General features: G+C 43.8%; 5 protein-coding genes and 2 long non-coding RNA genes across 13 annotated transcripts; 2 read left to right on the top strand and 5 right to left on the bottom strand.

Moving 5' to 3' along the window:
- Positions 1–8,840: 8,840 nt before the first annotated feature.
- On the bottom strand, positions 8,841–74,945 carry LOC123800143 (uncharacterized). Of its 4 annotated transcripts, none has more exons than XR_015721808.1 (5): positions 74,908–74,945; positions 55,161–55,323; positions 54,188–54,367; positions 16,114–16,233; positions 8,841–14,193 (listed from the first exon to the last, which is right to left on the bottom strand). It is a non-coding gene; the product is annotated as an uncharacterized LOC123800143 (long non-coding RNA). The 4 variants fall into 4 exon arrangements; XR_006781827.2 differs by lacking the exon at positions 74,908–74,945 and adding an exon at positions 57,905–58,156; XR_015721807.1 differs by lacking the exons at positions 54,188–54,367; positions 55,161–55,323; positions 74,908–74,945 and adding exons at positions 19,308–19,513; positions 24,601–24,912 and having other exon boundaries at positions 8,842–14,193.
- On the top strand, positions 25,042–44,156 carry LRRC52 (leucine rich repeat containing 52). The gene is made up of 2 exons (XM_045809676.2): positions 25,042–25,663; positions 43,703–44,156. The coding sequence occupies exons 1-2, from the start codon at positions 25,042–25,044 to the stop codon at positions 44,026–44,028; spliced, it is 948 nt and encodes a 315-aa protein (XP_045665632.1). The 3' UTR covers positions 44,029–44,156.
- A 2,746-nt stretch (positions 74,946–77,691) lies between the features above and the next one.
- LOC148110626 (uncharacterized) lies at positions 77,692–102,032 on the bottom strand. Of its 2 annotated transcripts, none has more exons than XR_015721811.1 (4): positions 101,706–102,032; positions 97,689–97,866; positions 96,637–96,793; positions 77,692–78,479 (listed from the first exon to the last, which is right to left on the bottom strand). It is a non-coding gene; the product is annotated as an uncharacterized LOC148110626 (long non-coding RNA). The 2 variants fall into 2 exon arrangements; XR_015721809.1 differs by lacking the exon at positions 77,692–78,479 and adding an exon at positions 89,378–94,216.
- Positions 102,033–102,340: 308 nt separating this feature from the next.
- MGST3 (microsomal glutathione S-transferase 3) lies at positions 102,341–122,529 on the top strand. 2 transcript variants are annotated; one of them, XM_045809674.2, is made up of 6 exons: positions 102,341–102,498; positions 116,551–116,674; positions 118,724–118,797; positions 119,371–119,428; positions 121,517–121,589; positions 122,274–122,529. In XM_045809674.2, the coding sequence occupies exons 2-6, from the start codon at positions 116,558–116,560 to the stop codon at positions 122,408–122,410; spliced, it is 459 nt and encodes a 152-aa protein (XP_045665630.2). In that variant the 5' UTR covers positions 102,341–102,498; positions 116,551–116,557; the 3' UTR covers positions 122,411–122,529. The 2 variants fall into 2 exon arrangements, with proteins under 2 accessions (XP_045665630.2, XP_045665631.2); XM_045809675.2 differs by lacking the exon at positions 102,341–102,498 and adding an exon at positions 103,029–103,122.
- ALDH9A1 (aldehyde dehydrogenase 9 family member A1) lies at positions 118,272–148,823 on the bottom strand. Of its 2 annotated transcripts, XM_087856093.1 has the most exons (12): positions 148,570–148,823; positions 146,674–146,819; positions 141,769–141,898; positions 140,845–140,979; positions 139,386–139,582; positions 138,389–138,529; positions 135,589–135,777; positions 135,048–135,135; positions 132,401–132,542; positions 129,590–129,702; positions 128,166–128,279; positions 118,272–126,930 (listed from the first exon to the last, which is right to left on the bottom strand). In XM_087856093.1, exons 1-11 carry the CDS (start codon positions 148,748–148,750, stop codon positions 128,185–128,187), a joined length of 1,557 nt encoding a protein of 518 aa, XP_087712219.1. In that variant the 5' UTR covers positions 148,751–148,823; the 3' UTR covers positions 118,272–126,930; positions 128,166–128,184. The 2 variants fall into 2 exon arrangements, with proteins under 2 accessions (XP_087712219.1, XP_045665629.1); XM_045809673.2 differs by lacking the exon at positions 118,272–126,930 and having other exon boundaries at positions 127,560–128,279.
- A 14,335-nt stretch (positions 148,824–163,158) lies between these two features.
- TMCO1 (transmembrane and coiled-coil domains 1) lies at positions 163,159–211,224 on the bottom strand. Its single transcript, XM_045809665.2, has 7 exons — positions 211,007–211,224; positions 210,599–210,676; positions 205,385–205,444; positions 193,440–193,486; positions 191,876–191,943; positions 179,813–179,957; positions 163,159–163,735 (listed from the first exon to the last, which is right to left on the bottom strand). The coding sequence occupies exons 1-7, from the start codon at positions 211,074–211,076 to the stop codon at positions 163,637–163,639; spliced, it is 567 nt and encodes a 188-aa protein (XP_045665621.1). The 5' UTR covers positions 211,077–211,224; the 3' UTR covers positions 163,159–163,636.
- LOC148110627 (developmental pluripotency-associated protein 3-like) lies at positions 198,542–199,190 on the bottom strand. The gene has a single exon (XM_087856123.1). It carries the CDS (start codon positions 199,113–199,115, stop codon positions 198,624–198,626), a length of 492 nt encoding a protein of 163 aa, XP_087712249.1. The 5' UTR covers positions 199,116–199,190; the 3' UTR covers positions 198,542–198,623.
- Positions 211,225–228,638: the final 17,414 nt, after the last annotated feature.

Below are 228,638 nucleotides of genomic sequence, written 5' to 3' on the forward strand. Positions count from 1 at the left end.
TAGCTGTTATAGCTAAATGCATTGTGTCTTTTTTCTTAGCTGCCTCCAAGAATATCTCTTGGCTTTTAACAGTTTGAATAATATGTGTAGATGCGTGTGTGTGTTTTGGTATTTATCCTGCTTGGTGTTCTCTGAGCTTCTTGGATCTGTGGTTTGGTATCTTAATTTTGGACCTATCTCTGGTTGTTCGGAGGGTGTAATTTTTAAGCTAAGAACTGACAAATGAGTAGGTCTCAGCCAAAAAAAGAAAGATGGAGAAGCGAGTTTCAGAAAAGAAGATTCTGAACAGATGGAAGAAATATCATGATTCATGGCCTACAGATGAGTGATCCTCACATTTAAGGCAAATAAAAAAGACCATTATAGTCAAGGGGGAAAGGGTGAATGGGAAGGTACAGTAGATAAGGCTGGACAGACAGAGGATACATTTCGGAAGACTGTGTAACACACATTAACCATTTATTCTTAGAGTAGACATTGAAGGCTTTTAAGCAGGAGAGTGACATAATCAGATTAAAAATCTTAAATTTCTAATTCATAAGGGTCATCCTGCCTACTGAGTGAAGAGTATATTTGTACGTAATGCCCTAGATCCAAGAGTCCACATGTTTCTTTGGATAAAGTCTCAAGCTATGGGCTCCTCTTTTCCATCTTCCTTTGTTATACCTTCCATCACCTACTACATACCTCTTAGTCTCCCTGTAAAACTTACTACACTATGGTCCATTCCTTTGAGTCTTGCTAAGTGTTTATCAATATCTTCTTTTCTCCACACAGTTAAATTATATTTGCCAGCCTCTGTATCATTAGATGTGGCCACATGCCTGAGTTCTGGCCATTATGAGCAAAAAATAAACTTTTTACTACATCACTAAGACTTAGGGGTACTTCCAGCATTTAGCCTACTCTGACAAATACACAAAGCAACCAACTAATTACAAACAAACAATTTTTAGACGACTAGTAAATACCTTGGATTGATACATTATTTTGTTAAAATATTATATTTTATATAGAATGATAAGAATAGACGAGTAAAAGTTTGTGTATCTCCAACTCACACAACATTGAGGGCACATACTGTACCAGTCTACCTCTAGGAAGTCTCTGACAAAACTCCTGGGATTCATGTTCTTAATTAAGCATGCTGTGGAACAATAGAAAGTGCCTTGATTTTATAGCAGGAGAACCAATATCCCAGTTCCTCTGGTCCACATGACCTCAGAAAAATTGTTGACCTCTTTGGTGTCCATGTTTTAATCTGTAAAAGCAGGAATCATACCAGTCTTCAAGGGTAAAGGGTTACACTGTAAGGATTAAGTGAGGCAATATCTCTGTAGTAGATTGCTATAATTTCACCTATATCTACAGCCTTTATCAAGTAGCTTTGCAACTTGTTTTTTTCTTTTTTTAAAGATTTTATTTATTTATTTGACAGAGACAGCAAGCGAGAGAGGGAACACAAGCAGGGGAGTGGAAGAGGGAGAAACAGGCTCGATCCCAGAACGCTGGGATCACACCCTTAGCTGAAGGCAAATGCTTAACGACTGCGCCACCCAGGCGCCCCATGCAACTTCTCTAACTAAAGAAATGGAGCACATTTCCCCACACCTTGACACTGAGTTCATCCCTATGACTTCCTCTGGAGGGTCTATAAGTGTATGAGGACTGGTATATTTCTGCTCACTCTCTTGTGCCTCTTCTGCCCCCTCTTCTGCTACCTGAGGACATGTCTGCGTTAGCTTGTTGTTGAAAGATAGGAGACATGGGTCAGGTCTGAGTCACCCAAGTCACCCCAGCTTGAGGCCATCCTAGAACAACTGACAGCCAGCCCATGTCCAGCTATGCGAGCAAGCCTAGCCAAGATCCACAGAGCCACATAACAAACCTCCAGACACGTGAGCAATAAACACTTAGTGTTGTATGGCAATGAGATTGCATGGGTCTTTGTTACACGGCATCATTGTGGCAACAGATAACCAAAAGAGTCTGTGAGATTAAGTCTCCACAAACTGTAAAGTACTACACAAATGTAGAGTATTAAAGCTCAGAAAAATTATATAATTGTTTATATAATTATATATTTATATAGCTTACATATTTGTATATTTTATATAAATATGCATATTTATATAACATTATATATAAATATAATTATATATAATTTTCCTGAGCTTTAATAGTTATATTATATAGATTTTTATATGAATTAAATATAATAATATATTTATATATTAGTTATAAATAAGCTGTATATAATTTATGTGTATGTGTATATATATATATCCAAGGGCTCTGTTGGTCTATGACATATTAGGGTCTATGAAAAAAATCTCATTAAGTCCTCTTTCAGAGAGTCATGGAATCAAAGTTTGAGTTGGGCAGAACCTTAGAGATGGTCTACCCTTCTACTCATGTATGGAGCCTCTTCATTTCTCAGCCACATTGATTCTCTTTTTTGTGTACCAACAGACTTGTTTCCTCTAGCCCCTCTATACTGAAACATCCTTACATCCTTCCCTCTTTCTAGAAATACCTGTGTGGGGGCGCCTGGGTGGCGCAGTTGTTAAGCGTCTGCCTTCGGCTCAGGGCGTGATCCCGGCGTTATGGGATCGAGCCCCACATCAGGCTCCTCCGCTATGAGCCTGCTTCTTCTTCTCCCACTCTCCCTGCTTGTGTTCCCTCTCTCGCTGGCTGTCTCTATCTCTGTCAAATAAATAAATAAAATCTTTAAAAAAAAAAAAAAGAAAGAAATACCTGTGTGGACAACCCAGGAGGGTCTAGTTCCAGCCTTCTCAGTTGGCCACTCCTCTGCCTTGACATCTGTTACTTATGCTCTGGTTGTGCTGTGATTTACGATTTTTCCAGATGCCTTCAACATGCAGCCGCTTTACAAACTAAAAGTTGCTAATGCTGTATCATTTATCACACTTTTCTGCATATTGCATTAATCTTAAAGACACAGCTTAATGCACCCAAGGACACCCTCTCTGCATATGGAAGGGCCGGTCTACGAAAGCTCATAAAATAAGCATCCTCCTGGATTTCCAAAGGAATGGAAAACCACAAGAATAAATTGGAAGAGAAATCAGGCAAGCTGTTTTTTATTTTCTAAAGGAAGGAAGAAATATTTAGCCTGATTTGGGGCTCTTTCAGGCACCTCACACATTATTATCGCTGAACAAATGCTTATTATTCTTCTTAGCAATGAGGTAACCTGAGATGGACCTTTTCTTCCCTAAAAGGAATCAGGAGTACTTCCAAGTCCCATTTCTGCATCCTAAATGGTATCTTCACCTTAGCAGCTGAAGGATCTTTTTTTCTCTAACCTAGAAGAAGGCAGGAGGCAGAGTGCCTGTCTAGAAAAATGACAAATCAGACATGACATACATACAGACCTATTACTTCTGTCATATTTCTCCTCTTAACTTTTCTCAGCAATTAAGGTTTCCATGAGCCTCCCACTCCTTTTCAAATCCTGCTCGTGAGGCAGTTGTAATTAAATTCCCTTGATTTCCCAATGCTGCTTCTTTGTAAAATAACTTTATCTTAGAAAAGTTCCCTTTCTACATTTCCCCACACACCCTTTCCTGACTTGGACTGTGATGGTGAACAAAATCTTTTCCTCCCTCTCTTCCATGCCTAAATTTAGGTCAAGTGCTGCATTCTCCAGGAAATCCTCCCTGATCACCTACCCAAGCCTCATTTTGATGCCCTCCCTCTGGGCTCCCATAACCCTCTCCATATACTTCTATCATATTTACCATGCGGTCTTATAGTCATTGGTGTCCTTACTGTCTCCCACACTTGGCCTGCACACAGAGGACAGCATCATGCCTCAGTTGCTTTTCATCCATGGAGCAAGACTTGCCAGTAGAATTCAGAAGGAGGAACAGTGACCAGTAGCTTATGAACCCTCACAGCAACTGTTTTGTTCCCCTTGATGGTTTGTTCAATGTCCTGAAGCTAAATCAAAGATTGCCTTTGTTCCTGCCTTGTTAGCATCACAAAGAGAATTTACCTGGAGATGAGCATCATAGAATCTTCTAAAATTATCAAATTATCAATAACTTTTGGGTACCTGGTCTGGGTCCAGATTTATACAAAGCACTATGGTGGGGTGTGAGGGGGCTAATGAGGAAATATAAAACTAGATCTCAGACAATAAGAAATATATCATCTAGGTGGAGACTTATTTTTTTTTTTTTGAGGGGGTAGGGGAGGGGCAGAGGAAAAGGGAGAGAGAGAATCTTAAGCAGGCTCCACACCCAGCGCAGAGCCTGACATGGGACTCAATCTCACTACCCTCGATCATGACCTGAGCCAAAATCAGGAGTTCAACAACTGAAGTTCCTGGGCGGCTCAGTTGGTTAGGTGTCTCTTGATTTCGGCTCAGGTCTGGTCTTGGGGTCCTGGGGTCGAGCCCCATGTCAGGCTCTGTGCTCAGCAGGAAGTCTGCTTGAGGACCCTCTCACTCTTCCTCCGCCCCTCCCCCAACTCGTGCAAGAGCACACTCTCTTTCTCTCTCTCTCAAATAAATCAATCTTAAAAAAAAAAGAGTCAGACACTTAACCAACTGAGCCACCCAGGCACCCCTATCTAGTTGGAGATTTAAGTATATGCATATAAAACACTAACTTTACATCGGAATATGTGAGTGTGAATAAATTATATACACAGTAACGGTGAGGGGAGAAATTCAGAGGGGAGGAGAGTGCAGGGAAAGGAGGAAAGTTGGAAGGGTTTTGAGGCAGCTTTACAAAAGAAGCTAGATTTGGGTCTTGAAGGAGAGTAGGATCTCAGGATAGGGGAGAGGAGAGGGTGCAGCCTTTGCAAGGAACAGCATACACAAAGGTACAGAGGCAGGATTTGTGCAGTCTATTCAGATTTGGGGAATAAATGAGTAGATGTGCCTGGCTAGGATGAAGGCCCCGTGATGAGGAATAATGGGAAATTAGGTTCCAAAGCCAGACCAAATTATGTTGATTTGCCCCCCCAATAAAAAGAACCGCCTAAGTCACCTACTTTAAAAAGGCCCATCAAATCCATGTCCTGCACAGGAAATGTGCACTTAGCGGGGAATGTGCAGTGTTACCATAACCCAGCCACCACCAATTACTCTTCAAGAGCACCATGTTAACTCTTAGTTAACCAAAGGATATTTATCTAGCGTGTGCCCTCCCTAATTCAACCAGCCAGTACGTATAGCACACTCACCGCATCCTGCTCTCTGTACTAAACTCCCGAAATAAAAAATGGAGACAAAATTCCTAACTTTGAAAAACGTACTTTTCGTCTTATTTTTCTTCTTCCATACTTTTCCTCTACCTTACTAGGGACGGTATTCTTTTAAGGGTTCCATCAGACTGCAGACATCCTGCAGCCTTCCCTCATTAAACACACTTTAAACATGCTTGTAGTTTTAAAAAGAGAGGAAAGAAGAAAACAAGTCAGTAAATAATTTGGAGGTAAAAGGGTTAAATTTTGAAAGCCTTTTGTATAATGTAAGTTCTTCAGCTATTCTCTCCTTCGTGGTTAAGAGTTGGCTCTATCTGCCAGCAAACTTCTTTTGCATCTCCCTCTGATGAGAAAAAAAAACATCTCTCTCCTCGTCTAAACGAAGAGCTGAAATTGTGGCCACGCCAAGACAGCACGGTCCCACTCACCCTTCTGAGCCTGACTTCCACCGGCCCCCGATCTAGCTCCCAAACAGCACAGCATGCCTGGAAAACCCTCCTTCTTCCCATGCCAGGCCCTGTGTCTCCCATCATTCCTGAACTCCCAACCGCTCTGGGGTCCTTTAGGACTTCAGAGACAAATAATTAAATGTTTCTCCTCATTAGATACTATCCGCTCATGAAAGCCTTTGCCGCTTTCCCTGATAGATTACCACCCCCACCCCAATACAGACTGAATTCTCCTTCACTCCTCACCCATAAACATATGCACCCTTGAAATGTACTTAATACACAGCCTACCTTTGAACTCCTCTGCGGCATCCTAAAACCTCTCTGTGGGCCCAATACCCTTGGGTTTGTTGGGATTTTGAGGGCCAGCCCCGTTGGGGATGTTCTCAAGTAGACTGGGACAAGACTACACCAAACAAGCAATCACACCCGATTTTCTCACTAACAGCTGCAAAAACCAACATTTCTAGAGCATTTATAAAATGCTTTCATATCCATGACCTGTTTTTTTCTTCAACCCAACCCCGTGAAGCAGGATTTCCTTGATCCTCTCGGAATAAGGAAACGGACGTTAAAGCAGGTGAAGTAACTTGCCTTTGGTCAAGCAGTAAGTGTTGCTAAGAAATCTATTTAAGAAGAGCTCTATCTAGATCCTTCCTCTGACACCATCAAACAAAATGCATTTTGGACAGATTAAAGACTTAAAAAATAAAACTATCAACAAAAGGAGAAAACGTAGTTGAAAATTTGCCTGATCTCTGACAAAGAAAGATTTTTCAGGCATAAAAACACTGGAAGAAGTCCAAAGAGGAAAAAAATATCCCATCAGTCTACATAAAAACATAGATATTTCATGTCCCAAAGCCAAATAAAAAGCCAATAGCCATCTAAGGAGAAATTGCCTGAAAAATAGCCCGGCTGTCATGGCACATCCCTGCACGGGCACCAGCTGGGGCCAGCTCTAGAAAACGGGACTTTGGTTCAAATGCCAAGGCCAGTTCTGAAAGAGCTCACCAGCTCTCTAGTGAAGGGACATTCGAGCAGCACATGGCCAAATCTGCATAGAAAAAAGACTGGAAGCTCACCCAAAAGTTAATAGTGGTTATGGAATTATGCATTACTTTTACTTTCTTCTTCATACTTTTCTGTTTCCCATGTTTTTGCCAAAAGCATCTGTATCAGGAAAAAAAAGGTTTTATACTCAGAAAAACAGGGTTTTTATTTTAAAATGAGGACTGGGGCATCTGGGTGGCTCAGTCGGTTGATTGTCCAACTTTTGGTTTGGGCTTAGGTCATGATCTCATGGGTTGTGGGATAGAGCCCTGCTCAGCGGAGAGTTTGCTTGAGATTCTCTCCCTCTGCCCCTGCTCTCTCTCCCTCAAATAAATAAATCTTTATTCTTTTTAAGGTTTTATTTATTTACTCATGAAAGACAAAGAGAGGCAGAGGGAGGGAGAAGCAAGCTCTCCGCAGAGCAGGGAGCCCAATGCGGTACTTGATCCCAAGACCCCAAGATCATAACCTGAGCCGAAGGCAGATGCTTAACCAACTGAGCCACCCCGGCACCTCTCAAATAAATAAATATTTTAAAAAATAAAATAAAATGAGGTTTATTAAAGGATTTCTGTTTTCCTTCATCATTATCAGTCTTATCATCACACATCTTCCCAGAGTGATGGCTCTAATATATTCACAGCTTACTTTGAGACATTTGAGGTAGGACATTACTTTCAGAACAAAACAAAGCTTTAGTGGAGCCAGAAAAGGCCCCAAATCGCCAAGGAATTGTTGAAAAGGAAAAACAAAGCTGGGGGCATCACAATGCCAGATTTCAAGCTGTACTACAAAGCTGTGATCACAAAGACAGCATGGTACTGGCACAAAAACAGACACATAGACCAATGGAACAGAATAGAGAACCCAGAAATGGACCTTCGGCTCTTTGGGCAACTAATCTTTGATAAAGCAGGAAAAAACAACCAGTGGGAAAAAGACAGTCTCTTCAATAAATGGTGCTGGGAAAATTGGACAGCTACATGCAAAAGAATGAAACTTGACCACTCTCTCACACCATACACAAAGATAAACTCTAAATAGATGAAAGACCTCGATGTGAGACAGGAATCCATCAAAATCCTAGAGGAGAGCATAGGCAGCAACCTCTACGACATCGGCCACAGCAACCTTTTTCATGACACATCTCCAAAGGCAAGAGAAACAAAAGATAAAATGAACTTGTGGGACTTCATCAAGATAAAAAGCTTCTGCACAGCCAAGGAAACAGTCAAAAAAACTAAGAGGCAGCCCACGGAATGGGAGAATATATTTGCAAATGATACTACAGATAAAAGACTGGTATCCAAGATCTACAAAGAACTTCTCAAACTCAATACACGAGAAACAAATAAACAAATCATAAAATGGGCAGAAGATATGAACAGACACTTTTCCAATGAAGACATACAAATGGCTAACAGACACATGAAAAAATGTTCAAAATCATTAGCCATCAGGGAAATTCAAATCAAAACCACACTAAGATACCACCTTATGCCAGTTAGAATGGGAAAAATTGACAAGGCAAGAAACAACAACTGTTGGAGAGGATGTGGAGAAAGGGGATCCCTCCTACATTGTTGGTAGGAATGCAAGTTGGTACAGCCACTCTGGAAAACAGTGTGGAGATCCCTTAAAAAGTTAAAAATTGAGCTACCCTATGACCCAGCCATTGCACTACTGGGTGTTTACCCCAAAGATACAGACGTAGTGAAGAGAAGGGCCATATGCACCCCAATGTTCATAGCAGCATTGTCCACAATAGCTAAATCATGGAAGGAACCGAGATGCCCTTCAACAGATGACTGGATTAAGAAGATGTGGTCCATACATACAATGGAATATTACTCAGCCATCAAAAAGAACGATTTCTCAACATTTGCTGCAACATGGACGGCACTGGAGGAGATAATGCTAAGTGAAATAAGTCAAGCAGAGAAGGACAATTATCATATGGTTTCTCTCGTCTATGGAACATAAGAACTAGGAAGATCAGTAGGAGAAGAAAGAGATAAAGAAAAAAAGAAAATCAGAAGGGGGAATGAAGCATGAGAGACTATGGACTCTGAAAAACAAACTGAGGGCTTCAGAGGGGAGGGGGGTGGGGGAATGGGATAGGCTGGTGATGGGTAGTAAGGAGAGCACGTATTGCATGGTGCACTGGGTGTTATATGCAACTGATGAATCATCGAACTTTACATCAAAAACTAGGGGTGTACTGTATGGTGAATAACATAATAAAAATATTATTATGAAAAAAAATAAAATAAAATGTATAATTAAGTGTAACATGTAAAAAAAAAAAGAACAAAACAAAGCTTTAAATTACACACATCCATACAGAATACTGTTTTTGGTTGGCTTTCTGAGGTCTTTGCTTCCTTCGAGGTTTAGGAGGAACTTTCCAATTTGCCTCTCATAACAACCGCATTGGAAGGAAGCAGCAGCAGATGGGGGGGGTCCCACTTACCATCTGCACCATGCAGGGTGGGGCAGGGGGTTTGCACCACATCAGCTGTGAGTGGTGATATCGCCATGTGACAGAGAACAAGGTTCAGAGTCAAGTACCTTGATGCACATCTAGTAAGAGCTGGAGACAGGCTTCACTCCAGGTCAGTTTCGCCCCAAAGCTTTGCTCATTCACCTTCACCTCACTACCTTCAATCAAGCCACACCTGCACACTGCAGCTCAGCAAATTTGGGGGAGTTGATCGCTGGAAATGCCTTGGCATGCAACGTGCAGTTCTGCCAAGCGTGAACTGAGAGTCAAGAGATTGTGTCCTACCATCAGCTGTGCCCGAAGGGCCAGATGACTTTGGACAAGTTTGTTTTCTTTCCCATAGAAGCAGTGGCTGGGACCAGTGGTTTCTAAAGGGCTTTCCTACTCTTAGAACTCTGCCTCCCTGATATTCATTTATATGTGTGACAATGGTGCTCTCCACAAGCCAGTGCTATTCATTCTGCTTCAAGGGCAGAGTTCTTTAAACAGTTCCGTCCCTATGATCGCCTTACCCAGAACTACTGATGAAGTCCAGCTCACTAACTATGGCATTGTTTACCCGCAGAAGGCTGGTAACAATCTAAATGCCAATGGAAAGAAACCTAGTTTAATAAGCTATGCCACAGCCATACAACAGAACGCAGTACCAACACGAAAAAGAATTGGGAGATTTATCCGACATTTTCAATACTCGCTTGGCTTCCAGGATCCCACGTTCTTACATTTTTCTCCTTCCTCCCTGGCTGTCCCATCTCAGTCTCCTTTGCTGGCCCTTCCTCCTTTTCCCAACCTCTAAATATTAGAGGGGCCCTGGAACTGGTCCTGGCCTTCTCCCTACATTCTCTCTCTGCATTCAATCTCTGATGCTCCTTGAGACCCAGCGGTTATCATCTGTGACACCCAAATTTCTTATCTCCAGTGCTAACCTAAGCCATGCCCTTCAGATTCAGACACACTATTGCCTTCTAAATGTTGGCATTGGGACATGAAATAAATATCCTGAGTTTAACACAGCTGAGCCAAAAAATAGCAATCATCACACTAGCCCCTCCATCCCCATGGCTCATTTTAGTAAATGCAAAACATTCGTCCATTCAGAACAAAAATCTGGGAATCACTTCACTTCCTTTCTCTCACACCCCACATTTGGCAGGTTCTATTCCCAAAATAAAAATCAGTTAGACCAAGCCACCGTCACCTGCTTCCTGATTATGGCCACATCCACCTGGTCAGCTGGTCACCCCCAATTCCACTCTTGCCCCTTGATAGTCTGGTCACCTCACAGCAGCCAGAAGGATCTTTGTAAAACATCCATCAGCTATTATCCCACTGCCCAAACCATCAATAGCTTCACTTGTCACTTAGAATAAAAGACAAATACCTCAGTATCTGTGGGCTGTGTCCCCTGCCTGCCTCTGTGACTTCCTTTCCAACCACATCTCATTTTCCCCCAGCCATACCTTCCTGTTGCTCTAACAGGCCAGGCACAGCCCCCCACCCTGGGATCTTTGTCCATGCTCCCACTCTTCTTCTCCTTTATGTCATCTTCCCAGGCTGGCCTTCCCTGACCAACTTACCTAAAAGAACCCCCGATCAGGATCCAAAATCAATGTACAGAAACCCACTACATTTCTATACACTAATAATAGAAAGAGAAATTAAGAAAGCAATCCCATTTACAATTTCACCAAAAATAATAGACTACTTAGGAATAAACTTAAACAAGGAGGTGAAAGACCTGTACTCTGAAAACTATAAAACGCTGATGAAAGAAACTGGAGGTGACACAACGAAATGGAAAGATATTCCATGATCATGGATTGGAAGATTATTATTATTATTAAAATGTCTAAACTATCCAAAGAAATCTACAGACTTAATGCAATCCCTATCAAAATACCAACCACATCTTTCACAAAACTGGAATAAATTATCCCAAAATGGAACTACAAAAGACCCTGAATAGCCAAAGCAATCTCGAAAAAGAAGAACAAACCTGGAGGCATCACAGTCCCAGATTTCAAGTTATAGTGCAAAGCTATAATGATCAAAACAGTATGGTACTGGCAAAAAACAGACACATGCATCAATGGAACACAACAGAGAACCCAGAAATAAATTCATGATTACATGGTCAATTAATCTTCAATAAAAGAGGCAAAATTATGCAAAGGGAAAAGGATGGTCTCTTCAACAAATGGTGTTGGAGAAACTGGAAAATTACATGCCAAATAATGAAACTGAACCAGTTCCTTACACCATACACAAAAAGAAATTCAAAACGGATGAAAGACCTAAATATAAGACCTGAAACCATGAAAATCCTAGAAGAGAGCACAGATAGTAATTTCTCTGACATCAGCCATAGCAACTTTTTTCTAGATATGTGTCCTGAGGCAAGGGAGATAAGGACAAAAACAAACTATTGGGACTATATCAAAATGATAAAGGGTTAGTATCCAAAATATATAAAGAACTTACACGAATCAAACCAAAAAACAAATTACCCAATTTAAAAATGGACAAAAAACAAGAACAGACTTTTTTCCAAAGAAGACACCCAGATGGCCGACAGACATATGGAAAGATGCTCAACGTCACTTATCCTCAGGGAAATGCAAATCAAAACTACAATGAGGTATCACCTCACACCTGTCGGAATGGCTGAAATCAACACAAGAAACAACAAGTGTTGGTGAGGATGTGGAGAAGAAGGAACGCTATGGCACTGGTGGCGGGAATGCAAACTGGTGCAGCCACTCTGGAAAACGGTATGAAGGTTCCTCAAAAAAATTAAAAATAGAGCTATCCTACAATCCAGTGATGGCACTCGCGGGTATTTAACCAAAGAACACAAACACACTGATTCAAAAGGATACATGCACCCCTAGGTTTATAGCAGCATTATCTATAATAGCCAAATTATGGAAGCAGCCTAAGTGTCCATCAATTGATGGATGGATAAGGAAGATGTGATGTATGTATACAATGAATATTACTCAGTCATAAAAAAGAATGAAACCTTGCCATTTGCAACAACCTGGGTAAAGCTAGAGAGTATTATGCTAAGTGAAATAAGTCAGAGAAAGACAAACACCATATGAGTTCACTCATATGTGGAATTTAAGAAACAAAACAAATGAACAAAGGGGGCGGAGGGAGAGATAAACCAAGAAAACCGAGAACGGACTCTTAACTATAGAGAACAAGCTACTGGTTACCGGAAGGAAGGTGGGTGGGGGGATGGGTGAAATGGGTGACAGGGATTAAAGAGTACACTTTCCATGTGAGCACCGAGTAACGTACAGAAGTGTTGAAGTATTGTATGTCTGAAACTAATCTAACACTGTATATTAACTATATTGGAATTAAAATTAAAAACAAGAAAAAATAAATATTATCTGTCTAAAACCTTCAAAAAATAAATATACTGGAATTAAAATAAAAAATTATATTAAATAGGTAGATAGATGAAAGAGCCCCATCACTTCTATTCCCAAGCTTTTTCAGCTTTTCTTCATAACACTTATCACTACCTGACATTATATTTAACATAATCATCATTTACTTGTTCATTTTCTGGTATTTCCCCTTGAATGTTGAGGGCTGAGATCTTGCTTTTCTCCTGCTGTATTCTCAAAGCCTACACAGTAACTGACCCTCGCTCAGCACACAAATATTTGTTGAAACGGTTAATGGCTGTACCTGCTGTTATAGGACAGTCTTCCAGTATACTGTCACCTAAAGAAGCAACATGCAGATGACACCTAAAATACTTCTGGAAGGATCCACAAATTGTAAAAGGTGGTTGCCTCTGTGAATGGAGACCAAAAGGTGAGAGTAGGAGAGAAATGTGCTCTTCAATGATAATTTTTTGAACAGTCTGAGTTACTCCCCAGGGGCATGAACTAACTTTTCAATTAAAAAAAAATCCCTTTGTCTTGTCACTTGTGTCATTCTAATTGGACACATTTTGCTTACTGATAAAATTCCTCAACTTCCCCTCATGCTCTACCAGGTCCTCAGATTTGTTCAGTTCACCTTGATTTCACTGAATAAATACCACCACATCCTCTAAGTATTGTTTTTGTTTTGTTTTGTTTTATGGGGGGCAGGTTCCTTACCACCAAGGCCAAAGACCAGAATTTGATTTCATACAAATATACTATTCTGACGTGCTCCCGGCATGGTGGCTCCTCGCGGAAGGACACCCCTCCACTCCCCCTCCCGCCAAGGAAGAACAGAGCTTTGCTTTGCTGTCTCCAGGTTATAGCTCCCCTGCGCTCCCAGTGACTCCTGGCTGTCCCAAACCTCCAGGCTTCCAGTTCCAAATTGCACCAGTCTCAGAATCATGCATCATTGACTGGACAAGGTGTTCATAAAGGACAGCTGATATGTGCCTTTCGGTAGGAGATGAAGGGGCTATTTCCCGCCCCACTGCTTGTCCCTGGCCTGGCTCCACCGTACCCGAGACCCAAAGACGTAGCTCCCTTGGTTCACAGATGGTGAAACAGAAGCCTAGAGAGTGAAGGGCTTGCCCAAGGTTGCACAGGGAGTTTAGGAAAGCACCAGGACTAAACTTCAGGTCCCCAAATTCCCAGTTCCCCAAGGTCCCCAAATTTCCAGTTCCAGACTCTTTCCGGCTAGATCTCCCTCCAAGTGCCCCTCAGTTAGCCTGCCCCTCAGCTCCGCTCGTGGTTTTCAGAGCCGTTGAAGAGGAGGGAGGAGGAGAATGAGTTCACAATGGAACAACTTCTAGAGGTTCAGAAGGGGCGCTGGTCTCTTGCGGATTTTACAAGGGCTGGGGGCCAGCCGTGGGCACTCTTGGAACCTTCAGGAACACCCTAGTCATCTCAGACCTCAGCCCCTTTCACGGACTTCCACACCCATCATTTCCTTCCCATGCTCCACAATCCGGTGTACTGTAGGTTGACTGCAGAAAGCTCTTTCCTTTAAATAAGAAAAAGAAAACAAAGTATCATAAAAACAGAGTACATTAAATAAAGCAACTCTTTGCTTTGGTAATGCATTATCAGAGGGAGGAATCCTTAAGAGAACACTCAGGACAGGAGATTCCATTTTTAATAAATGTATTCGTCAGAGATTACATACTAGCACTCTTCTCGTCAAAATGAATGATAAGCTTTGGGAGTCACAGGTCTGACAGGGACAGAATCAAGAGACGGCTGCCGACGTAGCCTCCATGTAATGCCTCAAGAAAGTTCCTCTTCGGGGTTTCCTATGCAGGACCGGAGGCAATGGGCTCCTACAATCCGGCATTACGGGCAGAGAGATTGCCTGCCCTGCATGCCCTTTGCATGGCTGTGTTGAAGGTCTGTAGCCATGCAGCTGGAACCCAGCCTCGTCAAACACATTGTTGGACTGTTCGGTCCGGAAACCTTGTCTGCTGGGCTTGCAACCTTAGTTTAGCAGTTCTTTTGGAAATTTCTGGGACTGGCTCTAGCCTCTGACAGTACTCGAACAGCTACTAATAACAAACCATACTCTAACTCGCCAGCAAGTCAGTGATGATTACTGCATTTGTTATTTCTTGGGGGAAACTTACATTAGTGCATCATTTTGCATTGCCGTTATACATTCTATTCATAACCCAGAACCATTACAAAACCGCACAAAGATAATAGCTACTACCTTTTGTTAAATACTTCCCTGGATGCTGGGTACCCATTTGTGTGGCCTGCATATTTCATTTATGCTCAAAGCCACTTTAGGAATATAATATGATTATCTCCATTTTACACATAGCAAAAATGAAGACAAGTTCGGGAAGTTGCCAGTCACACAGCTGGGAGTCACATCTGCTTCATTCCATGCTTCACACTTGAACCACCAAATGATAAGGCCTCCCATCGCTGAGTGTCCAGAGCGTCCATAGGATGTTATAGGCATTAGGAAAGAAGGGATTCTTTTGTGGCCACTAACTTTGACCTTTCTACTACTTAACCAAAGTGGTAGCAGTGAGCTCTAGACTAGCTTCACTCTCCTGCAGCCAGGAATGCAAAGACAACCCCCCTTCAACAAAACACTGGGTCGGATCATTCATTCCCTGAGAAAACCTATATAACATCATACTTTATAACACATACTACTAACTGGCAATGTAATGCCGTTCACTTAATTTGCTCCAACAAGAGTGATTCAGGACCTACTATGAGCTAGATACTATATGAATATGTCTATATTCATATAAGGTATTGTACATACTCATATGAGTTGGTCCCTGGGTCCCAAGGAGCTCTCAGTCTAGAGGGAAAAATGCATAATTGTGGTGCATTATAAGGAGAATTGTCATAAAAGTACAAAGTCCAAGAAAGCCTAGGATTATTCTGTCTGGAAGAATCCAAAGAGACCCAGCATTTAAACTGGATGTGAATTTGAACTGGGTCCGGAAGAGTGAGCATGAGCTCACAGAGTCATAAGAGGACGAGAAAGAGAATCCGAAGGGTAAATAATGTGGAGAGGCTTGGCCCACTGCAGGTACCAGCAGGCGCCGACCAGCACCTAGGGGCTAGGTGGTAGCACAAGAGCTGGGGAAGGGGGTTGGGTCAGGTCCTGAGGGTCTGGAACACCACAGATACACAGGACAATGGTGAGCCATGAAAAGTTTCTGAGCAGAGGAGCGGAGCAATTAGAAGGCTTTCCTGACAAGGAAAGATCACTCTGGAGGCTGTGTGCCCAGCAGATTCATAGGTATCTAGGTCTGGGTAGATTTTATGGCCCTGAATATTTAACTAAATGAATTTCCTAAACATGGAAAGTATGATACATTTTAATGCATTTCTGTCTCTCTCTCTCTATGGCAACTAATCTTAATTATCTCAGAATTCGGAGTTCAAGAAGATATCTCACCTGTTTATCTTCAAAGGGAACAAGTCAAGGGTTTACTCTATTAAATGTGCATTTTTAGAGGGTTAAGTCTTAATTAAATAGCAGCAAAATCCAGATGCAGGTTACCAAAGATGTCACTACCTGGAATGATAGGGGGAAAAATATTTTAAAAGTTGTCATATTGAAGCATTGTTATTAAAAGAACAGAAAATTCCTGTTAAAAGCCAACTCATTGTGCCCTGCTGTCTATTCAGGCTGCTGTAACAAAATGCCACAGCCTGGGTATCTTATAAACAACAGAAATTTATTTCTCACAGTTCTGGGAGCTGGAAGTCCAAGATCAAGGTGCTGGATGGTGGAGTGAGGGCCCTTTTCCGGGTCTCAAACTTCTTGCATCCTCACAGGGCAGAAGGGGTTGGGAGCGCTCTGGGGCCTCTCTGATGAGTCATTAACCCCATTCGTGAGGCTTCACCCTCATGACCTAATCACCTCCCAAAGTCCTCACCTCCTGTAACCATCACAGTGGCCTTTAAGATTCAACCATAGCATGGGTTCCATTTACTACATGTAAATTCATGTCCCTTAGGTTCTCAGAGCACCTTTCTCCATTACAAAGAAAGTCCCTGGAGGAAATATGATCCAGGCTACCCCCTTGTCCCTCCTCCACACCTGCCACCTCCCACCACCTCCCCATCCCCCACCACATATATGGGCATACTCCCAACACCGGTGTTGTAACTCAATTCTGCCACTGGGGTTTAGCTGACACCAAAAGTTTAAACAGAGTCATCCCCAAGCACAGAAACTGGGGTAACCACCCAGGACAGCAGTAAGTGGAAAAGGAAACAATCTCAGTAGGCTCAAACAGAAGGGGTGGACCCAGCACCATATGTAACAGCCTATGCAGGCAGTTGGTCATGCATTCTTTCAGAGATCAGCTGGGCTACGCCCAGCTCTAGCCCAGGCCCCAGCAATGTTGAGAAATCAGAAACAGCCCCTCTCCTCAAGAAACATCTATCTCTTTTGATGCTTCCTGCAATTCTAGAACTGTTTAAGTTGTTCAGAGGAGGAAACTGAGGCTCAGAGATGCTAATGCACTTTCAAGACCAAGGACACCATGTGGGGGGAGAATTGGAATGAGGCAGTAAGACCAAGGGAGAGGTAAGCACTGAGCCACTGACTCAGAGCACAAGCACAGGAGAACACGTGTCATAAAAGAAGTCCCCAAGTCCAGGGGCCAAATTTCCACACAGGGACCCCAGATGAGGGGGCAGACCCCTTCCTTGGCAGGAAGCAATACAAACCATTATGTTCCCCAAAGACCATCTTAGCACTAAAAGCGCATGTGTGTGCAATACACACACACACACACACACACACACAAACACACACACACACACACAAAGGGACTGACTTCCTAACCATAGTCATGATATTTAGGAAGCAGTGTATATAGTGGTAAAAAGTGTGCAGCCTCTGGAGACGCAAAGACCTGGGTTCAAACCCCAGCTCTGCCACTTAACAGCTGGGCAAGCTGCTTAACCTTTTCATGTGTTATTAATCCTCATCTCGGGGGGCTGCTGTGGGAATTATCTAAGGGAGAATGTATGGAATGTGCCAGCATAGTGCCTGGCACTCAGTGACAATCAATCTAAGTGAGCTGTGACACTTCAAACTGAATAACCCCCTAAAGGAAAACATTATCCGTCCTCACCAGCGGGTTCCTTCTGCACCTGGATTCTCTATCTGTGAGATTTCCCCCCACTCGCCCAAATCAGGAGCTGCTCTCGGCCCCATTTCCCACAGGGTCACCCTTCGCCTGTCAGCCCCCTTCGTCATCCCAGCTAACACGGCTGCTGTGAGTCTGTGTGCACAGGTACGAAGCGAAGGACTCTCTAGAAGATCTTCAATTGGGCAAAGAAGCCCTTATGAGGAAGGTACCATCATTGTCTCTATGTTGCCTTTCAGGAAATTGAGACTTGAGGGAAGAAACTTGCCCGAGGGGCGCCTGAGTGGTGAAGTTGGTAAGCCTCGAACTCTGGCTCAGGCCTTGGTCTCAAGGTTGTGGGATCGAGCCCTGCTCAGCAGGGAGTCTGCTTCCTCTCTCTTCCCCTCCCCCGGCTCATGCACTCTCTCTCTCTCTCTCTCTCTAAAATAAATAAATAAATCTTAAAAAAAAAAAAGAAAGAAAAAGAAACCTGCCCAAGGTCACACAGCTATTTAGTGAGAGAGATCAAATTTTATAGACAGTCTCATTCCAAAGCCCAGATGCTTAAACATTCCACTATATTTATTGCCTCTCCACCAACCAGTCACTACCTAAGTCCTGCGGATTCTCCGTATTTGTTCCTCTTGGATCTGCTCCCTGTCACTGGCCTGCAGGCACAGCGCGCTCTGCTGAAGTGCAGGGAGCCCTGTGAGCTTGCAGAAGGGAGCACTGTGGACTTGCAGAAGGGAGCACTGTCGGCTTGCAGAAGGGAGCACTGTGGACTTTGGGAAGGGAGGACTGTGGCCTTTCGGAAGGTGGTATGGATGAAGATGGGGGCTTCTGAATGCCAGGCTGATGGGAGGGTTTGGCCAACACAGAGTCTCTGAGCCTGAGAAAGGGGGTTGCTCAGCTGGGAGCCACCGCGGTGTGGGGGGTGGGGGTGGGCAGGTGGCATCGGGGCCAGAAAGGAGCCGAGTCCATCAGTCTAGGTGTAAGGCACAGAGGGCCTGAAGCGAGGGAGTGGGGGTGGGAAGGGAAAGGCTGCATGCGACAGACATTACCTCACCAGGCACAAATACTCCCGAGGCTGGAACTTGGTTTAATAATTCTGTTACTAGGGCAACAGCAAAAGAATCTATCTCGGAGAGAACCCAGCGTGGCCCGTTTCTGCACAGAAGCGTGGCAGCTGTAGGCTGAGAGAGCAGGGGTGAAGGCGAGTGGCCAGATGACGCAGGAGGACGCACGCACCAGGATTTTCTCAGAGGCATTTTCCTGACCTTTCATCCTCTCTGGCTTGGGGAGTGGAGAGACTTTTGTCTGAAGCAAGCTCTCCAGGAAGGTAGATAGCATGCTCCATGAAGCAGGGGCTACAACCCATGACAGGTTAGTGATCCTGCCCCTGACACTTGGGACATTGGTGGTCTCGTGCAGAAAGGCTCAGACTGAGAGTCTGCGTGGCGACTGGAGCAATACCATTTATCACAAAGTTAACTAGTCGCTTTCCTACCTGCTTTCCCCCAATTTGGTATCACTGGGACCATGGCCAGGCTGTAGAGGTAACTTCTCCAGTCTGTCCAGGAAATGAAGTTCTGGGAAGACCCTGCTGTGGGACTGGGTCTGTGAGCTCTGATGAGAAGTATGGACGTTCCTTGCAAGGCCCACGGTCGAGTCAGCTTTCTTCCCAGGAGCTCCTTGGGTCTCCTCCCACTTGTCCTGGGAATATCACGATGACGCACCCGTATCACTCCATGTCCCTCTGACAGCCGGCCCTTCCAAAACACTAAGAGCCTTTCAAAGGCGCTAGGAACACTCTGAGACTTAGAGACCTTCTCACCAACCTCTCTCAGGATGAATGGTCTCCTTTTCAATTTTTACACCAAATGCCAAGATGGCCCCTCTCCATGGCATCCAATGGGGAACTTCTCACAGTGCCTGAGGCGCCTGTGCTCCAAGTTTACCTCCCACATTACATAGTTTCTTGCAAATCTGTCCACAAGGAATGCTGACGGAGAGACAGGACTCAATTTCCTTCGGTCCTCCTCCTAGCCTCCTGGGCCTCTGTGAGGTACGGATTCCCCCAGAGAGACCATCAAAGGCTTCCAGTGCTTTAGAATTTCAGTATCAAAGATTGCCCTCGGGCAGGCCTGGGGTAGGGTAACCATGCTGGATTATGGAGACATTCCCACTAGAGGAGTTCTGCACCGTCTGGGGCTTTGATAAGTATGAAATGCCCAGTGGTCTGGCCAATGGATATAGCATGTTCCAGACTACCTTGGGAGGAATTCTCCTTACAGAAGTGGCTACACAGGGATCTGAGTCACCTCAGGCAGCAACGAGTCAGCTAACGAGTTGTTAGCTTTGCCACTCATGCTTTGAGTGAGCTTAGGAAAGTTGTTTTTCCTGTTAGCTTCCTTGCATGCAACAGGAAGAAAATTATACAAAACAATGTCACAGGTGAATGTAAGACTTTAAAGCTGAGAAGTGCCGTAAGCCTTCCGAAAGACAAGGAACCCCAAGGTGTAAATAGATCACGTAACAACGGTGGTTTGATCCAGCCTAAAGTTAATGTACCATTTAATGCCTAGGAGGGGACAATTTATTCCATGGAGCCTGTGAAAATAATAATGAGCATTCTGAGGCATTTGCATCTGTGGTGGTGGTATAGCTTAATAACAAGGGGCATGCACTCAGGAGTAAAACTTTCACCATATCCTGCCTTCATCACCTATCAGCTCTGTGACCTTGGACCACTTGGCACCTCTTAGAGCTTCTTTTTCTTCATCTATAAGACGGGGTCATGCCACATGACTCACGGCGTTGCTGAGAGGATCCCAAGCCCGACCGGTTGAATAGTAAACGGCAGACACTGTGTTGTATTAAATCACATTCGATCTTTATAACACCCCTGGAGAGGCAGGATTTGGCACCCCTATTTTATCAGAAAGGGGACATGTCTACAGAAGCTGAAGTGCTTGCCCCGAGTCACTCAGTGAGGAGGCTTCTCCTTCCGAAGCTCATACGACACCATGTTCTCTCTCCCCATGGAGAAAGAGAGTCAGTGTTCTCCTCCCAAATGAAGGGGCTCGGGCAAAGGCACAATGTGAGTTTCAGGCATAATGACCACTCCACAGAAGCCTAGCCATGGGCAATAGTATATGTTTGTTAGATGCTGAGAATGTGACCCAAGGCCCCCCAAACGGTATACAATTTCAAGACTTCCCTTGGATTCCTCTGGAGAATGAATGCTACAGAAATGTCTCACGTGGAGAAAGCCTGAAAACAAAGGGGTCCCTGGGGAACGCGGCCACGGGAGTGATCTCTGGCCTGCACTCTGTAAGGGTCTGATCTCCTGAGCAGGGACTCGGGCAGCCTGAAGGGAAAAGGCAAAAATAGTTCATCCCAGCTGGTACTAAAAACAGACCAAGGTTCACAGATAGATAGATGGATGATAGATGGATAGGTACATACATACATAGGCAGACAGAAAGACAGACATATTTGGCCTTTAGGCCCCAGCCCTCCCAGCATATTTTAGGACTTCTTTTCTCTTCCAGGCCACCCTTCCTGTTCATTTTCATCTGCTTTCCATGAGACTTGTCCCAAGCCCTATCCGCACTGAGATGACCCTGCCAAAAAGGGACACAGGCAGCATCAAAAGTCTGGAGTGAACCGGATGTCATAAGCAGTTTCTACATCAAAGTCCTTGAAATTCTGACATTCTTAAGACCTGTACCCACTAAATTCCTGGCCCGGGAAGCGGAACACAGTACTGACTCACATGCCCCTAGGTTGCTAACCCCACATAGAGTCCTGCATTGAGCACATTAGCAGTTTTAACTTAAGAAAATGGCACAGGCAAGTCTTTCTATTTTTCTCCTGAGCAAATAAGATCATGTCAGAACTCTATTTCCGCTAGGCCATGCGCCCACCCACCTGGGTGGGAATATCTGCTGCGAACATTTATGGACACTTACACTGTGCCAGGCACTATGTGGTTGCTCGAATCTCTGTCCCTAGTGCTGGCGTCTTAAGACTCCAAGCATCTGTCCTCCCCCTGCACGGACAGGGTCTTTACATTTGGGGAGGGGGGCCTCAGAGAGCATCCTGCCTTGTTTTATAGAAAGGAAATCAAGGCCCTGGGAGGGACAGAAACCGAGTGCCTCGGTCGTATGCACTTTGCTCTACCTGACCTTGCCCTTTCCTCTTATAACCTCAGTGACTTTGGGGTCATGAGAGGCTGCGGGGAGCACACTGACCCTCAAAAGGGACTGTTACACAGGGAAGGCAGTGACTCTATCAGATAGAGCTAAAAATAGGAGCTGGCCCCAGACCAGCCCCAGCTAGTGAATCTGCACCTGATAACCAGGTGCTCCGCCAGGCACTCACCTGACACCCACCTGTGCCATGGAAGGGCGGCCACCCAGGTCAAGGTGGGCAGAGGTGGGCTCATCAAACAGCTGTAAACACTTAAGGGCGACCCAGCTGCTGCTCAAGTTGCAGGAGCAGCTCACTGGGGAGGGTGAATTCCGTTTCTGCAACCACCTGACCAAGCGGGGCCATGCAGTGGAAGCAGAAGGAATTGGAAGGCTCCGCTCGGCCCTCTCCTAGTGGCTCCCTGCAGTGCCTGAAACCTTCCCATTTCTGTAGGAGTTTGGGAGTCCCATGAAGAGCTGGAAATTCTCTAGTTCACTTCCTTCCATATATAGGTGAGAAAAATAAAGCCCAAAGATGTTAAGCAACTCTGCCAAGGGCGAACAGCCTAGTCCAGAACTTTCCAAAGCAGAATCCCTGAAACAGCAGTCTCATAGATGTTCCTTGAAGAGAAATTGTTTTAAAGGTTCTGAGATCAGGTAGCTGGGAAAGGCTACATTCTCTAGTCTCCTTTGTCTTGTCCACTCATTCTCTATTCAGCAAATACGCACTCAGTCTCAAAATGAGGAACGCACTTTAGAGATCTGGTCTAACCTGACAAAGCTGAAACCAGCCTGCGGTATGCAGACAGGACCACAACACACACAGCTTCCTTGGGCCAAAGGCCTGTTCCCTGACGGTAGCCATTCCCGATGCTTTGTTAAAATGGCAATGCTCCAGAAAGAGACATAGCTGACCGATGTCGCCAATAACTTTTTGTGTACTTCATTTGTCCCAGGCTTTTCTAAGGGAGAGTACTTGCCCTCCAAAGGCCAAACTGCGAAGCCTCAGCCAGAGGCTGCTGTCTGGAGAAGGTTCGGCCAGGGGAGAAGGCTAGAAATTAAGTGGGGAAAACTGGAGACACTGGCTCCCCTGGAAAGGAAAAGTCAGAAAGAGGGAGAGAGGCATAAAAGAAAAGGAAAGTGGATAAAATCACCCCATAAACTTTGGCAAACCAGTCAGCGATCAGCTCTCATCAGAAAGAGACAGATGGTAAACCCAGCCCACTGGGAATGCAGCCTCCCACCCCTACCCCCTCCAAGCCACACCCCCCACTCGCCGGCCCCTCCCCCCACCCCGGGAAAGCCATCACTCGGGAAATTAATTCTTCCCCATAGCCTTCATGGGCCACATTCCTCTCCCAGGCAATCATGGAAGATCTAGCAAGGAACTTTTTTTTTTTTTTAATTATAAGGAAAGGGTGGCTCCCCTATCAATAAAATGCTGCTTCAATTAGAACAACTATCCTTTGGGTCATTATTTTAAGTGTTTGAATTTCTACTTAAATAAGGTCACTTTCAATTTGGTAAACACTCCTAAGTCATCATCTTAATTCACGTCCAGTCACCCTAGGAATGCTGAGTAAGTAAACATCATCAAGCATTAGCTAACCAGCCACAAACCCACTTGAGTTTATTAATTTCTCTCTTGGCAGAGAAGCAAGAAAAGGGAACAAACCATCAGAGACATTCACGCATCATTCATTCAATAAATATTTATTACATACCAGGTGCCAGGCACTGTGCTAAGCTAAATATAGGTTGTATTATTTTATTAATATTCACAGCTAAGTTCTACAACAAATCCCATTTTCCCCCAAATATAAATCTTAATTGCTGAGGTGCTTTTTCTTCATTTCTGCCCAATGTGCCTTCCTCCATGGATTAAATGATACATCCTAACTCTTAAGCTTCCAGACTCTCTATCCCTCCCTTCAAAAGACCCCCCTCCCATCATCCCTCAAATAGTTAATGAATATAAACTCCCACCAGAAACTCTAGAGAGGCACTCACTATTTTAAAAGTCTAGGAGAATAGTAAAGGTAAGAAATAGTTCATATCATTATACTCAGATTTTTTTTTATACATTTGGGTCTTGTGTTGAGGGGAGTACCTTATACTTGCTCTAAAGGCTTTTTAAAATACTAGCACACATATATATTCCAAATGAGGACAGGGTTGTAGGCACGAGAGAAAAGCAATCTTAAGAGGACCACCTTATCAGAGGAATTCCCTTTCCTCATTTCAAAGGAGGCTCCCCTTTCCCATCTTCTCCCAAAGCACCAAAAAACTGGCACCTGTCCAAATTCATTTCCCAAGGAAAGGACCCACTGACCTTAAAAGGAGAACTGACCTTAAACAAGTCATTTTCCTCATCAGTGAAGAAGGGAGTTGGGGTGGCGACTTCCAAGGTCCCTCTACAGCTTGTGGATTAGGGGATCCAAGCTAACCTAATCCCCCATTACACCTTGTAGGGAGCTGGGAGCTGGTATACACGCGCGCGCGCACACACACGCGCGCGCGCACACACACACACCCGTGAACCCGAGCACAGCCCCCCACCTCCAAGCTGCAGGCCCCCCCCAACCCCCCCAGGGACAGCCAGCTTACCGAGATACACAAAACACCCCCACACCACCCAGAAGGGGCGAGAGGCAGGACTCTCCCTCCCTCAGCCAGGCAGTCTCCTGAGGCTGCTGACATCACAAAGGTGTCAACTGGCAACCTCATTGTCATGTGGCTCTCCCCTGGCTCCCCTTCACTTGCAAACGCAGGGAAAGGGTGAGACCTTTCAAAGCCGCCAGGCGGGCAAGCTTCCAGCGGCAGGCGGAGTAAGCAGGCGGCAGAGCCACCAAGCCCGGCGGCGGGGCACTGGGCCTCGCGTTTCAACTTCTGTTCAGTTCTCCTGTAATGGAAAATTGCTTTGCACAAAGCTAGAGTGTTACAGTTCTTTCCAGCGCCCCTCCCCCCCACCCCGCCCCTCGGCAGCCTTCTGATCCAAGGGACAGCGCCCGCAGGAAGGTGGACGGAGGGTAGTTGCAGCTTCTTACTATGTCCCTTGCTTCAGGCCCTGGGCCCGGGTGGTTACTCTTTTCCTTTGGAATGGGACTGGTCTCGGGGTCAAAGTGTCCAAATAATTGTCAATGTCAAGCCCAGGAAGTGATCTGCACAGGGATCCAGTTAGCCGAGTACCCCCCCGACGTACCCCTGAACACCCGGAGGCTGTACCTGAATGATAACCTCATCACCTTTTTGCCAGCGATGAATCTAGGACTCCTCAGTGACCTTGTTTACTTGGACTGTCGGAATAACCTGATTCGCGAGGTGATGGATTATACCTTCATCGGGGTCTTCAAACTCATCTACCTTGATCTCAGCTCCAACAACCTAACCTTGATCTCCCCATACAGTTTCTCCGTGCTCAGCAACCTGGTGCAGCTGAACATCTCCAACAACCCTCACCTGTTCTCTCTGAACAAGTACACCTTTGCCAACACCAGCTCTCTGAGGTACCTGGACCTCAGAAACACCGGCTTGCAGACCTTGGACCACGCTGCCTTCCAAAACCTCCTAACACTACAGACCCTGTATCTGGGTGGAAACCCGTGGAAATGCAACTGCTCCTTCCTGGACTTCACCATCTACTTAATAGTGTCCCATCTGAACCATCCAGGTGAGGGTTTGATTGGGTGTGGGGATGAGGATGTGATGGAGCAGGAGGAATTGGTTCCAGAAAAGGTAAAGTCAAAAGATGGTCAGGATGGGAGAAAACTTTGGGGGAAGCTGATCGAAAGCATTCTTACTGCCCGGTAGGATCCACCCTTGGGCTGACCGGAGAGGCACTAGGGTCCATAGAAAAAGTTCTGGAGTAGGAATCCAAAGAGCTGAGTTCTGGTCCCAAACCCAGCACTTACTGGCTGGCTGCCCGAGGGACAATGTCTTTGAGCCTCAGTTTCCTGATCCATCAAGTGGGGACATTAATATTGCCAGACATACAGAGCTATCATGTCAATGTAAAATCGTATGTGTAGAAATGATCAAGTTCTTTAACTGCAAAGTAACAAATTCAGGGACATAGTATTCCACTGCTGGACTATTTTATTTTAATCTGTTTGACTCAGTGACTGAATTTTTCCAAGATCCAAAAGTATTCAGTCATGCATAGGTCATCAAAAATCCAACACTATGATATATAGAAGAGAAAGTTCAATAGAAGTAAGGGGAGGGGCACAGGAACTCCCTAGACAATGAGGGTGGGGGTGGAGAGAAGGGAGAGGAGAAGGCTGTTGATGGCTCCTTTGTCTTCAAAATGCTAACCCAATAAGGAAGGAGGGAATGGCATACATCCATGAAGAACAGGTCACCAGTGCCCACTGTGTCCAGCAGGGATGTCCCAGTCTCACGGGCAGATTCTCAAGTCTTACCTGGTAGATTTCCAAGCCAGTTGCTGCCACTCTCTCCACTGCCCCCACCCCTATGCCATGGTCCCCGGGGCACTCCAGTGCCTCAATCCCCTCTTCTTTTCAGTGACTTCACTGTCCCGTCCTCATCCTCCGATTATCCCACTTTATCTATATCACCTTCACTCAGGACTTCAAGGAAATGGGAAATAACTCCTCATAGAAAGCCTGGAGCCACTAGTGTAATCTGGCAAAATTGGACTTTGGATTCAAACCTCGTCAAAACCATGTCTTCTCTCCCTTCCCTGAGTGTCTCTTTTTGAAAATATTTTCACGCACCAGCTCCCTTCCCTGAGTGTTTGTTCTTGAAAAATATTTTCATCCATAAGCACCTGCTGAAGCTTCCACCATGAAGTCTTGCCCAGGTGGCAATATCCCAGAAAGATCCGTGGCCAACATGATAGGCTTTAAGGGTCTCTAGGGGAGAGGGAGATGAATGGTGGCAGCAAGTAAAAATGTGCCTCCTGGCCCTCTTTTCGGTGGATGGGTCTTAACATGTCTTCTAGGCAGGGCTTGGACTATGGTGAGGCAAGCGAGCCTCCTGGGATACAAAATTCAGGGAGACAGTAAGAGTGGCTGGCTCCTTACATTTTGTGCCCTAGGCACCTGGCCCTGCTGATAGGTACCTCAGTCTGAGTTAGAATAAATCAAAAGGAAAGAACTTCATCAGACCAAAAGTACAAATCATAAAAAAAATAGAGGAGCAGTTATTTTGGGTAGGTTGCCTTACCTCTCCAGACAGAATGGCTTCTACTTTTCTCAATGACTGGTGCTATGACTGCGCCTTCTAGAAAGCTCTCTAAGAGAGGGTCACTATTAATCATTCTCATGCATTAAATGTAATTCTCACTGTCCATGTTCATGTAACTAGCCTGTGAAGAAGCTTCATCCTTTCTTGCCCCCTGCCCACCATAAGTATATCTCTTCCTCGAGTAGAGCCCACCAAGTAGCCAGGTGGGCTCCTACCCTAGCTGAAAAGGGTGATGTAGCTTGGCTTCTTCCCCAGTCCCAAAGCTTACCACTTCACCTGCCATCAAATCTCCCTCAATCAAAATTCTGCTTACAGAGTTGTATCTTCTCAGAATGCTTGGGCTGACTGCTTTGGACTCCTTGACCCATTTCATTCCAGGAGTGAATAGGATTATAAACCGGATCTGTCTCACTGTGTGTTTTCAAAAACATCAGAAGCTAGTATCTATCTTGTCAAGCTCATAAGCTCCTCATGAACGAAGAGAATGTCTTTTGAGGTAGACAAAGCTTTTATCCACTGGCCAGTATGAGCCCCCCCCCAAAAAAAACACACACCCACAACTGCTGATCTGCTCATCTCTCTCTGCTGTTTGGTGGCCTAGAGGAACCCCCCCGACCACTTCACACAGAACTATGGTCTCGTTGCCCTGGCTAACAATTGTTATCTCTTGAAAACACTAATGAGCCCAAGGCCAGACATAGAACAATTTATCTTTGTAGAAAGCTTTGAAGCTGCTAGAGTTTTTTCACACATGTGGTTTCATTTTCTTTACTTTCGGTGTCATACCAACCCTTAAATTTTGTGCCCTAGGCCTGTGGAAGAGGCTAGGATTGGTATTCTTAAGCCTATCATGAGAGGGTTGAGAAAACAGACTGGCCCAAAGTCACATGGCTAGTAAATGGCAAAAAAAAAAAAAAAAAAGATTTGAACCTCCTAATTCAGGTCTTTTTTCATGAGACTACTACATCTTAAATCCCTGAATTCCATGGTAACTAAGTCAGTTTAGTTATAAATATAAGTCATATTATAAGCATATGGCCACAGCGTCTAAATTACAGCTTTATTTCCTATCTGACTACACATGGAACTCACCCAAGATCATTTCCATTGGATAATGAGCTCTAGCCATCATAAACTCATCACATGCCTGCATGCTCCTTACAAGCCCAAGTTCACCCCAACCCACCTAAACTCCCAAATAACGAGCCTAACCTCAGTGTTTGCTCACCTTTGCATCTCAGTCTGGTTGTCCTTTCCCACACATACACACACACACCTTGTCACAAACATACACATAAACACATGTGCAAACAAACATACATATGTCCACATACACACAAGCACAAAGACGTGCCCATACACATACTATACATGCAAACCTATAGACATACCTACTCACATACACAATCACCCACATATTACACATACATGACACACATACACACATCGATGTGTAGATACACACCCACACGTGAAGAGGCACACACATACACAGTAGAATTCATAGATGCTTCTCGTGCCCTCTAGTCAGCCCTCAACACAATGGAAGATATAGATTTCATGTGACTCTCCCATGATTCATGCCTCTGTTAAGTGGAAATATCTTTGCAATTGACAAATGCTTGAGCTTAGTCCCACCTCTTACACCACCTTGGCTATCAAAAGGTGATCTTCAGCACGTTCTAAAATGGAGCGTATACATCTCTCTCCCCATGTACCCACACTGCTGGATCTAAGAAGAATCTCTATGAAATGAGCTGAGTAACTAGTTATTTAGAAAGAAGAATCCAAATTAAAGACGGGTTTCATTTTAGACCCGGGAAGATACCGAACGTTAGTATTAGGAGATTTTCCCTGTGGAACAGTATTAAGGTCAGCACGACAGTAGATCAGCAGTATAGAGATCCCTTGAAAAGCAAGGCAGTGAAGTCAGGAACTTCCGTGCTACTACTCGGTTCATCCATTCATCCATGTAAATATCTATTGAGTCCTATTATGTGCCCAACAAGAGCTCATGGAGAGAACCTTGAGCTGTGTCTGGAGACTCTCATGACTATGGTCATCTGCACCATATATGTCCCATGGTCCAGTCAGGGACAGCAGAACTATTCTACTGGACAGAGCAGGACAGGAGGCCACCATGTGCCTATTGGGTGGAGCAGACACTTGGGACAGCCTCAGGGGCAGGTGGGGAAGGACAGCCAGCCTGCAGACAGGGGAACCCAGTGTTAAAGAGCTCGGGTTGGAGTGAAACATACCTGAATTATAACCCTAGCCCTGCCACTTGCTATTTATAGGATATCAGAGAAGTTACTTAACCTCTCTGAACTTCAACTTCCTCATCCTTCAGACAGGTATAATAATAGAACCAACCTATCTAGGCTGCTGAGATGAGAACGCTTACAAACTGCCATTAGCATTAAGTCTTGCACACCAAAAAGCATTCAATAAACGAATGGTTGGCAGATGTGGGATAAATACAGGGTACTTAAGAAAGTAGCAGCGGGTCCCAGGGCTCTAACCCCTGGGAAAATGGGACAGAGAGAATCTTAGAGGCAGTTGGGTATTAGAGAAGTTATGAACACAGGAGTTCAGACTGGGAAAAAAAACCCAGAAGCCCAGATCAAGGCTTGGTCTCAGCCTGGACCATAAGACTCAGGGCTGGGCCAGTAGTAGCACAGTGGTTCTTCCTGAGTCATCTGAATCTGGAACTGGAGTTCTACTAAAGACAAGCCCCACTTGCAGGAACAGGTGTGGACATTCAGACAGCTTTCAAGGGAGTGGGACAGACATGGCCTTGAAAGCAAGAAGTCACCTCCATGGTGTGATTTTGTAATCTGAAAAGGACTTTGCCCCCATCCACTGCCTACCACTGAGCTAAAATTAGCCATTGGACATTTACCCCTTTGGATCCCCCAAAGTGCCCAAATCTTAAAGAGGACCCTGCAAAAAAATATGAAATCCTGGGCTGAATAATACCAGTGCTCTCAAGCCTTTATCAGCTCTCACATCAGAGGCAGAAGTGAATTCTTGAGAAATACAATTAGCTAAGATTAATTTTGCAACAGTGGGGAACCTTGAAGGAAGCTGAGGTCCAGGAAAGAAATGGGGAGATCTTAAAACAAAAGATGTGAAGGCAGTAATCTGTCCTGCCCCTATGTCCCATGTTGGCTCAGTTCACCCCCATAAAGGGGCTGTAGAGAAGGCTAAATGTTTTATTCACCTTTTTTCTTCGTAAAGCTACACTGAATAGGAATATCAAAATTTTCCCACATTGGCAAGAGATTTGGTGTTATTATCAAACATCTTCATTAAAAGAAACCCTCCAATGATACACTCACCAGATACACTGAAAACCATTCCATCCTCAAAGAGCTTACATACTCACTTTGCAAACATGAAAATCACAGCAGAAATGGAGGTGAGTTATAAAGGGCTGGTCACCAGATGCTCTGATCAATGCAGAGTTAAAAACAGACTCACAGATTCCATTTTCTTTTTGGCCATGGTCAGCAGATAGGAGGACAAATTCCTGGCTGGAACTGTAATTTCCCAGGCATTAATGCTTTTTGAAGGTGAGAGTGGCATTTGAGCTCTTCCCAGGATAGAGCTGCCTAGTAGGACAGGGTTGAATGCCTCCGAAGATGCTCTCAAAAACTCATGCAACCCTAAGCTCCTGGACATAAGGATCCTGGCCTCCATCCTGTCTTCTCCCAAGGTCTAGTCTAGCGCTGTCCAACAAGTCTCTGCTGCAGTAGAAATGGCCTATATCTGTGCTGTCCAATATGGTAGCCACCAGCCACATATGGCTATGGAGCTCTTGAAATTAGGCTAGTGCAACTGAGGAACTGAATTTTTAATTTTATGTTATCTTAAATCATGTAAGTAGCCCCATGAATGGCCACTGGCCACCGTATTGGTCAGGGCAGCCTTTTAATATAAGATGCTTGAGCTGGAACTTTAGAATCTTGCCTCCTCACAGGTAAGTGGCTATAGCCAAGCCCAACATGGAGATCTCCTGAAATCCAGATTCAGTGTCCCCCACCCCTGCTCCTTGCCATGACCTCTCCTTACTCTTAGACACATCCTAGTCCATTCGACTCTGAAATATTTGTTGTATGCTCATTATATGCCCAACATTGTATTATGAGGCTGTAGTACTTTTATCACAGGGAAAAGAAGTCATAATTTCCATCTTTAATAAGACAATTTTGGTACATAAGAGAGAGAAAATGCAACTGAAAGCCAAGAGGTCCTGTCCTGGTCCCAGCAATGCCACTGGGTGATGTGGGGCAACTCCCTTTCCCTCTGAGATTCACCTGTCTTTGAAATAAAAAGAGAGTAGGATTAGATACTCTCTACAGCCCTTTCTAGCTGGTAGTGTATAGACCTAAATGGAAAGATAAGGTGCATTTAACTGCAGGAGGAGAGCAGTGATCCACAGACAGGGTCCCATAGGGGCAATGCAGTGGATCAATGCTGACGTGGAGGCATTCCTGGAGAAGCAGGCCACAGTCACATAATTAGAACATGCACATAATTAGGAAGCAGGAAGCCTCAAACTCCTGCACTGTCCTACCTCCCGTCTGAAGCATCGTCTGCTTGACTAGAACAATACCTCCATCCCCGGGGGACTAGACTGTCCTCCCAGGCCTGGCCCGCTAAACCAGTGGTTCTCAAATTCCAGGGAACATAGGAACCCCAGACCCCATTTCCAGAGATTCTGGTTTTGGACAGTGCAAACCCTTAGGCCACATTTTGAGAGACCCTATGAGACCAGTGGCTGCTCCCACTGGTGAATAAATTGATTTGCACCGAGATGTTAGTGGCTAATAATATTTTGACATGTCTCCCTCAAGGGGCATTTGCAATGTGACAGAAAACAAGAAGAAACAGTGCGAGTTCAGAAAGTGACAGACTACCAGGGGTAGAAGTGGGAGTAGTTTGGGGACAGAGTGTCCCTCTCCGTCAGCTTTTAAATTATCGTCCTTAAGCAGTCCTGGATGACCTGATGGTGGGGCCCACAAATCAAAGAGGAGTCTGGGCAAGAGTGCTGCAGAGGCAGGGGGACGAAGCCACTCAGGGACATCTGCAGGGAGCAGATGGGTTGGGTCATGTGCTGTTTCGGGTCCACGTCATCTCGAGGGCATTTTGAGCAGAGAACATCTTAGTTTCATTCCAAGGCTACTTCATCCTGTATTCAAGGCTGCTGTAATAGGATAATGGCCCCATTTCAACCCACCAAGTACAAAGTCATCTACAACCGTGCCAAGACTTAGATTTCCAGAATGAATTCAGGTCCTCGCACTCTTCCACTATTAATGCTAACCCATCTTCTCCATCAGAGAAATTGCTGCAAAGACCAGACGCCCAGAATGGGAACAGCTGGGCAGCAGACATCTCCAAGGCCATCAGCTGCTCTGCCAGCCTGTCTCTCCTACCTTCTCACAAACACCCTGCTGAGAGCCAGAGGAGCAGCCTCATGAGGGAAATGAGGGGGTGGGGGGGGTGCAACTGGGTCAGTGATCCCTAAACCACCCAGAAAAGCCAAGGAGGAAGACGGTGGCAAGCACATGCAGTTTAGGAAGGATTCTGAGTGATTCTCACACACTCTGGAGCTCAGCCCACTTGAGATCCCTGAAAGTGGGTGATCTAAAGTCCCTTCGAGCTCAGAAATGCCAGAGCTCTGTGCATGGCCTCTCTGGTCACCCAGTGCCACTCAGGCCTCTGGAAGGCAGCAGTGCAAAGCTGGCCAAAGCAGCCAACCTCAGTCTCCGTATCTCTAGAAGTGAAGAGCTCTCCAGCCTGGAGATAATCCAGGAGAGTGTGGATGTGGCTAGAAAGAGAAACAGGGATCCAGCCATGAAGGGCCTTTGAAGGATTTTCTGGGGAACATACAGTGCATCCTGAGAAGCTCTGGGAGGCAGGTGAGCCTGGATGCAGGGCTAGGAGGCTCCTGTGGGCATCCAGGTAAGGGAAGAAGGTGGTCTATAGCAGCAGATGAAGTCTAGACAGGTCAGAAGGAATCATTTAGAAGATAGAAGCAGGGATGCCTGGGTAGCTCAGTTGGTTAAGCATCTGCCTTTGGCTTAGGTCATGATCCCAGGGTCCTGGGATCAAGTCCCATATTGGGCTCCTTGCTCAGCAGGGAGCCTGCTTCTCCCTCTGCCTGTTGCTCCCCCTGCTTGTGCACTTGCTCTCTCTCTCTCTCTCTGACAAATAAATGAACAAAATCTTTAAAAAAACAAACAAACAAACAAAGTAGGACACCGGACTGAACCAGACCCTCCCAAGTTCCCAGTACTCTCTTCATGACTTCTGGCACAATTCTAAGGAATTAATAGACTTGTATATTTAATATTTATCTTCTCTGGTAGACAGTAAGATCTATGAGAGCAAAGAACATGTCTGAACTTCAGAAATTAGCTCAAGGCCTGACACAGAAAAAAAAGGCTCAATAAATATTTATTGAGAAAAATCAATGAATAAATGAGATGTGGAAAATAACAGGAAAGAATTGGCTTGAACAGCTCCGGAGGCTTCCCTGGGATGGACACTCTTGGAGGAGGGGCAGCGAGGAGCTTAGGGGAGAACCATGACCCATCTTGAGCATGTTGAATGGGAGGGCCCCTGTGAACCAGTAGGCCTTTGGAGGTTCTGGCCTGAAATCCAGAATAAAGAACAGAATATATATTTGAGAATCATCAGCTCACCGGTGATCACTGAAACCAAAGGAAGGACCAGATAAGCCAGCAAAGGAGTTTAGAATGGGGGCTGGTAATAGGTCAAGGACAGAAGCTTTTGGGAATGCCAACATATGCAAGGGCCAAGAAGAGCCACCCATCAAGTGCTCTGGGCAGAAGCAGCCAGGGGAAAAGAAAGAAAATCAGAGAAGGGTGGACTCACAGAAGTCAAGAGAAGAAGAGTTTCAAAGAGTAGAAGTAGGTCAAGTAAGCATTGAAAAGTATCCATCACATTTAGCTATCAAGAGTTCCCTGATGTCTTGGACAGTTCCAATGGCACAGTGGGAGTGGACAGTGGGTTACAGAATGAACAGCAAGGAAGAAAAGGGGTGCAGAAAAAAATGTGAACTTGGGGTGCCTGGCTGGCTCAGTCAGTGGAACATATCACTCTTGATTGCAGGGTCGTGAGTGTAAGCCCCACACTGGGCGTAGAGCTTACTTGAAAAAAAAAAATGTAAACTCTTCTAGGAAGCTTGGCTGTGGACTGAGGAAATAGGGTGATAGATGGAGGGGAACTGTATAAATGGGGTATTTATTTTCTTCAGAGCAAAGAGGTCCATGCATGCGTTTATCTGCTGCCAAGGAGTCAATGCAGGGCAAAGACTTGGGACCCAGGGAATAACTGGTGTGGAGGCAGGAGTGGATGGACTCCAGAACCAAATGGAAGGTCAGCCTTAAGCAGGGAAAGGCCCCTCCTCGGGGCCTGTGGAGGAGGAAGCAAGGGTAAGCACACATGGGCCTGTTTGTGAGGATGTGGGGCAAACGGAATCGAGGGGGAAAAGAGTCCTTCTTTTTCTTTCAGTGAGATAAAAAACAAAGAATAACTTTATATCCAGAAAAGTACACAGCTTCTCATGCTATTTTCTTTTTTCTTTCTTTCTTTTTTTTTTTTTGGGGGGGGGGGTCATCTTTTTTTAAATTTATTTTAAAATTTAAATTCAATTAATTAACATATAATGTATTATTGGTTTCAGAGGCAGAGGTCAGTGATTAATCAGTTTTCTATAATACCCAGTGCTTCTCATGCTGTTTTCTATGATGCTTCTAAACACCGACTCGATTAGGCGATCCTAAAATATCCCTTTGTTCTCCAGAGGATCATACTTCCGGTTGAACAGGCAAAACTAAGATGGGCTCTGGATTCAAACCACCTGGTTTTTAATCCTGCCTCAGTCACTAACCAGATGGGCCACAGTCTGCACGAGAACCACGCTCCTCCCCTGTAAAATGGCGATAAGTTAGTACTTATTTCTTGGGTTGTTGTGCTAATTAAATGAAATAACCCACATGAAGATTTTAGAAGTACACATAGTGTTCAGCTAATGTTAGCTTTACTGCCGTTGCTGGAACCATTCTTGGTGGTGACTGTGGACACCACATGGGGTGCAGAGAAGGGGGAGAGCCGTGTGGGTGACAGAAACAGGGTAAGGGGTGCCGTGATGCCTCCTGCCTTCTGCTAAGGTGCACTGTCCACAGGGAGTCCAACTTGGGCGGGAGGGGGATGCCCGGAGCTTTTGGAGTCAGGGAGGGTGTCTTAAAACCTTCAAAATGACAGCATTATGTTAAAAAATGAAATGTAATGCTTGGCCCATATGCAGTGATTTTTTTTTCTTATCAGAACAGTGGTAAATTTGGCCTTCCCCTTGACCCAAATAAAGGAAAACTAATTACGTCTGATACATCAGATTAGAATATGGTTAAGATTAGGATTAGTCATGTGAACAAACTGTTGTAATTTTCAATAGCTTCTTTCAACAGCTATGACACTTGGCCACAGTATGTGGCTGAGGTGAGGTACATGCCTTGCTGACTGATTTGACATCCACACGGGGGTAAGCAGCTTGGCCTGGCACCTGAGTGCTCTGGGTCCACAAATAGTTACTGAGCATCTCCCAGGTGCCAAGGCCTGGGCCAGGCACTGGGCACACAGCTAAGAACAGAAACAGATGCGCCGTCGTGGAGTTTCTGCTCTAGTGGGAGAGGAGTAAATGAGCAAATAAGTAAATGACATGATGTTAAGTGATGATAAGGGCTATGGAGGAAAATGCGGGAAGGGAAGGGAGAGAGTGTGCCTGGGATGGAGGACAAGGAAGATCGTTTCTGTTGGGTGGTGCTAAGGAGGTGACATTTGAGCAGAGAACTGAGTGAAGTGAGGGTAACAAGCTGTGGAAATAAGACATGGGGGAGGGGACTTTCTAGAAGGAAGAGCACATGCAAAGGCCCTGGGGTGGAATGAGCATGATGTATTAGAAGGGGAGTATGGTGGAGACAGATGAAGGAAGGAGACAGAAAATTAGTGAGAGGCCAGATCAGGTGGGACCTCTAGGCCAAGAAGAGGCTTTTGATTTTGTTCTAAGTGTGACAGGAAATCATGAAAGGGTTTTGAGCAGGGAAGCAGCATGACCTATAACCTGCAGAGAGCTCCTGCTACTGGATGGAGAGAGACTGAGGAGACACCAGGGACATGGGTGAAAAGGGCTGTCACGGTTCAGGTGAGGGAGGGAGGTAATGATCTAGATGATGAGAAGACACAAGAATCAAGACATGTTTGGAAAGTAAGACTAACAGGAATGGCTTGTGGTTTGAGATATGGCTTGTGATGTGAGAGAGGAAGCAAGGAGAGCTCTGAAATTTCTGCATGGGTGAGTGGTGATTGGGCGTGCCCTTCTGCTACTGAGTTTTTCTAAATTGCCTCTTATCCATGAGGACAACCATCCACTACCTGGGTTTTTTCTGATCAAATGGGAAGTTATTAAGCAGGACCAGCTCTAGATCAAACCGAGAAGAAACGAGAAGTTGCTTCAAAACCTCATGCAACGAAGGTGGTAGCAAGGGTTCCACCCTGGGTAGGGCTTAAGTTGTTAGCTTCTTTTTCAGAAGAGTATACACTTTAAGCCTTATTTTGTTGGTGGAATGAAAGGTTCTATCTCCTGCTGGCAGAATTCTGGGTACTGACAAGTGCACAAGAACGTATTAGGAGGAAAATGGGTCTTCATACCTATGGATCATGCCCATATACAACCCCTTATACAAAAGACCAGTCCTGTAGCCTAAAGCACCTCTAAAGCACAGGAATAATCAGCTTGAACTTGCTGGATTTGAAGGTCTTTCCTGTAATGTTCTAAGAGTCTATGAATCACTTTTAACCTTTACCAAAATACGGACTCTTTATCCAAGGAAAAAAATTGTATTAGAGAAGAACTGTAGTGCCTAAGCCCAAATCATCCAGATCTTTACGTTTTCAAGATGCCAGGGATGGTTTAGACCAGGAGTCAGCACTGCTTTCTATAAAAAGCCAGATAGCAAATATTTTAGGCTTTGTGGACCTCTGTTACAACTCCTCCATTTGGCCATCTGTAACCTGAAAGCAGTTGTAGAAAGTATGTAAATAAGTGGGCATGGCTGTGTTCCAAGAAAAATTTATTTACAAAAACAGGCAGCAGGTTGGATTTGGCCTGTGGAGTTTGCTGAACCTGGGCTTATGCCATCAAGGGGAGACAGACAGGTGATGAGAAAAAAGGAGCTCTAGGTAGGAAGGGTAGAAGCCATGCAGGAGGGACTGAGAAGGGGGTCTTGCTGGCTGGTTGGCTTTGGCTTTGTTGGGCTGCAAGGTGGTCCAATCTGGGTTCCCCTCTAGAGAGTCATTTCCTCTGGGTCACCCAGAGTGTAGCAGGATATAACCATGTCCCTTCAAATTCCAGTGGGAAACTGGTCCTAAACAGCAAGGCCAAAGACACTAGAGTTTAAGAACTGTTGTACGAGGTCTGACCAATAACCCACCCATTCTCTCTTGTATGCATTCAATAGACATTTCTTGAGCATCTACTATGTGCCAGGCACTAGGAATACCAAAGCAAACAAAGAGGGGGGTCTCCGCTTTGAAACTGTTCTCTAACACTAATAGAGAAATAGAAATAAGTACCTTTTGATGCCATGCTCACCGCCCCAGCATCCTCACATGTCTTCATCTGTGTTTACCCTCCCTTCCTTCTCTGTAGTCTCAGAGAACAGAACAGTGTCCCTTCCCAGTTCAAGGCTTACCCCTTCATTTGGTCCTGGGGACCATCTGTTTCTGAGTCCTCTGGGACTTCACACCCTTTGGTTCACTAAATCTTCCCCAAACTCTTACAAGGGAAGTGGGATTCGTATTTGTATAGTGTAGAGTAATCCAAGGTGACAAGGGCTTAGCTGACCCACCAAGGGTCTTCTATCTCCCCAGGGCCACTATCTTCTAGATGAGCATTTTGTTAATGACACTGACCCCAGCGGGTATTCATAACATAACATTTCATTCATTCAACAATCGTGATTTCAGCTCTAGTATGGGTGAAGCACTGTTCTAGGTGTTGAGGGTACAACAGTGAAGCACACAGACAAAAAATCCATGTCCTCATGGAGTTTATAATCTAGTGGGCAGAGGCAGACAAATGAGTAGGAGGTGAATCCACTTCCTTGACAAATACATAATTGGCTGGAGGAAAAAAGATAAGACAAAGTACTATACACCTAGTGACATTTGGGCAAGCTAGGGTCTGATAAGGAGAAATGGGGGAATCAGGTCTTTCTCGGGGTTCAAGGTGAAAGTCTTACGACAAAGTGGTAATGCTGATAGAAGCCAGGGCTGCATTCTCAGTAGCAGGTACAGTTTAGTAGAGAAGGGGGTCTCCAAATTCCATCCTTCATTGTATGCTCTCACCACATGGAGGCTCAACCCTCCACTCAGCCCCGATGGTTGCTGAGCAAGCACGCCAGCACACGGGGCTCAGAGCCTGCACTTGGCTCCTTGGGAACCTGCAGCAGAGCACAGGGCAGAACTGTGGTCCCTGCAGGCCAAGAAAGGAGCAGTTTATCTTAGAACCACTGGGTTCAAACCAGTCTTCTGAAAGGGAGGCTTCCTGCACTAACAGATGGGATTCTGAGCCACAGAAACTCTTGCTCCTGCAGACACGTGATTCTGGAAAACAAGTTTTCTGCCTGTGAATAACATGCTATGTGTGGAAATAAACAAGGTCGGGGGTGGGGGGTTATGTTTCCTTAGGAACTATTTGCAGGAAGACCTTAAACATTAATGACACCTGTAATCGTACCTGGGAGCCTTAACTGGGACAAATGCCCTAGGCCCAGGGAATGGCACTGAGAAAGGGAGGACATGGGGGCTAGTCAACTGTTTCTAATATGAACAAAGGCCCTGGAGTTGTGCAGTGCACAGCACGTACGACAGTACTTGGTAGACTTTTGTCAGAAGAAAGGAAATCAAGAAAGCCAGAGAGGGAATAACTGATAAACAATTTATTCATTCTATAGCACGGGAATAATTAAAACGGCTCGGTGGGGTGGTCAAGAGTGAAGTTTAATTTTGTAAAGCACCTTTTATGGTGCCCAGCACCCCTCAGGCCCTCCAGGATCAGTAGATGGGTCTATAATCTCTAATGACATCAGACTAGAATAGGAAAATAATGTACGACTATCGAACTAATGAAAAGGAAATGAAATAATAAAATAAAAGGCAACAAAGTAGAGTGAAAGAAATAAGTGGGACTGAAGACAAATATATCAGTCAAATGTTAAATGTTAATGGAATAATTACAACACAAGTTTGCTAGACAGCATGGAAAACAAAACTCAGCTACATGCTGCTTACAAAAATACGTCTTAAATATAGGAACGTAGAAAGACTAGAAGTAAAAGGATGGCAACAGATAAACAATACAAACACCAAAAAATTCGATGGAGGCATACTAATGTCAAAGACAGACTTTAAGGCAAGAAGCATTACTAGAAATACAAGAGACGTTGCTCAGGGAGAAGAGGGTAAATCTACCAGGAAGAGGTAACAGTGAGAACTTTCTACACATCTGATAACATGTCTTCAATATATGTACAGCAAAACATGACAGAACTATATGAAGAACTAGGTAAATGCACAATCAAAACTGGTGACTTGAACATCCTTCTCGCAGTAGCTAATAGACAATTAATAGACTAATAGTACGCAAGAGACAATAGTTTTTATAGAAAAAAAAGTCAGTAAAGATATAAATAAAAAAGTCAACAAAGATACAGAAGACCTGTATAAAATCGCAACCCATTTGGCATCATTAGAACGACAACTCCACAAAGACAGAATACACATCTTTTGGGGGTGCATGCAAAATTTACTGAAATTGACTTTATACTCAGCCTTAAAGCAAATTCTCAATAAATTTCAAAGGACCTGAAATCATAGAGAGTATGTCTCTGGCCACAGTAGAATTAAAGTAGAATCAACAATAAAAATATTACTAGAGGGACACCTAGGTGGCTCAGTCAGTTAAGCGTCTGCCTTCAGCTCAGGTCATGATCCCAGGGTCCCAGGATGGAGCCCTGCTGAGCGGGAAGCCTGCTTCTCCTCCTCCCTCTGCCTGTCACTCCCCCCGCTTATGTACTAGCACAGTCTCTCTCTTTCTCTGTCAAAATAAATAAAATCTTTTAATAAAAAACATATTACTAGAACCCCCCCAAATTAAATATTTCTTCCAATAAATGATGCCTCTTATTAACAAGAACAAGAATGATCAGACATGGATTATGTCTTCAAGAGTTTTGTCTGTCTGGTCAAGGAGAAAAGATACACTCCTTTCCTGGCCAGCAGCCCCCAAGCAAGGGAGAACATCACAGGCACAGTAAGAACGCTACGGTGGGTCCAGGAGTGGGAACGATCCCGCGCAGTCTGAGCTACGAGGACGAGGGGGCTGTGGAAGCGCTCCTGGGAGCACATACGTTCACACCAGAACTTGAAGGATAGGAAGGACTTGACCAGGCAAAAATTGGAGCAAGAGGCATTTGATACAGAAAGAGCGATGTCACAAAGCTAGCTACCAATAAGGGCAAGACGCAATCAAGGAATTAATAGTTTAATTTGACTGGAGCAAAGGGTGGGCCACTGGAGTGCTAGGAAGGGGGGGCCACGGGGCGCGGCGATGGCGAGGTAGAAGGAGCAGGTGCAGGGAGCTCTGAGTGCCGGGCCAGGTCGCCTGGATGTCATTTGCAGGCCTACAGGGGAGTCGGAGGAGGGTTTTGAGCCAGAGTTTGTCTGGGAAGAGCTGTACTTGAGGAAGAGAAATCTGGCAGGTGTGTGTGAAATGGTCCAGAGCTGGGCAATGGGGAAAGTGGAGTTAGAGAGACCTGCCAGAAGGCAGGAGGGCTCCCACCTTGGCAGTGACTGGGGAATGGGAAGGGGGAGAGAATACAGCAGTAGAAAAACCCAGGCCTCCCTCCCCGCAGAGCCACCCACATCCCGCACTTAAGAGCAACCTAACAAAGCCTTTAAATCACTGCTAATTGCCCCTTTCAAGGTAATGCTCCCAAACGGGACACGGTGTTTCATGTTTAGTCTGCCGCTCAAACCCCAGTTTGAAAGCTGAATCCTCTTAAAATAGAAGGAGATAAATCCCCGACCCACAGAATCCCACATTTTCCTTTCCCCAACACATCTTTCTTTGTAGAGTCCCACGTCGGGTCTCTGGCAGTTTGGGGAGCTGACCCAAGCCCCAGGCGCACTCCAGCCAGGCTGAGTGGAGAAAGGACTCCACGTGTGAATGGGTTCCTGCCCCTTGACAGCAAGTGTAATGGAGCCCCCGGCCCCAACCCCTTATCCTCTCCTGAGAGCTCTCCCCCTGGGGCAGGGTCCCCCAAAAGGACCCCTTCCTCTCCTTCCCTCTGTAATCTTTGCACACTGTGGAGGTGATCACCCCACACTGCCTTCCCATCCTGTGTCTACAGCCTCGATCAAGAGCCAGTCCCCAGTGGCATCATGGCCTTCAGGCCATCTTCCTGAAAGCAACAAACATCTCACCACAGGTGCACTGGCACAGGGGTGAGGTGCAGGAAATGCTGTCCAGCTTACAGGGGACTTCGAAGGCACTCAGCCTGGTCAGCTTTTCCCAGCCACCCAGACGCAACGGCTTCCTCCCCACTCAGCTCACTTCCGTACTGCTTTCTCTAATTCCCCTGCTGCTAGCTCCAGCGCAAACCCGATTTCCCTAACTTCCTTGGTCACCAAGGACAGGAATATGTTCACATAGCCTGGAGCCTCTACCCTAAAGTTTAGGGGAAGCATCTCTCCCCACTAGCTTGTCTGTGTCTCCCACTTCTGCAAATGAGCTTAGATAGCTCTGTCTGCATTTTCTGTGTCTCGTGTCCGGCCTAGATTCTTCAGGTTATCTAGAAAACTCTGTGAGTCTCAGCTTCCTGACGTCTATAATAAGAATGATCGTATTCTGTGCATCGAAGTTGTTGTAAGAATGAAATGAGACCTTTGTATACCGCTTAACGTGTAGTCAGAGCTTGGAAAACATTAGCTGCTATTATAATTTTGAGCACGATCATCTCAAGCCCTGGTCTCGACCCTGCGTTGGAGCTCATTTATGCAATGCCTGCTGGATACATTCCCCTGGCACCGCCCGCACACACAGGCACCTCTGCACAGCGTGACGGAGCATATGGAGCTAGGACCTCGCAGGGCTGAGGGCAGATCTCTGAGTTGTGTGCGACTACCCAGCACCAGGTGCAGTGGCTTGCGTCCTCACCTGTGGCAGTTAAATCCTCTCAATTACCCTGGGAGCAGGTAGCATTCTTTGCACGTGTAACGATGAGGAAATGGGATTCAGAGAGGGAAGTGGATATCCTGCCGAAGTTTACAACATTAGTAAGTGACAGTCTGGATTTGAACCCTGGTCTGTCTGGCTCCAGAGCCCACTCTGCTTTCTGTTAAACACTCAAGCCCACAGCACTTGACACAGGGAGGCACTTGGAGAAGTAGCCAGGCAGCTGAGTCAGCTGCTAAAAAGGACTGAAGACTCATGTAGATCGTGTGATGAGCAGTGATGCCAACCCCACCGCTGAAAAGCGGAACTGCCTCTCCTACTGGTGATCCTTTCCCCTGAGCTCCCCACACCCCGGTTTCTTGAGCGGAGAACACATAGGAGGCATTTCCAGGGAATCTTGTCCCTCCTGGGAGTTGAGCCTGGTGTGACGCCTTTGTGGTCCCCGCTAGACTCAGGCCAGGGTGAAGGGAAAGGGACAAGGTGGAGGAGAGACATGGGAGCCAAGAAGAGCGAGGGGGGAGGAAGAGGACGGATATTGGCGGGGGTCTGTGGAGGGTCAACGCTCTGTGGAGATCTTGTTTCCAACCTCCCTGCCTCTGTCGTGCTGTCTCGTTCCTGGAGGACCCTTAAGGAGCCAAGCACAGGGGCGCCTGGGTGGCTCACACAGGTAAGTCTCTGACTCTTGATCTCGGCTCAGGTCATGATCTCAGGGGTCAAGAGATCCAGCCCTGCCTTGGGCTCCATGCTCATCAGGGAATCTGCTGGAGATTCTCTCCCTCTCCCACAGCCCCTCCCCACCTTCTGTCTCAGATAAATAAATCTCAAAAACAAACAAACAAAACGCAGCAGCAGCCAAGCCCCCTTTCAGGAGGCAAGCTGAACGCAGAGAAATCAGAAGGGGGTGGGGGCAAGAAGCAGCACGGGTCGCAGTACTTCTCAAACCTGACTGTGTGCACCCGTGACCTTGTGGAGGCGCAGATTCTGATCCGGGAGGCTTGGCGGGTGCCTGACAGCCTGCATCCCCATCGAGGTCCAGCTGCCGCCCGTGCCGCCGGCCTGCAGAACGCACTCTCGGGAGCGAGGGTCCGCATGGCCTCTGCGGGTCCCCTGGGGACGGGGGCCCCTGGCGGGTCTGCTGTTTCAGCGCTCTGCCCGCGGTGTTTTTCCTCGCAGATGATCAGAACGCCACGTGCGCGGAGCCGGCCGAGCTGGCGGGCTGGCCCGTCACGCAGGTGGGGAACCCCCTGCGCTACATGTGCATCACGCACCTGGACCGCCAGGACTACATCTTCCTGCTGCTCATCGGCTTCTGCATCTTCTCCGCGGGCACCGTGGCCGCCTGGCTCACAGGCATGTGCGCCGTGCTCTACCAGAACGCCCGGCGCAAGGCGAGCGAGGACGAGGCCGAGGAGGAGCACGGGCAGAGGGTGGACAGCAGCGGGCGCATCTTCCAAAGCAGGGTGGACTCGCGCCAGGACGGGTTCCCTCAGCTGATATAGCCACCAGACACTGCCGTCTGATTAAGTCTTTCCCCGGGGCTCCCCGCCTTCTCGCCTGCCCTCCCCTCCCCCTCCCTCACCGCTGTCTTAGACCCCAAAGCCTATTTAGTAAAGCAAATAAAATGTTTGGTGGCCATTTCACAAGTTGGTCCTTCCCTGCTCGACCAGCCCCCGAGCACTTGCTTGAGGTCAGTGGGATGGCGCAGATCAAAGTCTAGAAAAGTCTGGAAAGCTGGTGAGTGCATCTAAATGCTGAGGAAGCCCACTCCAAAAGCAGGCCAACTCATGTTTAATGAGCACCTACTATGCCTCTAACTTAAAGGCTGGCGGGAGGGATGAGAGAAACCAAAGATTGAGAGGACCTGTCCTCACAGAGCAAACAGTTTGGGATGAGTCACAATTAATATGAATGAAATGGAGAAAACTACAAGACACAATGACAAGAACCGACATCAAGAGAGCACGTCCAAACATGTCCACGGGCCAACTTCACATCCCATCTCAAGACGGTCACTAGATCCTATAACACTGATATTAGTTCATGGTGGAAAATTGAGGCCTGGAAAGGTTAAACAAGGGACTGGCCAGAAGCACAGCCCCCAAAAGTCCACGTTTTTTCCTTTTCATGAAGCTGCCTCCCCAGGAAATGGTTAGTGACAGGGCCAAGGGCTCATCATGTATGCCTTGGGCGAAACAAAGGAGTGAGGCACACGGCTGCGGCCACCGCTTCCCGCGGCCTTACCAAGCGCCCAGCGTCGTACCCAGCTTTGTATGCATTTTCTCACCAGGTCGACCCTCATGACAACAGGTCAGGCAGTCGCTGTTACCCTCGTTTTCCTGAAGCTCAGGCAGGCTAAGTACCCAGCTCAGGATCAGTTGATAAGAAGCCGAACGGTTGCTGAAGCCCAGGCTGCCTGAACGCAAAGCCCATGCCCCATGCTCAATGAGCTGCTGTCTTTCATGAAGTGCCAAACAGAAGGGCCGAGTGTGTACCAGTGTGATCCATGTCCCCGGACAGGCCGGAGGAGAGGAAAGGGAGCAGAAGACAGGGGCGGCTCAACCCGAAGACCCATTCAGGACTCCCATCCGAGGCCCTACCCACGAGGCCAGCTGCCCCAAAACCCCCACGTGAATCCCACGTGATTCCCTGGATGTGCTCAGTATGACGGCTAAGAGCTCCTAGTATTCCCTGTTGACACGGCACGTAGGGGGGTGCCTTACACAAAGCAGGGGCTCAGTAAGTGTTCAGTATCGCCTTCTACTGAAACCCCATCCCACCAGTCATTCCTACTCCGTTATGCGGACTTTGAGGGGTGACCACGGACCAGCTATCTCACTTCTCTGTGCCTCATGCCCACATCATACAGGGATAGAATGAGAGTAAAATGAGTGTCATAAGGGTACTACATCCTGGGAGAATTTTAGGCTTAGAGAAAAGTTACGAAGCTAGCACAGAGTTTCCACATACCCCTCACCCGGGGTCCCCTAAAGTTATCTCGCACTCCAGGGGTTCATCTGCCAAAACTAAGAAATTCCAAAACTGGAGCACCATGATTTAACTCCAGACTTCATTTGGGTGTCACCGGTTTTTCCCCTTTTTCTATTCCAGGATCTAATCCCACATTTGCATTTAGGTTAACAATATGTCTAACATTTATTGGGCAAACCCATATATATCAACTCATTTCATGGCTGCAATCACCCTATGCAGTGGGTACTATTATTATTCTCCTTCCCCTTAGATAATGAAATTGAACCTTCAGAGGTTAAGTAACTTGCTCAACGTTACACAGCTAGTAAGACCAGACGTCAGGCCAGCTGCGTCTGACTATAGAGTCTTTCCCCCAATGACCAACCAACACGGTCTCTCAGGAATTTAAATTACCAAGAAAGCCTTGGCAAAAGAAATCTAAACTGCAGTTTTTCACAATAACTTGTCCTCTAAGATCGCCTGGATCTTCCCACAAAAATAAATGAACGGAGCACCTCCCGGGACTGGCCCTAAGCACACCACAGAGAACAGGCCCAGAGAGCGAGCAGTCTGGCTCGGCAGAGACACAAGTCAAAGGGCAGGATGGAGGGGGAAGTGAAGGGTAGGCACGAGGTGCTAAGGGACACAGAAGGGGCACCTCACCCAGAAGTTGAAAGCTCCCTAGAGGAAGAGACATGTAAACTATGGCTTGAAGGTTGAGTTGGGACCAGCCAGGCAACATGGCAGAGGCCTGAGTACTGAGAAGACATTCTAAGCAACAAGAACAGCGTGGGCAAAGCCTGGAATCAGGAAAGATCCTGGCATGTTGTGGCTGATTACAGAGTCCAAGGAAAGGAGAGGAGAACTAATAGCAGTAGGAGAAGCAAGGCCAGACCCTGGAAGGCCTTGTACATCCCTTGTGCTACTCCAGGTCACGACAGGCTATGCGACAATGACAGACAACGCCAAGGCCTCATTGGCTTAGCACAACAAACACCTATTTCTCACTCAGATATCTAAGTCTGATGCAGGTAGGTCAGCCGTCCTCCATCCTGTAACTACAGCTTCTAGAACGTGGGCCTGGGAGACCCCTGCAGAAGAAAGGAGACGTATACTGGCCCACAGCTCTTAACTTCCTGGGCCTGGAAATGACACGTCACTTCCCCTCACATGTCACATGGCCCCAACCTTCATGGCAAGCAATTGTAGCCTGTGTGCCAGGAAGACACGACGCCACGGTAAACTACGTTCTGTGTCAACCCCACCATGCTCAGGAATTTGAAAGTTCCCCTGTGGCCCTGAGGTGCACTCGAAGTTTTAAGCACAAGAACCCTGTGGTCTAATTTGCATGTTAGGGAGCTCGGTCTGGCTGTAAGGTGAAGAAGCAAGCAGAGGGAGGGATGACAGGAAGCAAGGAGGCCAGCATAATTACAGTATCTGGAGCAAGCCATAAGGGTGACAGAGCAGGGACCGAGGCAGGGAACAGAGAAGCGGATGAACGGAAGAGTTTTGTCAGAGAGAGAGTTGACAGAATTCCCCGAGTGACTGCACATGGGAGGTGAGGGGAAGAGTGAATGGAAGATTAGGAGAAAGAGGAACGAATTAGGGAAGGAGCCCAAATTTCTGACGTGGACAGCCAGGTGGCCGGGGGCCCCAGGCACAGAGGCAGGGAGAACCGCATGGCATACTGGGTTTTGTAACCGGCCAAGCAATAGAATGGGGGGGGGGGGGGGAGGGGCCTGCTTGTATAGGGGAAGCACGGAAAATTAAATCCTTATTCTCTCTGCAATGGGAAGTCAATAGACAAGGCCTAAAACTAAAAAAATAGGACCAACATAACCATATTTAGTGATATCAAAACAAAACAAAACAAAAATCAGCCAAAAGAGTTTCAAGTGTCTGCCTCCAGGGAGGAAAAAAACCCAGGGAAAATGGATGGAAGCCTGCCATTTTCTGCAACAAATTTTGTAGAAGTAGTACTCTTTAAATAAACTATATGCCTGTATATTTGATAAAAATGACTGCTTCTTTCAAAAGAAAAGACTGGTGCAGGTGTTGCTACCTTCCGGGGCTGTCTTTGACCCCTTTATACAGAGGGGTGTCCACCAGGATTTCGAAGCGCCCCATGCTGGGGAGGGAGCTGTGCCTCATCCCTGCCGTATGTCTTCATTTACGCTGTGCCCCTGAACTTGATTCCCAGAAGAATCAGAGGGGGCTTTCTAAGGGAGACCATGGTTGGCCTAGCTCTTGAAAAGTCATAGAATTTCCCAAAGGACGGAGCACTTCAGATGGGTGGTGAGGGTGAAAGCCTGGAGGTGTGAGAGAGAGATCCGTTCTGGAATGATCGTCGCTCTGTTTGGCGACCCAGAAGACAAATGGGATGGAGACAGAAGCTCAATCGGGCAGCTGAGGGAACTGTTTGGTGCAGGGTATTCACACAATGAGGCTCATGGGCCACCTGCATTAGGGTCCTAAGGATCACTCAGCGCTTCTCTAGCCTCAGGAGGGGGATCAATCTGCATTACACTGTCTTCTCCCGGTGAATCTTGCATACACTAAAATTTGAGAGTCACTGGTCACGCACGAGGAGATAAGGTCCTAAAATAAAGTAGTGACGGTATGAATGGAAAGGAGGAAAAGGTCATCAGATCAGGGGCCGTGTAGACGGCAAGGGCCTCTTGGATCCAGAGCTGGCCCCACCAACAGTGAGGGTAAGTGGCCCTATTGCCTGCAACACCCAACACTTCCTGCCCACCGTTCCCATCATTGCTGCCTCGTAAAGGAACCTCCATTTCACGCAACATGGGGTGAAAAGTACTGAACTCTAGTCTCAGCTTTTCCACTATGTGTATGATTTTAAGAAGTCATTTCATGGGTTGGGTCTCAGTTTCCCCAGCCATAACATGGGGTGGTTAGACTAGATTACCAAAGGTTACCTCAAATCTAACCTCCTGAAACAACTGCAGATGACATCCAGAATCTAAGAGAACTCCTAGAAATCAAACAAACAAAAAACCAAGAAAGAACCCCAATAGAAAAATTGGCCAAGAATATGAATAGGCAACTTATAAAAGAAGAAACCCCCCAAAAATGAACAAGCCTATAAAGAGGTGGTCATGCTCACTGTAATCAGAGAAATGCACATGAAAACAATAGGTGTCACTTTATACTTATTATTAGATTGGCAAAAAAACGGAAAGCTGGGTCGCGTCTCACTTGGCAGGGATGTGGGGCCTTGGGGACCCTGGTATGCTGCCGAAGGAGCGTACACGGGCACAGCCAGCCCGGAGAGCAGCCTGGAACCACTTACGTCAAATTAGGTGTGTGCTTCCCTATGACCTAGCAAGTCTGCTCAGGCCCACATGCGTCTCCCACAGAAACCATCACATAGGTCCATAATGGAACCCACATGACGACACCCAGTGCAGCAGGCTAGATGAATGAGCAGGTAAAATTTATAGAATGCTACAGAATAGTTATAAGCAACTGACTAGATGTGCATATGGCAACATGGATGGATCTTAAAAGCAATGCTGAGTGAAAAAAAAAAGGGGGGGAACCCTCTATAATACTCAAAACCCTGAGAGCACACAAATCCTTACAGTGTCCCACAAGGCCCTAGATGCTCTCCCTCCCAACCCCCACTCCCTTTACCTCCCTGACATCCTCTTCCAGCCCCATCCCCAGTGCTCACTCTGGCCCAGCCTCACCAGCCGCCCCGCTGTTGTTAATGCACACAGGGCAGTGATGCTGCAACAGGACCTTTGCATTGGCTGTTCCTTCTGCCTGGAATGACAAGTCCTCAAAATCCCCCGCCCCTCCCTCCACACACACACACACACACACACACACACACACACACACTCGGTCCCCTTACTCTGCTAAATGTCTCCCTTAGATAATGATCAAGTGTAATAAGTGAAAAGTAGTAAGTACTGTCTCCTTACTCCCACCTTCACCACGAGAATGGGAGCACGATTTTTTGCCTGTTTGGCTCATAGATGCCTCCTAAGGCCTAGAACAGAGCCTTAAAAGAGGCACTTAAGAAATTTTTGTTGACGATTTGAATGATTACAGCACTATACCACTTACGCACAAGTCAAATGCACTTTTAAACACAGTCCATGGGTGTCATCCACTGAACGGTGAGTAAGCATGAGGGTAAACAGCATTACGTTTAAAAAGGGACGGGCACTGAGGAGGGCCTGAGCACTGGGTGTTATACGCAACTGAAGAATCATTGAACAGGGACACCTGGGTGGCTCAGCTGGTTGGGCATTTGCCTTCAGCCCAGGTCATGATCCCAGGGTTCTGGGATCGAGTCCCACATCGGGCTCCTTGCTGAGTGGGGAGCCTGCTTCTCCCTCTGCCTGCCGCTCCCCCTGCTTGTGCTCTCTCTCTCTCTGACAAATAAATAAATAAAATCTTTATTAAAAAAAAAAAAGAATCATTGAACATTATATCAAAAACTAATGATGTACTATACCTTGGCTAGTTGAATTTAAATAATAAATAAACAAATATACAAAAGATAAATAAGGGAGGGGCCTAGCATGGGAAAACGATGAGAAGGTGCCATTTGTTGAGAAGTGTGTGTCATCTAAGCTTGTGTACCTGAGATGAACACAGGGAGGTGACAGGAAAGCAATGTCTGGTCCCCCTCCCCTCTGCCCATCGGCACATCTGTTGGGAGCTCCCCTCCCTGCCTGAAGAAGCAAGCAAAGCCCCGGCTCTGGGAAGGACCCTCTGCTCCGTCTGCACAGCAGCCCTCTGTCAGATTTCAAGGTGGCAACGGAGCTGAGGATACTTCATTAGTGACAATGCATACAACTCTCCCAGCTGGTCCGTTTCCTCAGAAGCAGGCCCTGCCTCGAGGAGGAGGGGACTGGGATCCACCCCGAACAGTACCTTATACTGTAGAAGGACTTGCAACTCACAAAGCCTTTCCACAGCCTTCAAAGATGTTACTCACTGGCCCATTGTATGGACACAAAAACTAAGGTTTTAAAAAGCTTAGCAGTTGCCCTGTTTCATCTGCCTAGTGCCAGCAGCAGGTCTTTTTGATGCCATGTTTTGTGTGTTCCCTACCAATTTAGTCTGCTTCTCTGCACAAAGAAGATGTCGATGTTAGGGAAATTGACCAAATTAATTCTCCCAGACTTGATTTTGCATGATTCTGCCGTCAGCTCTTTCCTGTTGCTAACTGCTGTTTGTCTCTACGATTCAAATTCAAAACCTGTGGACTTGACACAGGCTGTCTAAAAGCTAATGTTAGAAAATAAGGGCAAACAAATCATCTATTACTATTAAGACTTTAAAAGGATTATCTGTTCTTTGTAAGCAGCCAGACGGTGGAGACAGCACGCTGGCAATCTGCTCCAGCAACTACAGTCCTGATCTTGCTGAGGGGTGAGGCGGGACCCAGTGGGAATGTGGGGCGATCTGAAGGCAATGCTGGGTGTTTGACAAGGAGCAGATTAGGAAAGGGTACAGGCTAACTAGTTTCTTAAGCAGACCAATTGTTTAGGCCAAGAGATTAACACTTAAGAACAATACAGTCTGGTATATGACTTGGGGTCGACTAGGCTGCCAGTCCCTGTACTCACTGAGGCCACTGTGGACTCATTCCCAATAAGCACACTGGATCAGAACAGGCCTGATCCTTTGATCTGGTCTCCCTCAGATGCAGTCCGTGCCTTCTAGTTCTTCTTCACCTCGCTGACCTTGGCCCAGTGTGGGCTCCGCACAGTGGGAGCTCCGTAAACCTCTCTGATCTGCAGCCTCACTGAAGCTCATACGGGAACCACTTTATAGGGAAACCCTGACACCTTACAAGTCTGCTACTAGGAAGCTTCTTTGGGATTATCAGTTTCCAGTGAAAACCCACTTGGGCTGCTCTCGTCTCAACCCCTCACCCCCACCCAACAAACACCAAGTAAAAAGAAATCACCATAATGATCAGTGTTATCTACACAGGAGCTGCACGGACCCTGAGCACATCACAATCTGTCTTTCTCATTTCCCCTCCAGTTAAAACCGCGATTGAACTCAGTGTGTAGTCCTAAACTTTAGAGATTATTAGAACCTAATACAATCCCTGGCACAAAGTAAGCCTTTGAAAAACGGTAACTTCGGGGAAAGGATGAGTCCTTTTAGCAGCCCCGGTAAGGGAAACCTTTCCCCTTCAGATGGGACTCAGACGACTAACGTTACCGGACACCTATCAGCTGCTTGACCTTACACAAGTCATTTCACCCCTTGAGACTTCAATTTTGTCATTCATAAAAATAAATGCCATGGACAAGAGCCATCCCTTCCACCTCCAAATTTTGACGTTTATGATTATGCATTTTAGTGCAAAAGAGCTCTACGAGCAGTGAATTTTGATTTCTCTAGCCCTTATGAAGGGCTTTTGCACTGTTTTATTTAAGCTCAAAAGGAAAAAAAAATGTTTGGAGAATGAGACAGAACTCTGCCCTCAGACCTTGAAACACGGGTGGAGAGTCACCCAAGCAAACAAGAACATTACAAGATACATCCTACGCACATAAAGATACATGAGCTGTAGCTCCTAGAAGAGAAAACAAATCTCTCGGCCTGGAGATGCCAGGGGGTGCTTCAGCAAGGAGGAAACACCAGAGCTGGGATTTCAAGGATGCAGGGCAAGGTAAGAACATGTCAAACAGAGGAAAACATGTGCAAAGTCCCCAAGAGAGGTAAGGGCATGACACACGGAAGGATCGGCAAGGGGAGAACACTGTAGCTACAGTATAGACAGGAGAAGCGTGTTGCGAAATAAAATGCGAGAGGCAGAAAAAAGCCAGATCATGCAGGATCCTGAGAGCGATGGAAACAGTTCTTATATTTATCCTAAAAATTATGGAAAGTCATTGAAGAGCTTTAAGCCAAAGGGAGATATGATCAGGTGTGAATCTTTTAAAAAATGACTCTGGTAGGGGGGCACCTGGGCGGCTCAGTCGGGTTAAGCATCGGACTCTTGGTTTCAGCTCAGGTCAGGATCTCAGGGTCATGAGATCAAGTCCCAGGCAGGGCTCCATGCTGGGCATGGAGGCTGGTTAAGATCCTCTCTCTCCCTGTCCCTCTGCCCCTCCCCTTTCCCCCAGCCTCACACTCTCTCTCTCTCTCAAAAAAAAAAAAAAAAAAAAAAAAAAAGACTCTGGCTACAGCTATGCAGAAAACAAATTAGAAGGGGAACACTAGGATATAGGGGGACAGCTGGGGGAGAGAGTCCAGGCGAAGGAGGATCATGGTTTGGTGGTGGCGGCAGTGGGGATGGAGAGAAGTGGCAGATCAGAGAGGCCCTGAAGAGGTAAAGGCAAGGGAACTTGCAAAGGACTGGATAAGAGAGGGAGGGAGGAAAGGAGGTGGCAAGGATGAATTCTAGGTCTTTGTGTACACAGTTGGCTGGATGGTCTGGTCCTAGAGGGATACTTAGAGCGACCAGAGCTGGCTTTCATTATATTGAGATTTATATGGCACCACAGTAGAGATGCCAGGCGGTAGCGGGCGCTATCAGCGTGCTGCTCCAGGCACCAGAGTTGTGAACGTTGAGATGGGTTCCTCCACGCATAGTCAGCTAAAGCCACAGTTATGTATGAGATCACCTGGAGAAAAGAGTATACAAGGAGATGAGAGGCCTAAGCAAGCCAACATGCAAATGAGTATTTAAAAAAAAAAAAAAAAGGATGAATCAGCAAGTGACTGAGAAGAATAAGAAGGAAGAAAAACAGGAAAATCTCTTCTCAGACTCTGACAAATTGTCTTTCATCAGTTCTGCTTTTAAAAAGAAAACCTGAAAAAGCAAATTGCCACAGCCAAAGGGAACGATTAAAAATAAAGAAACTCAACTAGTCCATGTATATAATGATTATTTCTTGGCTTACCAAGGACTGCCTCTATCAAAATTCTTACTTGTTAAGGTAGATTGTTTATTCATTCATAGAGCCCACAGCACGCTTCCCTTTAGGTAGACTATCCTTCCCCACCAGCTGACTTTGGGCTTGGCCATATGGCAACGGATGTGGGCAGATGTGATATGTGCCGTGTCCAAGCAGAAACTTAAAATATGCTTAATAGATTGGCTCCTGCTCTCTTGAGTTTCTGTCCTCCACTGTGAGAACAGCGTGTCTCTTCAACTGGGATCCTGAAATGAGAGGGTACAAAGAGCAGAACCCAACCCAGCGAAGCCCAACAAAGGCATGGTTAATTCAGCCCTCTGATACCACGAGCTAGAAATAATGTATGTGATTTTTAACCACCGAGCTTTGGGGGCTATTTGTGAGTGCAGCAAACGATGACTAAGCCACTTGTCCAGAGTGAGAATTCTTTAAAACTAAATTAATTATTTTTAACTCCTGTAGAAAGAAGCAAAGGTACTGTGTCTAGGACATATTATACACCTGGTGCTAATTGTCGTTTTAATCCTCACAACAATTATTTGCATGATTTTACATGAACAAACTGAGGCTCAGATAAGCTAAGTACATTACCACGATTACAAAACTAGCAAAGAGTGGAAATGGAACAAAAAATTCATCTGATTCCAAAAGCCGATGCACTCTCCATATTGCCATATGAAAGAGTTTGCTAGAAATCAGACCCCGATCTCCTGCATGGGAAGCAAGGTAAAAGTGGGTGAGCCACCACTGCAGGCTCAGCTCTACTCACATCTGTGGGTAGTTGTGCTGTTGTTGAGCAAGCCCAGGGGAAGGACGCAGCAGGAGGACCTCGGCAGCCCAGGATCTGAAATCTCACGTTGCCACGAGTTCCACCTCTCTCTCACCAATGCTACTGCAGCTCGGAACATGGAGGTTGTAAGGTGCAACTCAGGGATCCAGTCAGATCACACTAAAAATTGGGAACAAAGGTTGCCTTTCATCTTGGTCTCTACAGCCATGTAACCCAGGGTGATTTTCTTTTTAAAAGCTCACTATGATCAACCCCCATGAATTCAGCTTGGTTTTCCCATCTAATCCTTGGTGATGGAAACCACATCTGCCTTCCTGAATCTTGAGACAAAATTAAACCTTTAACGTGTTAAATACAAAAGATAAGCAAGATCTATTAATCACTTAAGAGCATCCATTTGTCCTTTGAGGAGTTTTATGCTCTGCCCGGAATTTATCGTTGCCTTGTCGATCAGTGAAGGTGGTGACGTGTAGTGGAAAAGCAGAGGCTTTGAAGTTAGAAAAGTCTGGCTTTAAATCCTGCTCTGCCTCTTACTAGCTTGTGACATTGGAACCTTGACTTTATCTCTCCAAACATCAGTTTCCTTGGTGTAAAACGTAGATGAGAAAAGCTAATTCAGTGAGTTGTCTGGAGATCAAATGAGATGGACTATTCACCTCTCCACTGTGGATCCCTGGCCTCTGCCTTGAGCTGCAAAGAAACTCAGCGGCCCGGATGAAAGCCCTAAAAGCAGCATCTTCCATCAGTGCTTCTTATCCCCCATGATGGCACACACAACACTGTATCATCACCACCATCATCATCACCACCATCACCATCGTCATTATCACCATCATCATCATCATCACAGGCACCAACAGTGTCTGACACCAGTGAACACCCACTACAACATTTTTCTAAGCTCTTCCACACATTACCTCTAACCCTACAAACTTGAAGCAAAATAAATTACATTATACTCATTTTAGAGATCAGCAAACTGAAAGGTGAAGTGGCTTGCCGAAAATCAGAGCTGGTCCTCCTCGTGCCTGTCTAGTGCCTTTCCCACTCACGGCACCACCTCCTGCTCCTGGGTGCTAACCTGTGTGTCTCTCTCCATGGTTTCAGTGAGACCTCTGAGAAAAAAGAAAAAAAAAAAAGAAAACAACAACAAAACACATTTTCCTATCAGGACCACACAAACTCTCAAAAAAAAAGTATTGATTAAAAGGCTTGTACACCAAAAACTACAAATCGTTGCTGAGAAATTAAAGGAGTCTAAATAAGTGGAGAAACATTCTGTATTCATGAATTGGAAAGCTCTATATTGTTGAGGTGGTCATTGACATCCAAATTGATCAATAAATTCAACAACACAAAAAAATCCCAGCAGGCTTTTTGCAGACATTGACAAGCTGATCCTGCTATTTGCATAGAAATGCAAAGAACCTAGAGCAGCCAAAACAATTTGGAACACAGTCGGAGGACTTATACTTCCTAAGTGCAAAACTCATCATAAAGCTACAGTAATCAAGCCAGTGTGGTACTGACCATAAAGATAAACATATACATCAGTGCAATAAAACTGAGAGTCCAGAAATAATCCCTTATACTTATGGTCAATTGATTTTCAACAAATGTACCACGGCAATTCAAAGGGGAAAGGATAATCTTTTTAAAATACAGTGCTGGAACAACTGGATATCCACATGCAAAAAAAATTAATTTATATTCCTACTCACGCCATACCTAAAAATTAATTCAAAATTAACTAAAGCCTAGATGTAAGAGCTCAAACTATAAAAGAATTAGGAGAAAATCTAAGATGTCTAAAATCTAGAGGAAAATCTTTGTGACCTTGAGTAGATAAGACACCAAAAGCATGATTCAAAAAAGAAAAAATTGACAAAGTGGACTTAAAACCACATCACACTCCTTGGAATCAAAAAGACAGATAGTAACAAATGTTGGTGAGGATGGGGGGGGAAACTAGAACCTTCGTAAATTTCTGCTGGAAATGTACAATGGTGCAGCCACTTTCGAAAACAATTTGGCAGTTTCTTAAAAAGCTAAACATAAGGGGCGCCTGGGTGGCTCAGTCCGTTAAGTGTCTGTCTTGGGCTCAGGTCATGATCCCAGGGTTCTGGGATGGAGCCCCATGTTGGGGCTTTCTGCTCAGCAGGGAGCCTGGTTTTCCCTCTCCCCTTCCGCCTGCCACTCCCCCTGCTTGTGCTCTCTAGCTCTCTGTCAAATGAATAAATAAAATCTTAAAAAAAAAAAAAAAGCTAAACGTAAATTTACCATACAACCCAAGAAGTCCACTCCAAGCTCTTTCCTCAAGAGTAATGACAACATATGTCCACACAAAAGCTTGCACATGAGTGCTCATAGCAGCATTATTTCTAACAGCCCAAGAGTAGAACCGATCCAAACGTCAGTCAGCTGACGTATGGATAAATAAAACGTAGCATATCCACACAATGTAACACCATTTAGCAATAGAAAGGAACAAAATACCCACATGGGCCACAAGTTGGATGAACCTCAGAAATGTTACGTTAAGTGAAAAAAAGCAAGACACAAAAGAGCAGACGTTGTATGGCTCCATTCATATGAAATGTCCAGAAAAGGCAAAACTATAGAAGTAGAATTCAGCTTTGCGGCTGCCTGGATCCTAGCTGGAACAGGAACTGACTGCAAACAGGAACTCAGGATCTCTTTGGGGTGATGGACATATTCTAAAACTGGATCGTGATAATGCTTGCACAGCCCTGGAAATTTACTAAAAGTCATTGGATTGTACACTTAAAGTTTATGGTAAATAAATTATACCTCAAAAAATACTATTTTTAAGAGGTCTTAATCCCTGTGCAAAACATCTCAAAGTAGAGGAGGAAGCCTGGGTGGTCTGCTTGCCCAGCCTTCCCCACTTTCCGTTCTCCGGCAAGGACACCTGAGCGCCTCTCTCTCAGTGCCAAGAGCGATTTCCCCAGTTGCCTGCAGCAGCTGTGTCCAACTCCTCCACCTTAGTGACTCTTAACGGCCCCGATTCAGGCCTCTGGCAGCAAAGCTCACCTTGCGGAAATACTGTAAGAGTTATAAATACTTTAGGTCCTTGGGGAGCCCTGTCAGTTCTCTGCTGTGGCACCAGTGACCTAGGGCAAGGAAAATTCTATTCCTAGGCACGCCAAGTGTCCGTGAGCAGGGTGGTACAAGGCATTCTCAGATTATACACGCTCTCTCTTTCATGGCATGGTTTGGACCCTGAAGATACCCATCCATGTTCTCCTAAAAGCTAATTCCTACAAGTTAATTGTAGCCAACATCCCTGAAAAACAGGTGAATGCACATAATTAAAACTGAAGCCCATTCACCAGGTAGAGGAACTGGGGAACCTGATTTTAGAGCAATTCCACCCTTCCCAACCTGGGTAGCATCGTAAAGCCACCTGGTAAGCTTTTTAAAAATACTATACCTGGGCACCACCACCACCCACCCCCTCCGCTCCCCGCCTGCCCCCCCACATATCTGGATTTAACTGGTCCGGAATGGGGCCTGGGCATCAGTACTGTTTTTTAAGTTCTGCAGTGGTTCTACTGTGCATCCAGGGCTGAGAACCACCAGTTTTAGAAGGAGATGGTGTCAAAACAAGGTTTTTCACCAGTAACACTCGAGCCTTAGAAAGCAATTCTCCCTGAACAAGGACCTTCTCCTTACCTAGTAAGAGCAGCAGCTGCACAAAGCTAGCTGATGATGGACCCCAGAATGTTGTCATTTGCTGTGTAGATGCTGCCAATTTATCTCAGTTTATCCCAAATGAGTTCATGTTAAGTGTATGGATCTGTACATCCGTAATCACGACACCTGGAAGAAGAGCTAATGCTAATAACAACTGGTAGTGGAGAAGCGAAAAGAAACAGATAGTCTTTATTATCAGTGTTCAAGAACTTCCCTCTATACCAGGGACCAAGAATGAAACCAGTCAGGACCTAGTACAATAGTAACACAATAGTAAATATTTAAGGCAATCAAGCATTAATCTTAGACATGAGTGATCACAAGAACTTAGGACAGAGACCCCTGCTGACTTGGGTGGACAAAAAAGCTTTGTGGATGAGGCAGAGTTCCAGCTGGGCTTGCAAGATTGATAGAATTTTAATTGGGGAAATGAAGGGACAATAAAAAATCATCACCAATAACAATCATTGCATAGTGCTTCCCATAAAGGAGGCACTCCCAAGCATCATTTGATTTAAACCTCATTGGGGTGCCTGGGTAGCGCAGTCGTTAAGCGTCTGCCTTCGGCTCAGGACATGATCCTGGTATTCCGGGATCAAGTCCCACATCGGGCTCCTCAGCTGGGAGCCTGCTTCTTCCTCTCCCACTCCCCTGCTGTGTTCCTTCTCTCGCTGGCTGTCTCTCTGTCACATAAATAAATAAAATCTTTAAAAAAAAAACAAACCTCACAACCACCTTATGGTCCTCATTTTACGGATGAGAATATGCGGGCTTGAAGAGGTTTTAAAGTGTGTTCACACTCCCAGTTCACAAGCAAGATTTGAACCCAGGTATCCCTGACTCCAGGATCCAGGCACCCAGGCCAAAGCAGAGAGACAGACAGGAATCCATCACTAGTGTGATACCATGTGAGGAATCTGCTCTGCCTAGAATGTTGGGCCCTTGTCACCAGGGCTCAGGGGAGAAAAGTGCTCAAAGGGGACAAGGTCAGACCATCCATGTGGCTCTGACATGCCATGACCAGAAAGGGGGGTACCCCCGATATTAAGCCAGCTGCAACAGAGAGCTGAATCCAAAGCCAACTCAAATGGGATTTCCTTTTTTCAAAATGCAAGACAAGAGAAGCACCCAAGCAGGTGAGCATGACTAGGGAAGCACAGGTCTGGAGATGCCCAAGGAGTGAGGTTTGGCCAGAGCCCACGGGAAATGCTGAGAACTGGGATGGGAGAGGACGCACTAAACACGCGTCTGTGTTCAGGGCCCCTCCAGGACTGTGTGAGGAGCGGGAACACCCACAGGCAGTTCACAGAGAGCACGCGGAAAGCGACGGCAAACAGCTGAGCGCGGAGCGCGCCTTCCTTGGCTAAAATACTGGTTTCAAAACGCCTAGTTGTAAGGTAAGCCACTGTTATCAGGTGCCCGGTGTACGCTTTAACCCTGGGAGTGCACCCGTGTACGTGTAAGTGTCTGTGAAAGGCACGCAGAATGTGGGATCCCTGCCTGCAAGGAAGAAATGCTGCTTGGAGAAAGAAGGAATTCACACATAGAGAGAGTAAGTAGTATATATGAGTGATCTCCTCACATCACTGGATCCCAATGAACAGAAGCCTCAGAAGAAAGGGAATAAAGGAAGGATGCAAGCAAGGAAACGAGCGAGAGAGAGAGAGAGAGAGAGAGAGAGAGGGAGGGGTAGAAGGAGGGAGGGAGGAAGGGAGGAAAAAAGGGAGAGGCAGAAGGAGGGAGGGTAGAAGAGAGGAGGGAGAGGGAGAGAAGGGAAGAAAAGAAAGAAGGGAGGGAGAGAGAAACCCAACTTCACATGGACATTCATCCAGGCTGGTGGCCATCAAAGTGTAAACCCAGTACCATCTGCATGTCCCTGTGATAAGGTCCCCCAAGGTACCTCATCACAGGACAGACGCTTTGAAGTGGGACTTCAGAACTGGAGCCACTGGAGGAATTCCCCAGAGGACTCTTGGGCAGTCTGAAGTCTGAGGACTACTGGTGTGGGCACTGCCAGTGATCAGTCCACATGCTCAGCCCCTACACCTGCCGCTCCATCTCTAGCTACCAACTGAACAGGACGATCTCATGTTCGGAATGGTGGGCCCAAAGCTAGGTGAAGTCTTGAGCCATCAGATAAGGGTGAATTACATTCACAGGAAAGCACGGTCTTCAGAGTGAGGCAGATTCCAACTCGAATCCCACTTCCACTTCTTCCCAGCCACGAGATTTTAGGCAAATTACTTAAACCCCCTAAGTGTCATGTGTCTCATCTGTAAAATCGTCAAGACACTGTCAACCGCGATCATCAGGCAGGACCTGCTTCTGCCTTGCAACTGCCTTTCATTTGCTGACTTTGAAGCCTGGACATCTTAGAAGGATTCTTCAAGGGCTAACCCTAGTTAGACATCAAAAATGCAGTGCCCTTAAGGATTTCATCTGTTTGATCTTACTTGTTGCTCAGAACATTCTGCTGACACCATGGCTTCCAAGCCTTCCCACATGCATGTCTATCAGAAATACACACACACACACACACACACACACACGCACACACACAGAGCCCTGTACACCCTCCTTATTCCTGTAGGCTCCCATGCATTCTCTACATCCTGCTCAAGCGTCCTCTCTACTGGACAATTTTCCCAGACCCCGCACCCCTGCCCCACCTCAACCATACCCCCCGCCTATGACTGCTCACAGAACTTGAATCTGAAAGAGCTCCACAGGTCTGATCTCACCACATTATGATGACAGATCTGCTGCTGTCTCTCCCCACCAGATGATGGAGACCCCAAGGAGAAACATCTACTGATCTCTGTGACCCCAGGACTTAATATCATGCCTAGTACGCAGAAGCGCTCCACGATTTGTTGGGTTAAATATATTCTATATGTAAAAGATGAAATTATGAAACTGATTTTTTAAAGTGTTACAACTTACTACTCATACCATAGTTTTCAAAAAGCCAGTTTAAGTCAGGGGAGAAAATAATCACGCTAGTTTAGTGTGCTGGGGTTTTAAAAAATCTGAATCATAGTTGCTCAGCTTGTTCCCCCTCCCTTATTCATTAAATTTGGCTCTGAATTACAGAAATCGCTCTGATAAAAGGAAGATTTTCCACCATTGAAAATATCAACAAGACTGTCTCTGACTCTGAAGGCAATTCCAGTCAATGCAGCAAACACTGATCGAGTATAAAACACTAAGCTAGGCCCTGTAATTTGTAATTCTACAAAAAGAATCCTTCCAAAGTCATCGATGGACCCTCCCAAGGTGCCTACCTCCTGGTTGGCTGACGGGTTCTTCCTTAGACCATCTCCTGGCGTCTGCCTTTTTATCTGAGTTTTGATACAAGCAGCAAGAGCCACATGCCTGTACCTGGGTACGACCCAAGCTTCCCTTGCTATCCAAATCCAAATTGCCCCCTTTATGAATCATTGTCCGTGACCTTTTCCAGCCATTTCCTCTGCCTGAGTTTACCTTTTCCATTCAAACCATTAGTAGCCACTTTCAAAATTCTACTCAAATAATAGCTACCATTTCCTGAGTGGATCTGTGTGCCAAGCACCCTATTAGAGGTTTTATGTACAAGCTCTCCCTTTAAATCCCAACAACACTATGATACACATACTGTAAGTACACAAGTCACGTAGTAAGTGCTGGAGCCAGATGTGACTCCAAACCCCACGCTCTGAGCCACAGAGGCACGCACACCTGCAGGAGCTCATGAAATATTCACGTACCACCCCGTGGATGAGGTAGTCGTCCATTTTACAGATGAGGAAACAAATGGATGAATTCCAAATTATTTAAGCCACTCCAGCGACTTAGCCACCTCAGCTCTCTGCGGGCAGGCGTCTTGCCAACACAGACAAAACTGTGGCCAGCCGGGAGGAGGGCAGAGCTGAGATCAAAGGTGGCTGGAGATGGGCCCCTGAGATACAATCAAGCCTCACTCATGTATCTGTGGTCTTTTCAGTCACAGGAGCATTAAACTGTGATTTTTACTTTAGCTAGTGTGACTTCTCTTTTTAACTGCTGTTGGCAACCCTAGCGGTCCTATCTCGTACGAAAATGAACAGCGCAGGTGAGACCATTAAATAACGCGGTTGACTTTTTAAAAACTCACATGCCAAAATTTATTCATCCAAATGAGAACGATTCCTTTCCAAAGAGTCATCTCAGGGGCAAGGAAGTTGCCAGTAAATAGGCAAGCAAAGGGGAGGAGATTGACGTATCTACAAATTGCAAATATTTGTAATTACAGCATTAATCAAGGGCTGAACAGTATTTTGGAAAGAGCAACGTACATCACTCTGCAAGCGCCGTTGCTTCAGGTCGTAGCAGGAAGTAGCTCAAGGGACAGGAAAGAAAAGTACTTCTCCTAGTCCCATTCACACTGCAAGCTGGTGCTCTCTCAGCACAAGGCCAGCGCACTCTGGACATTAGTGACTAATCAGTGTCCTTCCGGGGAACTAACAGCCTTGAAACCAGCAGTTAAAATCCCAATTCTCAGCAAAACGAGGTCCCAAATCCCCAGACAAGTCACATGCCAGAGTCTACCTTTGGCCTCAGAGTTTCCCATTCCCCGCCGTGACTGGGCTGAGACGCACTACACCCTCTCTTGGGACAAGGTCAGCAGTTCAGCTAAGGCAGCACATTTCCATACCCAGTTCCCGACCCATGCCCGGCACTGCCGCCCAGACTATGACACCAGTGGAAGTGAGTCATAGCACCACGCTTACTCACCACGAGCCATGAAATGGGCGGAAATTGCAAAAAATTCTCCCTTTAGAGCTTTGCTATTTTTCCTCCTGTGAACAAATTGATATTTGTGACCATTATGTAACCATGGGAGGATCACATTAGCACCAAGAATTACCTGCGTTTAAGAAGAAAATAGAGGGGCGCCTGGGCAGCTCAGTCGGTTAAGCATCTGACTCTTGATTTCGGCTCAGGTCATGATCTCAGGAATGTGGGATCGAGCCCTGCATCAGGCTCTGCACTGAGCAGAGAGTCTGCTAGAGGTTCTCTCTCTCTCCCTCTGCCTCTCCCCCAGGTGCTCTCTCTCTAAACAAATAAAATCTTAAAAAAAAAAAAAAAAAAGGAGGAGAAGAAGAAGAAGAAGAAAATAGGAACTTCCAAAGTAAAGACCCTCAGAATTCAAATCTGGGGGTCTTTGCCTCAAGCCAATCTGTGACCTCCACCAACGGAGCTGAGATGAGAGGAAAGTTCTGGTTGACTCTGTTGAGCTTGGACTAAACACACTGTTGACCCTTTTCCCCTGCACAGGAGAGTGAACACCCAGATTAACACCTTGGGCTTTTAGCTCATATAACACACATAAAGCTGTAGAGAGATAATGAATCCAAAGAAAGAATAAACTGGTCTTTGAAGAAATCTGGAAAGAAATTAAAACCTTTGCTGGAATTTCTTTGAAGGGCACCAAGGGAGCATTCCATTCATGATAATAATAAAACTTCTCCGGACTGCCTTTCCCCATCCCCTTCGTACTCTCTCACAGAGCACAGACACACTACACAGGTCATGTTCCACACTCCCCATCTGCCCAAACATGCTCTCTCAAACCTCAGCCTGCATTGGTGGTCATCCCCCTTCCTGTTTCCCTTTCTCAAATGCCCTCCTTTCCCTCCACGACTTCTCTGCCCTTGCCAGGGAGCTCATCACTCAGTTCCACTCCTTTCTCATGACAGGATTCAACATGTCATGAACAAAAGCAGCCACCCATCCAAGAAGCTTACTTCCTCCTAGAAGGCAGGGGGAAAGGAAAACTTCTGAACGTGAATATGTTGATTTTTTTTTTTTTGTCTTTATCTCATTTACTCACCAAAATATAGACTGAAACGTATGGAAGGAGGCTGATATCTGAAGTCAGCTGACCTGAATTGTCTTGGTCACTGTGTGTGACTTTGGAACAATTTACCTAAACTTTCTGGCCTCAGTCTCTTTATCTATAAAATAAGGTAACAGTATTGCCTTCATCACAAGGACGTGGTGATGATTAAATGAGAAAATATGCCTTGTCATAAGAAATAGCAAGAAAACTATGAACTGCTCCATGAAAATGATTCTCAGTCCTGCTGGCTTTAACTCTTTACATTGGTATGGATATTATTTACGTATCATTCTCAATCATTACAGAAGGTTTAAGAAGATACTTAGAGGCATAAAATGGTCTTTTTTCCAAATTGTCCACTTTGTTTGAAATAGATCTTTTTTTTTTTTTTGGTTATTTGCTTTTTTAATTGAAGATCAGTTGACCAATATAATGTTATATTAGCCTCAGGTGTATAATATGGAGATTTGACAATTCTGTACATTACCCAGTGCTTACCACAATAAATGTAGTCACCATCCGCCAAGTTGGTCACTCTTGACAATCTTGGCTAGAATATTTAGATCAGTCAGTCACCTTTGCCTGTGTAATGAGTTACCTGATTCTACCAACATATTTTGGCGAACTCCATAAAGTGGACTCCAGAATCTTTCAACCATTAATTCTCAACCTGAATTTCTAATTCTCAGACTCAAGCTCCACATAAAATTTCCAAACCTTAACTATCTGTAGCACAAAAGGTATTTCTGATCTGATCCCCTTTTAAAAAAGAGACTCCCGTTCATTTTGCACTGTAGAAATCAAGATTCCCACATCCCCAAGTTTCTAATGAACAGTAGGTAAAAGCATTAGACGCAGGTTATAAGAGGGCTACATTAGAAGGAACGAGAGTGTAAGAACTCAGGACCAAGGAACAAGTCACTAGAGTACTTACACAAAAATACCAAATCTATTCCTTCTAAAATAGCTGAAAAAAAAATTGTAAGCATACATGTATCCGGTGCTCTCCAGTGAAAAAGATTCCAAAGTAATCCCTTCAGATTCCAGGTGGGAAGGTGTCGGTATGAATAAGTCAGAGATTGGGTAAAAGGGGACCTAAAGAAAGAGAGTCACAAAGTGATATGCAAGCTAACAGATGGTGGCACCTGGGATCTCCTTTATTTTTGAGCTTCCCATTTGGGACATGGGTACCTACAGGTGGAGGAAGAACAGACAGCTGTTGCAGCACCTACTGGGGAAAGGCAGCTGGCGGTGGGGTATCTTCTCCCACTTTTAATGGAGATCTGGCATTTACCTTGGTTCCCAACTGCCTATTGGCTAGCTCATCACTGGACTGAGGGAAGATGGATGAGAAAGATGAGCAGAAGAGGCTCGGAAGAGATTTTTTTTTTTTTTAAGATTTTATTTATTTATTTGACAGAGAGACAGCCAGTGAGAGAGGGAACACAAGCAGGGGGAGTGGGAAAGGAAGAAGCAGGCTCCAGCGGAGCAGGGAGCCGGATGCGGGGCTCGATCCCAGGACTCTGAGATCACTCCCTGAGCCAAAGGCAGACACTTAATGACTGAGCCACTCAGGTGCCCCTGGGAAGAGATTTTTAATAAAACTATTGAATTGCTCTCTGCCAGATTTCATATCAGGCAGATAATCAGCAACAAATTTAATTTCCCTTGGTCTTCTCTAATGAAGATATGCCATCTTTTGTAGAACATACAAGTTTAAATAGGCAGGTTGTCTGGAGAGCTCACAAATTCTGGGTAACCTCAGGATTTCCTTATGTGAGAGTTTTCCCTTAGATCATCCACACCATGATCAACAACCGCAGCTAAAAAGGAAATAACAAAACCTGGATTCCATTCCCAAACAGGCATTCGGCTCTGCCCAAGCTGGTAAAAAACTAAAAGCTCCAAATGATCATGTGCTCAAATTGTAAGACTTATACTTGACGATGAAACCCAAATAAACGTAACACCATAAGACATTTTCCATTGATCCCTCACGTTCCACTGCATTTTGCTTAACACAAAGCTCATCCACGCGTGGTTAGCAGAGAAAATACCTTCAAAGGCAGAGAAAGCTAAAGAGACCTGTCCATGGGACAACAGGCTTAGCCATGGAAACTCCACACTCCAGATTGAATTTCACAAGCAGGAGACAGGCACCACCAAACTGGGCCCAGCGTCATGGCTATGGCTTCTACTCCCCTAATCTGGCTCTATCTATGAGTCAAGGGAAAACCTGGAAAATGTTATACAGCCACCGAACTTGAAGGTATTTCCGAGGACGCCATCCCCAAACAAGCACCTTTCCCTGTTCCCTGGATACCTACCCACCTTCAAAGAGTGATCACATTGAATCTCTCAAGACGAACCTGAAAGGATGTTGAGGTGCTCCAGAGAAAAGTCCAGTGGATTTTCCCCCAAATAGGGAAACTTAGTTCTTTAGAGCAAATCTCAAGAATCATCAATCTTAATACTTAAGCCTTGCATTGCAGACATTGACATTAGGAAATAAAATACACAGAGATTGCCCCAATCTTGACAGGAATGTCAGTTCTCCATCCATCCATTCAGTAAATATTCAACGAAACCAAACATCGACATATAAAACAACCATGTGACAAGCAAAATGAGTAGAAAAATAGTGAAATAGACTTTGCCTTCAAAAAGTAAGTCAAGGGGCGCCTGGATGGCTCGGTCAGTTAAGCATCCGACTCTTGCTTTCGGCTCAGGTCACGATCTCAAGGCGATGAGATGGAGCCCTGTGTCAGGCTCCATGCTCGGGGGGAGTGTGCTTGAGATTCTCTCTCTCCTTCTCCCTCGGCCCCTCCCCCCCCCACCATACACGCTCTCTCAAAATAAAATAAAAGTCTTAAAAAAAAAATGTGCAGACCGCGGTACCACTCAGACTGCAGGCCAGGAACGGCTGCTGCTCAGACTGCTCTGGTCAACAGGGGCAGGAGCGCAGAAATGGAGAGAATGCATTTAGAAACTTTCGTAGCAATTTCAGAGTCAACTATGTCCGTTGAATCTAATAATAAAAAAGATCTCTTAAAAAAAGATCTTAAAAAAAAAACCTAAGTCAAGACATATACATTAAAACAAAAACAAGATCAAAACCAAAAACCCACAATAAAAAGTAGAAAACAGAGATGCCTGGGTGGCTCAGTCAGTCAAGTATATGCCTTTGGCTCAGGTCATGATGCCAGGGTCCTGGGATCAAGTCCCACATCGGGCTCCTTGCTCAGTGGGGAGCCTGCTTCTCCCTTTCCCTCTGTCCCTCCCCCCTGCTTGTGCACTCTCTCTTTCTCTCTCTCTCTCAAGTAAACAAAATATAAATAAACAAACAAACAAACATTAACTGCCCTGACAGGGGTGCATATAAAGTGCCGTAGTCGTGGGAGTTCAGAGAAGGCTGAAATTATTCCGGGTGCAAGGGGTCAAGAAAATCTTCACAGAAAAAAAGAGTATTTCAGATGACCTTTAAAGGATGGGTAAGATTTCAACCTGAAAGATGAAAGAAAAGTGCATCCAGCTGGAAAGACTGGCCTAACCAATGGATCTGAGGAGGCAAACACAGAAAAGAAGACATTTTTCAGTCTGACTGGAAAATAGGCTGCAAGGCATATAACACAGAGGGGGGGAAAGGTGGAAAAATAAGCTTTAACTATTTCATAGATGGCCTTCAATAAGAATTTGGAATTTATATTGTAAATAATGAAAAGCCACTGAAGGTTTCTGAGCTCAGGAGTGGCATGGTGAGACTTCAGAAGGTAGATTAGAGGAAAATGCAACCAGAGGCAAGAAGACAAGTCAGGAAAGAAATACGACAGTGTAGGTAAAAAAACAAAGATCTGGGGTTTCAGAGAGGTCACAAAGAGGAAGGGGTAGATAAATGTTGCTGAGTTAGGGTCAACAGGATTTGGTCATTGGTGATCATGTGGGACAAGGACATCAAAGATCATCCCGAAGTGTGCATTCTGGGTGTCTGAGAAGCCAGTCATATCACTAACGGAAACAGAACTTAAGGGTGACAAAGCCTGCGGAACCCCTAAATGCTTATGTTTGGCTGTCAGCTGGCAATGTGGGGCTGGTGCCAGGAAGACACAAAGGGGAAATCCTAAAGGCCCCATGCCATCCTGTTACTTCGTCTCCCTGTGATATTTACCACTGGTGACCCCTCTCTGCGTAAAATTCTCCTCCTGGGTTTCTGGACAATACTCTTTCCTTGTTTTCCTCCTTCCCCTGCGGCAAGTCCAGCCTAGACTCCATAGCTCCTCTGCTGCTACTTGTCCCCACGGGCATTTTCCACCAAGCTCCGGCCTCCATCCTTTCCTCGTTCTACATCCTGTCCCTGAAAGGTCTGTCTGCCTGTTGCTTAGCTTCACCTCCGCGCAGACGGCTCCTGTGGAAGACAGTGGTGGGGAGCACAGGCTCCGAAATCAGCCTGGACTCAAATCCTAGCCCCACCCCTTGCTGGACACATCACGTTGGACAAGTCACGTATCTTGATCTTCCTCGTGTGTAACATGTGGCAAAAGGGTTGTGAAGAGGATTTAAGGTGAGGATTAATACAGAATCTGGCACATTCTGTATTATTGTGCCGGATTCTGTATGATCTGTATTCAGAAAATACAGAACACAGATCGTACAGAATCCGGCACAGATAATTACCATTTACCGGGGACTTATTATTCAGAGAAGTCCTCAGTAAATGGTAATTATTATTAACCAAATTTGTAACTGGAAATCCGGTCTCTCTCCTGATGGCCAGGTCCGTATAGTCAGTTGTCAGATGGGCAGGATTCCCGGAAGTCCCAAAGCGAACTCACCATTTTCTCACCTCCCACAACCCTTTGTTACAAACATTCATCCAATCATCCAGATTAGAAGCCTAATGGGACACGTCTCACATCTCTCCCATCCCCCTACCCTCCACATCCATTTCTTATCAAATCCTATAAGACAGAATTCCAAGTGATTCAAAAAGGCATCAAACACCCATTGTTATCTGGCCCCCACTCCCCGTCCAAGCTCATTTCCCATCACGCCCTCTCCTGCCTCGTATACTTACACGTTCTGCCCCAGCTTCATACAAAGGTACTTGCCATCACTCACAAACATCAGGTAATCTAATATAAACGTCTTTACACACTTCTTTCCTCTGCCTGGACGGTCCTTCTTCCGAACTCCCATGCCCAATTCGGATAATTCCTATTTGCCTTTAAATACTCAGCTTGTGTCACCTCCCTCTGAAGCCTTCCCTGGCTCCACAGTACAATGCCTTTTTCTCTGCTTCTATAACAAAGTGTGCACCCCTGTTGTGCTACTTACCACATCGGGATTTTGACTTGCTTGTCTCTCTTCTCCAGTAAACTGTAAGGAGCTTACAGGCAAAACCCGTTATCTTATTCATTGCTTAACTCCCTCCTCCCCGATCTAGCACGGTACATAGCACGTTTCCTTAAATGATTTCATATATAAATGAATAACTGAATAATCCAACAAAACAAGATAATCCTAGATGCTTCATGCTTCCCCCCCTCCCGCTTTTGTCCACATGGTTAATCATAAGATTCATGTAGCTTGCCTTCAGTTCAGAAGTTTTTCTGGTTTAGTAAATGCCTCTATAACAATAACCAAGTTTTCTTTCCTATTATCCAAGATACATATTTTTTAAAGCTAATGGATGTTTTTATTTCCTTCTTGGTGATTTTCTGTGTTTTCCAGATGTTGTTGATCTCTTGATCTGTACCAAATCAGTCATCTGACAAAATTAGGAAATTTAAAGGAAAGCCTGAAAGAAGTTTAAGTTCACAAATATGATTAGACTCCCTTTAATTCAAATAGTTGTGTAATGTGGTGCCTAAAGATTAGCATTCAGAATGCCAAACCGCCATTGTATTGGGTGTTGGGGGAAGGGGGAAACATACAGTAAATTCCAGGTGAAAAGATATTAAAAGGAAAAAAAACAATATTTTTAAAGCACATCCTCCTAATTCAAAGGTAACAGGTCCTACTACTAAGGGGCTGAAAATAAGAAAGCCATTTCCCAGTCATCACAGTGAACCTACAAGACCAGGCTTGGATGCCCATCGGCAGCCTCTGCTGTAGAGGCTCCTGTGGTTTTTCTGCAGCTTCATAGGGTCAACCTCTCTACCCTCTCGTTGCCCTTGCCTTGACCTACAGGAATCGCTGCTGGAAAGCATTGTACCCTGCCATCACCTTCCTGGGATCCTGCCTCTGACCCACCCCCAACACACACCTGGACTCTGGGCCTGAGCAATCTCCCCCAGTGCCTGGATGGACAGCCCCTCTGTATGCTGGGCTTCCTCTAGCATTCCGGAACTGACACTGTACTCCAGAGTCCTAGACTTTTTGGTGAAAAGTTCTCTTCCAGGTTGAGAGAATGAATCACAGAAAAAGAAAACCCTCAAGAACCAGGGGATCAAAGATCCGTGACTTAGACAATGCTGCCACCCATCGGCCAAAAATAAAAGTACTCCTGGTCTTTTCACGGAGTCTGGAGTGATTTCATGGGACATCTCATGTGGCTTTGGAATGGGCAGTAGCTGCATTGTTATTACCATTATTGCTGGTGATCCAACAGTAAGTTTTTGATATTTATAACATAATCACAATTACAGCAGGCCTACGAGTCAGAGCTGCAGCAGAAATTGAGGTTCTGGGAATGCTAAGCAGGAAATCAGTTCAGACTTTAAAAAAGGGAGTGAAGGGGGAGAAAAGTCAGACAAAGTGCCCTGATGAGAAAAATAGATGGAGAAAGAGGCAGGTAACCCCGGTAGACTTCCACACATCACACACTGACTGAATGAAGTACATTCACATAAGGAATCTAATTTAATCCCCACTAAAACTCTGCAAGACTAGCATTTTTGTGCCCATTATTAGAGTGGGTAAAGGCCAACGAAGCTATAGATTTGCAAAAGCTCACGGGCCAGACAGAGCAGGGGCTGGTTTGAACTCAGTTCTGTCTGTTCCATTCCCAAAGTCCCTTCTGATTACATCAGACGAAAACCACCTGTTCTCACTGCTCAAATTGTTTAGGGCAGACACTGAGTCTACAAGATTGTTTTCTTGTTTTAATCACAGTCTCCTGCTGGGGTGTTAAATAAAGTCAATGTTTTCGGTTTAAAGGTTAAATGTCCAACAGAGGAATGCACACTCTGGGAAATCTGGTGCCACAGATTCTCCGTATCCAGAGGGGCTCTTCCCCCCGCTTCCTGCCCCATTTTTCTCTCCCCTATAAAATCCTCTGCCTCACTACAGATACAGTAACAGCTTAAAGCTGTGCTGTCCAGTTCAACAGTCACCAGCCACATGTGGTGGCTAGTCCAAGTTGATATGTACTGGACAGGTAAAATACTCACCAGATTCCTAAGACTTCATACAAAAATAAAAATATAAACTATCTCACTGAAGATTTTTATGTTGATTACATGGTAACATAATATTTTTGATCCAGTAGGTTAAATAGTTATTATTAAACTTAATTTCACCTATTTCTTTTTACTCTTTGATGGGGCTACTAGAAAATTTTAAATTATGTGGAAAGCCCTACATTTCTATTGGCTAGCACTCGTTTAAAGACATGCAGACATGCTTTTGTAAATAAAGACATTTCGTACATTAATTAGTACAAGATAAGGGCACGAAACCAAAATCTATTTCTTCCTCCACTGATAGACAGAAAAGTGCCACCTGATGTTCAATTAAGACAGCTATAATTATTAACCAGGAGTTTCACATTGTGAAGAAACTAATGAAGCCTGATTTTTTCTGATTGTGTGTCTTACGGGTGACTGACTTGTTCACTAATTATCCCAAAGTTTTCATCCTGCAGATTACATTAATAACAGTGTAATTTAGATATTAGAAGCACGTGGCTTATCAGGCTCAACAGAGAACTTCACATTTCTTACATTAAGGAAAATAGGGTCTATTACTGCTCCACTCAGAGCTGTGTTCCTAAGGCTACGGTATCTTCTCGTCCCTACTGAGTTCAAAACCTTTAAAGCAGAGGGAAGTTTCACCATGAGCAAGACTGGTCATACCTTAAGATTAAAGCAATTCCGCTTCTGAGGCTCCTTCCAGGCTAACTAGGGTTTCTTGGCAGGTTTTTCTTACCAAAAAGAAAGTTTTTCTAACCCCAGAAAAGTGGCCTTAGAGAAATCTACAAGACAAGAACTCCTAAAAATAAGACATATTCAAAGTTCCTAACCCAGAAATTATAGGACCGGATTAGTCAATGGCTCCCCAGGGTGACAAACCACTGTTCAAACCACTAGGAGTTAGCTCCTCTGCAGGGCCCTCAGAACAACGGTCCCTTGGGACCAAAACACATCAGCAAGGGTAAGGGCCAAGAGGAATGCCCTCTGCCTGCCCGAGAATTTTGTTGACAAGGCTCCTCTCACCTTGGAGCCAGGCTCTATGTCCATTGTGATGCTGAGTTTCCAGACAGGAGGAGGCTGGACTAATTGATTTCTTAAGTTCACCTTCAAAACCAGACTCTGATCCTCCACTCTCCACTGAAAGGAACACACCCAACAAGTTAAATCGAAATGAAAAAAATAACCTTGGCCTGAGATCTCCTAGGAACCCATTTGAACAGTGCATAATGCAAACACAACAGATAGCTTCTGCCAGCTCTCCTCAATTTTCTCTGCTATGTGTGATAGTTTCCATGGATGAGACCAGAGATGTTGGTTGTAAATGATAGTCAGATGTTTAAACAATTTTGTTGCTGAAACATGATAATTTCCAGAAGCCCCTTTTCCATACACGGTATCTTTTGGTGAGACCCACCACAAAGAAAATGAGTTGTACAAGAAGAATGGCAGAAGATCTGGAAATTAACCAGGAAACTGGACCATAGCATGCCTCAAACAAAACAAAAAATCATTAATAGAAAACAGGCCAGTTTTTAAGGGTCATGGAAAGAATATACACTGGGTTCTCAGCAACTGGCTATGTTTCAAAGTCAGTAACCTCCAACTTGTCAGGGAGGATTGTGGTTAATGCTGTGAAAGACATGTGCTGAAAGGTTTCTAGTTGCCCTTAAATTCCTGAATTTCTACTCAGGATATCATACCACACATGTGCAAAACAGAAAAGTCTGGTAAATTTTAAATGGATCCTTCTGTAAGTAAACTCAATATATAAAATCTTAACTTATAAAATCAATACATTAGGCGGTAATCACATATTCAAAAAAAAAGATAAACTTCAAACTATTTTTAAGTAAAATTTTTTCCTATTCAGATATTAGATTGAATCACCCAAAATTGCCAAATTTTGACTGTTTTGACCAAATAAAGCCAAAATCCTGGCAATCTCATGTGGTTCAATGTATAATTTCATTAACAACATAAGTACTAGAAAAATTTAAAGAGAGAAGAAGGAATCCCTACTAATTTCAAAGTAACAGAAATGAAGATTTTTAAAAGTAGTTCCTAAATAACAATTCAAAGTCATCAGGAAAATATTTTGTTCAACATTTTCAATTTTGGTCTACGTAATTTTTCAGTAACATACCTATAGCCTGTTTTAATCTGAGTATTACAGGATGCAGTTGGTGATCACTAAGACACTTGGTAATGAATTTCGTGCCTAAAATAATAATAAACTCCACACTTACATATTTTCACATTTATATATTAAACTATCTTTGAGATTAGTCTATTAAGCCACGTCCCTAAATCCTTTGTGAAAATGAAAGAAGAGAGAAAAAAAAAAAAAAGGAAAGATGAATTAATTTTGATTATCAGAATTTACACAACCAAAAGAGGATTGCTTTCAAAGGTGTCCCCACGGGAGCTATCTATCTGCTTCTAGGTGGCACTACCACACTGCTCAGAATGTTTATGGAATTAGTCTTGGAACCGCCTTCAAAACTACATAACCAGTACATTACTTAATAGTCCCAGTTCTTCTTCTCCCTTTTAAATTCCAAACTAGGGCCAACCGCTATTAACCTGCTCATTCCACAAACTTAGATCCAAACGCTCTGGGGTTATTTACTAAATACATAATTTATCCAAACCCATAGAGTGCACAACACCAAGAGTGAACCCTAATGTAAATTACAGACTTTGGATGATCATGTCAGTACAGGTTTATCAACTGTAACAAACGTACCAACCTGGTGAAGAATGTTGCTAATGGGGGAGGCTATGCATGGGTGAAGACAGGGGGCACATGGGAAATCTCTGCACTTGGATTTTGCTGTGAAACTAAAGCTGCTCTAAAACAAACAAGGAAACTTAATTTTTTTAAAAAATTACATAAAAAATGAAGTTAAAAATCACTCTTGGGAAAGGGGCATTTATCTACACTGAGGTTATCCAAGAATGCCCGGCACATATTTCCCCTTTCCCTTTGTCCCCTTATCCCTCCTCTTCTCCATCATCAGTACCCTCCACCCTCTGAGAAGAAAAACCAGGTGGGTCATCTATGAACCAAGGCGACTAGGAATGAGCGGGTGGGGAAGGTCCTTGGGGGTGGCCAGCCCCGGTCCCACCGAGTGGCTTCGGTATATCCCTTTACTCTTTCCGCGTCTGCTGATGCATCTGAAGGCTGCAGAGTGCGGCCAGGATTCGTGAGGTGAGCTCTCCACGAGAGGAGAAACGCGCCCTGTGCACGCCAAAAACAAGACAGACTGCTAGCAAGCGTCAGAGGAGCAAGCGTGGAGCGCGTTTTGCTCACGGAAAAGGTAGGGAAGTGAGAAGAGGGCTGACCGCCAATGTTTCCAGAGTTTCCTTAAACAATTACAATGACCCATAAGTTACAAGTATTTCTCAGGCCCACGTCAAGGCAGGTGGATGTTCGCTTTAAGGCTGACAAATAAATAAAAGGAAGTATTTCAAGGTTAACGGCTGAGGTAGAGCTCCCCTCTCGGACCCAGAAAGGCGATGGAGGCCATCGCCTCTCCACGTCTGAAGGGGGTGAAGGACTTGGGGTCTGGGGCCTCGGCTCCAAATGCGGAGCTCAGCGCGCACGCCGTTAGCCAGCCCGCCCCGCGCAGAGCTGCCGCCGCCTCATAAGCAGCACAACGCCCCGGAACCCGCTAGCCGGAGAGCCACCGCGATCCCCTCCGAGAGTTTACCTGCGCTGCCTCGGCGTCCCTTTTATAGACGGGCCGAGGGGCCGCCCAATGAGCTCCGCGCTCTCTGACGCGCTCTCTGTGCTCCACCAATCAGGCGCTGCTATGTAGAGCCCGAAGCTGAATGGTCAGACTGCCGGGGGGCGGGGCTGGGGAAAAACGAGGCGGGACCCAGGTGGGAACGCTTTTCTCTCGCCTAGTGAAACGGGGCTTAGTGATGCAAGCCCGGACTTCCAGTTAGGGGAGGGCCCCTCAGCCAGGGGTTCGTGTGGGGCGCGGAGAGCGGTTTCAGGGGAACCCAAGCACGTGAGAGCCCCCTGGATGGGTGCTGGGATGTGGGAAGGGCCCGCGGAGGCCGCTCCTGGCTGAGGTGGCGTACTGCCAGCATTTCAGGAGCCGGCTGCTGGAGGTGCCCGGTTCACCCAGTCTAGGGCTTGCTCCCTGACATGGGAGAACAGGACAACCCAATAATTAATCGATTATTATAGTAATCACAATTGTCCCTGAGAGGGGACAATTGCGGCAGGTCAAATGAAAGTCTGTAATTGTGTGGGCTCAGGGAAGATTTGGGCATGCAGGCGAAGTAAGATTCCGAGTTGAAGGAGAAAATGGTTGTTTGTTTTTCAGATGAAGAAAATACTGTCAGCAAAAAATGCAGCGAAGTGATTGGTATTCTGCAGTCCAGGGAGACCTCCTAAAATAACTAGGGTTTCAGGAAGAAAGGTTGGACAAAGATCGTGGGGGAGAACAAAGGGGAAAAAAGGGGAAGTATTTGAAAACTCTGGAAGAACAAAGGCACAGCTGAGTCAGATTTTTTTAAAAAATGAAAATTCTCTAAGCTTCTGCTCTGTGGGTAGAATGACTGTTTTCTGGCCCAACCTCAGGATACATGGGGGAAAAATGATAATAATAAAAATGAAAAGCTGCTTACTTGTGGAGAAAGTCTAGGCTGATTTAAGTTAGTCCTGCCCCTGAAAATCCAGGCCGTATGTTTGTCAGGCTTAGGGTTGACTGGACTCAACTCCATAGAAAAAGGATGCAAAGATGCCTGAATGCTTAGGAAGGAATTCTCATCCATCAATACTCAGAGCGTGTAAGATACTGTCCCCAAGAAGCTTCAGCAGAACAATCTCAGAATATGGTCAATCCTTTATCAGAATTATTTTAGATTCGCTTCAGTTTCTTTCGTTAAATGCACCTGAAATGTGGCATTTTGCTTCTTTTTTTTTTTTTTAAGATTTTATTTATTTATTCGACAGAGATAGAGACAACCAGTGAGAGAGGGAACACAAGCAGGGGAAGTGGGAGAGGAAGAAGCAGGCTCATAGCAGAGGAGCCTGATGTGGGGCTCGATCCCACAACGCAGGGATCACGCCCTGAGCCGAAGGCAGACGCTTAACCACTGTGCCACCCAGGCGCCCCTGGCATTTTGCTTCTAAACAGTGCAGACTTTGTCTTTTCTGAAAGCATACTGTTCTGAGAGGAATACAGTAATGGTTTTTTTTTTTTTTTTTTAAAGCCCTGCATGTGTGACATCGTTGTACTTTGCAAATCACTGTGCTCACCCACTCCCTTCTCTTCTGACAGTATATCCGGCTGGATGTCCTTTTCTCCCAGAGGCTTTGCATCTGTTTCACCAAAGTCATATCCCACGGCTCACATTATTATACTGTTCTTACTTCTTTTCCAAGTTTGTTTCTGATTTCCACAGAGGCTGTCATAATTCTGAGCTTACTATATATAGAATTATTTTTCCAGGTACATTATTAGTGAAAGGAAAGGTCTCTCTTTTCCATTATGGAGCTATACCAATGCCTTACCTTCACAGTCTGTCTTATGAAACCAGTGTTACTATAACTATTTTCACTTCCTTGAGCAGCTCTGCCCTGTTTCTTCTCCATTTGCTCCTTGGGAATTTCTCATTTCATTTTTGAATGTCTTCATTATAGAGCTCTGAAATTGGATAGCAGAGCGAAGAGTGCTGGAAACACTGGCTGTCTTTAATTTTCTAACAACTAACACGGCAGCTGTCTAGCTTCTACGGTTTCCTGACTCTTCCCTTCCCCTTTTTGTACAGCTGATCCACCTTACTGATGTTTTAAGTCATTCTATCTGTTAGTATTTAGAGGATTCTATTGCAGGCATTCAAGCCACTTGAAGGTATGAGCAAGACTTAACTTGTAGACCCCAGATCTACTGGTCTTAAGATCTCAGTATCATTCTGCCACATGGACAGGTTGGTGTGTGCTGTTCTTTGATTTTACCTTGTATCCTTCTAAATGGCTCTCTGCCTGCTAAGTCTTTGGGAGGAAAGAATTGAATAGGAATTACCTTCCCTAACTCCTGCTCTTCCATTCTTTTTTAAAATGCCAAATATTCTGGACTTCCCCATTTATTCCTGAATCAGTATCATCTGAGGGTTTGGAAAAGAGGTATTGGAGGAGAACAAAAAGATGAATGGAGAGAGTTGAAGTGAAGTCCTTCTCTCAAAAGCACCTGATCAGGGGACACAGCTGTGTAGGGCAGACTACTCTAGAAACAATAGGGTACCCCGAAGAAGCACCAAAGGTCACAGGCAGATCCGCACTCCGGGTCCTAAACAGAATGCAGGTGCAAGGGAGAGAGTGCATGCTGGGGGTCACGAGCAAAACTGGATTTCAATCCCATCTGGGCACCCACTATCTGGGCAACCCCAAGCAAGTTACTCAGTCTCAGTCTCCTTGTCTGTAAAAGGAGCTAGAATGGAACCAACTTCATAGGGTTGTTGTGAATATTAAATGGGTCAATAATACAAAAAGTGCTTAAAATAGGACCGGGCTTTGAAAGTGCTGTATATGTATGAAGTATCACTATTATCAAGCCATGATCCCAAACCACAGCAGTGTGAGCATCTCTGACAGAATCATTCTTTGGGTATGGACAGTGAGGCATGGCTATGTCTCATACTTCTTCCTTTTGTTGATACCAAATTATCAAACCTTTTAGAATCTCTAAAAGTAAGAAAGAGAGTTTTATTTAAGCCCAAGTTAGGACAGCTGCCCAGGAAACACACTCTTCGCAGGAAGAAAGTACTCTGGAGAATGACGAGTTTTTAGACAGTTATGTATACTTTTTTACATCTTGTAAAAGCTCAAAAGATTATAGATTAGCATAAAGGCAGGAATTATGAGTTTTATCACAAAAGAATGCAGGGAGTGGGAGCACTGATCAATATCTCAAGGACAAGATGGTTTTCCTCTAGGCTACTATCCACGAAGCAGATGTACCACGTGTGCACAGCGGGCTATAAATCAGGCTTTGGGTTTAAATAGAGTTTCCATACAGTCATGTTGACTGAGAAAGAAATCTAAAACATCTTCCCGTGTATATACCAGGCCTTTAGAGAGTTTTTCTCTCATCACTTTCTTGCCACAGGATGTCCTTGGTGTCCAGCAAGCTTTTGCTTAAACTTCAGGGAAAACATCAGAATCCGTTTTCATCTCTACTGCAGCACAGGGATGGATGTGAGTCGTCATCATAATGCCGGAAATCCCCCCACACGAGTTCCTCTGTGGCCCTCTTAGCATCTGCAGTGGCTGCGGAGGAAGAGATGCCGAGCTCCCCATCTGTCCCCCATCCGTCTCTCCCACAGCTGTCAGTATCCCGCCATCAGATCCTTCGGTGCTGCCAAGGACGCGGTGGGGGTAAAGAAATCAGTGCCCTGAGACCCACCACTGAAATTAGGCGCTGCTTGTGGGCACAACCCAAGTGACTTTCAAAGGTGCCGGTAATAGGCAATATCAAGGATATCAAGGGAGTGAGGTGGAGCGGTTGACGGAAGTGATACAGTGGCCACAAGGTGGCACAGAGTGACAAGCAACTCTGTTTAGCAGGAGGGCCCTGCCTCTTCCATCTTTAATGCCCTTGAAAGCTCTCTCTGCAAACAAACACTCCTGTCTTCCTCCACATTCTACAATTTGTGGTCTTTTTTTAATTTCCCTAGTCCCTCTTTCCTTTCCCGAAGTTTTTGGTTTTCACTGTTACAAAGGTAGATTCCTTTCCTCCCAGTTGTCCCTGACTGCTGGCCTCTACTTGGCAACCCCCTGCTTTGGAAAGCAAAAGTGGCTCCTCCCGCGAACTTGTGAGTCCCATGTTTGGTGGAAGCTGAGCAAGGCAGGTGGGGATCCACCGGCTTCAGCGCTCCACCAGTCAGGCTGGGGGCCGGCAGCGCCGCATGATGAAGGGCTGCTGTCACCCTCACAAATGTCCTGAGTGGCGTCACTCTGAGTTTTCCAGATTATATGATCTTCTACAGAGGATACAAATGGGGATGTTGAAATTGGGAGAGCACTACCCAACCACAAGGGTCCTTCTCTCCAAAGCCCTCCGTACTGCCCCCCCTCCATATATATAAAGTATATAGAGAAGAGGCAACCTGTACGGTGTCCCTGTGTCCCAACATGGCACCTCGGATTCCACCTTGGCTGTCCTCCCCACATCTGGGAGGATGAGGAGCCCCCCAGGAGGATCAGACATGTCGAATGGAGAGTTTTCTTCTCCTGTCTTCCTCAAAATGAAGGCTATTGTAAAAAGTTCTTAGTAGCTCCAGGAGCATGTCAGCCACCACACCTTTGCTGTCTGCCCCTCTTCAAAAATCAGTTCGTTTTAGGGCTTATCCTAAATGTAGATTAATTTAGAAAATGCAGCTCACTGGCATGTAACTAAAAATCCATAAATATGCCCTAAAGCAAAATCTAAGATCTCCCACTGTTTGTCCTGCATCAGACAGAAAATGTCCTCTCTCCTTCCAAGAGGGGAAGGAAGATTGGTTAGGTAAGAATAAAACTTTGAGAAGTGGGGGAGAGGAAAGGCATGTTTTATTTTCTCCTTGAGAAACAGCAGCAAACCCTAGGAGTAGATGCAGATGCCTCCATGTTTTGGGGGTGTTCCTGAGGCCCTGCACATTGAAGTGGGGCTCCAGTCACCCCCCCAGAAGAGAAAAGAAGAGTGAGCCATGCCCCTCACACCATCTGAGAAACCCCTTTCTCCAGGCTGGTGCTGCTTGAATGCACACCCTGGCCCAAAGGAAGGCGGCAGAGGCCCTCTGTGCGGAGCTATGGGGATTAAACAGGAGTCCAGACTAGAAACAGGACAGGAAAAGAGATTTTGTCCAAGATAACCACCAAAGCAGAGGTATAGGGAATAGGAAAGCAGAGTTCACGTTCAGAGACGTAAATATGTTAAACCGATTTAATTGTAAGGGAATAAAACTTCGTGTTATTCCTGTGATGGGATGTGACCCTTGAATGAGAGACTACAAGTAAGAGTGCTTTGTAAGAATCGGGTGGCAGACAGGTACAGAGTATCTGAATCCCACACGGTTGTCAGGACCAAGTGAGATGCCCGGTCTGTGGCTGTTTGGCAAATACCTACAGCATAATGCTTACTATAACTGGAATCCAAATGTCTCCTGGCTCGAAGGCCCTCACCTATATAATAAAAAGTTTCCATAGAGTATATCTGGGAAGAACTTTGGTCTCATCGCCTTGTCACCCAATTCCAGACCAACAATCTCTGTTGCTTCATGAACTGCCACAGCCTCGCCACCAACCACTTCTATGGGTCCAAACCACTTCCCCAAATCCCAGGATCCTGCCAACACGCTGGCCTCAGGGAGGCAGGACGATCTGTTTCTAACCTTCTTCTACTGTTTAGAGGCCTGAATAAAGACCCCTCCCTTAATTCCACACAGCATCTTTGAGATCAGGCCGAAATATTTAACAGAACTTGACTGACAGCGAGACTCTTACATGTGAAGCGTATGAATGGCAAACGAGTGCTTACGTCATATCCCCACCCTTCTTGAGAACCAGGGTTCTTGGTGACAAAGAAAGGCGACACAAATATAAGGAGCTAAGTTAAAATCCTGTGATGCTGAGTTTGAAATAGAGAAGTATGAGTATTAACTTGTGAGCTATCTTATCGAAAATATTCCCTTGCTCTGTCCACTGAAAAGGCCAAGAAATAATGGTCAACTCAGTATCAGTGAACACGTTTAGTGCCAATATTGCCTGAAATAAATTCATCATTAAAAGAAACCATGGCTGGGGCACCTGGGTGGCTCAGTTGGTTAAGTGTCCAACTTTTGATCTCAGCTTAGGTCTTGATCAGGGGTCGTCAGTTCAAGCCCCACGTTGGGCTCCACACTGGGTGTAGAGCCTACTTTAAAAGAAAAGAAAGAAAGAAATCATGGCTTCTTGAAGAAATGGCTGATTCCAGGTCTGAGGCAGGAAAGATAATAATGAATGCATAATACCTTGCAGAAAATGACAATTAGGGTTATATAAACGGGATTCAGGGGCATTCACTGGTGAAGAAGTAACAACCAGAGCATCAGTAAGAACCACACTTGCAATCAATTGCAATGCATCCACTATATTTAGATCCATGGGTTTAAATTACTTTTTAAAAACCCTATTTGATTAAAAAAAAAAAAACCTTTTTGATCACCTTTGGTAGATAAGAGAAGAACATATTATTGAGAAATGGTAAACAAAGAGAAAGAATCAGACATTTGTTCTGCCTTTCCTGTATGAATTGAATCATTAGGGAACCAAATAGTAGAAGGAAGTTTCTTTTAATAGACACATTCAAACTAATAAGTGAAGAAGGAGTGATTGGATTAGCGTATCATCATTTTGTGACTCCTGATGCAGTAACTGACATGGGCATTGAGCTATCAGTGGTTGCTAACCTCACACACACACACACACACACACACACGCATGCACACACCTGCATATGCAAACATACATGCACAGTGAGCTGTGTGGACCTGCAACACAGCAGACCACCTGTCTTGGGAAATAGCCAATCATACCCTTCCCACCCTGTCTACACTGGTGCAGATAAGGTGCCTGCAGATGTTAGTCTCCCCTGATAATCTTGCACGGTGCCCGGACCCTGAGTCTGTTCATTCAGTTCCTCCTTTCTGCAACACTGCCTCCCCTTATAAGGTCCCCCACCTGATACTTTGAAAAGTGTTTTTGGTAATTCTTGGCTGTATTTTTAAGTACATTTATGCTTATGGGTAACAGAGGTTTCAAATCCAAACATTCACAGGTGGAAGTCCTCTCCTTCCACTCCTGCTTCCAGCCACCAGTTCCTCCCAGAGGCAATAAATGTTACTGTCTTTTTGCTGAGTACCAACCACTCCCACATAGTGAAGCTGGCCTGGAAAGGAGGTTCCTGAAAACTGGTTTTGCAAGCCTTGGGCTTTTACCACCTGAGGGATGAGAAAGTCAGGAGAGAGGGCTGTTAGGGTGCTTCGAGTCTGCATTCTCAAAGCATCGTCCCAGAGCATTTAACACCTGTGCTGTCATTACTTATTTACGAGTCTTTCTCGCTTCCTGAACTGTGAGTCTCTTGGAGGCCGCGTGGGCCTCCCCTTCTTCTGATCCTTCCATAACCTCTGGGAATGGCTCAAAGTGGCCTATAGAGCAGGCCTGCCGGTCCCTAGAAAGGAGGTGTGCCCTGGGAGCTCCCCTTGGAAACCCCACCTGGTACCCCTCCCACTTCCAACCTAGGACCCCACACCCCATCCGCCCCTCTGAGGGGCTGCAGCTTAGTATAATCCATCAAGCATCTGCCCATGAGGCTGCTTTCTCACAGCCATCCACCTCCCTCCCTTCCACAGGTGTTCCCACACGATTGATGACAGTCCAGGGTCACCAGGGACACCCGGGGTGCTGCTTGTCACACCTCACACATCTGAGCATGATGCTGAGTGAGCCAAGCAGATGCCTTCTGAGATGAGATCACTCCCCAGGCGCTGAGCACCGGAAGGGCCTGATCATGTTCAAAATGGATCTTAAGGCCAAGCACAGAGCCTTGGGGACAAAGGTTAGGAAAATAGTGATGGCCCAGAACCTGACAAGTGGCAGCTGTGGAAAGAGGGTCACTGATAAAGTAAGGGCACCAGCAAAGAGGAGGAGAGAGAAGTAGGGGCAGTCAGGCCCCAGCGCCTGGAGCATTCTGCAGGGTGGGGGGAGGCACACAGGACTTGCACACAGGCCACAGTGGAATTTCCAGGAATATCCTGGGACCAGCAACGCTAAGCCCTGGGCATGGATGTCCTGCAGAGCCAAGATTCAGAAGAGTGACATGACAACGAGGGGCCTAAGGAGTCCCAGCAGAGGGGGCGGGAGCACACAGCACACAGGCCATCACGGAAGGAGGAGGAAGGATACTTAACTGTACAGGGTGGAGAGGGGGTGGGTACAGGGTGATGAAAATCAACTGTCATAGCATGCGTACCTTCAAGAAGCAATGTCTAAAACTGATATCTCAAGGAGCAGCACACACACATAATACACAGAGATAAGGAAGAAACCATCAGAAAAATCAAATATAGAAAGGGTCCAGAAGTGGTTGCTCCAGGAAAGGACAGAAGGATCAGCTGGCCCTGGGAATTGCTGCTTGCCTGTCCTACCTGATTGATTGAACAATTGTGCCTGAACGCCAGTAATGAAAACCCTAGAAATAAGACAGGGACGGCTCTCATGCATTTGACAGAGGTCGCCATTCAAAATAATAAAAATAAAGTATACTGTATTATTTAAAGGCCTTATTCTTCCCAGAAAACAGAGCCATTTCTTGAGGGTATGAGATAGCCAGAGTTTCACTACATCAGTTCCCATTTCTGTGAAGTAGGTCATGGCTCACCTCCCTCCCACAGCCATGGGAAACCAGATGCCTGCAGCTTGGTTGCACTGTTAACCATTTAAATAAAGAATAACTAATCAACTAGTCACTAGGTACACTACTATTTCAAATGAAATCAGACTTTGCCCTAAGATACTGGGCCTAATATATGTTATTTGCCTAACTTGCAGTTTTGTGTGTATACAGAGCACTTCTTCCTAATCAAGAATCTACGAGAACATTATACCTTTGTACCCCTGGGACCTACAGCCCACTATCCTCTGTGCCAATAGCCACACAGTAACATTTTTCCCACACAACCTTGCTCAGGTGCACTCCTAGTTTTGTGCCTATGTTTGGCTTTGACTTTTTGGTTAAGGAAAAAAAAAATGCCTTTGCTCAGTAAAACCCAGGCAGTGAGCAAAATTTAAAACTGTTTTAATACTGGGGGCAAAAAATAGACATCAGTGAAACAAAATAGAGAATTTCAAAATAGACCCAAATACATATGGCATTTTATTTTCTGGTAAAGGTGACATTCTAAACAAGGAGGAAAAACATGGACCCACTGACAAACTGTTAGCAAGGAAAAGCTAGATTCTTGCTGCAGTCCTTCCTTTTTGGTGCCTCAAAGATTTAAACCCAAATTACCAAAGATTTAACATGTATCAAGGAGTTGAACATAAAATAAACCATAAAATTTCAAAAAGAAAGCATGAGTGCAGGTAGGAACAAGGCCTTCCTAAGAAGGATATAAAAACCTAGAGGTCGGAAAGCAGACAACTGGTAATTTTAAATACACAATTTTTTTACGGAATGGAAGCAGCCTGAAAAAAGCCCAAAGACTGGTGTTAAATGAAAAAAGATCTTTACAACAATATATGGCAGCAAAGGGCTAATTTCCTTAAGTGATAAAAAGCCTATATTAGTTAATAAGAAAAAAATGACAATCCAGTATGGAAATGAGCTAAAGATCAGAACTGGCAGTTTTTTAAAGAAAAAAAAATTTCAGCCATTAAATCCAAATGAATACATGTTAAAACTTTCTAACAACCAGATAAGTGCAAATCAAAACAAAAATGAAATACCCATGACACTGACAAACACTTAATATTGGATGACAGCCAGTGTTGTTGAAAATGTGGGGAAATAGGCTCCTGTTTTCTACTGTGGGAACATAAACTGAAGAGCTCTTGGGGAGGAATATTTGACCGTAGCTATCAACATTTACAGTACCTTGACTTAGCATTTCACTAAGAAGGAGACATACTATAGGCATATTTACCAACGCTTGCCAGGATAGTCTATGAGGTTGGGTTCCTTACAGTGTTCGTAATAGCAAGAAAACAAACAAAATTAAGAGGGGAGAGAAGGAGAGAGAGACTAGATTGACCATCAGCAGGAAACTTGTAAAAATATTTAAATGCCTGGTGACACCAATTGTTGGCAAGATTGCTGAGCAATGGGAAATCTCCACTGCTTGGGGGTGTGGGGAGGAATGGCTGCTAATATTTAGAAACAGTCCAGCCCTACCTAGTGAAGTTGATGCACCCATGACCTAGAACTTCAAGTCCTAGAAAGATATCTTTAAGGACTGGTGCACATGAAAATCAAAATACATCTATAAGCATGTCCATAAAAGCATTTTTTGACAGTAGGCCCAAACTGGAAACACTCCAAATGTCCACCATCATTAGAACTGATTTTTCTAAAAGTGGGATTTAGTTATACAATGAAATACTACTACAGAGCAATGAAAATGAATATACTCAGCTACATGCCACCATGTGTAAACCTCGTAAATATAACATTGAGCAAAAGAAGAAAGAAACAACAAAATCCATAAAGTACGGTTCATCTGACTAAAGTTCATAAACAGAAAAATAAACCGTCTTATTTGGAAATGCACCCACAGATGGTAAAATTTTTTAAATGCAAGAAAATTGTTATCACAATGATCAAGATGAAGTGGCTTCTAGTTGGTAGGGGTAAAGCTGTAATTGAGTAGGAATCTACTGGGGACCTTTGGGTGGTAGCAGTGTTCTATTTCTTGACACGGGCAGTATCTAAAGTGTGTGTGTGTGTGTGTGTGTGTGTGCGCGCGCACACATGCATGTGCACATATTATGTACATTATAGAGCACAATGAAATAAGGACAAGAGAAATTCTAAAGGCATTACTAAAACCCCTATGATGAATACAATGCCATCATCAAAGAGACCAAAATAGCTCTTGAAGTGCTCAAGCAGAAAGTCTCTAAGATGCGCGAAGTGAAGGAAACAAGGTGCCAAAGTGCGCAGAGCCGAAAATCTTGTGTGTAAATAAAAACGAAAGATAGGAACAGAGACAGATGATAATGGGTATGTGCACACATATGTATATATATTTATACATAAATAGATGGGTGGTGAATAGATAATATGTACATATAGAGAGAGATACAAAAATAGATGACAGATCAATAAATATATGGATAACTGGTAGGTACATAAACACACTGATATATGATAGACGCATAAATAGAAAGATAGCTACCTCGACTACATAGATACCTAGAGAGATAAATGCATAGAGAAAGACCCATACATACATAGATGATAGAAAGATAGGACAGATGAATGAATACATAGATACACAGATTACGTAGAAAGATAGAAAGATACAAAAAAAATAGAAAGGTAATAAATATTGGATAAACTAACTCATAGATACACAGGTGCAATGTTAGATAGGCAGATAAATCCATAGATGATAGTTAAGATTCATGTGTATAGGTTTTGTTTTGTTTTGTTTTGGGAGGGAATTAGAAGAAAATTAACAGTGGTTCCCTCCACCCACTGTTACAATATACATCCATAAAATTATGAGGTGGCGGTACTTGTGAGTATATGCCATTTTGATATATTGTTTAATATGGTGTCATTTTCACATATATTTTCTTCTGCATGCATTTAAAAAACAAGAGAGTAATAGTGTAAACCGAACATTAAAATAATTATGTCTGGGGGTGCCTGCATGGCGCAGTTGGGTAGGCATCCTACTCTCGGTTTTGGATCAGGTTGTGATCTCAGGGTCATCAGATCAAGCCCTGTGTTGGGCTCAGGGTGGAGTCCGCTTCAGACTCTCCTCCCTCTCTCCCTGCTGTTCTCTCTGTCTCTCTCTCTAAAATAAATAAAATAAATCTTTAAAATAATAATGACAACGTCTGAATAACAGATTTGTGGACAATCTTATTTCATTGTGCCCCTCATTTCGCTTTTTCCAAACAGCAACAATAAATGTCTATTTTTGATTTAAAAATACATCTGTCTCAAACTAGAATGTAAATAAGACACAGACATTCTTGACTTAAAAAAAACAAAAGGACGAAGCCAGTCGTTACCCTCTTTTCATTCACAAACTTTTCACTTGAATCTTTAAACAGGGAGGGGTGTCTTCGGTCAAGGTCCTAGCTAGCTTTTTCCCTGAAAAGCTAAGTGCAGGGGCTGGCCTGGTCTTCCTCTTCCTGTGAGCCGGTGTCTTTTGCTCCAGGGCTAGGGAGCGTGATAGGGGAGAGTGTGTCAGAGGATGGACAGGCTCAGAGCTGGGGACGGCAGAGCCTGCCTTCAAGCAGAGCTAAGACTCCACTAACAGACCTGAAGCCAGCTCAAACAGCTGGGCAAACCACAGCGGCATTGCCCAGATATGCATTCATTGATTTACTCGACAAATATTTATTGGACACCTACCAAATGCTGAAATGGCCCCAGGTCCTGGGAACATAAAGACGAAGTGTCTTCCTGTAGGGCTATGATATTATCATGGATGAGAGAGATGAGAAGTGAATGCATGTAACAAAAGGTCAGGTACTGAGGGCCCTGAAGAGAAATAAAGCAAGCATAGGAGATACTAAGCAGAGATTTGCCTGTTTTAGATGCGCTGTTCAAGAAAGGCCTCCCTGAGATGATGACTTTTGCACAGAGACTCAAATGAAGAGAGGAAACAGTGATGCAAAGGTGCGGGCAGGGGGGAGATTCCAGGTGGTGGGGAGCATGCCAGGTGGCGGGGAGGGCATGCCAGGTGGTGGGGAAAGCAAGCGCAAAGGCCTGAGGTCTACGTGACTTGAGTAAAACAATGGAAGATGAAATTGGAGAGGCCAGCAGGGGCCAAATCAAGCAGGGTCTTTTTTGTGAGCTTTGGGTTGTATTCTCTATGGGCCATTGCAGAGACAGCCAAACTCATGTGACTAATAATGCTGAGAGCTGTCTAAGCTTGCCGGGCTTTCTGCTGAAGTACTTTGGGAGGTTTTTCGAAGACAATCACATACCACAGCTCCCCCAGGGCTGGAGATAGCTCCCCTGTGGCTCCCTTGGCATAAGTAAGTACTTCTGACCGCTTCCTTTACTCCATGGTTTCTGGCAGTGCCCTCCAGCCTCTTACCCTGAGCTCACTCTTCTCTGCTGGTGGCAGTCCCGCTTTGCTATCACAGTCCTTATCTGGTTCCGCAAGAATCCCTGACGCACCGTTTTATCAAACACAGCGGGAGCCCAGGCTGCCACCTGCTCAGCAACCTCACCTCCCCCTCTCTACCACGAGCACAACGAGCCAGCCTCAGCCTCCACATGCGAGCCAAAGAACGGTGCCGTGTGTCCACCAACTGCAAGAGACATCTCACCACTCCTCAGGTGGTCCCAAAGAAACCCCTCTTCTTGGGCCAGTGTTCCTCAACCTCGACACTGGTGACATTGGAGGCCCTGGATTTGGTGCTCCTTGTGGAGACGGTCCCATGCACAGCACGTTTAACAACAGCTCTCCCACAGAGCCCTGCAGCATCTCCCCAATCCTGACAGCTCCAAATGGCTGCAGACATTGCCAACGTCCCCTGCGGGGTATCCCCCTCCCTTTGAGAACTACCTTCAGCCAGAGGCTAAAGGTGAGGGAAAAGCATGCTTCCCTGTAGGAATGGGTGTGACTTCAAAGTCCAAGGCAAAAGCTCTTAGTCAATCTTGACTCCACCTTCGCCTTTCCAAATTGTTTTATAGCCTAATTGGTGAAGGCTTGAGACTTGGAAAACCAGTTCTCAGTACTCTTTTCCAAGTAGTGCAAAGGTGCTCTGCCAGCTCCCTGAGAAACAGGGATTGTTTGCAACCAGAGTCTTAGAACCTCGATCAAAACGGAGACAGAAACGGTCCCATTCTCGTGCACTGTCACCGAATCATTCGGTGAAAAGTAAAGGGGGCGAACCTATGCATCACACTCGTCACCGAATCATTCGGTGAAAAGTAAAGGGGGCGAACCTATGCATCACACTCGTATTCACTAGCACAGTCTCTGCATGGAGTATCTCTGGGAGGATTCACAGGAGGGCCTGAAAGATAATATTTGTTTTTCCCGAGGAAGGGAATGAGGTGACAGGGCAAGAGACAGAAGGCCTTTCACTCTGTAACTCTTGAATTCCAAACCATAATATTATCTATAATGTTACTTTTCGAAGGAAAAGAGAACCAAGAAGTCAAAACAACAGCAACTTTAGAACCGTATAAGGAGACGCAGAAGTGCACAGGCCAACATGCATGCAGAGAGCCCAAATTCTGGAAGGCGAGATGGCCCAGCTGTTCTGTGGTCCAAGCATGTCCTTGGGTAAAAAATGAAGGAAATGCCAGGGACTGGTGTTATTTTTTTTTTTAATATTTTATTTATTTATTCGACAGAGAGACAGCCAGCGAGAGAGGGAACACAAGCAGGGGGAGTGGGAGAGGAAGAAGCAGGCTCCTGGCGGAGGAGCCTGATGTGGGGCTCGATCCCAGAACGCCGGGATCACGCCCTGAACCCAAGGCAGACGCTTAACGACTGAGCCACCCAGGCGCCCCAAGGTGTTATTTTTATACAAATACTGCAAGTCCAGAGGATTTTTGCTCTAAAGGATGAATTTAAAAGCTTGGCTATTTCTACCAGAAGACCACAAAATCAATGTATTCATTCATTCTTTCTTTCAGGTATGGTTCCGAGTGCGGGAGGGATACAACTTCGACCAAACCAAAACCCCAGACCTCACCTATTCAAATGCAAGGAGAGATCGGAAAATGCAAAATAAGTAAGTAAACTGCACATGTGTTTGCGGGTAAGAAAAGCTCAATAGGAAAAGGAAATCACGGAGGGTATGTAAGGAGCTTCAGGTGGGGAGGTAGGCGCTGAGGTTTTGAAGAGGGTGGTCAGGACAGGAGGCTTCAATGAGAAGATGACTTTTGAACGAAGTCCTGAAGCTGTTGAGGGAGAGAGACCTTCAGACTTTCACAAGCGCCACATGCTTAGAAGGGCCCCATATTTGGGTTTACGCTCTGCTGTCCCAGTTTTGAAAACCTTCATGAATTTTGAGTAAGAAGCCCCACATTTCCATTTTGTACAGGGCCCTGCATATTATAGAGTTGGGCCTGCTTCCAGGTAATCAGGGGATTAACTTTCCAGACAAAGAGAATAACAAAGACCATACCTGGCGTTTCCAAGGAGCAGGGAAGCCAGAGGACTAGAGAGAAACAGGACAGGGATGGGGTCATGCATCACCTAACGCAAGACCCTCCTGAGTGCTGGGCTCTCCCTCCGGGTGAGACAGAGAGCAATCTGTGGGCTTTGAGCTGAGAGCGATGCAACACGTGTTTTAAGAGGATTTTTACTCTGGATTTTTACGGAGAATAGACCATCAATGGGCAAGAATGGAATTAAGAAGACCAATTAAGAGGCTATGGCACTAAACCAAGTGGGACCTGGCTTGGACCAGAGTGTTCTTAGGGCAAAGGTAGTGAGAGGTAGTCAGATTCTGGATGCATTTTGGAGGATTTGCCAGATTTTAAACAGTGTAAAACATTAAAAGAAGAGTCGATGATGACTCTCCTGTTGACCTGAACAACTGGAAGGCTGGAATTGCCATTTGGGAATGCAGAAGGCTCGGAGAGAAGCAACTTTTCCGGGAAGTATGAGCAAATCACTTAGAGATATTTTAAGTTTCAGATGACTATTCTGCCTCTAAGAAGAGAGGTCCAGGAGGTCATCTGTGTCAGGAGTTCGGGGGAGAATCCACACTGACTATGTATATGTAGGAATCAGTGGTTCACGTGGATGAGATTTACAGTCATGGGAGTAGATGAGCCCTCATGCAAGTACGTAGACAAAAAAGCAAGTCAAGGTGTGAGTTCTGAGGTGCTCCGTGCTGGAGGTATGAACACGGTGCAGAACCAGCAAAGGGAGTTCCTAAAGTATGCTTCACACAGAAAAATTACCATCCTAATAGACACCGGCGGAGAAGACTATCTTCTAATATGTTGAACAATAAGTGGCATACAGGCCGCAGATGTTTACAATTCTGACGTCAGTCCAGGCTTTGGTAAGTTCAGACAGCCCACCGGCAGATGATGTAACTTACCTGCGGAAGAGCAGTGGGTCCCAAGCCATGAACATGGCTGGTTACTGTTGTTGCTGTTGTTGTTGTTGTTAATAATTTTAAAACAAGAAAGAGAGAGACTCTGGACTTGTCGGATGACCAACAATCTCAGTTCCCCTGAGCCTGAGACAATTCCCAGGGCTCAGGATTTTGAGCATTAACACTGGAAAGCCCCAGGCAAACTGGGATGAGTTGGTCAACCCAACCTGGTGTCGATCTTCTATTCAAATCCAGTCCTGCCAGCTAATTACCTTGTGTTTTCTCACCTGTAAAACTCAAGGATTGTTAATAAGCTAAAATAAGAATATTGCATATCAGAATTCCTGACAGTTAGTAGGTAATCAATAATAGCTATTATTAATATTGGAAGAAAGACAACACTAGATTATAGCAAGCAAAATACTTAGGGTTCACAATTACGATCCTGAGTTACAAAGGAACACTAACGTATGTTCATTATATTCTGTTTAGCACCATAATCCATTAAGAGGTATAGGGGTCATGACTTGAAATAAGAAACCTAGCACAATATTCGGTTCTGTCATAAACAGTATTTACACCATCATAATCATATGAACACTAGACTTCCAACTTGTAGAATTGAACTATAGATAAATTATGGGGAAATTAACCATAGTTTCAAAACAAAGTATGAATGTTACTAATCTGGCTCTGGTCAAAGCAGATCGATAGCTGTCAAAAGTAGGGGAATGGATATGGGGTAAAGAGGGCAGAAGGCAATAGAAGTATCAAGATTTACAGTTCACAGTGGGAAATTAAATACTATCTCGTTTGTGGAATAAGAAAAGATTTGATTTTTTTTCACTGTTTAAGGAATTTTTATTAAGGCAAGTTTTTTAGAATCCAAATTATGTTTTCTTGCTCAGTTATCAATTTTATTTAAAACAGAAGTGATGGGGCGCCTGGGTGGCTCAGTCGTTAAGCGTCTGCCTTCAGCCCAGGGGGTGATCCCAGGGTCCTGGGATTGAGCCCCGCATCGGGCTCCCTGCTCAGTGGGAAGCCTGCTTCTCCCTCTCCCACTCCCCCTGCTTGTGTTCCCTCTCTCGCTGTGTTTCTCTCTGTCAAATAAATAAACAAAATCTTTTAAAAAAATAAAAAATAAAACAGAAGTGACATTCTGAGCTATTCCACAGTAAAGAATTACAAAATTAAAAAAGGAATGCTTTAAATTTTTGTACTTTGCTGAAAATTTTCTCAGGGTCTATAAACCATTAATTTGTTTTTATATTTTACTATTTTTGTGGGGGTTTTGTTGCTTGTTTTTAAGTCAATAAGTAATCTAGGACTGGCATCATAAGAAGTGGAGATTTAGGGGCACCTGGGTGGCTCAGTCGGGCATTCAGCTCAGGTCATGATCTCAGGGCGGTGAGATCAAGCCCGGTGTGAGGCTCCACGCTCGGCACAGGGTCTGCTTGTCCCTCTCCCTCTGCTCCTCCCCCAGCTCACTCTCACTCTCTAGCTCTAAAATAAATAAATAAAATCTTTAAAAAAAGGAAGTTGAGATTTAAATGTTTTGCTTAAAGATGCCCAATCATAGTAAAGGAATGAGACTGGGGCTAGAACCATTTTGGAGGGTGGGGAAGTCAGAGTTGATGGAGGTGAACTAACTCCTCTCCCATCATAGACCAGCAAGGCATAAAGTGGATACATTTTTAAAATTGTGTAAGGGGGGGCGCCTGGGTGGCTTAGTCGGTTAAACGTCTACTTTCAGCTCTGCTTTCGGCTCAGGTTGTGATCCCGGGGTCCTGGGATCGAGCCCCGCATCAGGCTCCCTGCTCAGCAAGGAGCCTGCTTCTCCTTCTCCTGCTCCCCCTGTTTGTGCTCTCTCTCCCTCTGTTAAATAAATAAATAAAATCTTTAAAAAAAAATGGTGTAAAGGTGTTGTTGAAAAACATAGAGACACCACCACGGGGGGGGGAGGGGGGAGAAATTATTAAAATCGTATCTGGGAACAGGACGAGTTGAGGCAGGAGACAGCCTTTGTACAGACAAAACATGAATCAGCATTTTCATGATCATCCTTTCTGGATCTCTCTCTCCCCTCCCCCCATTTGATTTTTACAATGTGCATTAATTCTGTTTATGAACGTTTAAAAATAAAAAGAAAACAAAGAATGTAAAAATGGTTGCCTGTTCAAAATAATTTTTTAAAGAATATTAAGTGTTTACAGGCCTTCAGCTTTTCAGAAAACTGAGCTCTTTGGAGAGACTGACTCATTCTTTGGATATGTAAAAAAGAAAAACAACAACAAAATTTTACTCCACCCAGTCCCTCCTTCATTCTGAAGCTGGGCCATTATCTACAGAGCCACTGAAAACTAGATTCTCACACTTTGACTGCACTTTAACTATTTAGATAAGGCTAGTCGGCTCCCCACTGCGTACCCCACAGTGTTCATCTGCTTGGCCGGCCATAACAGAGTATCACAGCGTAGAGGTCGTAAACACAACAGAAATGTATTTTCTTGTGAGGCTAAACCAAGATGTTGATGAGTCTACAGCCCCATCTGGAGCTCAGGGTCCTCTTCGAGTTCATCTAGGTTGTGGCAGAAATCAGTTGCTTTCTGTTGTAGGGCTGAGGTCCCTGTTTCCTTGTTGGCTGCCAGCGGGGTGTCACTCTGGGCTCCTGGAGCCCACCCTCAGGGTCCAGCCACGTGACCCATCATCAGCCATCTACCATGGGGAGATGGGGCCTTTGGGAGCCCCTCTCTAGTGAGGTTTAGATGACGTCATGAGTATTGGGATCTCATGATGGGATTAGTGTCCTTATAACAAGAGGAAGAAATTCTTCTCTCTCTCTCTCTCTCTCTCTCTCTCTCTCTCTCTCCATCTTTGTCTCTCTGTCTCTGTCTCTCAGTCTCTCTGCCATGGTAGGACACGGTGAACAGGTGGCCATCTGCAAGCCAGGAGGAGAGTCTTCACTAGAACCTGACCGGGCTGGGATTCTGATCTCAGCCTCCAGAACTGTGAGAAATAAGTATCTGTCGCTTAAGCCACTGAGTCTATGGTAGTTTGTTACAGTGGCCCAAGCTGACTGAGACAGGCCCTCAGTGCGGATTTATCTGCTATTTCCCCGTAACTACATGCAAATTATATATTCTTGGCAGCAATACCCCAAAAGTGATGCCATGTTCTTCTAACAGCAGCCAGTCAGGAAGTCCACGACGTCCATTCGTCCCAATACTGGTGGTGGTCTAACATTTATAAGATAGTGTCTGTCAGCATTCTCTATGGTAAAATCAACTGAGAAGTATTTAGCACGAATTCATAAACAATTAACACATAGTCTGAGTGAGACCCCTATGAAATGATGTAAATCTTCTGTTCCTCATCAAACATTCACCCGCGGTTGTGGCATCCATTAATGAAACTTACCTGAATCCATTATTACTATAATGACTGCAAGGTGCTTCCCATTCTCTCCTTCCCTCTACACACCCTAGTTAGCATCACACTGTGCAGTAGAGTCTTCTCTTCTCCCCCATTTATTTATTTATTCATGGATTTATTTATAGCAGTATGGACTCACGGGTTTCTACTTCATTGAGTGGATTGTATTTGTTACTATTATTATTTGTCTGACGCTCGAATTTTTCCAGATTTAGCTGGTGTAAGCTCCCTTAGGCTGATTATTACATCCTCATGACATACCCCTTATTATTCTTTGAACAATTTTTACTTTCTGGCACAAAAATATCTTTGAAGCTCACATTGCCCTTGTTTTTTCCGTATCTGGAATCAGCCATTTATCCAAAGATCCCCAGTTCCCTTTAGGGGGAACCAGGATTTAGAACCCAAGATCTGGGCACTGGTTATGCCCACTGCTACTGGGCTATTGTTGTTCTAGACTCTCACCGGAGACAGAGCTAAAAATATGTGAACACACGCACACACTGCCTACAATCTGTGTCCATGTCAGTCTCTGTGCACATATTGAAAACCACGAGTTCACAAACATTTCCAACTCCACACCAACACCACAGGGCGAGAAACCTGGACTCCATTATTCTCAATATGTTTACTTTTTCAGCCACTTCCCCAGTGGTAATCCATCTCCTGACCACTCACACAGTCTCCTTTTGGCCGTGGCCCTGGCAGCCCCAGCTGTGCTGGCTGAGCCACTGGCCCTGGTCCCACCAAACACGCCAACCACAAAAGGTCAAGTCCTCAGCCCTAGCCGTCCTGGCCACACTAGCTAATTCCTCGGCCCTGGCACCACCAGTCTTGCCGGCTGATTCCACATCCCCAATTCTACAGACCATGCTGAGGACACCAATGAAAAAGATAACTTTTCAGAAAACCCAGATAGTGCTGCCATGATTAAAACTGTTTACTACTGGATAAGAAAAAGACCTCAGTGGCACAAAGGAGAAAATCCAGAAATACACCTAAATATGCACCCATTTTAGTTCATGATAAAGGTGTCGTTTCTGATTAGGGGATTTATAGGTAATCTAGTCAGTGGGGTAAATAAAATAGTGTAGAGGAAAATGAAGAATTGTTAGAAAAAATAAGGCTGGGTTTATAGTTTATACCAACATAATTACAGGTGTATCAAAGATTTTGAATAAAATACATCCAAATAGGGACCCTTGGGTGGCTCCATCAGTTAACGATCTCTTGATTTCAGCTCAGGTCAAGCATGATCTTCAGGTCATGAGATCAAGGCCCATGTCAGGCTCCTCTCTCAGCACAGAGTCTGCCTAAGATTCTCTCTCCCTCCTTCTGCCTGCCCCCCTCACATACACACTTGCTCTCTCTCTAAAAAAAAATTAAAATAAAATTTAAAAATATACCCATATAATTTGTGAATAAAGCATGAATAATTTACATTAGATCCTGGAGTAGAAAAGGCTTTTCCAAGAAGGACACCAAACCAAGAAGCTATAATGGCAGAAGTTTGATAAATTTAACCACACAAAAGTATGAATTTATGAAATTTTGCTTTGATCAATCAATACAGTCTAAAAATCATTGACAAACTGGGAAAAAGATATTTGTCACACAGGAAAGCAAACTGCTGATATCCTCAATTTACATAAAGCTTTTAGAAGTAGACAAAATAAATTCAAATAAAGAGGTAGATGGATAATAATTCTCAGGTGTATACAAAGGTAAAGAAATGAGAGCCAAGGGGCGCCTGGGTGGCACAGTGGTTAAGTGTCTGCCTTCGGCTCAGGGCGTGATCCCAGCGTTATGGGATCGAGCCCCACATCAGGCTCCTCTGCTATGAGCCTGCTTCTTCCTCTCCCACTCCCCCTGCTTGTGCTCCCTCTCTTGCTGGCTGTCTCTATCTCTGTCGAATAAATAAATAAAATCTTTTAAAAAAAAAAGTCTCCTTAAAAAAAAAAGAAAAGAAAAGAAATGAGAGCCAAGACGAGGGGATGCCATGTTGCTCCCATGAGACTGAAAGGCAGGGTGGCAGCTTGGAACCACAGAGGCTGTGACCACCCCAGGTTTCCTCGGGAGCTGTCTGACACCACAGCCCCACCTTTGTCTGGTTGAGTGTGAGACATGCTCATTCTTATATACTGTCGTGACTAAAAGTGTAAATTCATGAACTTTTTCTGGAAGAAAAGTTGATAATTAATTTCAATATTTCAAATGTACAAACCTGGGCACCTGGGTGGCTCAGTCGGTGAAGCATCTGCCTTCGGCCCAGGTCATGATCCCAGAGTCCCGGGATGGAGCCCCGTATCGGGTTCCCTGCTCAGTGGGGAGTCTGCTTCTCGCTCTGCCTTTCTGTCTCTCATCAATAAATAAATAAAAATCTTAAAAAAAAGAAAAGAAAATGAGTTAGCTCTTGTTTGGATTCATCTCTTATAATTCAGGTCTGCAACCCCTTATCCATAAATCTGAAACCCAAAAAGCTCTGGGAAATGGAAGTTTTTCTGTAGCTCATTCCTGTAACTCTGAGATGGTGAAACTTGACCTAAATTGATGTGAGCTATTTATGTATCCTTCTTAGTGTGAAAATAATCATACATCTCACTGCAGAAACAGGAATGTGTTTGATTTTGGGGTGCTGCTGGGGCATTTTGTACTATACAGTAGATGCCCTCTTAACTTTCTAAGTTTAGAAAAATCCTGAATCCTCAAAAGCATCTAGCTCCAAAGTGTTTGGACCTGTACCTTGCTAAAAGCAGCAAGCAGCTGCCAACTCACCCTAAAATTCTGGTTCTTTCCAACTTCTTCTCCCATAATTATAGGTTCACAAGGAATCTATATTTGCCTTCCTGGTTCTCTCAGGCAGTGTTTCACCAACTATATTTCCCCCACATGGCAGGGATCTGCCTTACTACATGTTACCCAACTGCTAAATCAATGCTACATAGTCTGGATTTTTATTATGGCAGCCCTCCATTCCTGGTTCTAAATTTTTTTTTAAGAGGGAGAGCACGTGAGCAGGGTGGGGGGGGGCAGGTGGAGGGCACAGGGGGAGAAAGAGAATCTTAAGCAGGCTCCACACTCAGCATGGAGCTGTCATGGGGCTTGATCTCAGGACACTGAAATCATGACCTGAGCCAAAACCAAGAGTCGGATGCTTAACCAGCTGAGCCACTCAGGCACCCCTCCTGGTTCTAGTTTCTATGTATTTAGAATAGTCTAAACTGCTATAATAAATAGAACACCAAATGGAATGGCTCACGCAAAGTAAACCCTTACTTCTCGCTCATGTGACATTCTGCAGAAGCTAGTCCAGGTTGGCAAGCAGCTCTCTTCCATGTAGTCATGCAGGGACCCAGGCCGACAATAGCTCTGCTGCCCAAGGTTATCCTAGTCATCACCACTCCAGTTTGAGAGCAGAGGGAAAGGCAAGTGCAGGCAGTAATACAGGTCAGTTCTGGAAAGAACACACCTCACTTTTGTTTACATTCCTTTAGGGAAAACTCACTCACATAGCCACAATTATACAAGAATTTAAGAAATGTAGTGTAGCTGAACAGTCCTGGTGAGCTACCATTGATGAACAGCCAAACATTTCTGACCATGTTCATTAAAGCCAGGAATGAGTCTGGCTAGGGGCGCCTGGGTGGCTCAGTCGTTAAGCGTCTGCCTTCGGCTCAGGGCGTGACCCCGGGGTTCTGGGATCAAGCCCCACATCAGGCTCCTCCACTGGGAGCCTGCTTCTTCCTCTCCCACTCCCCTGCTTGTGTTCCCTCTCTCGCTGGCTGTCTCTCTCTCTGTTAAATAAATAAATAAAATCTTAAAAAAAAAAAAAGGAATGAGTCTGGCTAGATTGTTGTTTGGGATTTTTAGGGCTATGGAAAGGAAGGGGCCAGTGGTCATCTGCCAAGGGCAGGGGATGGTATTAAGGACAATCTGGAAGAGAGCGAAATGAGAGCAGTCGTGGTGCATGAGGAACATGAACAAAGGTGGAAGAGAAAGCTGTCAGATCTATTGTCAGCTCTTCCTCCTTTGTTGAAACCCCCAAATGTTGAAAAGCCCAATAGTAGAGACCTCTGTCCTAAACTTCATTCTATTCTCTTTACATGTGATTTTTAAATACCATCCGTATGTCTTTGATTTCCAAAAGTATATCTCAAGATCAAACCTGAGAGCCGGGCTCTTACAGGAACTCTTTATCTTCCAGATAGCTAAAGGACATTCCAGAATAAGGTGCAGTTGGAGAGACTGGCTGGTTGTTGCCCAAATCCTCTTCACCTCAAGCACCCAGCTAAGCATTTCCCAGCTTCCCACGCAACTAGATGAAGCCATAGAGCCTGGCAGATCAAAAGGTAGAAAGGGCTTACATTCATGAATAAATGTATATTATCCACTGAATACCCACATTGAACTCTTTTGTGAACAAGAAAAGAAAAATCGACTGCGTTCAGCCATTCCTATTTTAAAGTTATTTGTCCAGCAGCAGCTAGCCTACGCAGATTACAGATGTCCAAAACTGAACTTGATCCTTCTACCCAAATTCCTTCCCCCACGGATCTCCTCTACCTTGATAATTCATGCCTTTCACCATTCTGTTGCTGAGAACAGGAGCCTTGATTTCTTTCTTTTCCTTACCCACACATTCAGTCCACAAGCAAGGGCTTTTGGTTCTCTGTATTATTCCAGTTTTGCTAAAATAACAAACGAACCCAAACTCGCAGTCACAATAAATATTTATGCCCCACACACAAGCCTGGAGGCTGGCTGTGACTGAGCTAGGAGGGTTTGCTAACCTTGGTTGAATTCAGCCCAGTTTAGCTCGATTGCAAAGCAGGTTTGGATCTGCCAAGCCATGTGTCTCATTCTGGGACTCAGAGTAAAGAACTAATGGTTTCCTGAAACATTCTCTTTTTTCATGGTGGGAAAGGCAGAACCACAAAAGAGATGACAGAAATTTCCCACGCCTCATTGAAATCTCAGTCAAGATTTGTGATTATCTTGTTTTTATTGATAGTTTCCCCCCCATTAAAATGTAAGCTCTATTAGTGTCTGGCCTCTAGGAGGCACTTCTATGTTTATTAAATTAATGTTAAGTGAGAGCATTCTGGGAAAGTGGTTTGAGGCTAGACTGCTAAGGATCTTGAAATGCCATGTTTGAGAGTCTGGACTTCATCTTAGCCATCAAAGAGGTCTGCTTTAGAAAGGTAACGATGATGGTAGTTGGGCGATGAATTTTAAAAGAGAAACCAGTTCAAAGGTTACTGTAATAGTCCAGATCAGAGGATACTTAAGGTCTAAACTAAGGTAGAGGGACTAGTAAGGAGACTGTTTTGAGAGGCTATCAACAACAATCAGCAATAATAAAATTTATTGAGTGCCTACAGTGGGCCCTGACTCTGCTGCTATCTTCCTAACAGGCAAGCAAAGTAGGTGTCAGTGTACCAAATCTGCATATACAAGGGCAAAACAAGTTTCAGAGAACTTATATAATTTCCCCCAGAATCACACAGCTAAATAAATGGCTATTCTGGGATTCTATCTGATTCCCAAGCCCAAGGAGTGAAGCCACATTTCTAGCTAAGGTAATTACTTAGATGACGTCCTTTACTTAAAGGCATAAAGGTCTGATGGGAAAGATAATGCATGTGGCTTTGGACGCCCTGTGAGAAGCCTGTAACAAGGTAAATGGTTCTTCATGACACAGAAACGGACTCTGGCTGACTTGCTGAAAAGGATTTTTCTCGGAAGAATGGAAGGGCTCAGAGAGTCATGGGCTGGAGAAACAGGCTTCACAAAAAAGTCAGGAACCCAGAGTTCCGGAGGGCTAGGCAACAGGAACTAATCATTCACACATTCTTCTGACACTCCTCTTCCCTCCCTTTCTGTTCTGTTTTGCTACAGTCCACACTCCTGTTCGTAATCTTTGTTCCACTGGTTTTCTGTTTTCAGTAAAGTCTGGTTAAGCCAGCTCCACCTCCTTATTCCCCCACCAAGGCCTCACCTGTAATGAGATTTTTAAAAGGTCCTGCCCAAGTGGTGAAGTGCTTGTATGTTGTCCGAGATAACTGGGGGAGGGGCCTGAATTAATGCTTCCGGTTCTTCAGTCATTCCTTTTGCCACCTCAGGCTAACCCCTTCCTAGAAAATATTAAGATCTTACTGGGTTCCGGGGGCTACGGAAAAATACCATAAGCTAGAAACTTTTCTTTTTCTTTTTTTTTTATTTAAGATTTTGTTTATTTATTTGACAGAGAGAGAGACAGCCAGCAAGAGAGGGAACACAAGCAGGGGGAGTGGGAGAGGAAGAAGCAGGCTCATAGCAGAGGAGCCTGATGTGGGGCTCGATCCCATAACGCCGTGATCACGCCCTGAGCGGAAGGCAGGCGCTTAACCGCTGTGCCACCCAGGCGCCCCGAAACTTTTATTTTTCTAAGTTCTGGAAGCTGAGAAGGTCAAGATCAAGGTGCCAACAGATTCAGTGTCTGATGAGAGCCTGCTTCCTGGTTCACAGACTGCAGTCTTTTTGCTGTGTCCTCATACACAGAAAGGCTAAGGGAGCTCTCTAGGGTCTTTCATAAAGGTACTAATCCCATTCATGAGGACCCCACCCTCATGGCCTAATCACCTCCCAAAGGCCCCACCCACTTCCAAATACCCTCACATTAGGGACTACGTTTCAACATAGGAATTGGAGGACACACACACTCAGTCTACAGCAGCAAGGGGGACATTCTCCCCTCACTAATGCAGAACTGCTTTCCTGCTTTCTTCCTTCCAATGTTCAGTCAAAACAAGCCCTTTACTCTCAACATGCCAGAAACTTTTTAAAACATAAGCCCTTCTTGTGCCGAAGAAGTTGAAAGCCTAGGACTGCAAATTGCTGAAACAGCAATAAAGATTTTATGAGTCGTCAAAGCACTTCTAGCTGTACGGATAAGTCAACACAATGAAAAGGAAAAATATCCAGCCTAAAGCCTTCTGACACCGAGATTCCAACCTTTCCACACCTTGACTTGGAAACACTTGGTTCCCAAGCACCCTCTTTCATGGAAGAGATCCTAGGGGAGACCCAGAGGTGGCGACCGTTGGTAGTATGCGGGGTATCCAGAAGAAAGGGGCGAGGGACGCACTTAGAACACGCTGAAACTGGAGACCTTCGGGCCTTGTGGGGTTGGCTCTTCCGGCCGAGTTTACAGCAGGTAGAAGCAAGTTCTACCCCTTCAGACCGACCCCACCTGCAGGCCTGTCACGACCTCACCGCCTCGACCCCGCTCCAGGGCTGGCCTCGAGGGCGTACCTGGGGATGTGTACACTCTCAAATGTCTGCGGTGCGGTCTTGCTCCCACAGAAACAACCGCGAGGCGGGCCCCAGCGGCCGGCCGGCGGGAGCCGCGGGCGAGGCTGGGTGCGGGCAAGGGTGGGTGCGGCCGCCTCGCGGGCTGGGGTCCCTTCCCGCTCTCGCCAAAGCTGACTACAATAGTACTTATTAGCTAGGGGAACGTACAGGCCCCAACATCCCTAAATCCTCTCACTTGGCGAGTGCAGCAACCTGCAACACTATGGGCCTACCGCGCCCCAGACGCGCAGAGAAAATAAACCCAACCCAACCCACGCGATCCCCCGACGCGGGGGCGCTACCACTTCCGCGTACTCCCCGCGCAAGCCGCGCACGCGCCTAGGAGCAAGCTACGGTGGCCCTCCTAAGGACAAATTATTGACGCGCTACTGTTCTGCAAACCCAATCCGAAAAGTATGAATTGACTGGGATAATTTAGGAAGACGGCCACAGAGGTATTTACGGAAGGGGGCTGATACATGGATTTGGGAGTAGGAAGCGTAACGTGTGGAGAGCCGGGAGAAGGAAGAAAATTCAGTCTCCGCGGCCTAACCACCAAACAGTGACTGGCAGAACCCCTCACATGGCACATCCCAGCTGCGGGGTGTCCCGGCGTGGGGGCGTGGTCTCGCGCTGCACGGGCGGGGGCTGACCCTCATCCGGGCCACGCCCCGCCCTGCCAGTGGCCAAGGGCGCGGCATCCTCGCTTCCCTGCAAAGCTGTGGTCTGCACCAGCCGAGCGAAGGTGATCCAGGTGAGCCCCCGCATCTACGGGCAACGCGGAGTGCCGGCTCTCGGGGCACTTCTGCTCCAGCGCTAGGCACCACCCCTACCTCTGCCATCCCGGGTTGACTAGGGATGCGCTCCCTTTCCTCTTTCTGGTCTGTACACTTCTGTCTACCTTTCCATCCCCTTTGCCCTCCACCTGCCCTGCATCCTCCCCCTGATGGAGTGGGTTTGGAGCGTTGAAATGGGGCCCACCTCGCCATCTGTAACTCAGGGAGACTCTCAAGGTCAACACTTAAGTGCCTTCCCTTCCTCTCCTCCTGTCCCCGGGCCGTGCAGACCCGAGCTCCTTGTTTCTGCCTCCCAGAGCCCACCCGACTTTGCCAAGTGCAGCTGTGGTGCAGAGATGGGCGGGCGGGACGCTGCAGGGCGGTGGACGGTGCAGGCCCGATCGGTAACAAGTGCCCTGGAAGCCCTGCGCCTGCTGCGGATGTGTTGCTAGGAACCGTCTGGGAGAACCTCCCAGGGAATTGTGTTTGTTTTCCTGCTGCCTCATAGAAAGGTTTCTCCGTCGGTACCGGAACCCTTCCGTGGGTCATTTCCTACCTCGGCCCGAGAGCAGGAGACTCCGCAGGGGAGGAGGACTCTCAAAGTAAGGTTCTGCTTTGGATTTCAGAGCATTTTTCTCCTTATCTGTGTCACTGCAGGGAGCCCCGGGGCCCCTGCGGGGGGCAGCTGCTGGGCGGTGGAAGGGGCGGGAGACTCTGGTGAGTCATTCTCCTAAGTTGTGGTTTCTGCTATTACTTTCCTTTCCGACCGGGAGTTCAGGAGCTGCTGTGTAGCGTACGGGACAAGTGAGTGTGGAACAGGAGGTGAAGGAAGCGCTGAGACGAGGGTGGGTAGGAAAGGAGTGACAGAGCTGGGGCTTTAATCGCTTCAACTGGAGAAAGAGAGTCCCGGAAGGAAGGACACTTACTGCTGTGCGGACCAATGGCTCTGCGGGTGCTGTGGACCTAGGCGTGGTCCCGTGGAACTGCTGCAGATTTGAGATTCCTCTGTGCGTGGGAGCTGCAGCAAGGGCTTCTCCTGAGAAATCTGTGGATCACCGAGAGCCTGCAGTTTGTGGGAAGCACCCAGGGTTATCGGTCAGAGTTACAAGGCTATGTTCTAGTTCAGTGAATTCAATAATAATAGCATAGTATTCTGGTCAGGGGATCAAGAATATTTATTCTCACAGGAGTTAAATTTAACCAAGTTAGATAAAACTAACCTCTCAAATCCAAAGAAATCCTTTTACCCCTGGGAAGACGTTCAGTTAAGCTTCCGTCCTGACACAATGTTACAGAAATAGAAAACTTTGTCAAGCAATTTGTTTTTCCTGAACTGATGTTACTATATATAAAACAGATATACTAGAAAGATCACTGTAGCCCGCTATAGAAAGTGTACACGAGGGGCTTCCTTAGAGTAAGGGACAGAACGGGAAAAGGGCAGTCTTCCCCCTAATTTAGACTTCCTCCTGTTGGCCTAGAGTCCTGAAGAGACAGCCATGAAAGGAGATTTCCTAACCTGAAGGACAGCAAAGGGAGCGAACATACAACAAGGAGAGGCTTTATTTACCCCATTATCCAGAGATGTGCTGAAAAGCATGTCTGGAGCGATCTGCAGTGAAGTGGATGACAAATCAAGCTGTCAAAATGCAATTTAGTGCCTACTGTACAGTTAACTGTATTTAAACCTATTGTTCCCTATTTAATATTTCAATATTCTGAATCTGTATTCAGCATATAGTTGCCAACCACAATTGACCATGAACCATTTAGTATTTTTAAGCAATGTTTTTTAAAAGATTCCACATAATGCTACAGTTTATGCAGTTGAATTCATTAATACTACTTATGAGTATACCATCCTCCTAAAAAGGAAGAATTCAGCAGTTACCAGCTAGGATACTGCTATGTACAAGAGAATTCCTGTTTCCCTTACTCTCTCTCACGGTGTCTACCTACCTACCTATCTTTATGAGGAGGAAAAACATCAATGAGGAGATGGGAAAATTGCACAACCTTCCAAACAACACTTGCAAATACCTTTAAGGATTGCATATTTGGGACTGGAAGTCCCCCTGTTGACCCTCTGAGTTCTTGCCACAGTTGACCAGTTCATTCACTGAAAGTCATGTTCTAATACTTTGATGCCTTAGTTCACTTTTTTTTTTTAATTAAGTGGTATTTTAATTTCTCCAGCCAAAGCAACGTGAATGGTTTTGGCTTGGCTTCATCCTAAGTACAGACAGGCACAAAGAGTTGGACCCCTGATTCAGGCAACCCTGGGGGTTCCTTCATCCAGAATGTCTGATACCCTGGTGAGGACAGCAGCTGCTAAGAATTAACTACAGTCTGCCCACATTTCTTGCGATGGAAAATCCAAGTGGTGTCACTGTGACTCATTTGAGATTTTTGTTTTCCTCTTGTGGAAGTCAGGGCTTTGTTTCCCCATGACCTTCAGTTCCTCTGTAATGCCAGTTAAGGCACAGGTTATGTGGAAATCATGATATGAGAAGAAAAGCCAATTTCTGTGTTGCTTTGCTCCTTGCAAACCCGTACACCTGAAAGACTGGAGGAAGTTTTTCCTTCCTGGAATCTCACCTCTTAAAAGTCTTACTGCAGTGCTGACACTCATGAAAAGAAATTTTAAAATAAGTTACTTTTTGGACCTTTTCCAAGTTTTTTTTTTTTTTTTTCCTTCCAATTAGAACGTTCTTAGGCTTTAATCAGTCACAGGCTTGGAGTTAATTATTAGCTGTCTATTCCTATTAATATATTTTATGCTCAGGAGAGAGTTTGGGGAGATAGAAAAATTCCAAAAGAGGTCAGGTGTGGTCACACTTGCTCTCCAATCTCATTAAGACGCGGTAGAAGCAAGCGTCGAAAGCATAGACTCTGGAGCCCGGCTGTCTCGCTGTGTGTGAGTCCAGGCCTCCTCTGTGATGGCTGTGTGACCTTGGGCAGATGACTTAACCTCTCTGATGCTCATTTCCTCATCTGCAAAATAGAAGTAATAAGATATCATAGGGATGCTGTGAGCAGTTAATCTGGTGAGCTACTTAGAACAGTGACATGTAATAAATAAGACAGGCCAATAGTAGGTATTACTACTAATAATTGATTTCTCCTACCACTCTATAGTCTGTATCACTACACCTACCCATCCACTCTATACCCTCAGACACACTGGTGTCCTTTCTCTTCCTTACACAAGCGAAGTCCTTTCCTGGCTCCTGTGTCCTCGCTGTTTTCTCTCCCTGTGTCTGTCTCCCACATCACTTGATGTCTTTCGGAGCCCTTCTCTCAGTCTGCTACTGTCCTGCTTCATGGCCCTCCTGGGTTGTCTCCCTCCACATCTCTGTGTCTTCTGGAGGATCAGGACCTCCGCTGTCAGTCTGGATTGCCATCGGAGCCCTGCGCACCTCGCCACCTCGCGTGGTGCCCGGCGTGGAGTGGGGCATAACTCAGGGAAGGAACCGTGCCCCAAAGCAATACTGAAGAAGGTGGTAGGTGTGGACTTCAGGCAAGCGCTCCATTTAGGTGAAATGGTTTGTCGTGCATTGATTGCAGATCGGCTCCATTTAATGAATTGTTAGGCGATTTTATTTTCTTCTGCATCCCGTGGCTTCTCCTCATTCTTTCTTCTGCCCGCTGAGGTGGGTGCCTTCAGACCACGGGGAAATGTCCTGCGGCCTGTCGCTGGGATCACATCCCGTGGGACCTCTGCTGCAGATGGCCCAGCACGGCCCCGACTTCTAGGTGCGGTGCCCGCGCACCTCTCACCCCATAGAGCCTTTTGTGTCAGGAAACTGGGAACGTTTGTCGTCACCCCAGCAGAGGAACGTAGGATTTGTTCTGTCTTGTTACAGGCTACTCTTCCTAGTATCTTGAGGAGCTGAATGACCAGTTTTTTCCGGGGGAGACTCAGTTCCATTCCGGCAGAACTGTTCCGATGAACTCGAGCATCATGCTGGGGCCGCCCTCCCGCGCTCCCAGCCCGTGCGTGCAGGGAGGTACTCATTGTTTGCAGCCCTGTCGGTTCACCAAAGTGCTGGAATTCAAACAACATGGGAAACTTGAATTTATGTATGTATGTATGTATGTATGTATGTATGTATGTATTTTTGAGAGAGCACGAGCGGGAGGGATAGGGAGAAAGAATCTATAAAGCTGAATACGTTTGGATTATAACACATTGATCTCTTAAAGGGACAGATCCTCTGCCCTTCTAACCGTTAGCTTCTACTTTCCAAATGTTCTGCCAGGAACATAGATGAGGAATCAAAGGATGTGAGGCACCGGGGAAGGACCGGTCTCCGACCTGCCTCTGCTGTTGGCCTCACTGAGTTCATGATCGGGTGCTGGATGAATAACGGTATCCTATTCAGCTAACTTTTCACTTTCAGCCCTTGGGGAGATGGTTGCCAAATGTGCAATGCGATGGTGGGGAGCAGTCATTCTTCCTCACCTGGGTTGTTATTTCTTCTCTTAAATGTCCACGCACTTTTTAAAAAATCTAGCTGTCAGGGTGCCTGGGTGGCTCAGTCGGTGAAGCGTCTGCCTTCGGCTCAGGTCATGATCCCGGGGTCCTGGGATTGAGCCTGGCACTGGGCTGCCTGCTCAGCGGGGAGCCTGCTTCTCCCTCTGCCTCTGCCCCACTTGTGTGTGCCCGCGCGCTCTCTCTCTCAAATAAATAAAATCTTCAAAAAAAAGGAGAAGTGGCCGGAACTGGCATTTTGAAATGTAGGATGGACACAAAGAAATCCTGTGGTTCTTTTTTCTCTCCTATCGTGGAAACAGGGAACTACTTTTGTGCGTCTTCCCTCTGCATGGGTTCGTGAGGGTCAGTGCCCTGCCTGAGATGACTGTGGGGACCATTCATTTGTAGAAACAGCTAGAGGCAGAAGTGAGGCTGGGCAGCTGCCCTGGGGTGCCGTAAACAGGCTAAGTAGACACCCGACACAACCTCAGTGTTTTCTGAACCACCTCCGTGTTGGGAGACTCACAGAAGTCCATTTGGGATGATCAGATCAGCCGTGTAAGTGACCATCCTTGTGTTAAGGTTCATGAAAATGGTGGGTTTTGCCTCGTAAAATAAGGAACCATGTATAAGGAAGGTTGGATAAGTAGCACAGGGAGCCAAATAAGAATTTTAACGAAACGTCGGGGATGGCTGCAGGTCAGTCTGTGAGTGCTTTATCATTGTCCCATTCCTGGGTGTGTAAAAAAGGACACCGCTGCAAAACTGCAGGAGGATTTGAGGAGAACAATCTTGCAGGTGGAAGTAGGGGGTGACCACTGTCCAGCTTGGCTTTTTATCTGCTTGTTTGAGGGCAAAGAGAAAGCTGAAAGGTGAAATCCTTTCTCCCTTAAAAAATCCGATTGATTTCATTTAGTAAAAGATTAAGTTGATGTCACTTCATGGCTCAGAAGTGATCATTGGAGGCAAGTGCTCAAATCTATAAAGCCTGCCTTTACTCCATTTGTGCAACGTTGATTGTGCCCTGGGGAGTTCCTGCTGGCAGCCGAGAGAGACTTGAACAAGTAGTGAAGGAGTGCTTCACCCCAGGGGTATTCTGATGAATGTGGCTCAGGATGTGTTCTGGGTAGTCGCTGGAACTGAAGGAAACCCTGCCCCAGTGAGATAAGGCCAGTGGTGGCAGAAGCAGGAGTTGATGATCAAGCAAGAAAAAGAAGTACAAGGCATTCATGATGAAAAAGAAGTAAAACTGGGGGCGCCTGGGTGGCTCAGTCATTAAGTGTCTGCCTTTGGCTCAGGTCATGATCCCAGCATTCTGAGATCGAGCCCCGCATCGGGCTCCCTGTTCAGTGGGAAGCCTGCTTCTCTCTCTCCCACTCCCCCTGCTGTGTTCCCTCTCTCGCTGCCTCTCTGTCAAATAAATAAATAAAATCTTAAAAAAAAAAAAAAAGTAAAACTGTCTTCTGCAGATGACACGATCCTGTATGTAGATCACGGATCCAGCTGTCTCCCTTCTCCTGGGCTCTCGTGCCCCGGCTCTGTCCGCCCCCCCTCTTTGCTCCCAGGGTGCAGCTCCGGTCCTGCCTCGGAGCTGGAGTTTTGCAAAGGTGTTTCTCCTTGTTGCTCCCTGCCCTGTGCTGGGAGAAGGAGTAATCTGACTCCTGGGTAAAGGGCAAACCCCGCAGGGTGATGTGGTAGCAAGGAGCTAGCTAGACCTGGGGGTCCGTCTGCTTATGTTCAGACCCCAGCTCTGCACTCCCTAGCTATGGGGCCTTAGACAAGTTGCTGAACTCCTTTTGCCTCAGTTTTCTCCTCTGTCAAACGGGGATAATGGTAACTACCACATGGGATCGCCGTGGGATTGTTACCTGATGCAGGAGGTCGCGCTGAGACACAGCCCGCCTGTGTCTTAACCCTCGGCACAGGGCTTCCACCGTCTCCCATTTCCCCTGAAACCCGGCTGTCAGAGGGCCCCTCTCACCAAAGCCAGAGCATATTCTTGGTCTGTTCGTGCATCTTGGTGGAAGTGTCCCTGGTTCCTCTTTGGAGCGCTTTCTTCCTCACGTCTGGGGTCTGTGCTGATCCTGCTCCCTTCGACCTTGAACGCTCTCTCCACGTGTAAGAGTTGCGTCCACCCAGAGGGCTGTCCGGGTTAACGGTGGTGCTTGCTTGCTCAGCTGTACACCTTTCCCTTTGGGAGTGACGCTTCCGCTACTAATGCGTAACATTGTTGCACCTTTTCCTCCTCTCTGCCTCTCTCCTTAGTCCCTGGAGGGAGAGGCGGCAAGTACTGACTGATACTTGGCCGGTAAAGCCTCTCTCGTGATCTGGGTCTGTCCTCCCTCACCCTGTCTCCTGGTGCTCCCACCAACCTCGGGGGCCCAGCCACACCAGCTGCCCTTCTGTCCCGCGAGTGTGCCAGGCTTTTCCTCACCTAGGGCCTTTGCACGTGCTGTGTACTCTGACCTGAATATTCTCTGCCCCAGAATGTTGTGCGGCTGTTTCCTCCTCATTCTGTGTCAGTGTAAGTGTCGCCCCAGCAAGGTCTTCTGATGTTACTGAGATACAGTTGATACAGGACATTGTATAAGTGTGAATGTATCATACATTTCTTTCATGTTTATACTGCTGTACAATTGCTGTTGGAGTGTTAGCTGACACCTTGGCGTGTTTGTTATTTGTCTTCTGTCCTCATTAGAATGTCAGTGCCTTAAGGATGGGGACCCCGTCCTGTCCACTACTCTGTCCCCCACCGCTCAGCAGCGCCTGGCGTACAATAAGTGCTTTCATGTTGTGGTCAAATGAGTGAATTAAGTGTTCTCGGACACACAATGCTGTCCACACTAGAAAACTAACTCCCTCTCAGACACACTATGCTGTCCACACTGGGAATCTAAGTCGGCCGGCCTTTTGCCAAATTTGAATCTCTTTCAGACAGAATTGGAACTAATTCCTGAGTTAGCGCCTTATTGATTTGTAGGGAAATCGGTATCTTCTTATTTAGGAAATAAGACTGACGTGGGCAGACAAGCACGCTTACCAGTATTTACAATATGTCTTTGTATTTGGGTGAACGTTTATTTTTTTTAAGATTTTATTTATTTATTTGACAGAGATAGAGACAGCCAGTGAGAGAGGGAACACAAGCAGGGGGAGTGGGAGAGGAAGAAGCAGGGTCACAGCGGAGGAGCCTGATGTGGGGCTCGATCCCATAACGCTGGGATCACGCCCTGAGCCGAAGGCAGACGCTTAACCGCCGTGCCACCCAGGCGGCCCTGGGCCAACGTTTATTAAGTGTTCATACCAGATGCTTATCTAGTTTATTTCCTTTGTTGTTGTTGTTGTTGTTGTTTTAAGGATTCATTTATCTATTTTAGAGTGAGAAAGAGCATGTGGGAGGAGGAGCAGAGGGAGAGGGGAGGGGAAGAGAATCCAAGCAGACTCCCCACTGAGCATGGAGCCTGGCCCCCGGGCTCGATCTCACGTCCTGAGATCATGACCCGAGCCAAAACCAAGAGTGAGATGCTTACCTGACCACCACCCAGGCGCCTCTAGTTTATTTCCTTTAATTCCTCAAATCATCCTGCGAAGTCAGTAGTTAGTATTCTCCTATTTTGTAGAGAAATTAGGTAATATTCCCAAGCTCCGTACAGAGGCAGTGTCTAGACACACATCCATCCGACTCCAGGATTCCTGCTGTCTCCACTCCTGCGGACCTTTCCAACAGGAGAAGACAAATCATAAAAGAGTGTTCAAGTCTACTAGAAGTAAAAACATTTCCAAAAAGATCTCTATTCTTAAGGGGCACCTGGGTGGCTCAGTCGTTAAGCGTCTGCCTTCGGCTCAGGGCATGATCCCGGAGTCCTGGGATCAAGCCCCACATCAGGCTCCTCCACTGGGAGCCTGCTTCTCCTTCTCCCACTCCCCCTGCTTGTGTTCCCTCTCTCGCTGGCTGTCCCTCTCTCTGTCAAATAAATAAAATCTTTTAAAAAAAAAATCTCTATTCTTAAATAAGTGACAGGAAATTAAATTAAATACAAAATCTAGTTTCTTTTAAACCTTCAATTTAATATCCTTTCAACCAAACTATCTTGACTCATCTCAAGACTCAAGACGGCCAGGAAACAGTTAACTGAAAGCATATACCCCTGCAACTACTAAGAAGGGAGGGGAGAACAGAAACCCTTCTGTCCTATTTCTGCCTTCCCCCATACATTCACTTTCATTTTGTAGGGTATGTTTGTACCCAGTTTCTCATCATGGCTATTTAGGGGAGAAATCTGGAATTGGGTGTGTGTTTATTTGTTTGCCTGTTTCCCCCAATAGAAGAACATAAGCCTTGTGAGGCCAGGGACCAAAGTCTGGGCTGTTCATCTCCAGCAGGGGCGCAGTGGGTGGTACCCAGCAGGTGCTCAGTAAACTTGAATAAGCAAGTGAATGCACACTCACCCCCAACTTGGACCGCAGTGGGGTGGGGGCGGGGTGTTCAATGACTGCAGTTCACCGATTTCCGTGGTCAGCACTGGAAACGTGCTTCCTCCTGAATACTCCTGCTTTTCAGATACTTTGACACAGCTGGCTAAGAGTTCAGAAAAAGAAGTGAATATATATAGTTCTAAGTTTGCTATGTTAAAATAGCAATTCTAAATGATAAATTCTTAAATGTATATTATCATTCATTCAAACATCCCCTTTTATAATTGAATCAGGGCAGAGACGGTTCGCATTAACACACATCATATAACCCGCTCCAGAACATTTACTGAGTGCTGTGAGGCATCGTGCTGTGCGCTAATACACAGCGTCCCCGTTTCTTCTCGCGACAGCCAACAACCACAGGGCGGGGGGGGTACCACCGATGTCTCCATGTAAAAAATAAGGAGGCTGAGGCTGCTGAAACAACGTGGAGGAATTTTCCCAAGGACACGCAGCTAGGAAGTGTGAGAACCAGGTTCTGAGCTCAGTGTCCTTCCAGAACTGCATCCGTAGCTGCAAAGAGCACAGAGCAGATGAGTGACGGGATTCAGGCTGGAATTCACATGTGACTGTTTGGTTCCATCGCAGAATATTGCCTATTCCCCTGATTTCTCAATTCCTAACCCTTGTCAGGCCACTTTCCGTGTGGTTTTTTGGTATATATCTGCTCATTGTGGAAATGATAGAAAAGTACAAAGGAAAGTCTACAAATCACCTGTCTAGAAATAATTGTGTTTATGATTTTGATATTTTCTTTTTAAATTTTTTCTATTACAGAGAAAACTAAGATTATACATATATATACAATATAGACTTTTTGAAATTTTTTAACCTAACATGCTATATGTGAAGCCCGTTTCAACATCTTTAATTGTGTGCACACCATTTTTAATGGTTATACAATATTCTGTTTTATGGGTGCACTGTTTATTTAATTAGTCCTCTTTGCTTGGCCATTGTGCCGTTTCTGTGTTGCTGTCCTAAGTGGCACTCAAGTGAATGTCTTTGAACCAAATGCTGTCGAGTTTCTGTTACTCCCTCCCGCTAGCTTCCCAGTGGAATTAATGAATTAGCAGGTATGAATGATGTAAAGAATCTTACTGTTGTTGGGCTGTTCTCCAGATGGTTCTATTGTACACTTTCCCACCACTGTGCAATAGTGCAAACTAGGTGCTTTTAAATAGGTACCCAAATACATTTCTATTTATACAAATTATAACTTCTCATGTATACAGCTGGAGTGTGACCAGCCTCGAAAACACTGTGACGATGAACAAATGCCATTATACAGCGAGGGGGGTTTCAGAGGATTCTGCTTTGGAAGTTGAGCGGCAAAGGGGCTATTAGACCACATGCCGTGTGTGGCACCATGTCGAAGACTTTGGTCTAGGACAGACTCCCACCCCCAAGACCACTTGATCTTCTTGGGTCATAGAAGGGTTGCTGGTGACACAAAGCAGGTATATAATCAACAAAACGTGGTGTGCAGCCCAGTGGGTGCTCGTACCAGACGTGAGGAAGCCTGTGGCCGGGAAGCTATCTCCTAGCTCCAGGGCTGGGACAGCCTCGGGTGTGGCTGTGGCTGCCAGGGCTTGGCCTCGGTCCCTTGCGCTGCCTCCCCTTAACCAGTGCACACACCTGCACCCGAGCCCACAAAGGCCGATCTTTAAGGGGTGGGAGCGTGCTTGCACTGGATTCCTCGGAACAGAAGGACTCAGCAAATGATAAGGGTTTTGTTTTGTTTTTTTTCAGATCGCTGACTGAATTAAGCTGATTCTCTCCTGAAAGGACAAGTCTTAACCATTTTCCAGTCCCTGTTGGATTTAGGCTTTCAATAGCTCTGGTGACAGAGCTTTTTTCTGTGTTCTGACCTCCTCTTTCTCTGCTTCAAAGGTTTTCAGTAGATACTTTTGGGGGAACAAAAGGGAACTTAAATCGCTTAGGCGACCACTTTATGCTGGGCATGGTGCCAGGCGACAAGCATTCTGTCAGTCGGAGGTGTCAGTTCCGAAAGCACCTGGAGTGGCGGCGGCTTGCTTCGTTTATTCCACAGGTGTCTGTAGGCACACTCTGTGCTTGGCGCGGAGGATGCCGGACAAACGCAGTCACCCCCGTGGGAGCTTAGCAGCTGCTGTCACTGGCTGCTGTCTCTGGTTTAGCGCTGATCACACCAGCCGGGCAGTGCTGACTGCTATGGTGTTTGAAGCAGGACTCCTCATTTGTGGGGAGTGCAAGGGGGTCAAGGAGGGCTGTCCTACCCGTCCTACAGGCGGCTTCCTGGGCTTTGTTCTAGCGCCTCTGCGGGTGTGTCCAGGCTTCTGCAGGTAGAGGCTCAGGGAGGTAGGCACTCCCCCCCCCCATCTGAGCACACTTGCTTTCCCACGGCTAGCTATGCGGTCTTTTGCAAACCGCCCACTCTAGCACCGGACTCTGGGTCCCCTTACTGTAAATTCTCTGCCCTTCAAAGGTACTTGTTGTTCCTGGCTCTGCTTGCCCATAGGCAGAGTCCTTTTCCCTAATACCCATCACTGTAGCAAAGTGGGAGAAGGGTAACTCTCACTAGAGTGTGATTGTCTAACAGGTTTAACCTCCCAGATTGCGTATATACCTTGGAAGAGGAGCTCAGTAGTAACCATTAATTTCAGATTGTAAATTTTTTAGCAGTCACCTGAGTGTTCATTGCCTGCAACAGGAACATCTATTCAAGAGGTGTTTGGCCACTTTGCTTCTCCTACCCCAAGCCCGGACAAACCAGAAAAACCAAGGGCAGTGACTAAGCCATGTTGCCTGTGCCTGGGTGTTTGGGGAAGACTTCTGAAACTTGCTCTGGCCTTAGCTCTGCTTTCTTCTACTTGAGCCTCCGTTTCCTTTTCTGTGAAGTGAAGCTAATGGGATTATTGTGAGGGTGAAAAGGGAGCTGAAAAGTGCTACACAAACACAGGGTGACCCCATGCTGCCGGGGAGCATGGCTGGGGTCTGGAGGTGGGCTCTCACTCTAGGACTCTCTCGACTTGTAAACCTTGACCTAAGCCAAGTATGGTTGATTGACTGTCCTTAAACAGGTGGCTTCTGACAGAGTGAGTGACGGCTTCATTTTAAATGACCTGTATAGCCAAACGTTGTTGAGCTCCAAGGACATCAGATAGGTTGGATGGCTCAGTCATTGCTATTTTCAAAGAGGTGCTCAGAATTCCCCCTGTATTTTTGTCTCAATAACTACTACCTCCCTGAGCTGATTTTGGACATTTCAGGAAGCAACTAATTCTAGAAGGGAACGAGGGCAGAGAGGTTTGGAGGGCAGCCACAGACTGCCTGCTTTCTGCAGCCGTACCTGACAGTGAGGAGAGAGTGGCCAGGAGGCCAGTCCTGTGCTGAGTCACGGCACCAGCCCTTTGCAGTGTGTCCCCTTCCAAACTGGGCGAGGTGGGCTGGGCAGCCTGGGATGCAGCTCAGGGTGAAGAATGGAGAAGGGGAAACTGGGGAGAATTACTGTGGATCGGGAGGGGGCAGGGGGCAGACTTTAGGACTTCAGCCTTGTATGTCCTTTTTGAGACCTAAGGGAAGCATACTTTTAAAGAACTGAGCTGCTTTCTGGCCCCAAATTCCACAGTGAGAAAAGCGCTATGACCCCAGCATCAGTGAAGCTCTCCATTTCCAAGTGGGATTAAAAGGGGACATGGGAACCAGACTGGAATCTAAATGGGAATCCCAGTTCTGGGGCCTTCTATTTTGGACTCTGGGAATGGGCCTTACCCTCCGGGTACTCTTTGGAAATAGGGATGGTCCATCTTGCTGGGTTGCTGGCGAGGGCAACGAGAAACACTTGGGGGCAGGGGAGCCCTCCTGGGCTTATAGGACAGATTGCAGGGAGCCAGATGGCAGGGGTGGTCATTCTAAAGCAAATGCAGAACATACACGGGAGCTGCTCGCCTGCGGCAGCCTCGCTGACAGTGGGCAGGCAGTAATCTCAGGGAGCACGGGGGCTATGGCTCCGTGTCCCGCCTGCCTCACCTGTCCGGTGACCAAAGCTCAAAGCGGTTGGAGGGGCAGCACTGATCCTACCATGAGATGACAAGGGCTTCCTCCCACCTGCCAAGTTCTTTTCTCCTTGCTGGCCAGTCTGTTGCTCCTCTTTTCTTTCCTGCTGGGGGCAGAACAGTCGCTAAAAGAGCTGAAATGGTAGAACAGTGAAAAATGCTGAGGTTTGCTTATTCTCCATTTTATGATGACATTTTTCAAATATACAGAAAAGTTGGAAGAATCATATACTGACATCCCTATAGCCACCCCCTGGTTTCCATAATTAACGTTTTGCTCTGTTTGTCTTGTCATTGCTTGATGCATTGCAGAATAAGTTGCAGGCATCCGATCACGTCCTGGGGCTCGTGCTGAAGTGAGGATTTGATGAGCACCCTGGCTCCCGCGAGCTACACAGAGCCGGGGCTCTTGGCAGCGTGATAGGCTCTAGAGCCAAGCTCTGTTTTCAGAGCACTAGAACTCGGTCTCCTACCTGCTGCTAAGCCAGTATGTGCCCCAGGGCTAAAGCGAGTCCCAAGGGGCTGCCCTCGTGTCCCCCCAGCCCCCCGCCATGCCAACAGACACACGCACACAAAAAACTTGGAATCACTGTATACTTACTGTTCATATCCTGCTTCCCTCTCCCTCCCTCCCTCTCTCCCTTTCTTTCTCCTTTCCTCTCTCCCTACCTCTCTCCTCCGTGTCTCTCTCTCTCTCTAATATATCCTTTAGGATTTTGCCAGTTAACCTTTTTTTCAAAAGTGTGGTTTTTAAGCAGCTGTGTCCCTCTCCGGCAGTACGCACTGCGGTGGTGAAGCTACCTTGTAAGCGTGGTGCTCATCGGGAGAGGACACGTGACACGATCGTGTACTTTCCTGAGTGTACATCGCATGCTTGAGTGACGGCTCGATGCTGTTGTGTGATACAGCATGTGGTCTGCGTCCTAGGAACATCTTGTTTACTCGCACCTCTTTGATCTGTAGCTAGACCTTGGCAGGTAGTGCAGCGCCGAGCTGCAGGCCTCCTCCCGTGGGTGCCTAACGTCGTCCTCTTTCCGCAGGGCCAGCATGGCTGTCCTCTCTAAGGAGTATGGGTTCGTGGTTCTGACCGGCGCTGCCAGCTTCATCATGGTGGCTCATCTAGCCGTCAACGTTGCCAAGGCCCGAAAGAAGTACAAAGTGGAGGTGAGTGGGAACCTAGATTTGTTAAGGCGAGACCTTGTTTTCAGTCGTGGAAGGAGAGGTGAGAGCTGGAGGTCAGCGCTGGCAGTCTGAGAACCGCAGCTACTCGAAGTGCTGCCCCTTTCGGGCAGGAAGAAGGCACGAGATGGGGGGCCCTGCTGGGGAGCAATGTCCGTCTTGTTTTCATGTGGTCTCTTCCGTGGAAAGACCAGCTGTGCTGGGGCGAGAACAGAATGGCCCTGGGCTGGAGCTAGGTGCCAGGAAGAGTGTTATTTTCTAACGAGGGGTAAAAAAGCAGGACCACATCAAACCAGAAACTGCCCTGCAGCAAAGGCAGCTGCCGAGAAAACGAACAGCACGGCCTACGGCGTGGGAGGAAGAATCTGCAAATCATACGTCTGATAAGGGGTTAATATCCAAAATATATAATTCGTACAACTCAATAGTAAAAAAAAAAAAAAAAAAAAAGACCGAATTTAAAACTGGGCAGAGGACCTGCACATCGTTTTTCTAAAGACTGCATACAAATGGCCAACAGGGACATGAAAAGGTGCTCACTGTCACTCATCATCAGGGACATGCAGATCAAACCCACAGTGAGCCCCCACCTCACACCTGGTGGGGCATGGCTATGATGAAAAAGACCAGAAATAACCACAGCTGGCGAAGATGGGGAGAAAAGGGAACACACTGTTGGTGGGAATGTGAATTGGTGCGGCCACTATGAAAAACAATGGAGGGGCCTCAAGAAATTAAAAATAGAACTACTGTATGAATCAGCAGTTCCACTTCTGGGTATTTATCCAAAGAAAATGAAAACACTAACTCAGATAACGTGCACCCCATGTTCGTTGCAGCACTGTTTACAATAGCCAGGACATGGAAGTAACCTAGTGTCCATCAGTGGATGAGTGGATAAAGGAGAAGTGGTATATATCTAGGATGGAATACTACTCAGCCACAGAAAAGAATGAAATCTGGCAATTTATGACGATATCAATGGACCTTGAGGGCATTATGCTAAGTGATACAAGTCAGACAGAGAAAGATAAATATTGTGTGATCTCACTTATATGTGGAATCTAAACCAAAAAAAGCTGCAGGGTACAGCATGGCAGCTATAATTAATTATTCTATAGTAAATTTGAAAGTTGCTAAGAGAGCAAATCTTAAATATTCTCATCAAAAGAAAAGAACTCTGCAACTATGGTAACTAGACTTATTGTAGTGATCATTTCACAACATAATCATTGTGTTATACACCTGAAACTAATACAATGTATGTCAATTATACTTGGATTTTTAAAAATAAGTAATAAAATTAACTAAGTAGAGGTAAATGGCAAGTCTCCCCTGGTGTGCCACTTTAAAAACAATATCATAAGGTGATTTCCTGCTTCTCAAGTAAAGAAGAAACGTGTGGTGCTGAGGTCAGCCTGGGCTTAGACGTTAGACCTAAGAAGGAGGTCTATTAAATGCTTCTTTTCATTCCAGCTGTCTACAAGAGATTAATTACTGAGCAAATTTAAATGTCTGTTTCTGTTTGGCAACTTATAATTAGACTCTCTGACTAGAGGTTCTTTTTAAGTTTTCATATTGATTTTCCTTTTTTTTTTTTTTAAATGGACGCGTCCATTAAAATTCTCACACCCTCAATTTCTGTTCTCCCATTAAGGAAAATCTTAGAAGGTTGTGGTGTCTGATAACTCTTGGGAAGGAGCTGTTTCCCTGTGGTGTCTTTGTGATGCATCGGGAATCCAGCAGTCATGGCTCAATGTCAAGGGCACGGACGGGGTCTGGCGCGTGCTGCCTCCCTCCCTTGTGCAACTGTGGCACAGACGTACATTCTTAGGACTGGATTTTAACAAGTACATTGAATCTGCTTCTGAGAGTTGAGACCCTTGTCACTGCAAATATTGAAGCAGAAAGTGATCATCTGTCAAGGGTGAAGTAGAAGATGCTTGAGGATAGATTATCTTTAAGGTTGACTGTAACTCAACACTGAATGCTGCTCTTGACCATTTGATCCACAGTATCCCATTGTTTTCACAGTACCCTACCATGTACAGCACGGACCCTGAAAACGGGCACCTTTTCAACTGCATTCAGCGCGCCCACCAGAACACGTGAGTGTTGGCCCCGCAGGGAGCTGGGGATGTCTGCAGAGGGTGCATTTTCTGCTCAGCACCCCGGCCTTTAGTACCCCGTTGGCTGAAGAGCAGCTGGGACGATGATCACGGGCTCCTCCGTAAAAGGGTCATAACAAATATGTCTGTGGACAGATTGAATATTCAGTTGTTAGAATAGTGGGGTTCTGGATAATCTTTTCAAAAATGCCTTTCAAGGTGTGTGGGCCTTTGACAGCATTTGCAAGGTGCCCTGTCTAAGCTGAGACTGAATGTCCCAGCTCTGGGGAGGGAGCAGCTGTGAGCTCTGGAAGGGAATCTACTCGAATTCGCCACCACCTTCCCTGTCCGCATGTTAGAGCTGCGGACTTTTGCTCAGCGTGTTCTGAGTTACCTTTGATCCCGTGCAGAGAAAAGAGGGTGCATCCTGGTGGTGGGGCTTCTCCCTGCTCTCAGTGCTTAGTTTTACTCTCAAGGGTCTAACTCAGCAAGTGAGAGCGTAAGTGGCTCTTTGTTTCACGGAGACACACGCCAGTGGGGCACTTTTTAAAAAAAGCTCTCTGTCTATTCCAGGTTGGAAGTGTATCCTCCCTTCTTATTTTTCCTAGCTGTTGGAGGTGTTTACCACCCGGTAAGTGTTTCCAGGGGGTTTTCATCTGTTGGGATTTAGTTCACTGAGCTGTTAGGGAGGAAAGCGGGAAATGGACCTTTATGAACGTCTTCAATGTCCATTTAAAAGCATGTCATTCCATTACTTGTTACAGAGTCCTTTAAAATAGGTAGAACTTTCCCATTTTTGAGAGATCAGGAGAAGCCTCATGGATACTATGTAACTGTCCCAGGGACAAATAGCGACACACAGAGTAGAAGAATCAGAACTTGAACCCAGGTCTGTCTGCTCCTGGAAGGTTCATGTCCAGAATTTTCTCACGTGCCACAGTCAGACATTGACAGATCGCCTGAGGTTACAGCGGTGAACAAAACAGGCCAAGACCACCTGGGTTACTCTTACTTGGGGTCACAGACTGTTAGCGCTAGACGTGATGCGTGCCAGGGAGGAAAACACAGCAGGGCGGGTGGAAAGGGAGTCCCGGGTCGGGAGACTGTTGTGCGTGGGGAGGTCAGGTGAGGATTGTGCCGGCTGCTGGCGTGACAACGAGGCAAAGTTAAAGAAGGTGAGGGAGCAGGTGCTGCAGGTGGTCAGACGTCTTCGGGGGAGGCGCGAGGGCAAGGCCCTGAGGCGGGAGCCCGTGTGGTGTGTCGAACAGCGAGAAGGGCAGCGCGGCTCCCGTGGGGAGCAGGAGGCGGGGGGAGACCGCAGGGCCTGGTAGGCCATGATGACCTCGTGGGCCGGAGAGGTGGTCTGCACTGTACGTTACCTAAACAAAGTGTGTTGAGGTAAGCCGGATTGGGTGCCAGTTGGGTCCTGCCTTGGACAGAAGTGTCTGCTTTTCAGGGGCCAGCTTCCCCTCAGCTGAGTTCTGAGCAGAGTGCTGACACTTCGTGTTTCTGGCTCCCAGCCTCACCTGAGCCTCTGCTCTGTAGCTAAAGGGCCTCGTGCTTCGTTCTAAGCAGCCAGAATGGCACATCTGTAGTTCGTGACCTTGAAGTCCTATTTTTTTCAAAGAAACATCTGCTGATGTCTCAGAGAACATAGTTCTTTCTTGTGCCTCTGTGGGTCCCCAATGCTAGCAAGCGACTAGACTGGCCGGTCTCCCTAGTTAGGCCTCCCCTGATGTCCGCCCCCATCCCCTTTCCTGTCTGTCTTCCCTAGACCCCATTCCTGTGCTTAGTTCTCTAAAATACTCCAAGAACTACTCTGGGGACAAGCATCAATGTTGTTCCTAGGTTTGGTGGTAACTATGCAAATTACAGCAAGCATGGCCTGCTAGAGACCAGGTTGCAGGTAGTGACTTATGGGCCTGGGTTTCACACACCTGATCGCTAACCTTACCCCAAATCAACTAAACAAACACAAAAATCTGAAGTACTATCCTTACCCCCTGTGAACTGCGAAGGCACACGGAGACAGAGCACGATGTTTCACACGCCCACACCCCCCCTTCTCTCCCGACTCCTTTTGACCAAACAGGTCACCCCAGGAGGGTTCTCACATAGGACTTGTCCTCTTGCCTAAGTTTTACTCTCTTCTCAAGGGTCATGGGAAGGGGAAGACTTCTCCCTCCAAGACCACGTATTCTGGGGTGGAAACATGACACACACAGCCCACTTTCTCTAGCGGAGCCCCTCAACCCAAGTGCGGGCCGCAGCACAGCCTGCTTTGAGCCCCTCCCAGGAGGCGTTGCGGGGGAGCCTTACTGAGAGATGCAGTGACAGGCCCATTGAGGCAACCAGGCTTCTCTGCCAGTCCTGCCTTGGGGTCCGTTTCCTCTTGGGGCTTACCCTTCGACCCCCTGGCCTGCCTCTCCCTCTCTTGTGCGCCCACACGTGAGTTCCCCAGGGCAAGCCAGGAGGTTCCTTCCACCCCATGCACGTGGAAGGCCAGCCCTCATTTCCCCCATCCAGAGCAGTTCATGGAAGAATCACAGATCTTTGATTTTTCTGAGACAAGTAACATACCTGTACCCTGACTTGGGTGGTGGAGCATTTTACCGTATCCATGGAAGTTTTGGTTAAACACTGTGTCATCAACCCTAGATGTTAATGAAGACCTGCCTGTTTCTGGAATGCCAGTTTTAACCTAGCCTTTTTATTCTAGCGTATAGCTTCTGGCCTGGGCTTGGCCTGGATTGTTGGACGAGTTCTCTATGCTTATGGTTACTACACAGGAGGTGAGTACCTAGTGACGTCTGCCAAGGAAACAGATCGAAAACCCCATGCTACTATATTTTTCTTCTTAGCAGGGCTTTAAGAAAAGGGGAAGTAACTTGATATTTAGGTGAAAGGTCTGGTATCTTCCTTCTCTCTACTAACCTTTGGAACTTATTTTTACCGAGCATTTTCTATGTGTCAGTTGCTGCTCTAAGACCCTGGTGTCTGCTGTTTAACCTGACAGCAGTTCTATAATGTAGACCATCTGTCCTATTTTACAGATGGGAGACTGAGGCTCAGAGCTGCTACTGTGAACTAGGAAGCCAGGATTTAAACCCGGGCAGCCTGACTCCGGAGCGCCTGCTCCTAATTCCCTACTAGGAATGGTGTGCCTGAGAAAGAGGGGGAGAAAGACTGTTTTGGCTGTATTTACCTCTTGAAAGCGGGGGAGCACTCCCAAAGGTCCTGGAGCAAAGTTGCTCTAATTATCATCCCCTAATTCTCTTAAGGTCCAACTAATACTATCGTGCCACATTTCGTGGCATGCAGTATGGGACATACAGCTTGAGGCCAACGTTGGCTGAACTCTTCAGGCCAGGTGGTCTGATGTGCGACCCCAGATGCCTTGCTAGAATGGATTGTGGATGTTGACGGCATTGTCCTTCTGGCACCGCTAGTCACCTCTGCTCTTTCTCCTGTTTCAGAGCCCAGCAAGCGGAATCGGGGAGCCCTGGGCTCCGTAGCCCTCATTGGCCTCATGGGCACGACGGTGTGCTCTGCTTTCCAGCATCTTGGCTGGGTTAAAACTGGCTTGGGCGGTGGGTCCAAATGCTGCCACTGAAGAATTACAGGGTGTTCAAAAACTCATTCATTTTGAGCGACTGACTTTTATTTTCTGTTATTTTTTTTTTCTAAATATAATAAAAACTTACCTGGCATTAGCCTCATACCTAAACCTGACTCTGTTGCTGATTTGAGTCTTTATCTAAAAGAAGTAACCTGTTCCTACTAGATGGGAAAGGTGATGGATACTGAGCCTCTTCCTCACCTGCCAGCGGTGTTTACTTCGGTGAAACTGTAGAAACGTCTGACTGTGGTAGTATGTTCATAACCGTACCACAGCCGTGAAAACCTGGGGCCCGAGGAAGGAAACTCTTTTAGCCTGAGTTGGGATATAAGATTATCTTACCATTTGCTGTTAAGACATATGGTAACAACAAGGATTTTTTTTTAAATTTCTATTAAAGATTGCTTCTATCTTTAGCAAGATAGAAGGGTACCTGGATGGCTCAGTTGGTTAAGTATCCAACTCTTGATTTTGGCTCAGAGGTCATGAGCGGGGTTGTGAGATCAAGCCTCACATCTGGCTCTGTGCTCTGCATGGAGCCTGCTTAAGTTTCTCTCCCTTTCCCTCTGTCCCCCCACTCTCTAAATAAATAAATAAATAAGGTAAGTAAATAAATAAAAATTAAAAAATTTTAAAGATTGCTTCTATTGCTTAAAAGCTAAAGTTACAAACTAAATTTAAGATTATAAAACTTAATAGAGATACAAAGATCTGATTGCATAGGTCCAAATGGGGAAGGACACCTTAGCAACAAAATGTGGAAAACTAAACAGGTTCGATGACCTGGAGAAGGATGCTGGCTGGCAGACTGAGAGGGCTGCCCCCGAGTGAATGTGGCCGTGAACTCCATTCACAGAAGGGCAGCGTCTACACCCGTGCTGCTTAGTACAGTAGCCACGAGCCACATACGGCTGTTTACATTCAAATGAGTAAAACGTAAGTACAAATCCGTTCTGTAGCTGTTCTCATCACATTTCAAGCGCTCACTGGCCTGTGAGGATGAGAGATGGTGTCTGCACCCAGGTCCGACTCTAAAATCCATGCTTTTCCCACTGTACTCCTCCATCACCTAAGGCTGGAAATGCTCTGCTCAGCAACTGGACATGGTCAGCCGTGGCCACATGACCACCTGGAGGCCAGCGGTATACACTCTACCGTAGTGTCATGAGATGTTTGCCCCAGCATGGAGCAAAAGAAGGGAAATGACTGTTTTCATAAAGTTTTAACTTGCATTCTTTTTTTTATATTAAAATGTCCTTTGGGGCACCTGGGTGGCTCAGTTGGTTGGGCGTCTGCCTTCAGCTTGGGTCATGGTCCCAGGGTCCTGGGATGGAGCCCCACATTGGGCTCTCTGCTCAGTGGGGGCCTGCTTCTCCCTCTGCCTGCCCCTCCCCTTGCTTGTGCTCTCTCTCTCAAAATCTTCATAAAAATTAAAAAATAAAATACCCTTTATAAAATGATGGTGGTGATGATTGGTGTTTTTGGTCCAGACTTGAAAAAAATAAAGACTTTATAATAGGCTGGGGTTATGATTTTTTTTGGTTTTTGTTTCTTGTGCTTATTTTCTCATAAGTGCACCTCAGGTTAGGGAACGGTCGTGGTTTCCTTTCTCATCACACAGTCTGGGCGTCAGGGAGGCGGCACAGGGACGGCCTGGGGACGACGTGGCATTTTCACCTTTGTTGGGAGTCTGGACGGGATGCTTTTCAAAGTCGTGTGATCCGTCTTTGTCATTTTGCTACTACAGAATGGGCTCGAAGAGGTTTTAGAAGGAACCCCACCACATGAAACGATGCTGTGACTGAGGGGGGAACCCAGAGCTGTGCCTTTCCATTTCCCCAGGCCCCCCACTCAGGGCTTGGCCGATTGCAGTGTGTAGACCCCTGCCATAGAAGAGAACCGTGTTTGACAAGCTACTTTCTGATCAATTCCAAAGGTGGTGTAAGTCCCGCACTCACGGCTAGTTTGACAGTGTATGTTCCACAGGCGGTTTGGTTCCGTAGAGAAACACACTCTGGGCTTTGCTGTAGATGGAAACTAGAGAACCACGCGCGTCTAATTACTCCACATAGTACCGCGGGGGACTCCCTGCCCGGGAGCTGTGTCACTTGGGCAGGTTTATTAGCCTCCCTAAGCCTAAGTTCCCCCAGGTGTAGACTGGGGATAAGGATAACACTTACCCTAGAAAGTTCCTGAGGATCAAACGACAGCACACGCCCCGTGCACCCCAGACCAGCTCCGGTTCCACCACAAGGTGTGGGGAGCGCAGCGCCACCTGCTGGTGAAGCTTCATGCATCAGGAGTCAGCAACCAGTGACCTACTACCCTCTTTGCTTCTAAGGAGCCCCTGCTCCAGGGTTTGCCCCACTCCCCTCTTCCTCCCTCCCAGCACTTGCCCCCAAAGGTGGTCTCCTAGCTCACTCGAAAACTGAACAATGTCTTGGGTCCTTCCCTTGTAGGCAGCACCGTCCAACAGAACTTTCTGACACCATGGGAAGACTGGACATGGGCATTGTCCAATACGGTCCCCACTCCCCATGTGCGGCATTAAGTACCTGACATGTGGCTAAAGCAAGTAAAAACCTGAATTACTTAATCTTAATTAAATGTAAGCAGCCACACGTTGCTAGTGGCTACCATACTCAGGCAGCAGTGGTTCTCAGCCTGTCTGCTGAGTTCAGCTTGGCGGGGACCTCAAGAATCCAGATGACCAGGCCATACCCCAGATCAGCTAAATTAGAATCTCCATATCTTTAAAGCTCTCTCTGGGCACTTCTGTGTGGCCAAAGTTGAGAACCATTGCTCTAAGCACAGAGTTTGGCCAACTACTGTGCCTAAGAATCCCCTAGGGGTCTTGTTAAAATGCAAATCCTGATCCTCAGGTCTGAGGAGGGACAGAGATTCCGGGGGTCTAACAAGCAGACGCTGCTGGTCGCTGGGCCACTGTGAGGAGCAAGGCTAACCCAGCCCCTCTGATCCATTCACTTATGCAAACAGCACTTCCCATGAGCCCAGGGCCTGACAGTTCTGGCTTTGAGAGTTTGCATTTCTGAATTGTATAAAACTTCTGGACATGAGAGCCTCCATCTTGAGAAAAGCTCCATTTTCCATTCTAAAACAAATGGCTAAGGAACTCCTGAACTGGGCAAAAGGACCCTTGGACTGGACTGGCCACTGTCTTACAAGCAACAGCTCATATAGGCATCAGGAGACAGGGTTAGTTTGCAGTTACTCCCTTTAAGAAAATCTTAGGAGAGAAACAGTAGTCACCCCTGGAAGAGAAGATGAGACAGGGAGGGAGAAAGAAGGGGGCTCTTCTGCATAACTTTCAAAAAGGGAATCAAAATAACCTCAGAGAAAAAAGACGAAGACGAGGAGTCCAAGAGAATTTCGCTAGAGGACCTAACTTCTTCCAAATCAGAGGAAGGCCTGGCCTCCTGGTTAAGTCAGTGTTTCCTGAAGCGTCTTTTGTACATAATACTGTCTGGTAGACGTGTGAAGGACCATAGCTGGTGGCATCCTGGCAGGCACGGTGGACGGTGCGGGCTGGGGCAGCTGAAGAACACTGCCCCCAATCCAAATTCCGGAACCTGTGGAAGTTCCCTTCCAAGGCAGGAAGAGACTGCAGATGTGAAGAAGAAGCTGGAGCTGAGGGATGACGACGGACGCTCCGTGGGCCCTAAATGCCGTCACACGAGTCCTTGTAAGAGGGCAGCAGGGGGAGCTGAAGATGCTAAGCTGTTGGCCTTAGAGACAGAGGAAGGGATCATGAGCCAGGGATGCAAGGGTCGCTCTGCACGCTGGATGAGGCAAGGGAAAGGATTCTGTCCTGCAGCCTCCGGAGGGAGTGGGGCCCCGCCAACGCCTGGAAAGCACCTAGGACTTCAGGTCTCTAGGTCTGTGGTCACATGTTATTGCAGTCCCAGGAGCCCAGCACACAGCATTTAAGTTCCAGGACCAGGGAAGGATAGCAGGAAGCACGAGAATTGAAGTCCCAGCCACCCGGCCTCTCTGATTCGGTTTCTTCTTCTGAACATCAGGGCTAGTATCTCGCTTCTGTTTAGCGGGAGGACGGAGTGAAGATGTAGCAGTGGGGACACAGCGGGGATTCCAACACTGGTTCCCCCTCCCCTGCTGCTTTCCCTCTAAAGGAACAGCGAAATCTGTCTTCTCTGGGGCGGCTCCTACTTGCCTTCTGTGCAAATAAACACCCGAGAGGCGGGTGCAGTTGTCCTCATCCCCCAACACTGCGGTGTTTACCCATCCTGATACACTTAGATGCGGGCCCCGTGAGGAGGACCTCCCTCACCCCGATGGCTAAATCAGCTACCGCGCTGGTTCCTTCCGTGCGCCAACCCGACTGGGCTAAGGGATGCCCAGACGGCTGGTCAAACATGGTTTCTGGCTGTGCCTGCGAGGAGGTTTCCAGAAGTTATCAGCAATTGAATTCGTGAACTGAGGGAAGCAGATGGCTCTCCCCGGGGTGGGTGGGCATCGCTCAGTCTATTCAGGGCCTAGACAGACAAAAAGATGGAGAAGAGGGGAGTTCGATCTCTGCCTGAGCAGGGACATCCATCTTCTGCCCTCGCACACCAGCGCTCTTGGTTCTCCGGCCTTGCCTCAGACTTGTACCCTCTGCCCCCTTGGTTTTCGGGCCTCAGCCTTGGACAGAACCACGTCACCAGACTTCCCGGTCTCCAGCTTGCAGATGGCAGACTGGGGCCCTTCTCAGCCTCCAAGATCATGTGAGCCGATTCTTACAGTAAATCTTCTCTTATTTCTACCTCCCTGTTCCCTTATTCTCTTCTGTGGTACTGTGTCTCTGGCCAACCCTGACTCGTGCAGCTAACGGACATAAACTATTTCCCTAAAAGGCAGAGAAAGGGGCAGGGTGAGGACCCCTGCGACGGGCTGAGAAGTCGCCGTGATCTGACAGCCCTGCAAACACAGGCACTGCGTGTCAGAATGGGGAAGGGCACAGAGCCTACAAGTTCCCACGGACCATAAGCATTCATGACAGCAACGAAAGCCCATCCTTGTTCCCGAGTGCAAAGGACAAATCCCCGGCCTTACACATTGAACTTCAGCCCTATTCTGTGGACTAGCATTCCCTGGAGATGGGCTTCGTTCCAAAACGCGAAGCTGAAAGGGTTAACAGTGTGATTTATTGCATTTCGGTGTGCTGCCGTAGCATATGGCTGGCCTGTGTATTTAAAAAGAGAGCAGGCTGTCTGTCGTGCAAGGGCTGGAGACCCATTTTCTCCACCAGCGCCGAGTGGAAACAAAAGGCCTCCTCTGGCAAGGTAACCATCACGCAGAATGTGACCCTGTCATCTCGATCCCGACCGTCGGCTTTCTCAATGGAATGACAAGGGCTCAGAGCTTAAAAATGTCCATGAGCAGGAAAACGTCTCTACCGATCCCACCGGGAACCTAACCAGGAACGAGTTCTTTGAAGCAAGCCAGAGACTGGGCATTGTCAGCGGGTCAGACCTGTGAGAGAAGCAGAATCCTGGTCCCTCTCCCTGTTCTCCAGAAGGGTGTTACAGATTTCACAGACATCTGCTTAGAGCGCAATCACAACTTTCTTGATTAGTAGCTAAAAGGCACTTGGGCACATTTTCAATGAGGAAGGGGACTGAGACATGAAGAACACTGAGCCTTTCTCTTATCCTGAAAGACACAGTTCCGGGATTGGAAAGGACGGCCGCTGCACGGCCTCCCCCGCGACCCAGTCCTCGCTCCACACCTGGCCACGCCGCACGTTCTCAAAAAGCAGATTCCACATCCCCCATCTCCACACACACAGTCTTCAGCTGTGAATAGTACTCGATTGTCACGCGGCCATTCTCTCTGCCGAACCCTGAAAGGGAGAGCGGGGTGACGATGAGCCGTGGGACTGAAAGTCACGGTGACCGTCAAGGACGGGCCCGGTGGACCCCAGCGGGGGGAGGGACACAGAACCGACAAGGTTTGGGAGGAAGTCCTCAACTGCACGTACCAGCTATGGAGCCAGGCACGGGCAAAAGTGACCCACCGGCCTGCGAGGCGGGGACAGGGGAATATCCACATCTCATTTCTGTTCTGGGTTGAGATCTGAAAATGTTCAGGCTTTCCTATCCAGTGTAAGAGCAGTCTCTACAATAATCGCCGGACGCCTCTGAAAGTTGGTGCTAACTTGGGGCGCCTGGGTGGCTCCGTCGGTGGAGCGTCCGACTCTTGATTTCAGCTCAGGTCGTGATCTCAGGCTTGTGAGATTGAGCCCCGCATCCGGCTCCACACTAGGCATGGAAACCTGCTAAAGATTCTCTTTCCCCCTCTCCCTCTGCCCCTCCAGCCCTGCTCTATCAAAAAAAAAATAAAGAAAAAAAAAGAAAAAAAAGATTGTTTCTATGGCTTAAAAGCTAAACTTATAGACTAACTTTGAGATTATGAAACTTAACAGAGATACAAAGACCTGAGTGCATAGGTCCAAATGGGGAAGGATACCTTCACAACAACATGTGGAAAATGCGGGGAGTCTGCTTGAGATTCTCTCTCCCTCTACCTCTCCCCCCCCTTGTGTGTATGTGCTCTCTCCATCTCTAAAATAAATACATTTAAGAAAAAAAAAAGTTGGTGCTCACTGAAAACTTAAGTCTACATAATAGATTTGTTAACCTTTTCTTATACCAAAGCTGTTAAGAGCAGCTTGCTGTTTACACCCCGCCAACTCACAAGAGCAGGGGACTCTTCCGGTAGCTCTGATCACTCAAAGTCCAAGCACCGCTGGGTCACCAGGTCACACGTCACAAGGACAGCATCCCACACTTGGCCTTTCCTGTCACCCTGCCTCAGGCCGGAACCTCTAGGTGGTTTCATGCCTCCAGCGATCACAGACTTTGAAGAAAAACTAATTCTACCCACAAGATAAACTTTTCTGAGATGTCTACCAGCAGTTCACAAGCTAGGCTATCTACACGTCAGAACCTTCTGGACAGCTTCTGGGGGGAATAAAGACACTTGGCTTCCATTCCCAGAGACGGTTTGGTGGGTCTGGGGAAGAGCAGGAATCAGGATACTTTCCCAGGTGATTCTGATACACGGCCATGTTTGGGAAGCTGGTCTACAGGGTCTGAACGACAACCCACAGCCCCAGACACCGGGTCTGCCCCCATGGTTTCCGCTCCTCACCTGACTTCTTATACCCGCCGAAGGGCAGCTCCACCGGGCTGACGTTGTAGTTGTTGATGAAGCACATCCCGGCCTGCAGCGCGGCCACCACCCTGTGCGCGCGCTGGATGTCCCTACGAAGGGAAAACAACAACAGGACAAAACAAAACGTGTCGGTTATTCGGTTTCCTTTGCCCCTGCTCTAACAGGAAAAGTTAGGCTACCAGTTCTAAAGGTCTCAAAGCATTGCCAAATTCTCACTTCTTCACAATATGTTTTAAAATCTTGCAACATCCAGGCAAAGGAGAGAAGGACTTGAGTTTTACGGTCTCATTCGAAAGCATCTATAAAGTAAGTAGCAGCAACAGGGGGGCCAAACACTTCGATGGGGAGAAAAAGAGTCTTTTTAATAAATAGTGCTGGGACAGCTGGCTATCCACATGTCCCCTAAGAACGAAGGTCGATCCGTTTCTACACCACATATAAATATGAACTCAGACGGATCACAGACCTAAAACGTCAGAGCGAAAACCATAAAACTCTTCAAAGAAAACAGGAATAAATCTTCAGGACCTTGGGTTAGACAAAGCCTTCTTAGACATGATACCAAAAGTAACAGACAAAAAGAAAAACAACAGAATGAGACTTGATCAAAATTTACGATTTTTGTGCCGCAAATGAGACTATCAAGAAAGTGACAAAGACAACTCCTAGAAGTGCAAATCAAAACCGCACTGAGGGGCACCTGGGTGGTGCAGTCGTTAAGCATCTGCCTTCGGCTCAGGTCACGAGCCCAGGGTCTCGGGATCGAGTCCCACATCGGGCTCCCTGCTTAATGGGGAGTCTGCTTCCCCCTCTCCCCCTGCTCATGCTCGATCTTTCTCTCTCTTTTAAAAAAATAAATACATCTTAAAAAAAAAAACACACACACACACACTGAGACACCACTTCACACCCACCAGGATGGCGGAAACCAAAAGGACAGCCAGTAGCAAGGGCTGCCCCAGAGGCAGAGAAACTGGCCCCTCCCACGTTGCTACCGAGCACGGGAGGCGGTACTGCCACTTGGGAGAAGGCTGAGCAGTGCCTCAAAGAGTTAAGCACAGAGTCGCCGTATGATCCAGCAATTCCACTTCTAGGTGTGTGCCCCAGGCAGAAATGAAACAGAGCCACACAAAGACTCAGATACAAGTGTCCACAGAGACATTATTCATAATAGCAAAAAAGCAGGAACAATCCAAATGTCCATCAACGGGTGAATGAACAAAACGTATCCATACAATGGAATATTATTCCGGAAGTACGCACACCTGCTACAGCATAAATGACCTTGGAAACATTCTGAGTCAAAGAAGACAGTCAAAAAAAAGAACAATAGCAAACATTCTTGATTATATATCTTTTTGCCTAAGTTGTGTAGATCAGTGGGTTATAGAATCTACATTATAATCTAGTCTCTATCTTTTGCATTTTGTCAATGTAGTATTCAATCTATCTGTGACTCCGAGTTTGATAACCCAAATATGTCTATCATAAACATGATTTGGATTAAAATAACCTTAATGTAGACTTAAAAAAAAGATACTGTGTCATCAAATAGTGAGATGAAAAGTGGAACATTTAATCAATGATTATGTTGACTATGTCCATCAGTCCAAATACTCTGATACTTACAACAATTATTTGGGTAGTTGAAGTGATGTTTAAGTGGTTGAGTTAAATTGGTTTACGTTAGCAATATAGATCGTTCATGAGAATTTTGATGTAACCTCTGCTACAGAAAACATAAAATTTATGGACATGAGCATAAAATACTATGTACACACTATAATATACATACGAGGCATTACAAAAATGCATATTTTTTATTACATTAATAAAAATTAAAATAAGACCAGAAAAAAAAAAAAGAAGCCAGTCACAAAAAGTCACATACTATAGGATGTAGGATTCCATTTATATAAAATATTCAGAACAAGCAAATCTGTAGCGGGAGCAAGTAGATTAGTGGTGGCCTGGGTCCGGGGGGAGGGGAGAACGAGGAATGACAGCTCATGTTCGTGGGATGATGAAAATGTTCTAAAATTAGATTATGGTAACGGTTATACAACTTTCTAAATACACTAAAAAACACTGAATTATACGCTTTAAGTGAGTAAATTGTACGGTACATGAATCATTCTACAAAGCTGTTAAAACAGGAGCAGCGTATTGGAATCACTCTTGGTGAGCGCCTCTGTCCGTCCTGTGGCGGCAAAGCCAGAGCGGAGACTTAACCCACTCTAATCCTCACGGCAAGGAACGGTGATTCGCATTACATAGATGCTTTCCATAGATCAGAACCTTGAATATTTGGGGCGCCTGGGTGGCACAGCGGTTAAGCGTCTGCCTTCGGCTCAGGGCGTGATTCCGGTGTTAAGGGATCGAGCCCCACATCAGGCTCCTCCGCTAGGAGCCTGCTTCTTCCTCTCCCACTCCCCCTGCCTGTGTTCCCTCTCTCGCTGGCTGTCTCTATCTCCGTCAAATAAATAAAATCTTTAAAAAAAAAAAAAAAAGAACCTTGAATATTTGTTCAATGAATGAACGAAATAGGATAGAATATTCATCAACAATGTTTAAAACTCAATTTAAACTCAACAGCAGGGGCTCTGGCCATTCAGGGCAAACTACCAGATGCTACTCTGTCACCTTCGGACCTCTCCTGGAGCAGACAGAAAATGCTGATGAAAACATCAACTCCAGAGAGGAAATGAGAGCAATGGGCTCTCTGGGCAGCTCTGGCATACATCCCCTATTCCTGCAAAGCTGCCTGAGGTGTCCTTCCCCACGTACCTGGTAAAGACACCAGCCGCTAAGCCAAAAGTGGTATCATTGGCTCTTTCCAGAACTTCCGCTTCAGTGTCAAATGGTAAAATGGACATAACTGGCCCAAAGATCTCTTCTTTCACGCAGGTCATGTCGTCTCTGCAATTAGCTGGAATAGAGTCAATTGGAATTGGAATAGAGTCAAACACCAGTGAAGGAATGATCGTGCTTGCTGCTTGCAAATGTCTTCTCCACAGTAAGTGCTGAAATACACAGCCTTAAGAACACCCTGAGAACACTACTCCTAACATCAGCAGTAAACCAGCCAGAGTCTGGGAACCAGCTCCTCATGCATGTACACAGATGGCAAGTCTACATTCTCTTAAGCGGTGGTTTAGAGCCTGCGCGTACAAAGTACGAAAAGCACTCTGGTCACCTGTATGTCACACTCTACTTTGGGGACACCTGAACAATCTTAAAGATATAATAAATAACACTTAGGCTGTGCTGAAGGATAGTTCATTATGTTCTAATTCTCTGAAAACTAGGAATCCACATACGATGTTTAGGGAAACGATTAGCCAGAATATTCAATTATTCAGGACAATCATTACCCAAGAGTCCCAGGAAATACTTTATTATCTCCTGCAGGTTGGTGACACCACGTGGCTCTGTCTGCAGTGAATTCTGTGTGGGAGACTCAAAGGAGATGTGGACCCACGAGGGAAGGAAGGTTCCCGTCTGAAAGGGAACACTTACTGTCCTTTAGGCCCCAAATCTTAAGGAATCTAAAGTTAACCCAGACTCCGTTGTGACTCTCAAAGTTTCATATGAATAAAAATGAACTGGGGGCTTATTACAAAGCAGATCTCTGGTCTAGGGCGGGAGCCAGGAATCGGCTCCTTTAACACGTTTTCCAAATGGCACTGACGTCGTGGACCACAAACCAGGCTTTCAGAATCACTAGAATAAAACTCTGTTCGGTTAGCTCCCTATTCTTTGCCCAGGTTCACAGCTTGTTTAAGAATAACTTTTTTTTCCCTAATTCTAAAAATTAGGAAAAAATTTTCCCTGTGAAAAATCTGGAATATTCAGAAATGTACGAAGTATAATAAAAATCACCTGTAATCCCAGCAACCAGAGAAATCCACTATTAACATTATGATGCATACTCCGTTCCTTCTTTTTCTTACGCATACATTTGCTTTTTAATACATCTGGATTAATACCATACACACTATGGTTTAATCTATATTTTTTACTTGTAACTAAAAATATATTATAAGCTTTTCCTAGTCACTTAATAAGTACAAGCTAATCCATGGTATGGATGCTAGGTTCACAGCTTTCAAACCTCAGTGGATCTTTTTTTAGCGAGGGCTAAAGGTTAAAATGCATCAGATAATCAAGTGCTGAAAAGGGACACCGCTGTCAACCCTAGGGACAAAGATCAGCTGGAGTATCTTCTAGACAAGATGTAAGGACTTACACAACGTAATTCAAACTGTATACAGTTTTTTAAAGCCTATGAAACTAATGATATTTTTACTATTTTAATTTAAATTCAATTAACATATAGTATATGAGTAGGTTCAGAGGTCAGTGGCTCATCAGTCTCATACAACACCCAGCGCTCATCACATCCCGTATCCTCCTTAATGCCCGTCACCCAGTTACCCCATCCCCCCACCCCCGGCCCCTCCAGCAACCCTCCGTTTGTTTCCTATGATTAAGAGTCTCTTATGGTTTGTCTCCCTCTCTGATTTCGTCTTGTTTTATTTTTCTCTCCTTTCCCCTATGCCCTGTTTTGTTTCTTAAATTTCACATATGAGTGAGAGCAATAATTATCTTTCTCTGATGGACTTATTTTGCTTAGCATAATACCTCCTAGTTCCAGCCACATCATTGCAAATGGCAAGATTTCCTTTTTTTGATGGCTGAGTAGTATTCCACTGTGTGTAAGTATGTATGTATTCTTCGCTGATTTGGATGCCTTTTGTTTTGGTTGTCTGATTGCTGAGGCTAGGACTTCTAGGACTATGTGGAACAGCAGTGAAACTACCGATATCTTTATAGGGCTACTAAGATATATTGTAAAATGACAGAGGAAAGCACGAGAATGACATTACCTAGAGCAGCGGACACCTCTGAGGTAGGGGGGAAGTAAATGGGTTGAGGACAGCGGGATGACCACACACTTGCCTGTCCAAACCAGGAGATGTTTAAGATTGAACAGAGGTGCTAAAAATTATTAAAATACATAATTTTTAAAACATTGCCAGATTGTCTGACAAATTGGTTTTATCATACTGATGACATATCATTCAAAGAAAAACATATTCTTCAGCAACTTTCCTGAGAAACGAAATTCATTAATTTTTTTTTTTTATCAAACATGCACTTTTTTTTTTTTTTTAAGCTCCTTGCTTCCAGAACAACAGGTGTCGACCCAGTTAAGTCTCAGGTAAACTAACGCACACTGTCATCCGAGAGGAAGGAAACGAATCCACACTCCCATCCACACGGGAGGTAATGAAGAACTACTCCTTAAGTCTGAGCAGTGGGGACACAGTTTACCGACACGTGCTTCACACCATGTACGTATTTTATAAATATCCTTTTCTAGCTGATATTTAATTCAAACCATTTAAAAGCAAACACGAAGAGGACGTACTCAATACACAAGGTCTCATGTAATATCCACCCTGCAGTTTGGGGTCCTCGGGCACATACACGTCTCCACCGCACAGCACTTGAGCACCCTGCCCAAAGAGAAACAAGAATGCATAGTTTCTGTTACACATACAACCCTGGGGCACCTGGGTGGCTCCGCTGGTTAAAACGTCTGCCCTCAACTCATGTCAGGATTTTGGGGTCCTAGGTTTAAGCCCCACATTGGGCTCCCTGCTCAGCGGGGAGTCTGCTTCTCCTTCTTCTTCTGCCCTCCCCACCTGCCGCTTGTGCTCTTTCTCTCTCCCAAATAAATAAAATCTTTAAAAAAATAAACAAATAAAAAGTACAACCCTGATATGCGTTCCTGAAACGTTCAGTGTGTCCTGAGCAGACACCTAGTCACTCCACTGCAGGTACAAAGCAGGCCACAGCTGAGGACACCACGAGCCAAGCGGGTATTAGCAAGGGAAGTGTGCACCCAGCAAGGAACGTGTTATAATTCCCCTCCCCCTCACCCCATCCCATCTCCACTTGTTTCTCACCTGCTCCTTCGCCAGCTTAACAAACCCAAGGACTCGCTCCAGGTGTGGGCGGTTGATGAGGGGACCCATCCTTGTATCTTCCAGAAGGGGATCTCCGATTTTTATCTTTTGGGTCCGTTTCACCACTTCCCTTGTAAATTCATCAAGAATTTCCTTTTGCACAAACACTCTTGTGCCATTACAACAAACCTGAAGGACAGACACAAATTTGTATGTGTGTAAAGAAGGAAAAAGGAAAAGAGGGAAGAATGCACCAGGTTTAATCTTAAAAGGGACAGTACACCTTTTTAACAGGTTAGCTCCAGCTCTAAAAATTATCCCCATACTGAACAGGATCACACATGGAATTGTGGACATAACACCATATCAGCAAAGAAACTGCCTGCCCGAGATGAAAGTTCTAGCTTTTTGTTGGTTCACTTTTCCTTAAGGCCATTCACAGCACGAGCCACACGAGCTCTCCTACTGCCTCCTATCAGAGGCTCAATGCAGCCGTGTATTTTAAGAGTAGGAGGGGAGGGAGAGTAAAAATAGACTAAGAACTAAGGGCTTGAGCAAGAAACAACAATTGTTGGAGAGGATGTGGAGAAAGGGGATCCCTCCTACATTGTTGGTGGGAATGCAAGTTGGTACAGCCACTCTGGAAAACCGTGTGGAGGTCCCTTAAAAAGTTAAAAATTGAGCTACCCTATGATCCAGCCATTGCGCTACTGGGTGTTTACCCCAAAGATACAGACGTAGTGAAGAGAAGGGCCATATGCACCCCAATGTTCATAGCAGCAATGTCCACAATAGCTAAATCGTGGAAGGAGCCGAGATGCCCTGCAACAGATGACTGGATTAAGAAGCTGTGGTCCATATATACAATGGAATATTACTCAGCAATCAGAAAGAATGAGTTCTCAACATTTGCTACAACATGGACGGCACTGGAGGAGATAATGCTTAGTGAAATAAGTCAAGCAGAGAAAGACAACTATCATATGATTTCTCTCATCTATGGAACATAAGAACTAGAATGATCAGTAGGGGAAGAAAGGGATAAAGGAAGGGGGGGTAATCAGAAGGGGGAATGAAACATGAAAGACTATGGACTATGAGAAACAAACTGAGGGCTACAGAGGGGAGGGGGGTGGGGGAATGGGATAGACCGGTGATGGGTAGTAAGGAGGGCACATATTGCATGGTGCACTGGGTGTTATACACAACTAATGAATCATCGAGCCTTACATCGAAAACCGGGGATGTACTGTATGGTGACTAACATAATATAATAAAAAATCATTATTAATTAAAAAAAAAAAAAAAAAAAAAAAAAAAAAAAAAGAACTAAGGGCTTGAGCCTCATAAAAACCCGAAGCATTTCACAGTGAACATCTCTCTCTAAAATCACAAATCAATCGTGACCATTTAGATTCTCCCGTGGAACGCAAGCACGAAAACTGTTCAAATGCTATCGGACTGTAGATACAAAGTCCAAAACTAGAGCCAAGCCCTCACGCTCACAGAATAATGAACACATAGCAAAAGGTCACAGGAGCTGCCATGGGCCCAATCTGCAATCATCTGAGCGTCAAAATAAACCACGGTAGCAAATGGACTGTAATCCATAATCCATAGAATGAAGTAAGAATCCATGGTCCGTAATAATAAAAATAAATGAGTGAAAAAAACACGGGAAAAGGGAAAGTTCTTTCTCACAGTGGAGAGTGAACTAATAAATGTAGGGAAATGTTGGGAAATCACCATTTGGGAACCAACATAATAGAAACTGTTTCCAGCAAAACTCATCCAAGGCTGTGAAGACTGCGGGGGAGAGCCCGAGGAGCTGCAGAATCCTCTCGCACTGTCCGCTACGTGACACGTCTCCCACAGAGGAAGACGCGGTGATTCCCCAGGAAAGACCCACCGTCAGCAGGGTCGGCTGCACCTCTGAGAAGGACACAACATCACTTCGGCGGTGTTTTTGCCCCAAACGCATAACCTAAATCTTATCAAAAGGAAACACCAGACACACCCCAAATGAGGGACATTCTACAAAATAAATAGCTTGTATTCTTCAAAAATGTCAAGGTCCTAAAAGATAAGAATAACTGAAGAGCTGACTGTTCCAGACTAAAGGAGGCTATGAAGACACTAACTAAATGCACACACACCTTCCTGGATTTGATCTTGGACCAGGAAAAATAAGCTGTGTTTTTGTGTTGTTTGCTAAAAGGACTAATGTCAAACAAATGACAATATGTGGGGGTGCCTGGGTGGCTCAGTCGGTGAAGTGTCTGCCTTTAGCTCTCAGGTCATGATTCCAGGGTCCGGGGATCGAGCCCCACATTGGGCTCTCTGCTCAGCGGGGAGCCTGCTTCTAGCTCCGCCCCTCCCCCCACTCATGCTCTGTCTCTTTTCCTCTCTCTCGAATAAAATCTTTTTAAAAATGACAATATGTGAATAGGGGCTGCAGAGTGAGTATACTTACATGAGGTTATCAGTTTTACTAAGGGCACCGTGCTTATGTAAGAGAACACGCTTGCTTCTAGGAAGCAATGTAGAAGTTACCAGTCTTATGTCTGCAACTTTCAAACACTTCAGAAAAAAATAACATGCATACGTATGTATAGAAAGAGAAACAGAATGACAAAGGAAACGTGATAAAACGTTAACATTTGGGAAACACGGCTCAAGGGTACATGGAATTCGACGCTTCTGTCAGTCTGAAATTATTTCAAAACTAAAAGCTTTAAAACATGCTGTTGGAGGAAGGGGTGAGCTTCCTTTGAAACCTCTGCCAGGGACAGGGGCATACCTCGCCTTGCGTGAGGAAGTTGGCCATCAGCGCCCCCTTCACAGCGTTCTCCATATCACAATCGGAGAAGATGACCAGGGGAGATTTGCCTCCCAGTTCCAAGGTAACGGGTTTGATTCCTTTAGCTGACATCTCCATGATCTTACAGAACAAGAACAAACACATTCGGAAGTGAAAGGCAAATAAAACTGCGTGCTACCGTCCGCTAGGACCGGAGTCTCCAGGCATCTCTAACTACGGCCGACCTGCAGCCTTGCTCTTGTCAGTGACTTTGCCCTTCATCTATTTATCCTTTTTCAGAACCCTGAAGAGAATCTACAGGACTGCACTTGACATTCTGAAGAGGGAATTCATTTTCAAAATACCGTTCATTCACGTGTCACAGGTGGAAACTCTTCTATTACTATTACTGTGTTCAAGGCTGACCATTAAGGTGAAAACAATACATCAGAAATAAACTGAGTGAGTACCCTTCCTTCTGATGTGGCTGCTACAGAAGAGTTAAAGACACCAAGGACCCAGGGGCGCCTGGGTGGCTCAGTCGTTAAGCATCTGCCTTCAGCTCCGGGCATGATCCAAGCGTTCTGGGATCGAGCCCTGCATCAGGCTCCTCCCATGGGAGTCTGCTTCTTCCTCTCTCACTCCCTCTGCTTATGTTCCCTCTCTAGCTGCCTGTCTCTCTCTCTGTCAGATAAATAAAATCTTCAAAAAAAAAAAAAAAAAAAAAGATACCAAGGACCCAAGTGGCGGCCCAGACCCTGTGCTCTGAGACACAGGCAGGAGATGAAGACTTCCATCCCCTTGGGGACGGACCGCCAGCCTAATGTTCTAATCATTTAACTCCACTCCTTCCCCACTTCAGATGTTTAAAGCACACTTCAGATCTTTGCCCCCAATTCCTACGGCCTCCCTCCCAGTACAAGCTGGGTGAAATCAGAAGATAAGCCTCAGACCAGACACCGTCATTTATGGGAAGCGATACTGGTCTTATCTTTACCTTCGAGCCGGTGGGCACACTCCCAGTGAAGGAGACTTTGGCCACGTCAGGATGCTGACACAGAAACTGGCCCGTGGCAGCCCCTCCTTGCACCACATTGAAGAGCCCAGGGGGCACGCCGGCCTCCGTGTAGATCTCAGCCAGCAGCAGCACAGACACCGGTGTGAAGGGAGACGGCTTAAAGACCATGGCGTTACCTGCACAAACCCAACATGCGGGCACAAAAGACTTTCTAAGACCGGTGAGCCTCTGAGCACAGGACGGGACAGGACAAGCCAAGAACAACTCCAGATGTCTCCTGTTCCCCCCACGGACTCCCAGACCCACACTGGAACGAATAAGGAAACACAACCTGTTCTTCCCTCCTTGGCTTCCCTCCGTGAGCAGATCCCAAGCCACCCGCCTGCCCAGCGTCAACCAGGAATATCTCACACTCGCATTCCCAGGCCTTTCCACATCTATATCTCATCTAACGTGTGCCACCATGCTGTGCTCACTCCCATTTTAGAGAAATTGAAATTGAAGACCAGAAAGGTTAATTTTGAGGAGTCTCCAAAGCTAAGGACTTAGTTCTATTCCTTCTGTCACAGCTGCCCCTGCCTCACACGGGAACTTGGAAAAAGCAGGACACGTAGCAGCAACACAAGAAACGCTGCATTTCGACGCAGCGTCCCAACCGTACTGCTGTCTTTAACCTTACGATTGTTTCCTAAGATACAGTAAAATATCTTTTCCCACGGATTCCTCTTTAAATGGTAGGAGAAAACTTTTTCAGTCGCCAGCCGAAATTTCTCTAATGGGAGCCTTGTTTATCATTGGTCTTAAGAAGGACAAAGTTTATCTTCTGCTTCTTAAGTGAAGCCAAACTCCTGAGTGCCACTCCTTCCACAGAAACCCATCCCACTGCTCTTGTGCAGAAGAGAGCTTATGAAGATCACAAACCTAAATCAATTTAACAGTAAAAAATAAGACCTCCAAGACCAAAACTCACAGTCTTCCTTTCCATAACAAAAATAAATTAGATAAATAAAAGTGGGAATCGGGTTGCCTGGGTGGCTCAGTCGGTTAAGTGTCTGCCTTTGGCTCAGGTCATGATCCCAGGGTCCTGGGATCGAGTCCTGCATCGGGCTCCCTGCTTGGGGGGGGGGGGGTCCTGCTTCTGCCGCTCTCCCGGCTTGTGCGCGCTCTCTCTCTCTCTCAAATAAATAAAATCTTTAAAAAAATAAAATAAAACTGGGAATAATACAGACGCAATCTGTGTACATTAGCTATGCTGTTAGGTCCCCAAGCAGCGGGGCAGGGACACATGTCCTCGGAGGCTTTGGGTACCCCAAGGCAGCCCCTTCTGATGTGAGTGTGTGTGTGAGTGTGTGTGCACAGGCACGCACGCACACACGAACAGGTGAGTGGGGGAATGGTGCGAGAACAGACGGCTCCCACGCGGAAGAATCATTCTCACCACACGCTAACGCTGGGGCCGACTTCCAGCAGGCGATCTGGAAGGGGTAGTTCCACGCGCCTATCCCCACGCAGACCCCGAGCGCTTCTCTTCTGGTGTAACCGAAGGAGCCGCCTGGGAGCTGGATGTGTTCGCCTAAGAGGGAAACAGAGGAGCCGCGAGAATGCAGGGCTGCTTCTCCGGAGACTCGGCCAACAGCGGTATTCAGCGCGTTCGTGTTTGCACGGCGTCTCTAGCTGCCTGCACAAACAACTCGATTCTCCCCCGCCCCCGCCACAGCGGCGCGCCCCCCACCCCGCCCCCAGCACAGCGGCGCGCCCCCCCACCCCCGCCCCCAGCACAGCGGCGCGCCCCGTCTCCGTTCCAGCGCTCAACCCAGCGTTGCATGCGCGCCGCTGAACGTTCTCTCCGATAAAGAATCCCACCCGTCCCTCAAAGCCGTGTTCACACGACTTAATACTTAATTTTCTAAAACCTTAGAGCACCTAGCGGATAATAACTTAAAAGAAACCAGGTGGAATTTGAGGACCCGAACCTCAGACTCTGGCTCCCCAGAGCCCTGCTGGGTGCTGGTGACCATCCAACACCAACTACTGTAAACCTCACCGAGTCCAAAAAACCCACCTTTTCTGCTAATGACGTAGAACTAGTCAACACGATACGCTTACTGCCTCTAACAACTTGGCCTGAAGCTCAGGGAAGCATGCTGAGCGCAGTACGTACATTTCCTCATTTAATCCTTTGCTGACGCACGAAGACAGTTTCAATAAGGGAAGATCAAGTCATCCTCCGGGTCACCCCCCACGGACAGTGATAAACCCAGGATTTTTAACCCCGGTCTGTCTTAATCCCCAAATCTCTCTCCTTCCCCAGCAGCATCTGCTCTTTTGTCTCCCCGCCAGCTGCTCCCAGGCCGGGGCTCACCTGCCATGGACCCGGCCAAGCCGGCGTAGTACTCCAGGCACTGCCACGAAGTGTCGATGTCCCAGCGGGCCTCGAAGATGGACTTGCCATTGTTGATGGTCTCCGTGGTGGCGATTTCATCCTTCCGTTCCTTCGGGTGAAACGGGAGACTAGATCTAAGACATACGACCAGACACCTCAACATAGTCAACACTCAAAATACATCGCCCAATTTTTAGAAATAGAAACAGCTTGCACTTTAAATGAAAGGAGTCACACTGATACATTTGGAAGAGAGAGAAAATTGGCTGCGGAACAGCAGCCCTATTCTCCCCTCAAGTTAATTGTCAGATTTAAGACCCATACCTCGTTTCAAGATCGATTAGAAAAGGAATGGTTTGATGGGGCACCTGGGTGGCTCAGTTGGTGAAGCGTCTGCCTTCAGCTCAGGTCATGAGCCCTGGGTTCTGGGATCGAGTCCCCCACTGGGCTCTTTGCTCAGCCGGGAGTCTGCCCCCTGCTCATGCTCGCTTTCTCTCAGATAAATAAAATCTTAAAAAAAAAAAAAAAAACTTACAAGGAATGGTTTGCAAAGTGAATGTTATATGTGTGTGTGTATAAATACATACACACGTGCACATATGTGTATGCATGTATAGAGTAAGACACAGGCATCACCATGGAAACAGTACGCAATCGCCAAACAGGACGATCGGCAGGTAAGAGGTTATATACACACACCACTTTAATGCACCCGAGGACACGCAGCAGGTGAAGATCACAAGGTAATTATTTTTAATGGTCAGTACTCATCAATTCTCTTTTTAAATACTGTTCCAGTTGTAGCCTCCACGACTCAGAGATGCTGGAGATGGGCCAGGGATGAATGGAAAGGTTTGGGAAACTGGCCTAAAGAGAAAAAGCTAAATAATGCCTTTCTTTGTCCCAAAGACCAAAGAGCTGAATGAACAGAGTGTGTAAGAAGTAGACGTGGGGTATTACGGATCCAGTGTAAAAATAAACAAGAGGGTGAATGTCTGGACACACATAAAAGGTGCATCGAACAGTTGACGAGATGCAGCATTGTCTTTTTAAAACTGATAAGCGGTGAGGCAGACCAGAAGCAGAAGGAAATGGCAGCCGCCGTTATAAGGAGCCCGTGCGCACAGCACACACCTCGGGAAAGAAGGGAGGAGGAATCACGAGCCGGTGCGCACAGCACACACCTCGGGAAAGAAGGGAGGAGGAATCACGAGCCGGTGCGCACAGCACACACCTCGGGAAAGAAGGCAGGAGGAATCACGAGCCGGTGCGCACAGCACACACCTCGGGAAAGAAGGGAGGAGGAATCACGAGCCCGTGCGCACAGCACACACCTCGGGAAAGAAGGGAGGAGGAATCACGAGCCCGTGCGCACAGCACACACCTCGGGAAAGAAGGGAGGAGGAATCACGAGCCGGTGCGCACAGCACACACCTCGGGAAAGAAGGGAGGAGGAATCACGAGCCGGTGCGCACAGCACACACCTCGGGAAAGAAGGGAGGAGGAATCACGAGCCCGTGCGCACAGCACACACCTCGGGAAAGAAGGGAGGAGGAATCACGAGCCCGTGCGCACAGCACACACCTCGGGAAAGAAGGGAGGAGGAATCACGAGCCCGTGCGCACAGCACACACCTCGGGAAAGAAGGGAGGAGGAATCACGAGCCGGTGCGCACAGCACACACCTCGGGAAAGAAGGGAGGAGGAATCACGAGCCGGGGCGCACAGCACACACCTCGGGAAAGAAGGGAGGAGGAATCACGAGCCGGTGCGCACAGCACACACCTCGGGAAAGAAGGGAGGAGGAATCACGAGCCCGTGCGCACAGCACACACCTCGGGAAAGAAGGCAGGAGGAATCACGAGCCCGTGCGCACAGCACACACCTCGGGAAAGAAGGGAGGAGGAATCACGAGCCCGTGCGCACAGCACACACCTCGGGAAAGAAGGCAGGAGGAATCACGAGCCCGTGCGCACAGCACACACCTCGGGAAAGAAGGGAGGAGGAATCACGAGCCCGTGCGCACAGCACACACCTCGGGAAAGAAGGGAGGAGGAACATAAAAATCACTACAGAAGTCTGAGAGATCTGAACGCACTATGTTTCCATAAAGGCCAGAGGTATCAAGAGTTTTGAGTGAGTCATTCTACCTTCATTACCAAGAAAAAAACATACAGATCCATTCTCTGCCTTCACGAAACCGATTTCTAAAACAGGAAGTTAGTAAATTCTAAATAAGTTGGCCCAGACCCTGCGCTCTCAGACACTGGCAGATGAGGACTTGTGTCCACAGGGGCCCAAAGCCAGTCAGCCGTTCTAACCACCCCCAGGGTACTGGGCTAACCACTCCCTGCCCCCTCACACGTTTCGGGCACACTTCAGACCTTTGCCCACAGTATCTACAACCCCCCACCCCCTGCCCCGTACAAGCCAGATAAGATCAGCAGATACTCTGGGTAGGCCCGCACTGCCATTTGTGTGAACCCAGAGATAGGTTTTCTTTAGTTAGGAAGTTCTAAATTAAATTATTGGATAATCCTGGAAATTACCCAAATTAAGACACACAGAGGAAAAAAACAGGAAAAAAATAAACAGCCTCAGTTGCTAGAGCTTCAAGCCGCCCAGTCTGTGTGTAACTGGAAGCCCTGAGGAGAGACAGAAGGGGCAGAAATTCAGTTAGAATTTCCTAATAGTTAAAGCACTGAAAAAACCCCATCAGCCTAAAATTATATACCTCCAATTCTTTCAAAAGACAAAGCAAAATGAAGACTTTCAGACACACAAGAGTTAAAGAACATCCACCAGCAAACCTGCACGATAAGAAATGCTGAAGAAATTTCTTCAAGCAGAAAAACTATGACACCACATGGGAATCTGGACCTACAGAAAGGAATGGGGAACACCAGAGGGAGGGGGAGAAGCAGGCCCCCCGCTGAGCAAGGAGCCAGAGGCGGGGCTCCATCCCAGGGTCCCAGGATCAGGACCTGAGCTGAAGGCAGACGCTTAACTGACTGAGCTACCCAGGCACCAAAGGGGCCAATTCCTAAGGGGACGCAACAACCCTAAATGCTTATGCACTAGGAAAAAGTGAAAGACAAACTAAAATAATAAATTATCTGCTTGAGTTACCACTTGTGGTCTAATCAAAAAAAAATTTAAAGGACAGAGGAAAATACTTAGTTGGGAGGAAATCCTCCATGAACACTGTGACATCTCTGTGTGGCCCAGGATTTCTGAGCAGAGGACACTGGCAAGCTGAGGGGCAAAGGCCTTGGAAGGCAGACACAGTGTCTCCCGAAAGACAGAGGTGCCTGGAGAGACGTGCAGATAGGAAGCTCGCTGCTTCCCATTTCTGAAGACATCGGCTTGCTTTCCAGGGTAATAAAGCTGGTAACACCTTCCCCCCGAAACCCTGGAGGAGATCTGCTCAGTGAGTCATCTCTCGCGCGCTCCAGAGAGAGCAGGCACAGGTGTGAGAGCAGCTCCTGTCTGAACTGAGTCTCATAACTTTAGGGTTCCCCTCCTGGGGGGCAACCTCTACATGTGACAGGGTAACCTGTGGCTCTCACGCATCTCCCCGTGGGGACTGGAGCGCAGAAAACTAGTGCTAAGGTATTGCTCTGGCTGCTGCATTTTGCTGTGAATGATCAATCGTATCTTTCTCAGGGCGCCTGGGTGGCTCAGTCGGTTGGGCATCCGCCCTTGGCTCAGGTCATGATTCCGGCATTCTGGGATCCAGCCCTGTGTTGGGCTCCCCGCTCAGTGAGGAGCCTCCTTCTCCCTCTGCCCCTCCCCTCTGCTCGTGCTCTCTCTCTCTCTCTCAAATAAATAAATAAATAAATAAAATCTTAAAAATATATATATCTTTCTCTAATCCAGCAAGCCTTGTGTCTCCTATCACGATATATATGTACGTATATATATATGTTATCTTTGCAAATATGGTATTCTCAGACACGTCACAGTTTCTGACTTAACACACTTTGAGAACAAAAATCACCAGAGTTCTACCACTCAGAGATAACCAGCATTCACATTTTGGCGTACATGCTTCTGAATCTTCTAATTTTCTGTAACGAGCATCTCTAGTCCTTTTGCTTTTTAAGACAGTAAAAAGTTTAGGGGCTGAATTGGTACAGCATGCAATTCTTGATCTCAGCACCATGAGTTTGAGCCCCATGGTGGGTATAGAGATTACTCAAAATAAATAAAATTTAAAAAAAAAGACTGTAAGAAGCTTTAACTTTGTTGGGTTTTTTAAAGATTATTTATTTATCTTAGAGAGCGAGAGAGAGAGCACCTGAGCAGAAGCAGGACGGAAGGGGGGGGCAGAGGGAGAGAGAGAGAATCTCAAGCAGACTCCCCACTGAGCACGGAGCCTGACACAGGGCTCAATCCCGTAACTCCAAGACCACACCCTGTGCCGAAATCAAAGGTCTGATGCTTAACTGAGCCACCCAGGTGCCCCTGACTTTGTTTTTTAAGAAGGGAACATCTATAAATCTATGAAATCTTCCCAGGCAGTTAAGGTAGAAAATGTACCTGAAAAAAGAACGGTAGACTTAAGAGTCATCAGAAGAAAAAGTAAACCGTTTGGAAACGAGTACACAGAGTTGAAAAGGAGACAAGCTGCAAAGGACACATGAGAACAAAGATGGAGAAAACAACCTGCCAAGGGAGAGGTCACAGAGAGCCAAGACCCAGAAGGCAATTACTCGAAGAAAGCATGTTCTATATACCCGGGTGATCACACGAAAATGTCCTTCAATTTCGTAAAAAAGGCATAACCTAATGAAGCATCAAAGTCTAACTGCAAATCATCACGAAGAACCCTCAGAGCAACTCAAGGGGACATTTCTGAAAGAGAAAAAAAAGTAAAGCATACCCTTATGATCCTGGCAGCCTCCAAAAGAATTCGACAGCGCTCCATGCCAGATTTCTGACTCCATATTTTAAAGGCAGCCTTTGCATCCTGGACAGCCAAATTTACTTCCTTTTCTCCAGAGCAAGGGAAAGTAGCTATCACTCGGCCTATGACAGGAAACACGGTGTTATCTCCAACTGTTGCCTCAAGTTTAAAGAAAGCACTATATACCCAAATTCCCTTTTAGTGACCCCCTTCTTGTTTTTAACTATGGTTTGATTTAATGACAACTCCTACACCAGCAGTTCTTAGCTCTATCCTGAGGTGACTGAACCCTTGAAGAATCTAATAAAAGTTGCAGACTTCTCTCTAGAAAAATGTACTTCACCACATCACAGAATTACAGAGAGTGTCTCTTGCCCTAAGCACAGCACGAACTTCAAGTTAAGAACCCCGTCCTCCTCTGTTTTACAGCTGGGTTTTGCAACTGTCCTTAACAGTGTTTGAGAATCGCAGGGGTCTTGCGAAATCAAAGTTCAAAGTCCTCGGTCTCCCGGGTTGTGAACTCTGATGTTGTATCACTGGCCTGTGTTCTACAGAAGTCATATCATACTATACTGACACTTCATGAATATGGTTAATAAACAGCAATATCAGCCAAACCTATCCCTAAACACAAGAAAAAATCTTTCTCAAATATAAAAAACGCCTCTCCTTTTCTTACTCCAATCTTATTCCCTATCCCGGTGCAAAATATGAACCCACATCCCAAGGGTTGTGACTGACTCTACCAACAAGAATCCTTTAAGTACACCAAATTGGAACTTCCTTTTCCCTCCCCCAAGAACTCCAGGGACTCTTTTTCCAGAAAGATTGCACAAGCCTGCAATTTCTGTTACAAATCTGAATAGCCAGTCGGTAAGGGCAGTGCCTAGGGGCTGCACATGTTGCAGGTAATTAAAGAGCAATTTTCCTTTCTTCTGTAGGACTATAGGGATGGAGGTGGAGAGGCTGTTTCCTCCAGGAGAGTCCGCTGATGCCTGGGGCCCCTTCCTGGGCTGACAAGGTTACTACTACTCTGTAGTTTAGCGGGATTGATCAATCCTAAATTCTGCAGTCCTTTGCAATCCAGTTTTGTCCCTCTGGCTACCGGCCATTCTGGTTTGCACAAAACATTTACATTTTTCTCCCCACAAATATTCCATAAAGCTCAGCAAAATAAACATAAACCAAAACCAAAATCTCTTCCTCATTAGCTGTGTGATCTTCAGAACTCTCAGAGCAAATCCAGGGCCCAGCACGCTGTTTGGCAACCTCAAGCACTGGATAAAGCTGGGCTTTTTCCCCCCTTTCCCAATTCTGATTCCTGCACAGAAATATTTTAACGCTAAGAGATGGCAACGGAGTCCTCATTTATGCTTATTAGAGTCATATGTGCACGCTTCTCCATTCTACTGTTTTCACCTGGAAGTCCTAATCCTCTCCTATGCAAAAAGTTGAATACATTACTGCCGTTCTAACTTTAAAAATTAATAACTAACAGGGGCACAACCTCATGCACCATGGCTTTGTAGACTCTATTCAGGCCCTTGTAGCATTACAACCCTTCCGCCCCAGACGCAACTCACCGGCTTTACCAGTTTCTAGACTCTCTTCCTGTCCCCGTCAGATGCATTCGTGTTTACACGGAGTCTTTAGCTGCCTGCACATGTAACTCTATTCTGCACACCGTCACTCACCGATGCCCAGCAAACGTTTGCCGAACGCACTAAATGCAGGTTCGGGGCAGTAGAATACCTCCACGAATGGAGCAGGGAAGCGCCAACCCGCGCCCAGGCCCCGCCGCCGCCCCCCTGCACGGCCGCGGCCCCCGCCGCCCGCCGCCCAGGCCCTGCCTCCCGCTCTCCGTCCCTTTACCGGTTGCCGGCTCGAACGCCTTCTCGGTGCCGGAGGCGTCCGCCGGATTCACGCGGGCCCCGCCGCGGTAATTGAGCGGCTGCGACACAACGAAAGTGCCAGTGCTCATGGCCGCAAGAGGAGCAGGCCGAAGGGTGCGGAGAAATGGAGTGAGCGCTGCCAGGCCGGCTCGGAGAAACATGGGGGACGGACGCAGCGGGGGAGCAGAGGTTCGGGGCGGCCAGGAGGGGCGGGGCCGTAGGGATAAGAGAGGATGGCCCGGAGAAGCCCCGCTGGCAGAGAGGGGCGGGGCCGCGCGAGGGGGCGGAGCTGGCGAGGAGGGGCGGGGCCGCAGAAGGAAGGGGCGAGCGCCGGGCCCTCGGGGCCGCGGAAAGGGGCGGGGCCGGCGGGAGGTGCTGGGGGAGAGGCGGGGCTGACGGGGAGGGGCGGGGCCGCGGAGAGGCAGGGCGAGTGGCGGGGCCCTCAGGGCCGGGGAGAGGGGTGGGGCCGCGGGGTGAGGAGGGGCCTGCGGGGAGGGGCGGGGCCGGGCTGCGGGGAGGGAGGGAGAGTGGATGCCGGTCATCCTGGGGCGTAGCCCAGCTTAAGGGCCTTCAGGTGAGGGGCAGGGTCTGGGAGACTTGGTGGCGTAGGCTCCTAGGCTGTCCAGGTCGGTCCCTCGCTTAGCCAGAAGGATGAGGCCACACACCAGGGTCCTACACACACACACACACACACACACACACACACACACATATACACACAGGGAAAATGAGAACCATGTGAGGAGATGCACAGGTGAATAGCTTGATCGTGGTGATTGTTTCACAGTGTATATCATTATCAAAACATCAGGTCATACACCTTAAATATATACAATTTTTGTCAATTATACCTCAAGAAAGATAAGAAGGAAAAAAAATATCTGAGAGAACCCAGAGAATGTTAAGTCCTTGACTGTAGTACTATTTTATCTGCTCTCCTCTACGTCCTCATCTGAAGTGGGTGTTGACACTTGATTCCAATGATGATGGAATAACGGGGACCAGATTTATCTTCTTGTCTTAAACAACTAGAAAACTGGGCTAAATATAGGAAGCAATAATTTACAGATATAGGACAACAGGTAACATAGGATAGTGGTCGAAGTGAGCCCTTCAATTTCCCAGCTGCCTGCCTAAAAAGAGTTCCCAGGCCACAGGACAGGGAGAAGGAACCCATATAGAGTCTAGCCATCTTCCTGAACAAGGAGACAGAATGTCCAGTTCGAGAATGTGAATGGGGGCTAAAAAGGAAGAAGCTGTACAAAGAGAGCTTTGGAGATGGGCAGAGAAGAATGAATATTGATACTCTAGTACTCAGTAGGGAGAAGACAACTCAGGGCCAAGGCAACACCCACCAGAAAGGAATAAGCAGGAAAATCCCTTGAGCTCATATGGGACTGGGAATTGTTGTGTTCCCACCGGCCAGAATACAAAGACCTTATAATAGAGGGCATTGTGTAGGGTCCTCAGAAGGATATTGCCTCCATAGTGGGGTCACATGAGCCCTACGTTAGTGGCTGCTCTGCGTCTGCTGTAACGATGCTTATCAGCAAGTCTCAGAAGGATCTAATCAATTCCAAGTAATTCATCTGTGCCCCAGAACAAAAACCCCCAAATATTTAAAGGAATACAACAATGTCTAGCACCTAAAGAAGTGTAATCCAGAATGGCCAGAGCCAACCAAATATTATCATGCATGCAAACAATCAGGAGAGAAATCAATCAAAAGAAAGACTCAGAAACCACACAGATGACAGAATTAGTAGACAAGGATGTTAAAAGTTATTATAAAAGTACTCAATATGCTTATGAAGGTAGAGGAAAAAAATAAACATGATGGGGAGGAAAAGATATATAAAAGACCCGTATCAAACTTCCGAGATGAAAAACATAATATCTGAAATTTAAAAACATACCAAATGGGATTAACAGGAGCTGCAGAGGAAAAGATTCATGGATTTGAAGACATTGCAGTAGACATTCTCCAAAATGGAACACAAAGAGAAAAAAAGACTGGAAAACACAATAAAGAGAGCATTTCCGGGTTGTGGGGCACTATCTAAAGACCTAACATATATGTAACTGGAATCTCAGAAGTGGGGGCATTGGGAGGTGGAAAGAAAAGCATTCAAAGAAATAATGGTCAACATTTTTCCAAATTTCATGAAAACTATAAATTTAGCAATCCAAGAATTCGATGAACTTCAAGCAGAAGAAACATTAACTGCAGCAAAACACGTCCTATTTGAGATACTAGAAACCTGTGATGAATAGAAATCCTCAAGCAGGTGCCAAGGACTGGGCCTTCTGGAGGGCTATTGGACTTTTGCAGCCTGATGTCTGCAAGTTTGGGAGCACAAGATTTGTTTTATTTTAACAAACACTTTTCGGCCAGGCTCCCTGAGGTTTCTTGAGGAATACTCTCATTTCAAAAACATACGAGGCATTTACTCTGTTTGCTTCTATCCAGTCTATGTGTCAGGAGCCATACCCAGAGTTCCTTTCTAGACAAGAGTCCTTAACCTGTTCCATGACTTGCGTCCTTGCCCCTAAGCTCCTCTTTCTCAATTCAGTGGCACCTGCCTTGAAACCGCCTGAAACAACTGGACAAGATTGGAATGAGACCTTTGTTGGCCTGAGAACAGGAGAGCATGGGCAGGTGGAGGGGAAGAGGGAGAGGGAGAATCCTCGAGCAGACTCCCCGAAGTGGGCTTGATCCCAGTGATGTGGGAAACAAAGGCAGAAGAGAAATTATTAAATTTCCTTACTACCTACAGCCCATTGGCAAGTCCTTGAAATAGGCAGAGTGATATTCCCCTCGGGACTCAATTGCCTTGATGTTGACACTTTGCTAAGGGCAAAAGGCAATCTTAGCCTCACACACACACACCCCCCCCCCCCGCCCAGGGATCCTGTACATCTACTTTAACATATAAAAATTCCTTTGGAAATTTCCTTTATCTCTACCCCGCAAGATATGTGTTGGCAATCATCCCCCAAGCATATGGCTCACTGATATACATCTGAAGGGTCTCATGATGAAGGTTTTATTAGATGGTAATAAATGCCCTTTTCCCAACAGTAGCTAGCCCCCTCGAGGTCCTGGAAACCTTGCTTCCAAAATTCCTTAGAGACGTACACTACCCTTAATCCCCTCCCAATCTGAAAGTATACAATGAGCCACTTCTTATGACCCCATTGCAGCTCTTTCTGCTCACGGGTCCTGTCCCCGTGCTTTAATAAAATCACCTTTTTGCCCCAAAGATGTCTCAAGAATTCTTTCTTGGCCGTCGGCTTCAAATCTTAACATTCTTTCCTACATCACCAGGACCCTGAGATCATGAGGTCATGAGACCTGAGCTGCTTAAGTTGGCTGCTTAACAGACTGAGCCACCCAGACGCCCCTTAGGCGTTTTTTATTTTATTTTATTTTATTTTATTTTATTTTATTTTATTTTATTTTATTTTATTTTATTTTATTTTATTTTTATTAAGATTTTATTTATGTGAGAGAGAGAGAGTATGAGAGAGAGATCATGAGCAGGGGATAGGGGTAGAGGGAGAAGCAGACTCCCCACCAAGCAGAGAGCCCGATGTGATGCGAGGCTCGATCCCAGGACCCTGGGATCATGACTTGAGTTGAGGGCAGACAACTTAACCGACTGAGCCCCCCAGGCGCCCTAGGTGTTTTTTTTTTTAATAGCATTCCACTTCAAGGTACCAATTTCTGTATTAGTCAGGGTATGTTAAACTAGTTTATTTAATAAATCCAAAATGCAATAACTTGAAAACAGTAGAAATTTAGTGACAACTTACCTACCAGTCCAGGGACATCTAGGTTAGAATGTTCAAGATCTGTGGGGCCAGGGTGGGGAGGAGGGAGCTCTGCTCCATAGAGTTACTGAAGGACCCAGGATGCCATCATCAACACATGGTTTCCAAGGATGCCCTCAGTGTCCCCAGTCATCCAGAAAAGAAAAAGAGCAAGAAGGTGTAATCGGTCAGGCATGGATGTGGCTCATATCACTTCTCTTCCCATCCCGTTGGGGAGAAATTCGTTGCGTGGCCATACCGAACTGCAACTCGTTAGTGAGCAAAGTATGCATTTGGGGAGACAGCTAGCCACCTCCACCACCGACGTTCTGTTAGTCGGGGTTTCCCAGAGAAACAGAATCAGTAGGATGTATTATCTAGACGGAGTGAGAGAGACAGAGAGATTTTAAGGAGTTGGCTTACACCGTTCTGGGGGCTGGCAAGTCTGAAGTCCCCAGGTCAGGCTGGCAGCCTGGACTTTCAAGTAAGAATTGATGCACAGACCTGAATCCAAATTCTGCAGGGCAGCAAGCTGGAAACTCGGACAGAGTTTCGATGTTGTACTTTTGAGGAAAATTCCTTATTTGGGAAACCTCAGTCCACTTTTAAGGCCTTCACCTGCTTGGATGAGGCTCCATTCATATTATGGGAGATCACCTGCTTTACTCAAAGTCTACTGATTGTAAGTGTTTATCACATCTAAAAAGTACCTGCACAGCAACTTCTAGAATGGTGTTTGACCGAATAGCTGGGCACCGTAGCCTAGCCAAGCTGACACATAAAATACACCATTACAGATACCCAAGTATGAGCAGTGGCTATTTTGGAACATGTATAATCAGATATATTTATGTAATTATATTATGTAATTGTGAAATTATATTTATATTTCTGTCATGAAGAAGTCAGGTGTTTAGTTAAAATGGCATTCCATGATAAAACTGAGGATGTGGCAAAGTCCCAAGGAAGAACAGGGGCTGCAGAGGGCCCGGTGGAGAGAATTACGCAGCAGAGGGAAGGTGACAGGGAGGAGGAAGGGCTAGGCTGGATGGAAACTTGCAAGGGAGGAAAGACACTGAGGTGACTGGCAAGGTGAGGGGAACCTTTCTGGGTCCACTGCTCTCTTTTTCTCCTATTTTTCTTTATTTCTTTTAAAGATTTATTTATTTGAGAGAGAAAGAGCGAGCAGATGCATGCATGCATGAGTGGGGGAGGGGCAGAGAGTGAGGGAAAAGGGGAGAGAGCATCTCAAGCAGACTCCCCACTGAGTGCAGAGACCAAGGGGGGGCTCCACCCTGGGCTTGATCCTGAGATCATGACTTGAGCCGAAATCAAAAGTTGGATGTTTAACCGACTGAGCCAGCCAGGTGTCCCTTTCTCTCCTATTTTTAAGGTTGGTTGCCCTGTGGAGGGAGGAACAAACCTTTTTTATTGTTTTTGTTGTGGGTTTTTTTTTTCATGGGAAGATATGGAGAGGCTTGAGGAGTGACAGGAGGTCTAGAATGGAAAACGTGAACACACCTGCCGTGCATCTACGAGGTCAGTGTCTTGTGCTCAACCATAGGGAGCCTCCCATTGGCTCCATTACACCACTTCTAGAATCCTCTCGGTGCGTGTGATCCATTCTCCCTGCCTCCCTGGCCGCGCACAGTGGACAGGTGGCTCCAAGTACAAAGCGCGTCATGCCCATACCGAGCAGGCATTGCCAGTTACCAGCACTAGGTGGCGCACGCGCATAAGCAGTAGGTTGGGCGGGCCCGAGCGTGAAAATCAGGAACTAGAGGACGCAAACCCATACAACGAAGAAGGAATTCAAGAATGCGGTTCACAGATTCAAACGGCTATGGCATTTGGGAATTCTCGACCACCAAGTTGCTTAATCCTGTGCCCCAAAACTTGAGGCTGGGTGGATATTGGTCATGCTAGAAATCTCCCTGCATCGGGGGCAGCAGACAGCAAAAGCAAGATTAAACTAAGAGCCTGCCGGCCTAGCAAGGGCCAGAGGGACCCCACGGCAGCCCACCTCTACCTTGAATGGCCGCTCTGAATCATCATCCATACCGCTTAACATTAGTAACCTGCACAAAAGCCATTTCTCCCTTTTCCCAGGCTAGCGGAGCCCTGCTTTTACTGCGGTGTCTAACTCCCTTCACGTGACCAGGGCAAATCCTGAGTAGACTGAGCCAACCAGGGTTCTTATTCCCCTCGGCATGGATGGGTTTGGGGATGGACATGTGACCCAGATCCAGCCAGCGAGCACTGGAGAGGCCGGGCATCTTCTAGGGGAGCAGCAGACGGAGCGGGACAAGCACATTCCATGCTGAGCGCAGAGCCCCACGCAGGGCTTGATCCCATGACCTTCAGATCGTGACCTGAGCAACCAGGCGCCGCAAAATTTTCTACTCTTAAAAAAATTAAGTTCTGTTGTTTAAGCCACTCAGTCGGTGGCACGTAGTTACCGCAGCTGTAGCAAGCTAATCCAGGCAGCCAAGAGAGAGTTTTGAGCAGAAGAGTTACACACTCAGGCTTACTTTTTCAAGGAATCGCACGTTGTTGCTACCTTGCAAAAAGAGTGGAAGCAAATGGACCAGTCAGGCTGCTAATGCGAGAAGTGGGGTGGGAGGTGATTGTCAGCCCCGGCGGAGCGAATGAGAAAAGCAAAGCCAAGAGAATACGAGGCTTGGCTGGGTGTGGACCGTGAGCATGGGAAGAACAGAGGGTGCCCACATCTTGACGTTATTCATCTTCAGCTCGTGGAGCCTCCCTTTCTCCTGGGTATTCTTGTCATTTTGTGTTGACATCTCTGCCTCTATTTTCCCTTTAAATGATAATGTCCCCCAGGATTTGCTCTTCTTCCTTCACCAGCTATAGATTCTTCTCATAGATCACAGCCAAGCCCATGACTTCAACGTTCACTGGCATTTTGATGACTCCCAAATACATAACTCCACCTTTGTTTTTAAAAAAAGATTTGAGGGGGCGCCTGGGTAGCACAGTCGTTAAGCGTCTGCCTTCGGCTCAGGGCGTGATCCCGACGTTCCGGGATCAAGTCCCACATCAGGCTCCTCCGCTGGGAGCCTGCTTCTTCCTCTCCCACTCCCCTGCTGTGTTCCCTCTCACGCTGGCTCTCTGTCACATAAATAAATAAAATCTTAAAAAAAAAAAGATTTGAGAGAGAGTAGCAGAGAGTGACAGAGAGTGACAGAGAGCACAGGTGGGGAGGAGAGGGAGAAGCTTGGCAGGGAGCCTGATGCGGGGATCCCAAGACCCTGAGATCATGACCTGAGCCGAAGGCAGACACCTTAACCGACTGAGCCACCCAGGCGCCCCCATAACTCCATCTTTGACTTACTTTCTGAGTGCCAGAAACATATGCCCAGAGTCCACGAGGCATTCCCACCTCACTATACCACAAGCCTCTTTCATCCGTTCTGTCTAAATGGACTTATTATTTTCCCCAAAGTGTGCTCCTCCTTCTCCCCCTCCTCTATTCCCTCCAGTGTACCCGGAAGTTCAAACTGCCTCCAGCTTTAGGCAGTTAGATCTAGGCGCTCAGATAATGTTGTCAAAGTCCGCCCCCAACACACACGCACGCGCCTGCACACACACACGCACACACACACCTCTGCTCTACTTCTTTATGTTTATTGGATTCGTTCTCTGGTTCTCTACATTCACCAGACAGAATGGTGAATGGTTCAAGCCTATGCACTTAGAGCTTGCGATCCGAAAGGATGAGAGGCCTTCTCTTTCCTTTGATCCACATATCAAATAGTAGAGTAGTTCCTGATTGGTTGTGTTTGGCCCATATGCCCAGTCTGGAGCCCAGTCACTGGGCCCAGGAGGACAGAACACTCTGGCTAGCCTTGGTTCTATGCCCGTCTTCGAGGGACAGTGTGACTGACATGACCTATCACACGGAGTAGGGGAGGTATGGTTCCCTAGAGGAAACTGTCATCAGAAGAAGGAATGCTAGGCAGTTACATACTCCCGTCACACTGTTACATTCAGTGATTCACAGGAATTACTTATAACACCTAATTTTTGTAACTGTAGGTTTACTTGTCTGACAATTTGACATCTACATCCCTCACCATACTGGAACTCGTCAAAGTGTAACTGTATTTTTGGTGACCACAGTATCCCCTGGCACACAGAAGGTGCTTAGTAAATATCTGATGAATGGTTGGCCTCCCAACCTGTCCGAAGGCTTGCCTTTTCTAATCTATGTCCACCCTGCCACCAGAGTGATCTTAAAATGTGCATCTGATTAGGCGACCTCTCCGCTTGGACTCACTGGCTTCTTGGAGAGCTCAAACTAAATCCCTTAGCTAATAATAAGAGGCCACACGGCTTGTCAGTTCTCCATTTCTTCCTAATGATCCAGTCATCCTCAACTACCTACTGTTTCTTGCCTGCTTTTTTGTACATTTTTCTACATTATTCTTTCTGTCACCAATGCTTTTCTTCCAGCTTTTTCTCTGCCAACTCCAATAAATCCTTCAGAATTTGGCTCTTGCCACTTCTCGGAAACCATTCTTGGATCTGTTAGACATCCTCCTCTATGCTCCTAAAGCATACAGTGTTCCTCTCTACTTAGCATACTTTGTTGATTTATTCAAATGCTGCCCCATCTATACTCCATGCTCCTAGAAGCCAAGGGTTTTTACTAATTTTTGCTGACCAGTACCCAAAATCCTTGCCAAAGAGAATCAATGGTTCCTTTCTCTCCGTGTAGCTACTTCTACTGCAATATACATCACAATAATTAATGTTGCTCATCCTTCTAGAGGATACTATGTATTATTAATCCCTGCACCCTGGCCTGGTGCTGCTGAGTTGTTCTCACCTAAAAAGTCAATTACGGAGTAGAATCACACACAAAAAAATACTTTATGTACTTTAGACACTTTTAACTTACAACATACAGATGTATACCCATTCGCTTTTGATGTAGGGCCAAGGCCTTTTCCTTGAGTATGCATCTATTGTTTGGAGTCCCATTGGTTTTGGTTTTTTGTGGGGTGTTCGTTTTTTCGTTGTTTTTGTTTTCGTTTCTTGGTTTTGTTTTGTTTTGATCATGCATGACTGGCTCATTTATTCCAAAGAACTATTTATCTTAATTTTGTTTTCCATGCATGCTTCCATGCAGTTAATACAAAAGAATGAAATATCTGCAACTCAAAGTTTTTAAAAATTGGAAGCATTTAAACAGAACTTGTAATGACAAAAATCCCATGTTTTATGGTGGATGCTTTCCAAAGATAAAATGTTTTAAAGCCAAAATGCATCACCTCTGACTTCCAGTTTTGCTTTCCTTAGTGTGGAATATGAATTGAGACACTTAGAAAGGATAGAAGGGCTGAATCTTTCTAAAGTGTTATTACTTTAGTCTGAAAATTTCACCCACAAATAAGTCAAATCAATTATGTTAGCAACTTGCTTTTATTGAGTCATTCCAAACCACTGTTTTCATAGATGCAATTCTTTTTGCATTCATATATATATCATTAATTCGCATATTTCATCAATTTATGTGATTAAAATTAACAAAACAAGTAACGTTCTACAGTTCACAGGTGGGAGCTGAAGGGCATAAGCATGGCTAAGAGCAGTCGATGTTCTGTGCGCATCAGTCAGCGTGCTTTGCAGAGAGAATGGAGAGGATGCAGGGGAAGACGCGGATAAGAGGGTGGATAAGGGAGCTTTGACTGGAGTATATGAACCCCATTTTCCAGATGAGGCAGTTGAGGCTCAGAAAGTTAAGTTACTTGCCCCTTTTTAGTAAGTGATTCATATATGAAAAACACAAACAGAGAAACAGAGAAGAGAAAGAACCCAGCCGTCCAAAGGTCAAAGAAAACTTAATGAGGAGATGATGTTTGAGCAGAGTCTAGAAGGGAACAGGAGGAAATCAGACAAGTAAGCGGGAGAACATTCTAGGCAGAGAAAACAAGGGTAATAAAGTCCAAAAGGACTGTGAAAAATGAGGAATTCTCAAAATAAATTCTGCTTGACTGGAGCCAAGGTTTATTGGGGTGAGTGGGGCAGATCCAGACTGGGATGGTTTTCTGGGCCAAATAGTTTACTTAGAGGCTCCTGGGAGCCACTGGACCACTTTCCTTGGAGAAGCAACACAATTAGACTTACATTTTGGAAAGATGTTGCCGTGACAGGATGGAGGACAGGCCAGAGTAAGGGAGATAGCCTGGGAGGCTGCTGCAGGGGAACTCAGGGGACAGTGATGAGGACCTGAACCTGGCAACGTCCACACATGGTATTCTCTTCGCGCTGGGTCTCCTCCTTTATCCGACAAGTGCAGGCAAGAGTAAGGGAACGGTGTCCCTGCAGGTAATGTTTCTGCCATCCCCACTACTGGCTTAAAACAGTTTCTAGTAATATTCTGTACGTGCTTATCTTTCCATATATGTGGGGGCTTGTGAGTGGGGTTACACCCTTAAAGAAGTATGATAATGGGTAGTTAGGTGCCCCTCTCTATATAGGTTCAATATGCTTTTTTGGGCTAGCCTAGAAACCTAGGAAAACATCATACGTCATTTTTATAATTATAAGGCAAAATTAAAGAGCATGTCCTAAAAGTTGAAAATAAAATCAAACCAAGGAATGCAAATATATATCCAGCTGGTGGCATTAACTCAAAGAAACGATTCCAGGTAATTTGAAATCTCAGTGATTTGGCTGTGAACCCAGAGTGGGATGTATCTTAAAGAATTTCACCTTTACAAAAAAACACACATGCACACACCAAAAAACAACCCAGCAACAGAAACAAAAAACAAACAAAAACACCAAAAAAACAAAAACCAGCTTAAACTATTTCCAGTAATCATATTATTGGTAGTGATATTGATAATGACATTCTGAGACTTTGGGGTAGATATGGGATTATGCTAGTGAATTATTATGTGATATTCTATCATTTCTAGTACTGAAAGCTGGAATTCTCAGGATGCGATAAAAGAGCCACAGATTAAAGAAATTAAAAACTTTGAAGCCCTAAGTTAAGTAGGGAGTAGGGCATCAGTATAAATCCACAATGTATTTTGTCCTAAAATGACAACAACAAAAAAATATTACCTATCTTAGGCCATAAAAAAGGTCTAGAAACCTAGTAATCCAGTCTCAGTGAGCATCCTTAGTGCTCTGGTTACAATGTCCAGACACCATTTCCCAGGAGAAAGAACCAGGCCTCCCTGGAGAAAGTGTGGCTATCAAGACAGGCAGGAAATGTAAGATGGCACTGAAACATCCTGTCGTATCACTCAGCAAGGATGCTCCCAATGACCTCTAGGGTCATGCCAAACGGACCGAGGAGCCAAGTTAAAAAGCCTCTCATTGGTTAAAAATGGTACAATTTCAGCATCCACACGAAAAATAAATTCAGTGACTTGAAGTGAGTCAAGTATGTTTAAATCTACAAATTGCTAATCACACACACACACACACGGAAATTGTTCACCACAGAGGATACTAGTGAACAACTCATTATTTTGAAAACCAGACAATCAAGCTTTTATTCTGCCTTTTCTAAAATAAAAAAAAAAAAATTACCATTCTGTAATCAAAAGTAGATGGAGGGGAAGTTTCTACCTACAGAGGATTTTAACTAATAAAATGAAGGGATACTAGAAATCAGAATATCATTTTTCAATCTCTAATTAAAGGATCAAAAGCAGCTAACATCACAAAAAGAGATAACTAATAAACAGTGTGTAAAACAGTCGTGCAATCAGCAAAACCCAAACTGAGGGAAACTCTACACGGTAAACAGCTCAGTTTCTTCCATAAATAAATTGCAAGGGGGAAAACACAGACACAGTGGGCTCCAAACCCTACAGCATTAGTATCACCTTGCTCTTGTTGGAAGTGCAAATTCTCAAGCTCCACCCCAGACGCAGAATCAGAAGCTCTGTTTTAATAAGCCTTGCAGGGGATTCTGATGCACTCTAGTTTGAAAACCTCCACAACAGACTGGAAGAAATTTACAATGCTTAGCAGCCAACTGCAATATAGTTATCTCTTTTGGCTCTTCATTCAGAAAAGACTGCAACAGATTTTGACATCTTTAGACAATTTATGGTATCAAGGAATTATCAATTTTTTAGGTATGTAAATGATGTTAAGATTATACACACACACATATTTAAAAGCATTGAAATATTTATGCATAAAAGATGGGATGCCTAGGATTTGTACAAAATACTATAGGAGGCAGGCAGGGATAGACATGAGATTGGCTACAAGTTAGTAATTGTTGAAGTTAAATAATAGGTATCCCAGTGTTCTTTATACTTTTTAAGACTTTTATTTGTGAGATTTTTTTTCCATTCTAAAAAGTTTAAAAACTCAAAGGTAAAAGCAAAAGACTATAACTTAAGGAAAATTAATGCAAAAAAAGAAAGTATATTGAAAAAAACCCTACTACATACCAGTATGTGGCAAAATGATTTTGATTCGGATGTAAGGGAATTCTGGATACTCATCAATCCACTGATGTCATTGTAAGTCCCTGTCCCCACTGAAGAGGATGACTCACGTGGGAGAAGAGGGACCACAGTCTGCTCAAGGGCATATGAGTACCTACACCTATTTGCTTTCCAATTTCCAAACTGACTTAGATTTTGGAATGCTATCTGTTAATAAATTCAGGTTTACCCGCATTTTTTTGAAAGTTTACTGCTTTCGCACATTATGCGTGCAACCTGAGTGGGCTAACACAGGCATTAAAAATGCTTGGTTTTCTCCCTTAAACTAGAAAAGGGACAACTACACACAGGCCAAGTAGCCAAATCATACAATTTGAGAGATGTCAGAGGCTCTTCTGGCTTGAATCATCTCCGATGATTCAATGATGGTCTGGAACTAGTCATTCAGATGACTAGTCTTGAAAATTTTTCAGGGCAAGTAATTAAAAAAAACTAATTGTGAGGTTGCACAGCCCTTAATATACCCTTAGATTCACGTCCTGTAATGTAATGTGGTAGCTTTAGTCTTTTGTAACACATCTACTGTGCTCTTTCAAGGTGAACAGATGTTACTCTCCTTCCGTTTTACCTTCCCTCTTATTCACCCTCTTCTATGGAAATACACTTCATGAAAACCTGGTCCATAAGAAATGCAATTAGAAAGCACTATCATCAAAACCTAAGGAGGTGGGTAGTAGGATGGACTATGTATTTTCACTTTACAAAGGCACTGGCAGAATTTTCAGTGCGGTTCCTTCTCTTTTTATGCTCTATTTTAGAGATTGCTTCATTTTTGTCATCATTGTTACCAGGATCATAATTTTTGTCACGATCATTCTTTTCACTATTATTTTGCCTGGAACAACCAATGATGTGGGGAAAAGACTGTTACAAATAATCGCCATCCATCATCAGACATCCTTTCTGATCAAAGTGACCTAGAAATAAAGATTTCTGTTCCATTTCATCTGCTTTTGTTGAGCTTTTGCCGTGTTCCCACCGATGTGACGGCTTTAAGGAAACAAGAACGACCAACTCCCCCTCCCCCCGCCCCCCTTCCAGGCTCATGTTCTGTAGCTGAAGAGATAAGAGTCTGGGGAAGAGAATGACTGCACACCTACGGGGAGGCACTGGAGAACCCAGACTATGTAACTTTAGATGGCTTTGCTCCAAATCCTGACTCTGCCATTCACTAGCTCAGGGATGGTGAGCAAGTTACTCAGCCTCTCTTGCCTCAATTTCTTTAGCTGTTAAATGAGGGTAAAAACAGTAATTACCTTATGGGGTTTTCTTATAATAATTCTTAACTAGATAATCCGAAAATAATTGATATATTTTATCAATGTCTGTGTGGACCATGTTTCTTAATCCCACACCTTTCTCCTGGTATTCTTTCCTGTTCTGGAAATACATATATATTTCTTTTTTTAATAGGAAAGCTCTATGCCCACCACGGGGCTTGAACACATGACCTCGAGATCAAAAGCTGCATGCTCTACCAACTGAGCGAGCCTGAGCAAGCCAGGTGCCCTGGAAATGTGTCCTTCAATAATTCAACTATCTTGGATTTTGTAGCTATGAAAATACTGCCTCCCAGTTTTGCCCCCAATCTTATGGTTTAGCCATACATAAAATTCTAGGCTGATAATTATTTTCCTCAGCTTTGAAGGTATTATCCTACTGTCTTCTGGATTTTATGCCATTGAGAAGTTGGCTATCAGCTTAACAGTTGTTACTTTACAAATAACATGTCTTCTCTCACAGGTACTATACATGCATCTAAGGAGACTGCTGATAAATGTATTTGTTACTAGAGCTATCACTCCATACAAGATTTCCAATTTCAGGGATTAGGCAGGAGAAGTTCATGGTAAAAACATCCTCTCATCCTTTACAAAGGAGCATGGCAGGAACTAAAGGCCAGTGTGACCGAAAGGAAGCTCTGCGAGCCTGCCTACCTATCACTATAATAACCTTGCCTCTAGGGGAGGACTAAGAGTGCCTTCCCAAGAATCCAGTAGGTCACACAAGCATATAAAGGGATGCTGAGAACCCTCATTCTTATACTCCCATGAGTTAGCTCTTTCCTTTCCTCTCATGCTTTCCACTTCCTATAATAGGACAACTCTATACTTTGAGCTTATAAGGCAAGTATGATAAAATAGTACATTTAAAATTTTTAGTTTAGCCCTTCCTGGCCAATGTTTATGTTCAGACTACTAAAAACATGTAACTAGGAATATGGTACAAAACAGATCTCACCCTGTAGATGAAATAGCTAAAATTTTGGCCTCTTTATTGATCTTGGGTCATATATTTGGCTTGGAAACAACGTACAACAAATAGTTCCAATTAAGATATCACAAACTAAAGTTTTCTTCCAGATCTCTAAACGCTCATGGAGAGCCAACTTTCATGGTACATGGCACACAGCACAGACTGGAGAGTCGGTCCCACAGAAAATATTCATGTCAGCCAAACACAAGAAAGATGCTATTTGCTTCTCATTACATAAACATCGCCTGAACTTATCTAACCAACAAACTTATTTTTCTAAAAATTAATCTGCGACTGAAAGTACTATCGTGTTTGCTGGGTGCCACTCTCATTCTGAATCATATCCAAAAAGCCTAGAAATAATTCAGAACTAGAAAGTGGCCCAAGTCTATGGCTCTTGCTACAAAATAGTTGCCAGTCTAATCTGAATGTTTAAAAAGAATGACAGGAATTACAGGGTTCTTCTTGACTTCAAGAGAACTTCCCAGAGGGAGGTGGAGGACCAAGAAATCCACCTGCCTGCTTGGTGGCAGCTCGTGAAGGGGCAAGACCAAGAATCTTCTGGATGTTCTGTGGAGAAAACAGAATTAAAACTGGGTTTTATTTTTTTATTTTTATTTTTAAAAGATTTTATTTATTTATTTGACAGAGGCAGACAGCCAGCGAGAGAGAACACAAGCAGGGGGAGTGGGAGAGGAAGAAGCAGGCTTCCAGTGGAGGAGCCTGATGTGGGGCTCGATCCCAGAACGCCAGGATCACGCCCTGAGCTGAAGGCAGACGCTTAACGACTGCGCCACCCAGGCGCCCCAAAACTGGGTTTTAATATGAGGTAGAGAGAAGAGTGTTTTACATAGATCCCATAAGAAGAGAAGGTATATAAATTAAAAGTACCATTATGACCTAAAATAGGACAATTACTACCACCGTGTTATGTTTTAAAAGGTCTACAACATGACGGAGATCACAGGCCAGTAAAAGCCCTCTCACCTAATGGGACCTTGGTCCACAACCAAAGAAGCTGATTTTTTCAAGTGGAGAATCACAAAAGAGGTAATCTTTTATTTCGACACGAAGCATATAAAGTATATTCATTAGCTATTTCTTACAGCAAGGCCTTTTCTTTGAATATGGCTCATCAGCTGGATTTAGTCCTTACTGCATCATCTAAAGCTGCAGCTGAAATACTCAGTTTCAGTTTTTTCAAAGTGGTAAGGGAACTTAGGTTCCTGCAAAGCAATCTGAGTCCAGAACCCTCCCAGATTTCTAGCGCCTCCCCTCATCTTTTCACTTGTCTCATTATATCTAATTCAGCAGGGTTTTTTTTTTTAATTCACCTTCATTAAAGTCGTTCTCATAGAAACCACTTTTTATACTCACATTTTATTACTTACTATAACATTAAATTAAATTATATAAATATAACAAGTAAACCAGCATAAACAGTTCTGGGATAAATACAGGCTCTTACAAAGCAATGACTCACCTGGTAGGAACAGACAGGTGTGGGCGTACCAGAGAGCAAACCGTGAATGGAGAGGGTGATGCGGGGATTAAATGCTATGCCTTTGTAAAGAGGGAAGTGACAGGGTTTGTGAATGTGGAGAGCTTCAGTGAAAGGTCAGGTGTTAAGATTTTGTACAGCATTCATAAGAGGGAAAAACCTTAAAGATCGTCTACTTTCTCTTGCTCAATCCTTTCATTTTGTATTTGAGGAATTCCAATGAAAACTTGGAAAAATGTGCTGGTTTGTCCCAAATTACAAAGCTAAATGAAGAGCAGAGTTAGAATTAAAACCCATGCATTCTGACTCATCATCAGATGGATCATCTTACACAGTACTTCCTACGTTCAAGTTCTGGTCTTCGGAACACACTCCACCCCACTGGTAGGCAGGCGAGCGTGCGTACATTCACTCAGTAGTCACTGAGCACCCACTGTATAGAACGCACCATAACCAGACTTCTCTGAAGTGTATACAATCCCTCAATCCCTCACCACTGGGAAGGAGGATGGCTACAGATTTGAGTGTTTAGATTTCTGACGCAGCACACCATCAGAATATAACAGAATATGTAAATATGAGGACGCAACTTTAAGAACTCATTCGAATCACATTTATCACAAAATACTTCATTTATCCATCTACTCACACACTCACAATCCTGCGGCTTGTGCTTTACTTTTTTTTTTTTTTTTTCAATTAACACATAATGTATTATTTGTTTCAGGGCTATAGGTCTGCGATTCATCAGTCTTATATAATACCCAGTGCTCATTACAACACATTCCTTCCCCAATGTCCATCACCCAGTTACCCCATCTCCCCATCCATCTTGTGCTTTACTGTAAAAAGAAATCTGGGAAGCAGCTAAGGAAAAAAAAAAAAAATCAATCATTAGATCAGCCCGCTTCTTCTTGGTAAAGCTGGAGAATTTTATATAAATATATATATTATATTTACATATATAAATATATACTATATATTATATAATTATATTATATATTATATTATATAAATATAAATATATATCTAATCTAATATAATATAATGTATAATATAATTATATATTATATATTATAAAAATATAAATATAAATAAATATATAAATATAAAATATAAAAAATAAAATATAAAAAACATATTTATATAAATATAAATTTAATATAAATATAAATAAATAAAAATTTATTATTTTTATAATAAAAATAACTCCTTCAATGACTACTTCTAAAAAAGGTGCACAAAACAATAAGACCAAATGATATAATGTCACTAACTTCCAATTTCTTTTATTTAATCAGTAAATCTTTACTGACTAACTACAATGTATCCAGCATTAAGCAAGGCATTATGGGAAATTACCTTAAAGATAAAATTTGAAAGAATATTACAGAATTGGCTGATAAATACATCTGTCTAGTTAACAAACACAATGATACAGTCTAGACAAAATATACTAGACATCCCTGATCAGTTATTCCGTAGAGACAGGTGCCAATTAAGTGAGTCCTTAACATTTTAGAGATAAAGACTAGTATAAAACCTCTGATGCCCTTTAAATTACAGGTTTACTGTAATTTAAAGATACAACTCAAAGGAAAATAGGAAATATTTTGGGGGGTAGACTGTTGACAGTCTCGTTTATGAAACAGAAACATCTAAATGACTACTGGACACAAGTCCACTGCTCTAGATGGGGAAGAGCTCAAACAGCAACAAAAATGTTAAAATGGAGGCACTTTAGCGGCAAGGCTGAAGTTCATGGAAATCCAGGCAGCTCTATACTTTGTTCTCCTTGTGGCTCTTGTCGCAGGCTTCCTTTGGGAACACTAAGTTTATCAATGTTATATTACTCAAGTATTTGTATTTTAATATAAATGCTTTCTATTTATTGCATGCAATCTTACCCTTTAGTGAAATTTTAAACAATCTATTTAAATTTTTATAGTTTCACAAATGAACCCAGGTCTTTTGATGGCTTTTCTTAGATAAAATTTTCTCTGCTTCCCTGTCTGTGAAGTCTTTTCGGTGTAGGAGCTAACCGATGCTCTCAAGATGCAAAAAAGATGGGTAAAAGAGAAGAGGTCACCATTCTCTCCACAGTAGTAATACCAACCAACATTTCTATGCACCTTAAAGTTTACAAATAGTTCCAAGGACTAGATGCCAGTCCTCAGTTATCCTTGGAGATGAGAAAGTTGAGACAGAGAGGTTACATGTCAGGACGTGAACTGACATACAACTCAAAGTACAGTTTTCCTCTATTAAACCACTAAGAGATCGTTATCTTAGTAATAAAAAAAATCTTGAAGCAGACCTGGCCTATAAATACATTCTGTTATGAAGACTATGTATGAGCACATGAGTAAGTTATATTATTAAGTATATACATGCAGGGGGACCTGGGTGGTTCAGTCAGTTAAGCGTCTGCCTTCAGCTCAGGTCATGATCCCAGTGTCCTGAGATCGAGCCCCACATCTGGCTCCCTGCTCAGTGGAGAGCCTGTTTCTCCCTCTGCCCCCTGCTCCCTGCTCATGCTCTCTCTCTCTCTCAAATAATAAAATCTTTGAAAAAGTAAATAAATGCATATAATTCAAATCCACAGAATGTACAACACCAAGAGTGAACCCTATTGTATATCATAGACTTTGGGCGATAATGAAGGGCCACTGTAAGTTCACGGACTAGAACAAATACAGCGCTCTGGTGCTGGGGGTGTCGTAGGGGACCCTGCACACACGTGGTGGCAGGGACTGGATGGGAAATCTCTGTACCTTCTGCTCAATTTTGCAGGGAACCTAAAACTGTTTTAAAAAATAGTCTATACAAAATGCACAAAAAAACTGTAAAGATACATGAAAAATAACGGTTTATACCCTTTTCTCATTCCTTGCCTCTAACTTTTTGAAATATTGCCAAACGGGATCCCAGGACCCTGGGATCATGACCTGAGCTGAAGGCAGATGCTTAACCAACTGACCCATCCAGGCGCCCCTAAATAGGATAATTTAAAATAAAGACAGATATTTCTAGCACTTTGAGATAGTGCTAAACATTGTTCTAAGTACTTCACAGGCATGTTCTCATTTAATCCTCACAACTCAGTGAGGCAGGCTTGTTGTCCTTACATGCAGATGAGGAAAAGAGTCAACTGTCAGACTGTGATTCAATAAATTCTTACTGAGCATGACACTGTCGCAGATACTTTTGTATATATTATCTCCGTTATGTCTTTCAACAACTTTATCTATTAAACTTGACCTGACTGCTTTCCTATAATCTCAATTCTCTTCCAATTTTTCAGGTCTTCTTAGTAACATTTAGCTTAGAAATATGCATTTTGCTAAAAGACAAAAGCTTTAATATATTATGAAGATGATATGGAAGAATACTTAAGATACATGCAAAATATAGTAAGATTTGGTAAGGTTATAGAAAAATATAGAACAATTATTTTGAATTTCTGTCCAGTCCTGTGTAATAGGGTAACAACTGAGGAGTGTATGTATGTCAGAAGGGAAAAACAAAGGAAAAACATTTTCCCATAATCATGCCTTCTATTGGCAGGAAACCCAGAAAAATACCATTACAGGATTTGCGTTCCTTCCTCTTTGCAAAGGATAAGAACCGGTGATCAAGAAAAGGAAGTTGTTGGTTGCTAACTGGATATTTTGGGAAGACCCAGGTCACTAGCCATAAACACATTCTGCTAAATGTTATTCCTTAGTCATTTAGCTAAAATAACTCGGCCATGGCAATCCTTAGTTTATTCTTTGTTAGTTTCTCTGGCATCAAGCAACCAGCCTTCACTTCCACCTGATTACAATTTCTCATCAAGTTACCATAACATAATCTGTTTTAGATACAAAAAGCTGTATGGAAATCCTATCAACTCAGATGGCCCCACCCAAGAGCCCCAGGGTTTTCGCATTCTGTCTAAATTAGCTGTACTGGAGAATGATGTAGAGATGAAATATTTACTGAAAACAAAGGCAGTACACTAGGGCACCTGAAATACCACGGGGTCAGCAGTCTGAAGACTTGAGGCCTGGTTCTGGCAAACCAGGCAAAGCAGCAATAAGGCAAAGTCTTCTCATCTTACCGAATCCCAGATGCCCAACCCCATGGAAAGAAGGGGAATGACTAGATCAATCACTTTCAACCCTTTCGGCCACAGAATCCTTTCTTTAAACAAAATCTCATGAAAAAACCCACCACAGAAAACAGATAAAATACTGTTAGAGACCTGAAGCCTCCTGCTGGGTCCTTCAGGCTTCCCATCAAGCACTTTCGAGGAGCCAAAGTCCCTGTGGCTCTAGAGTTCTAGAACGTGACTATGTTGTAACAAATTATATTGCAGATTTCAACACATATCTTGCAAAGTGGAAATCAAAATTCTGAAAGGAACACGAGCACATCAAATCGCAGTAAAGTAATGCCACTTCCTTGGTAATGCAGACGGACATTTTCTGTCCTAGGTTGTCTAAAGGCCTTGCTTATGATAAAGGTGTTTTTTTTTGAGGGGGTGGGGGTATGTCAGGTGATCAAGTGTCAATCCAAATCTCTGTCTTTCTCCTAACCATCTTCCAATGAAAATTCCCTTAGGTCCCATTTAGCCCTTTATCTGAGGATCAGTCAAGGAGAATATTCTGAATTTTAGTTCAGTGCAGGAAGACAAGATGTATGTTTGTATGTTATATATGTACGTATGTACGTATGCATGTATTTTTAATCCTATAATGAATGGTAGGATGTGACTGGTAAGGAGTGGGGTATCTAAAACTCAGAATGAAACTTAAGCCTTACTGGTTTGAAAAACCAAAAGACAGGGATTAGGGTGACCCCAGCAGCTTAAAACTGAGTGAGAAAACCCTGGAAAATAGTCACAGAGGAGAAATTCAAAACTACATTTAAACTCTGCCCAAATCTCTTAAACTATGCCAAGTGTGAGACAGCCTTCAAGCAGCCCAGCTGAGACTAAAATAACTGAGATTTCAGGTACTGCCTACCACAAAGGAGACAGAGTATAGAGTTTGAGTGCCAAGTTAACTGCCTGCTTAACTAAAAAAACTGAACACTCTTCCAAAGAATAACAGAATCCAGAGTACTTACCACCTATCATAACAATGTCCAAGACACAATCCAAAATAATTAGATATGCCAACAAACAAGAAACCTGATCCATACTTAAGAAAGTAGGCAACAGAACCCAAGCTTCAGATCATCCAAATGTTGGAATCAGTAGATAAAGACTGTATTTTAAAGCAGCTAAATAGGGGCACCTGGGTGGCTCAGTCGGGTAAGTGTCCGACTCTTAGTTTCGCTCAGGTCATGATCTCAGGGTCATGTGATCAAGCCCCACATCAGGCTACCTGCTCACAGCAGAGTCTGCTTGAGATTCTCTCTCTCTCTCTCTCTCTCTCTCCCTATCCCTCTGCGACCCCACCCCTGTTCTTGAGTGCTGTCTCTCTCTCAAATAAATAAATAAATAAAATCTTCAAAAAAAAAAAAAAGCAGCTAAATAACTCTGCCTAAGGGCATAAAGTATGTTCAAAATAAATTAAGAAATAGGAAATCTCAGCAAGGAGAAGGATAGCAAAAAAAAAAAACAAAAAAAAACTGAACAGAAATTCTGGAACTAAAAAGTATTATATCAAAATTTAAAAATCATTGTGTGCACTTAAGGTTAACTCAGATAGGGATGTCAGAGGAGTCAGTAAACTAAACACAGATTAACAGAAATTATCCTCTCTAACGAACAGAGAGGAAAAGATTTTAAAAAACTGAACAGAGCTTCAGGGTCCTCTTAGACAATACTGAAAAGACAAACATGTAAGAAACTGGCATCAGAAAAGAAGAGAGAAGGAATGGGCAGGAAAAAAATTCCAGCAGCATTAAAAAGGAAAAAAAAAAAAGTAATACCCTAGGCATATCCAGCCAAACTGCTGAAAACCAGACTTAAAGAAAAAAATCCAAAAGCAACTGGAGAAAAGGGACACATTATCTACAGGGATATAAAGATGTGAAGGACTTCTCATCAGAAACAACGGAGGCCAGAAGATAGTGGAAATGCATTTAAAATGCCGAGAGGATTAAAACAAACAAATAAGAAAAACCCAGTCAACCCAAAATTCCATCTCCAGTGAAAATATCCTTTAAGAATATAAAGATAAAATAAAAATATTTTCAGATAAATGAAGATCAAGAGTATCTGTCACCAGCAGACTTACAGTATAAGCAACACGGAGAGAGAGAGACAAAGGAATCACTTGCTGCTGCACTGTGAGGCACTGGCAGAAGCAGCCGCACACTTCAGCTCCTGTTACATCCCACCAACAACTCTGCACTGAGGAGTCTTCTATTCACTCCCTGCTCTCAAGCCTCTGTGCTTTTACTTACACTACTTCGGATGCCAAGAATGCTCTGATAAGGGACGCCTGGGTGGCTCAGTCGGTGAAGCATCTGCATTCGGCTCAGGTCATGATCCCAGGGTCCTGGGATCGAGCCCCACACTGGGCTCTCTGCTCTCCCTCTGCCTGCCCCTCTGTCTGCCACCCTGCCTACTTGTGCTCTCTATCAAATAAATAAAGTCTTAAAAATAAACAACAAAAAAAAGAATGCTCTGATAAGATTGGAAAAGCCCTACTCATCCTTCAAGATACAACTAAAATGGCCCCTTTGTATAAAATCTTAGTTTCATCCCTAAGCCACTTTGCTTCCATAGACTGTGTTTTTCCTCTGATACCATTTTGTACATGCACACACATACCGAGGGCATCAAGCATACTCTACTGTTACTTATGGGTCTGTCTTCCCACACAGATTATGAGTTTCACAGAGGTACAAACTATTGCTTTTTACCCTGTATTCTCAGCATCAAAGAAGAATTCCTGGCGTTGTATAAAGACTTGAATCACTCTTCAGTAATGACAGGCAATATTCTAAATAAAACCTTGAACTCATGCACTGAAACAATTCACAAAGAGATCAGATTAAGGTAATGCCAAATAATCTGTTCTTCTCGCTTCCTAGTTAAGCTATCATTTTCTGAACCACCTGCATTCTCTAACTGATTTGAAGTACTAAAAATGAAAACACTCTGCTTGTAGATGAGCTATACTGACATTAATAATGAACTAAGCTCTAAGTCTTAAATAAAGTGACATATGTTAATGATGAGGAGCAGGAGATGGCAGGCATTTGGTATTCTCATTTTGATGGCTTTAAGATATACTGACGCGGCATAATTAGAACCTGCTTTTATACATACACGCGGCATATCAAAATTTTTTGCCCTAAGAAACACAAGAGTGAAAAAAAATAAAATTTACTTATTTTTATCACTCTCCTGAGCACATATACGTGTTGAACGAGACAATGACAAATTCTCACTGATACTTTTTCAGATCTAGTCATAGATACAGAAAGTTGTATGTTAAGATATGGGTGACAAAAGAGAAAAAAAAACACAACTCTTTCCTCCATTATTCCTCAGAACCACTAATCCTTTTTGCTTTCAAAGAAAGAGAATTCCATTCACAGGTTTTACAGTTGTATAAATTCGTAAGAATAGGCCAGTTTCCCCTTAGCTGTTTACCAGGTAAGTTTGCTTGGGTTTTTACTGCGATTTAGAGCACTTTTTATAGAGGAGATCACCATTTACATAATCTATTACTGACTCATAAGAAGAAGAAAATAAAAAAAGCAAGTACTTTAATTTTGGGAATTAAGGAAATTTCCTTCTATTCTTGAATTCCGTCACTACCCCCGGACTAACTTAACACCCCTGCTGGAAGCTGGCAGACCTACCATTTCCGCTGCTGCAAATTCACACAAAAGAAATAGCTGCGGTGTGAAGGTCAAGGCCACTAATCATTTAATCACTACGCATTAAAGAATTTTAAGAAAGGAGAAAGATAAAATGAGAAAAGGTATTTAATTTATTTTCAGTTAGTGACATATCACCCTGTTTCAATCTATAAAAAGCAACTTTATCCTATCTTGGGCTGGGGAATAAATATTAATTTTAAAAATAGCCCAAAGGAGGGGGCACTAATTGATCTTTTAAAAAAGCGTGACCCTAAGAACTGCTAACATTCTGTATCATTGTCTTCTGATAATCATAAAACGGTGAGGTTGTCCACCAACCCTCTTTCACCTTTGTGAAGACTGAGACTCAGAGAGACTCCAAGAGGTTGACATTCCCAAGGACACTCGGCCAATAAAGGGGCAACGAGATTCAAACACTGGTATTTTACCTCCAAACACTGTATCTCCTCAGCCTTCCAAAGCATTCCTGCTCTCTCACCATCACTTTAAAGTTTCTGAAGTAGTAATGGGTCTTAAAATCTATTATATGATCAGTTATCGCATTACTTTTTCTTTCCCTTGAAACCTCTTAAGGCAATAGTGAATCATTTAATTAACTAATAACATCCTAGCATGGGAAAAGATACGTACTAGATGAAAACCAGATTCACAAATACTTACGTGAACTAGTAATACGTCATAAAATTGTGTTAGTTTAGGTGCAAAGTTCAATCTTTGTTTCATCTGCTTTACTCTGAATGACTAATATAATAGAAATAATTTTAAATGTATTTCTATATCCTCATATTTGATAATGTTTTTTAAAGTGAAGTTACAGGTAGAAAAATTAACCTTCTAATTTAAAAAGAAACAAAAGTTCCATGAGAGCAAGGACCATAATTATGTGTCAGTTTTGTTTACAACTGTATACTAAGCATCCAGCATGGAGCCTGATACATATCTGTGCTCGACTTTGTTGAGTGAATAAATGAAAAAACAATCTATCCAGGGGTTATTACTAATGTGATAGTGATCTCTTAAGGATTGGGGGAAGATGACTGAAGCATAGACATGTCCTTAATTCAACTTAATATTATACCCCCGTCATATTAAGGGGAGCATTATTGTCATGAAGGCAATAGAGCTAGTTGGTTTAACTGCACCATCACTCACATTTAGTGAAAGAAGTGGATTCCAGTTAGCACTGTAGAGCTCTGATTAGCTGACATATGTAAGTATAGTCATAATCTTTCACAAATAAAAGACTTTAAAAACATAAATTCAGGAAAGCCAGTGGTAAATGTATCTAATCACTTCAGCAATTAAACTGTTGACACTTTCAAGGCACTAATAACAGAAATGTTTCTCACTCTCCTAGATGCTATACTCTAATTTACTACCATAAGAAGACTTCCCTGTTAAAACAAGCAAGGCTACCCTCAATGCTGGAGGTACCTTGCATAAAATATACATGGTTTTTCCATGTTTAGCATAAAAATTAACCCTGAGCAAATGAAATTATGGTTTTACTCACTGAAACATAAACATGAAAAATTACCCTATAATAAATGGTTTCAGGTTGGTGGCGAATTGAAGCCTTAAGATGAACAGTCCTGGGTAAAATGATGCAGTAGCTGTGAACACCAGCTGGAGAATCCTCAAAAAATTAAACATAAAATTGCGGCATGACCCAGCAATTCTATTCCTGGGTATATACCCAAAAGAAGTAAAAGCAGGAACTCAAACAGACATTGATACACCATGTTCATAGCAGCATTACTCACAACGGGCAAAAAGTGGAAGCAACCCAGTGTCCACGGACAGATGACCAGACACACAAATTGGGGTATATACACACAATGAGATATTATTTGGCCTTGGAAAAGGAAGGAAATGCTGACACATGCCACAACGTGGATGAACGCTGAAAACAAGCTAGTCACAAAAGGACAAATATTATATGATTCTACTTACATGAAATCAAATCCACAAATATGAGTGGTCAAATTTGCAGAGACAGAAAGTAGAATGGTGGTTGCCAGGAATTGAGGGGTATGGGTAATGGAGTCGGTGTAGGATTTTCAGTGCAGGAAGATGAAAACGTTTTAAGGTGGACAGTGGTGATGGTTGTCAAACAATGTAAATCTACTAAATGTCACAGAACTGTCCAGTTGAAAATGGTTATATAGTAAATTTTATGTGTATTTTAACACAATAAACGAGAAAGATTAAAAGCACTGGAATTACTGAATATAGGAAACCAGAAAGTACCATCTGGACATAGAGGATTAGCTGGAGAATTCTGCAGGAATACGGCTACCACAGGTAGTCACACTGATAAGTTTAACCCCCTGAGACTTTCCAGGCATGACATTTATACATTTGGCCTACTCCTCCACATTCTTTTACTCTAAGGGTTCAGACTGACACTGCCTAGCCCACCCTAGGACACTAGCACATTTCAAAAGACCTCTTATCTAAACAAGGTGTCAAGAAAGGAGGAGAGCTTCCACTCAAACACTTGTCACCAGGACTGAACAGACCTTCACATTTCAAAGGTGAATTTAGCTCGGCACTCCAGAGAAAATACTACTAGGCTGTTGGTAGGCATTTGTCCTATTCACATGCATAACAGATTCAAGACCAAACATTCATGTCACTGCATTCTTTTGACCCATCGGGCTTCTTAGTCTTTGAAAAAAAGAATTAGGCAAACTGTGATCTCAAATGATTCCATGTTTTTTTGTTTTCCTTCCTAAAAATCACATAATAGTTGGCAAAGCAGAAGAGAGCAAAGAAAGAATAAGGTACACCAGTATGAACTCCAAATGGATCAGCTCATCATTTAATGCAAAGAATGAAACCAAAAAAGTACTGATAGGAAACAAAGATGAATTTCCTTTTAACTTTGGAATGCAGAAGAACTTTCTAGCCATAATTCAAAATTCAAAAGCCATAAAAGACAAATTTGATCGAAAAAGAAAAAAAAATCCAGCAAACAAATAAAATTTTACATTGCAAAAATCATTGTAAGTAAAACGAAACACAAATGACAAGCTGGAAAAATTATGTGCGACTTACAGCACCCAGAGAGCTAACCTCCTACATTAAGAGCTAAAAATTCAGAAAAAGACCAACAACCCAATAGAGAAATAGGCAAAAGGCATACACAGTCTCTTGCCACCAAAGAAAGAAAAGAGTCTATGAACAGCTCTTAGACAAACGGGGATGCTCAAGCCAAAATGCAAATTAAAACTACAATGAGGTAGCAACTCTTATCTCTCAGATGGATAAAAACTCAAAAGCGATTTCTGTGGGTGAGGCTGGCAGAAACATGCCTTTTCATACCTGGCTCTTGGGAATAAAAAATGGTAAAACCCCAGTTTGCCAAGTTCATAAATTCACACTTTGGTGTAGCCCCTACTATTTGTTTAACATACACTTTTCAGGTGCATACTAGGTACTATATATAGCTACACAGGTACTTTAAGGGATATATAGACAATTAAGAAATCACTACCTTGAAAGAGCTGGAGAGGAAAGGAGAAAATATAGATAAAAATAACAAGCAAAGACAGATAAACAAAAACTCCTTTAATAATATGATGAAGAATATGACCAATCATTATGGAAACTTGAATCATTCTATATTAGTTTCCCCATCACTCGCTTCACTTTATATCCCCAACAAAGCAAACAAAAAACCCCAATTCATTATGTTCTTTTAAAACTACTTTATGCCACAGTGTATATCTGAAACCAAGTGGCCTACTTCTTTGCCTAAGGATGGCCTCACTGGGGAAATCACAGTAAGTCTATAATTTGAATTTCTGAAAGCCTCCTATTTTATGGCTGCTCATTTCACAGGCATCTTCACAATTACCATGTAACCTAAGATCCTAAAATGCAAATAAAACAACAAAACAGAAAACGGAAATAGCGAGCTAACAAGCATTTTAATTCAAAGAGAGAAGCATACTTTTCATAGTAACACTTCAAATGCAAAGGTATGTCAGACTGGACAGAAGTTCACAATCCTCCAGTACATATGCTAACAATTACTGAGGAACAGGTACAGAAACCATATGTAGCTAGTAAAATAAAAAATTATGAAAGTAGGTCACTTCGGTGATTTTTCTAAAATTTTTAATATATTAGAATACCTTGTTTAAAACTGGGGTAATAAAATTAACCGCCCAAGACGAGCACCACTCAGGATGTGGCAACAAGTCAGAACTCACCGTTGATCTTGGGGAGGAGAACCATATACCAAAAGAAAGAAATCTCTCAAATACAACACTGTTATATTAGCTATGCAAGCTATAGCTCTTCTACACTTCTCTTATTAATATTAGTGCATGCAATGGGACAAGTAGAAATAAAAATGAGTACGCATCCTTCCTGGCTCAAAATACATTGACTGTATGTGTGTGTGTGTTGGGGGGGGGGTTGCTGCCCCTTTCCTCCCTTTCTCTACACTCAATAAGCAATTATTTTATTAAGCTGTGCCAGTGTAGGATCTACTGTTCCTATTTTAACTTTATAGCACGTATTGTACACTGTGGTTCTCAGGGGTTAAGAGTATCATGCTGGTACACTGCGTGTTTTTATAAATAAAGGTTTATTGGAACACAGCCATCCTCATTTACACATTGTCTACGGCTGCTTTCATACTATAATGGCAGAGCTGAGGAGCTACAACAGTCTCTGCCTGAACCTTCAGGGATTAGCAGACTATGGCTGGCCCCTTGCCCGGTTTTGTAAATAAAGTTTTGCTGGAACACAGCCACACTCATTCATTTACATACCGTCTAGGACTGTTTTCATACTATAATGGTAGAGTTGAGTAGTTACAACAGAGTATATGGTCTAAAAAGTAAATACAAAAATATTTACTATCCAGACCTTAACACAAAATTTGCTGACCACCACAGTAAATGAGCATTGCATTCCTGATAAAATTAACTGCTAAACAAATACCTCACCAGACTGTCTGAAATGACAGAACGGAGTTTAAAGACCAGCTTGACCTGAACTTCCTCAATGATCATTCTTAACATTTATTTCACTTTAAAAACTCTACAGTTTTGATAGTGATTTCTAGGTAGCAATGTCCAGGTAGCAGCACAAATGGTGCATCTAAAATGAGTACTGTGAGCCGTCACACATGAAGTATTAATATCTGAATGTAATTTTTTTTAATTAATGATTTTTTATTATATTATGTTAGTCACCATACAGTATACCCCCGGTTTCCGATGTAAAGCTCGATGATTCATTAGTTGCGTATAACACCCAGTGCACCATGAATGTAATTTAAAGTAGAATTGCTCTTAGTTGCTGAAAGTGGAATGTATACATCATTGTGCTTTATTAATATTTGGACATAAGCTGCAATTAAAAGTTTCAGATTTAAATAATTAAATTTAAGAGCAATATTCTGGACATCAACGGACCTCTGCTAAACTAACAAGAGATATCTATGTTGTCATTGTCTAGGTTTCCACGTTTAGTTAGACTAAATGCTTCACTACAGAGACATTTTTGAAAGTGTAGTACACACCTCGGCTACACAAGAATACAGCTTCTGGTGGACATACCCACTTAGCTGCTCCATAAACCTCTCCAACAGCTCATCTTCTAACCAACCTACGCTTCGTTCCTCCATTCCCCCGCTCTTAGTGAGATTAGTCTCCATTTGGTCACCAAACCCACACCTGGGACTCTCGTTAGTTTCTTCTTTCTCCCTAAGTTCTGCTGCTTCACTTCCATGTATGTCTCAACTTTGCCCCCTCTCTTTCACCCCTCTCATCACTGCAACAGTTCAGAACATAATGATTTTTTGCTAGACAATTCAGATAGTCATCTGGTATTTCTCCACCTTGTCAGGCTCCTCTCACTCTATCCTTCAGAAAGCAGTTAAGTGTCAGAAAATGATGCCAGAAAGTCCTGAGACCTGGCTGCATTTAATCTACAAAAGGAGGAAGTGGGAGGCAGCCAGACAGAAGGAAGAGCATTCACAAACAGTTGATCTGGATGTGTGGGACATGGAAACTGCCAGGCAAGTCAGAATGGCTGGAGTGCTGAATGAGAGATGAAGTGGGGAAAACATTAAGCAGTAAGATCATGAAGATCTTTACAAGTTTCAAACTATAATTCCATTTCCTACTTATTTTCACACGCCAGGCCAACCAAAAAATTCTGCTGCTATTGACAGTATTCAGAAGAAGAAGAAATACAAGTCTCATGTGCCAACTTCCCCATGGCGATGCTTGCTGAATGGCAGTGTGTTCAAAAACTGAAATATAAAAAGTTCTTAAGCCAGAGACTTTAATTAACCCCTCTCACTTTTTAAAGTCCTACTTCAAAAACTACTTCATTATCTAAACTTTCTGCCTGAATCTTCCCCACTAATCAAATGCTAGGTTTCTCTCTGGGCTCTCCCAACCATCTATACTTCTCTCATGGCTCTGTTTTTTATTATGAATGTCTGATAATCATGGTGGCCAAATGTAAATTCTATAACACAGACTTGAGTATCTCAACTGTGAATAACCTAAAATCATCAAATTATTACATTTATTTGTGCTCCTGAAGTGCCAAAAGGCACTGGTGTATAATAGAGAAAAAATGATATCGGGGCGCCTGAGTGGCTCAGTTAGTTAAGCGTCTGCCTTTGGCTCAGGTCATGATCCCAGGGTCCTGGGACTGAGCCTCACATCGGGCTCTCGGCTCAGCGGAGAGTCTGCTTCTCCCTCTAACTCTCCCTCTGTGCTCTCCCACCCACCCAAGTAAATAAAATCTTAGAAAAAAGGAAAAAGAAAAAGAAAAAAAGAAATGATACTGAGAAGACCAAACCCGCTCTTCACTTTTGTATCTTTAGATGGTTGTAATGAAGAAGGAACCTAAGAGCTCTAAAAATGGGATATGGAAACATGTTTGGTTTTATGGCTACTGCCCATCCCAAACAATCAGTAATCTAGACCTATACAAATTTAAAAGAGCTTTAGAGGGGCACCTGGGTGGCTCAGTTGGTTAAGCCTCTGCCTTCGGCTTGGGTTGTGATCCCAGGGTCCTGGGACTGGCCCCGCATAGGGCTCTCAGCTCAGTGGGGAGTGTGTTTCTCCCTCTCCCTCTGCCTGCTCCTCTGCCTACCTGTGCTCTGTCAAATAAATGAATATATTCTTCAAAATAAATAAAGAAGTAAATAAAATAAAACAGCTTTAGAGGATCCACTGGGATTCTAAAACATTTCTAATATTAAAGAAGTAAAGGCTAAATTCAGGTGTGAGAGCAAGGAAGAATATATGTATTTAATACTGGATATGGTCACTCACCTGTCGAATTGACATGGTACAGAGAATATACAGAAAGATGAAGGAGCAGTCTGTGGTGTCATCCCCCAGCAGGTTTCGATGAGACAGTCCTTGGATATAGGAAAGGGGGGTGAAAGGGAGCTTTGCCACCACCCTGCCATCAAATCTAAAAAGGAAAAAACAAAGAATTGTTATTTTTGGAAGACTGACAAGCTTCTTAGTTCCAGGGAAGAATCTAAGACAGAAATAGAACTCTAAGTCCCTTGATCTCTAAAAAACAAAGAATGATATTCTAAAAAGAGACCTAAAGAACAAGGATGTAAGGAAGGGCCTAGATTTTTCCATCAATCTTTTTCTAAACTAGTGATTCTTAATTTTTTCAGTATCAGAAGCCCTGAACACTCTGAAAAATTGAGATCCCTACATTGTTTAAAGGTTACAGCTATCACTATTTACTGCTTTATAAATTAAAACTGAGGAATGCTAAAAAATATTTACTGAATCATTTAAAAGGTAGCACTAATTCATTTTATGTTAACACAAATATTTTTATGAAAAATAACTATCTTTTCCAAAACAAAGTGAAAAGAAAGGCTTTTTTTTTTTTTTCTTTTGGCAAAGGCTTTAATGTTTTGCTTAACAGAATACTGCTGGGTTCTCATAGTTGCTTCAGTATTCAGGCTGTTGCAATAATATACATAATGAAGCCCTGACGCCTCTGGAAAATTCCACCGTACACTAAAAAGAGAATAAGAATAAAAAAGGAAAATAACATCTTAGAATTACTCTGGCAGTAATGTTCATCTCAAGGACTTCCCAAGAGTCTCAAAGAGCTCTAGGAATCCCCAGACCATACTTTGAGAATCACTGTTCTGAACCATGGCACCAATAAGATTTTAAGAACACTCTTTTCTAAGACTCAGAGATTCCCAATACACACCCTAAACAGGCTAAACATTTCTGAATAGAAATTCATGGATATAGAAATTCATAGCGGTGAATGAAAAAAGTAGATTTTTAAAATGCATACACAGTAATCTGAGATAACTTTTAACATACTATTAGCGTTGGAAAGTATTCTTTTTACTTTTTCTAAAATAGAAATGTTTCTAAAAGAAAAAAGCTTAGAAGAAAGCTATAAGAAAATGCATATCAGTATTTATATTGAGGTGCTGGGGGTATTAGCTTCTTTTATACTTTTCTACGAATAAGTAGTATACTCAATGAAAATTATGAAAATTAATGTGATTAAGGATAGTGATACTTCATAATATTAGAGAAATGTATGACTGCATCAGCTAAATTATCCAAATAAAGTCTTTAATTCCAGTTAAAACAGCTAGAAAATTCCCTCTTAGAAAAATACTTGGGCACCTGGCTGGCTCAGTCAGTGGAGCGTGCGACTTGACCTAAGGGTCGTGAGTTTGAGCCCCACCTTGGGTATGGAGCCTACTTAAATAAAAATTTAAATATATTTAAAAAAGAGAGAAAAAAAAGCCACTTGGTATTTAGAATGTTTCTACAGAGGGAGAGGGAAAAGAGAAGTAGCAATACCATCATTGTCTTTGGGGAAAAAAAATCCCTAAATATCCAGATCAACTACTGTGGTTTTAAAGAGCTTCTTAGATAACTGTGCTGCAAAGAATATAGAAGAGAGTGAATCTTCTCTTGACATCTTCTATATGTATGCCTGTTCACTTACTACTCCCAACTGCCTTCCTAGTATATATTTACACAGGGAAAAAGGCTCAATCATGAAGTGACTTTACTTACATATGACAAAAGTTTTTTAATATCTGCTTGAAGTAATCACTGTCATTCTTTTCTACTAACTTCACGAAAACAATCAAAAGTACTCATTTTTTCAGGAGAAGATATTCCCACTCTCTAACAAGAAGTGTTAAGTGCAGTTGCCCCAGTACTTTCTGGTTGTATGCTATATACAATAAGCTGCTCGGGGCACACCACTCTGACTATAGTACTGTGCAGTTAGACTGTGAGAAGGGATGGAACAGATGTAAGCTATCCTCTCTTATTGCTAACATACAAACCCAATATATTCATCTTATATAATCATTTTACTCTGTTATTTTCAACCTGAAATTGTAACCAAAAAGCTAAACAAAAAACCAAAAACTGGACCAATAAACAAATTCAGTAAAGTTTCAGGACACAAAATCAACATACAAAAATCATTCTATGCATTTCTATACACTAACAATGAGCTATCTGAAAAAGAAATAAAGAAAATGATCCCATTTACAATAGCATCAAAAACAATAAAATACTCAGGAATAAATTTAACCAAGGAGGAGAAAGATCTGTACAATAAAAACTCTAAGACAAAGAGGAAAGAAGTTGAAAAAGACACATATAAATGGAAAGATATCTGTGTTCATAAATTCAAAGAGTTAATATTGTTAAAATGTCTATTTTACCCAAAACCATTTATAGATTTAATACAATCTCTATCAAAATTCCAATGGCAATTTTCACAGAAATAGAAAATACAATCCTCAAATTCTTATGGAATCACAAAAGACCCTGAGTAGATAGAACAATCTTGAGAAAGAACAAAGCTGGAGGTATCACTTCCTGATTTCAAACTATATTACAAAGCTATAATAATCGAAACAGTATGATACTGGCATAAAAACAGATGCACAGACCAATGGAACAGAAGTGAGAGCCCAGAAATCAGCCCACTCATATATCAACTAATATTCGACAAGGGAGCCAAGAATACAGAAAGGATTGTCTTTTCAGTAAATGGTGCGGGGAAAACTAGACAGCCACATGCAAAAGAATGATATTGGATCTCTATCTTACAACACTCACAAAAATTAACTCAAAACGAATTAAGGACTTAAACGTAAGATCTGAAACTGGAAAATTCATAGAAGAGAATATAAAAAAAAAAACTCCTTGACGTTAGCTATGATTTTTTGGATGTAACACCAAAAGCACAAGCAACAAAAATCAACTACATTAAATGAAAAACCTTCTGTAGAGCAAAAGAAACAAGCAACAAAATGAAAAGGCAACCTATGGAATGGGAGAAAAAATATGCAAACCACATATCTGATTAAGGAGTTAATATCCAAAATATAAGGAACTCAAGGCTCAAAAGTAAAAAAAAATAAATAAAAAAATAAAAAAAATCTGATTTTCAAAAGGGCAGAGGATCTCCAAAGACATTTTCCAAAATAAGACATACAAATGGGCAAGTACATGAAAAGTTACTTAATGTCACTCATCATCAGGGAAATAGAAATCAAAATCACAATGAGATATCAATTCACTTCTGTAAGAATAGCTATCATCGAAAAGACAAGAGATAACAAATGCTGGCAAGGATGTAGAGAAAAGGAAACCCATGTACACTGTTGGCAGGAATGTAAACTGGCGTGGCCACTAATGGAAAACAGAATGGAGGTTCTTCAAAAAATTAAAAACATAACTACCATATGATCCAGCAATCCCACTTCTGGGTACAAATCCAAAAGAAATGAAATAAATTCCTATCTCAAAAAGACATCTGTAGTTCATGTTCATTGCAGCATTATTCACAATAGTCAAGACAAGAAAACAACCTAAGTGTCCACTGACAAATGAATGGGTAAAGCAAATGTGAGATAGCTATATACACACAGACCCAGTGGAATGTTATTTAGCCATAAAAAGGAAGGAAATCCTGCCATTTGCAACAACAGGAATGAACCTTGAGAGCATTATGCTAAGTGAAACAAGTCAGACAGACAGAGACCAATACTGTATGATACCACTGATACGCAGAATCTAAAAAAACTGAACTCATGGAAACCGAGTTAGATTCGTGGTTAGCAGGGGTTGGGGGATGGGAGAAACAGGAAGATGTTGGTCAAAGGATACAAACCTCTAGTTACAAGATGAGTAAGTTCTGGGCATCTAATGTAAAGCCTGGTGATTATAGTCAACAATACTGTATTATATACTTAAAGTTGCTAAGATAGTAAGTCTTAAGTGTTTTCACCACTACACCACAAAATGATAACTATGTGAGGTGAAGGATGTGTTAATTAACCCTATTGTAGTAATCATTTCACAATACATATGTGTATTAAATCATTACATGTATATCATGTAACATATACAATGTTATAGGTTATATGTCAATTATATCTCAATGAAGCTGGGAAAAAAAAGATTTAGGGAAAAAAAAGAAAAACCATTGATGTCCTGTAAGTTATTCATTCATGTGAAAGTATCTACTATGCATGAGACCTTAAGCTAGCCATAGATATGAGAGGAAAAAAAAAAAAACTTCCAAGAACTCTTACTTTTAATGAATTAATTTTTCCAGGAGACTTGAAGCTTGTCATAGTAATAGCTAAGTGAAGTAGTGTCTAGCCTAATAAAGAAGAGTTGGGGAATGAAGGAAAAAGGTGCAAAAAGAGATATAGCTTATAGATACTATCATACCTAGGTAGATTATTTCTTTCAGCACACTTACTCTCTGGTTCCAGAGGGCAAGACCACTTGCTCATGAGTAGAAGCACAGGAAGGCATATTTTGGTCCAGTAAAAGGAATTACTTTCAAACCCTAAAAACTGCTCAATAAAAGTATATTATCTTAGAAATCCTCAGGCTCCTCACTGGAAATTATTAAACAGGATGGAAAATTATTTGCTAGAGGTATTATTGAAGGGATTAAATGACTTTTCAGATCTCTTCTAATTCTAAGATGGTAATGTTTCAGCTTTACGGAAATGATCCAGGATGAAAAGCCAAAAAGAAATAAATAGCTAAAAGCAGTACCTCCTATTACTTCTTTGGAAATCTGGAAATTCAAGTCCTTCCCATCTAACCTTAGGCTTTTTTCATAAAATATGCCAGCTGTCAACAAATTTTAAGATTAAAAGGTATATTAGAAATAGTGTATTCCGGGACGCCTGGGTAGCGCAGTTGTTGGGCGTCTGCCTTCGGCTCAGGGCGTGATCCCGGCGTTCCGGGATCGAGTCCCGCATCGGGCTCCTCTGCTGGGAGCCTGCCTCTTCCTCTCCCACTCCCCCTGCTTGTGTTCCCTCTCTCGTTGGCTATCTCTGTCAAATAAGTAAATAAAAAATCTTTAAAAAAAAAAAAAAAGAAAAAAGAAATAGTGTATTCCATTCTACAGTAAACAGATGATGGTCAAGGTGAAACTCTGAGAAATTACATTAAAATTGAATAATATAATCAAAATATGCATTAGACCCTTCATTTCATATGCCAGCTTATAAAAAACAGAGATATAGTGCTCACAGTCTTAGACATAATAATAATATATATTTTTAAATGCACGGGGCACAAAGACCAGAACAAAAACATGAATTATAGCCTAGCAGCTGTGCTCCTTGGTGTCTATCCAAAGGAGCTGAAAACTTATGTGCACACCAAAACCTGCACACAGGTGTTTACAGCAGCTTTATTCATAATTGCCAAAACTTGGAAGTAAGCCAGATGTAAATGGATAAACTGGTACAACCAGACAATGAAATATTATTCGGTGCTAAAAAGAAATGGGCTATTGGCCATGAAGACATGGAGGAACTTTAAATGGATATCACTAAGTGAAAGAAACCAATATGAAAAGGCGATATGCTGTATGAATCAAACTATATGACCTTCTGAAAAAGGCAAAACTATGGAGACAGTAAAAAAGATCAGTGCTTGCCAGGAGCTCGGGTGGTGGGAGAGAAAGGGATAAACAGGCGGAGTGGAGGATTTTTAAGGCAGCTGACCTACTCTGTAATGGTGGATACATGCCATTATACATTTGTCCAAACTTACTGAATGTACACCAAGAGTGACTCCTACTGTAAGCTGGGTGGTTATGATGGGTCAGTGCAGGCTCACCAATTGTAACAAATGCACTCTCCTCTCAGTTTTTCTGTAAACCTAGAACTGCTCTAAAAAAATAAAGTCTTATAAAAAAATCAATACAGCGCTTGAATAAATAGTAAAACACTTATATTACATGAACCTCCACACTAGTATTATAAAACAAAACAAGCAAATTAAAAAGCTCCTGCTGCCAATGTTCTGAATAAGAAAGTTGACAAAAAGAAAATAGTATACTGAAGAACAAAGAACAGTCTTCGTTCTTGCCAATCGGAGACTTCTATAAGAAGCTTGAACATAATGAAGCTTTTCGTAACATTTTCTTCCCGAAGATGCTGTATTTGATTTCTTTGACCTCTATGGCTTAAAGAAAAGGAGTCTAATATTTTATCTTGTACTGATGAACTGCATAAATAGTTAGGCACTTCAATACCAGTCTAAGGCCTAAAAACATAATCAACAAATAGCTGCTGAGTAATTATTATACAGTATATGCTTTTCAGATATGGCCCTTGACCCAAGAGCTTTAAGAGTGGAAAAATAAAATGGAAATACATAAGACATTGTGGAGCACATGAGACTGCTGTTCAGTGCTAAACGGTTCACGAGAGTGACAATACTATGAAAATTCTGCAAAGAAAACCCATGGGGCCTCTGCTGACGAGGGAAGTGCTTCGTCCCCCACATGTTCTCGTACATAGCTTTGAAAACTGCAGTCCTCTAGAAATTTCATAATTATCAAAGCAGCAATACAACTATTAAATTCATTTGGTTCCCATCTTTATTGATTTATCTTTATTATTTTGTTATTAAGTATTTTAACCCTCTTCTGGTTGTTCTCATTCAATTCAGCTTAGAACTAGAGAGGAGAAGGAGAAGGTGGCAGAGAAGAAAGGAGGGAGGGGAAAATTTGGAAAGAATAAGACCAAGTTATTTGTCTGATCATACGATTATCTATCTAAAAAATCAGAGAACCAAATTAAAACCTACTAGAACCTATCGGAATTCAGCAAGATGGTCAGTTTCAGAATAAAATAACAAAAACTGATAACCTACTTTTATACCAGTAGTAATGAGCTAGAAGATAGAAAATACATGCAAGACTTATTTGGGACGAAACTACAAAAGCACATAAAACAGACTTAGCAGAAACACCATGCTTCTAGGTGGGAATATTAAAAATTATAAAGGTGTCTAGCACTTCAAAACTAGTATATAAATTGAATAAAATCTGAGTCAAAACTCAAATGGGATTACGTTAGGGGAAGTTGGTACATGAGTGATTCTAAAATTCATGTGAAAGAATATGTGTCTCAGGAACAGAGAACAGTGCAGTTAGAACACAATGGTTTGTAGACAGTAAAAAGAAAAAGTTTGAAGAAAAGGTGGGGCCAAAGCATGGAATGGCATGAAAGCCAGGTTAAAGAGTTTGGACTTAAGTCAGTAGTCTGAGTGGCACGATGCTACCTAAGGACTTTAGTCAGAGACACATGAGTTACATCCCAGCTCAACATTAACTAGCTTTGATACCTTGAGCAAGTTAAATAACTTGGAGTCTCATATTCTCATCAGTAAAATAAAGACTATAATCCTCATCTCAGAAGGCTGTTAAGATTACAAGGGCAACATATATAAAGACCAACAGTGGACAACACACAGTTACTATTCCATCAGTAGCAGATGTGGTTATTAGACAATGAGTAACATGCTTTGGGGGATGGTTAATGTTGCAGTGACTGGAGGCACCTGAAGACGGAGAGCATCTAGGAAGCTACTGCCATGCCCAAGGTCAGGGCGTAATAGCAGAGAAGAAAGGCAATGAGCTGAAACTAGGATAAGAGCTGGTGCAGCATGGATGAAGAGGAGAGGGAAGAGGGAAGAAGAGGGAAGGGAAGGAGGGCGGGAAGGATGGGCAGATGGATGGATGACTAGACAGACATTGAAAGGTAGAATAAACAGGAACTGTTTACTGATGGAACAGAGGACTGACAATGTTAGAGATAACTCAGTGTCTAGCATTACATTTGGGACAGGGTGGACACATAAGAGATGTGTGCTGAAAGGAAGAGAGGGAGGGAAGCAATAAAGCTTTCAATTTCAGGTGACTAGAAATGAGTACCACTGAAAGACACACAAGTATTGGGAAGAGTGCTGCTTTGGCAGAGAACATGATGGGTTCCAAGTGAGTCTCGAAAATAACGTAAAGAGAAATAAGCCTCTCTGAGGACCAGGGACAGGCTGTTCTGCAGCCCAAGAAAAAAGCAAAATATGGATGGGGTAGGGTGTTATTGTTATAAAATTTCTCTCTCTCTCTCAAATTTCTCTCTATAATGGATCTTCTACAAATTACAAGACCCCTACATCAAAAAGAACAGTAAATTTTTAACTAGTAAATCAATATTTCCTATATAGATGTCTATTCTATTTGAAGGGAATAAGCAGCGTGAGGGCTCAGGCTGGGCAATTTTCTCTTATCTTCCATAGCGTGAGGCACAAAAAAAAAAAAAATGGCATGCAGCTTTTTGACCTGAATAAACATTAAAAATAGTTGAAACCTATAATATTCATGTAGTACACTCACAAAAAATTGAAAACTGGAGGAAGAAAAATCAACGGAAGGCAAATGAAAATGATTATTGACTCAAAAGAGAAAGGAACATGAGAAATACGTTATAATACTTTGAAGTTATGTGATTCTATGATTATAACCAAATATATTAGCTTCATTTAGTAACTAAACCAACCGTAGATTCAAATCAAAACTGTATGCCAAGCTCTAGTTTTAACTACAGAAAAGAATGAAAGAACTAGCAAATTCTTCTAAAAAGGTAATTTAACATTACCTCCTACAGTAAATACTGAACATAAGCCAAAATGATTCATTTCCACGTTTCACAACTTAGTTTACAAGTCAAGACTTCACCCTACTTAAGCCTAATGTTAACACTCTCGTCATTAAAGAGATACAGTCTTTGAAAATTAGATTTACATTACTAACCTGTTTTCCATTCTTTTTTCCAAACACTGCTGACAGGTTAATACTGAAATAAACACTCTCAATATTTATTGCTAATATTAGCCTGTCTTATTACAAGACTCTGAGCTATCCCAGGCTAAAATAAACGATGACCTTAGGGTCAGTAGAACACATTTTCATCTGGGCTGAAGCCTTTATTTGTTGGTGCAAGACTTTAGTGCTCTTCCTGTCTCAGTCATGGAAGCCCATATAGAAACGGGCAGAAACTCACAGTAGTTTGGAATGTTGAGCCCCCCACATGGACAGCAGCTGTTCTGGAGAGTTCCCCAGTCCCCTGACGGACTTTGTGGGAATGAGAAATAAACTTCTGTTAAACCACACACACACACACACACACACACACACACACACACACACACACACACATTTTCATCAACTACATTCAGACTCTCATGGTTTTGAGAATTTGGTTCCACTGTAATTGATTCACTAACTAGTATTTTCCTACATGAACCACTGACATCTTGGAAATCAGTAATTATAATTTTAAAAATTTTGATTCTCAGGGTGCCTGGGGGGCTCAGTTGGTTAAGCATTCGACTCTTGGGACTTGATTTCAGCTCAGGTTGTGATCTCAGGGTCCTGGGATTGAGCCCCGTGTCAGCTCCATGCTCAGCGGGAAGTCTGCTGGAGATTCTCCTTTTCCCTTTGCCCCTCCCCCTACTCATGCATGCCTTCTCTCTCAAATAAATAAATAAACAAATAAATCTTTAAAAAATTTTTTTAAAAGATGTTATTTATTTATTTGACAGAGATAGAGACAGCCAGCGAGAGAGGTAACACAAGCAGGGGGAGTGGGAGAGGAAGAAGCAGGCTCATAGCAGAGGAGCCTGATGTGGGGCTCGATCCCATAACGCCGGGATCACACCCTGAGCCGAAGGCAGACGCTTAACCGCTGTGCCACCCAGGTGCCCCTAAAAATTTTTTTTGGTTCACATTACAAATGGCATCAAATCCTTACCTCAGAATAGTACAGAAACCATGACGGAAGAAACTGGGCTGTGTATTTACAAATATCTTTAAATTTATTCAGTAAACATCTATATAAGCCCTAAAACCCTAAGGATATAAAAACTGTTACATGGGAAGACTATAAGGAACTTACAGTCTAGTAGAAGGGGACATAAATACAAGTTTAGTAAAGGAACATCAGATTAAGGAATAAAATAAAATGCTGAATCTCTAGCAAAGCAGGACTCAAATCTGTCACAAAAATCACACAATCAAGCTGAGGCTAATCAGAACAGACACACAGACATAACACTAACCTTAAAAATATTATTTAAAAAAAATTTAAAAAATATTATTTAAAACATCAGAAGTATGAGAAAAGTAAACAGAAGTTAAGCATCAAATTTAAAAAGTACAGATGAGTAGTTAGCCGGCTCTATACTGTCCAGAAGGCAACACTTTAGGAAGAATATTTGAGTATTTGAGTTGTACCATGGACACTCAGTAGTTAACTATAAAACCTTTCAGTGTTTGCTTTGCCTGGTAGCTCATGAGGATATGTACCCAAGATATGAGAGAAAGTACGGCAGGATGGAAAGAGTATTGAGTTTAGAATTACAAGCCAGAAATCAGGAGACTTCTAGATACCTTAGGCAAGTTATTTCACCTTCCAAAGGTCCCCTTCAGCTCTAAGGGTCTATAACTTTAGTAATCATTAGTTAAAAGGAAATTTTACATTAAAACCATCTAGATACTGCATCTAGTCCCTCACCTAAGTAAAAATTGCCACTCACTTCTTTTCCCCAAACTGCACTTCACACAGATTTCTATTATAGCATCCATCAATGTATTTGCTCATCTATCCTTTCTTCCAATAAAATTGATTATTACTGAGGGCAGGGGCCACACCTTATTTGTTATATGCTGATACTAGCACAATGCCTGGCACAACATAGGCACTGAACTGGTGGGGAGGGAAGAATGGACTGGAGGAAGGGGGGAGGTGCAGGGAGAGGGAGAGACAGACAGAAATGAAGTGGGGGAGGAAGAATAGGAAGACAGGAAGGAAAAGAGGAAGTGAGGGAAATTCTCATTCCTGTGGGATGATTCAGGTGGGCCTTGAAATGTAATTAAGGACTTCTTGTCATCTTTGGATAATTTCCCAGTTTCTGTCAAAAGCAGTTCCACAATTACTCAGATCTGCTATCTGCCAATTTAGACAACAGTAACTTACTTTATCGTTGTTAAGCCTCTATTTTAAGAGTCAAACTTCACTCTATGACTACCTTCATTTTGAACCAGTATGCTGGTAAGTAACTTAAAAACACAGAAGACATATTAAATTCTTTTTAGAGGCTCCATAATACCTGGGTCTTTAACTTATACATTAAAGATCCTTGATATTAAAGAGGGTGAGAAAGTTGTAATTGCATTCTCTCAAAATTGAATTTCCTTGATTTTGGTAATTGAAGTTATATAAGAGAATGTCCATGTTCTTAGAAAATATACACTTTAGTAGTTATGGGGGGCCTGAATGGCTCAATCAGTTAAGAATCTGCCTTCAGTTCAAGTCATGATCCCAGGGTCCTAGGATCGAGCCCCACATTGGGCTCCCTGCTCAGTGCAGAGTCTGCTTCCCCTCTCCCTCTGGTGCTCTCCCTCACCCTCTGTGGATCCCTCTGCTTGTGGTCTCTCTCTGCCAAGTTAATAAATAAAATCTTAAAAAAAAAAAAAATCCCACACATTTTAGTAGCTACGGATAAAGGGGCATGAACTCCATAACATACTCTTGAATAATTAAGAAAAATACATAATGTATGTATGAATGAGTACAAAGATGATATGGAGAGGCAGAAAGAGAAAGAAAACAGAGCAAAATATTAACAACTGTGAATCTGGATAATGGATATATTATTCTTGCAACCTTTCTGTAAATTTGAAGTATCAAAATAAAATATTACCAAAAGAGTAATTGCTGGGGGCGCCTGGTTGGCTCAGTCAGTTAAGCATCTGCCTTCGACTCAGGTCATGATCTGAGGGTCCTGGGATCGAGTCCCACATCAGACTCCCTGCTCAGCAGGGAGCCTGTTTCGCCCTCTCCCTCTGCCCTCCGCACGTGCTTGCTCTCTCTCTCTCAAATAAATAAATAAAATCTTAAAAAAAAAAAAAGTTAATTGCTCACAAATACACTTATAGGACAACAGTTAGGTAAAACCATATTATTAAAGGATACTCACATGGAATTGAACATTCCCATTAGGGCAGTAAAACAAAAGCCAATTGCAAACATGGATTTCATTCGGACCTGTAAAGAGACCAACAAATTGTCATTTCACACTGAAGAAAACCACTACTAAGGCACACCCAAAAATTTCGGTTTCATGTCATGTTTAAAAGGCACTCCATGGCAAAAAGTTGTTTATTGGCTAACCCACCCTCCACCTCCAAGCCCTTCTCCTTGCCCCCTTCTGATGAATAGTATTGGGGTGGCCATGTGACCCAGTTCTGGCCAGTGAGTTACAAGTACAAGTACTGAATGCCACTTTTAAAAGGGACAAACTTGGCCAGTATCCCTTTAGGTCTTGGCCCATTCTTCTTGCCTGGAATGAAGAACATAATGCCTGAAGACAAAGGATAAAGTGCCATCAAATAACCAAACCACCACAATCTAAGAATGGCTAACCTAAATCCTTAATAACAATACTGAACTGCTACCCCAGCCCAGGACTACCAACCTCTGGACTTCTTGAACAAGTAAAAAAAATCTTTATCTGTTTAAGTCATTGTTAGCTAGGTATTCTGTTACTTGCAGCTAACTTCTTAATTACATATGTGGTAAAAGTATAAATAAACAAAAGATCATAAAGATGTAAGATTAACAGTTGTTATCTCCGGATGACAGTTCTTTTTTTTTTTTTTTTTAAGATTTTATTTTTAAGTAATTTCTACACCCAAAGTGGGGCTCGAACTCATGACCCTGAGATCAAGAGTCACATGGTCTTCTGACTGAGCTAACCTGGGCCCCTGGATGACAGGTTTATCAGCAATTTTTCTCTCTTCTTTCTGTAGTTTCCAAATTTGGTCTTATAAACACTTAACAACTATGTCAACAGAAAAGCTTTTTTCAAAAAGATGCACTGCTAAATTACAGCCTTACTCAATAAGAACTGCAAGAAACACAATACAGCAAAGGTCTCAGAAAACAAAGACAACTGTTACACCATTCAGATGTCCTGTGTTAAACACACAGAAATTAAACAGAAAAATTGGTCAAGCCATATAATTAGCCTACCTATGCCTTAGAAAAACTCTTGAATAAACTCTACTCTTTATAAATGATGAGTCGATGGGTAATAAAATCATTTTCCTTTACACTTTATAGTATGCCTGACACACAGAACAAAAGGCTTCTTAAAGAACAAAGGCAACAATAAAGGCCATCTATAATGCTCCAACTCAGATACTGGCGTGACACAGGTCACCAGAAAACCAAAGATTCAGCAATGACATGAGAAAAAAAGAAAACAGACTACTTCATTTGAAACAGAAGGGCAAAGCTAATCAAGAACTGTGAGAAAGGGACAAACTATGACCCCCGAGACAGCCTGAGAGAGCTTCTCTTATTACTGAAATGAAGTTTAAGCCCAAGAGCATATTTTCACTTCCATCTGGTCCAGGAACACCCATGACATTATCAGGTGAATTTCTGAAAAGGTAAGGACAATGTATTTAACGCAAATCGGAGTCTTTTGCTATAGAACATTTTGTGGTTTACCACACTATTAATCTTCAGACTCTTACCATGGATAGGTCTCTGTTGTTATTTTTCAGTTTCTCTTCTTGCCTTTCTGAAAAGAATGAACAAACTGGTTAATATACACAATACTGAGAACAAAGCAGATGTTAAACTGTCACTGACTGGTGACTATAAAAGCACTTCTGTCTCAGTACCACTTAATAACAAGATGAGCTGAATACCTGTGATACTGTATACTTTATATTAGCAGAAAATTCAAATGCAGCAGAGCACCAAAATATTTATTTATTTATTTGTTTGTTTGTTTATTTATTTATTAAAAAAAAAAAGATTTTACTTATCCATTTGTCAGACAGAGAGAGAGAGAGCATGTATAAGGAGGGGGAGCAGCAGGCTGAGGGAGAAGCAGACTCCCCACTGAGCAGTGAGCCTGACGCAGGACTCAATCCCAGGATCCCAGGATCATGACCTGAGCCGAAGGCAGCCACTTAACCAACTGAGTCACCCAGATGTCCCAAATATTTCAATTTAAATAAAAATCTTTAAAGATTAATTAAAAATTACCTCTGGTATTAAGTGTCTTAACTGTGTACATTAAGATATACTTTTATACTACACTGATGGAAAGTGTAAACATAATGATTGTACTTAGGTTTCAAATATGAACCACTCATCTCTTACGTTTTTTCCCCTTTCAGTTTCTTCAAGAGAGCAGAGTCTAAAAGTAAAAGCCAATCAAGACAAATTTAAAATTCAGGTTCTTTCATATTACAGACTAATTACTCTAAAAACAAGCATAGTTTTCTAGGTAAGTCACTTAGAAAGCTAGAAAATTTCACATATATTTTAAGAAAAGTTGTTATATACACACAACCCAAACTGCTTAAAGAAGTCTCAACTGTACATTAATGCCCTTATTTGCTGTATTCCATCAGCGTAAGGGATTTCATTGTTTCCAGGAAGAAACTGAGGTCCTGCTTAGGGGAAGTGACTTGGTAGAGACCCCGTGAGCTTTCTATGGCAAAGCCAGCACTAGAATCCAAGTTTCCCAACTCCCAAGCCAATAATCTCTATGTACACTATGCTACTGCTCTCTTTGATCATGTATTATTATCACCAGGATTAATTTATTCAACAAATACTTACTGATTATCTACTACATAGAGGGGGAAAGGGAAGGGAATCTCAAGCCAACTCCCCACTGAGCAGGGAGCCTGATGCAGGGCTGGATCCTAGGACTCAGAGATCATGACCAGAGCCAAAACCAAGAGTCGAACGCTTAACTGACTGAGCCCCCCAGGAGCCCCACATAACTCATAAATATTTATGAAACTCTCTACCTCACCACCATGTCCTTAGGATTTCTAATTTATTTACCTATATTACTTCAAGTCTCCTAGCATCTCACTGCCACCAAACTTGCTCCCTCGAATTCATCTTCCACATAGCTGCCCATCAGATCTACCTAAAATGTACAACTGACCAGAATTATGATACCCCCCCAGCTTAAAATTCTGGCATGGCCTTTCATCCCTTACAAGGTCATGTTCCAGTCACTTGCAAGTCTGATGTCTGTCCTTGCAGCCTCATTTCCAATCCCTCACATGAACTGTTATGTTCCTACAACACCAAAGAAATGTAAGCTGCTATGTGAAGCTTTTCTCTAGATCCAGCGTCTTTGTTCATGAAGTCCTTTCTACTTGGGTGACCAACTGTTCCAGTTTTCCCAGGACTGTTCCAGTTTTAGCTCTAAAACCCACACATCCCAAAAAACTCCTCAGTCTCAACCAACTGGCATCTACCTAGAACGTTTTATTCTGTCCCTATCCAACCTCTTCCCGGCTACCTAGTACCCAACTTTTAAGCCTCAGCTCTCTGTCAACTCCTTTTTAAAATCCTGACTCCTTAGTCAATAATATTCTATAGAGCTTTCTATAATACGAAGGTATTCTGTATCTGTCCTGTCAATACAGTAGTCATTAATTACATGTGGCTCCTGAGCAAATAAAATGTGGCTAGTGTGATTGAGGAACTAAAATTTTAACTTCATTGAACTTAAATTAATTTAAAAAGCCAAATGTAGCTAATGGCTGCTATATTAGACACTGGATTAAAAGTCCTTTCTTTATGCTTCCAGAATATTCCATGCACATCTTTATCATTATACTAAATTTGTACATTCTCTTATAATGATCTATTTATATACCCAACAAACCAACTAGATGGCAGGTTCCTGGAGACCAAGGAATCTCTATGCCTTCTTCATCTCTGTATCCTCAGTAACTGGCATGTAGTTAGTTGCTAATATTGTAGTATGTGCTTAATATTGTTTCATGAGTGATTTAACAGTATAATAAAACCTGATCTAAAGATACAGCATACCAAAAATCCTTTTCTAGGGAAAGTAGTCCCTTTTTTGGGGGTGGGGGGTAGTCCTTTACGATGAAGCTGATAGCCTGAATAGACAGAAAAAGCACAAAGAGACTAAAAGTTGAGAGCAAACTGAGGTGACATAGTTTTTTTGAAGCTAAGTCCACACAGAAACAATAACCGTAATTACTACCAAGGTAGACAGTGTCTACACGGCTTAATAAGACTACAGCAGCACAGGATTATGCTATACACCAACACTACTATGGTTCCTGACGATTCTTCAATTCAGATTGTTATAAAGTACTACCACCACACACAAAGTAGTTTTAGTTGGTGTCAAATAATTAAAAAATAAATTAATATTCACTTGGTTTTGGAGGAGGTGAAAGATATAAATATTCACCTCCGACCTATCTCTAATAAATCCGTGGCACAGCACTGTCAGCTGCACAAGATTTAGTCAGATGCGAGAGCAGAGGAAGCTAAGACTAACTCTTAGCACAGGGATTTTACTCATGGACAGTAACAGCTGATTACGTCTGAAGCTACCTGAAAGGTGTGTGTTATATACGCTAGTGATTTCACTTTTCACTAGGGACCATTCCCAACAGAAGAGAACAAAAAAGATAGTATATAGGGGCGCCTGGGTAGTGCAGTCGTTAAGCGTCTGCCTTCGGCTCAGGGCGTGATCCCGGCGTTCCGGGATCGAGTCCCACATCGGGCTCCTCCACTGGGAGCCTGCTTCTTCCTTTCCCACTCCCCTGCTGTGTTCCCTCTCTCGCTGGCTGTCTCTCTATCACATAAATAAATAAAATCTTTAAAAAAAAAAAAAAGATAGTATATAAAAAGGTTAAGTTGATTTTTTAAAAAGATGCCTCTGTAGAGAAAAGGGACAAAAAGGAGAAACAGAATAAAGAAACAACAAACTAAACAAATATATTTAACAGGGAAACATTACATTATACATGCAAAATTTCATCTGAAATGAACCTGATCTGTTTGTGGGTAGGAAATGCTAAGATGCCTCAAGAAGCATAAACATTACAAAAACAAAGAAGTTAATATTCAAATGTCCTAGACAATATCACCGTCCTCAGAAATCCAAAAATGCGCATTTGGGACAGAGCAAATCTGATCTAATGGAAATGTTATCAGTAGGGAAACAATTTCAGCCACTCCCCAAGTTATAAACAATAAACTTCTAAATATCCCCATAAAGCCACATTTAGCTTTATATACCTTCCCTTCTTCTCACTAAACCCCCAAAACTGATGATACCTTGAAATGGCTGCTGGGGAAATGCCTGATCCAAAGTCTTTCCATTTTCATTTTTCTCCACTCCCAACTCTGTTCATCGCATCTCAGATGTTCATATTCATATTCTCTCTCTCACCACACATGTTCTTTTAACGCATCTTTTTCTTTCAACTCTTAGAAAATCATTGAACTCCTCTCTCTCTCTTCTATTATGACTACCAAACCTTGACTCTAATAACTGCTGGGCAAAGATTTGTTTCAGTTATTCATTCTCATTATTTTAAAATACATTATTCAGGTTTTGCAAGGATATTCTATTAGACACAATGAGAAGTGGAAAGTTTAAGTCTTTAAAAGTCCTTAAAACACCCTTTTAAAGTTTCTACCTTTTACTTCATGATTAAATCTACTTTCCTGGGGCGCCTGGGTGGCTCAGTTAAGGGTCTGCCTTTGGCTCAGGTCATGATCCCAGGGTCCTGGGATCGAGCCCCACATCGGCGCCTGCTTCTCCTTCTCCCTCTCCGCCTGCCACTTTACCTGCTTGTACTCTCTCTCTGTAGAATGAATAAATAAATTTTTTTAAAAATCTGTTTTTTAAAAAAAGATTTATTTATTTACTTGACAGAGAGAGAGACAGCCAGCGAGAGAGGGAACACAAGCAGAAGGAGTGGGAGAGGAAGAAGCAGGCTCCCAGCAGAGGAGCCTGATGTGGGGCTCAATCCCAGAATGCTGGGATCACGCCCTGAGCCGAAGGCAGATGCTTAACGACTGAGCCACCCAGGCGCCCCCAAAAATCTACTTTTCTTTAAGCCTCCATGGTTTAAATGAATTTTAAAATGTTATTTCACATTCAATTTTGTTTTTAGTTACCAATATTACCAAAAAAAAAAAAAAAAAAAAAACCACACCCCAAAACGAAAACAATTATTCCTAAGAATTAAGCTTTTATGTTCCATTCTGGGTTAGATAAGTTTATGGAGACTAGCCTGTCAATACAACCACATAATACGTGGTTTATATGAGAATAACCCAAGTTCTAATAAACCATATTGAAAACAGTACCTTTTTTCTTTTTTTTAAGAGGTATTCAAATAAGTCTCAATTTTAATAAGATCCTCTACAAAAACATTTGCTACTGAAAACTGAAACAGCACATCAAAAAAATTTTATTACAATTCAATTGTTGGAAACCAGAAAATCTAGCGTACACACCCTGCCTAATTACGCTCTAACCAAACCAGCCAATGATTGCTGTGTATTCCTTCTGCACAAGTTAACGGGCTTCCGATTTTTGATCTTAGGTTTTATCTTAATGACTTCAGGCCTCTCAAACACACAGGCGCCACTCAAAACCTATTAGTGCTTCCTTAGGTCAAATCAAAAAGTGGAACTACACTGAAGTCATTTAAATGCAAACTACAGTATTCCACAAAATTACTGGTATCAAGACAGAAAAGATACAAAAAAGACAGACCATATATCATAGATTATCAAAATATTATACAGTTTGCCCTAACATAAAACAGCTTTCCCAAGCTGCTGCAAAACGATCCTAAAATTACTAGCAAGAAGAAACAGTACAAGAATAAAGTTAATGTTTACATTGGCTCCATGTCATAGTTATTCTCCATGCTGCTATCCTCAGAAAGATCTTTATGATACAGGCAATAATGACAACTACATCTAAATCTTTCCACTCTTGATTCACCCTCAATTTCCTTCTGCTGTCGATCTTTTTGAAGCTTGGACAGCTGGTTGAGGTAGCGCTGGTACTGAATCAATCGTATCATGCTTTCCATCCTTTCTCTCCAAGCAGTTAACAAACTCCTTACTCCACCCCTCCTGCTGCTGCTGAGGATGCGGTCAACAAGCCCCTGTGGTTTCTTCTCTCTATCCTGCTGTTGGCATGGATATTCGGGTAGAGGGGAAGGGAGTTTGATACTAGGGTTGAGAGTCAATTTACCAAGGTTCTTTATTAATACTTCACAGATAGTCTGAGAGGCAGCTGAGCCTTCCTGGGAATTCTCTTCACTGGGTATCTGAGATGATCTCGGGGCCCAGACTGGGTAGAGCTGCTTTGGCAAATCCATTGAAAGCCTAGTCACAGGACCAAAGCTCCTCCTAGATCTTCGGGTTCCAGTGGGAGGTGATGCTCCAGACCCAATTTGCTATGAAGTAGTCTGGAAAGAACCTCATAGCCCAGAAAGAGCGAGAAAAACCCAATCTCCAACAAAACATGGTGTGGCAAAAGAAAGAACAAAACAGAAAAAAATACCTTTTTTAAAAAGAAGCTGCTTTCCCCTTAAAAAGAAATTGTGTTTCCCCAGAGGAATAATTCCTAAAAGTATCATATAAGCAGGTAAAATAAATGCAAGCAATTTATTCTGAAAAGATAATGTAAATTGTTTATTAGCAGGAATCTTCAGAATTAATACAGGGGAAAATCATGCCTTAATCCCTCCATTTGGTAAGAATTCTATACATCCTCTTACTACTGAATTTTGGGAATACAACCTCTAAGAAAGCCGAGGAAACTTCATGGAGAGAAGAACTAGAAATATGAAGAAGATGCATTTATGTTTTAGAATGACTTATTATTCCAGATGTCAGGCAAAGGGAAAAATTTAAATTCTAAAAGGGAATACTCAATTAAAAGGAGGCTATATTTCTTGTAGCTGTGGGAATCAGCTAGGAGCAGTGATGACATCTATTCTGACCACACAATGAACAGACTTTTAAGCCAATCTATTACACATTTTTGACAGCATTAGGCTGTGTACTATAAGATAACATAATTTATTTAAGAAAGGAACACTTCATCATTTACCTTAGTCAATAACCAGTGTCTTTTCTGTCAAAGAACGGAAATCAACACTGGAGGCAACTGGGTGGTCAGATCCAACCAGCAGTTTGGGAGATGGAGAATATTTGCAAATAAGGAAGAGATGATCAAAATAGCAGGTACGGGTCTATAGATTAAAAGAATTAGGTATCCCATAGCAGTTCGACATTCTGAGTTGTCTTGAATGGAAAACCAATTAATATACCCTTGAAATTTCATGTAGATTTGTTCATGGAGAGGAAGCAGAATTTAAACAAAATGCCTGAGGCAGTCTTCTTTTATAGAAAATCCAAATAGTATAGATAAAGGCCTAGAATGAATATATAAATTCAGGGCCCAAAATAAATTAAATTTCAAAAATTTCCTCCCACATCTCTAAGTTACTAAGAAAAGAGATACCCAGCCTGTACTCAGTCAAGCTCTGGAATGCCTGCCCTCCCCTCCCCAGACATCTTCTGGGGATATCTGCCTCTTACCATAGTCTTTGTTGAGGGTCAGCCTTTCAAAGATTCCTATCACCCCTGCCCTGCCACTACTGACCTAAAAGGCAGCCAATCCATGCGCTTTCTCATGACCTATGGTGCACAGAGATGAGCCAAGCCAACCAGATTCCTTCTCTCAGAAATTTAAACCAGAAAATCTTGGAATAGTAAATCAACTAATTGTGGGAGCAGAAACAGAAAAATTATCATATAGCACTGGCTCTCAAACTTGAGTTTGTCTAAGAATATCTGAGAAGCTTGTTAAAACAGCAGATTCCTGGGTCCCACATCCAGAGATTCTGATTAGTAGTCTGGGAGGAAGACTCAGAACCCTTCAATCTTAACGAATATCTCAAGCAATACTGATGTAGGGGGTCTACAGAGCACCTTACGGGTAATACTGACATAGGAAGAACCCTAGGACACAAGCCAAAGTTATGTGTAGGCAAAACCTAAATGCTAGAAAAACACTATAGAGAAAGTGGGGGAAGTTGAACAACAAAAAGAGAAGTATACATTAATAGTGCAGCCTCAGGGGTGCCTGGGTGGCTGAGTGGGTTAAGTGTCTGTCTCTCGATTTCAGCTCAGGTCATGATCTCAGGGTTGTGAGACTGAGCTCCAAATCACAGCGTGGAGCCTGCTTAAGATTCTCTTTCCCTCTCCCTCTGCCCCTCCCCTACCACTCCCCCTCTCTAAAAAATAATTAATTAATAGCGCAGCCTTAAAGATATTGGAATCCACTGTCTGACTTCATTTCAGGCCTTGTTCTGCCTACCAGACTTGCTTTAACAGTTCCTGCCTTCCTGGAACCAGTTACTTCACTGTTTCCTGAGTTTTGGATCCCATATATTCTGAAAATAAATCCCTCATTACTTGAGGTAACTTGTATGTAGCCAAAAGACCTAAATAAAATTCATTATCAAAAGTAAAATTGTTCCTCTTCTGTGAGAGGGAAATGTAAAACAGCCAAAACATCTGCACCTGAAATTTAGAATGGGAAACCCAGGGGTGCCTGGGTAGCTCAGTCAGTTAAGTGCCCCACCAGGTTCCCTGCTCAGTGGGGAACCTGCTTCTCCCTCTCCCTCTGCCCATCCCCCCAAGCTCACTCTCTCACTCTTTCAGATAAAAATAGATAAAATCTTTAAAAAAAAAAAAGGGGGGGGAACCTAAGGGGTGCCTGGGTCGCTCAGTTAAGCATCTGACTCAATTTCAGCTCAGGTCATGATCTCAGGGTCCTGCGATCGAGTCCCACGATGACAGGTTCTGTGCTCAGTGGGGAGTCTGCTTGAGATTCTCTCTCCCCCTCTCCCTCTGCCCCTCCCCCATGCGTGCATGTGCTCTCTTTCTCAAATAATAAATAAATCTTTAAAAAAAAAAAATGGAGGACCTAAAATCTTCAGTTCAAATATAAGACATTTCAGCTTCGAATGAATGGTTCTACTCAAGACCATTATCAAAAAGCTTCACCTAGTAAAATCAGTGGCATTTTGCTTCTTTGAAACCCTATCGCTACGATGCGCACTCCCCTCCTACTGAAAACTTCCTTTCTTCAGTGCAGCGGAGTCACCTTCCCCCCAACTACTGTCTATATTCTTGTAAAGAAGCTCAAGCGGGGACCTGAGGAAAGGGAAAGTAAGAGTTGCATAATAACAAACCTGTAGATAGAGTCAATTCACAGAAATACTTTGAATTGGTTGGGTAAAGTTGTTGGAGATGAACAGCAAATCTGACTCTATGCTTATCAGCAACTAGCTCAAAGGGGGAAAAACCCATCAGTTCAGGCAAAGCCCATAAAATAAAAGTAAATCAATTATTTATGAGAACCACTGCTTTCCTCCCTTCCTTCCTTTCTTTTTTACTATTTTAAGTAATCTCTATACCCAATGTGGGGCTCAAACTTAACCCAGACATGAAATGGTTGCACACTCTACCAACTGAGCCAGCAGGCGCCCCTAACGCTGCTTTTCTTGACACTGAAAATGAATAGAAGGTTTCCATAATTGTTCATCAAGAGAGCATCGTGATGTTGTAAAATAGCCCCAAAAGTATTCCACAGTAGCAGTACAAAAAATTGTATCTGGCTGGGTTTTTCACAACATGCCTAATAGTACATATGTCAAGGTGAAATAGAGCAGAAGCAATTTTAGGGAGTCCAAAATAATGCAGTTTAGCTTTACAGATTCCCGATAGTCTGGCTTAATCTCAGAGTAAAATTTACAAATCTAGAGCATGGATAAATTGTCTTTTAAACTTCTCATAAACATTACATCTTGTAACTCCTGATAAGATGTTGATAACCAACACTTCACAGGCATTATTTCTCTTAACTTCTGATATTTTTTGGTGAGCAAAATATTCCAAGGTTGCATTCCATGTTAAGGTAATTTACATTTTAGATGATTTGTGTTGCCAATTTAAGGGCAGAGAGTAATCTGCCTTCCATTTTTATACCTTTCCTATCCTTTATAGCAAAGCTACTTGAAAGAATGATCCATGTTCAATGTCTTCACTTCCTCACCATGCAGTACCTCCTCATCTAGACAATCTGGCTTCTGTCCCCCATCACGCCACTGAAATCATTCTTGCTACATCACTAACAATACCATTTTGCCTCTTAGACATTTAACACCTTGGACCCTCTCTGTCCCCCGAAACTCTCCCCTCAGCTACAACGACAAACCCTGTCTGACTTCTCTGGCAATACTTTTGCAGAGCTCCACTTCTGCTTCCTCTGTTTCCTTAAGACTCTCTCCGTCCTCAGCCCTTCCCTTTTCTTACTTTATACAGTCTCCCTGTATATGAACTCCCCGTGTGTGAACTCAATTACTACTTAAAATTATATGATTCTAAAATCTGTTTATAACCTTTATCCCTCTGCTAGCTCCTAAACCACATATCCAACTGTGTCCCAAACAGTTCCACAAGCATTTCAAATCCAACATGTTCAAACCTGAAATCATCCTCTTTTTATTACCCACCCCAATTTGCTACTCCTCCAATATTTCCTCTCCAAATCAGAAATCTTGGGGCGCCTGGGTGGCTCAGTCGTTAAGCGTCTGCCTTCGGCTCAGGGCGTGATCCCGGTGTTCTGGGATCGAGCCTCGCATCAGGCTCCTCCGCTGGGAGCCTGCTTCTTCCTCTCCCACTCCCCCTGCTCTTGTTCCCTCTTTCACTGGCTGTCTCTTTCTAAAATAAATGAATAAAATCTTAAAAAAAAAAGAAAAAAGAAATCTGAACTTCTTTGTAGACGCATCCCTCTCTCCACAGGCTACATCTAAACAGTCATCAAGTCCTGTTACTCCTACTTCTCTAGATCAGTTGAATCTATGCCTTCTATTCCATTACTACTGCCTCTACCTAAGTTCAGGTCCTTGCTATTTTTTGCACTTGAGATACTTAAAAAGCCTCATGACTTCCTGTCTCCAGAATGATCCCCTCTCCCGTTTATCTCCAAACTACTGCCACAGTTCTCTTCCTTAAAATCTGATGTCAATCCTCTGCTTAAATCCTTTAATGGTTATGGAAAGATGGAAAGCCTTCTGGATACGAGTTAAACTCATTACCTTAGTTTAATTTATAAAGATCTTTATGAACAGGCTCTACTTATTTCTCTAGCCTCATCTGTCTATACTTTATACATACCTTCTTCTGTTTGTTATATTACACTATTTATAGTTCCAGGTATACACCTTCCTGTTTGATCCCTCTATAGTTTTGTATATGCCTAGAAAGTACAAGGCTTAAAACTGGATGCTAAAGTTACAAATGACCAGGACTAAACCCCTTTTCTACCACTAACTTAATCCCATCTACCACTGACTGACTGACCAAGGGCAAATAACTTAATTCAAGCTTCATTTTTCCTCATCTATAAAAATGAAGTAACATTCTTCACTACTACATTCAATTAATTGTTAAGAGAATTTTAAAACATGCGAAGTGTTTACCTCAGTGTGTTGCATATGGTAATTGCTCAAGAAATTTTGACCACTATTTTATTTATTTATATTTTTATTTAAGTAATTCACACTAAAGCTTCAAGATTCAATTAAAACATTATCTCTTCAAGAAAACCTAATCCCCTAGTTTGGTTTAGATACTCTTTCTCTTTACTTTTTTAAATATCTCTACAAACACACTTACCATACTGCACTGGTCTGTTTTCTGTCTCTAGACAGACTCCTAATAGCATTTTTTCTACTTTGTTTCTCTACGACCCACCAGAGCAACTGACACAGAGCAGACATACAGTAGCATTCTGACACAGAACCAAATGAGTAGGCCATTTAGAAAACACCAGAAACACTAAATTCAAAAGCTTTAATCGGAACAGGACAGTGCCATAGCCCAGCCTGGTAGAATTCTCTCCTAGGATATAATGGCGGTGACCTAGGTAGAGACATAGTTTCTGAACAAAACACAGTTTCACAGTTTTTTCCTAATTTCAGAGTCAGGAAGCATCATAAAGTATAAATCATATCTAATCATTTGTAAATTGTCTTTTTGGAACAGAATTACATTCTATAATTAAGTTCTAAATTACACTGAAAAACCAAAAACATGTCATTACTTTTCAGACCAGATAAAAATTACTCAGCAGTAAATTTCCTACCCCCTGGTGGATTTTCATCACCAGTCAATTCTCAGTAAGGAAGTCATGGCAACAATACAAGTAACTCAGACTTGGAAATAATCATCTCATATGAAAAAAATACTTTACAAATATGCCAAGAACCCTCAGCCAAGTTCAAAAGCCACAACTGTCAGCATTATTTTACTAAAAGTAAAATTTCAAAAGCTAAGAGCAAACAGTAGCAACTGCTTGAATTTACCCTACAAAATGGACGAGAGAATCAAGTAAGATAATGTATGCAAGTGCTCTGTAAACCACAAAATTATACAAACATGAGTTACCACTGTTAACAACTTTATTATATTTTCATCACCTAAGAATTTATTTTTTCCAATTTTAAATTTTCCAAATTTCCAAAATTTATTTTTTCTAAATTTGGTGTATATCAGTAATTCATCTTACCTATTTTCTTTTTTTGTTGTCGACCAGCTGACTCTGTTATTGTTTCCTTCTTTTTTTCCACTGTAAACAACACAATAACACAGTAAAAATTAATTATGCATTATACTAAAGAAATGAAGGATACTTTATAACAGCTGAACCAATGAAAGAAGCTCATGAGAAAGTTACACACTGCCTTCGATTATGGTCATGAGTAAGTCAACCAATCTGCTCTCACACCTGCTGACAGAAGGCAGAAACAGCAATCTAAGACTAAGACAACAATACTGGAAGCATCATCAATCAAACACCCTTGCATAAAGCCACAATAATAATATTTAATGAAACATAATAAAAACTAAGATGGCTTTCAGACCACCAGCTGAGGGTGATTGCTGTAGGTTGACTCTAAGAACAGTTTTCAGGGGCGCCTGGGTGGCGCCGTCGTTAAGCATCTGCCTTCAGCTCAGGGCGTGATCCTGGGGTTCTGGGATCGAGCCCCATGTCAGGCTCCTTTGCTAGGAGCCTGCTTCTTCCTCTCCCACTCCCCCTGCTTGTGTTCCCTCTCTCGCTGGCTGTCTCTCTCTGTCAAATAAATAAATAAAATCTTAAAAAAAAAAAATAACAGTTTTCAAGTTCTGCTCTCTCAGATAACTATGGTTAATTATAGTTCCCTTCTCATACTCACTATAGAAGGTAGGAATTCATTCATTCAATTATTGGGGCCTAAGTAATTAGCATTGTTCTAGGTAGATAAAAAGATAAATATGATCCTTGCGCTCTAAAGAGTAATCTAGTGAGGGCAGATAACCTAATAACAATTATAATACAAAAAACTGGCAAGACAGACATATGCATAGGGTAGGGAGATTAAGAGAGTCAAAAAAGCTAAAACCAGGGCATGTGACTCTTGATCTCAGGGTTGTGAGTTTGAGCCCCACATTGTGCACAAAGATTACTTAAAAACAGACAGAAGAAGCTAAGACCAACTTCTTTGTATGCATTTCAATTAACATGATGATAGAGTAAAAATAACCTTTTAAAGAGGAATAATGTAATTTATTTAAATTTTACATTTACCATCTTTGATCTATATACCCATCATAGTCCATCTATGAATGGACTAAGAATAGGTATGTCAAAAATTACCTTTACTTAGTTTATTTACATTCTTTGTTCTGTATAATATCTTAGCATACTTCCTCTACTAGCAGACATGTACATGTACACGTATTATTTCTAAAAGTTGCATTAAAGAGAATTGGCAGGTAAGACTCTTTCCCTTAGTACATTAATTATGCTACCTGAATTCTAAAATTGGTATTACTACCTTACCAAAGAGATGTAAAATTCAATTTGACTCCAATATTGCAAGTGAAACAGTAAAGTGCTGACTAAAAACATGTATATGTGTGTGTGTGTGTGTGTGTGCGTATGTGTGTGTGTGTGATTTCAATATATGCACTGGTGTCTAAGTACAGGTACTCTTTTATGTAAATAAAAGATAAAACATGACATATACCAATGGGGGAGAAAGAGATTTAGAGTGAACCTACTAGTATGAGATCATAAAAGGAAATTAAGTCAAATTCTACAAGATGTTACCGAAATAACATTTTAAAAGACAAAACGGACAGAAGACATTGAATGTTCTACTCTTTATCATTACTATTAACCAAGGAAACAAAAAATATTTCTTTCCCTCCCCAGAAGGACCATAACATAACTACTTAGCACTTAACCATAACTGCATAAAAAACAAGAAGGCTAGAGAACAGAAACATAAGATGGTACTGTGAACATTAACCTAGTCTTCTAGCAGACTGGACTGAGGCTAGATAAATCTGTTCTAAGGAGATGTCTATGGATAAAGTAGAGCCTATAAAAGGAAGATCTGACCCTTCTGAAAGACTAAATAAGGTTCTGAGAGATAAAGAATGAGTGGGAATTTACTAGACAAACTTACTAGGAAAGTTATTTCAGTTAGAGGGAAGAGCAGATAAGGCCTGGACCCACAGTAGGAAAAAGCAAGACCAGTCCAGAGGATGGAAGGCCTGAGTGGCTAGAGAACTGAGAGCAAGGAATAATGTGATACAGGATGTAGTTGGAGGGGAAGGCAAGAGGCACCAGACTATGCACAGGCCTTGCAAGCCCCACCTTTGTCCTAAAAGCAATGGGGAGAAACAGAATATTTTGAGAAGGGCAAGTAACATAAGATTTGTGTCTTGAAAAATGACTTTGGATGTCCTGTGAGAGTAAGTCTGAGTGGCCGCCGAAGACCAATGAGAAGGCTACTGCAGTAGATCACGTGAAACACGACAGATGTCTGACGACGTGGTGGCGGCAGAACTGGAGGGATGTGGAGAGATTGCAAACTTTCCTGGAGGAGAACAGTTAACAGGGCTTGATGGTGGACTGCACATACAGGGTAAGAGAAGAAAGTATTCAAATCAGCAAATATTTATTAAATTTTTACTATGTGCCAGTCACTGTTCTAGGTGCACAGGATACATCAGAACAACAAAAACACTCTCCTAGTGAAGCTTTCATGTTAGCAGGTGGAGATAAACAATAAACAGTAACACAATGCAGTAACAGATCATAAGATATATTAGGAAGTGACACAAGCCATGGGGGGGAAAACAGAGCAGGGTATGGGAAAGGAAGAGCAGCCGCAGTAGAGAAGAGGGGCAGGCTGCAGTTTTAAAGTGGGTGGTCAAGTTAAGACTCACAGAAGTAAGTTTTGAACAAAGATTTAAAAAAGATATGAGGGTAACTAAGCAGATTTCATAGAGAAGAACATTCTAGGCAGAGGGAACAGCCAGTAGAAAGCTCTCGGCACAGAAGTGTGGCTGATGTACAGTGAGGAACAGGAAGTAGGTCAGTGTGGTTGAAGCAGACTGTGTGAAAGAGGAAGAATATCAGGGCAGTAACAGGGGACGCTCCACAGGCCACAGAGGACTTTGGCTGTTCTCCAGTGAAAATGGGACACCATCAAAGGGTTATGAGCAGGGATGGGGCATGATCTAATAAGCTTTAAAAAGAATTATTCTGGGGGTACCTGGGTGGCTCAGTCAGTTGAGCATCCGAATCTGGATCTCAGATCAGGTCTTGATCTCAGAGTCCTGAGTTCAAGCCCTGCTTTGGGCTCCACACTGGATGTGGAGGCTACTTTAAAAAAAAAAAAAAGGATTATTCTGGCTGTTTTCTTGGGAGCAGACTGTAGGGAAACAGTAACACTTGCTGGAGGCTGCTGCAGTAATTCATGCAAAGGATGAAGGTAGTTATCAATGGAGGTGATGGAAAGTGGTCAGACTCTAGATATGTCTGAAGGCAGCCAAAAGTATTAGATGTGGGGTGTGTGAGAAGAATTAAAGATAACTACACAAGGATTATGGCCTGAGCAAGTAGAGGGATAGACCTGCCACTGGCCAAATGAAAGCTACAAATGAAGCAGACTTAAGCAAGGAAAAAGTATTCAATTTGGACATGTTGGGCTTGAAATGTATATTCAACATTACAGTATAACCGACAAATTAATACATGAATCTTTACTTGAGCACAGTTGACACACAATGTTAATTTCAGTGTTAATTTTAATGTACAACATAGTGATTCAACTTCTCTACACGTTATGCTATGCTCCCCACAAGTGTAGCCACCACTGCTCGCCATACAATGTTATTACAAGGATATATGGATCTTGCATCAAGGAGAGAGGGCTAGGGATATAAATTTGGGAGCCACCGCCAAATAGAGCACATGACTAAATTCACCAAGGGAGTGAGTATAAGGGGATAAAAACAAATTTGAGGTGCCCAACAAGAGGCTGAAAAGAGGAACCACAAGGAAACTGCAAAAGAATGACTGGCAAGGGGCATCTGGGTGGCTCAGTCAGTTATGAGTCCAACTCTTAATTTCGGCTTAGGTCAAAGTTGTGGGATCAAGCCCCACTTCAAGTCCTGTGCTGGGCATGGAGCCTGTTTAAGATTGTCTCCCATGCTCCCTCTGCCTTTCCCCAACACCCCCCCCCCGCCCGGTTAAAAACAAAAAAACAAAAAAACAAAAAACAACTTGCAAGATAAGAGCAAAAGCAAGAGAGTGCAGTGTTCTGAATGCCAAATGAAGAAAGTGTATCAAGGTTTCTGGCTTGCACTATCAGAAGCATGAAGGTACCATTCGTCAGTAGAGAAATACTGGAAGAGGATCACGTTTATGAAGGTAAAGATAATGAGCCTGGTTTTTAATATGTTGAGGTACATTACCCACACTGAATAAGTCAAGGACCAGTAAACTATAATTTCAAAAGCCTGAGTTTGATTTCTAATTATTTGTTTGCTCTGTGACATTAGTATGTCATTTAACCTCTCTGAACCTCCATTTCCTTTTCTATAAAGACAGAATAATATTTATACAACTAATCACAAACGGTTGCTACGTGGGTCAAGTGAGATACTGCAAGGATGAGAACTTTAAACCCTTATGAAGACATAAACATGTCACAGAATACAGAAAGTCAGAGGAATTTTAAGATACAAAAGTTATATTTAATCTTTGTAAGGCAGAAAAGAACACTGAAAGCCACATCAAGCCTATAAAGAACCATTCACATTATACCTCTAACAGCCCCCCCAGCTGTGCCCTGTGGAGTCCTGTGTCCTGCTTTATTCAAAGACAACAAACCGTACTTGTTCTTAACCTTTTACTCCAACTCTCCTTCAACCACCTCACACAACTGAAACTTGCCTTATCCCTGAAGACACTGCTCACCTTGATACTAATCATAATGACCTGTTGCTCTCCAAACACATCTTCTCACTACAATTTCCACATTTTTGTACATATCCTATTTTCTTCGCCTGGAATTCCCACCTCCAGCTCATTCTCTATCCAATTCTAACTATCCAAGAAGGACTACCAGGCCATCTGCACCACAAAGGCTTCCATGGCCCCTCACAACTGAAAATTGTTGTGGGACCTCTTTTTTAGAACCACCACAGCACATAACTAGTACGTCTCCTGTCCCTTGCTACGTCGCCATTTGTATTATACATTTTGCATAAAAATATCCAATACTGCATATAACTCTACATAGCCTTCAATTCAAATCAAATTCATCTTTGTATTCCTATAAAGTTTTTGTATCAGTTGGTGCTCCTAAAACATTTACTGTGAACATTCATTCAATGAACTTGACGTGTTGAAACTGTATCTAAAGCATGTTGCCATACTCACGTTTTTTACTCTGTTTTTCTACCTCCGCTTTCAGTCGCTTGTACTTGTCTGTCCTGTAAACCAGGACCCAGGTTATACCTGAAACATTAAAAGCAACATGCTAATAGAAAAATGTTTGTGATGGTCACAGTAAACTGTTACTGGTGGTAACTGTTGGGTAAGGAGGAATTTCAACTTTTTGCTTTATATTTACCAGCATCGACCCTAAACAGGATTCCACGCTACCCCTCCCGCTCCTGTTCCCGAGTGGCTCCGATTCCCTGGAACAGATGAGCGCCGCCCCCCCCCCCCCATCCCAACCCCAAGCAAGCAAGGCTCGCGACCACTCCCTGGGTGGCGCGAGAGTCCCCAGGCCTAGGATCATTCCCGTGGGGGCTGATCAAACGTCAGAGAAGCAGCCGCTCTCACCCTCGGCGAGAAGAGCCGTGCACACGGAGATAAAAACGATGAGCAGTGTGTCCGCGAACATGGTGCTCATCTCGCACTTTCCTCTCTGCACTCCCACCCGCCACGGGGGAAGCGCTTGAGAGCCCGCAAAAATTAAACGACAACGACTTCACTAGATTTCTGGACCACCGAGTTAATACTCTCTGACAGACTAGAGGCACACTTCCGCTTCCGGGGCACAGCGCCGGAAGGGCTACTTCCGGAGAGTCGCGTGGCCGCGCGAATCTAGCGGGAAACTCGCCGGCTCGGGGGCTGGCGCTCCGGCCGAATATCGCGAGAGCTGGGACTTGGGCTTCCGCGGCGTAACTGCCGCGGCGGGACTTCTCCTGGTGGCTTCTGCTTGCAGGGGTCTGTCGCACCCTCCTATCGGCCGGAATACTCCTGGGTGCACTGGGCTGCGCGTCTGCCTCAGCCCCACTTCTAGGACCGTTTGGGTAGTTTACTGAACGCCTGTGTTAGATGCAAGGTCCCTGATTGGGAACTGGGAACGCGACAATCAGTTTGTCGCGGCTGCTGGCTTCAAGGAACTTCCGTCCTAGCGAAGGAGAGAAACTTGCACCTACGATGTGATTAGGGTTTTAATAGAGGTATGGCCAGAGTGCTGCGGTGACCCAGTTGAGGGGATGATCAGAGAAAGCTGTGAAAGGAATCGAAGTAGTGCTTAAAGAAGTTAGGAGTGCTTTGCGGGGGGCCTTTGTAGTCGAAGACGCGGGTGCAGGAGAATACGTTGTGTGTGGGAGCAGTGAGTGATGTGTCTGGAGAAGGGGTCATAAACCCGAATGTGTCCCGTGGTTGCATATAAATGATCTTATGCAAGCTGGCCATAAAGAGACGATTGGAGGTACTAGCATGAATAAGGGAGCGATAATTTTATACGAAAGGAGCAGTTGGTACTCACGTCCAGGCAGTTTCCCTGGGAGAAGGAGCACCCAGTTTTCGTTATCTTCCCATTTTCCAGGAAAATCCAGAAACCCTGATTTTACGTGAAAGTTCAATTTATAAATGCTGGTAACTCAAGTTTTTTTTTTTTTTAAGATTTTATTTATTTATTTGACAGAGATAGAGACAGCCAGCGAGAGAGGGAACACAAGCAGGGGACGTGGGAGAGGAAGAAGCAGGCTCATAGCGGAGGAGCCTGATGTGGGGCTCGATCCTGTAACACCCTGTAACACTGGGATCACGCCCTGAGCCGAAGGCAGATGCTTAACCGCTGTGCCACCCAGGCGCCCCGGTAACTCGTTTTTAAATGCTGTGTAGATTAACGAAAATGTCTTAGAAGCTTGGTTTCAGCCTGCATAGAGGTTTTCAGTTTTTTTCAGGCTGATTCTGTTTGTATGAGTGTATTTGTGTTTATGAAAATCCAGAAGCTGGCAGAACTGTTTCCCCTTGACTTGTACTTTTATTATTGGTTCTTTTCTCTTAAACTCCACTGTACTTTACTTAGAGTTCCCCTATAACGCTACTTTTGGTCTTTTTAAAAGTTTTCTGTGCATTTCTTGTCTCTAAGACTTAGCAGCAGAGAGCCTGTCTCCTTTTAACAATGAATTTCTATGTGTCGGCAACAGTGATAGGCAGGACTGTAGGGTCAGAGAGGTGACTAAAATATTACTTCTGACTTCCAAGGTTCTCTTTGGATGTTATACATTATTGTGTATAATCAAGGTATTCGTAAAATGTGATGGGAGCATAGATGAGGGCAAGATTGTTTCTTCTTGGAGGAGTTGGGAAGGTTTCACATTTGAGCTAGATCATAATATGACTAAAAGGATAGGGTTAGGTTTTTATTCAACTCTGTATCACTCATGGTAAATATTGAAGCACAAAAAGAGCATGACTTTTTTAATTGAAATACAGTTGACAACATAATGTTACATTAGTTTCAGGTGCACAAGGTAGTGATTCCACAATACTCATAACAAATGTAGGTACCATCTGTCAAGAAGAGCATGACCTTTGAAATGAGACCTGGTTTTCAATTCTAGGTTTGCCACTTAATTGACACCTGTCCTTAAGCATCTTGTTTAGTCCCTGAGCCTGAGTTTCCTTATTTGCAAAATGGTAATAATAACACAGCTGCGTAAAACTTATGAAGATTAAATGAAAAAGAGTATATTATACAGTATCTAAAGCTGTGCCTGACACAGTTGATCAAATCCAACATGCTATTGATTGTAAGATGAAGCATTATTTTATATACTACTAAGAAAGAAAATAAACAACTTGTTAAACCATGACACACCATTGATTGTAAGGTGCATCCCATTCAGAAGTGTTAAAATGTGGGGGGAAAAGTCTCACAATCAACAAAATATAGTAATAAGAGGAATTTCAATTATTCCTATGTAAAAGTTGACTACAGAACTGTGGGCTTCTAGGATAACATTTCCTTCTCTCAGGCAACAGTATTTTGTCCCCATTCCCCTCATTGAAGAATAGTGCTAGAGGCAGGTTAAAATAACATATTCTACATTCTACCATATTCCTTTATCATTTCCAAGTTTTCTAAGCTTTCAGTTGTATTAATTTTTAGATTTCAGAAGTTCTCCCCATGAGGACCCCCATTTCAGACTTTACCATCCTGCTCCAATCTCTATGCCTATTACAAGACTTTTGTCCTGGGACTTCCTTCTACTGTTCTTTGGGGTAGGATTCACTATTTCATGTACCCACATCTGCCCCGCCCTGCCTTAGTTTATACTTTATGTTGCGGTACACCCTCAAGTAACTTGTGGAAGGTAAATGGGAGCTAACCCTTCAGTGTGCTTGTTAGAAGTATTAGTAACAATACTGTTTGTAAACAAATATTTAGTACTAGGCTAGGCATCATAAAGGATGATGAGAGAAATTAAATCCTTGCTTCTAACTGAGAAATGAATGGGTATGGGCAACTTCTTTGAGCCTCACTCTAAATTCGTAGAGATAAAAGTGCCTGCCTTCCAGAACTGCTCTGAGGTTTATATAGGATGAGAGCAAAGTTCTGAAGTCAGACTACCTATCTTCAAATCTTGGCTTCATCACTCCACTAGTTGTGTAATTTAAGCAAATCCTTTCTCTGCACTGTGCCTTGGTTTCCTTGAATATACAGTGGCATAATAATAATAGTGCCTAAGTCCAAAGGGTTTTATTTTTTTTTTAATTTTATTTATTTTAGAGAGTGCGAATGGGAGGAGGGGCAGAGGGAGAGGAGAGAGAGAATCCCAAGCAGCCTCCACACTGAACATAGGGCTGGATGTGGGGCTTGATCCCACGACCCCTAGATCACAACCTGAGCTGAAATCATGAGTGGGACACCCAACCTAGTGAGCCACCCAGGCACCCCCAAAGGGTTTTATTTTTTTAAAGATTGTATGAGTAAAGTGTTTAGAACAGTAGCAGGCTCTTAGGGAGGGCACATTAAGTATTAACTGTTTTAATTATTGGTTCTATTAGACCAGCTAGCACATACTCCTTGAACTATTTTTTTCATTCTATCCATTTTCCTTGGATTCTTGTTCTCTTCAAAAACTTCATTACCATCTATCTACTGATGATCTGTAAAATAGTAACTGTAGCCTAAGTTTCTTCCCTGATTTTCAGACCTGCTACCTAACTGCCAAGTGGGCATTTACATTCGGAGATGCCAAATTGAACTTACACATTTCTTTCACCCAAACCCCAATCTTCCCTTCTTCTGCTAATGAGTAGTACCGTCATGTACCTAGTCTTTCAACCCAGAAAACAGGAACTATCCTCATTAACTCCCTCTTCTTTATCCTACACATCTAATCACCAAATGTGATAAATTCTCCCTGCTTCATTTTTCCTTTTTTTCCACATCTTTCAACTCCTGCTACACTTTAGCTCAGGTTACTATTGTCTTCCTTTGCATTACAGCCTTCTAACTGGTTGGTCTCCAGTTACACACCCAACTGTCCCCTCCAAACCATTTTTTTAATGTACTCAATAGTGATCTTTCTCAAATACAAAGATTTTTTTCCCCCAGTAGGCTGGCAGGACTAAAGACCTTCAGAAACTAGCACTGTAAAGATTATGAGGACTCTAACCAAAATATACTTTAAAATCAAACAAATGCTAAAGTGAAATGTGAGTTTATTATCTTTTAGAATATTTTATTTTTTCAGATAATTTTCACTCCGTGAGTGTGTGTCCCAAGTATGTGTTTAATATGCCTTTTGGGTAATCCAGCACTGTGTTTGAGGACAGAGACTGGGTCTTGTTTATTTCTGCATCCCCAGCTTTTGGAAGATGGCCTGGCACAGAGAAGCTCCCCAATATATAATGAGTGAATGATACTGTTGGGAGAGAGGACAATAAGTTGGACAAATATCTTGGAAGAATGGGGAATTTTAGCTGGACCTTGAGGAAAAAGTAAAATTAGGATGTGGAGAAGCAGTGATCAAAAGCATTGAATTGGGAATGCGAAAGAGGGAGGACATCATAGCTCGTGTGTAGTTGAAACAACCAGTATTTGTGTAGAGGCCATATATTTAGTAGAAATAGAATTGACTAGGTAAAGTGCCTGGATTATATTTGTAAGAGGTACATGGTTGAACTTAAGGAGATCCATAAATCAGAAACTGTAGACAGAACTTTGTATGTGCATTTTTTTCCTGAATCAAATATTGATAATTTTTATCAAATTCTCAAAGGAGTTTATAAACCAATAAATGTTAAGATTTATGTTGTATATTTGAGAGACTGATAAGGAGTCTTAAGCTTGATGCTGTAACCAGTTAGTATTCAAAAATTTTTTGCTACAGGACTCTTTTAAGAGCAGAAGGGAGGGAATGAGAGCCTAAGATCTGGAGATAGAGCCTGAAGATTGGGACTCTTAACAGTATATGTGAATTTTGCATTAAAGGACTAGTATTAGAGTTTCTAATGACCAGGGAACTCTTAATTCAGGACACTCCTTTCACTTGGCAAAAAGTTGGACCATCAGATTGGAAAGGAAAAATTAAAATTATTCTTTGTTTGCAGATGACATGATCTTATATGTAGAAAACCCTAAAGATTCCACATAAAAAAACAACTGTTAGAACTAGTAAACAGGGGCGCCTGCATGGCTCAGTTGGTTGAGCATTCGACTCTTGGTTTAGGCTCAGGTCATGATCTCAGGGTCATAAGATCAAGGCCTGCATTGGGCTCTGTACTGAGTGCAGAGTCTACTTGGGATTCTCTCCCCCTCAGCCCCTCCCCCTGCTTGTGCACACGTTCTCTCTCTAAAATAAATCTTAAAAAAACAAAAACAAAAAAACTAGTAAACATATTGAGCAGAGTGGCAGAATACAAAAGCCACACACAAAAATCAGTTGTGTTTCTGTAACAGTGAACAATCCAAAAAGGAAATTAAAACAATTCCATTTGCAATAGCATCAAAAGCAAAATACCTATAAATAAATTTAACCAAGGAGGCAAAAGATCTGTACACTGAAAATTATAAAATACTGATGAAAGAAATTAGAGAAGACACAAATAAATGAAAGATATTTTGTGTTCATGGATTGAAACACTGTATTGTTGGGGCACCTGGGTGGCACAGCGGTTAAGCGTCTGCCTTTGGCTCAGGGCGTGATCCTGGCATTATGGGATCGAGTCCCACATCAGGCTCCTCTGCTGTGAGCCTGCTGCTTCCTCTCCCGCTCCCCCTGCTTGTGTTCCCTCTCTCGCTGGCTGTCTCTATCTCTGTCGAATAAGTAAATAAATAAAATCTTTAAAAAAAAAAAAAGAAACACTGTATTGTTAAGATGGCAATACTACCCTAAGCAGTCTACATATTCAATGCAATCCCTGTAAAAATTTCAGCATTTTTTTGCAGAAATAGAAAAATCAATCCTAAAATTCCTATGGAACCTCCAAGGAGCCTGAGTAGCCAAAGCAGTCTTGACAAGGAAGGATAAAGTTGGAAGTCTCTTACTTCCTCATTTCAAAACTCAGTTATCAAAAAAGTGTGGTACTGGTATAAAGACAGACATATAAACCAGAGAAATAGAGAACCCCCCAAATAAACTCTTGCTTATATGGTCAAATGTTTTTCAACAAGGGTGCCAAGACCATTGAATGGCTAAAGGACAGTTTTTTCAATAAATGGTGTTCAGAAAACTGGATATCCACATGCAAAAGCATGAAGTTAGACCCTTATACCATACACAAAAATTAACTCAAAATGGATCAGAAACTTAAACATAAGAGATAAAACTCAGAAGAAATCACAGGGGAAAAAATGACATTGGATTTGGCAATGATTTATTGGCTGTGACACCAAAAGCATGGGCAACAGCAAAAAATAATAAACTGGACTTTATCAAAATCTAAAACTTGTGCACAAAAGGATACAATGAACTGTGAAAAGGCAATTTATGAGATTGGAGAAAATGTTCACAAATCATATACTGATAAGAGATTGAAATCCAGGCTATATGAAAAACTACAAGTCAACAACAGCAAAACAACTCAAAAATGGGCAAAGGACTTAAATAGACATTTCTTTTTTTTTTTTTAAAGATTTTATTTATTTATTCGACAGAGATAGAGACAGCCAGCGAGAGAGGGAACACAAGCAGGGGCAGTGGGAGAGGAAGAAGCAGGCTCATAGCGGAGGAGCCTGATGTGGGGCTCGATCCCATAACGCCGGGATCACGCCCTGAGCCGAAGGCAGACGCTTAACCGCTGTGCCACCCAGGCGCCCCTAAATAGACATTTCTTCAAGGAAGATCTACAAATGGCCAATAAGCACATGAAGGGATGCTCAACATCACTAATCATTAGGGAAATTCAAATCAAAACTACGAGATACCACATGACACCCTCTAGAAAGGCAGTTATTCAAAACAAAAAAAAAATGTGTTGGCAAAGATGTGGAGAAATTGCAACACTTCCGCATTGCTGAGGGGAATATAAAATGGTGCAACCACTGTGTGAAAAATTACGGTGTTTACTCAAAGTATTAAACATAGAATTACCAAATGACAGAAGCACCTGGATGGGTCGGTTGAGTGTCTGACTCTTGGTTTTGGCTAAGGTTATGATCTCATGGCTCATGGAGCTAGGGACTGGCAAGAAGGAAGAATGGAGAGTTATTGTTTAATAGGTACAGAGTTTCAGTTTGGAAAGATGAAAAAGTTCTGGAGATGGATGGAGGAAGGTGACTGTTACACAAGAATGTGAACGTACTTAATACCGCTGAACTGCACCTGCAGACCTGGTTAAAATGGTGAAGTTGATGTTATATATATGTTACCATAATTTTATTTTATTTTTTAAGAGATTTATTTTATTTTAGAGAGTATGGAAGGGAGGGGCAGAGGGAGAGAGATCCCAAGCAGACTCCGTGCTGAGCCTGGAGCCCAGCGTGGGGCTTGATCTCACCACCCTGAGATCATGACCTGAACTGAAACCAAGAATCTGCCACTTAGCCAGCTACGCCACCCAGGCAGCCCATATGAGCACTCACTTTAATATCAAGATCTGAAAACAACTCAAATGCCTACCTATATGTAGAGGAATAGATTATATAATAAATAAATTAGGAATAAATACATTAGAGTGTATTTTAACAGCTCTACAAATGAATGTATTACAGTTAAATGCCGCAATGTGGATTAATCCTAGCAATATAATATTGAGTGGAAGGAGTAAGTCCTTAAGAATTCTAGCATGTGGTAGACTTTTTATAAGGGTCATAATAATAAGTGATGCAATGGAGGATCGAAGAGGTGGATGTAAATTCATGTCTTGGTTTTCAAGTTGGTGATTTCATAGACATTTGTTATTTTAAGTGAAAGACTGAATGAGTACTTGAGGGCCTTGAACATGCCAATGATGAGAATGTGTCATGAACCAAGAATAATGATGAATCTAATTCACTGCATCTGAGCTTAAAAAAAATTTCTTTTTGTGTTCAACTCTGTATCTGTTTGTTACAAGTAAGAAGAAGATAGTAGGGAAGGTGGGGAGTAATCTTTTAAATTACTTACCATGCGGGGCACCTGAGTGGCCCAGTCACTTAAGCATCCACCTCTTGATTTTGGCTCAGGTCGTGATTTTCAGGGTCAAAAGATTGAGCCCCCACCTTGGGGCTTAAGATTCTTTCTCTCCCTCTCTCTCTGCCCCTCCCCCCATTCTCTCTCTCTCTCTCAAAATTTTTTTTTAATAAATAAATAATTTACCATCAAGTGAAAATGATACTCTAGGAAAGTATGTCACATTTCTTTTGCAGCCTCAAGTACCTCTGATTGATTGCCACTTTCGCCTGGGCATTTAAGCATCTCAATTTTAGAAGATCAGTGACAGTGGAAAGTCACGCAAATATCTTGAGCTTGGATGGGAATTTTGCAAAATAAGCAGTGTTTCTGTGAAAAAAAAAAAGTCTGGCAGCTTTACATAGGATAGATACATTTTTGAGAGAGATTGCAGTCAGAGAAACCAACTATCAGGCCATTGTCATCATGCAGTTTTCAAGTAAAGGGAGACTTGAACTAAATAAGTAGTATCAGCAGAAACTGGGAAGGAGCTAAACCAAGGACTTTTTGTAGGATGAAATGGTAATTCTTAGAATTCAGTAAGATGAAGTAGGGGTGCTTGGGTGGCTCAGTTGGTTAAGCGTCTGCTTTCTGCTCAGGTCATGGTCTCGGGGTCCTGGGATTGAGCCCCATGTCGGGCTCTCTGCTTAGCAGGGAGTCAGCTTCTCCCTCACTCTCTCCCTCTGTGCGTGCTCGCTCTCTCTCAAATATATAAAATCTCAAAAAAAAAAAAAAAGATGAAGTAATAAGAATACTTCAATAATTCTAAGGGTTCTATCAGAAGTGTTTCTAAATTTTATGTGACCCAAAGCGTATACAATTCTAGGGACTCCCTTTAAGATGAACAATATGGCAAAATCAAAATAGGATCAAATTAGATACAAAAGTGAATACTTAGTTGAAAGGGGCTAGTGCAAGTAGGATCCCAGAAACTTAATTTCATTAACTTCTTGGCAAATCTGTCTCTGGATTTTAACCTGTATGGGGACAAACCTGACACAGAGTGGCTTGAAGGTCAGCCTTTTAAGAGAGGAAAATATAAAAACTTCAGTCTTGGCAATAAACTTCTATAATATTAGTTAGAAGGGACTTTGAAAAAAAGACCAAAACAGATCCACATTCCTTTTCCCATGTGCAAGTCTGGCCCATCTTAATAGAAGGCTAAAATCTGAGGTGACTTTCCCCATTACAAATACACACTGTCATGCTTACTTAGTAGTCCTCTATAATTGGCCAATAAGTCACTTTTACTCACTTTTACTCACTATTTAGAGTAAGCTTAAATGCTTACTCTTCACCTTAGTGGTTCACTTTGCTGCCAAAAAGATGTTGATTTCATTCACAGAGTAACACAAATAGCATAAGCAATACTGTGGACTGCCCATAGCTTTATTTCCCCGACTTCAGTCCTTTTTAGGAGATCAGTCTCCAATTGACTTATATATCTGGCACAGGGCCTGTTTAGTGGATACTTTTTTTTTTTTTTTTTTTTTTTAGGAATGTATTTATTTGTCAGAGGGAGAGAGAGAGCTTGCACAAGCAGCGGGAGCAGCAAGCAGAGGGAGAAGCAGGCTCCCTGCTGAGCAAGGAGCTCCATGTGGGGACTTGATCTCAGGACCCTGGGGTCATGACCTGAGCCGAAGACAGTTGCTTAACCGACTGAGCCACCCAGGCGTCCCCTATTTAGTGGCTATTTAAAAATATTTGTGAAAAGGGTGAAATACATGTCCTACCATACAAAAGCACAGGGGATTTTTAACTTTTCCATTCACGTGGTACAGATCACTTATCCTTTTCCAGGCAGAGTGAAATTGCAGAACAAGTTTGATTTCATTCAAGTCCATATGATCCCCCACTCACTTTTCTGTGGTCTGTTCTTAGTGTTCTCTCTTGAACCCCATGCAAATAATTAATTCCATGGTTCTGAACAGGGAGAGAGCCTAGCTGGCTATTTCAGGTAAAACCCTCAAGTGACTAGACCACAGTAATTTACCTCTATTAAAGGTCTGATCTTAAACTCTGAAGGTTCAGAAACTTGATTATATGGATTTATATGAGGGTAATCAGATCTCCATGAAATTAGATTCAAAGAGAGTGACTTTATCCCTGGCATTTAGACTAATGCCACATAGTAGGTGTGCATTAAGTATTTGTTAATAAGTTAATGACTAAGAGGCAATAAAATAAGTTAGTTGGAGATAACGGATAATTTAGCATAGATGTAAGTCTTTTTATTTTTTTTTAAAGATTTTATTTATTTATTCAACAGAGAGACAGCCAGCGAGAGAGGGAACACAAGCAGGGGAAGTGGGAGAGGAAGAAGCAGGCTGCCAGTGGGGGAGCCTGATGCGGGGCTCAATCCTAGAACGCTGGGATCACGCCCTGAACCGAAGAATGACGCTTAACAACTGAGCCACCCAGGCGTCCCAGATGTAAGTCTTTTTAAAAGCTGGAAAAATGGGTAGGGCTTTAATTACAGATGAAACACAGTCCAAGTACCATTTTCATGGTATTGGCCTTATATAGTCAGACTGCCATTTCTTCCCATTCAGAAACTGCTAAACATTTTTTTTTCTCAAGGGTTTCTTACATAATTATGTTAAGTTCTGGAACCTATTGACATCCTTTTTGCTACTATGGCATCTTTACAGTTGGGTTGAAGGAGGATGCCTTCAGCCCAAGTTTGCAGTCTTGTCACCAAAGGGCCATTTTTGGAAGATGTTTTACTTTTTTTTTTTAATTTCGGCTTTATTGATGTATAATTGACAAATGAAATTGTAAGATATTTAAAATGTACATCATGGTTATTTGATATACATATACATTATGAATGATAACCCCCATCTAGATAATTAACACATCCATCGCCCCATATATTGTGTGTGTGTGTGTGTGTGTGTGTGTGTGTGTAGTGAGAATATTTAAGTTCCACTTTCTTAGCAAATTTCAATTATACATTACAACCTTATCAACTATAGTCACCATGTTTTACATTAGATCCTCAGATCTTACTCATCTTATAGCTGAAAGTTTGTACCTTTTACTAACCTCTCATTTTTCCCACCCCTGGCCGCTGGCAACAACTTTTCTACGCTCTATTCCTATGAGTTTGCCTTTTAAATTCTACATATAAGTAATACCATGCAGTATATATCTTTCTCTGTTTGGTTTATTTCACTTAGCAAAATGCCCTCAAGGTCCATCCATGTTGTCACAAATGGCAGGAATTCCTTCTTTCTCATGGCTGAATAATATTCCATTTTATAAATATGTATATAAACTAACAGCTTCTGCACAGCAAAGGAATCCATGCATATATATGGTTATATATATATATATATATATATATATATGGTTATATATATATATGGTTATATATATATAAAATATAAATGTAATATATATTAACAATATATTAATAATATGTATTACATCTTTTTATCCATTTATCTATTCATGTACACTTAGGTTGTTTCTATGTCTTGGATATTATAATTAATGCTGCAGTGACATGAGAGTGCAAGTATCTCTTTGATAACCTATTTTCATTTCCTTTGGATTTATACACAGAAGTGAAATTTCTGGATCATATGGTAGTTCTAGTCTTAATTTTTTTTTAAAGATTTTATTTGAGAAGGATTGGTTTTATTTTTTTATTTTTTTTTTAAAGATTTTTTATTTTTATTTATTTGACAGAGATAGAGACAGCCAGCGAGAGAGGGAACACAAGCAGGGGGAGTGGGAGAAGAAGCAGGCTCATAGTAGAGGAGCCTGACGTGGGGCTCGATCCCCTAACGCCGGGATCACGCCCTGAGCCGAAGGCAGACGCCCAACCGCTGTGCCACCCAGGCGCCCCGGATTGGTTTTATTTTTTAAATATTTGGTAGAATTCACCAGTGAAGTCATCTCATCCTGGATTTGTGTTTATTGGGAGGTTTTTGATTATTGGTTAAACCTCCTTACTAGTAATTGGTTTGTTTAGATTTTCTATTTCATCTAGATTCATTATTGGTAGGTTGTATGTTTCTAGGAATTTATCCATTTCTTCTGGGTTGTCCAATTTGTTGGTTATGTATAATTGCTTATACTGTCTCTTATGATCCTTTGTATGGTATCAGTTGTAATGTCTCCTCTCTCATTTCTTTTTTTTTAAGATTTTATTTATTTATTCGACAGAGATAGAGACAGCCAGCGAGAGAGGGAACACAAGCAGGGGGAGTGGGAGAGGAAAAGCAGGCTCATAGCGGAAGAGCCTGATGTGGGGCTCGATCCCATAACGCCGGGATCACGCCCTGAGCCGAAGGCAGACGCTTAACCGCTGTGCCGCCCAGGCGCCCCTCCTCTCTCATTTCTTTCTTTTTTTTTTTTTTTAAAGATTTTATTTATTTATGTGACAGAGAGACAGCCAGCGAGAGAGGGAACACAGCAGGGGGAGTGGGAGAGGAAGAAGCAGGCTCCCAGTGGAGGAGCCCGATGAGGGACTTGATCCCGGAACGCCAGGATCACGCCCTGAGCCGAAGGCAGATGCTTTAACGACTGTGCTACCCAGGCGCCCCCCTCCTCTCTCATTTCTAATATTACTTATGTTATATGTGGGTCCTCACACTTTTTTCTTGGTAAATCTAGCTTAAGTTTTGTCTGTTTATCTTTTGGAAAAACCAGCTTTTAGTTTCATTTATCTTTTGTATTCTCTTTTTAGTCTTCATTTCATTTATTTCTGCTCTGATCTGTGTTATTTCCTTCCATCTAATAACTTTGGGCCTGGGTTGTTCTTTTTCTAGTTCTTTGAGGTGTAAAGTTAGGTTGTTTGAACAAGATCTTTCTTTTTTCTTAATGTAGGTGTTACCGCTATGAACTTACCTCCTAGAACTGCTTTTGCTGCACCCCATAAGTTTTGGTATATTGTGTTTCCATTTTCATGTGTCTTAAGGTGTTTTTTAAAGATTTTATTTATTTATTTGACACAGAGAGACAGAGAGAGCACAAGCAGGGGGAGCAACAGGAAGGGGAGAAGTAGACTCCCTGCTGAGCAAGGAGCCCAATGCCGGGCTTGATCCCAGGACCCTGGGATCATGACCTGAGCCAAAGGCAGCGGCTTAACTGACGGAGCCACGCAGGCACCCCTGTTTAAGATATTTTAAATTTTTTCTTCTATTTTTTCTTTGACCATTGGTTGTTCAGTAGCATGTTGTTTAATCTCCGCATATTTGTGAATTTTCCAGTTTTCTTCTTGTAATTGATTTCTAGTTTCATACCCTGTGGTCAGAAAAGATACTAGACATGATATTAATCTTCTTAAATTTATTAAGACTTATTTCACAGCCTAACATATGATCTCTCCTAGAGAATATTCCATGTGCACTTAAGAAGAATGTGCATTCTGCTGCCGTTGGATATGTTTTCTAAATACTTAAGTCTACCTGGTATAACGTCATTTAAGTGCAATGCTTCCTTATGGATTTTCTATCCCTATTATCTACCCATTGTTGAAAGTAGGTTATTGAAGTCCCCTACTATTACTGTATTGCTGTTTTCCCTTCAGGTCTGTTAATATTTGTTGTATGTATTTAGATGCTTCTATACTGGGTGCATAAGTATTTTTAAATGTACCCTCTTTTGGGTACATTATATAATGACCTTATTTGTTGTTTCATATTACAGTCTTTGCCTTAAAGTCTATTTTATCTGATTTCAAGTATAGCTACTCCTACTTTCTTTTGATTTCCATTTGCATGGAATACCTTTTACCATCCTTTCAGTCCACATGTATTTTTTTAAGATTTTATTTATTTGAGAGAGAGAGAGAGAGAGAGAAAGAGAGAGCACAAGTGGGGTGAGGGGCAGAGGGAGAAGCAGATTCCCCACTGAGCAGGGAACCCAACACAGGGCTCAATCCCAGGACTCCAGGATCATGACCTGAGCCAACGGCAGATGCTTAACCGATTGAGCCTCTGAGGTGCCCCAGTCCACATGTACTCTTAAAGCTCAACTGAGTCTCTTGTAGATAGCATATAGTTGGGTTTGTTTTTTTTTTAAATCCCTGTAGACACTTTATATCTTTTGCTTGGAGAATTTAGTCCATTTACATTTAAAGTAATTATTGATAAAAAGAACTTACTGTTGTCATTTTGCTCATTATTTTCTGACTATTTCATGAGTTCTTTATTCCTTTTTTCTTCGCTTGTTCTCTTTGTGATTTGATGATTTTCTGTAGTGGTACGCTTAGAGTCCTTTGTCATTAACTTTTGTGTATCTGCTTACAGAGTTTTGATTACCTGGAGGCTTACATAAAACAGATATTTTGCTTTTGAATCCTTTTCCATTCAAATAATTTTCTTGTGAAATGTCTGTTTATACCACTCCCCCTGTTGGTTTTTTCTTTTCCAATATTAACTCCTGTATTTCCACAACATCCTTATTTTTGTCAGTAGGTTTGCTTATAATTAGAGAGGTTCTCCACTGTTATTTTACATGACTTTATGAAAGTCTTACATCTTTTACAAGAGACTTGCAGTTTCACTTTGCAAACACTTTGGACTGAATTTGCAAATAAACTAATGGAGCAGAAAGATATGTTAAATGAGGAGTGATATTTGATGATTCATTTTATAAATGATTGGTTCATTGTAAATATATGATAGGGAAACTTTTGCTTCCTAGTGTAATCTCTTAACTGTAAGGATCTAGGTAATGAAACCCTGACTGTTAAGGATCCCCTGCAGGCATTTAGTAGGGTTCCAGTGAGTGTCATAAGAGATAATGGATGTGAAGTGCTTAGCATTTGTTTCTGGCACAAGTAGAGTTGATTACTTAATTTTTTGTGTTGCCGAGGTATACTATAATATCACATCACACAGTATTATAATTGCCTAATTGTTCATGTGAGTGTATTTCTTGATAGTCTGTGACTCCTAGAAGGTAGAAATGGTTTCTAATTCATCTTCATGCTCTTGATACTCATAAGTGCCTCATACATGGTGAACATTCAAAACATGTTGAATGAGTAAGTAAAGGAATGAATGAATGAATGAATGGGTATCTTCCTTGTCTTTTTCTTGGTATGATAAATATCTCAGATTATTTATTAGTCTTCCACAGAAGTAATTTCTTTTAGGCCATGAAGCTATTTTGTTTTGTGCCTTTAATTAAATAATTTTTTAACAAGGCAAATACCTTTGTACTGATACCGAGTGTTGTCCAAGATACAATGATAAAAACAAAATGAGGAACGGTTTTTAGCATCTGCTACCTTTTTTTTTTTTTTAAAGATTTTTATTTATTCGACAGAGATAGAGACAGCCAGCGAGAGAGGGAACACAAGCAGGGGGAGTGGGAGAGGAAGAAGCAGGCTCATAGCGGAGGAGCCTGACATGGGGCTCGATCCCATAACGCTGGGATCACGCCCTGAGCCAAAGGCAGACGCTTAACCTCTGTGCCACCCAGGCGCCCCCTGCTACCTTTTTTAAAAAAAATTTTACTTTTGATTGACAGAGGGAGAGAGCACAAGGAGGGGAAGCATCAGGCAGAGGGAGAGGGAGAAGCAGGCTCCCCTCTGAGCAGGGAGCCCCATGTGGGACTCCATCCCAGAACCCTGGGATCACAACCTGAGCTGAAGGCAGATGCTAAACCAACTGAGCCACCCAGGCGCACCCCTTATGCTACTTTTTTTTTTTTAATTGAAGGTGAAATACATACATACATGTGCACACACACTCATGTATATGTGTGTGTGTTTGTGTGTGTGTTATACGCATAGACTATCTTTTTTTAAAGATTTTATTTATTTATTTTATATATATATATATAGAGAGAGAGAGAGGGAGAAAGAGCATGAGCATGAGTGTGGGGAGGGGCAGAGGGAGAGGGAGAAGCAGGCTCCCCACTGAGCAGGGAGCCCGACAAAACTGAGCTTGATCTCAGGGCCCTGAATGACCTGAGCCAAAGGCAGGTGCTTAATCGACTGAGCCACGTAGGCACCCCAATGCATATACGAGAAACCAGTAAGAGTGACTGCTTTTGGGTAGTAACACTGGGAATACATATGGTAAAGGTTTACTTTTTTACTGTATGCTCTTTCAAATTGCTTAATTTTTTTTTTACCTTGTGCCCATAGTATCTATTTTATATAGAATGGATATATAGATATAAATTTTATTTTACAGAGTTATTACCATTTTTGAAACCCAAAACAACAGGTAAACAGAAGGACTGAAATGATATTGGGATATTACTAATATAGGTTAGGAAATTATGTAAAAATGCATATATACAAGTATGTAAGTTTAAAAATATTTTTTGTCTTTATCTATTGAAGGCTTACATATTGCATATTTCAAGGTGGCCTAAAGGTCACAGATACATAAAAATTGGATGGGATTTAACTGTTATACTTATTGTTTTTCTAAGTGATTTCCATACTCTTTGCCATATAATTTGGTTTTTCTGAGAGAACCTTTCACCTCTGGCCATACTAAGTTTTGTTTCTGTGACTTTTCATTCATCATGGGGTTTTTTTGTGTGTGTTTTTGAAGATTTTATTTTTAAGTAATCTCTACATCCAACATGGGGCTCGAACTCATAACCCCAAGATCAAGAGTCCCACACTCCACTGACTAAGCCACCCAGGCGCCCCTCATTCATTGTGGATTTTATGGTTACTCTTGCACATACAACCTAAAATATGCCAAAATATCCCAAATTAAATGATCCATAGACAGTTTCTTCCTAAAGCATAATAGATTCTGCCTGTGCTCTGCCCACCCTTGGGTCTAACCTGTTGTATTCACTGCACCAACTTCCAGCTGCCTGATGTTTTCTGGCATCAGGAGCCTCTACCATTGGAGCCTAAATTAGCTGAAACTTTAAAAGTAATTTATCAGTGTATCAAAGTCCTTAAAGGTGTGCATACTCTTTGATCCAACAATAGGAAAAAATCAGAGGATGGCCAAGAAGCATTTTTTTTTTTAAGATTTTATTTATTTATTTGACAGAGAGAGACAGCCAGCGAGAGAGGGAACACAAGCAGGGGGAGTGGGAGAGGAAGAAGCAGGCTCCCAGCGGAGGAGCCTGATGTGGGGCTCGATCCCAGAACGCTGGGATCACGCCCTGAACCGAAGGCAGATGCTTAACGACTAAGCCACCCAGGCGCCCCCCAAGAAGCATTTTTAAGGATGTTTTCATAGCCTTAAATTTAAAAATTTTTTAAAAGCAAAATATCTAAATGCTAAAAAAGAGGACTGTTTAATACATTATAACAAATGTGTGCAATGGAATACTGTGCAGTATTTAAAATTATATGAATGTATATTGATTTCACTGCAAGTTCACAATATATTGTGTGACTATTTGGTTCATTGGCAAATATGTATTAGGGCAAACTTAGCTTTTTAGTGCAATTTCTTAACTATGGGGACTTGGCTGATAAGATCTTAGCTAAGGGGCGCCTGGGTGGCTCAGTTGGTTAAGCATTCCACTCAGGTCATGATGCCAGCACTCTCTGTGGTCAGGCTCCTTGCTCAGTAGGGAGTCTGCTTCTCCCTCTCCCTCCGCTGCTCCCCACCCCAGCCTGTGTG

Source organism: Ursus americanus, chromosome 2 (genome assembly GCF_024610735.1).
Source record: "Ursus americanus isolate L20-20 chromosome 2, mUrsAme1.1.p, whole genome shotgun sequence".
Taxonomy (NCBI): domain Eukaryota; kingdom Metazoa; phylum Chordata; class Mammalia; order Carnivora; family Ursidae; genus Ursus; species Ursus americanus.

What these genes read in the sequence shown, in the direction of transcription:
- LRRC52 (XM_045809676.2), top strand. Translation starts at nt 25,042, where the DNA reads ATGTCCCTTGCTTCAGGCCCTGGGCCCGGGTGGTTACTCTTTTCCTTT. An exon ending in GTCCCATCTGAACCATCCAG is followed by an intron (nt 25,664 to 43,702) that starts GTGAGGGTTTGA and finishes TTTTCCTCGCAG; the next exon opens with ATGATCAGAACGCCACGTGC.
- MGST3 (XM_045809674.2), top strand. Translation starts at nt 116,558, where the DNA reads ATGGCTGTCCTCTCTAAGGAGTATGGGTTCGTGGTTCTGACCGGCGCT. An exon ending in TTGGAGGTGTTTACCACCCG is followed by an intron (nt 119,429 to 121,516) that starts GTAAGTGTTTCC and finishes TTTTTATTCTAG; the next exon opens with CGTATAGCTTCTGGCCTGGG. An exon ending in TTATGGTTACTACACAGGAG is followed by an intron (nt 121,590 to 122,273) that starts GTGAGTACCTAG and finishes CTCCTGTTTCAG; the next exon opens with AGCCCAGCAAGCGGAATCGG.
- ALDH9A1 (XM_087856093.1), bottom strand. Translation starts at nt 148,750, where the DNA reads ATGTTTCTCCGAGCCGGCCTGGCAGCGCTCACTCCATTTCTCCGCACC. An exon ending in GGCGTTCGAGCCGGCAACCG is followed by an intron (nt 146,820 to 148,569) that starts GTAAAGGGACGG and finishes TTCCTGTCATAG; the next exon opens with GCCGAGTGATAGCTACTTTC. An exon ending in GCGGCTGGTGTCTTTACCAG is followed by an intron (nt 129,703 to 132,400) that starts GTACGTGGGGAA and finishes TTCCCTTCGTAG; the next exon opens with GGACATCCAGCGCGCGCACA.
- LOC148110627 (XM_087856123.1), bottom strand. Translation starts at nt 199,115, where the DNA reads ATGGATTTGCCAAAGCAGCTCTACCCAGTCTGGGCCCCGAGATCATCT.
- TMCO1 (XM_045809665.2), bottom strand. Translation starts at nt 211,076, where the DNA reads ATGAGCACCATGTTCGCGGACACACTGCTCATCGTTTTTATCTCCGTG. An exon ending in AGAAAAACAGAGTAAAAAAC is followed by an intron (nt 205,445 to 210,598) that starts GTGAGTATGGCA and finishes TGTTGTTTACAG; the next exon opens with TGGAAAAAAAGAAGGAAACA. An exon ending in ATGGGAATGTTCAATTCCAT is followed by an intron (nt 179,958 to 191,875) that starts GTGAGTATCCTT and finishes TTTCCTTTTTAG; the next exon opens with ATTTGATGGCAGGGTGGTGG.